At 43.8% G+C, this 288,358-nt stretch overlaps 2 protein-coding genes across 3 annotated transcripts; both read left to right on the forward strand.

Moving 5' to 3' along the window:
* Window positions 1-516: 516 nt before the first annotated feature.
* Window positions 517-126,068, forward strand: RETREG1 (reticulophagy regulator 1). 2 transcript variants are annotated; one of them, XM_079144591.1, is made up of 9 exons: window positions 517-939; window positions 38,784-38,890; window positions 44,692-44,722; window positions 115,662-115,788; window positions 118,157-118,241; window positions 120,098-120,235; window positions 120,972-121,036; window positions 121,266-121,392; window positions 123,841-126,068. In XM_079144591.1, the coding sequence occupies exons 1-9, from the start codon at window positions 635-637 to the stop codon at window positions 124,332-124,334; spliced, it is 1,479 nt and encodes a 492-aa protein (XP_079000717.1). In that variant the 5' UTR covers window positions 517-634; the 3' UTR covers window positions 124,335-126,068. The 2 variants fall into 2 exon arrangements, with proteins under 2 accessions (XP_079000717.1, XP_079000718.1); XM_079144592.1 differs by lacking the exons at window positions 517-939; window positions 38,784-38,890; window positions 44,692-44,722 and adding an exon at window positions 89,976-90,977.
* A 5,963-nt stretch (window positions 126,069-132,031) lies between these two features.
* Window positions 132,032-148,233, forward strand: ZNF622 (zinc finger protein 622). Its single transcript, XM_079144580.1, has 6 exons — window positions 132,032-132,747; window positions 134,010-134,270; window positions 134,490-134,652; window positions 139,190-139,302; window positions 146,648-146,791; window positions 147,975-148,233. The coding sequence occupies exons 1-6, from the start codon at window positions 132,135-132,137 to the stop codon at window positions 148,100-148,102; spliced, it is 1,422 nt and encodes a 473-aa protein (XP_079000706.1). The 5' UTR covers window positions 132,032-132,134; the 3' UTR covers window positions 148,103-148,233.
* Window positions 148,234-288,358: the final 140,125 nt, after the last annotated feature.

Here is a 288,358-nt window from a genome sequence, read left to right on the forward strand (position 1 = left end):
TCCTTAACTGACCCAAGATGTTTTTCCCCCCTTCCTTTTGTAATCCAACGATTGTATCCGCACGTTATTCAAAGGTGCTATGGTTATGCGTGCCCGCTGTCCCAGAAAGGGCACCGGGCGGGGGCCGGGCGCGGGGATGGGTCCTGCGGCCTGGAGTGAGCGGCCAGAGGGGAGGGCGTCGGGTAACGTCCTCAAAGACCAGAGGATGGGCGATCGATCGGTCGGTGGCCCTGGCCTGAGAAAGTGGCGTGCCATTGATTTTGCCGTGGCCCCGACTCCCTCTTAGAGAGGCACCCGGCGGCGGCCTCCCCTGCGCCCTCCCTCGCGCCGGAGGGGAAGGGGGTCCGGGCGCGGCCATCGGGCCTCGGGCTCCCGGGGGCCGCCGCCCAGCTCGCACCCACCGCGCGCACGAGGCCGCCCGGCCCCTCGGCGCCGCGGCCCCGCCCCCGCGCGAACTTGACCGCGCCCACTTCCCCGGGGCGGCGCCCCCGCCGCGGCCCGGCTGACGTCACAAGGCACCCGGCCGCCGGCGCCCCGCGGTGCGCACCCAGCGCCCCGACCCGCCGCGCCCGCCGCCCTCTCGTGCCGACGGCCAGGCGCGCGTCTCTGTCCCCGCCTGGAAGCAGCGCTGAAGATGGCGAGCGCGGCGCCCCAGGAGCACGCCCAGGAAGGATGCCCGGCTCCCGCTGCCGCGGAGCGGCCGCCGCCGCCCCCGGCGTCCCCGGAGGAGGAGGCGCAGGAGGAAACCCCGGAGGAAGGCGCGGCGGCGGCCGGCGCGGGGCCGCAGGTGGAGGAGGCCGCGGGCCGGGCGCCGGCCGCCGTGACCTGGCTGCTCGGGGAGCCGGTGCTGTGGCTGGGCTGCTGCGCCGAGGAGCTCCTGAGCTGGAAGAGGCCGCTGCGCAGCCTGCTCGGCTTCGTGGGTGCCAACTTGCTGTTCTGGTGAGAGCTCGGGCTGGGTAGGGGCGCCAAGGAGGGCAGGTGACCTTGGGGCGCCCGGGCCGGGAAGAGGGGGTGCCGGGGCCGGGTGCGGGGCTGCAAGCCGGGCACTGCGGCGGAAGAAGTGTCAGCCCTGCCTCACTTTCTCAAACAGGTAGACACCCACTTCAACTTTCCTCCGAGAGAGACTCACTTCCCTGAAAATAGTTGTCCCCCGTGTGTGCATCCAGGCTCAAAGGCGAGGTGCTCTGCTGTCCACATGCACCTGCACCTACAGCTGTGCCCAGCACGCTTGAAAACTTCGGCTTTCTGAAAGGAAGAGCAGGTCAAGACCTGCTCTTCCAAGCATGCAGGAGCAAAGGTGTTTGAACTTGTGCTCGTTCTTGCACCCCAGAGGCATATCTGGACCAGCCAGCGTAGGTACACTCTCTAGACTGCTGGCTTTATCAGCCACTAGGGATGGGCACTGAATGATTTGTTTTTCCTTTCCCTGGAGGGTTGGATTTACTGTCTTTGCTCCCTGGTGAGAAAATAGGAGCAAACAAACAGGTGGATTATGCACATCACCCCGCCCCCAGGTGTGCAGAGTGTGCAAAACAGTCATATTTCCAGGTGAAGTCCCTAGAGAATACATGGGAGTGTTTTTTTAATAGCCTCTGAACAGAGGGTCTGTTTCTGCAAAAAGCCCTCTTCACAGGTAAGCACAGGAAACTGTCTGACAAGGACAGACAGCCCCTCTCATCTGTACCTGTGTGACTGAGGGCAGAGAAAAGCTTTCTTTGCAAAGTGTCCTCACAACAAACATGACCATAGTGCAGAGTAAGCAGTTTTACTAACAAATACCTTGTTGCAGGACATAGATTTCTTAACCTTAAAGTTGGGAAATAAATAAATGCACAAAAGAGACATAGCCTGTCATTTTTTCTAGATTAACTTGAGCATTGTGAAGATTTTTCTGCAGATTCATGCTAGTCTTGGTTTTCTCTTAAAACAAGCTGTGGCTTGAAAGGCTCTCTGCACATAAATTAACTTTGAGTCTTTTAAGCCATTGATGTTTTTCAAGTTTATTCCAGATCTTTCTACCCTCTTATGAAGTTGCCTGAGCCCTCAAATAAGGAGGATGTTTTGTATTGTACTAGACTGGACAGCAGGTCAGTGGACTTAGGTTGTGTCTCACTCATTTCACCAAAAACATTTTTTTTTTTTTTAGATTTCCTTTCTTAATTTTTAAATTTTTATTTATTTAAAAAATAGCTAATACAGTTCCTCAGTTCAAAAGTTCAATAAGAAAGTTTACTTTTTATTTATTTAAAAAAATAACTAATCTAGTTCTACTGGTACAAAAGTGTCAGCATTTTGAAAATCTCTTTCCCACGCTAGTCCCAAGCCTCCCATTTTCTCCCTTTGGCAACCAATGTTGCCAGTGTCCCGTATATCTTTCCAGATAAGTGCATGTTTTAGCAAATACCCATATTCTCTGTCAATTGAGGAATGCCATATGGGTTGCTACTCTTCTATTGTGGTGATCACTTCCGGTTTTCTTTCTCAGATGCATAGAATTCTTTTGTTAAGTATGTCTCAAATATTTAATATGTGTCCTATGGAGGCACTACGATGTTGTCCAAGCTTTTACAACTTCATTGTCAAAGCTCACGGTCTTTCTCATGCATTCTTTTGCATATATGGAAGTATTTTTGAAGATTAAAGTTCTGGATGTAAAGCTGCTGGTTCAGAGTAGAGGTGCACTTTGTAATTTTAAAGGGTACCACCGTATCGCACTTTCTTGGGGGGTTCTACCAGTTTATACTCCTTCCACCACTGTGCCTGTTTCTCTACACTCTTGCCAAGAATATTTTATGAAACTTTTTGATCCTGTAAATCTGACAGGTGGCAAAGGGTATCCCAGGATGATTTTTAATTTGCGTTTCTCAGAGATCAAACTTTTTTTATTTTTTAATGTTCAGGAGCCACTATAATTATGTTTTGTCTGAGTTATCTGTTTATAAATAACCTTCATCTATTTTTTTCAGTTGGGCCATTTGTCTTTTTCTTATTGACTTAAGAGCTCTTTTAATATTAAAGATTGTAGGGGGCTGGGTTGTGGCTCAGTGGTAGAGCACTTGCCTGGCATGTGTGAGGCCCTGGGATCGATCCTCAGAACTGCATATAAATAAATAAATAAAACAAAGGTCCATCAACAACTAAAAAAAGAAAAAAAAAAAGATCGTAGCCTAATTTCTGTAAATATAAGTTGTGAACATTTTTCTGTGATGTGTTCTTTTTGTTTGCAGTCCTGAGAATTAAACTCAGATCCTGGTGCATGCGAGGCAAGTGCTCTACCACTAAGCCATCTACACAGCATTTCTGAGGCATTGGTTAATAACACCCATTGAAAATAATGTTTTTTAGCATAAAATAATTGAAAGGCATATTTGGTATTATGCATGAGGTCTTCCATCTGTGTGTGTGTGTGTAATGACCGATGTAGAGGCAAACAATGGCCAGTCAACCTAGTTATAATTTTGTTTTATTTTTCTCCTATTTACAGTATCTGCTTTCCAAGCATGTATTTTCTTTGACAGAAAGATAATAGTATTGCTCTTTAAAAATTTTTTTTTTTTTTTTTTTTTGTACCAGGGATTGAACCCCGGGGCACTTAAACACTGAGCCACGTCCCTAGCCCTTTTTATTTTTATATTTTACTTTTTCAGTTTTGAGACAGGGTCTCACTAAGTTCTTAGGACCTTGCTAAGGTGCTGAGGCTGACTTAGAACTTGTAATCATCCAGCCTCAGCCTCCCCAGCTGCTGGGGTTACAGGGACACACCACTGTGCCTGGCCTGCTCTTTAAATTCTGAAATACTTGTTGCTTTTGTGTTGTCATCTACTAGAGTTTGATTTCATTAAAAATTTTGGAGTTTTCCCTCCTTTATTTGCCTATCAGCAGTTAAAATGCTTTTCAAGATCTATGTTTTTTTTAATAGTGTATTTCTTATCAAACGATCTTAAATCCTGTAATACTCAAACATTTCCTCTCCCAGGAATTCCAAAACTTGCATTTTCTATGAGAAGAAGAAAAAGATCAAATTTAGAAATGTGAAGAACCCAATTTTGTCTTAAGCAATAGTGATGTTTCCACCTTAATCACTGCATTTCATTTTTGTGGAAACTAACTTTTTCAACATATAATTTTTGAATGATTTAGTGCCTTGAACCAGCGGTCACTTGAAGGACTTTCATCACCTATCCATTACCTGTAGGATTTTAGTGCTGTGCACCAGAAAGACAAATTTGAGATATTGTCATAACAAGAGACTGTAACTCAAGTCAGCAGGAAGCAAGTGTGGTAGAAGCTTCTGGAAAGGGCGTTCATCTTGAGTTTGGGAGGCACAGTGGCATTGTGGATGGGAGGTGTATGGGGACTTGGTAAGGAGAGCATGCTTAACGCAGACCTTGATGGAGAGTGAAGATTTGGTACGTGGGCAAGGGTGATCCAGTCCTAAGCAACGAAATGAACCAGGCAGCAGTGCCTTGGAGGTGTACTTGGTATTTTAGCCACAGCACAAATAAATGCATGCAAGGCCACAGAAGCTGGTGGAGGACAGCAGTGAGAGACAAGGGAGATGAGCCTGTCTAGGTGACACCAGGACACGTTGGGGGACAGCAGTGCCTGAAAGGTCGTGCTGGTCTTTGGATTTATTTTTACAGTAGGTGAGGGGGCAACAGAAATGCCTTGTAAAAGTGTGGAGAATATTTTAATGGCTAAGTAAATGGTTCGTTTATTCCTACCAGGGATGGATGTGAAACAGTGAAGATAGGCAGCCACTGAAGACAGCCTTTGTGGGTGGATTTTACAGGGGTTATTTGGGGCAAAAGAAGCACAAAATAACATTAGCAGAATGCTTCTTTTTTTTTTTTTTTTTTTTTTTTTTTTAAATCGAGACCATGTTTCTCTATGTTGCCCAGGCTGACCTTAAACCTTAAAACCCTGGGCTCAGGAGGTCCTCCTGCCTCAGCCTCCTGAGTAGCTGGGACTGCAAATAGCACCACCACACCCAGCCAGATGATCCAGTTAAAAAGTTTAAAATGTGCAAAGGGCGCAGGATTAATCAAGCATACATACACCTATAGGAGATAAGACTACCCGAATGAGCAAGCATTCTTGAATCAGATGTGCAGACACACGCATTCTTATCTATGATATGTTTATGAAAACAAAACATGAGAAAAAGCTAAAAAATTGATATTCATTCCAAGCTCAGAAGAGTTTGATAAAATATAGACCACACAGAGTGCCCATCTCAAAAATGAGGGTTTCCGCCACTGGAATAGATCAGGGTCCCAGGGCAGGCAGGGCCTCGGGTCATACTCCCACTCTGTACCAATGAGCAACACATTTTCAAAATTCTTTTTCTTAATTTAAAATTCTATTTGTTTTTAAAAACAACTAACATAGCCTCCCAGTTCAAAAGTTGAAAAAGCAAACAAAGAGTAAACATTTTGAAAATCTCTCCCACGCCTCTCTCTGGCTACCCCGCTTCCTCCCATCGGCAACGAGTGTGACCGTTCTAAGTACAGTATGAAATGGGATGAACACAATGGGATGGAAAATGCCAGTGTGTGTGTGTGTATGTTTAAAAATGTCTGTATTTTATTATTTTTATTTTTACAGACTGCATTTTGATTCATTTTTGTTTTTAAAGAATTCCCTTTTTTGGCCGGGCACAGTGGTACATGCCTATCATCCCAGCAACTTGGGAGGCTGAGACAAGGAGGATCATGAGTTCAAAGCCAGCCTCAGCAAAAGGGAGGCACTAAGCAACTCAGTGAAACCCTGTTTCTAAATAAAATACAGAATAGGGCTGGGGATGTGGCTCATGGTCAAGTGCCCCTGGAGTTCAATCCCCGGTACCAATAAATAAATAAACAAATAAATAAATAAATAAATAAATCACCTTTTTGCTGTTTAGTATTAATAAAATGCACACTATATCTACAAATTACACATATGTGTATGTATTATATATACATATATATATATATATGTAATTATGATGGTAACTAAGATCTAGAATATTCCATCAACCCAAAAGGGATTTCTGGGTTCATTTCCTGTAGTACTGGTTGCTGGGACTGATCCGCTTTGTGTCTGTGTAGAGTAGGTTTTTCTTCCCTGAAGTTTCGGTCAGTGCCCTTGTGCAGCCTGATGCCTTTTAGGCCTGGCTTCATTTATTCTGCTTCACACCTTGAGATTGGCCCCTTTTTACTCCTCAGTACCGTGCCACTTCAGGGTTACAACACAGTTTGTTTATTTGCAAGATGGTTTTATTTGAGTTGTTTCCATGCTTGACTCTTCTTATTATTGAGGCTGTCGGGAAAGGTTAGGCACAAATCTTGGTGTGAAGTGTAGGTTTTTGGTGAGGAAGGGGTGAGCTCCGAGCCAGGCTTTGTGTGGTCATGTGGTGATTGCCTCAGACTGGCAAGGAATGGAGCAGAAGGTCCATCTCCTAAGGCTTCTTGCTGGTGGTGACGCTGTACTTTAATGGCTTACGATTCAGCCACTCTGGGGCGGGGCTGCATTGCCTCTGCAGCCTAGAAAGCCACTCTGATGTGATCACGTTTGAACTCACCCAATGCAGAAGCCTATGCACGGCCCTTTGCCCCAGCACATCTGGCATGCATTGCCTTCTGTTTGCCTAACTGTTGAGAACGCAATGAACTGATTTGCATGTGGTGACTGCACAGGGACATGCCTGGCAGGAGACCAAGGGATCTAGATCAGGCTGGATGCTGATCAGTGGGAACGCCAATGGGATCCACTGAGAGTCCTTGGAGCGCCATCTGTGAAGTTGGTTTGGAAGGCCACAGGGGCCCACCTCCACTTGGATCCAGCACCCCTTCTCTCCCAGTGCTGGTGGTTCCTCCAGCTTGTGTTGCTTCTGGACCCAAGGCGTTGACATCAGCATCACCTGGGTCCCACCCCACACCTACTGAACCAGTGCCACTGGAGGTGGGGCTGAGACATCTTGGGTTTTGCCAGCTCTCCAGGTGGTTGGACACACTCAAGTTTGAGAAGTGCTGTGTTTGGACTCTTTCTAGGGTCATGAACTCTCTTCCCCATAAGGCAACGTTTCCATTGTAGGGCGACTCTTAACTAATCCATTTTCCCTTTACCTTGAGTTAGTGATCTCTGGAGCTGCCCAAGAATTCAGGTCCCACCTGAGAATAGTCTGTCTGTCTGTTTTGAAATTCGTTCCCTTCTTGGTTCCAGCCAAGTCTTCTTTTCTCCAGCTGAGAAATCTCGCACTCCCTGACTCTGCATTCCTAGATGGTCTGCAGATTCTTCTGAGCGTGCTTCTGTTTCTCTCCATTCCTTGCATGCAGCAGGCATTCTTGGGAAGGAACCTGATCCTTCTGCCACACAGCCTGAGCTAGCGTTCCTTGTTTCAGTTGCAGCAGCACGATTTGACAGCCGTACTGTTGCTGACGGTTAGACACTGCTCAAGCTCTGTAACTCTCATTTTAGTCGTTTGTCAAACTTTAATTACTACAATCATCAATTAAGGATGTTCACATTTAGCATTCATAAATCTTACAGTAACCCAGGGAGTTATGTGTTTTCCATTTTGCACAAAAGGAAACTGAGGCCCAGAGAAAGTGTTGAACTATCAAAGATGGCTCTAGCCCTCATGTCCCCTGGAATGTTTGCATTGGTGGGAATTGGTCTCCATTGTCTGCGTCTGGCACAGTAGCCAGTAGGTTCTTGTGACTGTTGAGCATATAAAATATAGCTAGTAGGACTCAGGAAATGCATTTTTACTTTTACTTAAAAGTAGAAACATTTAAGAAGTGACCTGTGGATGGTGGATATGGGATTAGCACAATCCTAGAGAGTAGGCATAGGTGGGCCAGCTCATGAAGCCACATCTCTTCTCCATAAATTCAGTGTTAATTTTTTTCTACTCTAAAGAACACTAGGAGACAATTGGGCCTTATATTTTCTAATGTTACAGAATTACCCTTTAGGATTCCAGCATTGAGTGAAAATAGTTATGTCCAGGGAGGGTTGCTTCTGCATCAGTAGGAGTTGTTTTATAGGCACAGTATTATGAATTGGCAAAACAGTGGGCTTCATTGCCATGTGTCTGTATATGCCCACGGCATGGTGGGGCCCATCTCTTTGCTCAACACTTCCCCTTTCCCTCCCTCGTCCCTTCTCCTGATCCCTTTTCTCTACTCTGCTGGTCCCCCCCCCCCTTTTTTTTTTTTCCTAGGGAATGCCTTTTCCCCTCTTCTTTCTGTCTTCCACACATGAGAGGAAGCGTGATCCTTGGCTTTCTGAGTCTGGCTGACTTCACTTAATGTGATGCTCTGCACTTCCATCTGGTTTCCTGCAAATGACATAATTTCTTTCTTCTTTGTAGCTGAGTAAAACTCCATTCTGTTTCTACACCACATTTTCCTTGTCCATTCACCTGCTGACTGTGGAACTAGGCTGGGTCCGTACCTGGACTGTTGTGAATTGAGCTGCTATAAGCGTGGTTTTGCCTGTACTGCTACAGTCTGCTGACTTGAGGCCTTCTGGATGAATACCAAGGAGTGGTACGGCCGCGTCCTATGGTGGTTGCTTTTTGCTCTATCCAGTCACATTTCTTATCTGTGTTCCGCTGGGGTAGTGGGCAGATGTGGATGAGCATCTACTCCATATTCAGCATGGTGCTGGGTCATAGAATACACCCGAAGCCACGGTCTGCACTTGCCTCTGAGAACTTACTCTCTGATTTAGGAGACATGACTGGTTCAGGGATTTTTTTTTCTTTTTTTGGTGATGCTGGGGATTGAGCTCAGGGCCTTGTGTATGCTAGAAAAGCACTCTACCAACTGAGCCATATCCCCAGGCCCCTGGTTGAGGGAGTTTTAAAACAGTACATCGTCATGGTTCTGAATTGCATGTCACAGTCTCCAGGGCTTTGGGGTTTAGGACGAAGTGGAGATCAGGGGCTTTGGAATTATCGATGAAAGCTCTGTGCAATTTACTGCATAGGCCTAGAAGAAGGGTGTTCTAAAGTGAGGGTAATGGCCAGGACTTCCACAGAGGGGTGAACCCAGGAGCAAATGGAGGCTGAACTCTGAGTACCGGCAGAATGGGGAGACTCACCTGACTCCCACAGAGGATGGGATTTGGGGATTAGGGAATTAATCTGGTCGGTACAGGATCTGAAGGCAGATGTTCAGAAAAGTGTGTGAGTTTAATGGAGAACTTCCTCTAGCCTAAATAGGGTAGGACCAGTTTAAGAAGGTTTGCAAAATAGAGAGGACTTCATTAAAAGTAGCCAGCCTCTTCCATGCTGAGCAGTGGTCTTGTGTGCTGACCATCAGATACGGAGGCTTCTTGTGAGTTCTCATGTGGGCTCTTCTCCCAGACCTTGGACCTGGCACCAGGTGGAGGACCCAGGAAATGCCTCTGTGTGCCGGATGAGTACCATTCTTAAAGCTCATCAGGTCGTCCTCTCTGCTGTTCAAGCTGTGACCCTCGGAGCCAACTCAGTCCAACTTCAGGGGCTGTGCACGATTTTATGGTTGTGCTGTTTGGGTAACAGCTTTATCTCAGCTTCATTTTGCCATTCTGTCATTATCTTTTTGTCCTGTTACTGTGTATGTATGAATGTTCTTAAGTTGTTCAGTGGATCCAAATGAGTCAAATAAATGAGGTGTGTCATTATTCCTAGGAATTAAGGTGATTAGGACACACTCAGATCCCTGGGGAGAGAAACAGGTTAGTAAACAAATAATTCCAATATGATGATTCTTTGAGGGCTAAACTGACATTCAGAGGCCTAGAAGAACCAGTATGATTCCCTTAGGCTGTGACTGAGCCGTCCTGGGATTGGAATATGTCCCCTTAAACGTTCGTGTGTTGGAAACTTACCCCTCAAATTCATATTAGTGGGGAGTAATCGGATTAGACGAGGTCACGAGGGCGAGGCCCTCCTCCACATTGCATCAGTGGCTCTATAAGAAGAGGAAGAGAGGCCTGAGTTCACGTGCTTGCTCTGCCTCACCCTGATGCAGCACGAGGCCCTCACCAGATGCTAGCACTGTGATCTTGGGTTTCCCAGTCTCCAGAGCCACAAGCCAAATAAACCTCTGTGCTTTATAAATTACCCAATTTGTGGTATCCAGATATAGCACAGAACACAGGCTAAGACAAAGAAAGGTGTGTTGGGATTGGGGAGGAGTCAGGCGGTCAGAATGTAAAACGTAGGAGAGCTAATGTCTATTGAGTAGCTGATACACAGTAGGTGCTCGGTTAATCTCTGGCAGCACACACAGGGTATGTGTAGCATTCATAAATACCTTTATATAGAGGATGACAGAGAGTAGGGCTGTGTATGTGCTGGGGGCGGGAGTTACAGAGGTAAGGTCAGAAAGCGAAAGGTTGGGACCAACTTAGGAAGAGGTTGCTGTTGGACCATGCTGAGACATTTTGACTATATCTAACAGGCAACTTGGAGTATATCTCATAGGGTATCCAAACTCCCATTAAAAATGCAGCAATCTCTATAGGGAATCTCTATAGGGACACTTTTCTAGGTGGTAGGGATCTAGCAGTGCACAAAAAGATAAAATCCCTGTTCTCCTGGAGATTATGTCCTAGCATTGGAAGTAGTAGGAAAAACAAGACATCAAATAAAGGCAATGCTCGGAGGTGCGAGATGTGAAGAAAACTAAGCCTGGGCCAGAGAACAGAGTGAGAAGGAGGTGCAGCTTTGCTAGAGTCATCAGGAATGACCTTAAGCAGAGTCTTGAAGAACAAGTCAGGGAGTGATCCTTGTGGATAACTCTGGAGTGGGGTATTCCAGGTGGAAGAAATGGCATGTGCAAAGGCCCTGGGGTGGGAGTGAGCTTGAGGTGTTTATGCCAAGAACAGCGTAGCTGAAGGCAGGCGAGCAATCAGGAAACAGCATTAGTGTACTTAGAACTTTGTGCTAAGTTAGAACCTTGCCAGATTCTGCCGGTCAGTTTCTATCAGTTCCTCTAGATGAGTCAGAGGAACAAGAGCCGTCAGCCAGGGACCAACTAGGACACCATTGCAGGAGCACGTGGTGGCGAGGAGGGCTGACTGAAGGTAGGACAGTGGGATGGGGAAGAGGAGATGGATTCAGGGGAGACTGGCAAGACTGGAAGGCTTGGTGGGTGGGGGAGTGACTCAGACCTTGAGGGTAAGTGACAGGTGACTGGGATTCTTACTGAGGTGCTCCAGGGTCATGAAGTCGCAGCATCAAGTCAGGAGCTCAGGAGGTGGGAGGTGAAATGCCCAGCATGGGGGCTGCCACATTGCTGTGGCACTGTCCCTCAGGTGAGACGTGCGCACAGGTGGCTCTGGGGTTGGGTCTGTAGGCTGCCGTGCAGGCCGCAGGTTGGGTGGTAGGATACGGTGAGGTGTTGGAGTTTGTTCTTGAGGGAGGGTGGGATTTGCTGGGGACCATGCGAGGAGCAGGGAGGGAGTATCAGGGAGGCTGACAAGACCAGAGTGATGACTAGGAAGATCCAGGCGGGCAAGGAGAGGGCAGCACGGATGAGCCCCTGGAGAGGGTGTTCTGCAGAAGCTGCTGAGCCACTGCTGGAGTCAGTGAGCACCCGACCTGCAATTGCTGCTCCCTCCCTTTACCATGTGGGGGACAGCAGGGAGGTGCCATCCTTGAAACAGGAAGGGAACCCTCACTGAAACCAGATCAGTTCTGCTGGTGCCTTGGAATTGTGAGAAATAAATTTATGTTGTTGACAAGCTGCCCAGTATGTGGCACCTTTGTTACAGCAGCACAAACCTGCTAGACACGCTCTCTTGGTGCCTGGCCTTCCTGCCCAGTGGAGCACCTGTTTTGAATGTCAGGAGCTGTGCCCCTCCTGTAGGGGCCTCCCCCTTCCTGTACCAGCCATTATCTGTTCTTTCTCCAGAGTCCAGGAGATGCCTGGATGAGGACTTTGAAGGACAGTGGAATTTATGAGGAAGGGGACAATAGTCAAGATTGGTGACAAGGGGGGATGTTAGTGACAGCACGAGGCTCTCGGAGAGGCTGGAGGGAAGATCTGAAGGATGTATTTTCCTCTGATGCTGAGGACAAGGGGAGGGACGTGTGCTTAGTTGAGGGCGGGAGTCTCGTGCCGCCCAGGGCGTCTGCTCTCTCTGGAGGAGGACGATGGTGTCTGCCCACCTTGGGGGGACAGGAACACCAGCAAGACACACATGGCTGGCTGGGCCGTGGGGTGGCCGGGTTACGCTGTTTTCTTGACCTGCTTTGTGTTTGCCCGTGTTTTCAGGGAAGAGGTTCAGGTCAGGTCCGGTCTTCACCCTTGTCCCCATGGACGGCAGGGCCTGGTTCTCTGGGCCTGGACGGAGCTAGGCTTCCCATGGCTGAAGGTGAGCCGGTCCGGCGCCGCCGCCCTGCAGGGTGCTTACAGAAGCAGCGCAGAGAGCCTGCCCCGGCCGGCCGCTCCTCGTGCTGCGGATTCCGCTGTGTGGAGAGGTTGGGGTCTGGGCCGAGGATGCCAGTCCCCGAGTGACATCGTGCTGGGTGAGCCAAGGCCACGTGCGTGCCCCTGAGGGTGATCTTAGAACCCAGGGAAGAGCCTGAGCGCCCGGCAGTGGCCTCCCCTTCTTCCCAGTGTGCAGGACCTTCCCTGGAAGCAGGCTCAGACGGCACCCCGCTCCCTGGGCCGTGGCCCGGCTCGCGGTTTCTAGGTAGAGCGGCTGGGCTGCTGGGTGGTGGGCAGTCACCTTCTGGCAGATTCCAGGGCCCACGTTCTGTGCGATTTCTCCTCCTGATTCCTGCAGCGACCTTTGATAATAACAGTGACCGTTTATTGGGCTCCACTTTGCTGGACACTCGGCTTCATCATCTTACTTAATTTTAACGCCAAACAGCAAAGTGTCCATGTCCCTCTGTGACGAAGCGATGTTGAGGCTCAGAGTGTTTAAGGAACTCACCTCCAAACAGCAGCGTGTGGTGAGCGGGAGTCCAGCCTGGTCTCCCTGTGCTCCTCCCCTGGGTGGGGTTGCAGGGGACAATGAGAGCTGGACCCTGTGTAGCTTCTCTCTGTCCCTGAGAGGACAAAGTTAAGTGACTTCTCATTAAAACTTAAGTTGTCTCCCGCATAACTTGCTTTCTGTGTCTGCTTCAGAGAAGGAAGGTGATTGATTTTTCTGACTCACATTTTGTCATCAGCCACGGCTTCGTCCCCCACAGAAGCCCCCACCCTCTTTGATTTCCATCCCAGGTGTGCGTCTCCAGCCTGGGGGTGTGTGTGTCTTTGAATTGTCACTCAAAGGTGGCCCAGCTTCCTATCTCACTTCCCCTCTGCAGCTGCCCTTTGGACCCAGGGTAGCGCTTCACAGTGAACATCTCCAGGACCCTGCCTTTCTTAAATTTTGAACCGTGGAGCAGAAGGAGTGCGGTATAGGAAGCAGCCTGGTAGGCTTCGCCTCCGGACAGTGACTGTTGGCTTTAAGGAGGACGTGTGTGCACTGTGGGTGGAGGTGGGCAGCCAGGCTGGTGAGCGTGGAGTTTTACTGAAGGAGTGCCAAGGGCCAGGAGAGCCCATGTCAACTACTCTCCTTCTTGTTCACTTGGCAAAGCCAGTGGGCTGTTTCAGCTCCTTTTGCCCCCTGGGCCTGCACCCTCCTCTTCATCTTCCCTTCCTAGTCTCCTCTTTGTCCTTGCATCTTATAGTCACAGCCTCAACAAGGTCGTCCCTGGCCACCTTCCTTAGGTCCATTTTCTGCTGCTATAACAAAATACCCGAGACTGGGTAGTTTATAAAGAAGAGATTTATTGGCTCATGTTCTGGGGTCTGGGAAGTCCAAGGACATGTGCCAACACCTGGCCAGGCCCTTTGTGCTGCATCAAAGCAATGTGGCAGGTGGAAGGGTAAGAGAGGTGCCAGCAAGGGAGGGAGGGGGGCCAACCCCACTTTTATACCAAACTCACTCCTGTGAAAACTAACTCAAGATAATAGTGTGAATCCATCTACGAGGATGCCTCTTATTAGGCCCTGGCTTCCAACTCCTGTCCTGGGGATGAGGTTTTCAACACACAGACTCCGGGTGACATGTTCAGACCATCACCCCTGCTAATCTCAGTGTCAGAGGTGCCACGTTCTTCAGAGAACTTGTGCAATTGGAAGATATCATGGTTATTTTTCTAATGTTTAGAAACTTATTAAAGCTCTGTCAGATGTACCACTTGGGTCAAAGAAAAAAAATGCAAAACTAACACTGCAGTTCCAGAATGTGCAGTAAGTGAAATGGTGAATTATGCACATGGAAAGGAAGCCCTTCTGACACACACCTGTGTGTCCACCGATTCCACTGGGCTCACACCCAAAGGCAGCTCTGGCCCTGCCTCACCCTGCTTCCCAGCTGTTTGCAAAGTAACCCCTGTGAATGCTGATGCTCTTAAAAAACTTTAAGACTTAAAAAATAATAATCTTGAAATGCCAGGTCATGATGTAGCCATCTAGACATCCATTTCCCCCTGGCTCCCTAATTCCAGAAACACTTCCTGTCTGGCGCCCGCTTTTGTGATGTCATCCTGGTGGTTCAGATCATCCTGTAAATACTACTCATACCTGAACTAAGTAGAATGCCATGTTTGTTTCCTTTCTAATATGATTTTGTTGTCACTCTTAGCATATTTTTAAAATTTCATCTTTTTAATTCTGGCACACCTGAAAAATTCCTTTTGATAAAAGACAAATATCAGGACACTGAATCTGTCTCTCTGATTCCCCCACCCCCACCCCCACCCGCTGGAGCTGTGCTTCTTGAAGCCCTCTTCCTTTCTTGTCCAGTCGTCCCCTGGGCCTGCTGCCAACTGAGGACATCTGTATCTTCCTCTTCCCTTCTTTCCTGTGTTGGAGCCTTTAAATGGATTCAGGCTGAAATCAGGGAACAGGAGAAAGTCAGTATCTTGAATGGGGAGGCCCCATTTCCTCTCCTGGAGAAATCCCTGATAGTGTAAGGTTTCCCTGTGATCATTCTGGTCCCTTTTTCCTGTGTGTGTTGTACTCTGGTAGATGCTGAAGGCATTCCTGAAATATTTTAGGGGTCCTTAGAGTCCCATTCCTGATTCACAGTAAAGGAACCCAGGCCAATTGGCTTGCTGTGTGCCGACTGACCTGTGGCCACTTCGTGGGGTTCCCTGTGGATCAGTGGATGAGGCCCCACCCCACGGGGAGCTCCAGGGTGGTTTTGGGGCTTGTCTGGTTTTGGGGACGGGCTGATGTGCTGACATCTCTTGTGGCTGGGTGCTAGGGAGCTGACCTAGTGGGGTGGCAGGGGGCCGGGCACTTGAGTCAGACACTCTGGTGGGTGTCCGCCTCCCAGTGTCCACATGGGTCCTCAGCCGCTAGCTCTGCAGTGGGTGCCCGAGGCTGAAGCCCCCTGCTGCCATCTCAGGTAGTTGGGAGTCCCCTCTCCCGCCTCCCTGGGTGGGTGGTGAGATCAGTTCTAGGGCTTGTGTGGATTTTCCGAGTCCTCTCTTCAGACCTGCCTGGGCTCCTCTCCCAGGGCCTTCCATCCAGGGATGCCCTGGGGTCCACGGCACAGTGGACGTCCTGTGGGAAGGACTTACCTTTGTGTGGACGAGGGGCCTGTGGGTCTGAGTGTTCTTAGCTGCAGGCTGGGTTGTCACACCTGAGCCTTCTCTGTCTCCAGAAGTGTGCTGCCGCCCGGCTGCTCCTCTCCCTCTTCCTGTCTCCTCTGGGTGCGTCTTTGCTCTTACTTTACACTTATTCTGGCCTGGCGAGGGTGTGGGGGAGAAGGAATCCATCCTCCCCCACCTCAGAGCTGCCTCCAGGGGTGGCTGTGCTAGTGCGGTGGCTTTAGCTATGAGTCCTCTGCACCGTGGCATACAGTAGGTGCTCTATATCCGAACAGGTGACCTTTCAGCTTTTTCATCCATTTCCTCTGGAGTCCCATGATGGTGGGAGATGGCGTGCTGTCCTCTGGGTACCTCCCTGGAGGGTGACCTCAGCTTTTCCCATGTTCTCCACATGCGAAATGAGAAGTCTTCAATCCAAGTGCAGCACTTTGTAGATTTTATATTAAAAACTGGCTTGATTGTACTTTATTGCTGAGCAGTTCATGTCTAAGGTATACATTTTTTTTACAAAGTATAATATTCATGAATGAGGTATATCAGATTTTAACTAGTTTTATTAACATGAAAATGGCACTTTACAGCATATTATTTTATTCATAAAAATTAAAAAAAAAAAAAAAACTAAATAAGTGGAACATGATCTGGTGACCGAAGGGCCCCCAGTGTCAAACTCCAAATCCCGGCATCTCCGGGCCCCTTGGATGTGCGCTGAGCTTTGAGCGCCTCTGGGTCCAGATGAGTCAGCAGGGTCTGCGTGATCCACCAACCTCCGTGGGGCTTGGCGCTTAGGGTCTCTCGGGAGGGGTGACAGTGGAGCAGTGAGTACCCTGGCAGGTGCTGTGGCAACCGGGGTGCTCTAAGCAGGGTTTGCTCCAGGAGTCGCCCTGGGCTGGAATGATGAGTGGCGGCTCGCGCGCGTGAAGGTGAGGGATGGTCAGCTGTCAGCGACCCGTCCTGGTCCTTTCCGCTGCAAACACTCCCGAGGATGGTCAGGTGGAAGTCCCCTCGCTGGCCCCAGGTCGGCGTGTCCTTCCTCGTACCCCCTGGGGCAGAAGCTGAGGCAGAGCCTCTCCAGCACGTTCCCATCCGCGCTGTGCGGGCGGGGCAGCACCGCTGAGGCCGCGAAGGACCAGGGGGGTCGACGCTGAGCTGGGACCTGCGGGGTCGGTGGGAACGGGCCAGCTTGCCAGGAGTGCAGGGCGAGAGTTGTTCGCCACCAGCGACGCAGCGTGTGGACGTCCAGAGGGAAGGGCGTCTGCGTGGGGAGGAGGAGCAGCCAGGGAGGCGGGAGAAGAGGCAGGGAGGCGGAGGCCGTGCAGCAGCGAGGGGCTGCCCAGGCCCTCGTAGTTCCTCACCTCAAGCAAGGAGCCGGGAGGTGGTGTCTGAGTGGCCGGAGGTGAGGGGGGCACTGGTCCAGGGACAGAGAGCGCTGCGGCCGGGGAGCCAGCGGGGCGGCAGATAACCCCGGAGCTCCAGTGATACACTCCGTTACAGAACACCCGGAGCGTCTGTGTCATCTGGGAGGAGTGAGGAGGACGCCTGGGGCCCGCTGGTCAGGGTGCCCGAGGTCACTCTGGCTGGGAGAGGCCTGGGCGCTGCTGGTGTTAAGTGGCCGTCTTCCTCTTGTGGGGCGCTGGGATGGGATGACATCCGACGGAGTCCATGGCCAGGCAGCAGCATCTTTTGGCACCGAGGTTAGGGCTTATCGAGATTCTCCAAGATTTTGGTAGATGTTGGCTTTAATCCTGAAGACCTGGTGACAAACCTGTGACTCCTCGCGTCAGTGGATTTGTGCTCACCCTGTTTTAGGCCGTTCCTCTGGAGCATCTCTGGGTGAGGAGGGAGGCATCCTCACCCACATCCCACCTTGCAGATGACTCTGAGGCTCAGGGCGCTGAAGTGACGTGCTGAGCCTGGTCATGGTGGGAAGTCTGCGGTCTGTCCTTGATTCTCTGGCTTGTTTTGTCCCTTCCTCAGGACGGGCCAGTCAGGTGGTGTAGATGAATTTCTCTGTAGTTGATCTAGTACTGACCTATGATTTCTGGTGTTAGGCAGAAATTGTGCTGTCACTTCTCGTGCTTTAGATCTGCAGGGCAAGCTGAAAGCGTCTCTCCTTGCCCTTTGAGCTTCCGAGTCCCAGCCCTTGCTTGCATGTACAAGATGTCTTTTGATTTCCGTGGTCCATTCCTGAGGAGGATGGAGTGGAGCTCGGGGCTTCTGTGTTGCACACCACAGGGAACACAGCACTAGTGGACCCCCGGAGTCGCAGGGAGGCTGCCTTGACTGGCTCTCATGGGCTTTGCTGGATTGTGCCCTGGGGGTCAGGTGTCAGGCTTGGTGGTTGGCCTGGCTTTTGGGGCACGGGGTGTGATTCTAGAGTAGGATGTACCTAAATGAACAGGAAGGAAGAGAGAAATTCATGCCCTGCCCTGTGTGGCACAGTGTTCAAGACAAATATTCCCACCCCTCATTGATCAGGATGCATCCAGCTGAAACCGCGTCACTATTTACATTTTAGGCTGGGTTTGGAGCTCAAGGCTACAGAGGTGCCAGTTTCCCCTGGCAGTTTCACGTGGGTCTTGTCAGTCTGTGATGTTCCAAAAGAAACATATTCGAAATAAGCCGATTTTTAGCTGCAGATTCACAGAAAGAATCTGTTAAAATCTTCTAGGACCCTGAGCTGCCCAGTGCTTTGCAGGTACTAACCTGTTTCCAGTATTTCAGCCTGGAAGGTACTCACTTCTGACATTCAGTTGCGCCAGCTTCAACCTAGTAAACCAGGTTATTTGTTTTGTGGGCAGTTAAACCTTTAAAAAAAAAAAATATCTGTATGGCAAAATAAAAGAGAGAAAATCTTTGTTCCAGTTTAACCACCTTCTGTAAACTCTGTGCTGCCAAGTATTGAAAAGGGATCAGGACAAAACTTAGGAAGCAAAATAAAATGTTCTCAAGTGCCAGAATCTCCGATAGTGTTTGTCAGGTTGATCAACCATGTCTTTGGGAATCTTCCAAGGGTCTGCAGTGGGTGTAGGGACAGATTTCCCCAAGCTCTGCCAGGACCTTTAAAAACTTTCAAGCATGATCCTTAGACCTTTGCCTTACATGTCAACATCCCTTCCTACTTCCCTGAAAAGTGAGCCAGAGCTTGTGAAGAGTTGCTTCAACAAAAGGAGGCAGAAAAGAGCTTCTTCTTGCTTACAGCAGTCGTGACTTGCGTTTGGCCATATCTGCTTGAAATAAGGTGTTTGGCTAATGGTCATGCAATCTTTCAAATGATGCGGGGGACTCTGCCCTGGAAAATCTTTCAGGGAGGGAATTCTTGGCAGTTGAAAATGCATTCGCTATTCACAGGAAACATTTTTCTGTGATCCTTAATGAGAAATTGGTACTGGTGTTTACTAAAACACCAAGACCTGTTAAAATGGACATGGTCACTTTAATAGTTGAATCAGTTATCATAACACAACTTTTGGAAATCTCTCCAAAAGAGCTTTGACCTCTTGTCATTAAGATCTTCCCTGGCTATGACACACAACACAAGTGTCTGCACACACAGAAACACACATTCACTCAGTGCTCAAAAAATCAGAACTTTCTGGTGAAATACAAACAGAATATAAAAACAAGAGCCAGAGGACTCCATTGGGATACACTGGGGTGTTTGTGTAGGCTTGCGCTCACCAGCACCCTGCCAGGAGACTTTCACCAGGAGCCAGAGGGTGGCTTCATGGTCTGGGGCTTAGTTGCTTAGAGTTGCATCAAATCTAATCCATCTTTGCAAAGTGAAGAAATGGCCTATGAGCTGAAGAAGGATACCTTGACTCTCCTGTTGCTGATTCCTATAACCTGGATGGGTGATATCTTAGGGCATTGACTGTAATATGGAAATCTTACTTCACCTTTAAGGAATGTTTCTTCCTGTTTCTTCGAATGAATGTGTATCTTCTTGGCTTACCTTTTGAATTTAACTTCGAAGTACCTGGGCAAATTTAAAATAGCTTGCATCATTATATCATCTATAACTATAAGAATTCTTAGGAGAGACTTTAATCAGTTTATTATCATAGACTATGAAAAATGATGTGTTGAACGTTTAACTTTTTTCCTTATCAAAATATTTAACAATGAAATTTCACTTTTTGCTCAAGTTTTAGGTTATTAGAATAGATTTTTTAAAAATATAATTGAGTGTGAATAAAAATGTGATTTAAAAACTGCTTTTTTTGTTCTTTTTAATTAAGTAGTATAAGTGAACAGTAGGTTTTGTTTATCAGAATGGAAATTGGGCTTCTGGAGAAATGTTGATTTTTAGTAATAACACTGAAAATAGCTGAAAAGTTCAGCCTACTTAATATTAATGCTGTGTAGGACTGAGATATTGGGTTGTGTGTATTCCATCTTTTAGCTCTGATGTTGCCCAGGGAATCTCTGCTGTGCATAGGTTTTGCCTGGAGCAGACAGATGGATAGCTCAAGACTTCTGGGACCATGTTCCATGACAGTCTTGCCAATTGTCTGTGACATTCAAGAGCATGGCTGTGGCAAAAGAACCATTCTTGGACTATAGAATATCAATGATGATCTTTGACTTTTAGTTAATAGAACTGTCAGATGCTTAGAAAGAAGTGCAGACATATAAATACACATGTATATATATATATACAAATTATATATTATATTATATTATATTATATTATATTATATTATATTATATTATATTACATTATATTAAATATAGCATTGGAGTGGCTTTCACAGCTACTGTGCGTCAGCTGTGCTGGTGACGAGGCGTGAACCCTGTCCTCTGGACCTGCCCAGTTGCCGCACAGACTTAGCATGGCGCAAATTAAGGAGAGTCAGGTTAACTTTTTGTGATGCCATAGTTTGCATATGATTTATCCCCTCTGAAACTCATAGAAATTTAATCTCATTTTGAGATATTAAGAGGTGGGATCAGGTGGGGTCTCTGAAGGTGATTAGGGCTCTGCTCTCAGGAGTGGATTAATCTACTTATGTGCTTAGTGGATTAATGGGTTAATGAGTTATCTGGAGAGCAGATATGCTATAAAAGCCAATTTGGCTAGGACTCGCAAGCTCACATTTCCTGTCTTACTGCCTGATGCCCTGAACTGCCCAGGGACTCTGCCATCAAAAGGGTCATTACCAGATGCAGCCTCTTGACCTTGGGCCACGACTGTGACCAGAATAAACCTTTGTTTGTAACTTACCCAGCCTATGATATTGTGTTATTAGCGACCAGAAATGGAAAAGAAGAATGGGTTATCAGAAGCTGGGTCTTCCGTTAAAGCCTAGTCTAAGGCAAGACCCAAGGGCCGCTCACATTATCCATTGCTTCCCAAAATGTCTTCAAAAATAACATGAAAATTTTAATGTTCTCTGTACACTTTTTCATTTTTGCAAACTGTTACTGTCTTGATAGCGTGCTTTGGAGAATTCACAATCAACAATTACTGGGATTACATGAATGATTAATGAATTGCAATAACTGAACACTGAATGGCAGCCACATTGGACCAGCGCTGCGGGACACTGGAGAGTGGGCCCTGCCTTCATGGAAGCTTGTGGTTCTGGATAGAAGGAGTGACGGGAAGCAGATGAACCGGGGAGTAGAGGGCCTGGTGGGAATCAGCGTGCTGGGAGCAGAGGCCTCGCGCTGGGAGTGGGCGAGCCAGGGGTGGGGTCTTCCTTGCTCTGCTGCTGCCAAGCTTGACCGCTGTGCGTGGGGTGGTCAAGAATCGACTGCTATCCCTTTGTCAAGGCTTTGAAAACAAATTCCTTTTGCCAAAGAACCAAGGTTTTCATTTATCAAAACGGTCAAGTTCCTTTCAGTATGTGGATTTAAAGTGCTGATGCAGCTGAATGCATGATTTGGGATTTTCCTAGCAGATTTGTTCCACCAAGGGCATTTCTCTGTCATTATTTGTAAACAGTTTTCCCTCCCACCCGCTCCTCATCTGCTGGAGATGTAAGCTTGTGACTGGAATGAGCCCAGATTCCCGGGGCTGATCATGGAGTCAAAACTCAAGTTTTCTTTTCTTGTTGCTATTTAATGTCACTGCAAAAAAAAAAAAAAAAAAAAATTGATGAGCGTTCCAAACACCGAGGCTGTGCTGCTCGCCTGAGAGTTAAATGGGAAACTGTCTTTCCTATTATATGGTCTTTTATCTGTGTTCCCTGCATTGTCTTCCCTGGGCTTTGTCTGCCTGGCTTGGAGAGTTCATATGGTGCTGGAAGTCTCAGGTGGAATTATCTGGAGAGGCATATGGTTTCCACTGGAGCCCGGCTAGGGCCGTGCTAAGGGAGGGCTCTGTCTCCCTTGCTTAATTAGAGAATGCTGCTAGGTTGTTTATGCCTCTGTGTCTTGCACGTGTGTGCACACAAAGGGGACAGGGAATGGGGGAGCCCCCTGGGCCGAGGTGGCTTCTCGCAAACCCACGTCAGCCCCTGAACAGTGCGTGATGGAGGGAATGACTGTGTTCCTCCCCGGAATGCTACTAACCACCATTTCTCTTGTTCTTCTTATTTTGTAGCTTCTTTTTGGCAAACAGTGGAAAAAAAAAAAGGTTAAAAACCCACCTCCCAGGCTGGAGATATAGCTCAGTTGGTAGAATGCTTGCCTTGCAAGCATAAGGCCCTGGGTTCTGATCCCCGGCATTGCAAAAAAAACAAAAACAAAAACAAAAAAAAACCCAAATAACAAAACTCACCTCCCAAGGTTCTCTCTTAGCAGGACAGCGTGACCTTGCTGTTCAGTTCATGGTTCTGGCTCTTGGGCACTCAGAGTGAGCTGGGGTTGGTTGTCTGTGACATTCACTTATTGCATTGTCTTCCTGTGCTCTATTGATTGATTCTTTATCTACTAAGAAGATGTGCAAACTTTCCCTGTGTTACTTTGTCTTTTCCTATTAAATTAAAAAGGTGTTCGACGAATCCATTCTTACCCTGAGGGGTGGTCTCAGAACCAAACTTGGGGCGGTCTTTTTTTTTTTTTTTTTTTTTGTGAATACTTCCTATGTTTTTATTTCTTTTTTTTTATTATTTTTATTTAGCTTTTAATTTTTACAGATTGCATTTTGATTCATTGTACACAAATGGGGTACATCATTTCGTTTCCATGGTTGTGCACGATGTAGATTCACACCATTCGTGTAATCACACATGTACACAGGGTCATGATGTCTGTCTCAGTCCACCATTTTTCATACCCCCCTCCCTCTCATTTCCTTCTACATAATCTAAAGTTCCCCCTTTTTTCTCTCATTTCCCACCCCCACCCCCATAATATATCATTCTCCACTTACCAGGGAAGACATTTGGCCTTTGGTTTTTTGAGCTTGGCTCGTTTCACTTCCATGGTGACCCATGGCTCGAGTTCTTGAGGGCTGAACTTCAACGTAAGTCTGCATCTTTTCCTTGGTTTATTTTCCCTTTGTCCAGTTTCCTTATTTTTTAAAGTATCTGCTCCTTGTTGTTGTGGTTAAGTTCTCAGTTGTGGTTTGGACTGAGGTGTAGTGGAAATGGATGCTGCTTGAGGCAGGCAAGGATGTGTGTGGCTGGCGAGGTGGGTTTCTGGGCACAGGTGAGCCAGCTGGCATAGGTGAAGCCAGTCCAGTGACTGGATCTTCCTGAGCTGTGGTTTCCCCATGTGTGAAGCCGGGGTAATGCCCTCCCTCACAGATCAGCAGCGAGGCCCCAGGGACAGCCTCCTCCTGCAGCCCACCTCCAGTGTGGGGTGGAGGCCCGGAGTGTTGCCCCGTGGTGCTGTTTAAGAAACAGTTTCCAGCTTCAAGATGCATCATTATGTTTTCTCTATTTGTGCCATTTACTAAATTTTATTTTAAAAATCACAAAATGTAGAACAGGACCTTTTACACCCAGAGGCAGCCTGGTTTGCAGCTTAACTTGTGCTTTGAGGTCTAGGTTCAGTAACCTGCTGTGCAGGATGTGGACAGACGACACTTGGTTACCGTGGGAGCAGGGTCTCCTGAGGACTTCTCACGGTCTCCATCAGAGTGGGCAGCGTTACCTGTGTGTGAGGCGGCACTGAGGCTGGGGACCCTGAGTCCACTCTCATCCCGGGTCCACTTAGTTTGGAGTGCTCTAGAAACGTAGCATCTAGCGAGCTTAGAGGAGCAGGTTCCTGAGGCAGCCAGTTCTTTCTCGTGCCTATGCCCACCTTCCCAGTTTGCCTTGTCTTTTATAGATCCATAGGAAAGACATGGTGTTTTCCTGCCTGGAATCACATAACACTCTTCCTGGCCTTGAGGCAGCTTTGCCAATCAATGTCCAACTGGAAGGTGGCCATTGGCATCAGGCCCAGAGTGAGATTCCCGATATCTAGTATTGCTTCCACTTTGTCCTGCCTCAGGTTTGGCCGCAGAACAACAGAACTGCCCAGGTCCCCATGCACCGGAATTGAGGGGCCATAGTTCTCCCCTTCCATGCTAGCGTCTAGAAGGACGTCACTGGACACACCACAAGCTGGTTTTTTTTTTTTTTTTTTTTTTTTTTTTTTTTTTTTTTTTTTTAACACGATTCTCACCCTGTGGACTGGATGGCTGTACCCACAGGGATCACAGTACTCAACTTTGGATTTTCTTACCCAGGGCCACCTTTCACAGGAACAGACGCCCACAAAGGGCGTCCATACACTGAATGTGTCCATGGAAAGTGTGATGCTATGTGTCCATATCTGGTTCTGGTTTTCATATGTTTTTTCCTTCCTTCCTTCCTTCCTTTTCATTTTTTCTTTCATTCTTTCTTTTTCTTTTTTTTTTTTTTTTTTAATAGCAGGGATTGAACCCAGGGACACTTAACCACTGAGCCACATCCCCATTTTTATTTTTTATTTTGAGGCAGGATCTTGCTAAGTTGCTTAGGGCTTTACCAAGTTGCTGAGGCTGGTTTGAATCTCGTCATCCCCCTGCCTTAGCCTCCTGAGTTGCCAGGATTATAGCATGTGCCACCATGCCCAGCTCATATGGTTTCTTAATTATTTCAGCATTGAATAAGACATAGAAGGGGGTGATATTTTTCTGAAACGACTACTGGACGTGGGATTTGAGATATTAAAGGTCCATGCAGCAGGCTGCTCACACACACAGGGGAGCTCTGCTCTTGCACAGAGGTCTGTGCTCATAAATGTGACCAGGTCAGCTCTACTGAGCAGTGCAGCTTCATTATGCTGATAAAGGACACTTGATCTTGGCCTTTAGATAAGTGGCCCTCCTAGGATGACACAGTCACTAGTTTACTGCTCAGTATATTTTATATTTTGAGTTTTGAAACAAATTACTAGCTTCTTTGTGTCATGTGTTCATTTGGATCTTAAGTAGAGTGACCATATAATTTACCATCCAAACCTAAGTAGGTCAGGATGCTGTGTAAACCAGGATATTATGGCCTCTCTGATCTTGAGTAAACTGTTTGTTCTAATCTGCATGGTTTCTTATGGCTCGTCCGGCTATTCCAGCTGTGTTCTGGTTTTGTTTACTGCGTGGAGCAGCCAGAGAGAACGCCTCCCTTCCTAGCTGGGAGTTTGGGAGGGGAGGGGATGGGCTTTCAGCATGGTGGGACTGAAGGGCACATTGTAGGGCTTGTTGAATTGGACCCTGAAGTAGACCTTGAGCAGGCAGTTGGGTGATCCAGGTATTTTGTGTCATGGAGTGAACTGTGTCCTACCCAAATTCACACGTTGACGTCCCAGCTCACAATACACCTCAGAATGTGACTATGTACGCGGAGGTGGGACCACCAGAGAGGTAGGTGAGGATGAGTGAGGTCACCCACAACACTGGGGATGAGTCCACTCAGAGGAAAGAGCCCGTGAGAACACCATGAGAAGCCAGCCGCAGGGGCCCCAGGAAAACCAGGTTGCTGGCCCCTAGATCTTAGACTTGGAGCCTCCAGGACTGTGAGAAAATAAATTTTAAGCCATCCCATCTGTGGTCTTCTGTTATTAGCCAACTGATACTCTTGGCTCAAGAGATGTAAAAGCTTTATGCCTAGTTCTGAAAGCGAGGGTGGCGATCCCAAAGAGTGGGGTGGGGGGTGGGGGTGGGGCTGGGCAGTGTGGAATCTTACTGGTGAGTCCAGGAACTTGGCTAGGAATGGTCAATAGCAGTAGGTGTCTCTGTAATGGCTGTGATCTTGGACGTGGGTTACCAGATGTTCGAGTAGGTGTCTCTGTAATGGCTGTGATCTTGAACGTGGGTTACCAGATGTTCGAGTAGGTGTCTCTGTACGTGGCTGTGATCTTGGACGTGGGTTACCAGATGTTCGAGTAGGTGTCTCTGTACGTGGCTGTGATCTTGGACGTGGGTTACTAGATGTTCGAGTCAGCTTTGTTGTTGTTGTTGTCGTCATTGTGACCAAAAGATCTGACAAGAAAAACGTAGAGAAAGAAAAGTTGCCAGGCACAGTGGCACACGCCTGTAATCCCAGCAGTTTACGAGGCTGAGGCAGGAGGATCAAGAGTTCAAAGCCAACCTCAGCAAAAGAGAGGCACTAAGCAACTTAGTGAGACCCTATCTCTAAATAAAATACAAAATAGGGCTGGGGATGTGGCACAGTGGTCGAGTGCCCTGAATTCAATCCCCGGTACCAAAAAAAAAAAAAAAAAAAAAAGTTTATTTTGGCTCATGGTTTCAGAAGTTCAGTCCACAGTCAGCCAATTTCACAGCTCTGGGCCCAAGGTAAGACAGAGCGTCATGATGGAAGGGCACAGTGCAGAAAAGCAGCTCAGGACATGGAAACCAGGAAGAAGAGAGATCGTTGATCACCAGGGACAAAATGTAAACCCCAAAAGTCATACTCCCTGTGACCTACTTCCTCCAGCCATACCCTACCTGCCTACGGTTGCACCTAGTTAACCCATCAGTGGATTAATCCACTGATTAGGCTACACCTCTCATAATCTAATAATTTTGCCTCTGAAAATTCCTGCATTGTCTCACACATGAGCTTTGGGGGAATACCTCATATCTAAACCCTAACAGGATATGATCAAGATTCACTTACCTGGAAAGGGGTTGACTGGATCTGGGGTAAACGGACATAGAACTGGTGAGGAGGTGAGGAGGGGATGAGAAGGAGCGGGAGAGGGATGGGCTGGAGAACCAGGCGAACAGTTGAGCACAAACAAGGCAAGAGCAGGTGTCATATGCATGGGCCAAAGTCCAGTTATTTGCATCCTCAGTTCTTTTGGAGTGAGGGAGGTGGAGGAGCAAGAGTCTTCTGTAGCTGTGGCAAAGCCATCGGTCTCGGAACTGCAGAGTGACTGAGTTCCTCATGTGGTATCTGGGCGGGATCATGTACCTGGGAATAGGCTCTTGAACAGACCATGAACTTGAGCATCTGGTGACCACAACTGAATGGAGATTGAAAAGGCAGGAAACGACTAGAGAATTGCTTTTTCAACTCTGCTCTCTAGAACATTCTGATATTTTAATATTGATTGATTAAAGCAGTACACCAGGGGATTTCACAAATGGTCATTAAATAAAGTAGTGAACTTGGAGTCTGGAAGATACATGTTTATATCTGATTTGTTACTTACAGCCTTCATGATTTTAGGCAAAAGGGTTCAGCCTCATCTGTTTATGGACATCTCAGTTCATCATGTTTAGTGAGATGGCGATGTGGAAGTATTCAGCAACAGATCCTCATTATACATTGGCTTCTTTCTTGGGCATGCCTGTTCACTCAGTTCATTAGTGTGTGCCTTGCTCTTCTGCTACCTGTCCCCAGGGGCCGTTCTTAGAAGACCATTTTGGCATCTGTCATTATTCTTTATATCCAGTTGCAATGGACTGAATATTTATGCCCCCTGGAATTTAAATGTTGAAATCTAGTCTCCAGTGTGATAGTATTAGGAGGTGGAGCCTTTGAAAAGTGTTCAGGTCATTACGGAAAACCGCCGCTTCTTAGCCTGGGTTGCTTCAAGCGGCTCGCGCCGCTCTTGCTCTTTCGGCCCGACCAGCGGGACAAAAGACACGTACTCTTCCGAATTTCATGAAGCAGCTTCCTGTTTATTCAGATAATACACCCTCAATATATAAGCAGTCTCATGCATAAGCAATTGTAACCAGATATGTCCATCCAATCCTGTTAAAGGTCAAGCGATCACTCGCTCAAGCATACATGTAAAGTATATCTGTCCATGCGCTAGGCGGCTGAACTGATTATCATACAGCCAATTGTAAACGCATCCTGCCTCTCTCCAGGCATAATCAGGATGCCGTTTGCTCTCTGCCAGTTGCCATCTTTAGATGCATGTGGCGTAACCCTGGGCCCTGGGTTTCGCCCGCCACAGGTCATAAGGGTGGAGTCCTCATGAGTGAGAAAAGAGGCCTTAGGGGGAGATCTCACCCTTTGTCATGTGAGAACACAGTGAGGATATGCCATCCACAAACCAGAAAGCAAATCCTCACCAGACACCAAACTTTATTGAAGACTTCTCAGCCTCCAGAACTTGAGACATAAATTTGTATTGTTTATAAGCCACTTGGTCTGTGGTATTTTGTTATGGCAACCCAGGTGGACTGAGACACCAGTACATGTATTTATTTATTTCTGAAGGAGGAGGCCCCTTGTTTGATATTTGGATCAGTCATATGTCACTCCCCTAGAACTAGGGTGTATGGACTCAGAAAATGTTTGAGTGGAAAATGTGCAGAGAGGTCTTTGCAGTCCAGTGCTCTGTAAACCTGCCTGTTGACATGCATTCTGCCCCTCATGCCTGACAGTCCTGATCTCCAAGGTCCAAATTGGGGCCTAGAAATCTGTATTTTTAAGAAGTGCCTTCAGGAGCCGGGGTTGTGGTTCAGTGGTACAGCGCTTGCCTAGCATGTGTGAGGCACTAGGTTCGATCCTCAGCACCACATATAAATAAATGAATAAAATAAAGTTCTATCAATATCTTAAAAAAAAAAAAAGTGCCTCAAGTGATTCTGAGGATGACTCATTGAGCTCTGATGTTTGTTTGCTTATTTTTTGGTGGTGCTGGGGATTGAATGCAGGGCCTTGTACATGCAAAGCAAGCACTCCACCAGCTGATTTTGATCCCCAGCCCTGAACTCTTACTTCTTGCCCGTGCCTCAGTTTATCCGTGAAAATACTGAGGCAGGAGTATGGCCATGTGTCAGCCATCTGGCCTCCTTGGGCAGCTGTGATTTGGGCCCCACACCCTGAGGCTCCCAAGGGAGGGACTCATAGAATATCTCCTTGTCATTTGCATGAAACCCCCAGAAAAGCCCGCTGCCCAGTGGCCTCCCGGCTGCGAGTCTTCTTTCTCTCTGGGCTCTGCCTCCTGTCACCTCCCCTGTACCATCCTGCTCGCTCTTGCAGTGTGTGCCTTGGACAATTCTCTGCTTTTTTTTTTTTTTCTTTTAACTCCTTTCCAGGACTAAATCTAGTAAGTGTTAATGTACTGGCAACTCACTGGAGCAGAGGGTGCAGAGGGTGACTCACCTGTCCCTTGTCTGTGTCCCCTTGCCTGTCATGACCTGGTCAATAGCAGGCACCAGGCAGAATTCCTCAGCAGGTGGATCGAGGGCCTTGGCACCGTCCCGGGTGGCCCCAACTTGATTTACCTCTGGCTTTCCTCCAATCCCAGCGCTAGGTAGCAGAGTGTCCCGCCGCCTGTGGCTTCCTGCCCTCAGATGGGCTGGTGCCACTGCGGCCACGTCCTTGGCTCCTCCCCTTCAGGGGCTCCTACGTGGACGCAGGATCCCTGCTTGGCCGCCCTCGCGCTGTCTTGTCTGCTTCTGCACCGCGCCTTGCTGACCTGGGCACATTCCCTGAATTCACTGGATTAGCCAGACCTGTTTCTGCTGGAAGGAGCCCTCCCTCCTCCTCCGCAGAGGTGCTGGCCGCTCCCCCGTTTCCCTGTCTGCTGCTGTCTTCCGAGGTCCTCATCTGCCTGCACAGAGTCGCCCCCATCCTCATGCTTGTCCCTCCCTCTGTGGTCTTTATAACCAAGGGAGTACTTCTCGGACAAAAGATTTCCGGGTTTCACTTAACATCTGAATTAAATATTGTAATTAAATATTTCTTCATCTTGCTGTATTCTACCATTAACTTCTTTCCAAATTATTTAAAACAATATATTTTGTTGATTTTTAAAATTAGAGCATTATACATTGTATTTGGGATCATTTTGTCAAAATAATACATGCAAGGAGTTTGATTTCAATCCACGTTCTTCTGCCTTCCCTTCCCCTGCCTCCCCTCCCCCCAATCTTTTGTTGATTTTGAAGAAATATGTCCCCTCTTGCCCAACACACATATACATTTTAAACAGCTCTGAAAACGAGATGTGCATTTCAATTCAGAGGGTTGTAATTTATTTGGCAGCACCTTATTTTCTTTATGGTGCATGATTTCATTTCTCACAGACTCTTCAGTCATTAATTTTGCAGGATTTCTGTAAAAGGATTCAGGATTTTCTGATATTAAGGTAGATGGTTACTAGTATACCTAACACTTGACAGTTATTTTCCAGTGAGATAACCTCAACTCTGATGTTTGAAGAATGGTTACACCTTATGAGACCCTGCTTTCTTTGATGATTATAGAGACACCATAAGATTAGATAAAGCTGGCAGTACATTAAGGACTCCACTTGGGCTCAGTCTACAGTTATAGTTCAGTAAAGGAAAACAAAATCTTACTTCTAGATCTGCATTTTGAGAGTTACATAGCAAATAATGCAGATTGATATCCATGTCAGAACTATGCAGGGGTCCAGTGCTTGTATCCAGAGACCTTTCCCTGAAGCTTTCGACACTCTTCATTTCATAGTACAGAGTGGGCTGTGCATTACCCAGAATGCATGTTAAGTGTTTTACACATGGAAGAGCTAAGCATTGTCCTTTCCATCTATTGTGCAAGAAATTTATTCCGTTGCTGTGTGTGTGAGTGAGTGTGTGTGTGTGTGTGTATGAGAGAGAGAGAGAGAGAGAGAGAGAAATTGAGAACATTAGTCCTTTCTTTGCCTGAAAAGAAACATATCCCGTGCAGCCATGGAATTCTGCCTTGCAGAACTCATCATGGAGTAGTGAACGTAGACTTTCCTGTCAAATGGATACACAACTGGTCAAAAACACTACTTACAGTTAGCCGCTGAGTGGAATTCTAGAGAAGGCTGACCTTCCTTTTTCATGGAGTGAATCATCCACAGCCCAGGGCCTGTGCCCACACTCTGGCCAGCATGGTCACTTACTTTGCTGTGACTTCCTCCATTGCCGACTCTGAGCAGTCACACCCAGAGTCCCATGCTTGAAAGTCACTAAAGGACCGAGGTTCGTAGGTGATCCGTGCCCAGAGAGCTGGGACGGTGTGTTACCCCAGAGCAGTCTAGTCCCCGGCCTCCCTTTCTGGGTGAGCGTCCTCAGGGAATGCCTGCCTGACTCTGCAGCAGTGTGGGCGCAGCGCATGGAGGCTCACTTCAGTATCGGAGTCTGTGATTCGAAGACATCGTCAGATTTCTAGAGACATGGGATCCTCCCAAACTGAACCAGGAAGACATACACAATTTAAAAAGATCAATTTCAAGCAATGAAATAGAAGAAGTCATCAAAAGCCTGCCAACCAAGAAAAGCCCGGGACCAGACAGATTCTCAGCTGAGTTGTACAAGATCTTCCAATACTCCTCAAAGTGTTTCATGAAATAGAAACGGAGGGAACCCTTCCAAATACATTCTATGAAGCTAGAGTCTGTGATTTGATAGGAAGGATTTCTTCTTAAAATTGTGCATTTTGAAATGGCAATAGTGTGAGCATTACCCAGGCTGCTCTGTTGACCTTCGCAGTCTGTGAATCTCTCTTCGGATCTTCATCTGTTTTCCTCATGTTCTTCTTTATCTCCGGGGATGTGGGCTGGGTCTCATTTCTTAGCTGACCCAGATAACTAAGTGGGGATCAGTCTCATAACTACCCCACCCTAGCAATGAAAGGTGAGAGAAGGCGGCTGGTTGCTTGAAAAGCAGGTTAAAAGCCAAAAGAACATTACTGAATCTGGAAGTGGAATAGAGGAAAGTAGAAGAAAAATCCAAATGGATGAATTCATTAATCCAGTATGAAAATGAATCAGAAATGATGCTGTACAAGCATGGCTAGAAATCATCTGGGCTGAGATAATCGCACCTGGGTAATGTGGTGTGTTTTAAAAGCAATCACCACATTGAGGTAGAGAAATAGGCCACATCGTGCTAAAAGAAAGTGTTCAAGTGATTTGCAGATCTGTGCTTTTCCACTGACAGCTAAACCACACAGGGCCTCTTTACAAGATAAATGAGGTAGTATTATACACAGATAACTTTATATTTTCATATAGCACACAATTGTAATTTTTAGTATTTGTTTAGCACTATATATATACATATATACATATACGTTTATTATAATAATCATATATAATATTTGCCTGTCTTGGTTTTCCAAATCTGAAATATGCATTGTCAGATAAAAGTAATACCCTACATCAGCTAAAAGAACACGTAACTCTATTTTTTCGGTATTGGGAATTGAACTTGGGGACACTTCACCAGTAAGCCACATCGTTAGCCCTTTTTATTTTTTATTTTGAGACAGGGTCTCACTAAGTTTTGAACCTGAGACTGGCCTTGAACTCAGGATCCTCCTTCCTCAGCCTCCAGAGTCATGTGGGCCGCCACACCCAACAAGAACATGTAGCTCTTTTGGTAAACAAATGATATTTTCATTTAAAAAGGTATAGTTGTTTATTCTTTTAACTGGTTGTAAGAAGCCTGTCAATTTATAGATGTTTCAGAGTGCTGGAGACTTAAGGACTGGTGGAAACGATGCATCTAAATTTCCGTGGTTCTAGGATCCATTGACGTGACCGCGGGTCTCTTGTCTCGTTTGGATAAAGATGAGTGTCAGTGACCTTTGTTGTAAAGTCTAATGAGCATTTCAAGCACAGGAGAAGCCTTCGTTGATCACTGTGCTGGGGACCTCACTGAGGCAGGGCTGGCTCCCTGGGAGAGGGACCTGCGCAGCTGCGGGGAGCTGGGAATTCAGAAGGCCCACACTGGGTTCACGCACAGGTTGCACCTTACGGTTCTCAACACTTCCATCTTTGAATCCGTTTTGTAAGTGAAGCTTGATGGGCTGACGGAGCTGCTCTGGGGCCCTGTAGGCGTGTGCAGTCCTACCTCTCCATGTGGGGCTCCCGGCTGCCTGCTCCCTGCCACATGGTGCCCCGTCTCTCCCTCTCAACCCCACTCTGTGTGACTGTCCAGGCCAGTGCTGACTGCGTCAGTGGGGAAGACTTGTGTTCCACTGTGGCCGTCGGCTCCTCACCTGGGGCACCTGAGCACGAGGGCCTGTGGACTTCACAGCTGCAAAGCAGTGGGCAGCCTTGTCTTGGCTGGTAGTGATGTGGCGCACAGGGCAGCTGGGTGGGGGTTTCTCACCTACCCTGGATCCACATCCTACAGGTGCCCTGGAGTGGAGGCATGGTGTGTGGGGCGCTCCTGTTTGTCTGGGCTGGGGCAGGAGTAGCTGGAGGGGACTTTTGCAGCCTGACGAGGTCTCCGTGTTTTCACTTTGCCCTGAGTCTTGAGAGTTTAGAGCCCCTGAGAGAGGGCGGTGTGCAGCCACAGACCCTCCTCTGAGTGAGGGCGGTGTGCAGCCATAGACCCTCCTCTTTCAAGTCTTTTTTGTAAATTTTTTTTGTAAATCTAAAACTGCTCTAAAATAAGTCTATGAATTAAATGTAGACAAGGCGGTGACGTGGTGGCGTCTCTGCTCGGCCTCTTGGGTGCTCACATGCTTCTGCGAGTTCTCAGAATGGCTCAATGGGCAGGGTCGCCCTGGGCCTTTGGCTCAGGACATGCCCCATAATGTTTTGGGTATAATGGGGTTTAGACCTGGGGATGGCAGCAGGTGGCGACAGGTGGCGGCAGGTTTCAGCAGGGTGTTTACGAAAATCTCTTCTGGAGTAAGAGGAATATAGTGAATATAATCGCAAGCTGGACTGTCTGTATTCAGCAAGTGCTGATTAGTGAATCTAGGTCACTCTGCTAATGGGGCATGACTGGATTCCAGTGCTGATCAGTATCGTTGATCAATAGTGCGAATGAGGACTGATGACATGCAGATACCCAACGCGTGGGTGTTCCGGCGCTGGACAAGAGACAGGTATGACTGATATCATCATTAAGGTCTATCTGCTTAAATGACAGTCTGTGTCACACTAGAACAAATTTGATAGGACATGCCGAGATTCTAAACTGCAGGTGAAGCATAGAATCCTTGGGGGTTTTAACTGCCTGTAATCTGAACATGAGCCAGCATGCTGATAGGGCTGCTCTAAGAAGTCTGCCTTGAAATGAGCTGGAAACCTGTGTCCACACAAAATCCTACACATGAACATGAATAGCAGCTTTATTCCTAATTGCCCCAAACTGGAAGCAACCAAGATGTTCTTCAGCAGGCAAATGGGTAAATTTTAGTATAACATACAGTGGAATATTATTCAGTGGTCAATAGAAATGTGCTCTTGAGCCACAGAACATGCTGAGGAATCATTGATGCATCTTGCTAAGTGAGAGCAGTCAGCAGGAAAGAGCTGCATACTGTGTGATCCCAACTGTGTGACATTCTGGAAAAGGCCAAACTATGGAGACAATACCAAGACCAGCGATTGTCAGGGGCGATAGAGAGGAGGAATGTGGGTTGGGGCACCGGGGGTTTCAGGGCAGCGGAACAGTTCTGTATATACTACACTGTAGATCCGTGACATTGTGCACGAACCAAAACCCAGAGAACACACGTCCCGCGGAGTGAAGCCTGATGTAAGCTATGCACTTAGGAACGCGTGTCAACAGTGGTTCCTCAGCTGTGACACATGTACTGCATATCACGGCAAGATGTCAATACAGAGGACACAGCATGTAGGGGGAGGGTGAGGATGTGGGGCTCGGTACCATCTGTTTAATTTTTTTTTTTTGTAAATCTAAAACTGCTCTAAAATAAGTCTATTAATTAAACGTGAAAAAGGTGGTGACGTGGTTGCACTCAGTCTGGGCTTTGTCATGCAATCGTGGCAGATGTGGCAATGTACCCGTGGGGCGGCATTTGGCAGAGAGGTGCGAACACAGCTCTGCGTCAGGCCGCCTGCCCCGCTGCCAGGTCCTGCCTGTCCCTTGCCTTGTAGCCTTGGGCAGATTCCGGTCCTCTCCGTGTTCCTCTGTAAAATGAGGTAATGGTAGTGCCTTCCTGGTGGCTCATTACGGGGCTGAGATGAGGAATTCGTCCATAAGGGCCTGTGCACTTCAGCTGTTTGAATCATCCCAAGCTTGACCCTGGAGGCCAGGACTAGTGCCCGCAGGGGCAGGGGGCAAAGGTGTGGGGCAGTCTTCCTAGGTCTGAGACCCTAGCCTCATTTGCTTTGTGTATGCTGCTCCCCAGCTTGGGCCCCAGGTCTCGTTGCCACCCTGGCCAAGTCCGACTTCTTCGGGACGTGCGACTTTGGACGCCTCCTTTCTGGAGAGCTTCTGTGGCCTCAGGCCGTGGCCAGTTCTCTTTTCTCTTCCTGCAGCTTCTGGATAGTTCTGTGGTTCGGCCTGGTGTTTGCCTGTGTGCTTTCCCGTGTTTGCTGGGGCAGGATAGGATTCAGCCCTAGTGTTCCCACTGTTTGACACTTGCTTGTCAATGGGAAGAAAAGAGTGACACTAAGATACTGCAGGACCCTAGATGCCGCAGGGCATGTTAGTCTTCCTGGCTGAGAAGGGTTTAAGGGGAGCTGGGCCATTGCAGCAGAGGGATTCGTGGGTCAGGCCTGAGAGCCATCCAGATGGGTGACTCTGTGACAGCAACAGCGTTTCCCTGGGTGACGAGGGCCCAGGCATCAGAACCCCACCTCCAGCTAACAGGTATTTTTTGAAGATGTTCTGTGACAGTTTTCATATAAAGATTAATTCGAAACAGTTTCATTCGGTTACTTTTTAAAGCATAAATTTTGATTTAGTTAAGTTCCAAATTCAAAACCACATGTTTTCTTTGACCTCAGTTTTAACTGGCAAAGCATTACTTTGTTTATAAGTTTGGCAAATTTTATCAAGCATTTTCAAGAGCATCTTAGGTGAATGATTGGTTTCAATAAAAAGTTGAGTTAGGCACCTTTGAATGTTTCAGACTGCATTTGTAGATTTTATATTTTCTATGTCCCTTTAAAGGACTTCATTATTAAAGGTTGTCCCAAAAAGAGCTTAGGATCCACTAGCCAAGATGGGACAGATGAGGGTAAGGTCAGTGCTGCAGTGGACTGAAACAGCACGTATGTTCAGATTCTTGAGTTCTTAATAGCACTACTCTTTTAAAAAAGAAATGAAGAAACTGCTGAGTTTCTTTTGGAGGTTGCTAGGGAGATGCCTCATTGTGTTGGGGGAAAAACCTGGTAAATGAAAGGAGTCGAGGCTGAATGCTCTTTCTTATGAGCTCTGTCTTCCAGGCTAACCACACCTCGAGGAGGGGAAGCTCCTCTGTGTAGTTGACACTCAATGCCGGGAGCAGGAATGAAGGACCATCACTCCCAAGCAGCCCCCAAGGAGTGAAATGCTGGGCAGGGACCCCTACTGGCTGCTAATGTCAACAAAAATAGACCCCAGACACCCTGGTGGCAATGCATGCCTCCTGATGGACACATTCACCACCACCTGTTACGGGGTTTTATAGGAAAAGGAAAGGAACCTCCATCTAATCCAGCCTCCATATCCAACCTCCAATTAATAGGCTATACAAAAATACAAGAAAACATCAGACTAAACCACAAGGAATGATTCCTAGAATCTGGGAGACCTCATTGAACAAATGAGTGTTTCGTCCACAAAAATTTCAAGAATTAAAAAAGAAAAAGATACAGAGATCTAGAAAAAACAAAAAACAAAACCCACATCGACCAATTTCAGTGTGTGACTTTTCAGATCCTGTTTCATTGTGTGTGTGTGTGTGTGTGTGTGTGTGTGTGTCCATAAGTGTGCAAAGATGACTGGGGAGAGATGGACATGGAGAAGGTATTTGATGACATTAAGGGTGAAACTTTTTTAAAGGCTTGATAGTGGTATTGTTGTTCCTTCTGTTAAAAAGACCTTTTTGGGGGGAGGATAAATGGCAATATTTGCAGATTAAATTATGTGATATTTGGGAGTTACTTCAGATAATCTGAACGGGGAGGGAGGAGCTTAGGGGTGGGAAGATTGAGGAAACAAGATTGACCGTGAATGGAGAATTGTTGAAACTGGGTTTATTACACTCTGGCCTTTCTTTTTGTATATGTTTGAAATTTACCCCAATTTTTTTTGTAAAAAAACTGCTTCAGTTGTAACAACTCAAGCCTTCCCTAATATTAAGCAGTTCCTGTAAAATGAATACATTTAGCTCAGAAGCATGTCTAAGATTTTAATTACAAATCACAGGTCTGAATTACTCAGCTATGTACTTTAAAAGTAGAACCATGAGATGAATCATCTTAAACATTATATGTAATTAAAATGCCAAATACACCAAATACAGATTTTTATGAACTTTTTTTTTTTTTTGGTACCAGGGATTGAACTTCAGGCACTCAATTGCTGACCCGCATCCCCAGCCCTATTTGGTTCTTTATTTAGAGACAGGGTCTCACTGAGTTGCTTAGTGCCTCACTTTTGCTGAGGCTGGCTTTGAACTTGAGATCCGCTGCCTCAGCCTCCTGAGCTGCTGGGATTACAGGTGCACCACTGTGCCGGCTAAACACAAATCTTTATCTCAAAGACTGGTACCTCACACGTTCCTGTGCTTTATTCTTGGGGCTAAAGGACGCTAACCTACTAAGGAAACAGCCGACGAGTCTACAGTTTGGGCAACATTTTCCTAAGCAGTTGTTGGGAGTTTGCCTTCCCAGCTGACCAAGGACTCCTAACGACCAGTAAGACGCTTGCCAGAGAGGCCAGCTGGACCCTTGCCCCAGACACAGAGGGGACACCCATAGTGTTTTTGAGTTGCTATAGTAATGCCTTCCAAATGAGGTCTGAGCTAGGTCTACGGGTTGGAGTCCTGTCGTTCCTGATTTTTTTATCCCTGGAAGTTTGGAACTTCCACTAAGGGAATAGCTAATTGCTTTCACTCTTCAATTCATTTTGGGTTTCTGTATTTTTAGAAAGGTACTTAAATGACTTTCTGGCTGTCTCCAAAGATTTTTAAACTTGAGAGAGCTTTCTGTCTCTTCCAGGGCTTTTCTTGAGTCTACAAAGGGGCCATTCTAGTGACACTGACCCTTGCAGGTCCCCTCTAATGTGCTGTGAGCCTGGACACACCTTCCCTCCATTAGGTTCTTTTCTCATCTGTTTTGTCCCAGAGACAAAAAGCTAACCCCACATCGTGCCATGTCCTTCACTCACCACGCACCTTGCCACCCACATTAAACCCTTGTTCAGTTGATCTTTGCGTGAGTTCTGAGGGCACCAGTGTTGATAGTAGTGGGCAGCCTGGCCGTTTAACATGCGTGGAACAGGAGTTTCAGCCTCCAGTCTCCTGTGAAGGCTGGAAGCCGCTTGTGACTTCTCTCTTCTTCCTGTCCTTCTTAAGCCCAGCTGAAGGCAGTCCTGCCTGGTTTGCGACCTGTTTATGGTAAACAGCATTTAGTTTGTTTCTCTTGGCAGACAAAGTGGACAGGAAGGCAGTGTTCTCGAAGAGGAAGGGGCAGCAAATCGGATCCTTCGCGCCCTTTTTAGGAGATGGGAGAAGGGGGACTCAGGGAAGTGACTAGGGTGCAGATGAAGAACCTTGACCCCAGGGTGTCCACTGCAGCCATGTCTGTGGAACACCCTGTGGCCCTGGCTCCTCAGCCAGCACAAGGCGGCTTCAGGTCACTTCCATCTGCCCCTGGGGGGGGAAGCTTGGCGCATTCCCGGGAGGGCAAGTCCCCTGCCCGCATTAGAGGCGCGGGAAGAAGGCCCAGCACAGGAGAGCACGGGGATCCAGGGTGTTTACTTTGCTGGCTTTGGTATTAAATTATTTTTATGCAGTTAAGTGGGGGTAGTTTTTGAAAAGTGAAAAATGCATTATAGAATGCATGGGGGGGGCGGGAAGAAAACCTAATTCTTTTGAAAGTGAGATGAAAATCCTCATGTTGAAATAACAATGTTTCTCTGTTTCAGGTTCCTTGCATTGACTCCCTGGAGAGTGTATCATCTGATTTCCGTCATGATACTTGGGCGTGTTATTATGCAAATAATAAAGGATATGGTTTTGTCTAGAACAAGAGGTAAGAACACGCAGATTTAATTTTTAATTTATTTCTCTCAACTCTGAATTTCCTAGCAAGAGCACACTAGCAATTATTCCTTTGAACAGGAGAAAAATAAATAGATTGAGTAGGCATTTATTTATTTATTTATTTATTTATTTTTACAGACTGCATTTTGAGTCATTGTACACAAATGGGGTACAGCTTTTCCTTTCTCTGGTTGAACATGCTGTAGATTCACATCATTTGTGTGATCATACACGTACATAGGGTAATGATGTCTGTCTCAGTCCACTATCTTTCCTTCCCCAGCCCCTCCCGCCCCAGTGAATAGGTATTGATTTTGCTATTTTCAATATAATGATTTATTTAACTGATTCATTCATAACTGCTGCTACTGGAAAAAAGTTTCATGTGTGCTGCTTTCTCTCTTGGCTCTAAGCACAATTTCAGATGCCACTTTGATGTGTAAGTAGGCTGCAGTGAGGATAACAGTTAAATATTTATTACATCCTACCCGATGGAACTGATCCACTGGAAAATGGACAAGTTTATGTAAACATTTTCTCTACTGCAATCAAAGAAAAACAATTGAAGGTTTAAAAACAAATGATGAATAAATTTTTAAATGAGTAAATGATGAAAATTGAATAAATTTTAAACATTAAGTTTAAAAGTGAAAACATATAGTACTTTAAAGTTTTGTTTAAGGTGTTTTTGAGTAATTTAACTATATTGTAAATCTGAGTCAAACTGTCCGTAGTTGGAGGATACTCTTCTATGAGTGTTTGAGCTAGTTTTTGTAAGTGGGCAGAAATCCCTCCTGGAAATAATTAAGTCCCATGAAGCCAAATGTAATGAGATAGATTTGATCAAAATTAGCCCTGAGGAGGTTATAATGGGGCATTTAATTTCACTGAATACACCCCAAATGAAGACAGAATTTGGGTTGAGGATCCATGTGTATAAGAACTTCCCAGATTTCTCATCCTGGTAGAAATACTGAGGTCTTTTTTGCGGGAGGCACATTCTCTTCCCTAATTCCCACGTGAGACCAAGGACGTACACAGTTACAGGTTTGCCATTGAGACAGTCTATGGATCTGCTTTAAATCTGGTTTGTTTAAAATCTTTTGTTTCTTAAACTAAATCATTGTGAAAACAATTTCTAGGAAGTTTGCTTTACATTAGTGTGTTTCCAGGTTTGGAAGCAATCCCTCTTGCTAGCATTCTGGAAGGTGAACACGTTTGTTTTTGTTCAGTCAGTGCATTTCAGGAATCTGGAGATTTCGACCAGACTCTCGTACACACGCTTCCCCGCTCTACCTCTTCTCTCGGAGCAGACGTGGAACTGCTGCAGCTTCAGCCTTAGCAGGCGCTCGCTCTGATTCTCCACATACGCACTGCGGCTGCATCTATTGCTGTCGTTTCTGCAAGGCATTGTTGGGTGGTCCTCAGCAACCCCCTGTTTCTTAACCCATAGAGGAGGGTTCATTTTCTCCAATAGACTGTGTAACATGTTCCCCTGTCGAATCTGGGAGGGGAATCCTAGCAGCTGCAGCCTCTTGCAAGTCAGCAGCTGTATTGTGTTGGTCCAAGCTGATCCAAGTGGAAGCTGAGTGTCTCAGTGATTTTAGTTGTGTGACAATTCTGGTCCTCATCTGGGCACAGGTTACCAAGAGTGGACAAATATGGAAGACCAAGACTTGATCTCTGTGTGAGGGGCCCAGAGTGAGAAAAGGGCAGGTAGGGAGTCTTTCGACTTCCATTCTGTGGACCTATGAAGGTATTCAGTTTCCAGTTTCACTCCCTGCCTTGATGGGTGACTGAAGGGCAGACACTTCCTATTCACAAATTACAGGAAAGCTCTACGTTGCAAAGATTCGGTCCTTTAAAATACTACGGTGTTGAAAGAATGCCAGCCTAAAGCGTCTGATTCTTGGACTAGTTCCTTTCATTTCCCAGCTGCAGAGAAGCCATATAACAGACCGTGTTAGTTTGCCATTGCTGCTGTAACCAAATACCACCTTGCAGTGGCTCAGAACAATAGAAATATCTTCTCTCACAGTTCTGGATGCCATTTGTCCACGTTGGTATTGTTGAACCCAGATCAAGGAGTCGGAGAACTGGGCGGCCTCTGGAGGCTTTAGTGAAGGATCTGGCCTCTTCTGTCTTTTGGTGGGTGCCCCTGGCCCTTGGCTTGTGGCCGCACCACTGCCATCTCTGCCTTCATGACCACGTCACCTTCTCTTTGTGTCTAGCCTCCTCAGCCTGTCCCTGCAAAGGGCACTCGTGACTGGCTTGCGTTTGGGGCCCACCCGGATGGCAGGATAATCTCCTCGTCTCACATCCTTGACCCAGTCACGTCTGCAAGGCCCTTTTTCCATTTGAAGTCACATTCACAGATCCCAAGGTGGAGAGTTGACCCCTCAGGACTGTGGCTTGGCCGACTCTACCGCCGGACCCTCTTTGCCCTGCTCATGGGGAAACCATCCTCGCACCAGATGAGAGCGTGGAACAGAAGTGCATTGGCACACTGGGTTGTCCCCTGCTAGCCGACGAAGATTCAGGACAGCACGGTGTCCCGTAGGTCAGTCTGTGCTGAGCGCCCTTCCGTGCCAAGGCCCGTTGTAGGCGCTGGATTCCAGGTGATCCAGATACACCGGCCTCCCTGCCCAAGCCGAGCCCTCACGCTCCGCCCTGCAGGGCTGGCCTTTGTCGCAGGCCTTTCTCTCTTTCACTGGGTGACATTGCTGTGAATATAGCATTCCTCTGCATGAAAGAAGGAAAAGGAAAATGGAATTCATCACGGTGCTTCCCAGAGCTCCCCAGTCTGGGCTGAAGAAACTCTGGTGGCTCCTAGGCCTCCTTTAGCGTCCTCAGGACAAAGACCGCATGGAGCCAGTGAATAGCTGGCGGAGCCGTGGGGCAGGGCTTCCAGCACAGCGCAGGCCAGGACGCCCAGGCAGGCCCCAGGGGCACAGGATCGGCCCCAAGTGGGATCCAGGTGCGGTTCTGGTAACTGCGTGGCTTCAGTCAGAGCCAGCAGCCACGCCCTGGCTTGCGTCCACCCAGCGAGGAGGGGAAGGCCAGGCGGCCGCCCCACAGCTCTGCTTCTTCCCTCTCGGCTTCCCTGCTTCCCACACTTGTGGCTGAAGGTGTTAACGAACTTGGCCGTGCTCCTCTCCCAGTCCGAATTTTGGAGCATAGCCTTCCCCTGCTGCACACTGTGTAGCAGCCCGGGAGCTTTTCCTGAGGCCTGGACCTCTACCTGGTGAACAGCACCCGCTGCCCCCAGGACCTGGCATCCACCTCGTTTTCTTTTTTCACTTTTTTTTTTTTTTTTTTGGTGGTGCTGGGGATTTGAACCCAGGGCCTTGTGCTTGCGAGGCAAGCACTCTACCAACTGAGCTATATTCCCAGCCCTTGTTTTCTTTTTTAAACATTTTTATTGGTGGATCTTGGTCGCACGGATTTCATTCCAGGTTTCCTCCTGGGGTGTTTGTACGTAAGCGTGTAAGGTGATCAGTTTCCACTCTGCTTTCTGCTTCTGAGTCCGAGACCTCCCAGTTATCATCTTGGGTACCAGCCTCCGTGCTTCATGTGAACTGAAGGCGGGGCTGGGGGAGAAACTGAGTCACCTGAGTGAGCCTCCGCGACACCCGCGGGAACGTCTCTCCTGTGAGTCGCGGTCTGAGCAGCTGCCGCCGCAGCGCGCGCTCTCTCATGCTCCTTGCACACATGGGCCTCGCATCACCTCTTCTTCCCAGCCTCTGAGCCAGGGAGAACTCTTCTTCCGTTCCTAAATTTGACGGCAGCCACCTTTTCTTTCTCCCGAATGCAGTAGGACCAGCCGCTTCTGCCCCAGCCTCTCTCTAAGAACTTCAGCTGCTGCTCTGTGGACAGGGAGAGGGCTCAGCCAGGGTCCCCATCACTCCCCAGGCATTTGCAGCCATTATCCCTTTAGGCTTTCTCCCTTCTACAACCTGCACTATTTGTTTATGCCACATTCTGAGCACCCTTGCTGCTGTGGAATAGGGACAATATAGGGCTTGTGGTCCACTTAGACCTTCATGCACTCTCCATTCATTGTTGTTCTCCCCTCCCCCTCAGCTCAAATGACGACTGGACTGTCACCTGCTAGGTAGCCTCACTTTTATCTTAACCTTTGGAAGTCCTGTATGTCTACCATTTATAAAGTCTGAAAGTCAGTTGTCACTGCACCCTCTGCCTACCCCTCCCTGGTTCCTTGCTCCTCTTCAGCCAGGTCTGGGACTCTTGATGTACTCCTGCTGCTCAGTCCCTTGCCTTTCATATTGTCCCTCAGCCCCATCTTTGGCTGGACTTTTTCTCTCTGCTCAGTGTCCTCCAGTCCATGTTCAAAGGCTGCAGAGATTCTGTCCTTCCCATTTTAAGTGTCCCTGTTCCCTGGTCCACCAACCACACTTGTTCCTCCAGGTTTAATAAGAAGACAAGCGGGCGCATCTGGTACCACCGTCTGCCTTCCCCACTCTTGGCTGCAGAGTTGCTATGGAAATGTCCTGTGTCAAGCTGCGCTGATGTCTGTCGACTAGTCCATCCAGCTCCCAACTCTAGTTGGGACCACGCCATTGCTCACAATTGCCTGGCTTCTTTTGAGCTGTTGATTTGCTTTTATATGCTACCTACCTCCAAAATATTTGAAGCAGTTTATAAGGGACATAAAACATGACGCTGTTTATGAGAGGTCTCATAAACGAGCAGAAGTCTAACAGAGTAACACGATTGAGCAACAGATGTCCCCTTACTGGCAACCAAGGCAAAAAGGGAAATCAGATTAATTGCACAAGTCTGGTGGTCTCAGGAAATGCAGAAAATAGTTTTGAGAAACTTTTTCTTGGAAGTCAATATTAATGACTTATCACCTGGACCTTTGTTAGGGGATTTTGAAGAACATTAAAGACAACACCTTTAATCCTTTGTTTGATGGACATTGCAGAAATGTTCTCTTGATCACTTATTATATTGAGTGTAACGTCAAGACTCAGTTACCAGATGCGCTGGTGCACACCTGTAATACCAGGGACTCAAAGGTGAGGCTGGAGAATCTTAAGTCTGAGACCAGCTTCAGTCATTCAGTGAGACTCTCACTCAACAATAAAAAAGAAGTGGATGTAACTCAGTGGTATAGCACCCCTGGTTCATTCCCTGGTACTGCCCGGAAAAAAATGAATAAATAAATAAATAAAAAGACACCAAAGCCTGTCACTGGAGATTTTAGAAAGCAAATGGCATGCATGTAGATATATTTTCATTTGCGCCTAGACATAAGCTTGCATCTAAAGGTCCGCTAGATAGAAGTCTCCCTTTCCAGTCCCCGTCGTCTTGGTTTTCTCCTTTCGTCAGGACAGTGCCAGACTCACCTGCAACGCCACATCTGTCACTCACGCTTCCTGGAGCATCCACGTATCCTCTCCCCTCTCCCCTCCCTGACCCTCATGGCCCACACCTCTGGGCGCTTCCTGCCCCACTACCCGGGTTCAGGTTTCCTGGAGGACGTGTTTGGTATGCCGCACAGGACAGGGAATCCCCCGAGGCAGGGACATTCCCTCTCCCAGGGCACCTTCTCTAGGGTCTTGCCTGAAGCGGGGTTTCAGGAAGAACGTGTGAACCGATGGCCTGAACTCCTCGTGGCACCAGAAGGGCACACTGTAAGGTCCGGTGGTTTGCAGCACTTAAGATCCGGCACCCCACCGTGGCAGCTTGTGCCGTTTCTGAGTCGGGAGGCGCCTCGGGAGGTCATGCTCACTTCCGGCTCACGTTTTCCTTCTCCTGTTGCAGGTGCACAGTTGTGGAGGAGCCTCAGCGAAAGGTAGGGACTTCCTTCCAAGGAGATGGCCGTGGAGGGGAGGGCGCGGGAGGGGCCTGAGCTGCCTGACGGAGCCCTGACGCCGTGTTTTAGTGACGGGGATCTAAGTCCGGTAGGAATTTACAGGAGTGGAAAAGTAAAACTCGTGGAACTGAGAACAAGATGCCACTGGACGTTGGAGGAATTGGTTCTGTTTCGCCTCACTACTGAGCAACATGTGTGAGGATTTGGAAGTAGGACTTGGTTTTTGGGGTGTCGACAGTGCTGCTGTTGGGGGATCATGGCCACACGGAGTGAGAACTGTACTGGAATGTTCCAGAAGGGTTAGACATGCTGTCTGTCTAGAGGACTTTGGGGCGGGGAAGGGGTGGGGGTGAGCGGCTGGCCGGTGGGGTGCAGTGGAAGCCCGGCAGTCACCTGACGGCTCATCCCATGACCAGACCTTAGCCCGACGCGTTCAGCATGGCGGCCCACAGGAAGGCCTGCTCCCCGTGGAACAGGACGGCTGCCGCGGGTGGCAAGGGGACCCTGGCATGCGGGAAGTAGGGAACGCAGGAACGTGGGGATCAGTGCTCCAGGGAGCGGAATGTTTGTAGGGATGAAGTTTTTAAAAATTCCATTCTGCCTTAAAATACGTGTTTGTCTGGCTTCGTGAGGACGAATGGGGTTGGGGTACTGGCCTCAGGCCCAAGTGGACATCTGGAAGTGAACGTGTGAAGAGGACAGAACAGTGTCACAAAAACGCCTATGAAAATCCGCCGTCCTTGCCCCGCGAGCCCCCGCTGCTGGCGCCTGGCCGCGGGGTGCGGACGGTTCCGGGTCACGAGGCCCAGGCCATGTGCGCCTGGGGACCCGAGGCCCTGCTTCCTTCAGAGTTCCTGTTCCAGCTCCCGCGCGGGCCCTGCGCTGTGTTTGAAGGCCGTCTCCGGCTCCTCTGGGCCGTGGCAGTCCTCGGGCTTTCCCTCTTGTCCTTCCTGGTGGCTTTGAGGAGCACTGGCCAGGTACAGGCAGGGGCCTGTTGTGGTGTAGGTGTGAGGTTCCCCCAAAGCTCCCACGGGAGACGACGCAAGGAGACTTAGAGGTGAAGCGTTGGGGTTTCCAGAGTTTCTACCTGGTCGGTAAATGAGGCACCTGCTGGGACTAAGCTGGAGGTGGGGAGCAGGTGGGTGTGGGGAGGCGGGTCGCTGTGGCGTGGCTTTGGGGTCACGTTCTGTCCCTGGGAGTGGAGCTGTCTCTCTCTCCACTTCCTGGGTCACATCCCGAGCCCCTTCCTCCCCACCCGCCTCTGCTGCAATGTCCTTCCTGATGTCTGACCCACAGCAGTGGAGCTGGCTGTCTGTGCCCTGAGGCCGCTGAAACCCTGAGCCCTGAGGACACTTTCCTCCAGTAAAGCTGTTCTGGTCAGGACTTCTGGTCACAGCAGCCAAAGAGCTGCCTCAGACAGGCCCCTCCTGCAGCGTGTCTGCTGTGCTTCTCGTGGCTGGAGTGGGGTGATGTGTGGGAGGAGCAGAGGGGCAGGGGCCATTTTCTTCACGTCTCAGCGAGGTTGTGGCCATCAACAGGACGATGGCTCAACAGCCTGGTCACCTGGCCGAGGTCATGGTGCCGGTGCCTCCAGGTCGGTTCTCTTCCAAGCGGGAGAATCTGTTTGGGACATGAAGTTGAGGTCAGAGGCGGCAGTGAGGGCACAGCCAGGGAAGGGGAGCTGAGCGCAGGACGGGCCTGAGTTTGGCTCTGGGCTCACACACCGCCCCAGCCTGGCCCAGGCCTGCTCCTAGGCTCACCCCCTGTGAACATGCGGGCTGTCCTGGGTCTGTATCTCAGGTTCTCTGTGCCTGTGTTTCCCATTCATCAGGTGTCAGAACCGAGGCTTGTTTCTAGGTGTGGTCGGGAGAAGATTAGACCAGGTGAGCTGCTGTAATCAAAGGATCTTAAATAAATGTGACCTTTGATGGAAAAATGCTCGCAGAGTCACGGATCCTCTATTTGACCGGTGTTGTCCTCGATATGATGTGAAGTGTCCCGTAGAGTTCATGCGTCAGAAACCTAATCATCCCCAGTGCAGCAGCGCTGGCAGCTGGAACCTCGTGGGAGGAGCCTGTCACCTGGCAGTGGACGAACACTGGTTATAAAAGGGCTCGAGGCTGCAGGTCCATCTCCTCCTGTTCTTTGCCATGTTATGCACAGCAAGAAGCCCTCACAGGATGCAGCCCCTCAGGCTTGGACTTCCAGCCTCCTGAACTGTGGGACGTAGATCTCTGTTCTTTATAAATAACCCAGCCTCAGGTATTCAGTTAGAGTAGCACAAAAGGGCCCCTGACATCGCTCCTTCTTTCACACACGTGCAGCTTATGTTGAGCACCATGTGCACTCCTTTAATACAGAAGCTGTTCGAGCATTTGATAAGGATTTGGAAAAAAATCGTAGTGAGCACCCCAGGACTCACCCTGGTACCAGTTAGGTTTGGTCTAGAGCGAGTACTCCTTATGCTGCGGCCTTTGCTAGATGCATAGTATTTTGCGCCTTAGGGAAGGTGCTCACGTGCCCCAGGGGAGACCTGATAATAGAAATAGCCTTTTAGGGGGGTCTCGTTCACTCCACTGTCCTCTCAGCGTGTATCCAGGCGTGGCCAGTCTTCATCCTGGGCCCACCCCTGAGGCTCAGGTTCTTGCCAGGGCCACTCATGGCCTCCCTTTTCTCCTCTGCCGAAAGGGAGTAAGAGCCAGTCATCTCAGATATCCTGCCCCGGTTTAGATGTCCATGACGGTCAGTTCGCAGGTCTGCGCATCTCCTCCACTGTGTTGTCCTCATGTTTTTCTGTGGCCAGTGGCTCAAACTGATTTAATTTACCCTGGAAGGAAGCTTGTCTGTATCTGTCCTCTGCAGCCTACAACCCGAAGTACATTCTCTGCGCTGGGGATAGGAAATTAAAATGTTCACACCTCAAGTTGCTCTGACGATGATTCAGTGTGTTGTACAGGAGTTCTCAGCATCTGGCCCTGGGTAGTGCTTATGTTTTTAACAGAACCTGACTAGTCAGCAGATCCGTGGCCCCAGCGGGAGGCGCTGCTGTGCTCATGGGGACTGTGTGGGACTAGGGGCTTTTCACTTTCAGTTCTGGGACGCTGAGCGGGACCCTCACCCTCACCCCACTTGGCAGTAGCTGGGAATCTCCCTGCCGCCCTTGGGCCCCGGAGCTGGGATTCTCAGTTAGACATCAGTCCTGTTCTGCCTCTGTCTGGCGCCGTGCTGGGCCTTAGAGTAAGTCAGGCCTCCCGCCACAGGCTTCTCGGTGCGCTTCGAGCATTTAAGGAGTGTCAGCTGCATTAATTGCAGTGTTAGAAAGGCGGATCCCTGTGCACCCCTCTCCATTCAGTGCCTTTCTAAAACTTGAGTTAAAAATAAGCTTCTTCCTCCCTCCTTCTCTGCAGCCCCGAGACTTGTTCTTTCACAGGATGTCGTTTATTCTTTGGGAAAATGTGCTTTCGTCTCTAGACTAACCTTAAAATATTCAGGAAGGTGGCCACAGTTCCCGCCTGGACTCGGCTCCTCTGGACACTTAGAGGCTCCCTGTCACCCTGAACTCATCCACAGCGCTAAAGCCAGGGTCTGACTGCCAGCGACGTCATCTGCAGTGATAACTGGATGATTTTAATCAGATGTCATTCACACGTCAATCTAGGTACATGGAGAATTCATCCGTCAACACGCGGCTGTCCCAGGGTGTGTCCTGAGGAGGCCCTGTTTGACCTCCTTCCTCCGCAGACGCTACCGCTGTGGTCTGAACAGGATCTGTTCGGAGCCATCTGTCAGCTGAACTGAATCAGCATCTTTCGTGGTTCAGTCCTAGGACCGACTTGAAACTTGGTTCACAGTATCGTGGTAGCTTTTTATTTCTGCATGAAACGAATGGCATTGATTGAATGAAGTCCTCCGTAAGCAAATCAGGAAGCACGCAGGTTACCTTGTCCTGCATTCATGCCTTCTTTTAAACATGTAAAATTGCCTTTGGTGTAGCCAGGTGTTTCCTCAGTAAGAGTTAGAAGGAAACGTCTTCACTGACATCTAACAGTCGTTCAGAATGTGTCTACTCGTTCATTGTTGCCCAGGTTAAGGGATGGGTTATTGTCATCCTAAACTTTTTTTTGGTACCAGGGATTGAACCCAGAGACACTTTACCACTGAGACCCATCCCCAGCCGTTTTACTCAGCTTTTTCGCTGCTATGACTGAGAGACCCGGCCAGAACAACTGTAGAGGAGGAAAAGTTTATTTGGGGCTCACGGTTTCAGAGGTCTTGGTCTACAGACAGCTGGCTCCATTCTTCAGGGTCGAGGTGAGGCAGGACATCATGGGGGAGGAGTATGGCGGAGGAAAGAGGCTCACATGGTGATCAGGAAGCAGAGAGGAGATCTCCCGGTGCCAGATACAAATACATATCCCAGGGCCCCCTCCTCCCGCCACACCCCACCTCCCTCCAGTTACCACTCAGTTAATCCAGCAGGGAATTAGTCCACTGATTGGATTAAAGGCTCCCACAACCCAATCATTTCTCCTTCAAACCTTCTTGTGTTGTCTCACACGTGAGTTTTTGCGGGGACGTCTCACATCCAGTAACACCAGCCCTTTTTAATATTTTATTTAGAGGATCTCACTGAGTTGCTTAGGGCCTCTTTAAGTTGCTGAGGCCGGCTCTGAACTTGTGATCCTCCTGCCTCAGCCTCCTGAGCTGCTGGGATTACAGGCGTGGGCTCCCACGCCCAGCACACATCTTATCTTATTGTTTAATACCAATTTACAAAAAAGTTTTCTCCATGGCAACTGAAATTTGAGATTCAGAAATTATGGCTGAGAGCTGTGGCATTTTCCCACAGATTCCAGGTAGCTGGATGCTGCGAGCAGCGTGCTAGCTGCAAGAAGAGGGTGGTGGCTTTCCAAGGGTGCAGTGGGGTCTGGTGGGCTCACCTCGAGTGACCCTTGAGAGCAGAGTGCAGAATTAACAGGGCAGGTCTGTCTGGGGCCCCGGGGTCCCGGGGAGAGCCACCAGCCTTTTCCTCTGGCGTGGTTGAATGGCAGGGTCCCCTCCCAGCCTCTCCCTTCCCATTCGCTCTCTCTCTCTCTCTCTCTCTCTCTCAGGAGCAGCAGTGTGTGGCCCAGTTCTGGGGATGAAACGCTCTTTTGTCGGCTTCACCCCAACTGCAAGGCCAAGCATCCTGGTGCTTGTAGATTTTGAAGGGCAGGGAGAGAGGATCCAGGATGGCTGGCCTGATCCAGCTCCTAGGCTCAGGCAGATGGGCGCCATGGAGTCAAGAGACGTCCAGGACATAAAATCCCCAGGGCAGCCACCCAGCATTCAATTCAGATCATCTCCTCTGAGGAATGGAACTTAGAACACTGTTTTACATTTATGACATCTCGTTATTCATATCAAAGCCTTATCGATGGAGTGGCCAATCTGGATTCCCTAGTAAAGAGTTGATCGCTGAGAGCTTTAATCTCTTTGGTGTCAGTGCAACAGTAGTTCTGACTCTCAGGTGTGGAAAACTATAGACTTCTCAGTTTTCATTTTCTTAAAGTGTCTTAAAGTCTCCTGGTATCGAAGCCCTGGACCTTTTACCTTACTGGTTGGGCATACTGTTGGAAAGCTGTAGTTTTTAGTTTTATGATTGGTGAACTCTAAAGAGAGAGTCACATCGCCATGAGTTTTAAAAGGAAATCTTGTAATAAACACAATTTGATTGGGTTTAGTGGGAAAAAAAAAAGAAACAGAAAAAGAAAAAGAAATAGTCACTGATATTTAGGATCCTCTGGCCACGGCCATAAGCACGTTGTGCCTGAATCTCTCTCTGGCCGGGGATGCCTAGGGAGCCCAGGAGCGCAGCACCACTTTGAAAGTCCATCCCTGTCGAAATAAAAGCTCAAATAGGCCTTTTATTCCTTTTAAAAAAATAATAATTGAGCACAATTCTGTAGTCATATATTGTACAGGGAGAGTCAAAGCCTTTTCTTTCTTCCTGACAAAAGAAGGGACCTATTCATCGGCACACAACAGACCCTTAGCTAGCAGGGCTGCAGGGATTCGGTCTGAAAGCATCTCAGAGTTCTCCATCCAGAGTCCGATCTGTTGCATTCAGTTTTTCAAGTTGTACTTTGAAAATGAGACCAGTGGAAGACAAGTGTGAACGAGGGACTGACTCAATTTCAAAGCTATTTCGGAGGAAACGGATATGGAGAGTCATGCTGATCATCTCTCACCATCGATGATGTGCCTCCATTCAAGGTTATTCATGAGTTTTTAAAAATGTCTCTTGCCAGACATTCAAGGCTCACACTTTCCCCTTGGAAACTGTCAGACTGAAGTCAGCATATGCGTAGAATGGAAGTTCAAGGAAAGAGCCCACTAGAAGTTTATGTGGGTGCTCACTAAGGCAATGGGTCATCTTTCTTGAGGCATTAAAAATAAAGAGAGCTGGATGTGGTGGCACACACCTGTAATTCCAGAGGCTTAGGAGGCTGAGGCAGGAGGATCGCAAGTGCAAAGCCAGCCTCAGCAACTTAGGAAGGCTCTATGCAACCGACTCAGACGCTGTCTCAAAATTAAAAATGAAAAGACTGGGGATGTGGCTCACTGGTTAATCACCCACCCCTGGGTTCAATCCTTGGGATGGATGGATAGATAGATAGATAGAGAGATAGAAACAGAAGGTACATTTTGCATCCCACCTGCTGTGTTGACAGGGGTAAGTTCCCACCCTCATGCCTGGCTGCATGTTCCTTTCACAGGTAATACATTCCCCTTAATGCAAACAGATTGATGGAATCAAAACAGAAACCTAGCAGAAAACTAGGTGCAGAATAAGGTTTTTAAGCAAAGCCTTGCAGGAGGGAGGTTGAGAATCACACCTGGTGAAGAAAGTCCAGGCAGAGGGAGTCCCAGGTGCAAGAGCCCTGAGGCAGGAGCCCCATGTGAGAGGACTGGTTCGAGGCCAGGAGAGTGAGTCTTTTCTAGGAGTTGCGGTTCTGCACTGGAAGCAGTGCCATGTTCTGTAGCCAGTGACGACCACGATGCAGAAGCATGTTCAGGGGTGTGAGAATCATCTTTGATTGCTAATTTTCATTAAAGGTCGTAAATTTAAAGTAAGCTCGGTGAGGTCCCCTGCACAGCTCCTGGCTGGCAGCTGGGTCTGCCAGTGGAATGTTAAGTGGTTTGAATTGTTTTGGCCCTTGATCCTTCTTACATTTTTCCCCTTTAAGGCACAGGCCTTTATCAAGAAGAGAAACACAAGAACTCAGTGAGTAGGGAGTGTCTCAGCAGCCAGGTGGCCGAGGGACTCGGTTCACCTTTGTGCCGAGGGCTCTGGCTCCTGAACTGCTGTCCATAGGCGGCTCTGGTTACCAGGAGGCTGGTGTGGCCCAGTCACTGGAAACAAAGAGGGGCCCAGTTCCAGAGGAGGAGACAGGGCAAGGAAGTCAGAGCCATTAAGGCGGGGCCGGCCAGCCCAGCGCTTGACCCACCCCAGCACCAGGATGAGGAAGGCCGAGTAATTCCCTGGTCAGGTGGAGTCCCCAGGAGCGGCCTGTCGGCCTGTCTGGTGCTGAGTCCCAACGCATGTTCTCGTGATCTTAGTACACAACTTAGAATGTTTCAAGTAAACATTTGGAAACTTGGTATCATCCAGAGTCAGATACACACCTCCATCCTGCACTCCAAGCTGTAGTCTTCCGGCAGTTCAAGCAAGAATGAATCTGAGAGGGCGTGGTGTCGGGTCTGGGCAGCCTGTCCTCAGCTGTGGTCCGCTGGTCTGTCTGCCTGCACATACCCCTTAGTGACAGTTTAATGATCGTGTTTGGTATGTTGAATGCACACAACACACACATAAACTATAAAGCATCATAATCAAGTGAATAGGTATGAAGCACAGCTCTGAATTTTTGTGCTCTTCCTTTGCTTTAAAACAATCTACATTTAGGGCTGGGGATATAGCTCAGTTGGTAGAGTGCTTGCCTTGCAAGCACAAGGCCCTGGGTTCAGGCCCCAGCATTGCAAAAAAAAAAAAAGAAAAAATCTACATCTGTGTGGGTGTATATATATATTTATATTATTTGTGATTATACATTTTCATATATTTTACATATAAGTATACATTTACATATTAACATATTTTATTTATATTTAATTACATATATCTATAAATAAAATTGGTACCATATAAAAATGGTACTATAAAAATGCTACCATATTTGCCTACTCTTGTAGAACTAATGTCTTACAACATTTTCTAAGGTTAATCATGTTGCTCTAGAAAGTTGTGGTTCTTTTTTTTCTGCTGTGTAATATTCCACCATGTGAATATAGCACAACATAGTTATCCACTGTGTTTTTACTGGACTTGGTGTTTTGTTTGCTTTCTAATCACAGTGCCCATTGTTTCTGTGAGTTTCCGAGTTTACTATGTAACAGTACCAAAGATCAATATAAGGAAAAGGGTAAGTACCTGATGCATAAAGAGAGCAGTGTCTAAAGCAAGAGTGCCGTATGTTTGAAGGGCTGTGTAAAATCTACACCAATGCTTGGGCTCTCACGGGGGTTTGGAACCATTTCAGGCGTTCTGGAAAGTTTTGCTTTAGACAGAGCATGTCCCGGTGTTCTGGAGCTGTCTGCCACTAGGGGGCGAGCGAGAGGAAGGCCAGCTCTCAGTTGTCGGAAGCGGAGAGTAAGTTGGTCACTGCAGAGCCGCAGCAGCCTGGCTCCCGAGAGGCAGGCGTTGGCGTTGCACTTTTCAGCAGGGCAAGACCTTACCTCTGCAACAAGAAGAAATCCAACTGAAGGCTACTCTGTCTCCGTGGTACAGAGATGCATGGGTGATGAATCTTAGGGAAGCAGGGGGAGTGAAAGAAAAAGGGACTAAGTGATAGGATCCATCATTGGAGAGAAAGAAGGATGGTGAGGGAGGAAATTCACAAACGAATGGCGTAAATCAGTGACAAAGGGCTGAGCTCCCAGGTTGAGAAGTGAGCTAATGATTTGCGATGCTCCCGAGAACTCAGTGCCACTTTGAGTTCCTGACCCTTTGACTGCTTGTTTCTGTCCAGGGTCGTGTGAAATCTTTTGAGTGTTGTTTTTTGTGTGTTCTCAAGAATCTTTCCTTCCATCCTTGGTCCTTGACTTGGTGTTTTTCTTTCTGTCTTGGAAATGAATGAAAATTCATGGATTTCTACCCTGCCTCTCCCTTGCCCAAACTCTACCCTTAAATCATGATGGCCAGAAAATAGCTTTATTTGTATGTGGTCTTAGGTAGGCGTGCTCGTGATCTTAGGTACACGTATTGGTGAGTTGTTAAGTTTTGATGGCAAAGGTCTCTCCTTGTTAGAAAAGCGTACAGATCCAGTTCTGCCGTGGTGTGATTTCAGGAATTTGGAGTGTTTGGCGTAGACTGGGTAAACACCCACTTTCCTCAACAAATAGGTCCATATTCGTCCTCCCAGACCCTGTGACTCTGCCGCTTTACCTGACAGAAGAAACCTGCGGGTGTGAGTAGCCAAGGATTGGGGGCAGGGAGATGATCCGGGCTATCCAGGGGACCCGACTCCCTCCTTTGAAGAGGGAAGGAGAGGGCTGGGGTGGAGCTGAGTGGGAGAGCACTTGACTTGCATGCGCAAGGCCTGGATTCAACCCCCAGCACGGAGGGAGAGTGAGGGAGCAGATCAGAGAGGAGGGAGGTACTAGGTGTGGGCTTGGAAGAGAGGAAGGGTCCCATAGATGGGGAACGCGGGTGGCTCTACGGGATGGACAGGCAAGGACACACTCTCCCTGAGCATCTAGAAGACCTGGAGACCACTCCTGGACATGCCTGGGGGTCGGGGGGAGAAGAGGCCTTCAGGAATGAAAAACCAAAATTAGGGGCCTAAGGATGAGAAAATGGAGGGAGAAAATGTGAAGTAGAAACTGGAAGATGCTGGTGGTGAACGAGTGCAGAGGGATCAAACAGACCAGGAAAGGCAGCAACTTGGGTCTTTTGCTGTTGCTTGATTTTTTTTTTTTTTTTTTTTTTTTTACTTTGATAAAACATACATAATGTGAGATTTACCTTGAGTGAAACTTAGCATGGTACATGCCATCATCACTGTCCTGTTCCAGAACATCCCCTATCCAGAAAATCCCATGACCATGCACAGTCATTTCTCTTTCCCCTTCCGTCATCGGCTCCTGGCAACCAGTCTGCGTCCCTCTGTGGACTTACCTTCTTCTGAATACTTCATATAAATGGATTGCATGTTCTTAAGTGTGTCTGGCTTCTTTCACTTCGCACAGTGACTTCAGAGTTCTCCCATATCATAGCTCTTCTTGATACTTCAGTCCTTTTCATGACTGAATACTATTCCACTGTCTTGACACACACTAAACCTTCATCAGTCAATGGACATTTAGGTTATTTCCATCCTTTGGCTAATGTGAATAGTGTGCAGCTGGGTTTTATCTTATTGGGTTTTGTTCTCAAAATGGAGAGATGTGACCACTTGGGTGAAGGAGAAGACGTGAGCCGCAGGGCCTGTAGGGAGAGCCAGCTCTGGCCCTGGGACAGGCTTCGTCTTGCGGGAGGTGGGCTGGGCAGGGCAGTGCCTTGTTCAGCAGCCATCAGTCTCTCCTGGAGAGCGGAAGGTGGGTGGGGACTGAGCTCGGCCGAGCACCCACTGGGGAAGTTGAATTCCAGGCCCTACCAGGCCCCCCTGCAGCGAGGGTGTTGCTTCCAAGGGAAGAACCCAAGAATGTGCCCTTCACCGGTCGTCGGAGTCATGTTTTTGTTTTTGATTTATCTTTCTAGAGAGGAGGGAAAACAGAGCCGGGTCGGTGCTGTTAGGCGGAGGGCTTTGGTGAGAGGGCCGGTCCGTGGGGCAGGAGCCCTCCTGGCTGTTTATTAGTTCTTCTGAAGGCTATTCTTACTCGTGCCTGCTTTTAATACCTGAACAACTGGGAGAGGGAACTTATAATCCTGCAGTCATTTGGCTTGTATTCTTAGAGAGTATTTTTAAACTATAACATTCAGAACCATCTCGTGTCATTTAAAGCCCAAAGAGCACTTTCAATATTTAATTTCTCCTGAACCACAGGCTTTAGATTTTGAATAGTATTTTTACTTCCACAGAAAATACACCAAAAATCTTTTCCTTGATATGGGACTTCGTTTTAAATCGGTTGAAATCATTACCTTTATTGAAACGAGGATATTTTCAACTGTGACTCAGGAGTCACCTGCTCTAGAAAGAAGACTCTCTGTCTCCCCAAGCTGATGAAGCTGACATTCTCAATTCAGAAATGGAGCTGTTTATTTTGGTCAATTGCACATTTAGATACCCTCGGCCCAGGGTGGGGGTAAGCTGGAAAGAAATCATCTCGCTTTGAGGGGCTTTTAATGGATGCGCCATGCTGGAGATTTATAATGGAGAGTCAGAAACTGAGAGAATTTCAAAAATGAAGACTCAACTTGTATTTTTAAATTGAGAAACAGGCCTGAAACTGATTTGGGACTGAAAACAGGGCCATCCCAGGCCCTCATGAAACTGGAATGGAGGAGACTGTCCTTCTCAGATACACAGGGATGGAGCCGGGCCCTTTCCACTTGCCGGATGGATGGGTGACGTGATCTGGCTTGAGGCTGAGTGCTCTCTGGGTGGATGCGCCCAGAGCTTGTCTCTGCTTCTCCTGTAGTAGGAGGACGCGTGACTTGTAATAATTGAATTTTCCCATGCTGGTCAGAACGGGAGATTGACCACCGACTCTGTCGCAGAAAGGCTGCGTTCTGGAGAGAGCGCTTCCTCCAGATTCCGCCTCCTTACTTCTGGGCTGGAAGCAAAGCTGCATTCTTGTAAGCAAGTGAGTTCAAGCCCTGGCTGGGGCTGGGGCTGGGGCCCCCTGCCCCTTCCATGGCCTCCTGGCCTGGGATTCTCCTGGTCCCAGTTGGGGCTGCGGCTGCTTCTCCCAGGCCTGGAGGCTGGAAGTCTGGGGTGGGCACCAGCACTGCTGGCTCTGTGGAGAGGGCTGCTTTCCTCTTGCACCCAGCCTCTCAGACACAGGTGGCTGACCCTTCATCCCCTTGTAAGCACACAGGTCCCATCGTGGAGGGCTCCAGCTGTGAGCTCATCCGAACCCTCTGGTCTCCCAAGGCCTCGCCTCCAGGCGCCGTCATTGGGTGGGGACTTGCACACGTGAGTTTGGGGGCGCAGACGTTGGTCCCATAGCACTCTTCTCTCTCCGCTCCATTTCCCCCCTTGGAATTCAGTAAAGAGGGTAAATGGAGGAACCGGGTTGAGCTAATACAACTTACAGAAATGCTGAATCAGACCAGATGAAGTTACAGGCAGTTCAAGTCCCTGGAAGAGACCAAATGAGACAAAATCATAAAGACTTGGAGAAGGCGTTGTTTGCTAATTTCTTTGGTTTAATAGTTTCAGTGTTTCACAAATCCCTTAGATATAAAGAGGAAAAGTTCTTTCAAATTCTTTCAGATACTTGCCCCTGCCTATTACTATTGAGCTCTGGGATCCCTAAACTATGGAGTTATTTCAAGGGTTGTTATAGATACTTCAGTTTGGACTTTAGGGGACTTAGCCAAGTCCAGTCTCCTACTACCTTTGCTCATTTATATTCTCATACCTTTGGAAGATAACTTTGTAACTGCTAACATGGGTTTAACTTTGTGGTAGGAGCTGAGTGGGAAGTGTGGGTCACAAAGCCAAGTCCCCAAACACCAAGACAGTATCAAAGTCAGAGCCATTAACCGATCCTGATCAACCCTGGCACCTGAGAGATTATGATTCTTCATTTACATTACAGGAGGAGAGAATCCAGACAAAATAGGAAAATGACTTGTGTTGGTCTGCTTCTGTTGCTGTAACAAAATACCTGGTGCTGGGTGTTAGTTGCCTTTCCATTGCTGTTATAAAGTGCCTGAGAAAATCAACTCATAAGGAGGAAAGATTTATTTTGGGTCATAGTTTCAAAGGTTTCAGTTTGTACTCGACCTGTGGCTTTGGGTCTGTAGCAGAATAGTCCATTGTGGCAGGAGTAGTGGCCAAGAAGGCTGGTCATGTCATGGCAGTGGGAAGCCAAGAGGGGCAGGGCAGGGAACCTGGGACTCCATATCCCCTTCAAGGGCAGCCCTGTTGACTTCCTTCTGCTAGACCCCTTCATACCTTTCAATAGCACCACAGGCTGGCAACCAAGCCTTTACCATGTGGACCTTTGGGGGACACTAAGGTCCAAACCACAACACCAGGTAATTTGTAAACAACAAAAGTTTATTTGGCTCGTGGTTCTGGAGAGTAGGAAGCCCCAGAGCAGGGTGCCCACATCTACTTAGCCTCTGGTGTGGGCCTCTGGCTTCCCTACTGCATAGTGGAAGGTATCTCACGGAGAGCCAGGGCAAGCGTGCTGGGGAGAAGTGTGCTCACGTTTACAGCAAACCCTCTCACGGTGGTGACATTGACCCACGCAGGAGGGACAGCCAACACTAATCTACTCATGAAGGCAGGAGGATTAGATTTCCAACACATGCGCATTGGGTGGGGAGCACATTGACACCATAGCGTTCTGTCCCTGGCTCGCAGATTCATGACTTCTCACATGCAAAATGCATTCATTCCCTACCCCGCCCCAAAACGTGCCCACGGATCCCAAGACTTAACTCCTTCCAGCACCAGCTCAGAAGTCCAACGTTGAGAGGCTCATCTAAGTCAGATATGGGAGAGACTCACGGCAGGATTCATCCTCAGGGAAGTTCCTCCAGCTGTGAGCCTGTGAAATCAAACAAGTTCCCTCTGTCCAAATACAGTGGGGACAGGCACAGACATTCCATTCCCACGAATGCATTCCCCGTTTCCCGCACACGGACTTGGCGAGGTCCACAGTGTGAATCTGCGTAAAGTATCTTGACCCCCTTGTTTTCCATATTTTTTCCTTTTTGCCCAAGGACTCTCTGTCTGATGTTGCTGTGTTACCAAAGCTAAGGTCTCTGTGGCATAAAGTGTGCGTTCATTTCTTGCTCTGCATCTGGGGCCGGCTGGGTCAGCTGGTTTAGGTGGGGCTGGGCTCTGTCTGGCTTGCGTCCAGCCGGCCTACAGCCTTGCAGCCTTCCTCCCTGGACCAGGGGCTACCTGAGGCACATCGTTCTCAAGGGCAAAGGCAGGAGGAGCAGAGGAGCTCAGGAGCTCAGGGCCAGTCTTTCAAGCTCTACTGGTTCATATCCAGTCTGCCAAAGTAAGTCACATGGCCAGGCCCCTGGCCAAGGAGGGGAAGATTCATCCGTGCATCATGAGGCCATGGTGGGGTGACAGACATCACAGCGAGACAGTAAAGAATTGTGCCTCGTAATTTAACCTGGCATTGATTTTTAAAAATTATTAAATGGGATTATTTTTCATTACCATTATTTGGGTTTTTCTTCTGCATTCACTGCCTTGCAGAGCTCTTCAGAATAGTTTTTTTAAAAATGTGTGTGTATATATACATATTTTCAATTAGAGGATATAAACTTCTGAGTCCAGTCTCCCTACTGATTGATTGATGGGTTCTTTTGAAACAGATCTCGCCATGTTGCCCAGGCTATCCTCAAACTCCTGAGCCCAGGTGATGCTCTTTCCTTGGCCTCCCTGCTATCAGGGACAACAGGTGCACACCGCCACTCCTGCGTACCCTCCACTTATCTTCTGAAATAGCTGCTTTAAATGCCTTTTTTCTGACTCCCCGCCCCCCCCCCTTTTTTTTCCAGGTATCGCTTGAATTTTTTGCCATGATTATAGTTTTATCCAACACTAATTTTAAGGAATTTTCTTAATGTTATTATTTTTCTCTCTTTCAAACCAGAACAATTGTACCCATTAATGATTTTGGAATATAAAATTGTTGGCAGGTTTGACATCCTAATGATCATTTGTATGTGTTTGTATAGTCAGAAGACAAGGACTTTGGGAACGTCAGCACAGTGTGACTTGGAGGACGTCACGTAGCTTTATATTTCTAGAAGGGCCCACTGTGCACATCAACTTGGAAGACACACACACACACACACACACACACACACACACACACACGGGGCATAAATGATCCTACTAAAACTTGGATCATTTTTTGGTTTGGGACTGTAAAATTCCCGTTTGCTGGTACCACTCGTGATATTCAGCAGAAGGTAAGAGCCAGTGGTTCAGGGCTCTGCAGGAGGGTAGTTGAAAGTGAGTGTGGGAACTGGGTTCCCCGATTTCTGTTCCGGGGTTCTTCAGCAGGCGGTGTTCTCCCTTGGTGAAGTGTGTGTGTGGTGCTGGGGATTGGCTCTCTACCAACTCAGCTGTACCCCCAGTCCCAGTGAAGTGGTTTTTATCTCAGGCCTGACTCTGCAGTTCTTCACTTGGATTTTTCGAGGCATTTGTCAGGGGATAAAACACTTTGTAAATGTCGTCTTTGGGGCAGTGAATAGAGAAAGGGAAGTGACCCTTCCCACGGTCACCCCGCTGGTCTCTGGTGGAGCTGCTGTTTTGGATTCCTGCTTCCATTTGGGGGCCACCTTCCTTGTGGGCTCTTGAGCCAGTGGCTTCAATCTCTCAGCATTTATTCAACGCCTGCCGGACAAGGGACGGACCCTGCAGGACACACAGCACGGTGCCTCATGGCGTCCAATGTCGTTCCCTTCCCCTCGATGTCAGAGCACAGGGAGAAGGAGGCGGCTGTGCACCGTGGGGCTCAGCCGACACCCTGTGAATTCACCTTCAAACTGTTCTAAAGAGAGTCGCTGCTGTTTGCTCCCCGTAGAGAGCCTGTGTCCCCAGGATAAAGATAGCTGGCAGCATGACATCATCAGAACCAGTTCTCATTGGTCCTTCAGGCCTGGGGGGAGCAAGGGCCATGGTTATATTTAGACTGACTCCATTTCACTCACGGAAATGATAATTTTGGCAGAAAGGTTGGCTGTGGGCTGACGGAAGGAGGCCGCCACGTGTATTTCGTAGTCATTGATGAGTTCTTCAGACCGGAGTCTGGCATTCATTTTTATTGGTATTGGATTGTCACCTTGTCTCCCTCCCATTTTTCCATCACCTGTCACAATCATGAAACTGGAAAAGCACACTAGTTGGCTCTAGCGATTGCCTCTTTCCAGATGTCGAAGGTTTATCTCAAGAACGCGACTTCAGGATCTGTGTGGTGGACAAACGGACACCCCCGAGGAACTTGCTTCCCAAGGGAAGCTCCTGGGGGTTTCCATCTTGTATGCCACCACCTAGGGGGCAGGGTGGACTTGTTCAGGGTCCCATTGGGAAGGGGGGTCTCCAGCTCACCCCCCACCCGAGCTGCCTCCTGTCATAGCTCAGTGCTGCGTCTGGACCAGGGTCCTTCCCCAGCTGCTTGGAGAGGCACAGCTGGCCCAGGGAACCAGAGCCTGAGGGCTCATTTACCTGACTGTCCTCGGAAGCCCCTGAGGTAGCACCACCCGGGGATTCCCTCCACCCAGCACGAGTGAAGGAGGAGCTAATTTTTATTTATTTATTTATTTTTTTGCGGTGCTGGGGATTGAACTCAGGGCCTTGTGCTTCCTAGGCAAGCACTCTACCAACTGAGCCATATCCCCAGCCCAGGAGGAGTTATTATTTGGACTCAGGACGTCTCCTAGAAGCTCTGAGCAGGAAATGCAGGGACCTGGGACCTGGAAGTTACCAGGATCAGGAGCCGTTTAAACCTCCCCAGGAATCTGTGGAAGGTGGCCGGAAACTTGAAGCCCAGCGAGGGGCCACAGGAGAGGGGAAGGAGGGCGATGAGGAGGAGGAGGATGAAGAGCTCAAGCAGCTGTGCCCTTGGGAGCCTCGCACCTATTGGGCACTGTGCCTGGCGCTTTGCGCATGACCCAGCCCATGCTGAAGACAGCCACCAGCAGGGATTATCAGACAAGGCAGCGCAGCTCGGTGTCCGAGGTGTGCTAGAGTGACAGGAAGGCCTTGGCGCCCCTTGGTCTCCTCTCCACTGACAGAGGCCTGGGCCTCGATGCTCCTACTCAGGCCCCGGTGGGTAGCACGTGTTCCATTCTCCGGCCAGCCCACCCCCAGGACATAGCTCCTTAAATAATATTTCAGAAAATAAAGGTGTGGTTAGGAATTTAAATCAAGAACTTAAAATGTTTCCATCACACGCCTGTGAGGAGGAAGCAAGTGGCGTGTGGGTGTCGCCATGCTTAGTGGGGGATTAGCAGCGGGCGAAGCTCCTGGGACTTCAGCTGGGAGGGAGTGAGTCCTGCCCTGGGACTCCCCAGATGCCGGAGAGTCGAGGTAGAGTTTTTGTGACTGACATGTGTTTGCTGTTAAAAGCTTATATTAAATAGGCTTAAATCTTGTTTTCATGACAAAATGAGGCTGTATGTTAGCAAGACTGTCGATCTGTCATAATAACTATTTTTTTCTTGGTGTAAATTTCTCCTAACCTGAAAGAGAATTAAGTTTCAGTAGCTGATGTAGCAACGAGGAGGTAAACCCTGAACTTGGAGTAATCAACGCAGCCCGCTCGGCCTCTGCATCCTTATCGACTGAAATAAGCAAGTAGGCTTCTGAGCACAGTGGGGAGAAGACCGCAGAGGTGGGTCATGGGCTGGACTGCCTGGAAGGAGACCCACAGGTCCATGACAGCTGACTTTTGGCAAAGGTCCACATCAGATCAGCAAAAGAAAGATGGACTTTTTGAATAATAGCGCTAGAAAGATTAAATGTCCATTTGTGAAAATATGAACTTTAATTCACACTTACACACATGAATTAGCTCAGCAGGAAACATAGGCATGTAAATATGTAAGCAAAAATCTATAAAACTTCTAGAAGAAAACATAGGAGAAAGTTTTCATAGCCCTGAGTTAGGGAAACATTTCTTCTTTTTTTTGTGGGGTGAGGACCAGAGGTGCCTAACCACTGAGCTAATTTCCAGCCCCTTTTAAAATTTTTTTATTTAGAGACAGAGTCTCACTAAGTTGCTTAGGGCCTCGCTGAGTTGCTGAGGCTGACTTTGAACCTGAGATCGCCCTGCCTCAGCCTCCTAAGCTGCTGGGATTACAGGTGTGTGCCACCACATCCAGCTGGGAAAAGTTTCTTTTTTAGTTTTTTATAGACTACATTTTGATTCATAGTACACAGATGGGGTACATGATTTCGTTTCTGTGGTTGTGCATGATGTAAATTCACATCATTTGTGTAAAATCATACATGTGCATAGGGTAATGATGTCTGTCTCATTCCACCATTTTTCATATTCCCCCTCTTATTTCCCTCTATGTAATGTAAAATTCTTCCATTCTTCTCTCACCCCCACCCCACCTCCCCATTATATATCATCATCCACTTATCAGGAAAAACATTTGGCCTTTGGTTTTTTGGGATTGGCTTATCTCATTTAGCATAATATTCTCCAACTCCATCCATTTATCTGCAAATGCCATAATATTATTATTCTTTATGGCTGAATAACATTCCATTGTGTATATATACCACAGTTTCTTTATCCATTCATCTGTTGAAGGGCATCTAGGTTAGTTCCACAATCTAGCTATTGTGAATTGAGCTGCTGGAAGCATTGATGTGGCTGGGTTACTGTGTTAGCTTTCTATTGCTATGACAGAACAACTGAGGTCAATGGCTTGTAAGGAGGAAAAGTTTGTTCTGGCTCACTGTTTCAGAGGTTTCAGTCCATGGTGACTTGGCCTTGCTGCTTTGGACTTGTGGTAGCAGAGTTCATCCTGGTGAGGGTACGTGGTAGAGGAGACTGCTCATCTCATGGCAGCTGGGAAGCAGAGAGAGAGAGAAAGGGAGAGGCTGGGGTCCCAATAGCCCCTTCAAGGCCTCGCCCCCACGACCTAACTTCCTTCCCTAGGCCCCGCCTCCCGAAGCTCCCACCCCCTCTGTGAGCCAGGGACCAGCCTCCAGAGGTGAGCATTTGGGGGATATTCAGGATCCAAACAGAGTGGCTTTCTTGTTTTGTCATAAAAACAAAAACCAAGCCCTTTGCCTCCTGTCAAGATGAGGCTGATCTACTTTCTCTCCATAAATAAGTTTGCATTAAATTTTTTATAGGAACAGAATCACATAACAGGGTTTTGCCCGGCTTCTTTCACTCAGCATGATTATGTTGAGAGATTCCTTCCTGTTGTTTCATTTATCACTACATCAAAAATTACTTTTTGTTTCTGAGCAGTTGGTTTTCTCCCTGGAAAGCCGAGCTGTGGTTGCCCTCCTGGAGGGAGAGGTGGGCTCAGGGCCCCCCGGTAGGGCAGGTGGGCCAAGGTCTTGGGGTCGTTTGTGTCTTGCTGGTGGTAGCGAGTTCAGAGTGTCACCGTGGGAAATGCATCAGCTCTTACGCTTTAAACGGACACAGTTTTCCTTTGTGGATTCTTCTCTGCGGAGCTGTTATTTTGCAAACTCCACAGGATTCTGCCTCAGCCCTGAGTGACTCCCGGACACTGAGGCAGGAGCTGAGTTGCAGGGTCGCCGCCCGAGTCCCTCGAGCCCTCTTTTGGTTGCTGCTTTCTGCCACAGGCACCTCTGTGGAATGGATGTGGTTTTCCCAGATGTGCCAGAGGCTGGGTCCTCAGTGTGGTGTGGGCCCTTTAAGAGGCAGGCGCAGGGGAGGTGGCTGGGGCGCTGGCCTGGCAAGCGATCAAGGTGGTTCTCAAGAGAACCCTTGGTTAGTCCTCCTGGGAGAGCGTGTTGTAAAACAGCAAGCCAGGTCCCTCCCTTTCTCCTCTGGCTGCCTGCCTGGCACTGTGGTCGCTCCTTCCTCCATGTGCTCTGGTCATGAAACCGTCAGCTGCTGGGCTCTCACCAGGGGCAGAACCAAAGGCCTGCCATCTTGGACTTCAGCTTCCCGAACTGTCAGTTAAATGAATCCCTTTCTAGAATAATATTATCCATCTTCAGGCATTTTGTGATAGTAATGAAAATCAGGCTGATTTAGGTATATAGGTTAGTTTTCATTTTTAAACTTGGACACTCTTTAGACTGTTCCTAAGGGGCAAAGTCAAGAGTGATATTGAGGCAGTTTGTTTTAGGTAACTTTCTTAATCCACTTGGGTTGATATAACAAAATACCTTAACCTGGGTGATTTATAAACAAGAGGAATTTATTTATTTATTTATTTAGTGGTGCTGGGGATTGAACCCAGGGCCCTGTGCTTGTAAGGCAAGCACTTTACCAACTGAGCTATCTCTCCAGCCCAAGAGGAATTTATTGCTCACAGTTTTGGAGACAGGGAACCTAAGATCAAGGTGCAGATTTAGCGTCTGCTGAGGGCTTATCCCTCACAGACGGTGACGTCTTGCTGTGTCCTCATGGGAAAGGGCAAGGCGGCTCCCTGCAACATCTTTTATAGGGGCACTAATCCCATTTGTGAGGGCGGAGCCCTTGTGATTTAATCACTTCCCAGAGGTCATGCCTCTTAATACTGTCACATGTGATAGTGTATGTTGTAATCCAGCGTATGAATTTTGGGGCATGTCATCATTCAGACTGTAGCACTAAATAAATATTTAAAAATGTGATCGAGGGCTGGGGTACAGCTCAGTGACAAAGCACTTGTCCGTCATGCTTGAGGCCCTGGGTTCAACCCCCAGAACTGCAAAAAATAAAAAATAAAAAACAAGTGTGCGTGTTAGTCACGTCTGCATGTGCCTGTGGGCTCTGAGGACAGTGCAGGGACCAAGCTGCTGTTCACCTGGGGTCTTTCCAGCAGATAATGCTTGTTGGTCTGTTGACTGAGACTTTGCTTTCCCCTTTAGTTGGTCTGAATTACCCACAGGACAAATGCTCTCCTCCCCAGCACCCACGGTTACATAGATGTGTGGCGGAAAGACACATGGGACAAGCCAGCCAGCCAGCAAACGTGGTCACAGTGTGCTGTGCATCCCCGTCCTGTTTGGGCTGTGCCCAAGTGCTCAGAGGCCTGTGGTTGTTGGGAGAGGGACCTGTGGTTTCCTGTTTGGGTCTTGTAGGGCTGGAGGCTCTGTCTGAAAGGCCTTGCTGTGCTCATTGACTTTGTGTAGAAGTGACTCCGTTACTTAGCTCGGGTCTGCACCTGCTCAGGGGGCTGCTCCCACGTGACAGTAACGCTACCCCGCTCGTCACCCTGTGCTCCCAGGCAGGCCTCAGCCTTCTCTGCGGAGGCAGCGCCCTCTCCTTCTCATTGGCTTTATCGATGACTGTGCTCAGTAAGAAGGCTAGTAAGATAGCTGACTGCGCTCAAGAAATCTGCACGTGCATCCCTAGCAGGGGACCATTGGCACAGAAAGCAAAAGTGCCGTGGAAATGCCAGTCTTTCTGTTGATTTTTGAGTTGGCAGATCCAGGTTTAATGTAAGAAATGCATTTTGGACTCCTAGATCCTCATCAAAAAAAATATTCCAAAAGGGTGGAATGTAGCTCAGTGGTAGAACGCTCACCTAGCACACACCCGGACCTGTGTTCAGTCCCCAGTATGAACTCCAACAAAAACCAAACCCCCAAAAGAACAGCTTTTGATAAAGGTGGAGTATGTGTATTCTTATTGTTGACTGAATCCTGTGTCCTAAACAAAGAGCACTCAGAAATATAAATGTGATAATCATAAGCCTTACCTTTAAAAGATGATTTGAATGTGTTCAAGATTTCTTAATCAGTTCAGCCGGGTGTGGTGGTGCACGCCTGTAATCCCCGTGACTCGGGAGGCTGAGGCAGGAGAATTGAGAGTTCAAAGCCAGCCTCAGCAACTTAGTGAGGCCCTAAGCAACTCCGTGAAACCCTGTCTCTAAATAAAAAGGGCTGGGGATTTAGCTCTGTGGTTAAGTGCCCCTGGGTTTAATCCCTAGTACAAAAAAAAAAAAAAAAAAAAAAAAAAAATTCTTAATCACTTCATTTAAAATGCCATTCCCGTTTTCCACAATGAGGCTGCATTACTTTATTTGATTTTTTGTGTAAGGGGTTATTTATTGATCGATTTGCCTTCCACAGTCCCTCATTCTGCACAGATGTCCCCTTTTCAGCCTCAAGTAAGAGATTTTAAAATTCTCACCAGTCTGCCATCTTTTTCGTCACTTCAGACTCGGAGCTGCCCTGCGCGCCTCCTGCAGGGGCGCCGCTCGAGGCAGGGCCTGAGGAGCTCTGTTTCTGATCAGAGACGGCCGAAGAGACCTGAGCAGTGGGGAAACGGACACGGCAAGAAAACATACTTGCCGCCCGTGGTTAGGGAGGAGACTTGGAGAGACCTAAGTGCCCGGCGGGGATAGGCTCTGGGCTGAGGACGCGAGGCCTTGGGAAAGCACCTGGACCCCGGATCTGTTTTCTGATCACTTAGGGGATGAATATGATCATATCCAAAACTGCTCTGTCAACTTGAAGGGTCTATGCTCATGGATTCCCTGCCTGGAGGGTGAGGATGGAGAGCCGGAGAGGGTCATCTGGGTCATCTGCAGCCTTTGGGAAGGCAGTCGGCAGAAGCCTGTGTCGCATCTCTACAGTAAGAGTCCGTTTGGGATCCCCGTGGATTGAAGTTTAAATGAGGAAGTGATCAGACTTTGAGAAGGCCCTGGGGAGATGTGGCAGAAGAAGCAACTAAACCGGGTGTGAACGAGGCATAAGGTACTCGGCCTTGAGGTCAGGCCCAGAGCTTCTGGCTCAGCAGCAGGTGATGGGGAGACCTGAGGAAGAAGGAGAGCGGAGCACTGACAGACTGAAGCCAGCAGAGGAAGGTCGGCGGTTCTCCTGTGAGTCGTAAGGTCCACGTAAAGAGAGAAGCTTGAGAAGAGGAAGTCAGGAGCCCACTGAAGCAGCTTTCAAAGGACAAAGCGAGCTGGGAATTCAGCTTTCCCACAGAAAGTGGGCCCAGAGCAGCAGACACCAGGAGGTAGGAGTCGGGCACAGGGGCACACCTGTGATCCCAGTGGCTCAGGAGGCTGAGGCAGGAGGATTGCAAGTTCAAAGCCAGCCTCAGCAACTTCGCAAGGCACTAAGCCACTCAGTGAGACCCTGTCTCTAAATAATGCAAATGAAAAGGGCTGAGATGTGGCTCAGTGGTAAAGTGCTCCCGGGGGTCAATCCCTGGTCCAAAAAAAAGGTAGGACAAAGTCTTGCTAGGAGAGAGGCTGCATTCCTGTAAACGTTATTTTAAATCATGTCATTCAGCTCAGTTGCATTAGATAAATGGAGAATCAGGTACTAGTGATTATTTGATGTTGAAATGTCTGGTGAATAAACTACTCATTAATTTTTGACAGTTATTAAAAACATGCTCCAGGCAAAGGGAAGGAAGCCATGACCACGGCTGCCAGGGTGAGAGACCTGCCTGCGGGTGTCAAGGTGATGGCAGGACCCGATGCCCGGACCCTCTGTGGGAAGGGGCGCTGAGGCTTTGGACGTGACAGCAGGCAGGGAGAGGAGGGAGGGGAGTGGGTGACCGCGCCGCGCTGGCCAGGCTGGAGGAGCGCTGCCTGCCTTCTGACCTTTCCTCGTCTCCTGGCTCGCTGGGTCCGCAGCCCTGGATTATGAAACATGTTCTGGAAATTATTTCCAGAGGGCACATGTCCCTTTGGTGACAGCTTATTTCTGGATTCCTGGTGCGAATGCCTGGACTCTGATGACATTCAGGGTGTGTTTCCCAGCCCATCAGCTGATTAGTCACCGAAGGCCCGGGACTCTCCCAGCTGGCATGGGCGGGGGGAGCACGTGAGCGCAGAAGCAAAATAGCTTGTTTATTTCCTTGGGGCTCGTTCTAGCAAGACTCCTTCCTCCCCGTACCCCTCTTCACGGATGTCCCCAGTCACTTAGAAGTGAAACACCTGGCCCTTTGTAGGAAATGGCCTCTGAGGCAGAGCTCTTTGAAACTCCTTAGTGAGGTGTGAGCTGTGTCTACAGAGGTGACGGCCGCCACCTCTGAAATGTCTGGGAATAGAAGGTGAGACTGTAGTGGGTTCTTAGGACCAGCGCTCAGATTTGAGTCCGAGTCCTTTGCTCCTTGCGATTCTGAGCTTGTCTATAGCTGGCCGGTGGGGTCCCCGTGTCTCAGAAGGTCCATGGTTGTGCTGAGAGGCAGGGATGAGAAGCGCCCTCCCTGAGCTTTGGGGAGGACTGGAGGTCACAGGTGAGTGGCGTTTAACACAGCGTCTGGTGCGTGTGCCTTGGGTGCACTTTAGTGAGCCTGTTATCGTCGACTGTGAAGAGCCCTGATCTGAAGCCACTTCCACGCTGACAGCAGGACTTCAGGGGAGCCAGGAGCCAGCACTAAGCCTGCAGCTGCCGGGAGTGGTCACATCTCAGGCTCCTCCTGTCCCCAGTGTCTCTTCACTTGTTCCCCTGAGGCTGGCACTTGGTCCTCCCGGTCGGAGCCAGGCGCCATCTGCTCCTCGCCCGGTCGAGGTGGGTGGGAGTGGAGGGGTCAAGTTCTGCACTTCTCCAGGGCTCAGGGTTCACCACACGTTCCGATCTGGGACCTACCTGGCAATGTCCTTTACCTCTCGCTTCCAGGCCATGGACCTGGCTGTGGATAGCCTAGTTCTTCCCCTACTTGCATTGTGTGGTTCTGGAGTGGACTCGATGGCTGAGATTTCTTGAGTGATGTGGGCTTCATGTGCCTGATGTTTGCTCTAGAAGCTGTGGACCCTGATGCAGGATGGGAGAGCCCCGGCAGGGTCGCCGCTGTAGGCTGTGAAGGTGGGCCCCAGGTGTGGGGCTGGTGTCCTGCTAGGGGCAGACCCTCCTGCCACCCAGATCTCTGCCTCACATCATCCTTTTCCCTTTAAAACACTAAAGCCCTTGATCCATGGCCAAGTCTACCCAGCACACACAGACCACTTCCGCCTTCTGCCCTTGCGTGTGATGGTGTCTTGGCAGGTGACTCGCTGAGCCCCAGGTGCCTGGTCCTCCCTTTCAGAGAGGAGTCAATAACAGGTTGGGCTCTGAGGCCCAGGCAGGGTTCAGCCCAGCTCTCTCTCAACGTATACCCGACCCTGGGCCTCAAAGCCCCGTTTCTTCCCTTTTAATGTGTGGTACGTGGTGTTTAAATCAGGTCTGGGGAAGGATGGAGCACATAGAAGCCTGTAGCGTGGTGGACACAGTGCTTGGTCCTTGGTGGGGGTTCTGTGAACGGGCAGCTCGTTCACACAGACTCTTGTTGTGGTGAAGGGTGGGACAGAGGGGTGGGATTGACATGGGCCCCAACCAATTGGGGGAGATTAGGGAGGGGACCTTTTGCCTAACCCCCTTGCCAGTTGCCGCGTTATGACGCAGCATGTAGGCCCTCACCAGATTCCGTGCTGTGCTCTTGGACTTAACCACCTCCAGGACCGAAAGCCAAGTACACTCCTGTTCTTTATAAATTGCCTGGTTTCAGGTTTTTGTTAAGCAAAATAAAATGGACAAGGACAGTAGCTTTTGCCAACTGTGGTGGCCTGAGGTACAGCAAAGAGCCCATCCTTGGCCTTTGAGTTTGCTCTTCCCCACTCAGAGTCTGCCTCTGATGGTCCTCAAGCAAATCCCTGTTGGAAAGACAGTATTTTAGTCTGCCAGTCTGTTCCCATGAGGCCAGAGCATGAGATGAACTTGGGAGCTCATAAGTTCATGAAGCATCCCAACTCTAATTTCCGTTTGGTCAGGCATCCCTTGACGTTGGCGTCATGGCACCTTGCACTGATTTCCAGTCTTTTGGCAAGCAGCTGTATCAGCCCACCAGGATTTGTGATTTCCCATTCACATCTGTGGAGTTGGGATTTCCTATTGGATGGGACCAGAGAATAAATGTCAGAGTGTTCAGAAAATGAAATGGGAGCTAGGTGTTTGTTCTGTGTACTTGTGGCTCTTGGTGGCTCCTTGAGAAAGGAATTAAAAACATGTTTTGACATGTGGTAAGTTTGGGTCCAGGAGGTGAACCAGGTTGGCAGTTCATGTTTTGTGAGGTGACCCACTTATGCTCCAAAACCTTGTCACTCTTGTGTCACCGTGAGTAATCAGAATCTTGGTATTTGCAGACATAAAGGAGTTAAATCAGGGTTTTTATCAATATCATTCAACTTCAGGGCATCCTGGCAGAGCTTGTCTCAGGGAGTTAAGTGGAGGGCTGCCTAGCTTCAGGCCACCTCTGGAAATAGGCAGGTTTCTTCCTTGGTGAAAGCTGGCTTGAGAATTCTGATGAGTCTCCCTAGCACCTGCAAGACAGGTGGAGTGGGTGGGACTTAGATACCCTCTCTCTAGGGAGGGAGGCGAGCTACAGAAGAGATGAAAGGACTCATCGCACTCTTGCTCTGTGTGTTCTCGTGAGTTGTTCCCCAGGCAGACGCACGTGGCGAGCTCTCGTGTCGATCCAATACAGCGTGCACCCAATGGCTGCAGCTCCTGTGTGTGGGGTGCGCTCTGTACTTGGCATCATTCTGATCTCACAGGGACTGACCCCAACCAAATAGTCAACTGAAAATAGATTTGTATATTTGTGAAATATACGATGAAAAGTATAAACTAGATTTGAGAGAGGATAAGAAAAAAAGAAAATTGATCTAGGCATTCTGGCTTGAATCTACCTTATTAGGATTCTAGCTTCTCATAGCAGCTTCTCATCACTCCTAACAAAATGGGTCTTTATGTATTTATTCATGTCTTCACTTGTTTCATATCCAGCTTCAACACCTCTGGAGTCCATGAGTAGGGAGCATGTCTCTTCCAACCACCCCCGAGTCTCTAGGGCCTATCACAGTGCCTGGCACGTAATAAGTGCTTCATAAAAATAGTCAAATCAGTGATTGATCTGGCTCCTGCAAAAGAGACCATCATTTAAAGAAGCAAAATGGTAGTCGAAGACATTTCCTCCTGAAATTTGGCAGGGATATGTTATTGTTGTAGCAATCAGTGGCACAGAATATAATTCTGAGGGGCTTCTACTCTTAGCATATTTGTAAAATAGAGGCCCCATGTGGAAGAGGCTTGTGAAAACTCAGGAAAGGAAGGTGGAACCTGGCTGGAGTTGAGAGAGTGTTGTCGGGTGCAGAAGTGCCTGGGTCCCCTTCTGACTGAGTCACACATTACGACCTGATTACCCTGGCCGTGGTAAGGTCTGTTCGAGGAAGGATGGCAGTCTCACCTCTGCGTGGCTGGACGAGTGGGGAGCCCTCTGACTGAGGTCACCAGCCTTGGGGCGCTTCTCTTCTGGCTTGCTCACACGCTCAAACCAGCCAGTCTCTTGAGACTGTGCGGATGACACGGTTCTCACAAGCGTGAGTCCCAGCTCCTCCGAACGTACTCAGATGCGGGGGTTTGGTGACGGAATGTTGGCCGTACGTCATTGAGTGTAGGGGACTGCCCAGCTCTTCTGAAGGACTTCCCTGCAAGGGGCTTCTCTGACTTGAATCCATGCCTGTCCAAAACAGAAGTGGAGCCCACTTCCCGTCTCCCTGGAGGCAGGGGCAGAAGCTCACACCCTGGGCCCTTCCAGCCAGATGGGTCCTGGTCACACTTTGAGTTAGAAATTGCTAATGAGAAAAGTAGGCTTAAAGGAATCCATTTAGGCACCAGCTCCCTGTGGAACCTCTGCTGGTCACCACAGAAGGTTCTCCATTCCTGAGTGTCACTTGAGAAAGGCTTAGGCTCACGCCTTTCTGATTTCCTCCCGGTATGACATGTGCACCTCTCCTGGAGATGGGAGGATGGGGTCGTGATTAGACTTTTGGTCTGAGCGGTTAAGATGTTGAATCTGCGTTGGGTGTGAGGAAATGTCATTTTACTCCCATATGTGCTTCCTGCGCTGTTATTCGAGGAGGATTTCCAAGGCCAAGGAGATCCTGGACCCGTTGCCTCTTTCCTGGCCCCCTGAGTGCCTTGCCCGGGGTGGGGGGCAGAGCCCCAGGTGGCTTGACCTGTTCTTGGGCCTCATCTAACTAATGCTGGTGTAAAGGAGCTTGGCCGTGAGAAGAGACACACGTCCTTCCTAACTGGTTCGCTTGCTGCCTGGGCCATGAAAGAGAGGGTACCCTGCAGCCCACAGCATGGCTACAGGACTCTGCTGCTGAAGGCGTGGTGCCTGGGCCCTCCTGAGTGCCTATCAGCTCTCTCCTCCCCCATCAGGTCCTCAGATGTGCTGCGGGCTGTCTTGTTTCCACCGGCGTGCTCCCCCCTGGAGCCTAGTGCCTCCTTTGCCATCCCCTTCCTGGGCGACCTCACCCTCCGAGGCTGTCTGTGCTCAGTCTGCACATTTCCCTGTCCCTCTGCTGGCCCTGCTCTGCTGGCCTGGAGCTCTGTGCTTTGGGATTGATGGTTGATCTGTCTGTTCCCTGCCAGACTCCAGCTGGGTGGTTTCTAATCTTTGCCCCCTGCTGCTGGCCTGTGACAGGCCACGAACACGTTGCTCTGAGTGAGTCTTTCACTTAACCAGTGTCATTAAGGAGCATCTGTGGCGAGTGGAGAGATGTGCTCCAACCATGGGTGAGTCACAAGAAATGAAAGAGCCCTGGCTCAGCCATTTACAAGCCCTGTGACCTTGGACTAGCTGCTCTGCCTCTCTCGACCTCAGTGTCCTTGTCTGTGAAGCGGGTAAGAACACAGCCATTGTGAGGATTGTGTGAAACAACACGGAGAACTTAGGACCTGGTGAGAGCACCTTAGCTGCTGCTGTCATCATCATCGAGGGGACACTTGGCCAGCAGGAGGGAGCCACTAAAAATGAAAGAATCTGAAGGAAGTCAGAGAAAGGAAAGATCATCATGATAGGAAACAGCAAAAAGGAAAACAGGAGTTCATTCTCTTCATCTCTTGGGTATTGGTTAAAGTGGGACAGTCAGTATGCCCAGTCCCGGTCTGTGTTTTGCACATGATTACCTTCTGCATTCTGTATTCTCAGTCTGATTCGATCCTATACTCAATCTACTTTACATACATTTGTCTTCAGAACAACTATATGAAGTATAGTCATCACCATTTTACTGGTGAAGAAACAGGCTCAGAGAGGTTAAGTAGCTTCTGCAAGATCACAGAGCCAGTAGGTAGTAGAGCCCGCATCAGAATGGAGGCTGGCCAGATCTGGGGTTAACCTGGTGTGTGGAGATGCGTGTACTGTGCCCACACAGTGAGAAGACTGCATGCCAGAGGTGCTGCCCTTTAGCGGTGGTCCATAGAGATGAGCGTAGGGACGTTCGTGAGGGTCCACACCAGGGAGGGAGGGACAAGAGCACAGAGAGGGAAAGTGGGCTGCCGCAACCCGACGTCCTGGTGTGGGGGACATTAATATGATAAGGAGGGTGGAGGGCACAGCTCTTCGGACTCATCAGACTGCATCAGGCTGACTTGGACTTAATTCTCTCTCTCCTTGAAACAAGCTGAAAAGTAGCCTGCGACCCCGTAGGACACACTCGGATAGGGAGAACCTGAGCACAGTATTTATGCACCGAAGTGACACCGAGAGTTAAATTTCATGCTCTACCCTTTCTGTGCTGCTTTGGCTGACACAGGTGGGAAGATGCGTTTAAGGACATGAAAAGAATTAGCCAAACTGGCCAAGAGAGCTAAAAATCGAATACCCAAATGGTCGGTTGACACCTGGTGAAGCTTGCTGTTGAGCAGTGATGCACAGCAACCACAGTGTACCTTCTGTGGGGCGGAGAGGATCATAAGTCAGATGCCAATACTTGCAAACAGCATTTCTGATTTGTTGAATTACCACATTAACAGCAAGTGCTGTTCCTTTGATCTGCACCTGATACGATAAGGAGCTAATTATACGACGGGGTGACCCACGTGGCAGGGCAGTTTCAGTCCTAGCAACACAATATTTATCTGGACAGCAAAGTCAAGCTGCTAATTCAAGAAGCAATCTTTTCCGGAGACTCAGCCAATGCAGTAAAACACAAACCCTCTGGGTCTAGGAAACACAGCTATAAGTTATTTTCTTGTCAGCTGCCGTTTTGGAAATGATGTACCAGTGAGCCGTCCGATAAGTATTTTCATATTAAAAGGTCTCTATAACAAAGTACAACTCACAACAGGATACCCAAGTGCGACATCCCAGTTTTGTTTCCATGTGTTGATCTTTAAAGATAGAATATCAGATTTTGTTCTTTACGTGTAGATCTTATCTGCTTACAAAAGGAATCCATAGGCAAGGAAAATTTTGAAAATAAAACATGCGAAAGAAAAGAATGATAGCGTTCATCTCCATTCTTAGTGATAGGACCTAATTGAATTACTATCCTAACAACATGGAAAAGAAATAGCTGTATGGCTGGGACCTTGACACCCAGATGCTTGATTTACACCAGGGTTCAGCCTGCTGGTGAACGATGGTGCAGAATAACCCCGGGGGTCTCGGGTGGGATAGCGATAATACTGAATCAGATGTCGACACGTGAACACATTTAAGATACGTAGTTCCTTCCAGATGCATCTTAAAAATCAGTTTCTAGAAGGGCAGTGCACACTTTAAGTTGGTGGGAGGTATGTGTGGAACGCAGGCACAGGCTGGGGCCTGTCACCTGTGGCTGCCCTTGTGCTCTGGAGCAGAGCTGGTCTCTGTGGCAGAGGCTGCCTGGCCGCACACTGGATGCGCTTCCTCTCTGGCCCTTTCCAGAAAACTTTTCACTCTCTGGATACATGGCAAATCTACACACAGGTGACCGTGAACATGACATGATTGTCCCCTTAGATCTTTCTGTTGCCATAATCTGGAAGAAGCTGTGACCACTGTGAGCATACAGGCTTCCAGAAATAGGAATGGAAAAGTCGCAATTCCGTTCATGCTCATTGTTCTCTAAGATCATTGTCTGCTAATTTAGCTGTGTTTATATAAAAACACACCTTATTTACATGTTAGTTTTAAAATTCTGCTGTTCCTTTTATGCCAGGTTTATTGGGAGTCGGGCCACTTTTTGAGTCTTAACACATTTTCCAGAAAAAATTGTCTTCACTGTTAAGTTGTGATAGAGCACTTTAAAAAAATTAGAGTCATTAAAAATCGTACTGAGGTATAAAGTATTTTGCTCAGTCGTCATCACATGACCACTTAATACGTTACTTCCCCCGTTTTGTCAGTACATTATAATCATGCATAATGGCGGGATTTGTTGTCCCGTATTCATACAGGCACAGACCATATTGTTTTTATAGAACATAGTTTTTGTTAATTTTTTTGTTCTAATTAGTTACATGTGACAGTAGAGTGCATTTATGCATTTTGATAAGTCATACACAAATGGAGTCTGATTTCTCATTTTTCTGATTGTACATATTGTAGGATCACATTGGTCATACAGTCATATATTACTTTTTGAGGAAATTTTAAAAATCTTCTTTATTCACTTAGCCTTTTAAATTGCAAGTTTATATCTCCAATAATTATGAAATATGTAATGAAATTTTTTACTTTTTAAATTATTATTAACACCAGTTCTCTCAGGTAGCCTCTGTGACATCTAAGAGCTCCCAGACTAGCATTGATTGGTGCCATTTCTGCCTTTCTTTCTTCCCCAGTGCTTTCTGATTCAAAGCAAATTGAATGTACAGCCCTGCTACATGACACATTTTGTAAGGTCACAGATGTGCAGCTGTATCGTTTTTTGAGGGATAATTTTAAGTAAAACAAAAGCAGAAAAACTTTGCTTTAAGTTCAGATCCACAAGATGAAATGGATTCCAAACAGCCTAATAAACCAGGTTTCCACCGTGAAGCCAGCTGGCCTGGCTTCAAATCCTATCTCCCACAGTTATCGACTGGCTCTTTGATCTTGGGGCCTGGGCCAGAGCTCCTGTGCTTTGTTGCTCTGAGGACTCCAGGAAGCAGATCCTGAGCTGGAGATGAATCACTGTAGCGAGGAGTGCCTTGTCACTGTCAGGCCGGGGAGGAAAAGGAAGCAGCCCTGGACAGAGGCGAGAGTTGAGTTGTGACACCTTCTCTGCACTGGCCTCCAGTGACACACAGGGAGCCCTGGAGCTGGGACAGCCCTGCAGAGTTGTCCCCAGTTGGGGCATGGAAGCCTGGCTTTTGCACCCCTGTGCTCATCAGTCACTGGCTGGCCCAGGACGGAGGCGCGACTTCAGAAGAGGCAGTTTCCTTTAGCCGATATGGTACCCAAAGAGGGCTGAAGCTGTGAGCTGTCCCGGCAGGCTCCCTGCAACTAGAGGACCCCCAGGGGGACCTGGAGGCACATCGTCCAGCCCAACATGGCGGCAACAATGGTCTCTTTCTCGCAGGGTCGAAACTGATGGTTAAATGGGTTAATTCACAAAGAAGCATCAGATCAGTGTCTGACTTCCAGTAACTGACATGTGTTTGCTAAGTAGATTAAAATAGTGGACCTTTAATGGTTCGTAGACTCTGTTTCTGGAATAAGCGAATTTCACTTATAACTCAGGGCCTTTATAGTTATTCCTGGAACATCTCCCTTGGGTTCCACACATTCCCAGGTAATGCAGGTAGGAACCTTCGAGAATGGGGTCTGTAAGCCTCCTCCTTGCTTTTGCCCCTCCTTGTAACCCAGGCCACCGACCTGTTATGTTGTGTGGGATCTGCACAGAGTACGCCCCCAGGAAACATGTGATGAATAAGTGGGGCTTGTTTTCTTGTCTGCTCAACAGTGTGCCCGCAGGGCAACTTTCATTGATGTTTCTCAGAAACAGAAACTGCGTTTGTTCAGAATCTCCTCGATCCGTGCTGGCGATATAGCCCATCACGTAGAGTGCCTGCCTCTCATGCTGGAGGCCTGGGTTCGAGTCCCCAGCACACTTGGAATGCGGAAAAAACAAACAAACGAAACCAATTCAGAATCTCCTCGATCCATTTGAAACCCACAGCAGTGACCCTCCATGAACATGGGGAGACCACCCTGGTGTGATGGCTGACTCCATGTGTCAACTCAGCCAGGCTGTGGAGTCTGACTCCTTTGACCAGACACCTGTCAGAATGAAGATATTTTTCAAATGTGATTAACTTATCAGTAGACTTTGAGTAACGCAGGTTACCCTCCATTATGTAGGTGGGCTTTCTCCAGTCAACTGAAGGTCTTTAGAGTGAAGACTGGGGTCCCTTGGAGAAGGAATTCTGTCTCTAGGCAGCCTCTGACTCAAGACTGCACCTTCTGCTGAAATTTCCAGCTCGCTGGTCTCCCTGTTGCCTGCAGACTTGCCCGCCTTCACAATTCCATGAGCTAGTTCCTTCAGTTACTATCTGTGTTTTCGAGTCCTGTTCGTCCCTTTTCCCTGAGGAGTCCCAACCCCCTAGGAACCCAGTGTTTTCTCAGACTCCAGTTTCCAGCTTTTACGTAAATGGCTGCCATGCCTACCTGGGAGCCCACAGACCTGACCTCTCAGTGGGGTGCAGAAGATGCCGCCTCACCTGCTTATGCCTGTTCCTCAGCTGAGCCACCCAAGGCGAGCCTTGCTTTGCCTTTAGGGTTTGTGCTTGTGCTGTTGTGAAGAACCTAGGAGCAGCCGGTTCTCCTTGCTGAGTGGGCCTCCTGGTCTGTCTCCTCACATGAGGCCAGTTGTACTTTCTTGTGGGGAGAAGGACACCAATCATCCTGGAGGACATCTGTAAACATGGTGTGCCCCTCACGTATCTGTCGCAGATGGTGTGGACACACTTTGTTTTCTGGCCTCTTAGAGCTCCTGACACAGCATGTCCCTTTCTTCCCACTTATATTTAGGACTGAGGCGATGTTTACATTTTAACTGCTTGTGATGGGCCCAAGAGTGGTGTCAGGAGGAGTCTTCAACAGATCACCACCCTCTACAGTTTGGAGCATGGTTGGTGATATCACTGTCTCATTAAATGTAATATAAAATCAAGCTGGATAGAAAAAATTCACATTGGTTATAAGTAAGCGGGTCAAAAGTGGCTTCTGGCAGTGTGAATCCACCATGAAAATTTATGATGTACTGTGTGTATGACGTTGCCATGGTTTGATGCTAAAAGTAGGTGCACGTAAAGAAGCCAAGTCTGGTTTCTATTTTTAAATCCTGGACTTCCTCTAATACTCAAAATAGGAAAGAAACATGAAAGGTAAGGACTAATAGCATGTATGGAAGGGAAATATGGACACAGTTTATGTCTTAGAGAGTGTATTAAGGTGAGGGGCAAGTGGCAGCTTGTCATTCATGGCTTTCATGAGAACATGCCAGAAATAGTTCACACCGCTCTGTGGGGCACCTCAGCCATGTCCCATGTGGATGAGAAAAGGGTTAGCTTATGGAGGAGGATGTTGGCTATATATCACTCAATTACCCCCCAAATTTACCTACTCAATAAACACACAAAAGCCAATACTCCTTTTAAATGAGAAGGGGGCATGACGGGTCTGGCCATACCAGCTCTGGCCTCTAACAACAAGTGGCCCAATTCTCTTTTATTTATAATACATGGGTAAAGGGGGCAAGACGGGGGGAGGAGCTTCTTCTGTGATGGACAGGATGGGGTAGTGTTAGGGGAGCCATTCTCTTAGGGGAGCTAGACAGGGAACTGCCTATTCTGCTAGATAAGAATGACTTCCCACACCGCTCAATTCTGTGGGCACGGAACACAGTGCCGAGGGGCGCACACACGTCCATGTCGTGTTCATGGAGAGGGATGCACACGGGGCACAGTTGTCCTGTTGTGTCCACTCACCCGACTTCTGGGTTCCACCAGGTGTTGCCTCTTGCCTGGTGTGATGCTGGGTGGGAGACTCGGAGGGGACTGGATGTCCTGTGATTTGTTTGGTGCTCAGAAGTGGAGGGTGGACAGGGTCAGGCCAGGGTAGGGGAGCCACACTGAAGTGCTGAGAGCAGCGCGGAGGCAGAGGTGGCACCCCCGTGCCCACCAGGGGCTAGGTCTGTCAGAGGAGCAAAAGCAAGTTTGCAGCAACAAGCTACCCCTGTAGCTGGGGTAGAACCAGAGTGCAAGGTCGAGACAGGGTCCTCACGGATGTTAGGAAGGACTGAATAAGTGAGGAAGTGGAGGGGCCAGGCAGACGGTCTCTGTGCAGAAGAGCCCCAAGCTGTGTCAGCACTCCCGTGCCCAGGAGCTCAGAGTTTGTCCCTTCACCACCAGCTTCCCTCTTTCAGAGTGGATTGGATTGAGCGACTTCCTTTCAAGAACAGAATATAGAAAAGAAAGAACCGTAACTGCAGTGGGCAAAGCTTGCGCGTGAGTGATGAAATTAACGACATCGGCGAGAAGTCATGGAGCCCCTGAGGTGCTGCGCCGGGCACTTGCCCTAGTGCTCTTCCAGCTCTGGGCACAGTCCAAGAAAACCACCAGACACACCCAAGCCGGGGTAGCTCAGAATCTCCTCAGAACTCTGAAGTTCACAGAAACCAAGGAGAGCCTGAGCAACTCGCCTCGGCCTCAGCAGTCCAGTAGACCTGATGGTTGAATGCAGCTGGTGCCCTGCCTGGATCCTGGCAGGGAACAAAGGTGTTAGCAACGGAGTCCAGAGTTTGGTTCACAGGAGTGCGTCAGTGTTGGTTTTTAGTTTTGACAACTGAACCAGTAAGATGACGTACAGAACACCAGGTGAGGGGTACCCAGCAGCTCTCTGTACTGTCCTGGCTACTCTTTTGTAAATCCAAAGTTTTCTAAAATGAAAAATTTTAAACACTAGAACAAGTCTGTGTGCACCCAAAGAGACAGGAGACAGGAGCAGGAGGAAATGCTCCTAAGGCATCCTGGGGGCGGGGATAAGGCGCAGCACCAGCAGGGCTCACTGGACCTAGTTTCTCTGCTGAGGTTCTTCAAGATTCAAGTTGTGTGTTTGTTTTACACTGTTTTTAAAGCTCACCGATTTTCCTAGCCATTGAAGGGTGCTGTGGTTTGAAGAATTCATGTGTTGGAAACTTAATCTTCAAGTAACAGTGTTGAGACATGGGACCTCTCTAACAGGTGATGGGGCACAGGACTCTGCCCTGGAGGATGGATGAATGGGGAGGAGTTGGTTACCAAGAGTGGCTTCCTGAGGGAAGGATGCGCTGGGCCGGCCCCCTCCCTCTCTCTTTCTCTGGGTGTGACCTCTGTTCTCTTACCGATCTGCCTTGCCCAATGGGAAGATGCAGCACGAAGGCCCTGGTGAGATGTGGGCCCCCCCCTTGACCTTGGACTTTCCATAAGTGTAAGAAATAAATGTTTGTTCTTTGTAAATCACCCAGACTCGGGTGTTTGGTTAGTGTGGCACAAAATGAATGAAGGCGAGAAAGTTTTGTTCATGACTTGATAGAAATGAAGCCACGTAGAGACACTTTGAAGCTGATAGGTTATTTGGAACCTTGAAGTAGCTCCAGGAGATAAGCCATGTTTCCGCTAGGCACAGATTGTCAGACAGCAATGGTGACCGTAGGAAGAACAGCACATTAGGTTATTGGAGGAATGTGCCCTTCAAGAGACGCATTTGTGGGGTTTCTTAAGTTAAAGCCCTCTCCTTGCCTCGTTCCAGGATCAGGAAGGTGCAGGAAACTGTTCTTGCAGCAAGTCCTTCCAAGGCGCTGGTTCAGCTTCAGAAATGCCCAGAGGCTGGTCAGGAAGCACAGTCCCTGAGCCCCAGTACCTGGAAGAGAAGTTCTTTCAGCATGTGAGGTGTCTCATCCAAGGCCGGGTCAGCAGGTGGAGCTCACCCAGACCAGGCCACAGCGTTGCCAGGTGGCACATGGCAGAGACAGACTCGGAGGAGGCTTTCTGTCACCCGATCCACACTCTTAAAATGAGTATGGAAATAACGATGCGCTATTAGAGTCGTTGAACTGAAAAGTCTCCATTTCAGTTTAGCTTCTCTGTAAAATACTGGATGAATGTATAGACTAGAAGCTTCTTATCAGTCGCTATTCGAGGGATGAAAATCTGTAGCAAAATGTAATGAGCAAGATCAACATGTAACTAAAGCTTCACATAAGCCATCGTTAAGCAGAATTGCCCCCATGTCACATTGTGCTTTTACACTTAAGTGATAAATTCGTTTTGAGCTGTGCGTCATTGAGACACTCCTTTCTCTACTCTCCACAGAGGCCTCCGTCTCCGTGATTTCTGGACTTGGAAAATTTCCATTTCCTCATGCTCACTGTGAGTGGTGCCATTTACCAGTGTCCTCTCACCTTTGGGGCTGTTTGTTCTAAACTTCTTGGAACAGAAGGTTCTCTGTCAGGAAACTTCACCCCTCACATACACATGTGGCCTTAGAAAAGAGCTGTCAATAGGGAAGCAAGCAGCAGGCTCAGCAGGAGCAGGTGTGTTCTGTGGATAGCGGCTTGACCCCACTGGTCACTCTGACCCCCTGGGAAGTTTTGTTTCTGCTGTTGTCTGAGCTCCTGAAGGAGTTTTACAGAAGCTTTTTTCAGGGTGAGTGTGTGAATAGGAAAAAGAGGGGAAGGAGGAGAAAAAGAAAGAAACTGGCTTGACAGAAGAGGCATGTTAGCCATGTTTAAAGAAGAGGAGTGAGCACATGGGAACAAAGTCAGTCCCAGGTGACCACAGGGCCTTGGAGAGGGAGTCACGGTCAGGTTTGTAGAGAACAAGTTCAGTGCCATGAAATGGGTCTCGGTATCTCAGGACAAGACAAGAAAACAGGCCAGTGATGCGGGGGGATCAGCCGTTACTCCACCCTGCTGGAGCCACCCGCGGAATGGAAGAGCCAATGGTGTGTTGTTGGCTTCACATACTCTTCAGGTGGTGTCTTAACTCCCAGGCAGCACGGTCCCAAACTTGGTGACATACAGTGATCTTTTATTAAGAGACACATTTGATCCGAAAGCCAGCAGAGCAAGTGTTCCACCACAGAGATTGCAGGACAAGCCATCCCTGGAAGGAGCCAGCCGTGGAAGCTGGCCCGCATTCCCAGGGCTCCTGTCAGCCCTCTGCTGTCCCTTTCCCCACTGCTTTGCCATTTCTCCCCTGCCTCTGGCCCTTCCTCACACCCTCCCGCTCCTCATCTTCTTCGAGTTGGCATCCTCCGGCCCTCACCTCTTCATCGCCACCAGAGGCGCTTGGCTCCCCCAGCGTCCCTCTGGTGGCTGCCGCACCCTGTCCAGGGCATCTCTCCACGGAGCTTCACTTCAACATGTCTTCTTGGGGGGTCATTTCAGTCACATCAGGGCAGGGGAGACAGGGCAGGAAAGGTGTGGGAGGCGCTTACGGGCCAAGTGGAATAGTCTGATGCAGGAATGTAGCTCCATATGGGTCCCAGCTGAGGCCAAACTGTGAGCGACTGAGATGGGACGATCCAACACAAATGAACAAGACACAGTTCTGAGGATGCAGCGTAGGAAAATGCGCCTGTCCTGAGGCACCCTACAACGTCAGGCCTAGGTGAGGGTGAAAGGAGTAAACGATGCCACAGAACGTGGGGTGCAGCGGGGGACTGTCTGGGCAGAACGGGAGGGGCGGGCACAGACCACCCTAGTCCATGGTCAGTTGCTGTAACAGAATACCATGGGCTGGGCAGCTTACAAGGAAAGAGCTTGATTGAGTTCACGCCTCCAGAGGCTGGGGAAGTCCAAGGGCACAGGACAGCATCTGGCCAGGGCCTTCGCGCTGCACCATGGCAGGTGGGCATGTGCAAAGGAAAGCGGAGCGCAGACTCGTTCTCGTGAGAGCCCACTCTCGCCATAACCCGGGCCATCACCAACCCCTCGGCTGTCTGAGATTGGCCCTGAAGGCCGGCTCCACCCTCAGACCCAGTCGCCTCTCTTTAGGCCCCACCTCCAATGCAGGAATATAGGAAGGAGATTCGCCCAGAAAGAGCGGAGGAGGTCGACAGAGCTGGGGTGGGAAGCTTTAGAAGCTCCGTGTGTTGGTTTTAGAGTGCTAGCTATTTTTGGATGAAAAGAACTTTGAGGGAAACACTAAAGCTGTGTGCTGAGCTTTAAAAAGGTAAAAAGATAAAATGGCTAACAGGGTTAAATCTGATCCACTTATCATGAGAAGAGACGGAGAAGGTTTACACTTTCTCTTTTTCTCTGGCTGACTGGATGATCTGGGCCAACGTCATCCAACTGTGTCTTGTATGTGGTTTTCCAGGGACCCCACTCTGGGGACTCCCTTGGGAAACTGAGGCCACCATTCAGTGCCCAGTGCCCCTCTACACCTGATTAACTCTTCTTGGTTGGTGGTAGTCGTATCTTTTATATATTGAGGTGTGACATGACATTGCATTTGAAAGGGAAAACAACAACAACACGCTTTGTATTGCTTTAAAAGCCACTGATCCAGGATAAGTCTCAGTATGATTCCACCACCTGCAAAGCAAGAGAGAAGGCATCATTGTTCCTGTAGTGGTTATTAGTCAGATGTCATTATGAATGGCATCATCGGTACCACATACATACATGCAAAGTTCATCTTTTGATTTTTGTTTGCTTTTTTTTGATCTTGGGAAAGAAACATTTTCTTTCACCCAGTTTAAGAAATACGTTGGATTTGATCTAGTGCCATGCCGGTGTTCTACTGCAAAGTGTTCTACTGCAAAGTGCTTGTATAATGTATACTCTTGATTTTCATAAGAAACAAATTTTGTGTCAGTATCATTGGACACCTTTGGCAGGCTGCAGGAAGGTGGAGAGGGGAATTTTTATACTCGAGTCAAGATCCTGAAAGAGCAAATGTCCTGTGGACTCTTCTCTCTCCCATCCTGTTGATGCCTTTTGTATTTTCTCTATCCCTTCAGGGAATTCTGGAAATATTCCTGAAACAATTGCCAAGATTGTATAAGCCAATTAGCTCTTGCTGCTAATTTTAATTTTATGTCTAGTTTAGACAATTTGGGAATAGAATTAAAGCTCTTGAGCTATGCTGTCAAAGAAACATAATGCAAGCTACATATATAATTTAAAAATGTCTGATATCCATGTTTAAAAAAGGCAAAAAAGAAATAGATGAAATTGATTTTTATAATTTAACTAATATATCCAAAATATTATCATTCAATATGTAATCCATATAAAAATTGAGATATTTAACTTTCTTCTTTTTCCTATGTAGTCTTAAAAATTCAGCATTTTTAAAGCACACCCAGTTCAGACTAGCCACATCTTAAGTGCTAAGTGCTTATAGGTGACCAGTGGCCACCATTTTGGATGGTGCCGCTCTGGAGGGTCTGTGCATTTTATAGCGCTGAATGCTAATATAAGAAATAAGAATGTGCATGTTCTTTTATTGGGAAGTGACAAAAACTCTCTCCTTGACTAGACTCTAGTCAGGTTCCTACTAGATTATTTTCAACTGGGCCATGTGCTTAAGCAAGCCCTAAAAAGCCTAATTTAGAAAGAATTCTCCTAAGGTGGCGTAGCAAATATCCCTTCTTCTCAATATCTGACCGTAGTCCTTGTCCTGGTAATTCCCCAGATACTGTCTAATCACCCTGGCCTCTCTTCAGCTAGAATCTTGTCAGGTTAGATCAGCAGATTATTGTCCTTTTGTCTTAGTCTGCTTTTTTGTTGCTTTGACCGAATACCTCAGACCGCGTAATTTATAAAGAATAGAGGTTTGTTGATCATGGCTCAGGGGCTGGGAAGTTCAAGAGCGTGAAACTGGCATCTGGTGAAGGAACTTCATGCTGCATCGTAACATGGCAGAGGGTATCACACGGTGAGCCAGAGTCAGTGTGCTAGTTCATGTCTCTCTTCTATTAAAGCCACTAATGCCACCATGGGGGCCCTGAGTTGATGACGTTGATCTTAGTTACCTCCCAAAGGTCACAGCTCCATCTGTCATCAACATATGAATTTGAGAACTTTGGGGGGATAGCACCTAACCTCTTAGTAATTTTCCATACATCAACCCATGAGCCTTCCTGCTAGGGTTGCCAGCCAGAGGACCCCTTCTGCAACTCCCTCAGCCACCCTACTTCTTGGCTATCAACTCCCACATTCCTGGCTGTAGAATTGAGACCCGTTTCCCTTCTGCTGCAAAACCCCATGGTGTCATCGTCTCAGCTGTCCACCTTTCCAATCTTCAATAACTTTTCTTTAATAGAAGCTGTCCCCAAGGACCATATAGTGGGTGTGGCCTAGCAGACTGTGATAGACCCCTGGGTGTGGGTCCTGCAGCCACCACTTCCCAACGGGGTGAATTTGGGCAAGGTGCTCAACCTGTCCCTGCACCAGGGGCCCATGGGGTGCTCGCCTGTTGCAGGCCAAGCGCTTTGTGCGGAGCTAAGGGCAAGCACTGGCGTGCTGCTGTTCTTGTTATTTTCAGTATTATTGAAGATTTGCTGTCAGTGTCTCCTGGCTGAATGCTGGGCTGATGGGTCACTTCAAATTCTGAGTAGCCATCAGTTGGTCAACCTTTCTGAAAAGGCCTCTAGAGGAACATTAGTTGAAAATCCCTGATATCAGTATATTCAGAGTTAACAAACTCTGCTACCACCCCCCAGTCCCCAGTAGGCCTTGGACATTCTGGACCGACTCTCCTCAGGGCTGTGCCTCAGGTTAGGATGTGAGGCGACTGCAGAAGGGCCCTTGTTCTCACAGTGAATCGGTGACTCTCAATCCTGTGTTCACAGCCCTCAGGCCTGTGGTCCATGAGGTCAGAACCAGACAACAGACTAGCTCACGAGGTGGTGACCTCTGAAAAAGGTCATGCAGTGCCCAGCAAAGTCAGCAGCTGGTGGCAGGCGTGCCACAGGGTGAGAGCAGAGGTCCTTCCTGTTGGATGTGGGCATCTTGAGGTGCTTATGGCTGAGTTCAGGGAGGTCCCCTCTGTTCTCTAGGCCCTGTCCATGCTCACCTCCCCCTCAGAGGCTGCAACCAGGTGAGCTCTGAGTGCACCTGTGCAACATGCTTCTCCATCAGAGGTGTGGCCCGGACCTGGGGCCTGGCAGACACCTGTCTTCAAGGTAATCTCCAGGAACTTCATGGAGGTGTAGTTTTGGATAAGAACAGCTCTAGAAGATTCCATGCAATCTCTGCCCCTCAGTGCTCAAGATTCCCAGGCCTGTCCCTTGCAGTCAAAGGGATGTCCTGGAGCTTGGCTTGGATCAGCTTTCCTGCCTCGAGGCTGCTGGCCAGCAGGATCCCTTCTGGACTCCCTCGGGAGTCACCTCCAGATGCTTTCATTGTTGTCGTTTTGACTGGGGATTGAACCCAGGCCCACACGTGCTAGGTGAGCATGCTCCACCCTGAGATGCATTCCCCCTCCCACCCCTCTGTATTTTGAGACAGTGTCTTACTAAGTTGCCCAGGCCGCTTGACCTTGCGGTCCTCCTGCCTCAGCCTCCTGAGTCACAGGAATTATAGGTGCATGCCACCATGCCTGGCTGGAATTCCTGCCTAGGTCCCTCGGGGCTTGAGTACCTTGAACACCATGCCCTGCTTTATCTCCCATCCCTTTATCTCAGATCTGCCCCTGGTGGTCCTGCACAGCAGATTGGACCATTCTCTGCAAGAGCCACTAAATATCTGACTGGAACTCGTGTGTACTACTGTCTTCTCTCTAAGTTCTTAGTATCAAAGTCGTCACCTTTGTGATCTGATTCTTCATTCTGGATCTTTTCTACAGCACACACCTTAAAGATTTTGATAACCAAAAATCAGCCAACCAACCAAACAAAGAAATACCACAAGAGAACACTGGCTACATAGAGATCATCATCAGGAATGGGTCTCACCACTGTGGGGACCAGGCGAGGGGCGTCTGTCCTTTCTCTCACACCTGATGTTGAACCTGCCTTGTGACCTGGAGTGGAAGTCTGTGTCCTTTTTCTTTTAATGATTGTGGCCTGTACTTTCAGGGAAATAGTTTAGTTAGGATTAATTTGGGGTGTGAGTCCAGTAGTCCCCCTTATCCATGGGGATACGCTCTGAGGCTGCAGTGGACCCTGGAGCTGAGCCTCGCGGTGGACCCTGCGTGTTCTAGTACCAGTGATAAAGCTTAATTTATAACTTAGGTGTAGTAAGAGACTGATGGCAGTAATTTACCCTGGATCTTATCAACCTCAACATATAGTTTTTTTCCGCCTTATTAGACCAAGAACTTACTCTTTCCCTTCAAAGGAAGCGCTTTGCTCCTTCTTTGGCATATCTGGAAAGCCACCATTTCTGCTCTCATGCTCTGGGGCCACTATTAAGTGAAACAGGGGTTTCTTGGACACAAGCCCTGCAGTTGCCTCAACAGTCGATCTGATGTCCAGGACGCTCTTAGGTGGGTAATGGGTCTATGCAGCACAGACATGCTGGAGCGAGTTTTGGTTCAGGTCCTGGGTGGGCCAGGGCCAGGACGGTTAGGACACTGTGAGATAAAACTTAAAAGTTATTTATTTCTAGAAATTTCCATTTAACATTTTAAACCAGTGGTTAAATTCAGGTAACCGAAACCATGGAAAGCAAAACTGGCCAAGGCAGGACGGCTGTCATGGGCTCTCAAAGCAACAGGCATGTGTGGCCTTATTTCTCTCTCACCTGCCAGTTCAGAGGTAGCGTGCGGTCTGTGACTGATGGTTATCCTCCATATCCATCACCCCCGGTGTCTTTTCTTTTGAGCTCTGCCATGCTTGGGTCCCCATCACAGAAGTCATCTTTTGCCCACAGTGGCTTCTGAGGATCCAGCCATCATGTCTGCATTCTGTCTATCAGGACAATGGAAGAGGTGAAGGAGATGAAGCAGACATTCTTTAAGGAAGATTCCAGGAGTCGCCTAATGTTTCTAACAGCCCTTCAGTCAAAACTCCATCTCAAGGCCTTACTTGGCTCAAACAAGGCTGGGAAATCTAGTCTTTATTCTGGAAGACCATGCATACAGCTGAAAACCGAGATTCCATTAACTGGCAAAATTGGGATGGGATGTGAGTACACCCTGTCTGTACAAAAGCTTCAGCAGTTGACTGTTCACTGCTCATATTGCTCTTTGACTTATAAGAGAGGGAGGGTCTGTCCTAGTGTCTCTGATAGAAAGTTACAGATTGTAGAAAAGAAAGAAACAAAACTTCTTAGGCCAGTGATTGTGTGAAGAGGAAAAGGACATCACAAAAAGGAGACATTTAGCTTTGAAATGGCAGTGATTTTTCTTAGACCATGCTGTATGATAAAATTGCAAAGAAAGATTTAAAAATTCCATTTAAAGTACATTACTAAAATCAAATGCACACACATTTGTTGAGAGTGTAGATACAAGAAAATGTAAGCCGTGGAAGTGTGTGCACGTGGGCTTTGGCTGGAGCACGTGGGCTCTGCTGGCTCTTTTTTCTGGAGGAGGGAAAGAGCACTCAGTTAAGGGACGGTGAACCTGGGGACTGCTGGCTGTTGCCAGAGGGTCACCTAACTTAGCTGAGCACAGCTTCAGCTCTGAATATCTCGGTGATGGCGTCAGTGGGCTTTGGAGCTTTTCAAATTCTGAATGTCCACTGGGTGTCAGGTCTGCAGGGCGAGGGAGTCCCTAGCACCTCAGTCCCCAGCAGGACAGAAGGTGGTGTCCGTGTGCGGAAGTCACGTGTGGTGCCTTGGTGGGAACATGCGGCAATCTCACGGCTACGCTGGGTTTTGTTACCTCGTCCTTGTGAATTTTAGCAGTCACCACAGATACGCCAAAAGGGGAATTTGTGGTTGGAGCAAGCGATATTGAAATGTGTGGAGTGCTGCAGGGAAACGTAGTGACTAGTTTGTGGTGATAATACCACTTCACCAGTCACAGCACTGATCCATGAGTGGAGTCCAGTTCTGTAGCATGCAGGAGCTAAGTTCCAGTTAGATTCAGAAGTGGAAAATAGGAGCTTAAGAGAAAGATGAGATAAAATTAAGGGGATAGATTGATCGGACAGAGATAATACAATCAGTCTTCTATGCTGTTAAGATTAAATGCAAGTGTCAAAATGTCATCATGGATAATATTTCAGTACTTCATATTTTAAATTCTTTAACCCCCTAGATTTCTAACAACATAGCACATTGCTTTGTGTCTAGGAGGCTCCGCCTGCTTTGCCCTCACTTGCAGAATTCTAAAGGTGCCTGTGTCTGGGTTCCACAGTTGTCGGTGCACCTACGGGACCTGGATGTTGAAGGGTCTGAAGCATTGGGTCTTGTGTGAAATATGAAACCCTTTAAACAAGTCTCTAAGTTTGATGTGCATAGCTCACAAAATGGCTAATATTATCCAAAATAAATTAGATAATCATATTATTTGTTGTGACTTTTTAATTCTTTAAATGATCAAGAAAGCCACTTTGAGGAATATACCATGTAAAATATGCAGTTAAGAGAAGTATCTTGCTAGGTTTAGCAATAACATGAAAAAAGGAAAAAGTATATTATTTTCTAATAACTAGGTCTTCCTTTCTGCCTCCCTAATGTTCCCAATCAGAAAAAGAGAAAATGGTTCCAAGGTTTTAGCTGATTCTTTCAGGATGATTCCTAAAGACATCTCAGTAATATTTTGACTGGCTTTTTGGAAGCAAGAAGCTTTGAAGTGATTTTTACCTTCCTCTTTTCAACAGTCAGCACAGGAGAGTGGCAGTGATCTGAGAGCCCGCTGTAGTGTGGACGCAGGTCAGACAAACACCCTGACCCGCGGCCAGCTGTGTGTCCGGCTGCCCCCTGACCACCGGGCAGGCTGTGGGGTAGGCCCTGTGCCCACACAGCCACATCGCCTGGGATCCCTGCTTACTCTGAGTTGAGCAATCTCAATGACCCAAAGAAAGGTTTTCTTGCAAAACAATATCCCTCAAAACCCAGTTGCTCAACGGACTTTGCTTTTTCCTTTTGCGCCGGGATCCATCCTGCTGGGCGGCAGTCAAGCGCCTGCTGACACAGGTGCAGCTTGTTCCTCCTCCGCTCTCCGACTCCCTCCTGTGACTGGAAGGAGGAGGCCTGCTCGCCCAGGGTAAAGTTGCAAGCGCCTGGCGGCCACTCTGCCTTTGGTGGGTGCCCAGTCACGCCAGGAAAAAAAAAAAGAGAGAGGGCAGGCTGGCCTCGGTGAAGTCATCCCGTACGGGTGTGACACCTCCTCACACGACTCGGGGAAAATGCTGGGCGCTGGGCAGTGCTTGCTCCCAGCTGCCTGTCCCGGTGCTGGAGTGAGAGGTGACCTCTTTATTTTTAGAAGGGGGCTGTCATAATAACCCCGCGCTTAGCTTCATTCAAGGCAGGTGGCAGCACTTTGGAAGTTTGTAAACACCAACTTTCTGAATAAGGGAGGAGCGCTTTTTTTCCAAAAAGGAGAGAGCTTCGCTCCTGGGGCTCTCCCCTCCGGATCCTCCCTGGAAAAGACCCTCCTGTTCGGCCTCCCTGCCGTGGCAAGCACCTGTGACGCTGTGCCACTCTAAAAAGGGCAGAAATGCCTGAAAATGAGGACTTTGGACCAGGCAAAAGGTAATTACAGTTTACACTTATTTTTTCTGGGGTGTTTCATTTGCTATTTTTTATCTTAGAACTATTATGACTAGTTTAAAAGGTGCTTTAAATGAAAATATTTTAAAAATTAGGAATGCCATTCCTTAATCCCAGGAAACTGAATTTCCTTTGGAATATACTAGCCCTAGTGAGACAAAATCAACCTAAGGTACTCTTAGAAACATGCAAAGAAGGAATGAATGGCCGGAAATTAAAAAAAAAACCAAAACATAGTTTCCCTGCATACAAAGTAAAGTCTACTTGAGTTTTTTGATGTTTCATTTTTAACATGAGATGATAGTTTTTGGACATCTAAACTTGTGAACAGGTTTTTCAATATTTGCATTTTTAAAACTTGCCGGGCAGTTTTAAAAGTCAAATATTGGGACAATTTTGTAATTTTCATATTTCAGAACTATTTTATTAACCACAGTTCTTATCTTTGGGAGTGCGCTAGGTTAGGCCTTTGGGCACTACATTAATTGTTATTAGTGTTTATTACTATCTACTTCTAAGAAATGGGGAACACAGAAGGCAGTTAATTCCTACTAATCTGAGCCTGTGTCCCAGTGGAAAGTCTCCATTTTAGCTCCATTGCTGGTAACAAAATTTGTATAAATCAGGTTGAAGACCTCACTGGATTTCTAGTTGGGGTCATTAACTTGTGGATATAAAGAAGTAGAAAGAAACTTAGAAAGGGATCATTGATGATTTTATTACCAAATAAAGTAAGTGGAAACTGGTAACCCTCTAAAAGCAAGAGTACCAAACTGTACATTTGAAAGCATGGTTGTGGGGCTTGGGGGGGTCAGTTTGTGTATAGTGATTATAATCAATAGTAATGACACTCTTAAAAGTTACCTTTTCTCTTTAGTTTTCTATTTTCCAAATTCCTTTTCAGCCATGAAAAGGGACATTAAGTTGGCATTTAATTGAACCGCGAGAAACAATTTTCTAAATAAAATGAGACATTAAATCAGGTACTTGAAGATGACCTTTATAAAAAGTGCCGGGAGAGATATATGGATTAGACAACTAGTTAAGAGAAACATTTTCAGAGAAGGTCAAGTGTCAGTGTTGGTTTCCAGGTGACTGGGATCCACAGGTCTTGTGTATACTCTCTCCTTGTCAGCTTTACGTTTCTGAAAGCAAGACTTTCTCTTTTCTCTTGGCACCTGGGTGTCCCCACCACCTCTCTGTGTACAGTTTTACACACAATAGGCTTTTTAAACACATGCTTGTCGAATAGGGATATATTTATAAGCTATTTTATACCTGCAGTACCTATCTGGGCACCTGATCTCTCTAGGATTGGGGGAGGAGAGATCTGGCAGAAATGTAATAAGGATGGCTTTGATGGAATGCAACATTAACCATTGAAAAGTAATTAATTGTAGGCAGTAAATATTTTGAACTGACAGGTTTTGGTATCAACTAAACAGACATAATTTTTTTCTAAGAACGTTTTACTGGTTAAAAAGAATAAAGAGAGAATGAGGACAGTGTATAAATATATACAGACATAAATATGTATTGTACACACAGACAGTGAATTGTTATCACTAATTCTATATTTGAGGAAAAGTGGATGCTCCCTCTCACTCCTTTGAGGTAGAATACCTCTGCCCCCCACTTTTTATTTTTTTGAGGTAACTTTCAGCTCGTAACAGTTGGTGATTCTTATACTCGGCTTTACCTCATATATTTGTTTGTTTCCTATCTGTTCAGAAAGAAAGGGCATTCTGGATGGGGAGAGTTTAGAGCCAGGCCAGAAATTAAATATTTGCAATTGAGAGTGAATTTTACTCTTGCTAAATTTAAGATGAAATGCCTGTGGACAAGTCCTTTGGTGCCGTGTCTAAAAGAGAAATTGCTATTATAAGTCATGAATCTGCTGACAAAACGTGTTCTCAGAGCTTGATTGCAGCAGGTCCTAATTGACTCTCACATTAAGGCTTATTCATGTTACTTGGGTCTCATTTTGGAATGTGGTACCCTAGGTTGCTCCATAACTGTCAGTGAGCTAAATCTGAGCTGGTCTTTAGAAAAAATCAGTGGAATCCGAATGACGGAGAGCCTCATTAGTGTACCGGGGTGTGTGCCTCAGGCGTCCCTGGTGCCCACTGCTTGGTTCAAGGTGCCATTTTATACTCACCAGATGGACAACAGCTGCCTGGGGCACAGGGGCAGGCAGGGGAGAGACCCTCCTCCCTGCCGTTTGTCTTCTACAAGTAGTGAACATGTTGGTAAGAACCTGAGGACTGTGCCATTTCCAAGGTCAAGAGCTGAAGGGAGAGGGCAAGAAAGCCATGCTGAAGCAGGCGCAGGAAGGCACAGACCCAGGCAGGAAGCACTGGGGCCAGAGCAGAAACAAACAACCCAGGGCAGCGACTGGAAAGCAGACAAGATCAGGGAATAGAGGGAGATCATCCCTGGCCTGAGGCCTGAGTGGCTCCATGTCCCACTTCACTTTGGGTTGAATCTTGGAGCAGCAGCCACATGGCTTTCTGAGAGGCCTTGATAGCCCAGGCGAGAGGGCTGTGGGTGGGTGGGACATTCCCTGTTCCAGGTGTCCAGAGGGAGATGGGCCTGCACCAGGACTGAGCCCTTCATGTGGCTGTCGCGGAAGCACTTTGATAGCAGAGGACTCTGTTCACACAATGGTCTGTTCACTGGGTATGATCAGGCTTGAATCCAAGCCAGTTGCTGTGTAGGTGATAGGGTCATGGGTTAGGTCCCTGCTGTCATGGAGCATGCAGCCTGAGTGTGGGAGACAGCCACAAAGTAGAAAAATTAACAAGCGTACTTTAAAAAAAGTTAACAACAACAGAAAGTTAACAAGCGTACTTCCATGGTAAGGACTGAGGAAATGAAATTTAAAATGGAGAGTACCTGGCGTGTGGGGCTGGGGGCGGGGCCTGGCCCAAAGCAAAATAGTGCTAATTCAGGACTGTGACACATCGGTATTTAACTTGTCATATAATGAGTTTGAAAAGGATCTACAGTTGCAACTTTGTGACATTGATTTCTGTGCTCTGGAGTGGTGAGGTGGTCAAGTACCGGTGGAGTTCCTGGTTCCAGGAAGTGTTTTGGATTTTGGATGTTTTCCGTTCTGAAATATTTGCATAAGGAGATGTTTTGGGATGGAAACCAAGTCTAAACACAAAATTCATTTTAGAAAGCAAATCTGAACATGAGATCCATTTATGTTTCATATGCATCTTATACACATAGCCTGAAATAAGTTTTACAGGATGTTTGAGTGTGACTGTGTTTTGATGGTGACTTGTTACAAATGAGGTCACATGTGCAAGGTTCCACATGTGGCATCATGTTATTGCTCAACATACTTTGGATTTTGGAGCACTTCAGGTTTCAGATTTTTGACTTAGGGTGCTCAGCTCGCTTTTGCTTCTGGATACATGCAGGATTTTTGTATTTAAGCAATTGCATTGGATTTTATTCTCTGAAGTTTTGAAGAAATCATTGTAAGCATGCTCTGTAATCCAGATGTTTTACTAATTCAGATTAGCTGGATTGTGGGTTTAATTTTAAATCATTGGTGAGGCCTAGCCTATGATAATACCATTTCTTTACAGAGCAGGGTGAGGATGAGGATCACCTCACATGGACACATGAGCAGAGAGCCCTGGCTCAAACTTTTTGCACCTTTGCCTTTGGTCAGGTGCGTTCCTGTGAGCATGTGTATTCACCTTTTATGTGTCTGAAACGTGTCTATGCTGCCTGTTTTGGAAATAGAGAAATAAAACAGATGAACAAAGGCCTCACAGCATTGAGTGAAGGAGTTAAGATCTGAAGGCAAGTGCCCACTCCTGCGTGTGTGCCTTGGACAGGTGTATGATCATTATGTAGTGGGGATGCACTAGGGTGGGTTTAACATTCAGAAACAGCCCGTGTAGGCTCCGAATTGTCAGTATGGTTAATGCACAGGAATTGTCAGTATGGTTGATGGAGATAAGTGGAAGAGGTACACACAAGCCTTCCCTCTGGGCCCTGTAGGAGTGGGGTGCTGGTAAAGGTTCAACTACCAGCTCTGTGGAGGAGGGAAGCTCTGATCTGTAGCATCAGCACTGGCTGATTCTTGTGCTGTAATTCCTGCACTGTGGTCAATTTCAAGCCACCCACGTGAGGTCACTGGAAGTAGAGTTGGCAAGAGAATTGCCTGTTGCCTCTCATGAGCCTATGGAGGTCATACAAGTGATTGTAGGCCAAGATAAGAGTTTAGTTCTAAAATGCTGTCTTCTTCATTTATATATCCCTAAGCCATCTGTGTTAGTCAGCTTTCCATAACTATGACAGAATACCTGAGAAAAATCAACCTAGAGGAGGAAAGATTTATTTTGACTTCGTAGTTTCAGTCCATATCTGGGCTGATTCCATTGTTTCCGGGCCTGTGGTGAGGCAGGGCATCATGGCAGAATGGTATGGTAGAACAAAGGTGATCACATCATGGCAGTTAGGAAGCAGCAGGGGAGATGGAGATGGAGAGAGGGAGAGGGGAGGGGCCAGGAACAGGACGTAGTCCTGAAGGGCATGCTCCATTCAGCTAGGTCACACGTCTTACATGTCCACCACTTCCCAGTGGCCCATTTAGCTGTGAATCCATCAGTGCACTAATCCATAACTATCATAGGCATTCAATGAAGGTTTGTTGAAGGAATTAATGATTTATTTTTCTTCCCCTTTCCCACGTAGTCATGGGAAATGTCTGTTAGTCATGGAAACTGTTTATCACTTTTGAAATCCTGCTTCGAGCCAGCTGGGTTAATATTTGAAATTGATTAAGAACACATAGAACAATGCGATCTGTCCTTGTTGCAAAGAGAGTTTGTTTTACAAACTCTCTGGTTAACATGCAGATTGCTCCCTAAACCGATACAGCACCCCAGGAAGTTCTGGGCACACACACCATTGGTAGAGCCGATCTCTGTCCTATAAGCTCCCGGCACCTGATTCTTTGCTGTCTTCCCCAAACTGTGATGCAGGTGTCTTTAGCTCACAATACCGAAGGGGCACTGCGGCTGCTGAGGGTGGGCCGTGGGCGGTTGTCTCCTGGTGACTGATAGAGCAAAACCCCAATGTGTGGGTGTCCTCTCACCCCCTGCCTTGGCCCTTTATGGCAAATTGGTGTCTGAATCCATTCGGTGGTCTTGCTACTTCTCCACACTGTGCTAATCTGGGTCCTACAGAAGGCATGGGGGTGTGAAGCCTGGCTGAGGGGCGATCTCATATACTCATATTCAAGTATTTAAAAACAACATCCCACTAAACAATTTTCTCACTATAGGGTATTATAGCTGTTCATTTGGGGAGATAAAAATGGCACCAGGAAGAAAATAAAACAGAAAAGATTAAGTGTAATCTATTATCCTAAAAAACCAGTTATATTGTCATTGTGTTTCAGTCAGCTTTTTCGCTGCTGTGGCTAAATGGCTCGACCAGCACAGCTATAAAGGAGGAAAGGTTTATTTGAGGGCTCATGGTTTCAGAGGTCTTAGTCCAAAGGAGGCTGACTCCATTGCTCCGGGCTCAAGGTGAGGTAGAACATGGCAGGAGAGGTGTTGGAGGGAAGCAGCTCACATCATGGCGATCAGGAAGGAGGCGGGGGAGAGGGAGAGAGGGAGAGAGTGAGACTCTCACAGCCCAGTCATTTCTCCTCTGAACCTTCCTGTATCGTCTCACGTGTGAGCTTCTGGGGGACACCTGACATCCAAACCATAACATATTGTCTTCTAGTACTTCTTGGATGTGTTTTCTTGACAAAGTTATAAGTAAATGGTCCATGTATTTTTTTTTATGCTGCTTTTTACTCTCATCAGCATTTCCCAGGGGCATTTAAACATCTCAAAAGTATTTTTTAAAATTCCTACTGAAATATTTTATTCTTTGGATTTGCCCACATTTATCAATCATTATTATTGAAAATAATTTTGCCATTCATAAACGTGAGTGGGGCACAGTACTGAATTTTCTTCCTTCGAGTGAAACGAGTTCTTAGGGACTGGACTCCACAGCTGGCACAGCCTGGGTCCCACCGTGTTCTGTTGGCCAAGGGGCCCCGATTTGAGGGGTGGGGACACAGAGCCCACCTTCTCTTGGAAAGATTGTCAAAGAATCTGGGGGCTTTGTCCTATAACTAATAGACTAGAAATGCTTAATTAATATTTGTTGTTATAAAATTTTACAAGTTATCAGAAAAGATAAAAGTGTGCATCCGGCTGGCTCTGCTCTGGGAAAAATTGCAGGCCTTGACCTTTCGCCCCACTGTGGCGATGCCCCAGTGATCTAGTCTCTTGATGAATAAGCTCATTTACGTAGAATGACTCTGTGGTTCATTGAATTCACATCTTTAAGCTTCAACACTTAACAATTTTAACCATTCTCCAGGGTGACCACTGGCTTGGGCTTTGGGATAATACAAAGCTGTTTCAATCCTGTTCACCACGTATTAGCTGGGTGGCCATGGGCAAGTGACTTAACCTCTCCAAATTTCATTTTGTTATCAGTGAAACAGGGATAATAATTCCTGTTTCGAGGTTTGTTTTGCAGTTTAAATATGGCACATCACATTAAATATTTAGTTTAGCGAATGGCTCCTTCTTGAGCCCTCAGAAGTAGTAACTCTTGATATATCAGTGATACATCTCCTTGAGCAATGCAGAATAGGCCACTTTTGAGTGAAAACAGCTCAGCCCTCTGGGGTCTCATCCGTGTGCTTACCTGGGCACACAGGGAAGATCCTCAGCATGTCCCAGGAAAGCAGGGAGCTGAAACCGTAAACCTCTGTTCTTGTGTTCCTGTGAAAGAAAATTTAAAGTCAGACACCAAAAGCCATGCAAGAGAACTTTAAGAGAATGTGAGGTGAGAGTAAAGCAAAAGCAAAGTGAGGCTTCAGCAGAGAGCATTCTCGAGAGAGAGTGGATGGTCTCTGAGCAGAGAAGGACAAAGGAGACAGCGCTTCTCCAAATTCATCGCTGTCTGATGTTTACCAGCAGAACTGGGGACGGCCTTCTGTAGTCTTTGCCGATCAGGTGTTCCACTCCTCCTCCATGTTGGGCGGTGGAGTTTTTGACCTTCGTTTGTCCTCTCCGGAACTGTCGTGACCATCCTATTTAGAGGGGCTTCATCTACAAGTCAGTCCCATGTCAGTGTGGGCACTGGGGTCAGTAGCTGGTCAGAAGTTCCCTTAGTGCACCTGTGCTACTAAAGGACTGTTCCTTCCCAGACAGGTGGGGACACGTATAGCTGGAATTCCTACCTTCGCAGCAGCCTCATGGACCTGTCAAGATTTAGTCCCCTGAATTCTTTGCTCTTGACGTGTTTCCCAAACAGCTCCCTTGCTTTTGTTTGTTTTCTACAGATTAACTGCCACCATTTGATTTCTCATCCACTCTTAAGATAGTTTCAAGAGGGACCCTGAAGTTATTTAAAGACCACCTGTGACCAGCCATACATGTCACGGCTCACTGCTGGCTACCCGCTAACAAGTGCTGCACCTGCCCCTCTCTAGGTGGTGGTCTCACCTCGGGATGGAGGCAGAGTTACCTGAAACTCACACCCTGAACAGCTCTGAGGAGTGCTGCTGGTTGGTCTAGTCTGGATGGTCTGTCTGTGTGCTCTTCATGTGTGGAGTAGGGCTGCGGGAAGTGAGTTCGGCTGCCCTCGTTTTGACCATCCCTAGGATGGCTTAGCCCGTGTGAGGTTGGTGTTGTGCTGAGCTGTGCCGAGTGACTGAGGTCCAGGGGTGTGTTCCAGGACACAGGAAGATGCCAAGTCTCTCATAAAAATGATGTGTTTGTATAGAACATCTGGGCTCCCTCCCTTCTACTGTCAGTCATCTGGTTCACTTAGAATACCTAAGGCAATGTAAACACTATGGAAATAGTTGTGCTGTGTTGTTTAGGGAATAATGACAGTGAGAAAGTCTGCTCCTGTTCAGTACAGTTGCAACTTAAACAGAATATTCTTAATCTAAAGTGGGTCAGCTCTCTGGATGCAGAGCCTACGGAGATGAAGGGCTGCCTGCATTGACCCCCTTCTGTGGGAAAGCGAGGAAGCCCACCCAGTGCTTCTCACAGGGAGGTGAGGGTCCACAGGAGAAAAGTCAGGCCCAGAACATGGAAGCGTCTCTTCCACAGTTGGTTGGTTGTTTCCACTGTGAATCTTCCAGATGGTCATATTTCCATCTCTGAGTCATTTGGAGGTTTGGTGCTAAACATACAACTCCCCTCCTAGCAAGTGAGCAGGACTTTCTGGAACGTGCCTCTGGATGCTCTTCTTCCATGTGGCTTTAAGATTGTCTTTGCCTTCTGACCACTAGCCAGGCCCTGGCCTCAAGCAGTTGACCCTGGTTCTTTTCCTGGCTGACAGGGTGTCATGTCGCATGTTGCCCAAATGAGTCTTGTGGCCAGGAGAGTAGCCTGGGACATACACAAACTAATGGTTTGGGAGGAGATGAGTGTCCCATTTGCCTAGATTTTAAACTTCAGACTTGGGGACCAAAAGGAATTCAGTTCTAGAGGTCTGTGAAGGGTTGGAGATGCCGGGAAAGAAGTGCAGTACCTCAGTTTTGTGTTTGAAAATGTCAGGCCTCAGCACCAGCAGAAGGGCATGGAAGGCCACCTTGGACGTTGGTATTTTCTTCAGCAATTGAACTTCTCTTTCAACTCGAATCCGGCGAGTGGTTCGTTTCTCTGGTGGTAGGCCCCGCAGCCTTCGTTCTTACTGCATCATGAAAGCCAGGCGAGACCTTCAGGCACGAATGCGTTTTAAAACTCTGCTTCTGTGTTTTTTCTTCCTCTGCTTTACAGTTGTTCTTGTGGAAACACCAGCAGACTCTGAATGGGAAAACAAAACTGGCCTCGCCTGGTGCGGGAGTACTGGGCTCGGTCTTGGGTCCTCTGTGAGAAGTGACTGCTGTAAGATGAAACCAGGCGGCACAGTCTGCCGCACAGGCTCCACCTGCGACTTTCTAATTTCTCGTGTACACTCTTGCTCACCCTCAGGACCTCTCATCATCCTCTCCCTGGTCCCCTCTCACCATCACACCAGCGAACTGCCTCTCAAACCCACGGCCCTACCCTCATGGAGTTCCAGATTGGCAAAGGCAAGGGGTGCGACCTGGATGTAGCAACACACCGCAGTACACCTAGGTCACAGAGCGTCCTGATGAGAAATCAGGAAACCCTGGGCAGGGATGTCCCAACTTTCCTGGAGACACAAGGTACCTGGTGCCTGAGAGGACAGTTGTGTTGCCCTGCTCCGTGTGGACCAGACTGCCCTGTCATCAGGGACACAGGTGGAGAGATACTCCTGAGGGAGGCTCCGCAGGTCTTCCAGGCTGGCCCAGGCCACCTTCTCTTTCCTGCTTCAGCCTCGTCTTTGCAGAGTTGGCTGCCTTGGGAGTTCTTGTCACCCACTGGGTAAATACCTGAGCGCCATTCAAGATTGGGTTCTGTGGCCTAATAGCATCTAGGGGAGACATCGCCAGACTGCAGAGTCTTTGCCTTAAAAGGGGGGACTGCAGTTGTGAGCGCCTGATGTGGAATGAGGTGATGGGAAAGGTCAGGGCCCAGAATGTACCCTTTGCCTGGCAACTTGTTCTGTGAGGGTTTCTGCACATGCACGTGTTTCATGGGTGGAGACTGGTGCTCCGGGAGCTGGGCAGACACCCACACGATGGTTGCTAATGAGTGTCATGTAGTGATTACCGTCGTGGCGGGGCCGCCTACCAGCCATGTAAACAAAACCACAGCAGCTGCACCAAACATCACTCTGACTCAGGAAGTGACGTTTCATGCTGGTGTTTCATTTGAACTGTAAGCAAGTGCTTTATTTTGCAAAGAAAATAAACCTACCTATCCGTGGGGCTCCTCAGAATTATACCTATAAAATCATAAACTCCATCTTTAGATAAGGTGAGGGGATTACAAATGGACTTAGGTTTCTTAGAAGCTACTAGTTTCTGCTGCTTTGAGGATTCTATGCAAGAATCAAATTACGTGCCATACATACGTGGTTTCTGACGTAGCTTATAACATGAGTGGCAGGTGACTTGCCCTTCATGATTGGAATAAATGGAACACAAATTCTAAGAAGCCATGGTTTCTCCATCCTGAGATACTGTGAACACTCGCTCTTTAGAAAATGAGCAGATACACAGAGAAATTGTGGACCCAGAATTAATTGAGTTGCTTACTGAAACAAGAGATTTGCTCAGTAAATCTGAGACACAGCGAACATTGACACTCATGATCAGTGTCATCAGGAAATAACTAATAATCCCTTCTGTGGGCTCAGCAGAAGGGGAGAGGAGGCTGCTGTGTCCCGTACGGCCAGGGTCCAGGGACCGAAGGCACATGGTCCATTCTCTGTTGTAAGTTCCTGTAACCTGGAAATGGTGCCTAGACCTCTGATACGGGCCATGAGGCCTCGTCAGGGCGTTTCTGAAGAGAATGCTGTGACACACTATAGTGTGTCCTCTGCCATGTGTGGGGCAGGTGAAGCGGCACCACTCACCTGTTCCAGAACCAAGATGGAGGCCGAGTGGCCCTGCAAGTGCTCAGTGATGTTGATGGCGCCTCGACTTATCACCCCCCAGTTAGCTCCAGCGTTCTGACGCTTACGGCCTTGGCAGCTTTACTCAGGAAAATACGAAGGTTAGGCGCCTCCTTGTTAAAGCTGGGATAAACTTCTAGGGCCAGGGCTATTTTTAAGATCAGAGGAAAACCTTTGCCATTGTGATACTCTGTAAGTCAAACCGGGCAGCGTGGCTTTGCCAGTGATATCCACGGGCATGTGTTTTGCTCTTGTTAGCTGGAGGATGATTTTTCATCCAACTTCCATAGAAGAACATTGTTTTTATCTGGAAGAGAACAGGCTTGGGAGGGTGGTGGGTTAGAGCTGCAGAGTGCATTCTGATCCTGGTGCTGCCCCTTGGCTGTGTGTGCTGGTCATCTGGAAAATGGACGCATGTTCCCCACCTCGTCAGGTTGTTGTGAGGACTAGAAATCGTATAAGTAAAGATCCTCACGCGGTTGCTGGCACTGGTACCTGTTGTAACAGCAGCAGCTCTCCTAACAGTGAATAGGTAGCTTGCTGGGTTCCCCAGTGGCCTTGGTCACCACTGTATAGCCACATGTCTGAAGCCATTGACACCATGAATGAGTAGACCACTGAGGCTTGGAGGCCAAATCCACCCTGCAGCCTGTTTTGGTAAATCACGTTTTGTTTGACCACAGCCATGCTCTTGATGTTTGTATTGTCCATGGCTGCCTTGCCTCAATAGCATAGTTGAGACAGAGCAGCCATATGGCCAGCAAAGCTGAAGAGTTTTACTCTCTGGCCCTTTCAGCAAATGGTTGCCTACCCCTACTCTGGAACATAACTGCTTCCACCACTGGAGCTACATACTTAAGTGTACTTATTCTCACACCTCTCTGTGTCCTTTGTTGTTGTGAATGTAACTGCATAACTTAACCCTCAGTTATATACATTGATGAAATAAGAGAGCCAAATAGTATTTCTGTGGCAGATTCTTCTGGTTGCTCCCAAACACCCAGCTTTTCTTTCTTCCTTTGGGAATAGAATCCCAAGTTTCCTCTGGTCACCAGAAATTGAACTGTTTCCTAGACTTCCTTGCAGCTAGACTCAGCCATGTCATTGTGTTCCAGCCAGCGAGAGGTGAGTGGAACTTGTACATGCAACTTGTAGGCCGTGACTTTAAAGAGAAAGGGGAGTGCCCTCTGCTTCCCTTTTCCTGTAGTGCCAAGGTGGATGTCCTTTCAGTAGCTGCTGTAGCTCTCTTGGATAGCGGGGTGGCCAGTTTGAGAGTATCTGAGCAACAAGATGGAAAGGGCCCGGGTCTCCAACATCAAGGATAGCCATGCCAACCCTGGACCTCTAGGCGTTGCTGTTAGGTGGGGGAGAAACGCACTGCTCTCTTGTGTGAGTGACTGTTGCTTTGACATTTGATATGGTAGGTGAGCTTGTCATATATACATACATGCATACAATTTATATCTGTGAAAATTAAGTCAAAGGCAGCAGAAGGAGTCAGTAGGGGCAAGTTGCTAATATTGTGTGTGTGTGTGGTTTTTTTTTTTTTAAAGTGTGGGAAGACAACTAAAAAGAATGGGCATAAAACTTTAGGAAGGTTCCATACTTGATTGTGATTAAGTTCTTGCTCTTCTTTAAATAAACAAAACTAGAAATCATGCACAATATTTGGGGGTGTGTTTTGTGCAAGAATACCATACTGTTCAATCCTAAATCAACTGGGAGTTTGATAAGTCCCTTATCACTTATATATAAGTTAATATTGATTGGATTGAATGTTCCAGGGGTATTACTTGGTTTTTAATCGTCAGTATTTAAGTTATACCATGAGTTAAGAACATTCATACCAGTTTCTTGTTTGTATGGTTTGGGATTAATGCATAATCTGTACCATCTTAGATAAGGGAGGGAGGGGGATGTTATTTGATACTGAAAAAGCAGCTTACAGTTGACCATTATTTGCAATACATATATAAGGAAAGGATACATTAGTCCTTTAAAATCCCATAATAAAGTCTCAGAAAGGAAAATGTAATTGCCTACTGGCCTGACATTTAGTGTCACTCAATTATTTTTGTTACCTTTGCCTTTACTTTCTAACCCTGATCTTTGGGATCTCCAGCTCCGTGTTTCCAAAGAAATCTGAGGTTCTTGTCGTGATCAAACACAGAATTTCTAGGTCTCTATTTTACTGACTTTGCTAAACAAATACAGTGTCTTGATAATGCATCGAGGCCACCTGCATGGATCAACTGGCTGAGCATAGGAAGTCACGCTGGCAGGACAGTCTTGAGGGCCAAGAATCATCAGCCTGGGGTGTCACCAGTCTACTCTAAGTGTTAGCTGGAACTCTTCATGGCTTTAAGTCTCCCTATCACAGGGTCACAAACGTGGCATGATGTGGTCGTTGGACATCGCTCTGACGCTGTGACAGCGCTCGAAGGGTCATTCTTCAGGTGAGAAAGTAGATGTCTATCTTGTGAATTAGAGGACTTTGAATGTTCTGCTTTGCCGAATTCAGATTTTCAAGTAAATGTGAGTGGGTAGCTCCTTCTAGAATGCAACATTCTCCTACAGAAGGTGTCCTTGGTGGTACTCAGCACAGGGCTCACCAGTACTTCACAGGGCACAACAGTCCTGAACGGGTCAGCATCCAGGCTCATGCAGCAGGGACACCCGGGTTCCTCTTGTACACCAGGCAGACCTCTGACCTCCAGTGGTGTTGGTGGGAGTCGCGCTTCTGATTCACGGGTCACTATCTCTCTGAATTCTTTAGTGTAATTTGCTAAAAGATGGAATTTCACTTGCCCTTATGATTCTAATAAGTTAATTCATAACAATTTCATAGAGCTGATTCATTCCTGCCCTGCTTATTTATTAAACAAAATATCCATAGGAATTCAATGGAAAGTTAAGTGAGTCCAAACAGACTGATTCTCTGACAGCGGTGTCTTCTGGCTGTGATATGTAGAGAGGCTGCCCAGGCCATGTTGGAACTGGATGGTTTGATTGCAGACTGCCAGAGTGGAAGGCGTCAAGCCCGCGTTGATGGCGAGAGAAGCCATGGCCGATGTCTGTCTTTAAAAACAACTGCCTTTTACAAACCCAGCATTTTATTTTATTTTGGTACTGGGGATTGAACCCAGAGATGCTCAACCACTGAACCTCATCCCCAGCCCTTTCTATCTTTTATTTTGAGACAGGGCCTCACTAAGTTGGAAGCTGGCTTTAAACTCAGCCTCCTGAGTTGCTGGGATTACAGGTGTACGCCACCCTGCCTGACTCAAATTCAACATTTTGATAAGCTGTTTTTTAAAACTGAAAATGCATGAACAGGGGATGGGGGGAGATCAGGAAAGTGTACCATAGAGTCCCTTCTGATCAAAATGTAACTCAAAGCATAAAGTATCTTTCAAGGCAATGATTAGGGGATATGTTGATCTCGCTGTCTTTCATGACATGCTATTCAGAGTAGCCATTGTTCATTAATAATAGGGGTTTTCTTTAGACCAGCTGGCCAAATGGTTTCATTTTCACTTCCCTGACTACTCATTATAACTGTCTTCCAGAGTTAGGAGTGCCTCATAGCTGTCACCTAGAGTTAGGACACCCCAGTCAGTCAGGATAGAAGAGTCTGCACCACCCAATTAACTTCCTTGCCTGGGCAGAGACAGCCTTGGGATGTCCAGGCTCAGTGGATTCCTGCTGCACGGTGGTTCCATTCTTGGGGTCCTGAGTGCTTCTCCACAAGATGTACGAGATTGATCAAAGAGCTATTTCACCCTACCACAGGATCTTGTCCAGTGCGTTTCATGTTAGTGAAATGTGGGGTACAAACAGAAAGCGGAATTATTATTAATTAGTCCATGCAACAAACAGAAGGCGTCTACAGTCATGCTACTGCCTGGAAAATCCAGTCAGCCGTGCCCACTGAGGGAGAGTGGGAAAGCCCGACACCTGCCAGTGCACCGAGCAGCCGGTAGGTGGGAACATGCACCTCCCCTTCCCGTGACAGCTGATTTGGGGCAGATTTCTTCCTCAAAATGGCCTTGGCTGGCAGATGATCTCCAGTGAACTGGCTTGGCAGTCTGTGCACACAGAAGGCACAAGTGGCAGCCATCAGATTCTGTTGAACACCAGGGGCAGAATCTTGAGCCCCTGAGAACTCTGGCAGCAGAGGTGGGTAGGTGCAGCAGGCAGAGGTGAAAGGGGACCACGTTGTCGATGGGCAGGTGACTGTCACTGGCCTTGTGATGTTTGGCCTGGACTATTCCAGTCTCCTGTGTTTGCTCTGCATTCCACTTCACCAGGGAATGCTGATTTTTAAAAAATGAGTTTTCCTGAGCAGATCAATAACGTGAAGGGAAGTGAAATGTTGGAGGAACTCTGTAGCTGTTTGGAGGAACTCCTCAAATCATAGACAGAGCACACAATGACTGTTTTCCTGTGAGAAGAAATACTTGAAGGCCTGTTTCTTCACCGTTATTAAGCAATTCTGGCTTCCATTCATGTGTGAAATGAAGTGGAGGAAGTACATTCCCATAAACAATGCTCTCTAAATCAGGCAGGCTATATTACTTTTTATAATTTTATTTTCCTAAAGATCCAATCATTAGTAATGGGAAATCGCTTCCTTTGGAATTTGCCGTCACTCCATAGCATCAGCCCCTCTACTTCATCTACTCTGGGAAGCTGCCCCCGTGGAAACACATTTCACCTTTCTCTTCCACGCATCCCTTGCCTCTTTCTTTTTTTTTTTTTGCATTGCTGGGGATTGAACCCAGGGCCTTGTGCTTGCAGGGCAAGCACTCTACTGACTAAGCTATCTCCCCAGCCCTTCCCTTGCCTCTTAAAACCTGTTTCCAGACTCTTGAAGTGCTTTGGGAATGCAAACTTGCACTGTCCTCTCTCTTGTTTGTGCCCTCTGCCCCCCCCCCCCCCATGGCATCCCCGTTCCCTGCGTGGTGTTGAGAATTGCATCAGGCTAGTTTGCCATTAATCCATGCATTACTCACAGAGTCGCTTTGGAGGGACGTTGATGACAAGTTTAGCAAGCACTAAGAAATCACAGTGAGACTTATTTTTTCTGTGACTGATGAGGATGTGCTTCTCTTGATGAGAGCATATTCCTTTAAAAGCCACTCATTGTGACAGTCAGCCACTGACTTACATATTAAGAGAAACGAGAGGGGTACTTTTTAAAGAAAGGACCAAGGTGGGAGTATGGACTCCAGTTCAGCAGTCTGCATCTTGGTTGACTCTCTCTCTGAGTGATAGTCACACCCCAGGTTTGTCCTACTCCAGGTTATCCCTCGTCAGCACAAAGGCTGATGGCAAATTCTACAAACAAAATGAATTTGAATTGACCTTCATAGTAAAAGCACTTTGGAAGAACTTGGCCATTCAGTGTGTTGGGCCGTATGTCCCTGCTCAGGCCCACTGCAGCAGGTACATCTCTAAAGAGCAAAATGAGGAACTATATTGTTAACTAATATTGTTTGCAGTATAAGAAACATGTTGTAAAATATCATCACAGGTTTCTTATAATTAGGACAAAATAAAAAAAAAATCAGAGAGGGGATGCTTACTTTTAAGGTGCAGCCACAGTAAATTCTGGATTATAGTTCCTTGGAAGCTATGGATCCCAAATAGAGTGGGAAAGTTAATAACCAAGTTAGCAAATTTGCTTCATAATAACAATTTCCATTTTCCTTGAGGAATATTTCCTGATGCTATTATCTTTCCTCAAGGATAAAGTAGAAGTCTTTTCTTCCCCAGGGATACTGTTTGGGGCAGATCTTGGCATTCACAGATGAACGGGTGTTTCATCTTCTGCCCGTGTCAAGTCGGTGCCTGTCCTGCGCTGCCGGGGAATCCACACTGTTCATGCCCTGGGCTTATGGAAGTCTAGTTATTAAAAAAAATTAACAGAAGTGCATATTGTCAGCTGCTTGGCTGGCGGTTGTTCAGCGTCATTCTTCAGAGGCTCCGGGTGGGCTGGATGATGGATGGACCACCCAGGGAAGCAGCAGGGCTTAGTTTGGGATGTACTAAGGGGATAAGGACAATTACACAAGATGAGGAACTGATCTCTGGTTCATTTCAAACTCAGCATAAAAGAGAGAGTACCCCAAATAGATCACTAAAGCGCCCCAAAGAAGGTGGGGCTCAGCTTCCCTGGGCAGCAAGAGCAGGCACTCACTGGCGCCTGTCTGTCCCTGGCCTTGGCAAGGAGGCGTGGCTCACATGGCTAATTGGTCTGAGAGAGTGAAAGCGTCAAATTGAGTGCTATGTAATTTCTTAATCTGTGTTTGCTTATTTAATACTCCAGTTGACACATCCTATTTGCTTTGTCATGGTTCTAATTCTGTGAGTGTTTATGTAGAGAAATATATCCCTGTTCTTATTTTGTTTTTCTCCTACATAAACCCAATCATGGAGGAACATAATAAGTATCCAAGGGATTAAAGAAATTCTAACACATTATACTAAGAAATGTTAAAATCTGCAACCAGATATGAACTGACCTTTCTAAGAAAGAGTCGGCAGGAATTAGCATCAACAGATGTTCGCTACCAATTGAGAGCATGAGACCCTGAGTCACTAGCCGAGAACGAAAGGTCTCTAAGCCAGAACGTATTTGTAAGTGCGATAGCTGCAGCAGTTGTCTGTCAGTTACTAGGTGACAACTTAGATGATAACTTTTTTTCTTTTTGGTTTGTCAATATGGGATGTTGACATAACTTTCTGTAAAAACATTGTTTAGCTTCCATATTCATTACCTATTTTTAGCAAAATCATAAATAGTGTGAAATAATATGTATTCTTGGGAAATATTATGCCAGAAATCTCATATATGTGTTTAAAAATGATTGTTGCACTGTGAATGGATTTATAGAAATATGAAAAACTCAAAAAATAACTAAAAAGTGTGTGTGTGTCTGTGTGTGAGAGAGAGAGAGAGAGAGAGAGAGAGAGAGAGAGAGAGAGAGAGAGAGAGAGAGACTGACAATATCCAAAAGTGTTTTCCCATGGAATGAGGTTGCCCTATAAAAAGTTGAAAAAATAAAAAGGGACTTGTTTGTCTCTGTCCGTGTGAAGACCGGGGATTTGTTGATTCGCATTCTGCTTTCCTCCAGGCAGTGAGGTCCAGTGCTGTTCTCCACTTGCCACAGAGTCATTAATGCCACAGTGCATACTCGTGGGCCCAGAGGTCCCAGGAAGTCAGTCATTCCGCTTTGCCAGAAGGAATCCTATATGAGTTACTGATTTCCAGTTCCAGAAAATCTTGGAACACATGAGGCATGTTTCTTAATTACTAATTTTGAAGGTAGTTTAACTGCCCATTTGCAAAAAAGAAGAACTAGTTCATTTAAGTGAAAGTTAGTTTTAAATTTTAAGAGGACTTTTTGTCTATTATTTTATATATTTTTATACATATAGAGAGGAATGTGTACTAATTATTGCTAACATGTAATATATAGAAACATTCAGATAAGCAAATAAAAAGCACACAGGATGTCATTAACTACTAGTTATCACTGTTAACTATTTTTGATATTTTCTTTTTTGGATGTTTACTGCTTATAATTCTCTTATTCATTCAAAAAATTTTTTTGGAACTGGGGCTTGAACCCAGGGGCACTTCTAACCACCAAGCTACATCTCCAGCCTTTTCTGTTTTTTTTTTATTTTGAGACAGTGTCTCGCCCCTTTGCTTAGGGCCTCACTAACTTGCTGATCCTCCTGCCTCGGCCTCCTGAGTTGCTGGGATTACTGGCATGCACCACCATGCCCGGTTTATTCAATAATTTTATGGACCTCATAGATGTCAATCTCTATTAGATAGTAAAAACAGATCAGTGGGCAAGAAATCCTTCATGGAATGTGAAATCTGATGGAGAGTCTATGTTAAAAACAGCATATAGATCAGCTACAACAGACAGTTGCTACAGGGGAACAACACAAGATGCTGTGGAGGCCAATGACGAGGAGCTCCTCCCAGTCTGTTTTCTCTTGGGTATAATGGAGACTTCTTGCAGGGTGTTGTGATGGCTGGGGGTGGGGAGGGGATCTTAGGAGATAGTGCTGGTGGTGGGATGCGCACAATGAGACCTCAGCAAACGGCAGCAGAGGTCATGCCTGCCGTGCACAAGGTGGTAATTTAGGTTTGAGAAGCTGGACTCAGATTATGGAAAGCTGATGGGCTTAGAAAAAATAGGAATCTAAACTCCTTATGCCCAAGTTTTATCTGGGAACCAATGTTGCTCTTTTGGTCTTTCTCTGTCTACTTATTTAGCTTGACTGTTAGGGACCCCAAACCTTGTCCGAGTTACAGCTCTGAGTTCTTTCCCTCGGATTCCTATGGCCGAGTCTGGAGTGTCCTTTGGGCCTCTCACCACAGAGTGGTGTTCTGTGACCTTGAGCCAGAGTCTCAGTGAACTTGGGCCTTCCCTCCCTCTTCTGTTAGGCAGGAATAATAAGTAGTGCTTCACTCACAGGTTGAGGATTGACGGGAGGGAAGCTTCTGAGGCCCAGCAGTGAGCCATTCTTATTTCATGCTGCCTGTGACCCCTTTACATGAACTATTAATAAACTGCCTTTCCTTGGAATAATTATTCCTGTAAACTGTGTGCTTCTTTTCTTTCAACTAAAAATCGCCACTGAAATGAAAGTCACGCTGACAGGTGCAATCTTAGCCTGTAACTTTTTAATCGTCCTATTTATCTTATAATTTAGAATAAGAAGTTTTCCATTGTGTCTGCTGAGAAACGCAGCAATTTACTTTGTGTCACAAATGCCAGAAGCCAAACCGCCCAAAGCTCAAGGCCTAAGGGGAATTGGCTGGAGGACGGGCGGGCGTTCAGGACAGGTTTGCTCTTGCACCTTGCCTCCGCCCCGCCACCCAGCAGGGTTCACTCACCTGCTCTCTCCCTCACTCAGTCTTGCTCCCCTCTCCTTTTCCACCTACTCCAGGTTGTCTGTCTCTTGTAATTATCTCCTCAAATCAGAAAGTTCAAGAAGTATGTGAAAGAATCTGAACTTTGATATATTTTAAAAAATAGAAAGTTAGCTTTGAAAAATAACTTTCTGCTGTTAACGTTACTTGGACTTTTAAGTTTACTGGGATATAATTGGACAATTCATTTTCCTGTATTTAGTGTAAGATGTACAGTAATGAAAAGATCTTGTATTTAACAGGTTCTCTTCACATATCCAATTCTCAATTTAGTTTTCAAATGTATTTTTCTTGAATAGCACTAGATAGAATTGAATGCCTTTTTTAAGAGGTGAGTTTCATGTATGAGAGTGTGTGTGCACACATGCATGTTGCTTGGAATCATTCTGGGGTCACATGTAGAAGTTCGCTTACTGGTTGGGGCTGTACCTTTGTCATCTCTAAATCTTTGGAGCCAGGTATGGTAACAGTTAATGTACGTTCGGTGCCTAGTTACTGAAATGAACGGAAGTGAAGTGAGGTGATACCAAGAGGCATAGTTTTTCCCCTGCCAAGATTCATCTATCTCAGTGTCATTTTTTTTCGAGTGCTCAAAGGCACTTGGAGTGAGAGGAACGAGGCTGCTAGAACATGTCATCTCCTATGGAATGACATGTGTTTTTAAGGAGCACAGCTCTCACATTTCCTGGTCGTTTGGCTCCCCCTAATGGAAAGTTCTGTGCACTGCATTCTGAAACTGGACAAAGTGCCTAAGAACTCATTTATGTAGCTATGAAACTACAGAGAAACAAATCTTTTAATACAGTATTTAAACGTCAGTTTTGATAACTATATCTTTAAAGCGAAATGTGTACACAAAGATTTAAAAAATACACTTCAAAGGAAAAAAAATAAAATCATTCAGATCCCAGTTTGACCATTGAGTTGTATGGTTTATAACAAAACCTACCACCACTTTGTAGTCCTACAAATAAATGATGGTTGAATTACTTAAAATCAGTTTGGTCCTTTGGAGGCCTGCTTTTAAGACTTGTTAGGCGGGACCAAAGAAGCTTTAAGTTCAGGATTGATTATTCTGTGCCACTGAGACAGGGCCCTCTGAGCACCCCACCCGTGTCCAGTGAGGTTTTCCAGTTTAGTTGGTGGGACAAGGAGTCGTTCCTGGCACAGGCACTGATCCTTCTAGTCCTTCCTGATGGCTCCTTTCCTGGCCTCCTGGTTCCTCAGGCACGTGTGCTGGTCGGTCCTCCTGGAAGGCTCCAGGGCCACCCCTGCGGATCTCCAGCATGTGCTCTCTGCATGGTACTCTACTCCCTGTCCCTGTGTGGTGCAGACTCTGGCCTCTTGGGTGCCCTCTTTGGATCTTCAACTCTGTCTCTTCGACTCACGTAGTTGGCGGGTTCCACTGATCTGAGGCCTGGAGACCTGCAGGGCAGGAGCTGGTCTCAAGACTCCCTCATTGGTTTCCTGTCCTCTGGGGTCACTGTCCTTTCTTGCATAAAGCCCAGGATCCTTAACATCATCGTTTCATCTGTTTTGTCTGTTTTTTTTTTTCTTTGTATGTGCTCACTTATTTCAGGAGGGAGGGTAAACCAGATCCCTGCCACACCATCTGCCAAGACGCATGTCTCCCTTCTTTTTACTTGTGAATATGAATTCTGTGGAAATTTCTCCCAGGCGGGGTGTTTCTCACAGTGACTTTAGGGTAAGACACATGTGCCTCAGAACCTTCTGGGATACTTGTTAAAAATGAAGATTTCTGATATTCACCCAGGCCTGCTCCACCAGAATCTCTCCAGTGAGGCCTGGCCGGTGCTGTTTGAGTAGCCCCGCGTCACACACACCCAACTTCATGAACGCCACAGAGGGCCTGCTTTGGCCAGACTACCGAATGTGTATAATGAGTGTATTCTAACAGGGATCTGAGGAAAGAAGGGATGTTGGCTTGAAATTCTACCTGGAAGCCGAAGTCCTTTGTGTAGATGCAGTGAGGCTGCTTGCCTCAGGAGTCATCTGACTAATTTTTATTTCCTTAGACTGTTGACCATAAGTTCTTCAGCCACTGAAAAAGGACTTTGCCCTGGTGTGGGTTTCTTTGGTAAATAATTGCTTATCTTGATTACAAAATGTCCTTCGTCAGAAACACCTGACCTGTTTTCTTAAGAAGGAAAACAACTAAGTGGCCTTTGCTGGAGTCTTTACTGGGAAGCATTTACAGCTGCAGCTCCTTGGGCAAAGGCCACATGAAAGTTGATGTGGCCTTGAGGAGGCCAGAGCTGCAGTGACTTCTCCCTGGGCACCACGGGAACTGGATTCATCGAGTAGGAGGAGTTGGGACTGGTGGCCATGAGGGGTGACTCTGGTGTCCTTACCTTGTCGCTGGAGTGTGCAGCAGTTCCCCACTTAATGAAGGCAAGAGTGAGAGAGGAAGTTGGAAGGAGGGTGAGCTGGAGGGAGGGCTGACGAGAGCATGGACCTCCTTTAATCCCTTTGCACCTGAGCATTTCCCTCTGAAAGCGAGGCGGCAGTGTTGAGGGTACCCCCACCGCTGCAGGATTTTCTCCCTTAGAGAGAACTTGGTCTTCTGGTTAAGAACTTGGTAAACCTCAGATTGTTTGGGAGGCTAAGGTGTATTTCACTTCCGGATTGCTGCCTGGGCCTTCCGTCCCCTTCCGATCAGTGCCAGGGATGGTGGGAAGCCAGCTGTCCAAACCTCGTCCGGTGTTCACAGGGGATCCTTCCCCTGCTTCCGTGTTTCCCGAGCAAGGCTCTCCAGGAAAACCTTGAGTCCCACGGTGCAGCAACTCTGTGTGTGTGCAGACGTCATCTGAATTCAACGTCACCCAGCCTCCAAGCACGAATCTTAGTTTCCGCTGAGTGTTTGGATTCCGCACACCAAGTGCTGTGCTTTCCTGGAAAGGGTTGGTCCTGTGTGATGCCATGTTGGTCAGTCACACCCCATCCCGCCTCGTTCTAGGAAGGAGCAGGAAGAACATCAAGTGTTCTGAATTTCAGCGTGGTCTCTTTGAAGGACGCCTTTGAGCTTATTGTTTCTTTGAAGAGCACGTTTAAAAATGAATAGAACTGTACTGGGCATCAGGAATCTTTAAAAGATAGATACTCAAAACATTTCATTATGCTTTTACATGATTTTGGTTAGAATTATATTTGCCAAATAGTTCGGCTGGAACTTTAAATGTCTCCTAGTACAGAAAGCAGAAATGAGGAGTTGTGTTTCTGTCCTCCTGGCCCACTGACCTGAACAGTAGCCAGCCTGCCTGTGCTGCTTTGCAGCGGGTCCGTGTAGTCTGAGAAGAAAGAAGCAAGTCTGCTAACTTTCTTTGGCAAATAATTGCTTATCTTGATTACAAAATGTCCTTCATCAAAAACACCTGACCTGTTTTCTTAAGAAGGAAAACAACCAAGTGGCCTTTGCTGGAGTCTTTACTGGGAAGCATTTACAGCTGCAGCTCCTTGGGAAATATATTTCCTTTGCCACGCAGCTTCTGCTCCTGTGTAAAAACCCTTTCCCATGGAGCATCTGTATGGGCAAGATTTTGTTACAGATAGTGGCTTCTTAGTCATGCATTCTTGTTATTTTAGGAAGTTTGGAATCACTTGCTAGGAATTCAAACCTGGTGCAGATTTGACCACCAGTGCAAGCAGCATGCTCAGGATTCCAGATGGGGAAGTGTGGATGCTTACACAACACTCCTGGGCGCCCAGGCAGCCCTGTGACAGGCAGGAGATCACTTGTCAAATCCCTACCTGTGGAGTAACATCATTCTGGACAACTGATACTCGGAGCAGAGCATTCACTGAGGCAAGGGCAAAGGAAGAAGGAATGTGTTTCCCCCCTTTCTTTCATGCTGTTACACTTATTTACATTTGGATTACAGTTTACACTTAAAAAGGAATTTTAATTAATTTGCAAATTGCTTTACTATTCAAAACATATTAAAAAGTCACGGTCTTGGTGTTGCAGTTTCTGTGAAGTTGAACATCAAGGGCTAAGGTCATTTTGATTTATCTTAGAGGTGCTGGGTTGAATCCAGAGCTCGCCCCACCCCAAGGCCCCTATGTTGTAACTCAGATGGGAGCTCATATAGTTCTTGCCTTCCACTGGAACATCACTGTATTTACTTTTTGTAGTGTTCACGACTCTATGGCACTGCCTTCCACATGGTAGGCACTAATTATCCCTTAAAAACGAATCGGAGACCCCTTAACAGAGCTTGTTTGAACGGGAATAATTATATGAGTGACAATTGCAAGAGCAAGATTTAAGCCTGAAGTTGTTGTAATTTTAGGGACTCGCATGTGTCTTCTTCCTGGAGTGATTATTTCTTGCTGTTTGCTCACTGAGGTTCCCGTGGAAAAATGAGCGCAGGGACACAGCTCACTGCCTGGTCCGCATCGCAGTCGGTGCATTCTAGGTGAGGATAAGGGAAGAGGCTCCAGAAGGACGGCCCTGTAAGAGCCTGTTGAGTTACCAGTTGTCAGTGTAGCTGACCAACTACTGTATACACTGAAAACACACGTTGATGTTTAGTATTAGTGATGAGTATATGCTCAGTACCTAAGTTTCTGTAAAAGTACTGTGGCTTTCTGACCTGCACACTTTAAGAAGTTTCTAACAAACATACAAGGCCTTGTGAGATCTAACTCCCCTCCTACTTCCTGAGCTTTATTTGTTATTTTTATTCTGATCGATTTTGTTGGATCCACATAGGGTGGATGGGGGGCACTTTTACCTCTTCCCATTCCAGCTCTTTCTCTGTAGATATCTACATTGTTCTATCTGGAACTCTGTGGTAAACTGCTAATCCATTCCAGATATGAGCTCAGAATGACTTCCTCAGAAGTGATGTCCCAAAGCCCCAACCCTGTCCTCCTCCTCTCCTCGGTGTTTCCCTTTTGTGATTAGATAATTTATTGTGTAGCTAGTTCTTTCTCTGGGCATATGAGAGCTTCACGAGGAAAGTATCTGACTGGTTCACCTCTGAATTCGCTGGGCTTTTCCAGACTGTAAGGCTAACAGTAGATAAACAATATTTGCTGAAGCCATGAATATAGAGTGAATCATCTAAAGCTCAGTTACCTTTTTTTTCTTTTCCTCTTCTTAGCTGGGAAGTCATCAGTTCCAAACCGGATGAAAGACCCAGGCTCAGCCACTGTATTGCAGAATCGTGGATGAATTTCAGCATGTTTCTTCAAGAAATGTCTCTTTTTAAACAGCAGAGCCCCGGAAAGGCAAGTTTTCTAGTATAAGAGTGTTTTTAAAATGTGCAGTGCATATTTATCATATGCTTTTATCATAAGCATTCTCTAATTCTGAATACACACTAGGAACATACAGCAGAAAAGCTATAATCAGCCAGACTCAGGAACTGTAGTATGCTCTCGGCAGCTGGTACGTGCACCTGTGATCCCAGCAACTCAGGAGGCTGAGGGAGGAGGATTGCAAGTTCAAGACTCGTCTCAGCAATTTAGTGAGATCTTGTCACAAAAGAAAAAATAAAAAAGGCTGGGAATTGTAGCTCAGTGGTAAAGTACCCCTGGGTTCAATCCCTGGTACCAAAATTTAAAAAAAATATATATTTTTCTAATTGTTGAAGGGACCTTTATTTGATTCATTTCTTTATATGCGGTGCTGAGAATGGAACCCAGGGCCTCACGTGTGAGGCAAGTGCTCCACCACTGAGCCACCACCTCAGCCCCCCAAAACGTTTTTTGAAATTATGTATCTTACACATATTTATTTAGCTTATTAATTGACTAGCCTTATCAGCCAAGCCAAGATGAAAAAAAAAAATCTTATTTAGAATTTCATTCATGCTCATTGGCCCACTTCTGAGGTCAAAGGGACATGAATTGAACACACAGTTCTTTGAAGGTACTTTAAGAGGTCACAGTGTTGTCACTCTCAGTCCTAATATTGGAGACTTGCGTGGCTTATTTATTTAAGAAAGAAAACTTTGGCAGGAACATTCCTCATGATAACATAAGTGGAACGAGTGTTTTCCCAATTTACGGTAAACCCCTCCGGGTGAGTCTAAAGGATTGGAGAGCAATGACCTGAGCAAGCGCACACACCTTCGCAGCCTGATGACAGTCTTGGTAGCCGGGGTGAAATGCAGAACCACCACAGGCCTGTGAAATATCTACCTGTGGTTGGAACGAAGAGCAGAGGTGTCAGCCTTTGTGATCCCTGTCATTGTGCTGTGTATGGTGGTCTCATGACTTTGCTATTATTAAATAATAGAACTGTGCTTGGAAACAGTTGGAGCACAGTGAGTGGAGCGTTGTCTTCTGATGGGTATTTTTAATCACTGAAGGTAATTTTTAGAATAGATATCTATTAGGAGCATGGCGTACTTTTGGTGCTTATTTTTTACTCCAGTGATTAAAGGTATCTCAGAAGATTCTAAGCTTTAAACTTCTGCACCGGATTGCCTCATTGTGCTCCAGGTCCACTAGCTGGAGATGATGGTGCTACAAGATCTAAGGGATAATAAGAAAACACTTTGCAGACTGAATTCTGGATATAGTTATGCTTTTATATGTGTTCCTTCAACTTCTGCAGCTCTTCCTCTGACTTTTGTTTTAGAATTCCACATTCCTTCTAGGGCCCTTACTGTTTGAGAAATTGCTGTTAATTTTATTCCACAGGTTCTTCTATACTCCTTTTGGCTAGTTAATTTATTAACCCCATGCCAAAGAATGGAAAATCAAAGTCAGCCTGAAATTTAGACTCTTTGCTTTCTCTTTTTCAGTTACTGAAGAGAGGTTTGTACTCCTTCCTCATGTCTTCTTCATAGCAAAGTCTGCTAATGAATTTTCCTTCATTATTGATTTATTTTAATACCTCCATTTAAAGATAAAGAAATAGGAAGAGGAAGATAGTTAAGACTGGAGTATGGAAATTAAGTGAAGACTATAAGAGTTTTTTCTTTTGTCTTGATCTTTCTAATGGGAATTAAAGAAATCTTTGGTAGATTTAAAAAAAAATTCTTAAAACAACCGTTTTTTTTTTTTTTTTGGACAGAAGGAAAGTAATCAGATTTTGCTGTAGGAGTGTCATTTCAATAGCGGTTGATCCTCGGTGCCCTAGAAGTGGATGGAGTATATTAGGAAGGACGATCACAATGACCATAGTGATCTCAGTTTACCAGCATGCAAATTACATTAGATTGGTGTAGATGCCTCTAAATTCTGTAACATGTTTTGCTGTGTTTATGTATTTGATTGGGCTTACAGTGGTAGTTTAAAATTGCTGACTTAGTAAGCTGACTGCATTACTTTCACTAAATGAGGCAAAGTAGAAGAAGTTTCTGGGATGTAGTACTCTTCAGGTCTCTTGCAGCTGGCAGTAATACAGACCCAGGCATGAGTAATGGGAGTCCTCCTTCTCAGGGCCAGAAATTAACTCCTCTGCTCTCAACACGATACCACTAAGTGCCAAAGGGAACTAAGGCTGTTGAATGTCCATATGTGCCAAGAGTGCTGTTTGCCATAATCTGACAGGTCACATATAGATAAATGATAGCGTGTGTATTCTGTGCTCCAAAATGTCTTGGTGTTGTATGTAACTGTCCCATGTTATTTCTTTTACTTCTAGTTTTGTCTCCTGGTCTGCAGTGTGTGCACATTTTTTACAATCTTGGGAAGTTACATTCCTGGGGTTATACTCAGCTATCTACTGTGTAAGTATAGTAGAACATTTGGCTAATTTATGTGATGCACATGTCACCATTTAGAGGTCAGAAGACCTCCCATAGTTTGGAAGAGGAGGAATGAGTTCTTCATTACAAAATAAGTTGATTATCTTTAATCTCCTGCTGCACAAAGTTTCTCTATTTTCCCTAGAAAGGTGTTTATATTTTAAAATTAGAACCGCAAAAGCCAGGATCATGAGTAAATATTTCTATGTTGAATTATATCAGTTAAACTGTACACCTTACCCCGGCCCCCAAATATACCAACACTTTTGCCTTGTGCAAGTTCTGTGGTTCAAAAAAATAAAAGCACAATGAGATCTCATTGCACCTCCACCAGAATGGCTGAAATTAAAAATACTGACCATATCAAGAATTTGGAAGGATATGAAGCCCCTGGAATTCTCACTTACTGTTGGTGGCTAGGTAGAACTGTACAGTCACTTGGATGACAGTTTGGCAGTTGCTAGTGTATGACTCAGCTGTCCCACAGATAGGTATTTACCCAAGAGAAACAGAAGCATACATGTTCACAAAGACTCGTACACAAATGTTCGTAGCAGATTCATTTGAGGTAGCCAGAAGTGGAGTATGATCCATGTGACCACCAACAGATGAAGAGATGAACTATGGTATATCTAAACAATGATTAACTAAAAATCGATACATGAAACTGTGGTTAAATCTCAAAACAATTAGGTCGAGTGGGAATTAGGTCAAGTGTACTGTATAATTTTATTTATATATAATTCGAGAAAATGAAAAGTAGACTTTTTTGGCAAAGCTGGTCAGCAGTTGCCTGGGGTCAAGTTGGGTGGGGTAGGGAAAGGCCGCAGGCGGAAGGGAAGGAGTCATGACACTTTCGGGGTAGTAGTCATGTTCAGGTGGATTGTGGCCATGGTCTCTCAGTGTGTGTGTATCAGAGCTTCCCAGGTCGACAAGTGCCTGGCTGGCACAGTCTTCTGTGTGTCAACTCTGATTCAGGAAGTGCTGCTGTGGCAGCATAGACTTTGTTCTTCCTGAACCACGAAGATCTGTCACAGCTGCCTTTGATGGCGCAGGCACCTCCCTACTTAGTCTCCCATTTTTCTTATACTGGTTTTTAAGATTCACAGATCGTTCCTTGGCCTCGGGATATTACCTAACAACAACAGAGGAATAATTACTAGGGAATAGAACACATTCAGTTTGGCAATTCTCATTTCTTATAGTATTTCCAGAGCATAACACAAATGGCAAATGGTCGGAACTCAAATCCAGTCTTCTAGATAGAACTCTCATAAAATATCAACCTCTCGATCAGCATTGCCCAGGAGGTACAGGAGAGAAGGACCGGGGAAGGCTGGGTGGGGGCCAGGCATTTTCCAGAGGGTTCGCACTCATCTTTAATTGCACAGCAACTCCAAGCAACCCTGTTACCCCAGTGCTACTGGGGAGAGGCTTGTAGGTAACAGGAACTTTCCCATGGTAAAATGGCATTAAATAAACAGAGACCAGGTCTCTCTTAGGGCACTCTCTGAAAAACATACAACCTTTCTATAGGTTTTAAGGCAAAAGTATTAAGGTGAGAAAGTTGATCTGATTGCCAGTCTACAGACAATGCCTGTGTGATGTGTGTGTGGGAGTGTTGTGTGGGTGTGCATGCAGGTGTGTGTAGTAAAACACGTTTCATTACCAGGAAGAACAGAAATTAGGAAATGATTCTGATTAGGAAGAGGTATTATCCTAAGGAAAAAAATTATATTTTTCAATAAAGAAAACTTTAGTATTTTGTGAAATACTACAATGTAAACTTTTGTAAGGAAGCACATTTTATCTATACTCTCTTCCTTCTTGTATTTCAGTACTGTTTGCATTTTTGTGTCCACTGTTTAAATGTAATGATATTGGACAAAAAATCTACAGCAAAATCAAATCGGTTCTGTTGAAACTAGATTTTGGAATTGGAGAATATATTAATCAGAAGAAACGAGAGAGAGCTGGTAGGTAAAGTTTAAATTTTAGATTTTATGCATCAAATAAGATATTAGAAGGCTACTTGTTATAAAATTGCCTTTATGCATTTCAGGGTGCATTTAGCCTTTTACTAAATGTGATTATAGAAGCTAATCCCCCAAAGTAATATATGTGACCTTTTCCTATTTAGGCTTTATTCTTTTCTCAAATACACAATTGACTTTTTAATCTAAAATTTTTGGGAAGAGACAGAATTTCTTTTTCTTGCTATTTATGATTTACTTTGTGTTGATAAGAGTGTGGGATAAGAGCGTGGGAGCCATGTAAAAGGGGGTTGAAATAACAGGGAAGGGAAAAGAAAACAGGAAAAACTAATGTGATCATTTTTTACATTTTAACTTGGCGTATGACTTTATAGGCTCTCAAACTATAATGTGCATCAGAATCATGTGGATGAATCGGGGAACTATAGATTGTGGGTCCCACCCCAGAATTTGTGAATCAGTAGACTGAGAATCTGCATTGCTAAAAAGTTCCCAGAGGTGATAATGCTACTGGTTCATGCTATGAGAACCACTAATAGGTACTGTTTCCTTTGAAAAGCAAACATTTGTAAATATGTGAAGTTTCTTAAGTGCAAACATTTAATGGTAGGGAAACATTAGAGAATAAGGGGAATATGGGGTAAGAATATATAATAAAATAAATACACTATGTCTAAGCTTGCCAGGAAACTGAAAGCTTCCAAATTTTTTTCCACAGAAGCAGATAAAGAAAAAAGTCACAAAGATGACAGTGAATTAGACTTTTCAGCTCTTTGTCCTAAGGTATTTTTTTGTTTAGTTTTCAATTTGTGTGATTTGATTGTTCATTTATTTACATGAATCAAAGCTGAATGATTTTCCTGATATATACTACTCCTATTTTATTTGGACAATCACAAAGGAAAATACTCATTTGTTTTTATTAGGATGACATTTCAGGGGTTAGTGTGGGTTTTTCATAAGATTTTCCTCTGAAGTTTAAAATGTGCTACTGGTATTTCTATTAACACAGATTAGCCTCACAGTTGCGGCCAAAGAGTTATCTGTGTCTGACACAGATGTCTCAGAAGTATCTTGGACTGATAATGGGACTTTCAACCTTTCAGAAGGTTACACTCCACAGACAGACACTTCTGACGGTATGCTAATATTTCTGGATACTCTTATTAATTATGAAGTACATGCAAAAATATTTAACTTCTGTCACTCATGAGTGGATAAATAAAATGCCACGTATCCATACAGTGGAAACTTACTGGTCTGTAATAAAGGAATATACTGGGTTGGGGGAATAGCTCAGTGATGGAGTGCTTGCCTAACATAGACCCTAGGTTTGAATCTCAGCATTGAAAAAACAAAGTAGATAAGCCAGGCACAAATGGCCACATACGTATGATTTTATTCACAGGAAATGTCCAGAATAAACAAGTTCATACAGTGGGAAAGTAGGCTAGTGGTTTCTAGGGACTCTCAGAGGGAAAGATGGTGAATGACTATTAATTGGTGTGACTTTTTGGAGTGATACAAGTATTCTGGAATTAATGGTGATCATTGTACAGTTCTGTGAATATACTAAAAAACCACCACACTGTATTTTAAAAAGGTGAATTTTACGATATACAAATTATATCTCAAAAATTGTTTTAAGGAAATGAGAAAAAAATCTTAGTCTGTGTCAAAAGATGCCTCTATTTTGAAAAAGAAAAAGAAAAATATAAAAAATTACTTTATGAAATGTCTGAGCCTGCGGGGTGGTGATGGGGTGGGGGTGGCACACGCCTGTAATCCCAGCAGCTTAGGAGGCTGAGGCAGGAGGATTGCCAGTTCAAAACCAGTCTTAGCAAAAGCAAGGTGCCAAGCAACTCAGTAAGACAAATACAGAATAGGGCTGGGGATGTGGCTCAGTGGTCAAGTGCCCCTGAGTTCAATCCCTAGTTCCAAAAAAAGAAAAGAAAAGAAAAGAAATGTCTGGCAGTATTCCTTGTATCCTTAATGAGAAGAGAGAAAGAACAAAGCCGATTCTATATATCTGGGCCCGGTGTTTATTAAAAGAGATTGAAGTTTGGAGGGCAAGTTCCCCTGAGTCCAAAGCTAATTCCAGAGTTTCTCATGTTTGTCTTTAAAGTTAAGCAAGTCTCTTCATTTTTTATGGCTAGGTAAAAATTAAAGTTAATATGGTAGATCAAGAATAGAATTTATTAATGTAAATTCCATCCATAGCATAAGTTGAGACAATGCTTGTGCAATAACTTAACTTTTGCTATTTTCATTGAATTGTTTTAAATAATAATTGCTTTGGATTAATTGTCCAATTGGACCTTCTTTTAAATGGTCTCAATCGTATACTGAACATATGAGCAGATTATATGGAAGAGGATTAATAACCTGTTTTATAATTACTTTCCCAAAACACATGTTCTATAGAGAAGGGAGGGAGGCTGTTTGAAAGATGGGTTTGGATGTTGGGAGACCCAGATGCAGTCTTGCCTTGCTGCTAGCTCACTGTATGACTCTAAATGAGTGACATAATGTTTGTGGACCTCAATTTCGTTATATTTAAAGTACATTAGAACAAGAAGAACAGTGAAGTTCACTCAAGCTTTGTAAGCTTTCAGTATGTACAACTGAGGTCATATTTTAAAGACTGGAATAATAATCACTTTGTTCTTAAGCATCCCATTTCAGAATTATGTAACAAAAGGGAAGACAACCATCCAATCAACATATAGGAATTTTTAAAAATACTTTTTGGTTGTAGATGGACACAATAACTTTATTTTTTTTATGTGGTGTTGAGGATTGAATCCATTTCTACCACAGAGCCACAATCCTAGCCCCCAATCAATATATAGGGATTTCATTAATGGATTTGATTTCCAATCATTGCTATGAGGAGTTCACTGCTACACTGAGATTTTCTATAAAAAGTAAGAACAATAAAATCAGTCTGTCCCTCATCTGACGTTGCTTTCAAATATGACGCTGGGCATGGCCACTTTTGCTATATTGATGGACAGTCAAATGTTTCCATAAGCTCTTGGGTTGAACTGGAATAGAGGGGGCAGGAGTTTCTTTTCATGCTTTAAAGTCACAGGTTACAGGAGTCAAGTATGAAAATGCTCCATGTTTGAAAATGCTCAGGCTGGATAATGTCCACAAGTTGATGTCTCAGAATCAATGATAACTAATTGATATATTTTTAATTTGTGATCATGCATATTCCCAGTGTCTTAAGATAATTCCCACCTTAGGGGCAGGATGGAATTTTCTGATGAACATCTAAACTTTAGTCAAATCCTCAAGCTCATATTAGACGAGATTGAATATTCAGTGTTACATGCAATGTTTTGTGCTTAAGAGGGAAGTTAAAAGCTATAGGCAGACACACAGTATTTGTGTACTTGGGGAGAGCTGGTGTCACAGATTTGGGAAGGGTCCAATATGTTGTTAAATTGATTCAGGTTGACTCAGGAGGCAGGATGAATGCCAAGGTTGCAGAGGGTTCAGATCAAAGTCAGACTTTAGATATCTCTCATTTTAAATTTGTTTTGTTGCTTAAGTATGAACTGCTATTATGCACTTCGCAGATCTTGACCGGCCAAGTGAGGAAGTTTTCTCTCGAGGTCTTTCAGATTTTCCATCTCTAGAAAATGGCACGGGAACAAATGATGAAGATGAATTAAGCCTTGGCTTGCCCACTGAGCTCAAGAGAAAAAAGGAACAGCTGGAGAGTGGTCACAGATCAAGCAAAGAGAAGCAGTCAGCAGCTGGTCTCACCCTTCCTCTGAATAGTGACCAAACCTTCCACTTGATGAGCAGCCTGGCTGGGGACGTCATCACAGCTGCAGTCACTGCTGCTATTAAAGACCAGCTGGAGAATGCTCAGCAAGGCCTTGCTCAGGCTGCGCCCAGCCCAGGGGAGGACACAGACACTGAAGAAGGTGATGACTTTGAATTACTTGACCAGTCAGAGCTGGATCAAATTGAGAGTGAATTGGGACTTACACAAGATCAGGAAGCAGAAGCACAGCAAAGTAAGAAATCTTCAGGCTTCCTTTCAAATCTACTTGGAGGCCATTAACTGGGAATCAGCTTGCAGCAGTACAGATGAACCACCAAAAAATTTCAAACAAGACAAAACAAAACAAAACAAAACAAAAAAAGACAAAAAAAAAAAAAAAAAAGGAAAAAAATTGAACTGTGAGCTTTAATGATTACTTTAGATTTTTGTTTTATTTTCCATTCTGCAGTGAATTAATTGGATATATATCAGCTGACACTGATAGATTGATATTTCTGATAGTTATTTTTATGTAATAAGCATGGAAATGAACTTTGTACACACACACACACATATATACTGTGTTATCAGAAAATATTAGGGGTTGTTTTTACAGCAAAAAGAAAAAAATACCCAAAGCACCAAATTATTAAGATCCTTCTATAAGTATTCTTTATTTTTTCTTTATAAATCATTTTCAAGCATGCACAATTTTATTGTAATTCACCAAAAATATTAATAATTAATTGTGACTACATGCTGTATCAGCTCCCTTACTCCTAATACTTGGAAACAGTTAAAAAAAAAACTGGTAGACTTTGATATAAAAAGACAGAAATTATCAAGATATCTTTAGTTGAAGGACTTAGGAAATACTATCAAAATTAATTTCCTAGGAAAAATTTTAAAAACATATTTAAGTGCTATGGTAGGCTGACACATTTCCATGTTCTCTCTGCAGTTGTAGACATAGGCTTTATTGATTGCCCTCTCTAGTCTTGGAGTGGGTGTTATGAACCCACAGAGAGCAAGTAGTTATGTATCACATAGATGATTAGGATGCAAACAGCGATTCGGCTATTTTATTATTCAGTTTTGTCCATGTTTGTAATAGGGATGTTGTAAGTACAGCTCTCTTCTGCCTGCTCATACTTAAGTTAAACCTTCACTTTTTATGTTGTGTCATGGGAAGAGTCTCCTAAAATTGTGAAACTAGTTCTTGATATGTTCTATGAGTGATGTGATCATCAGCAATAAAGAAATAACAACTGTTTTCTTAGTCTGTTAGATAGAAAAGAGGAAATTGCTTGGCTTTAAAGTGTATTTATTTGCCATTGAAGTCTAAATATGTAATCTGTTTCTTATTGGGTAGTTAAATATATATTTTCCTTAACTTAAACTTTTTTAGGTCACCTACAAATAATCAAATTTGACTTACAGTTTAAAACAAAGGACTAAAAAGCAGAAACCAAGATAGTTTTGTTTTTGTGATATAAACTTTTAGTAGTGTTGAGGGACCATGTCAGCAACTATCCAAAATCTCATAAATCTTCAGTTTTAGCTGGCATTTCTACAGATGCATATAGACATCTGAGATCCTCAGAAAGGAAGGATAATCTAAGAATATAGGAAATCAGCATTCCCTCCTTTCATTGTATCTCCTTTCTTATATTTCTAAAGACTAATTATAGGTAATCTGACATTTTAATGTAGCATCTTATTTATTTTTTCTTTCTGAGGTATTAAAATATCTAGACTGAATTTTGCCAAATGTTAAAAGGAGAAAAGTTACTGAAGACTTCGAACATTTGCTTTTTGTGACTAAGCTTGTTTCATTAGTGCCTCATGACTGTGTTTGATGTCCCTTATTGATACTAAGTGAGCCTGTGCCTTCATTATCTTGCCCATTTTGGTACAAATGTAAACCTGTGTTAGAAATTCTCTGACTGTGGGTTTTGGAAGAATATACCTGAATTCTACTCAATAAGATTCTGGACATGAAGAAAAAAATACAGTCACATATTTATAAAATAATTGTTACCAGGATTCTTTTTTTTAATGTGTGTGTGTTTCTTTACTTAAAAAAAAAACTCCTGAAGTAAAAAACTTTAAAGGGCATTTCAATTTCTTGAAAAAATCAAGAATTTAAATAACCCGGAGACTAAAGTATATAAGTCTCTGGACAAGCCCACAAAAAGATAAATTCAAGGGCTGGTAATGTGTGATGGTATGAGCAATAAATCTAGAATAAGAAATTACAAACTAAAAAAAGGGTTTGGGAATGGGAAGTTGGCAGGGTAGAAAAATATGTTGTCAGCACTATGGAGGAGACATACCAGCTCTTGATGGACTGTAGCATTATAACTACATATGTAATTTAATACTATTTTTACAATAGTATGTGATTACAAGTTTATACCATACATTAATGGTACTCTTTACAAAACTTTTAATTAAAACATAGAGATATTGACAAGGGTTTTGTGTGTATGTGCAGGTGTGTGTGAATTTTGGGGATGGGCACTGTCTGTTTTTAAGCTATAGTAACAAACCCTGTGACTGATTCAGTCTGGTGGGGGTGACATGTCTTTTACCACGAAAGCATAAAAATAGCAATATTTCTTCAATATCTAAGGAAAAAAACTGACGAAGAATGGCCTTGTAATATCTAAGTGGATTGCAGTCACTAAAATGTGAACCGTGGATTTTTTTTTGAAATTATTATAGAGCTATTGAAAAGTTTTGTTTACTTCCTATAAAAAGTGCTGAGCAAAATCATACAAGGGAATAACATATTTATCATGTATTGATCTGAAATAATAAAGCAGTGATGAAGCAGTTAAGTTTGCTTTGGGGAGTCAATCCAGGCTTGGATAGGCTCATTCTAAAACACCTTTTTTGTTTTTCTTACACTAAAATCTTCAAAAGTGAATTTTTAAAACTGCCCTCTCCCTAATTTAGTAGAATATTGAGAAAGATTTACAAGGTTTTTGCGATTGGCAAATATTCTCAACTTAGTTAGGCATTTCACTCTTACTTGAAATAATTGCCTTCCTTTAAAAATGGCAAATGCCAGCATGCTACTGGTTGTGGACCACAAGCAAAGTGACACTTGTGATTTTTTAACCTTTTTATTTTCTATTTCTAATTCACATTAGTGTATTTCTTCTTTTTTCTTTTTTTGTTATTGGGGATTGAACCCAAGGGTGCTTTACCACTGAGCCACATCCCCATCCCTTTTTTCAATTTTTTTCTTTTGAGAGAGGGTCTTGCTAAGTTGCTTAGGGCCTCACTAAATTGCTGAGGCTGGCTTTGAATCTGCAGTCCTCCTGCCTCAGCCTCCCAAGCTACTGGGATTGCAGGATGTGCCACTTGCCTACTAGTTTATTTCTTTATTATTCCATTGTGTTAGCTGCAAGGCAGGAAATCACTGTGAAAACTGTTACTAAACTACTGTTGTCACAGATCATTTGTATCATGGTAAACTAGAAAATCTCAGAATTATATTTTGTATATTATTCCTCCATTTCCACTACAGCATTTATGTTAGAACAGAATGTTGGAAATAGGAGTTCTGGTTCTGATGTTAAATATTATGTCTCTAAGACACATCGTCAAAGTCACATAGTGTCCCCAAGTCACAGCTTCAGTTTTCCTAAACATACAATAAAGATGTTAATTCTTCACTTTTCACAATGGGATGTTTTGAGAGTGTATGAAAAAAGTATGGTATTTTTCTTGCCTGTGTCCCAAATTAAGCCAGTGTTTTAAACATTGCAACAAAGGCAATCAGTAAGCTTACAAGAAAACTTTGACGTTCGTACAATGGGTCTCGCACTGTAGTGGTCTCATAGTCCTCTGGAATAAATGTATGGAAAGTGCTGCAAAAATGTCTATTATTTCAGCCAACTGTGGACCACACGTAAGGTTCTAAACTAGCCCCACTGGCTGTGGGGCTAACAACTCTCCCTCATCTAACAAAATAAAGATAAAATGGCACCTACCTCATAGATTGTTGCAGGGATTAAATGTCTTAAGGACCCTGGGGTTGGCAAACTATGGCCTATGGACCATGTCTAGCCTGTTAATTCTTTTTGCATGAACTTTAAGAATGATTTTAAAATAATTTAAAATAATTGTAAGAAAGAAGACTTTTGTGACATGTGAAAAAATGTATTAAAATAAACTTTTAGCATGCATAAAAAGGTTTGTAAGAATACAGCCACCCTCATCCATTTATTACCTATGGCTGCTTCTATACTATAATGGCAAAGCTGAATGGTTGTAATAGAGATGATAGGCCTACAAAGCCTAACCTACCTGGCCCCAGTGGGAACAGTATGCCAACCCTTGGTCTGAGACATGGAAAACACTGAATCATAGTTAGAATCCTATTTAATCCTCATGACCTTACAATTAAATGACAACTTAGCCTATTTCCTGTTGCCATAACAACTCCTAAGGCTAGCAAATTCACAAAGGTCTATTTGGCTCCCAGCTCTGGAGGTTCCAGAGGGCGGTGCTGGCATCTGCTTGGCTTCTGGTGAGGGTCATGTGCTGCTCCATGCATGGAAGAAAGGTGGACGTGACAGTGGGTGCCTGTGGAAGAGAGGCCAGGTGGGGAGAGATGGAGGAAGGCTAGCTTTCTACCAAACCATTCCTCGGGGCCTGTCTCACTTCTGAGAGATCTGATTCAGCCCTCAGAGAACTGACCCAGTCTCTCTAGAAAGACATTCATGTACTCACAAGGGTGGAGCCCCAGGATCCCATCTCTTCCCAATACTTACACTAGGGACCATGGCTCTAGTGCACGAAGCTTAACCATACCCAAACAGTTGCAAGTGGAATTACCAGCATTTTGATGAAAAATAGTAAATAAATTTCCCAAGGTCACATAGCTAGCAAGCCTGACCTAAACTTATTCTCCTTCCAATTCACTGGACAATATGGTAGAGGAATCGATGCCCCTTTGAAGAGTAAAAGGAAAGAATCTTTGGAGACTTCACAGATGCTGAAATGGGAGGATCATGAAAATGGTCTGGAGGAGACAGGGAGGAAATAATGACAGGTGCTAGAAGAACCAAATAAAAATGGTAAATAATAGGAAAAAGTAAAACCAGAGTTCTTTATATAGTTGTTGCGTTTTACTCTTTAGAAAGACTTGAAAGCAAAAACATTGTTTATTCCAGTTGATGACTAACACTAGATACAAGATTTTTTTACATAAATCAAGTTTTCTGGAATAAAAATCACTGTTAGATAACTTTTGCCCTGCAATATTTTCATTTAACAAGAGCAATCTGGGTCAGCTCTTCTAGCACTGGAATATGTAGCAAAGAAGTGGCTGTTTACATTCCAGATACAGATGACCAATGTGTTGTGTGACTAGCCATCCTGGTTTTTACAGGATCGAAACATTTCCAGGGATACAGGACTTCTTGCTAAACCTGGAAAATCAATGACAATAAATATGAGTGGTAGCCAATCTCTCAAAATAGCCCCCAAAGACCACCTTGCCCCACTCCTCTGGTATCCATGCCCTGCTGTAGTTCCCTCTCACATTAGAGCTGACCTGTGTAATAGCACGTTATGGAAGTAACTGTGTGTGACTTCCAAGGCTAGGTCATAAAAAACTTTATGGCTCTACTCTGCTCAAAGGGAATACCATACCAAGCTCCCCTTAGGTCCTCCTCTTGGTGGGAAACCAAAATCTCTTGCTATCAGGTATGTAAATGAACCATTTCTGATGGGGCTCCATCAGCCACAGTCAAATATTTAAACCTTCAGGTGGTTTCACTTTAGTGGTGGGTTCACTGCAAACTCGTAAGATTGAGTCAGAACTACCCGGCTAAGCCACTCAAATGCCAGGCTTACAGATATTTGATGCTAAATTTTGGGGTAATTCAATAGAGTAACACATTATCAAATAGTGTTATAGAGAAGTTTTATGCCTGGTAAAGACTTGGAATTGGGGGTTGGCACTATTTTTCATGAGGGATTTAGATAAGCCTCTCTTCTAAAGGCACTTGGGCAGATTGTTACTGCATGCAGCACAGAAGGAGTTAGGCTTTTTACTGCTCACAAGGCTCCACAGGATTCCACGATCAAGTTGGTAGGAAAACAGGTTTATTTGAAGCCACTTTGAAGGTTCATGGAGTAGGGTATTCCAAATCACCATCTTCAGAGAATTCAATGAAATTTTTATTTTTTTGGTACCAGGGATTGAACCCAGAGGCACTTTACCACTGAGCCATATCCCAAGCCTTTTAATTTTGAGACGGGATCTCACCAAGTTGCTTAGGACCTCAGTAAGTTCCTGAGGCTGACTTTGAACTTGGGATCCTCCTGCTGTCTCCTAAACCGCTGGGATTATAGGAGTGGGCCACAGCACCTGGCTCAAGGAAAGCTTTTAAAAGATGTGGCAAGAGCTGGGGCTGTAGTTCAGTGGTGGAGTGCTTGCCTTGCATGTGTGAGGTCTTGGGTTAGATCCTGAGCACCACATACAAAATAAAATAATGGGTGTTGTGTCCATCTACAACTAAAAATATTTTTCAAAAAAAGGAGGCAAAGTGGGACTAAAGGAAGGAAATATACATATGCAGATTTGGCTAGGTTATGCTCATCCAGAGAATTTGTCAGTCTTAATTTACTTGGCATCTGTCAGGCCGGGGGACCAACCCTTCAGCCTCTAGTCTGGATAGGAGGAAATACAGGATGTAGAAAAACAAGTTATTAGGAGGTTGCCCTTAATTTCAGAGGGGGTCTATTTCAAGATATAAAATGTGAGCAAAAAGATAATCAGAGCAAAGAATAACATGGGTTCTAAAACAATACCAACAAAAGATGCTTGCTTAGCCTTGTTAGAATAACATCGAGTGTCACTGTGACTGAGGTAGGTTGAGCAAGGCAGAGAAGACTGAGCAGATCAGAAGTAGGGGGTCCTCGTGGTAGCAGATCTTGTAGGACCTAGAATACAAAGGTGGGTGTTTGAAGGGTTTTGAGCAGAGCTACACAATTTGGCCTCTATTTTAGAGACGTCTTCTCTTTTGGTGCTACTGGCAGCTTGGATTCTGAAATGTACATTCAGTTCTGAAACAGAGCTGACTGGTTCCGCCCAGCTGTGCAGATAAAACTATTAACTTCCCCAAGCCTTTAAGGTTCATGTTTTCCTATAAAACTGTGCTGATATATATAAAGTTACATAGGCAACTAAGGACATGAAATGCGGCTAGAGAGGAGCTGTTAGTTGTAAGATACAAGATTTCCAAGATTTAATACCAACCAAAGAATGTAAAATATTTGGTTAGGTCCTTTCTGCTGATTACATGTTGAACAAGATAGATCACCAAAAGTGATCCCGCCCATTCTTATTTGTGATAATGCGGACACGATTAGATTGAACGTTACGGACGTGGCTTGGATCATGCTCCACTGGGCAGCGGTTTGGCGTGCTTTCGGCACCCAGCAGGCCAGCGTTTCGCCTGCGCTCTCCCCGGGAAGGGCCGCCGCAGGCCGCGGCTCGGGCTGAACCCTCGGGTACCTCGGAGAACCGGTCCAGCAGGCCGGGTGAGGGGGCTGGCGTCAGACCAGAGGGCCTTCCCCGCTCTCGCCACACGCATTCACCCGGCGCCAGGGGGCAGCAAGCGGCCCTGGAGGAACCCTTGACCACCGTTCTCCGACCGGACCTCCCCAGGGCCTCCCAGGGACCGGAGCAGCCCAGGGCACCCACTCCACCCTTCTCGCGTAGCCGTCGCCCTGACCGCGTCACACACAACCGCACAACCGCTTAGGAAGGAAATGGCGAGGACGCGGCCCCTGACAATCAACCGCCACCCCAGGCGAACTGAGCGGACCCCGGAACCGGTCAGCCAAGGATTTCCCTCAAAACTGGGGCGGGGCCACAGGCCAGGAGGCGGGACTTCCTTTCCAGCTGAGAATCTCTTCCGGTGTACGCCGGAAGTTCCCTCAGTGACAAGCAGGAAGTCGGAGCCCAGTGCTCGTCTTCACAGCTGCTCGGACAGTTAAGGGCTTGCGGTCTGTGGGACCAGCACGCTGATCCTTCGATTCTTGGCTAGGTCGCCTCTTGCTTTTCGCCTGGCGATGGCGACATACACCTGCATCACCTGCCGGGTGGCCTTTCGCGACGCGGAGATGCAGCGGGCCCACTACAAAACGGACTGGCACCGCTACAACCTGCGGCGAAAAGTGGCCAACATGGCTCCAGTCACCGCCGAAGGCTTCCAGGAGCGAGTGCGGGCGCAGCGGGCCGTGGCGGAGGAGGAGAGCAAGGGCACGGCCACCTACTGCACCGTCTGCAGTAAGAAGTTCGCCTCTTTCAACGCCTACGAGAACCACCTCAAGTCCCGGCGGCACGTGGAGCTGGAGAAGAAGGCGGTGCAGGCCGTGAATCGGAAAGTGGAGATGATGAATGAGAAGAACTTAGAGAAGGGACTCGACGTGGACAGCGTGGACAAGGATGCCATGAACGCGGCCATCCAGCAGGCCATCAAGGCGCAGCCGTCCACGTCGCCCAAGAAGGTGTCCACCGAGGAGTTCAGGAGTGCGGTGGCCGTCGCTGCGGGTGGACGGGGGACTCACGACCGAGACCCGGCGGAGAAGCCGCCCCGGCTGCAGTGGTTTGAACAGCAAGCCAAGAGGTTGGCCAAGCAGCAGGGGGAAGAGAGTGAGGAGGAGGAGGAGCTGGACGGAGAAGGTAAAGGCCTCGTCCGAAGGGGAGCGAGAGGCAGTTGGCTTCCCTTAAGTTTCCAGGCCTATATTTAAGGTGTGTGTACGTGCGTGCGTGTGTTTAAGTGTGTAAGTGAGTGAAAATGATGATTAGACTTCTGAAGTGCCTTCCCTAGCCAGCGTTCTGTTTGGTTGACTGCTGTACATCCAGGACCTAAAACTGGACCCGGAGGAGGAATAGCTAGCTGTTCAGTAAACATTTGTAGGGCGAATTGACGCTTTTCTCTTTTTTAGGTAAGTTTTTCGCATAAGCCTAGAAAGACATGCTGTTGTCATACTGGCTGCTGTAACATTAGTGATTCTATTGGGCTTCTTGGTTCTAATGACTTTGCCCTTAACCTTGGTGATTAGAACTGAATGAGGGGCTCCAAATCAACTAGCAAAACTGGTGTGGAGCTTGAGCCAGCCACCTAGCCTCATTGACTTCCGGAGCTATTTTGTCCTTCCTCACCCCTGGTCCTGTTAACATTGACAGTGTATGTCTTCTGTCTTAATCCATTCGTGCCTCTAGAGCAAATACCTAAGACTTGAGGGTTTATAAACAGCATAAATTTATTTTCCCATAGTTTTTTGAGGCTGGGAAGTGTAAAATCAAGGCATTGGCAGGGCCTTCCATAAAGGGAGTTTGCTCGTGATTTTCTCAAATGATAGAAAAGGGAGATAAGGGCTATGTCCCCACATAGCAGAAGGAGTAAGAGGAAAACAACAACAACAACAAAAAAAATACTAGTTACTTTTCTCACGCCCTTTTATTAGGACAGTGGTCCATGAAGGCTCCATCTCTTAATACTGTCATGGTGGTGATTCAGTTTAAACATGGAAGAGCACCTACATTCAGATAGCTTGATGCCACTACCATGTCCACACACTGTAGTACTCCTGTACTCCTGTGAAGTCCTAGATGTTGTTATAGCACTTTGTAAGATTGTTGGCCAGAGGAGACCACTGAACGTGTCCCAGCACTGGGCTAGGTGCTGTGAGACTACTTTAGGGAGATCACCATGTACTGGAAAAGCAAGATGAACAAGTTTCTTATCCATACAAACTTGTCTGTGGCAAATACATAGCTAAAATTGAGATCTTGAAAAAGGATTTTTCTTCTGGGGGATGGAGTTGCCACTCTGTCTCCCTGAATATAGGTGTGCCTCTTTATATGAATCATTGTGGTGTCTTTGATTGTGCTTACCACTTTTTAAAGTTAACTTTGTTTATCAAAACTCTGACTTGAAGATTGGGAAGATATTGATTCTGATGAAGAATTGGAATGTGAGGATACTGAAGTGATGGACGACACAGAGGAGCAGGATGCAGATGAGGAAGAGGCTGGGGATAGCCCACCCCTAGGTGCCATCCCAGTAACGGACTGCTTATTTTGTTCCCATCATTCAAGCTCCCTCATGAAGAATGTGGCTCATATGACTAAAGTTCACAGCTTCTTTATTCCTGATATAGAATATCTTTCAGACCTTAAGGGGCTAATTAAATATTTAGGTAAGTATAATATCACATACTGAGGAAATACCATGTTTATTGGGGTGGGCAGGTCTTAAGGGAACATCAGTTTTGTGTTTCTCATCAGTCTTTGATTTAATTACTTATTTTGTGAAAATCAAAAATGAATGTTTTTTGAATTGTGAAGATAAATGGTGAACTTTAATCTGACTGCAAAAAATTTCTTTCATATTTTTTTTCCTCGAATTATTTAACCAGGAGAGAAAGTTGGTGTTGGGAAGATTTGCTTGTGGTGCAATGAGAAAGGGAAATCCTTCTACTCCACAGAAGCTGTACAGGCACATATGAATGACAAGAGCCACTGTAAGCTTTTCACAGATGGTGATGCTGCTTTGGAATTTGCAGACTTCTATGATTTTAGGTAAGTCAAGGGTTTGTAATGTGAAGTGAATTAAAGTAGTATTGTACAATATATTCTTTTTTTGTTCCTTGGTACTGGGGATGGAACCAGTGTTGGTTAACCACTCAGCCACATCCCCAGCCCTTTTTATATTTTATTTATTTAGGGTCTCTCTAAGTTGCTTAGGGTCTTGCTAAATTGCTGAGGCTGGCTTTGAACTTGTGATCCTCCTGCCTCAGCCTCCCAAGCCACTGGGTGTACAGGCATGCACCACTGCACCCTGCTTACCGTATTTATTGTAACACCTCGTAACACCTCTGTATGGGCTCAGAAACTATACATCTAAGAAAGAGAAGATCTCAGGCACAAACTGAAGTTTGTCTCACTTGTTTTTGTTCTTTGTAGTTAAATGATCAGGAGTTCAGTTTTGCCAGTTACCTTTGTGAACAGAGGTAAGGAAATTAGTTTTCATGTTTTGAGTTCCTTGAAGGACCTTGCATCAAGCTGTCTTCTAAAGAAGTTGAGATGGTTGCTAAACTAGGACAGATCATAGCATTTGGTGGTGAGATTTATCTCATTGATGGTTTAACCCTAACTAGAATCTCAAGCAGTTCTTACATCATGCAACAAATGAATGTTAGGTACTCATAAAGAACTAAGTTTTTATTGTCAAAATTCCTCCAGTGTAGCATAGGAGAGAAGCGGGCACATATAATCACCATGCCAACTAGTCATAACTGAAGTGATACAGGTGTTCAGAAAAGTCTTCTTCTGTTAAACTTCGTATTTTCTCCCTGATTTTTCCTTTTGCATTTGAGGACTTTAGTTGGGCATAAGTAGGGAGTTAGAGGGGTGGCAGGCAAGAAGACAGAATGTCTACTGAAGGTGGAAATCATCCCCTTACAATAGATGGTATTTTTCCCTCTCAAGTTTCCTGCGAGCGAGCAGTGTTTATTATCTTTTGACTTCCGTTGTTCTAATCAAAGTGGTCAAAGCAAATGCTAGAGATGGAGGCAAGAGGCTGCAGCTAACAACTGGCTTGGAATGCCACAGCACTGGTTCTCTAACTCCTTGGTCCATGCCTCCTTGTATATTCAGAATCCTACCCAGGCTCATGGATTTCAGAACCTCCTGGAGGTTCATATCCCCGAGTTTTTCTCTCTACTATAGTATTTGCTTCAGCTCCAGGTTTACGTATCCAGCCCTCCTTGACATTTCTACTTCATTCAAAATCAAACTCCTTCTGTGCTTGCTAACCTGATCTTCCTTAAGTAAATGAAAACTCTCTGCTTCCAATTACTTAAGTGCTTCTTACTTCTTATGTCGCTACAACCTGGATCCAGGTTACCTTCAGGTTTCACTGAACTTGCTGCCTGCTGGTCTCCTAACTCTCATTCTTACCATCCCCTACATTCTATTTTCAAAGCTAGCCATAGGAATTCTTTTAAAACATAAGTCAAATCAAATTGTCCTTGAAATCTTCCAAGGGCTCCCTGTCTTACTGAAGGTAAAAACCAAAGTTTAATGGTTGACATGGCTTTGTGTGATTTGACTGCAGTTCTGTTTCTTGCTCATTCGATTCCTAGCTGATCTAATGACAAAAAGTATATTTCTCAAGAACTTGTACCTCCTCTTGTCTTTGCCCGTAATCTTTGCTGAAATATTTATATGAATTCCTTCACTTCCTGCAGGGCTTGGCATAAATTTCACTTTCTTGGGGTGACTTTCCATGACCACCTTTGATAAAATCATGACACCTACCTGATTTTTTTCATCCTCTTTACTTTTCTTCATAGCTGTTGCTGCCACTTTACATATTATCTTTTATTTATTTATCATTTCTCTCCTTCTGGAATCTAAGCTTCAAAAAAATAAAGGCTTTTGTTGTTGCTTACTGGTTGTTGTGTGGATTGTTTGAATTAAAATTTATAACTGGTGTAAATGATTCAAGAAGTAAATTTTCTTTAATTCAAATGATGCTTTTTTTTTTTTTTTTTTTTTTTTGTACCAGGGATTGAACTCAGGGGCACTTGACCACTGAGGCACATCCCCAGGCCTATTTTGTATTTTATTTAGAGACAGGGTCTTGCTGAATTGCTTAACCTCGCTTTTTGCTGAGGCTGACTTTGAACTTGTGATCCTCCTGCCTCAGCCTCCTGAACCAGTGGGATTATAGGCATTGCAGAGTTTATTATATGGCTCCTAAAAATGAGAACTGGTGTGAGCCTTTTTAAAAATGAATGTTAAAATGATTTATGAACCTTAAAAAAAAACTCCCAAGTTGATGGTGTTTCATAAAGAAAACTTGGAAAATAGAAAGCCTTCACATGCAAAGCCAGGATGAATTGAGTTCTAACTACCTGCCTGACACTGTTTAATAAGCTCTTTATGTGGTTTTGCTCAGATGAAAAAATGACAGATTGCCTTTAATTCTCCCTTCCTTTGAAGATAACTAATGTTAACTTATTTTGGACTAGACACTTTTATTGAAGAATAAACTTACAGAAAAGTGCATTGATGTGTACATATGAGATTGTAATTCAGTTTGGTGAAATTTTACATATAGTAAGCATCCAGACCAAGAAACAGAAAATTAATGATACCCTGATGTTTCCCTGTGTGTATTTCCGGGAAGTACCCTGCCTGTCTCCAAGAATAACCAATATTCTGACTTAGAACTACATAGATTAATTTTGCCTGTTTTTGTACTTATGTAAATGAAACCATAAAGAATGTACTCTTGCATCACCTTCTTCCTTACATCTGTGGGACTCATCCTTACTATCTTACATAGTTGTCGTTTGTTGGTTCTCTTTGTATTCTGTTAAATGTGTCACGGTACCTCATCTGCTGACGCACACTTGAGTGTTTCCAGTTTGGAGGTATCACCAGTATCACCAGAAATGCACGCCCCCGCCCCGCATCATTCTGGTATATGTCTTTTGGCAAATGTATACATATTATCTGTTGGTATCGATTTAGGAGCCCGGCTATAGGATGTGCATATGTTTAATTTTAGATGTTTTCAAATTGTTTTCCAAAGTGGTTCTCTGTAATTCCCCTTTTGGTGAGGGAGAATTTTTCATTTTAGCCACTTGGCATTTATGTAGTTATTTTAATTCTTTTCTTCCTTACTATGAAACACGTAATTGAGAAGCCATTTATTTATTTATTTATTTATTGATAGTTTGGAGATCTTTTTGTCAAGTGTCTGATCAAATCTTTTGTTCATTTTCCTATTGGGCTATTGATATTTTTTTCTCATTCTATGCAACTGTGTGAGCTTTTATTTTGTTTTAAAATATAAGACAGTGAAACAGAATTACAAGGCATAATGCTTTCTTTTCATGAGTGCAAATTTTATGTAGTGCATACATGAAACGTTTTACTGAATATGACATTGAAATATATTCTTTTCTAATTGTTTTAAACAAAAGGACAAATCAAGGCAATAAATTGTCATAACAAAGGTATTTGCCTAAATTGTACCTTTTATAGATTATTTCTTCAGTATTTTAATGTGAGTTTCTCCATTTATTCTCCATATGTATGTATAAATATAAATTCGTGATAATTTTTAGGAACATAGAGATTCTTTCAGAATTGCACTGTCAAATACAGTAATTAATAGGTGTCCCTTGTGACTATTTAAAATATAAATTAAAAATGAAAAAAATCTATTCTTTAGTCACACTATTCCATTTTAAATTTCAGTGCTTGAAAACACACGTTTACAGCCACTGTGTAGGACACACATGCATAAAGCCTTTCTATCATTACAGTTCTCTTGGATAGCACTGTTCTAGAATTTGTTTTTACAGTGGTTAAATTGACTCGAGCTGCATGTCCAGATCTATGTTCTCTTTCTTTGCACTTGGTAACCTTCCAAAGGAGAAACAAATAAGAGGAAACATCCTCCTGTATTGGGGTTTTAGCCACGTCCTGTGAAAAGGCTTAACTGCCTGAGGACAATGTTGGTTATAAATCAATTAATTACCCTTAAGTTTATCTAATCAATAAATACACAAGAACCAAATGAGAGGGGGCGTAATGGATTGGGCCATACCAGATCTGGCCTCTTAACAAGATGGAGTAGCCCAACTCTCTTTTATTTTATAGACACACAGGTAAAGGTACCCAGATAAGGAGGGGCTTCTTTTGTGATGGACAGGATGGAGTGGAGTTAGGACAGCCATTTGCTCAGGGAAACTAGCATATAACCATATGGTGAACCACTCCCACACAGGGCCACATACCCACCCAGCCCCCAATCTGGAATAGTCCTTCATGGTTGCCAGTTTCTGGGAATCAGGCCTCTGTGTCCCATGGCTCAGTCATGTCTGATTCTGCTAGATATGGATGGCTTCCCACACTCCTGTTAAGTCATTTGCTCAATTCTACAGAAAACTGCTAACAAGTTATTTTCCCCCTATAACCTTTTAGCTGGCAGTTTGTGCAACTGTTTTTTAAAACAGCTAGCGGTTTGGCCACATTTGCAAATACAATTTATATCTTTAAGTCCGAGGCAATGTTTATTAACATCAGTTCACCTTTATAGGAGCAGCTACCCAGATCACATGGAAGGGGAGGATCCCAGTGAGGCTGAGGAGTTGCCCTCAGAAAAGAACTTGGAATACGATGATGAAACCATGGAGCTGATTCTGCCTTCTGGTACGTGTGTTTGTCAAAAATAAGTGACTTATTGCCAGTGGATTTTGGAAGAGGCCTAGCTGAGGAAAAGTGTATGTTTGCATTCTTATGTACATGTAAATTCAGAAGGTTGCTGCCTAGCTCTAAGTTGGCGTTTTTGTTTAAACTGGGCTAGGGTTTTTGCTCATTTCTTTTATGGCTCTGAATATTTTGATTAGGTATTTCTTTTTCTTTTCAGTTTTAAAAAATGCGTAGACACTTTCCATTCTGTTCATCTTTTCTTGTTGTCATTACTAATCTTGACCTTAACTCTCATTCTTTGAAGATTACTGTGTCGTTATGTTGCTCAGACTTCCATATAGTACTCTGGCATATGTGTATCTGACTGATGTTTCCTGAGTTGACTTTCTGTATTCTGGTTGTAGGGGAGACTTGGAGTTTCAATTCTGCCTTCTCCTCTGGGAAAATAGGACTCAGGGTGGAAATTCATCCTAGATATGAGAAGATGAAGAGTAACTGAATATGAGAAGCATTCACTGTTGTTCGTTGTGTGGAAAGAAGAAAGTGTTGTGGGAAGCTACAGAGGGCATATACAGTGAGAGGTGAAAGGGAAGGAAATGGTAGAGATGATAGGATCCTAATAAATCCTGGTATTTACTGTGCAGTTATTAGCATGTTCACGCTTTATAACGAGTCTTCAAGGAACTTAGAGAGGTTGAGTAATTTACCCAAAAACACACACCTAGGTAATGAAGGCTCTTTCTGACTTTCCTATACTGACTGTGGAGCTCTGTAGTCATGGTGGGGGCAGGAGCAACGTACTGCCAGTGGAAGTGTCTGATGAAGAAGCAACACTTTAATACTCTGTTTTGGTGTAGACAGCCATCTTAACTCACAAGGATAACCTTTGAAGGCAAAGGGCAGCTTTAGGGTATAGCAATAGAAGGGAAGGGCAGGCAGAATGTGTCTTGAAGATACAGTTCTTCCTATAGTGACAAGGAAGTTAATTGCAGTATGCTATGGCCTTTACAGTGCACCGTGATAAAACCCTTCTATTCAGTACTCCTCCTATGAAAGTACCGATAGAGAACAGAAGATATAGTCAGTCCTCTATCAGAGTTTTCTGCATCTGCAGTGAACCAAGAAGTGAAAATATCTGGGGGGGAATTGTGTCTGTACTGAACATGTATAGGCTTTTATTCTTATCATTATTCCTTAAACAACAGGGCATAACAATTATTTTATGTAACATTTACATTGTATTGAGTATTAAAAGTAATCTAGAGCTGATTTAAAGTGTTGGTTGTAAGTAAGTACTGCACCATTTTATATAAGGGACTTGACATCCTTGGAGTTTGGTATTTGAAGGTAAGGTCCTGGAACCGGTTCCTCACAGATACCGAGAGTTGACTCGGTAAGTTTACTAACTTATTTTCCAAGACTCTTTGGCTCCGTGTCTTTCTACCTTCCATTTAACTTAGGATATGATAATGGCAGACATTAAGTAAGTTGATTGTAAAGCAGTATCCGACATGTTGTAAAAAAAACACTATAATGTTCACTTCAGTTTTCATCTACTTTAGCACGTTATATTGCAAAAATATGTATCACAGTGAGCTTGTCATATATAAGAAGTATAGCATATTTGAAAGTAGTTTTCATTTAGACTTTAATTTTTGAAATTGAAAACAATGAGGAATCCTCAGCTATATAGAAACATGTTGTCCTAGGGTGATTGAGTTTTCTTAGGTTAGCCAAAGGCAAAAATGGCTATCATTTTACTATACTCTCTCTCACATTCAGGTGATTTGGCAACTCCTAAATGTCTTTTGAATACTTTTTTCTTTCTTTCTTTTTTTTTTTTATTCTCTTTCTGACACTATTACAGTGTCCTGTCTGGCCATCTGCAGTCTGTTTTCCACACATATACCAGCACATTCTTTCTAAAACATCAGTATACTTTACCTTCTGGAAGTCCTCCAGTGGAAGTCTTTGCCTTTAGTAACTGAATTTCTCCAGCTTCTGGTCCTTCAGGTGTCTTGTGCTTTTCCTTTAGACACCTGCTTATGGTTTGCTTGTTCCTCTGGGTCTTTGCCTGGTGGTGCCTCTATTCCCACTCCTCCTCTAAGACTCATCTTCTTTGGGCTCACACCTTTGGAAAACCTTCCCAAACCCCTTTGTTCCTTTACTGGGTCAAAGAAGTCTCCTTTATTCCTGTATGCTTGTAAATTTGTGATAACATTGACTTTATTCCTTTGTAATTATGGCTTGCTTGTCTGTTTTCCCAGGTTACTCTTTAAAAATGCGTATATGTGTGTTTTAAAAATTGACACAGATTAATTGTATGTATTTATAGACTACCCTGTGGCATTTTACATGTATACAATATGTAAAGGGGGTAATTGACATATCTGTCACCTCAGACAAATATCATTTCTTTGTGCTGGGAACATTCAAAATCATATTGGCTAATTTAAAATACTCAATTGTTGTCAACCTTAGTTATCCTGCTGGGCTATAGAACGTTGGAAGATATTTCCCCTAACCCCAATACTTTTAACAACAGACCATTTTATCTTTTCAGCTCAGTACAGGGTCTCAGACACATAAGAGCCAGATGTTTCTTGACTGAAAAGGTAGAAGTTACATTTTTAAAAGTAAAGCAAGGTTGATTCCCTAGAGTCTGTGACAATAAAGAAAAAGGCAAGCAGAAGGAGTTTGCAGGGGCTTAGAACCATATTTGTCTTCATTACCTTCTAAGTCCTTGGAGAAGATTGCTTTGTCTGTATGTGATATAATCAAAGAAGAAAGTGACCTGAGATTAGCTGGAAGGTCAATTTTCTCTTAAGCCTGGGTTTCCCTACTCACCGATATGGGTCCAATTGTTGATTCATGTTATTTTAAAGTATTGGATAATAATCTCAAGATTGCTCTTTGTTGTAGTCTTAGAAGCAGTGTGGTAACTGGTTGGTAGTGTGGTACTGCAAAATACTGTACTTTTAGGCAGGCTAGCTCAGGAAAGACCTAGCCAACAGCTGGAAACTGTCTATTCTAAGTATTCTTAACTAGATTGTGCACATTTTTTGGTGTGCAGGCATGTATTTTTCTTGAGAAAGATTGTAGTTTTGTGCTGGGAGAAGATTCAGGGCTACTAATAAGAATATACAAATACAAATCACTAGTCATCACAGATAACTGAGACTGTAGAATAGGTTTTGTCTAAATGGCAACAAATCAAAAAACACCTATATTCTGAAATTTTCTTCTTCTGGACTGACATAGTTCTTTTAATGTTGACTGTACTTCATCATCTCAGATTTTAAAAGCCAGTCTTGCTTTTGTCAGTCATGTTTATGGTGAGATATGACAGACCATTGGTTTGCTCCTGTGCCTCAGTGCTGGTTTGGGGGTTTTTAAATGACTCAAGAAAATAAGAGCACTCTAAAAAAATCACTGTGTAAAAATATAGTAGCATTATGTTTCATCACTTGTTTATCTCTTTGAAGGACATCACCTTCAGAAACTTCTTCAGATATGCTCATCTGTGTGACTGGGTTAGCGTGGATGTTAGCTTAAAGCTAATTTGGAAATTATTCTAATGTGTAGAGCTTGAGTCTGCTTTAAACTGATTTCAAAAGCAATAGTTGTAATACCTTCAATCTAGTTACTCAGATTGTTCTCAGTAAAATACAAGCAGTTGATCCCAGAGCCAGTGATAAAACATATCCAGTAGAGGGCACTATTAGCATGTCTTCTTTGCAGATTGTGGGCTGGTAGGGTTCCTTGAATTAATTTCTTTGCTCTTCAATTCACATAGAGGAAGATGGTGTGAAAGACACATTTCTTTAGCTGCTGACTAGCCACATGAAACTATTGTTGAATCCATAAGAAATACATAATAATCATCTTATGAAAACTAGAGTTGGAGATATTTTCTTTTCCAGTACCATTGTCAGTTGCATGGCTATTTGTTAAGCAGAAGTGGATAATTTTGAATTATATGTGAAATTTAGATGGACAGGTTGTATGTTTCACCATAAATCAGACATAACCTATCTCTTGTTTATTAGTCATTCACATAGTACCTAAAGATTTTTCCATGATGAAGGCCTTCAAATTGAGTTGTTCTTAGCACATTATACTTAGTGCTAATGTCCTATGCTCACTTTCATCAGCACAGAGCAGGAGTAACTTTAAACGCTGTTTTTACGTCTCTCCTGCCAACTATTGGAAACTGTAGAATGTATTTCCAAATGGTGTGTAAAAATATATAGATTTGTTAGTACCAGCATTATCATCTGATGACTTGGGAACAGTCATCATTGCAAACCTGGAGCTAGAGCACACTGACCTAATATTGCAAAGAGAAAATTATAGTGAAGGATGCTGGGATTTTCTGCTAAGGCCTCCACTTGGGCTTGAATCTTTTTTCATCAACTCATTATTTCCATCAGATTCACTTATATTATTTCTTGCGGACTTAGTGGTTGATTAACTCTTGTGCTGCCAGAACAGTCTTGATCAGGGGAAGTAGTTTTCATTCCTATTGGTATCCAGATTAGGTCTTTGAATGTTCTTTTTGTCATCTCTTGAGTATAATCATAAAACCAAAAAAAAAGTAACCGCTTTTCTATATCTGTGTTGCAAGCAAATTATTTTCCAGGTGTCTTGCCTGGGACTTAAATTAAACCTAACAGCTTTTTTTCAGGCGAACTAAAGGTCTAAATCCTAAAAACAAATACAAGCTTCTCCATTAACAAACTTCTATCTACATTTAGTATTCCATTCATGGTCTTTTTACACAAAAGATTCTGAAAGAAATAGTTTTATATATGCAAATGTAAAACTTTCCTAGAAACTATACACAGGTCTCTACTTAGCTGTTCGTTTAGTGGAAATGACTGTTTTCAAGCTATGGGTATATGCTATTAAATATGGACATGTAAATGTCTGTCTGGGAAGGCATTTGGTCTCCTGTGTCCTGGTTAGTATGGTGAAGGCGTAGCTTCTATTGAGTAAGCCTTTAACTGGTGGTCATGGCATGGGGACCATTGAGAGCCTCTCCTGGTGGAGCTTGGACTCAGTCATCCCTTAATCATGTTTTTTTTTTTTTTTCAGTTTCATCTGCTGTGAAGCTAAGACCAAAAGTTTGGGACGCTTTTCCTTTAAAGGACTTGAAAGGCAGTAGTTTAGGCTTTGTGTGCCATTCTGTCCCTGCAGCAACTCCTCAGCTCTACTTTGTAGCACAAAAGCAATTAAAAGTAATATCTGCAGGGATGAGTGTTTCAGCAAGGCTTATGAAAAGGGGCTGGCTGACTGGATTCGGTCCTCTGGTGGTAGTTTGACACCCCTTGATTATTATACTGTTGTGCCTCCCTCTTAATAGGAATCTTGAATGGTCCCTCACGTTTTTATTAGCCCAGCTACAGAAATTTCAAAACTTTTGGTGGTCAGTAAATTTGTTTCATTGTTGTCTTGTTTGAAATGTATAGTATCTCCCCCGACACTGTGTTATAATTGCTTAGGGGTTTATAAATACAATTATGTATTATAATGACATCAAAATTTGTTGAAAGTTAAAATTAGAAATTAATTTCCAGGGGCTGGGGCTGTAGCTCAGTGGCAGAGCACTTGCCTAGCATGTGTGAGACACTGGGTTCAATCCTTAGTACCACATAAAAATAAACAAATAAAGGCAATCTGTCCATCTACAACTACAAAAAGAAAAGAAAAAAAAACTAATTTCTGAAAGCTTGACTCAATTTCAACAAATTTCTCTAAGTAAATAAAAATTATCTGTAGAGAGAATTCAACTTAATCATCTTTTAAAATTCTAGTTCACCAATTGATTTGCCAGATATCTTTTATTATTTAGGATATAATAGGATTTCTCAGCCCTGGCACTATTGATTGACATTTTAGGTCAGATAATACTGCCAGGGTCTTATCTTGTATGTCTAAAAGTGCTTAGGAAGTGTTTTTGGCCTTTACCCACTAGATGTCAGTAGCATGCCTCTAGTTGTAACAACCCAGAGTGTTTCCAGTCAGGGCCAAAAGTTCACTGTGCAATAAAATTACCCCTGCTGAAGAACCATCGCAGTGGAGAATTTAAGTAAGGGAAATGTGGATTTCTTTTGTGAACCCTGACTGTGGTTTTTAGGCCCTAACTTCCTAGGGCCCTTTTATCTGTTTTAATAGGGATTGCTAGGGGGAGTTGTGGGGAGTCAAATTATATGTAAGTACAAGATGCTGAAATTTTGTGAACAGTGATTTACTATTCCGTCTCTTTCCTTTGCTTTGTCTTTATTTAGTAGATAGAACACTGTTTCTTCTGACATATTCATTTTCCAGCTAGATCTTAAAGATTGATTTGGGAAAGCCCTTGCTTTGTAGTTCTGTTCTACCTTGGAAAAAATATCCAACTCAGTGTTTAAATATTGCTCTTTGCTGGGTGTGGTGGTGCATGCCTATAATCCCAGTAACTCAGGAGGCCGAGGCAGGAGGATTACAAGTTCAAAGCCAGCCTTGGCACCTAAGTGAGGCCCAGACAAACTTGGTGAGACCCTGACTCAAAATTAAGAAAATAACTGAGGATGTGACTCAGTGGTTAAGTGCCACTGGATTCTATTCCCACTACCCCCCCCCCAAAAAAAAAAAAAAATTGGTGTAACTACTAACTACTCTGGAAAACAGTATGGAGATTCCTTGGAAAACTTGGACTGGAACCACCATTTGACCCAGTTATCCTACTCTGTGGCATATATCCAAAGGACTTAAAATCAGCATATTATAGTGATATGGCCACATCAATGTTCATAGCAGCTCAATTCACAATAGCTAAGCTGTGGAACCAACCTGGGTGCCTTTCAGTAGATGAATGGATAAAGAAAATGTGGTACATATACACAATGGAGTATTACTCAGCCATAAAGAAGAATAAAATTGTGGCATTTGCTGATAAATGGATTGAACTGGAGAAAATATCATGCTTAATGAAATAAACCAATCCCAAAAAACAGAAGCTGAATGTTCTCTCTGATATGCAAATGCAGACTCACAATAGGTGGGGTGTGGTTCACCGGAATGGACTTGGGGGAAGGGGAGGGAGGATGGGAATGGAGAAGACAGTAGAATGAATTGGACATAACTTTCTTGTGTTCATGTATGTATACACAACCAGTGTAACTCCACATCATGTACAACCACAAGAATGGGAAGTTATGCTCCATGTATGTGTGATATGTCAAAATAAACTCTACTGTCATATATAATTTAAAAGAACAAATAAAAAATAAATAATGTATAATCACAAGTAAAAGTAAATTAATGAATAAATGAATGAATATATTGCTCTTTTGTAAAACAGGTGCCAGAGTGGGTCATCGCTCCTTGATGAGATACTACAAACAGCGATTTGGCTTGTCAAGAGCTGTGGCAGTTGCTAAAAATCAAAAGGCCGTGGGCAGGGTGCTCCAGCAGTACCGAGCCCTAGGGTGGACTGGCAGCACAGGTATATCTGTTTACACCTATGGACCAGCCCAAGAACCTGTACTTGTAGAAGGGGCTTGGGTTATGTCATTTCTATTTACATTGTCATTATAAGCCTCTCTGGGAAGGCTTGATTTCTTAGCTGTAGGGTTTCCATTATCCCTTAGTATGCTTTTAGCAATAAGCCCATGGCTCCATGACTTAAAAACTTCATATTCCTTGTATAATAACTTTATATACACTATTAACTTTTTCAATGGATCACACTTGGAAAAAGAATTACTTAGTAATCATTACAGGCCAAAATTATCCTGGAGGCTACACAGAAGAATTGAGTAGTAGCTTGGTGGTTATAAATAGCTTGAGCTGTGGAGTTGAATGTTACGTATATGATACACTTACAGGTTCTTATATGATGAACATTAGTAATTAAGCTTCTGTTTCCTTATTTGTATGCTGAAGCTGTTAATGGAAGGACCGTGATAGGGTTGACCCTCATAATGCATGTGGGATGCAGTGTATGCACATTGTAAAGGTCAGCTCTCAGTCCCCTTTTTGGAATCGTTCCATAGAAAAGTTAGAAGATTCAAATAAGTAAAGCTGGCCATTGAAATTATTAAACCTTGAAACCTCATCAGTATGATGCTTTTTAAATCTACTCCGATGTGTGGACTGCATAAAGCTGCTTATCCTTAGATCTTTGGGAAACAGTTAGTACAGCCAGAGGATGGTGGAGAGGCAAGAGAGAACCACCTCTGGATGGCTTGGGAAGTACTGGTGCCTAAGATCCATTTTAGATGCCTGTTTTTATAGGCACCTGTTTCCTTCATCCTGGCTGCTTGTGAATCACGAGGCCACTTGAATCTAGCAAAAATTGATTGTATTCTAGTCAGGAATTATTTTCTGACTTAATTTATAGCTCCCACCCTGTCCTCTTAGATCAGTGGGGCCGATAATCCTTCAAGGTGATGAAAACTAAAGGAGCTAATACAGAGAAATGTATATTTCCAAAAGCTCTGATCTGTGTTTGTGGGGATGCATGTAGACCCTTGAGCCTCATTGCTTGGAAACATCAAGATAGCATCTCTTCTTTAAATATAAAAGAGCCCATTCATCCCCAATTAACTTTAGAATTTTCTGCGAAGATTGGGCTTTCCCTGACCGTAACAGCTTTGGCTCATTTTTTAACTTCCTTCCAACCACAGGAGCTGCTCTTATGCGAGAGCGGGACATGCAGTATGTCCAAAGGATGAAATCAAAGTGGATGCTGAAGACAGGAATGAAGAACAACGCCACCAAGCAAATGCACTTTAGGGCCCAAGTGAGATTCTGAGAGTCTCCTGCACACGTCTCCTCCTTGCCTGAGGACCCGTGGAGGCTGGATTGTGGGATACACCCTTTCGCTGCTACTTCATTTGTTCTGACCTAAAATAAAGTCAGACTCATGTTGGTTTTCAGGTGTCATTTTTGGACAGGCTTCCAGTTTATGTTGAAGTGGTGTGTGTCTGCTGCAGTCTGGGACCTGCATGCTGCTCGGCAGTCGCTTTATTGTCTCAGCTTTCAAGTGATATCTGGCCGTCAGCATGATATGGGAAACTCGAGTGACTTGTCTGCTCCAAATTAGTTTGATGTGAGGGCACTGGGACCAATTTGAGGGGGCTTTGAGATTTCTCTGGGAGCACAATTGAATGTCACTCGTTGGACATGTTGTGGCTTGTGTGGAGGTGTGTGTCTCTGGCACTTTCATTAAATCCAGCAGCGGTAAAGAGCATGACAATGGCTGCTGTAGGGGTTTCTTATTTCTGAGTGTGAGCACACCAAGAATGGCAACACCAGGCACTCAGACTTCGTTTTCGGTGCTGCCTGTATGTGAATGGTTAGTTCAGGAGGAGAATAAAGGTAAAATGATGAATTCATTATAGAAAGAAAGATTATCTCATGGTTAAATCTCCGAAGAGAGGATCCGTTTAGGTAGCCTAGGGAAGGCACTGATATATTGGAAATGAATCCAAAAGTGAAGTTCATAACCTTTAAGCTACCTTGATGACTTTGGAAAAGTGACTTGATTTTTAAATCTGTTACATGAGGTATGTGTTATCTCGCAGGTTGTAGGGCTAAATAAATCCGCTGAAGTTCCTAGCACTGAATTAGTGCGTAACGTTCCCCCTTGCAGAGGAAACTGGTGGCACGTGAGGCCAGCGTTTAGTCACTGTTCTGAGGAGTGTACTCAGGATGCCAGGGGAATGCAGTCACCGTCACCATGTATTAAAGGCCTTTGTTTGCTGTCATCTGTCCTTTAAACTTTGGATGCAGAGTTGAATTAATTTTATTTCTTTAATATACAGGCTCACTATTATCCAACAATAGAGGGCTCCCTGGTTTGCATTTTGGTCCTTCATCCTCTCCTGACATTTCCCCCACAGAAGCACCAAGTCTCTTGACACATCTTTTAAATCTATATCCTGGGAAAATGGTGTACTGCGTTGCATATGGTATGTTTTTAATTTATACTTGACCAGTTGTACGTGATACTGTGTTATCGCTCTTCTCAGTTTCATTTTTCATTCAACATTTTTTTACTTAACAAGTAGCAATGTCTAGTTTATTGCTTCTGACTGCTGGCTGGGGTTCCATAATGGGTGTCTACCACGTCGTACTCACCTCCTGCTGTAGAGCTGGTGTCTTAATCGTCTCCCACTCTCGTTACCTCTTCAGCCCAGCACTGATGGCTTATACCTCATGTACACATACTGTTTTAATTTGTCTTCTCTTTTACCCTTTGGAGTGGGGGGTAGTGGGAGGACAATGTATTTCCTGACCTCTGAGATACCACTGCTGCCTCCGTTTGTTTTATTAGCCATGTCTTCTAGGCTTTGGGACACAGCTCTGTTCTGATTTTGAGTTTGTGGAATATCCCACTTTCTCACCTCATTCACATCATAATTTATAAAATTCAGTTTGTTTGCTTTTCTGGCTTGTGTGAAGTCTTTCCTCCTGGGAGTAATCCTAGGACCAGATGGCTCTCGCAGGATGGTTTGTCTGGCTTTAGCTTGAGACATCGAGACTGGGATCAAAAGTGAGAGAACATAATCTTGTTCCCTCTCCTGCCTGTTAGAGAAGCCCCTGGCAGCCTGGCTGGCTGGTCTCTGCCCATTTTCAGACTAGACACAGCACTGATGTATTCTTTCTGTTTGTAACTATGAATTTGTGTCTAATTGAATATAGTCACATTTTGATTTTCTGCTATGAGGTATAGGTAGCACCACTGTTTTATAGATGAGGAAATAGACTTATGAAAGTTCAATTATTTTTTAGGGAGACAACAGAAAGTAGCCAGAGACATTTCTAGTCATGCATCTTAATATTGTCACACTTGTGCAGTGTCCTCAGCATCATCCCATCAGAAGGAGAAGATGGGGCTATAAAAATACACTCAAGTTCATTTAATTTGCAGTATCTGCAAAAAAGAGCTTACTCTAAATCTACATACAATCTAATGTTTACATTAATACATGAAAGAAAACATCACCTCGCCTTGAATGTGAACACATTTTGCTCTCAATGTTTTATTTGTGGGTTCTAATTGTTAAGCTCCTTTCCTCCACCTTGATTATCATTTTAATCTATTAAAATGCCATCAGTCATTATTAATTTGGAATTCACAATAACTTATATGCAGTAGTCCAGGTGAAAGCTGCATTGCCAGCTCTCAAATGTGTAGATTTTTTTTTTTTTTCAAGAGAATTACAGGCAGTCCTGCAGAAATTTGTAAGTGCTTTCAAGAATATATGTCATTTGGTTTAGACTCATTTGCAGTTGGCACATTAATTTGTGGTGATGAAATTGATGGAGGTTAAGATATCTCAATTAGCTTGTTAACGCTGCAAATATTTGGATATTAGAAATGATAATTATTGTTCATTTGGGGGGCAGACTATATTATTTCCCTCGTCTGTTGTCTCCATCCTGAGAATGTGGCTTCCAGCCTGGGTCTTTAATTCCTAGCCTTCCCTCCAGCAAGGTGTGAACATGTGGCTAAATTTGGGCCAATGGTTGGAAGTAGAAACATCATGGATGCAATTTACTGCAAGTTTGCTCAGACAAAGCAGCTTTTCTCCATCTGCCCCTTTCTCTCATAAGTTGGAAGTGAGGTGCCATTGCCATCCTTGTAGATAAGGTCAGTGTCTTCGGGGAGGGCAGAGCGACAGCATGGAAGGAACCTGGGTTGCTAAATGCTATCATGGAGTAGAGCGACCTGCCAGCCTTAGTTGATTGTATTGTTAATGTGAAATAATTGAAGCCATCATGTTTCTGTTAGAGTAGCCTAGCTTACAGCCTAATAGGGTAAACCCCATAATATTGCTAATGTAAATTGGCATAATGTGAATTTGTTTAAGATGCAATTGGCAATTGCTGTTACCTTCCCCAGTGCTTCTGTCCTCAAAAAGATGGGCTACATTCTTAGATGGGGTTGGATTTAGAGACAGTAGGAATTAAGTGGGTGTAAATTATTTGGGATTTTTTTCAGGCTAATATTTTCAATTATTCTTTTGTAGACAGTACAGACTAAAAACTAGTGTTTTTCATTAATCTCATATGGCAGCTTAACAGCAAGCCTTCTCATTCTTTGACACGCCTTCCCTGGAGAGGCAAGGTCAGCCATGGTAGTGAACTGCCCTTAATTGTTCTCACAAGTAGTAAAATGCTGCAGCAGTAATGTTGCCAATTTTCCGAGGGTAGTCACAGAATGCAGTTCGGCGCACACATTGTTTTCTTGGACTCTTGACCACATGAACAGTCTCACAACTCTGAGGAGGTCCTGCAAGCAGACTCCCAGGCCATGTGGAAAGATCACATTTAGGTTGACAGTTCCAGCTGAAGTCCCAGTTGACAGCACCAAATGCCAGCATCTGAGGACACCTATTTGCCTGACCAACCCAGTCAAGTCTGTAGCCCCCACTACTTCTGATTGCAACCTTATGGCAGACCCAGACCAGAGCTGCTCAGCTGAGCCCTTCCAAATTTCTTGGTCTATAGGACTAGCAGACATAATAAAATAGTTGTTTTACGCCACTAGGTTTACACAATATGGTTGAATATTTTGAGTTCCATTTACCACCTTTAGAATTTGCCTGTTAATAATGGTATTAAGGGCAAGGACTTTACATATGTTTTGTCACTTTATTTAATAATCTTCACAACACCATTATGTAGATACAGTTATCATTTTCATTTTACAGCTGAGGACTCAGGCACAATAGACCAAGGTCATACTGCACTTAATCGCTATCCTGTTGTCTGCTGAAAATGAGAGCCTTCTGGAGTCATAGATTTTTAAGACTTTGATAGACACACTGGAACTAACTTAAATCACTTCCCACTGCTCTGCCTCTACCGTCTCGTCATGATTTCAAACCAGAGTGTGTAATCTGGTAATGACATTGACAACTATTTAAAAAATATATATATTAACAGCTATTAAAAAAAACTTTCAGTATTAACTTTTGCTGCTGAGTAAGTATAATGATTTCTTTAGAGGAAGAGAATGCATCTATATTTAGCATGTATCTAAACCTACATTAAAAGCATTAAAACTACTAAAAACATCAGATCTGTATTTCTTAAAGGAATCTACAGTTTTGATTTCATTGAATAAGAACTCCAGAGTCTCCTCTAAATCACATGTGAGACTCAAGGCATGATTCATCCTGAGGCAGGTTCTCTTCCAGCTGTGAGCTCATGAGATCAAAACAAGTTCCATGCTTCCAAGATACAATCTTGGGAAATAGGACGACGTTCCCTTTCTAAAAGGGTGGGAAAGGCAAGGAGGAAGGAACAGTTAGTCCCAAGTAAGTCCACAACTCAGCAGAGAAAACATTAAGTCTTAAAGCTGGAGAATAATGCCCTGGGTCTCCATGTCCCACATCTTGTGCCTCCCCGGGTGGGAGTTCAGTCTCCAAAGCCTCCAGGCAGCCCTACCCTAATGGCTTTGCTGGGTTCAGTCCACCCAGTGATTCTCATGACTTGGAGTCTCGTGCCTGCAGCTTTCCCAGGCTGCCATTGCATGCTAGTGGACCTCCCATTCTGTGACCTTGGAGGCTGTCAGACTCCCAAGGCTCCATAAGGCATTACCCTAATGAGGGCTCTCTGCAGTGACTCTGCCCTGTGATGTCTCTGTCTCTCCCCCTTGCCCTCCAGCCAGTCTATGATATCCTTTGAAATCTAGGTGGAGGTTATCATGGCTCCATGGTTACTTATTTTATTTTGGCAAGGTGGGGGTACCAGGGATTGAATGCAGGGACACTTGACCACTGAACCACATCCCCAGCCCTATTTTGGATTTTATTTAGACAGGGTCTCACTGAGTTGCTTAGCTCCTTGCTATGTTGCTGAGGCTGGCTTTGAACTTCCAATCTTCCTGCTACATCCTCCTGAGCAGCTGGGATTATAGGTGGCCCCATGGTTCTTGCGTTCTGTACACTTGTAGAATTAGTGTCATATGGGTGCCACCACCAAGATTAACAATTTATACTTTCCAGTGTGGTGGACTCTGGGACTACTTGAGCCACAACTGAAGGAGCACTGAGCTGGAATTCAGGAAGTGGAGTCCTCAGGTGGTGCAGGACGGTAAACACTAACGTCCCACAGCCACCTCTCTGGAGACATTGCTCTAAAGGTCACACCTTGCCTCCAGGATCTCTGAAAAATGCCTCCATAGTCATTCTCCTGTTTTGTTGAATAGAACCTGGCTTTCTTCTGTCCCTATCAATCCCTATCGTAAATAGTTGCTTGGCTACAACCTTAGTATTGTTTCCCAAACACACTTTTTTATTCTTTACATGGCACTAGGTTGAGAGTTTTTCAACTTTTTTCATTGTGTTTTCCTTTTAATTATAAATTCCGTATTCAAGTAATTTCTTCTCTTATTTAATTGTAGGCAGGCCAAAGAATTCATATAGCATTTTGCATGTTTTGCTGCTTAGATGTTTCTTCTGACAAGATATCCTAGTTTATCACTCTTAAATTCCACTTCCATTTAGCTCCAGGGCATGAACACAATCCCACCAAGTTCCTTGCTACTTTATAACAAGGATGGACTTTACTCCAGTTTCTAATACCTTGTTTCTCATTTCCATCTCACATCTGATCAGAATAGCCTGGACCATCCATATTTCTACCAATAGTCTGATCAAATTACTTAACTCTTATTAATTCTTTGTCTTCTGAGCCTTCACCAGAATTGTCCTTAATTGCTCCATTCACAGCAACATAGGATTTTTCTAGGTAGTTCTTCCAAGTTCTTCCAGCCTCCACCCATTATCCAATTCCACAAAGTGTCTCACATGTTGGGATGTTTTTTGTTTTTTTGTTATAGTAGTCATCCCTCTTCTCAGTACCAATTTTCTGTCTTTTGTCTATTTTGTATTGGTATAACACAGTGCCACAAATTGGGTAATTTATATCTGGAGAGCAAGAAATCCAATATCAAGGTGCCAGCATCTGGCAGTGCATTCTTACTGTGTCATTCCATGATGGAAGGCAGAAGGGCAAGAAAGAGAGAGGCCTGAGCTCACTTTTATAACAGACCCATTCTTGTGGTAACAAACCCTCTTGTAATTCTTGAGGCAGTACCTTTGTGGCCTAACCACCTCTTAAAGGTCCCACCTCTCAACATCGTCGCATTGGGTATTAAGTTTTCAATGCATAAACTTTGGGGGACACACATCATAGTATACATTTTCACAAATCTCTTTAATGTCTGTCTTTAGACAACTGGATAGCTATATCTGCTTCTGTATTTGATCTGTATGTGAAACATGTCATGTAGACCCTGGAAACTCTTTTGTTTCATAATGAGAGAACAAGGATGAATGGGCATCTTAATATTATTACAAAAATAACTTTGGTTTTACGGATCCCCTGTAAGGGTCTCAAGAATATCCAAGGGCTCCTGAATCATAATGAGAACTGTTACACTACACTTCACTGCTTCTCAGAGAAAATGTCTGGCTAGGTATTAAGTGGTGCTTAACAACAGTTTCTCCAGGTAAACCCCAGCCTGCTGTGGAAGAATGAGCAGCAAGGCCACGTGGTCAGAGACTAGGGTGCCACCATGGTTCTGAACGTGGGCGGGTGTCCTCGCCCTTCAGCAAGTTAATTTGTTTCTCAGGTTCCTCATCTTTAAAATATGGCTTGTTCTGATCCCTTGCAGGGTCGTTGTAGACATTCCAAGAAATTAGTGACAGGGTGACCCACACAGGATGCCTGACCAAGGGTTGCTTTGATTTCAGACTGGCTAATGATGACCAGGGGAAGAAGGGGAGGGGCCGTAAGCAGTCAAAAGAGAAGGGAAAGAGCCAGCAAGGACAGATTCCCAAACCTTACCTAAAAGCCTTTCAAATCAGCTGTGTTTGAAGATTCATACACTTGGGCTTCTAGAAGTTTAATATGGTGCATACACTGCATGTTATAACTGTGTAGGACTTGAAGGACACCTGATAATCAAACGCATTAATATTTCTGGATATATTCCACTCACACCAAGGTCTAGAAACAGCCTCCTGTCAGAACAGACCAGATGTTGAGACCAAAGGATATTAAAAAATCTGTTCAGAATTCTAGGAATTTGGGATTATAGATTAAATATGGTGGACCTTATCTAATGCTACTGTTCCCGTACTGGGCTAGGGATTGTGACCATGCTAATTCATTTCATTCTCTCAACTCTCTGGGCAAGAAGCAGACATCTAAGGATCCAGAAATGACCTTGTCTGGTTTTTGCCTTTCGGTCAGTTTTACAGGATCCTAGTTTTGGAGTGGTGTGTCTGACTTCATTCCTATGACTGTTACCTGCAATTTAAAGACTGAACATTTACTTTATTGATGGTGGAGGGAGGAGAGTTAGACATGTGAATTATGCTTGTGGATGTGTTTCCGAATGGACCCAATGGCATTGGCAAAAATTTTAATGAATGCATATAAATTGCATATTAAACTTGTTGGGAATCTACCTAACTAGGAGCCTAATATCCTGAAGAATAAATATAAGGTGTGATGATATATTTTGGACACCAATAAGCACCAATAAGGTCAATTACTGACTACATTTATAGGGATAGAAATTGAACAGAAGGCAACTTTTCAAAATTTGTGAAGAGCCCACACTGATTGTTTCATGTTCATGATTTCCAACTTACAGAATTTCACAAAGAAATAAACACTGAAGTTGTTTGAAGATAAAGGTTCTTGCTATGAATGAATTTTGAATGAAAAGAAAGGAATGTAGGCACTTGGAAGTAAATTTATAAAGAATTCATCAGAATTTGAAATGATACAAATATTTTGAAAATCTTGAGAAACCATTTCAACTATTGGTTTCTATGATATTTTATAATCATCTATAGCTTCAAAGATAAAATAATTTAAAATTGTTTTTTTCTAACTTTACCTACAATAAGGGACAAATAAATGGCATTAATTGGGGGATCTATACATGGCACACATACTAATGAGGACTTAATTTGTGGATTCCAACTTAAATACATATGTATTTTGAAATTGCGATAGACCTATTTAAGCTTGCCACTGTCATGAATTCAGAATATGGTACTTTGTTTTAGTCAGCTGTTTTGCTGCTGTGACTAAATGCATCTGACCAGCACAATTATAGAGGAGGAAAGGTTTATTTGCAGGCTCATGGTGTCAGAGGTCTTAGTCCATAGAAGGCCAGCTCCATTCCTTGGGGCTCCAGATGAGGCTGAACTTCATGGCGGAAGAGGGTGGCAGAGGGAAGCAGCTCACATCATCAGGAAGCAGAAAGAGAGACTCTACTCTCCAGATACAAAATATATACCCCAAAGCCACGCCCCAATTCCCGCCTCCTCCAGCCTCACCCCACCACTCTAATTAATCCCATCTGGGATTGAGTCACTGATGGGTTCAGACACTTATAACCCAGTCATTCTCCTCTGAACCTTCCTGCATTGTCTCACATGTGAGCTTTTGGGGGACACCTGACTTCCAAACTAAATTAACATACTTCAAAGGTCCCCTCCCCGGGCATGCCAAAAAGCAGAAAATGTGTTCAATAAGCTGAGAAGTAGACCGGTGGTGTTCGTCTTGTAATCCCAGCTACTCAGGAGGCTGAGATGGGAGGATCAAAAGTTTAAGCAACATAGCAAGACCCTGGGGGGTGGGGGGAGAAGCAGGGAAGTAGAAAGACTGACTGTTCAGTTGATTAGATGTGTCCACTGCACTGAGTTGGGAGACTTGCAATTTCTCCTTTTCTCCTTCCTCCCTTCCCTCCCTCCCTCCCTCCCTCCCTCCCTCCTTCCCTCTCTTCTTTTTTATTTATTTATTTATTTTTATTGTAAACAAATGGGATACATGTTGTTTCTCTGTTTGTACATGGCGTAAAGGCATACCATTTGTGTAATCATAAATTTACATAGGGCAATGTTGTTTGATTCATTCTGTTATTTTTTCCCTTCCCCCCACCCCTCCCACCCCTCTTTTCCCTCTATACAGTCCTTCCTTCCTCCATACTTACCACCCTCCCTAACCCTAACTCTAACCCTAACACTAACCCTTCCCTCCCCCCCATTATGTGTCATCATCCACTTATTAGCCATATCATTCGTCCTTTGGCTTTTTGAGATTGGCTTATCGCACTTAGCATGATATTCTCCAATTTCATCCATTTGCCTGCAAATGCCATAATTTTATCATTCTTTATGGCTGAGTAATATTCCATTGTACATATATACCACAGTTTCTTTATCCACTCATCAATTGAAGGGCATCTAGGTTGGTTCCACAGTCTGGCTATTGGGAATTGAGCAGCTATGAACATTGATGTGGCTGTATCTCTGTAGTATGCTGATTTTAAGTCCTTTGGGTATAGGCCAAGGAGTGGGATAGCTGGGTCAAATGGAGGGTCCATTCCAAGTTTTCTAAGGAATCTCCACACTGCTTTCCAGAGTGGCTGCACTAATTTGCAGCCCCACCAGCAATGTATGAGTGTACCTTTCTCCCCACATCCTCGCCAACACCTGTTGTTGCTCATATTCTTGATAATCGCCATTCTAATTGGGGTGAGATGGAATCTTCGGGTGGTTTTGATTTGCATTTCTCTTATTACTAGAGATGTTGAACATTTTTCCATATGTTTGTTGATTGCTTGTAGATCTTCTTCTGTGAAGTGTCTATTCATTTCCTTAGCCCATTTGTCGACTGGATTATTTGAGTTCTTGGAGTTGAGTTTTTTGAGTTCTTTATAGATTCTGGACATTAGTGCTCTATCTGAAGTATGAGTGGCAAAGATATTCTCCCACTCTGTAGGCTCTTTCTTCGCATTGCTGATAGTTTCCTTTGCTGAGAGAAAGCTTTTTAGTTTGAATCTATCCCAGTTATTGATTCTTGCTTTTATTTCTTGTGCTATGGGAGTCCTGTTAAGGAAGTCTGGTCCTAAGCCGACATGTTGAAGATCTGGACCTACTTTTTCTTCTATAATCTGCAGGGTCTCTGGTCTGATTCTGAGGTCCTTAATCCATTTTGAGTTTAGTTTCGTGCATGGTGAGAGATATGGGTTTAGTTTCATTCTGTTGCATATGGATTTCCAATTCTCCCAGCACCATTTGTTGAAGAGGCTATCTTTTCTCCATTGCATATTTTTGGCCCCTTTGTCTAGTATGAGAAAATTGTATTTATTTGGGTTTGTGTCCATATCCTCTATTCTGTACCATTGATCTACCTTTCTATTTTGGTACCAATACCATGCCGTTTTTGTTACTATTGCTTTGTAGTAGAGTTGAAGATCTGGTATTGCAATACCCCCTGTTTCACTCTTCCTGCTAAGGATTGCTTTAGCTATTCTGGGTTTCTTATTCTTCCAGATGAATTTCATAATTGCCTGCTCTATTTCTGTAAGGTACGTCATTGGGATTTTAATTGGAATTGCATTGAATTTGTATAGCACTTTAGGTAGTATGGCCATTTTGACAATATTAATTCTTCCTATCCAAGAACATGGAAGATCTTTCCATCTTCTAAGGTGTTCTTTAATTTCTTTCTTTAGTGTTGTATAGTTCTCATTGTAGAGGTCTTTCACCTCTTTTGTGAGATTGATTCCCAAGTATTTTATTTTTTTCGAGGCTATTGGGAATGGGGTAGTTTTCCTAATTTCTCTTTCTGAAGATTCATCACTTATGTATAAAAATGCGTTGGATTTATGGGCATTGATCTTGTAACCTGCTACTTTACTGAAATCACTTATGAGTTCTAAGAGTTTTCTGGTGGAATTTCCAGGTTCCTCTAAATATATAATCATGTCATCAGCGAACAGGGATAGTTTGAGTTCTTCTTTTCCAATTCGTATCCCTTTAATTTCTTTGGTTTGTCTAATTGCTCTGGCCAGAGTCTCAAGAACGATGTTGAATAGAAGTGGTGAAAGAGGGCATCCCTGCCTTGTTCCAGTTTTTAGGGGGAATGCTTTCAGTTTTTCACCATTTAGAATGATTTTAGCCATGGGCTTAGCATAAATGGCCTTTACAATGTTAAGGAATGTTCCCACTATCCCTATTTTTTCCAGTGTTTTGAGCATGAAGGGGTGCTGTATTTTATCAAATGCTTTTTCTGCATCTATTGAAATAATCATGTGATTCTTGACTTTAAGTCTATTGATATGGTGAATTACGTTTATTGATTTCCTGATTTTGAACCAACCTTGCATCCCTGGGATGAAACCCACTTGATCGTGGTGCACTATCTTTTTAATATGTTTTTGTACGCGATTTGCTAAAATTTTGTTGAGAATTTTTGCGTCAATGTTCATTAAGGATATTGGTCTGAAATTTTCTTTCCTTGATGAGTCTCTGTCTGGTTTAGGTATCAGTGTGATATTGGCTTCATAGAATGAGTTTGGGAGGGTTCCCTCCTCTTCTGTTTTATGGAATACTTTGAGAAGTATTGGAATGAGCTCTTCTTTAAAGGTTTTGTAGAACTCGGCTGAGAACCCATCTGGTCCCAGACTTTTCTTTGTTGGTAGGCTTTTGATGACCTCTTCTATTTCAGTACTTGAAATTGGTCTATTTAAATTGTGTATGTCCTCCTCATTCAGTTTAGGCAATTCATATGTCTCTAGAAACCTGTTAATTTCTTCGAAATTTTCTATTTTGTTGGAGTATAGATTTTCAAAATAGCTTCTAATTATGTTTTGTATTTCAATCCTGTCTGTTGTGATATTTCCTTGTTCATTCCAAATTTTAGTGATTTTGGTTTTCTCTCATTTTCTCTGTTAGTGTGGCTAAAGGTTTATCAATTTTGTTTATTTTTTCGAAGAACCAACTATTTATTTTGTCAATTTTTTGTATTGTTTCTTTTGTTTCAATTTCATTGATTTCAGCTCTGAGTTTAACTATTTCCTGTCTTCTTCTACTTTTGGTGCTGGTCTGTTCTTCTTTTTCTAGGGCTTTGAGCTGTAGTGTTAGGTCGTTTATTTGTTGAGTTTTACTTCTTTTATTAAATGCGCTCCATGAAATAAATTTCCCTCTAAGTACTGCTTTCAGAGTGTCCCAGAGATTTTGATATGATGTTTCTTTGTTCTCATTTACCTCTAAGAATTTTTTAATTTCCTTCCTAATATCTTCTGTTATCCATTCATCATATAATAGCATATTGTTTAATCTCCAGATGTTGGAATAGTTTCTGTGTTTTACTCTTTCATTTATTTCTAACTTCAATCCATTATGATCTGATAGAATACATGCTAGTGTCTCTATCTTCTTGTATTTGCTAACATGAGCTTTGTGGCATAATATATGGTCTATTTTAGAGAAGGATCCATGTGCTGCTGAGAAGAAAGTGTATTCACTCTTGGTTGGATGGTATATTCTATAAATGTCCGTTAAGTCTAAATTATTGATTGTGTTATTGAGATCTATGGTTTCTTTGTTCAATTTTTGTCTGGAAGATCTGTCCAGTGGTGAGAGCGGCGTGTTAAAATCACCTAGTATTATTGTGTTGTGGTCTATTTGGTTTCTGAAATTGAGAAGGATTTGTTTGACATACATAGATGAGCAACTGTTTGGGGCCTAGATGTTTATGATTGTTATATCTTGCTGATTTATGCTTCCCTTAAGCAGTATGAAATGACCTTCTTTATCCCTTCTGACTAACTTTGGCTTGAAGTCCTCATTATCTGAAATGAGGATGGATACTCCAGCTTTTTTGCTGAGCCCATGTGCATGGTATGTTTTTCACCATCCTTTCACCTTTAATCTATGGGTATCTTTTTCTATGAGGTGAGTCTCTTGCAGGCAACATATTGTTGGATCTTTCTTTTTAATCCAGTCTGCCAGTCTATGTCTTTTGATTGATGAATTCAGGCCATTAACATTCAGCGTTATTATTGAGATATGATTTGGTTTCCCAGTCATTTGATTCATTTTTTAAATTTTGCTTATTTATTTGTTTGACACAACTTGTTTCCTCCTTTATTTGACAATTCCTTTAGGATAATTCCTCCCTTTGCTGATTTGCTTCTTTGTTTTTCATCTCTTCTTCATGGAATATTTTGCTGAGAATGTTATGTAATGCTGGCTTTCTTTCTTTTTTTTTTTTTTATTGTAAACAAATGGGATACATGTTGTTTCTCTGTTTGTACATGGCGTAAAGGCATACCATTTGTGTAATCATATATTTACATAGAGCAATGTTGTTTGATTCATTCTGTTATTTTTTCCCTTCCCCCCACCCCTCCCACCCCTCTTTACCCTCTATACAGTAGTTCCTTCCTCCCTACTTGCCCCCCTTCCTAACCCTAACTCTAACCCTTCCCTCCCCCCCATTATGTGTCAACCTCCACTTATTAGCGATATCATTCGTCCTTTGGCTTTTTGAGATTGGCTTATCTCACTTAGCATGATATTCTCCAATTTCATCCATTTGCCTGCAAATGTCATAATTTTATCATTCTTTATGGCTGAGTAATATTCCATAGTATATATATACCACAGTTTCCTTATCCACTCATCAATTGAAGGGCATCTAGGTTGGTTCCACAGTCTGGCTATTGTGAATTGAGCAGCTATGAACATTGATGTGGCTGTATTTCTGTAGTATGCAGATTTTAAGTCCTTTGGGTATAGGCCAAGGAGTGGGATAGCTGGGTCAAATGGTGGTTCCATTCCAAGTTTTCTAAGGAATCTCCACACTGCTTTCCATAGTGGCTGCACTAATTTGCAGCCCCACCAGCAATGTATGAGTGTACCTTTCTCCCCACATCCTCGCCAACACCTGTTGTTGCTCGTATTCTTGATAATCGCCATTCTAATTGGGGTGAGATGGAATCTTCGGGTGGTTTTGATTTGCATTTCTCTTATTACTAGAGATGTTGAACATTTTTCCATATGTTTGTTGATTGCTTGTAGATCTTCTTCTGTGAAGTGTCTATTCATTTCCTTAGCCCATTTGTTGACTGGACTGTTTGAATTCTTGGAGTAGAGTTTTTTGAGTTCTTTATAGATTCTGGACATTAGTGCTCTATCTGAAGTATGATTGGCAAAGATATTCTCCCACTCTGTAGGCTCTTTCTTCGCATTGCTGATAGTTTCCTTTGCTGAGAGAAAGCTTTTTAGTTTGAATCTATCCCAGTGGTTGATTCTAGCTTTTATTTCTTGTGCTATGGGAGTCCTGTTAAGGAAGTCTGGTCCTAGACCAACAAGGTGAAGATTTGGACCTACTTTTTCTTCTATAATCTGCAGGGTCTCTGGTCTGATTCTGAGGTCCTTAATCCATTTTGAGTTTAGTTTCGTGCATGGTGAGAGATATGGGTTTAGTTTCATTCTGTTGCATATGGATTTCCAATTCTCCCAGCACCATTTGTTGAAGAGGCTATCTTTTCTCCATTGCATATTTTTGGCCCCTTTGTCTAGTATGAGAAAATTGTATTTATTTGGGTTTGTGTCCATATCCTCTCTTCTGTACCATTGATCTACCTTTCTATTTTGGTACCAATACCATGCCGTTTTTGTTACTATTGCTTTGTAGTAGAGTTGAAGATCTGGTATTGCAATACCCCCTGTTTCACTCTTCCTGCTAAGGATTGCTTTAGCTATTCTGGGTTTCTTATTCTTCCAGATGAATTTCATAATTGCCTGCTCTATTTCTGTAAGGTACGTCATTGGGATTTTAATTGGAATTGCATTGAATTTGTATAGCACTTTAGGTAGTATGGCCATTTTGACAATATTAATTCTTCCTATCCAAGAACATGGAAGATCTTTCCATCTTCTAAGGTGTTCTTTAATTTCTTTCTTTAGTGTTGTATAGTTCTCATTGTAGAGGTCTTTCACCTCTTTTGTGAGATTGATTCCCAAGTATTTATTTTTTTCGAGGCTATTGGGAATGGGGTAGTTTTCCTAATTTCTCTTTCTGAAGATTCATCACTTATGTATAAAAATGCGTTGGATTTATGGGCATTGATCTTGTAACCTGCTACTTTACTGAAATCACTTATGAGTTCTAAGAGTTTTCTGGTGGAATTTCCAGGTTCCTCTAAATATATAATCATGTCATCAGCGAACAGGGATAGTTTGAGTTCTTCTTTTCCAATTCGTATCCCTTTAATTTCTTTGGTTTGTCTAATTGCTCTGGCCAGAGTCTCAAGAACGATGTTGAATAGAAGTGGTGAAAGAGGGCATCCCTGCCTTGTTCCAGTTTTTAGGGGGAATGCTTTCAGTTTTTCACCATTTAGAATGATATTAGCCATGGGCTTAGCATAAATGGCCTTTACAATGTTAAGGAATGTTCCCACTATCCCTATTTTTTCTAGTGTTTTGAGCATGAAGGGGTGCTGTATTTTATCAAATGCTTTTTCTGCATCTATTGAAATAATCATGTGATTCTTGACTTTAAGTCTATTAATATGGTGAATTACGTTTATTGATTTCCTGATGTTGAACCAACCTTGCATCCCTGGGATGAAACCCACTTGATCATGGTGCACTATCTTTTTAATATGTTTTTGTATGCGATTTGCTAAAATTTTGTTGAGAATTTTTGTGTCGATGTTCATTAAGGATATTGGTCTGAAATTTTCTTTCCTTGATGAGTCTCTGTCTGGTTTAGGTATCAGTGTGATATTGGCTTCATAGGATGAGTTTGGGAGGGTTCCCTCCTCTTCTATTTTATGGAATACTTTGAGAAGTATTGGAATGAGCTCTTCCTTAAAGGTTTTGTAGAACTCGGCTGAGAACCCATCTGGTCCCGGACTTTTCTTTGTTGGTAGGCTTTTGATGACTTCTTCTATTTCAGTACTTGAAATTGGTCTATTTATATTGTTTATGTCCTCCTCATTCAGTTTAGGCAATTCATATGTCTCTAGAAACCTGTTGATGTCTTCAAGGTTTTCTATTTTGTTGGAGTATAGATTTTCAAAATAGCTTCTAATTATGTTTTGTATTTCCATCCTGTCTGTTGTGATATTTCCTTGTTCATTCCGAATTTTAGTGATTTGGGTTTTCTCTCGTCTTCTCTTTGTTAGTGTGGCTAAAGGTTTATCAATTTTGTTTATTTTTTCGAAGAACCAACTATTTATTTTGTCAATTTTTTGTATTGTTTCTTTTGTTTCAATTTCATTGATTTCAGCTCTGAGTTTAACTATTTCCTGTCTTCTACTACTTTTGGTGCTGTTCTGTTCTTCTTTTTCTAAGGCTTTGAGCTGTAGTGTTAGGTTGTTTATTTGTTGAGTTTTACTTCTTTTATTAAATGCGCTCCATGAAATAATTTCCCTCTAAGTACTGCTTTCATAGTGTCCCAGAGATTTTGATATGATGTTTCTTTGTTCTCATTTACCTCTAAGAATTTAATTTCCTTCCTAATATCTTCTGTTATCCATTCATCATATAATAGCATATTGTTTAATCTCCAGATGTTGGAATAGTTTCTGTGTTTTACTCTTTCATTTATTTCTAACTTCAATCCATTATGATCTGATAGAATACATGCTAGTGTCTCTATCTTCTTGTATTTGCTAACATGAGCTTTGTGGCATAATATATGGTCTATTTTAGAGAAGGATCCATGTGCTGCTGAGAAGAAAGTGTATTCACTCTTGGTTAGATGGAATATTCTATAAATGTCCGTTAAGTCTAAATTATTGATTGTGTTGTTGAGATCTATGGTTTCTTTGTTCAATTTTTGTCTGGAAGATCTGTCCAGTGGTGAGAGCGGCGTGTTAAAATCACCTAGTATTATTGTGTTGTGGTCTATTTGGTTTCTGAAATTGAGAAGGATTTGTTTGACATACATAGATGAGCCACTGTTTGGGGCCTAGATGTTTATGATTGTTATATCTTGCTGATTTATGCTTCCCTTAAGCAGTATGAAATGACCTTCTTTATCCCTTCTGACTAACTTTGGCTTGAAGTCCACATTATCTGAAATGAGGATGGATACTCCAGCTTTTTTGCTGAGTCCATGTGCATGGTATGTTTTTCCCCATCCTTTCACCTTTAATCTATGGGTATCTTTTTCTATGAGGTGAGTCTCTTCCAGGCAACATATTGTTGGATCTTTCTTTTTAATCCAATCTGCCAGTCTATGTCTTTTGATTGTTGAATTCAGGCCATTAACATTCAGGGTTATTATAGAGAAATGATTTGGTTTCCCAGTCATTTGGTTCATTTTTAAAATTTTGTTTATTTATTTGTTTGACACAACTTGTTTCCTCCTTTATTTGACAATTCCTTTAGGATAATTCCTCCCTTTGCTGATTTGCTTCTTTGTTTTTCATCTCTTCCTCATGGAATATTTTGTTGAGAATGTTCTGTAATGCTGGCTTTCTTTTTGTAAATTCTTTTAGCTTTTGTTTATCATGGAAGGATTTTATTTCATCGTCAAATTTGAAGGTAAGTTTTGCTGGGTATAAGATTCTTGGTTGGCATCCATTTTCTTTCAGGGCTTGAAAAATGTTGTTCCAGGACCTTCTAGCTTTTAGGGTCTGGATTGAAAAATCTACTGATATGCGTATTGGTTTCCCCCTGAATGTAATTTGGTTCTTTTCTCTCACAGCCTTTAAAATTCTGTCTTTATTTTGTATGTTAGGTATTTTCATTATAATGTGCCTTGGTGTGGGTCTGTTGTAATTTTGTGTATTTGGAGTCCTGTAAGCCTCTTGAACTTGATTTTCCATTTCATTCTTCAGATTTGGGAAATTTTCTGATATTATTTCATTGAATAGGTTGTTCATTCCTTTGGCTTGTTTCTCTAGACCTTCCTCAATCCCAATAATTCTTAAATTTGGCCTTTTCATGATATCCCATAGTTCTTGTAGATTCTGTTCATGATTTCTTACCATCTTCTCTGTTTGTTCAGCTTTGTTTTCAAGGTTAAATATTTTGTCTTCAATGTCTGAGGTTCTGTCTTCCAGGTGTTCTATCCTATTGGATATGCTTTCTATGGAGTTCTTAATTTGGTTTATTGTTTCCTTCATGTCAAGGATTTCTGTTTGGTTTTTTTTCAATATCTCTAACTCTTTATTGAAATGATCTTTTGCTTCCTGTATTTGCTCTTTTAACTGTCGATTGGTGCGATCAATCAATGCTTGCATTTGCTCTTTCATCTCATCATTCAATGCTTGCATTTGCTCTTTCATCTCCTCGTTTGCTTCTCTGATCATTTTAATTATGTACATTCTGAACTCCTTTTCTGTCATTTCTTCTGCCATGCTGTCATTGGGTTTTATTGATGTAACATCTAGATTTGTTTGCAGCATTTTCTTTCCTTGTTTTCTCATGTTGTTCAGATATCAGTGGACCGCTGAGATATTGCAGATTTCCTCTGTTGATTTACAATGACCCTGAAGATTTCTATATATATCCCCTCTTAGCCTTCAGTAGGCTGAAGTCTTGGAGGAGGTTGATAATGCGGTGCTCCACAAGGAAGCTGCCTCTCTAGGAGTGGTGGCCTTCAGGTGGGGTATATTCCCTGCTAGTGGGCAGAGGTGCCTCCACTTGTTGACCAATGGTCATCCAAAGGGGACCTAGGCTGTGGGCTGAGGCAAGGCCTGTTTGGGCCTGTGTCTCTGGTTTTACCGTCCTTGTGGGGAAACCTCACCAGGCAGGGAAGACTCACCCAGTGGGGAGGTCTCGCTGGTCAGTTTCCTCCTAGAGGTTCCCCTCAATTTACAGCTACTGCCTGGGCTGGGCTGCCTTCCTCTGCAAAGTTTCCAGGGGCCCGGCCCTACCTCCTGGGCCTGGGAGCCTCACCCTTCGCAGATGAATCTCCTTAGGCTGCCCCTCCTCAGAGAATTTGCCCATAGGCCTGGAACCTTCGCTCCGCCCTAAGCCTGTCTCTGTGCGGCTCTTCCACCCAGAAGCCTCCTAGATCCTGGGACCCTGTTCTGCACCTAATCGCCTGGCTGCGTGGCCCCTCCTCTGAGCAGCCACCTGTGGCCCCGAACAATCGCTCTGAGTCCCAGAGACCCGCCACAGGCCTCTTCCTCCAGACAGCCGCCCAGTATTCTGGTGCGGTCACTAGGAGTCCAAGAAACTCACTTCGTGCCTCCTCCTCCCACCAACCACCCGTAGCCCAGAGCAATCAATCACTCCGAGTCGAAGTGACCCTCCCCGTTCCTCCTCCTTCTCCAGATAACCCCCCGGGTGTTCAGGAGCAGTCCCTCTGAGTGGCTCTGAATCCACGTTACCCGCTGCACGGGTCCTCTGGGCACCGCCCGGAGCTCTGGTGTGGCCCCTCAAGACCAAGCGTCCCACCACGCTTCTCCTCCAGGCAGCCCCCCTGTGTTCAGGAGCTGTCACTTTAAGACCAAACAACTCACCACTCGCCTTCTCCTCTGAGCAGCCGCCTGGAGCGCTAATGCAGTCACTGCGAGTCCAAAGGACCCGCCGCGCTCCTTCTCCTCCTTCTCCTACTCCTCCGGGCAGGCCCCGGGGTTCAGAAGTGGTCAGAGTCCAAACAGCTCGCCACGCAGCCCCTTCTCTGGCAACCGCCTGTAGTTCCCGTGTAGTCACCCGAATCCAAGCGGCCGCTCCTCTTCCTCCTCGTCCTCAGGGCAGGCCCCGGTGTTCAGAAGCGTCGTTCTGATTCCAAACAGCTCGCCGCGCGGCTTCTCCTCTGGCAACCGCCTGCAGCTCTGGTGCAGTCTCTCCGAATCCAAGTGGCCACGCTCCTCTCCTCCTCCTCAGGGCAGGCCCCGGTGTCCTGAGTCCACACAGCTCTCCTCGCCACTCCTCCCCCCGGGCAGCCGCCGGAGCCCCAGTGGCTGCTCCGAGTCCCAGCGCTGTGCCGAGCGGCCTCCTCTATGGCGCTCCAGCGGGGGGAGGGGCGTCTCGCCGGCAGTTCTACTTCACAAAGTTTCCTGCGTTCCGGGACCCCCGTCCCATCCGGGATGCCCCCCCAGGGGGTGAGAGTCACCCGGCTACTTTGAGTTGGTCCCAAGCGTCTCAAAATCTCCTCTCTTGAATCCTGAGTTCTGGAGCAACACGTAATGCAGCCACCCTCTAGGCCGCCATCTTCCTGAGCTCCTGGCTTTCTTTTTGTAAATTTTTTTAGCTTTTGTGTATCATGGAAGGATTTTATTTCATCGTCAAATTTGAAGGTAAGTTTTGCTGGGTATAAGATTCTTGGTTGGCATCCATTTTCTTTCAGGGCTTGAAAAATGTTGTTCCAGCCCCTTCTAGCTTTTAGGGTCTGGATTGAAAAATCTGCTGATATCCGTATTGGTTCCCCCCTGAATGTAATTTGGTTCTTTTCTCTCACAGCCTTTAAAATTCTGTCTTTATTTTGTATGTTAGGTATTTTCATTATAATGTGCCTTGGTGTGAGTCTGTTGTAATTTTGTGTATTTGGAGTCCTATAAGCCTCTTGAACTTGATTTTCCATTTCATTCTTCAGATTTGGGAAATTTTCTGATATTATTTCATTGAATAGATTGTTCATTCCTTTTTTTGTTTCTCTCGGCTTTCCTCAATCCCAATAATTCTTAAATTTGGCCTTTTCATGATATCCCATAGTTCTTGTAGATTCTGTTCATGATTTCTTACCATCTTTTCTGTTTGTTCACCTTTGTTTTCAAGGTTAAATATTTTGTCTTCAATGTCTGAGGTTCTGTCTTCCAGGTGTTCTATCCTACTGGATATGCTTTCTATGGAGTTCTTAATTTGGTTTATTGTTTCCTTCATGTCAAGGATTTCTGTTTGGTTTTTTTTCAATATCTCTAACTCTTTATTGAAATGATCTTTTGCTTCCTGTATTTGCTCTTTTAACTGTCGATTGGTGCGATCATTCAATGCCTGCATTTGCTCTTTCATCTCATCATTTGCTTCCCTGATCATTTTAATTATGTACATTCTGAACTCCTTTTCTGTCATTTCTTCTGCCATGCTGTCATTGGGTTTTATTGATGTAACATGTAGATTTGTTTGCAGCATTTTCTTTCCTTGTTTTCTCATATTGTTCAGGTATCAGTGGACCGCTGAGATATTGCAGATTTCCTCTATTGACTTACAATGTCCCTGAAGATTTCTATATATATCCCCTCTTAGCCTTCAGTAGGCTGAAGTCTTGGAGGAAGTTGAAAATGCAGTGCTCCACAAGGAAGCTGCCTCTCTAGGAGTGGTGGCCTTCAGGTGGGGTATATTCCCTGCTAGTGGGCAGAGGTGCCTCCACTTGTTGACCAATGGTCATCCAAAGGGGAACTAGGCTGCGGGCTGAGGCAAGGCCTGTTTGGGCCTGTGTCTCTGGTTTTACTGTCCTTGTGGGGAAACCTCACCCGGCAGGGAAGACTCACCTGGTGGGGAGGTCTCTCTGGTCAGTTCCCTCCTAGAGGTTCCCCTCAATTTACAGCTACCGCCTGGGCTGGGCTGCCTTCCTCTGTAAAGTTCCCAGGTGCACGGCCCTACCTCTTGGGCCTGGGAGCCTCACCCTTCTCAGATGAATCTCCTTAGGCTGCCCCTCCTCAGAGAATCTGCCCGCAGTCCTGGAACCTTCGCTCCGCCCCTAAGCGTGTCTCTGTGCGGCTCTTCCACCCAGAAGCCTCCTAGATCCTGGGACCCTGCTCTGCACCTAATCGCCTGGCTATGCAGCCCCTCCTCTGAGCAGCCACCTGGGGCCCCGTACAATCGCTCTGAGTCCCAGAGACCTGCCACACGCCTGTTCCTCCAGACAGCCGCCCAGTATTCCGGTGAGGTCACTAGGAGTCCAAGGAACTCATTGCGTGCCTCCTCCTCCCACCAACCACCCGTAGCCCGGAGCAATCAATCACTGCGAGTCGAAGTGACCCGCCCCGTTCCTCCTCCTCCTCCAGGTAACCCCCCCGGGTGTTCAGGAGCGGTCGCTCTAAGTGGCTCTGAATCCATGTGACCCGCTGCACGCCTCCTCTGGGCAGTCGCCTGGAGCTCTGGTGCGGCCACTCGAGACCAAGCGACCCACCGCGCTCCTCCTCCAGGCAGCCCCCCTGTGTTCAGGAGCGGTCGCTTTAAGTCCAAACAACTCACCAATGGCCTTCTTCTCTGAGCAGCCGCCTGGAGCACTAATGCAGTCACTGCGAGTCCAAACGACCCGCCGTGCTGCTCTTTCTCCTCCTCCTACTCCTCAGGGCAGGCCTCGGTGTTCAGAAGCGGTCTGAGTCCAAACAGCTCGCCACGCAGCCCCTCCTCTGGCAACCGCCTGTAGCTCTGGTATAGTCACTCTGAATCCAAGTGGCTGCGCTCCTCTTCCTCCTCCTCAGGGCAGGCCCCGGTGTTCTGAGTCCACACAGCTCTCCTCGCCGCTCCTCCCCTGGGCAGCCGCCGGAGCCCCAGTGGTTGCTCCGAGTCCCAGTGCTGTGCCCAGCGGCCTCCTTTACGGCGCTCCCAGCTGTCCGAGTTCACTGCTCCAGCGGGGGGAAGGGCGTCTCGCCGGCAGCTCTACTTCACAAAGTTCCCTGCGTTCCGGGACCACCGTCCCATCCGGGACGCCTCCCCTACGGGAAAGATTCACTCGGCTGCTTTGAGTGTGTCCCAAGTCTCTCAATATCTCCTCTTTTGAATGCTGAGTCCTGGAGCAACATGAAATGCAGCCACCCTCTAGGCCGCCATCTTGGGAATCGCCCTCTCTTCTTACTTCCTTGATTTCTTTCCCCTCTTCTCTGCCCTCCCCTCTCTTTTGCCTGCCTGCTTTCCTCTCCCTTCCGTCCCACCTCCTCTCTCATTTTACCCTTCAAAAGTAGGTTCTAATGCTTGTATATGCAGTACACTGTTGATGCTTTCATTACTTAGAGCTGCTTTAGGAACAACAGTGACAATAAGGACAATTAGTTGTACACAGGCCTTCCTCCCCAGATTCCGTGTAAGGGTAGAACTGGCTCACGGTTGCCCATCTGGTCTCCTTACCACGAACACGTGCACTCAGCACCTCCCCTCCAGGAGGCGCTCATCCCACTGCTGCCTGGAGTGCTGGCCTTTGATGCCTCACAGATGAGTTCCTGTGGGGAGCCGTCCTTTGGTAGGGGTAAGGGCGTTGCCTGAGGTCACACTCTGCACTGTGCGCAGATGTTAGGGGCAGCCTGCATCCTGGGCTGGCTCCTTGCCCCGGTTAGAATAAAATCTGAAGTAATGCGTGGGATTTCCCAAGGCCTTTATTGCAAGTGGATCATAGTTCAACCTGTCCCTCTGGGGAATGCTTTTTTACTTACTTTCTTGTAAATATGGATCCTGAAAGCTCTCCCCAGTGAAAGTCTGCACCTCAAAGTTTGTTTTCACTTAAAACCATTGGTACCAGAAAAGGTCCAAGCAGGGGTCTCAAATGGTATCTGGAGCTGCTCAGCTGTCAAGGGCACCATCGCTGGGGTGGGTGGAGTCCTGAAAACCCAGCCTGCTGTACTCAGTCAAGTGCTGCAAGTTGGTTGTGTTGAGGTGGCCGGGAGGAGAGCCACTTTGGGCTCAGTAGCTGAAGTGTCGGAGAGGTTCAGGGGAAGTGGTGGTTAGAAATACAGTGGAATTGGATGGGCTGTTGCTGAGTGCTGTAAAATGATTAGATAAAGGAAATGAAAGACTGCAATGATTAGCCACCAATTTAGGACTGAGTGTGAAAATCAGAGGGCCTGAGGTACTTCATAACAAGACTCTCATCTCCTGTAGCCAGAGGCAGAAAAGAAGCCAGAATCAAACGGAGGACTTGATCATATAGCCAGGGCAGCTCCAGAGAAGGCTGAACTCCCCACTCCAGAAAGTTTGTTTTATCCAGGTCAGATCCCCAGTTGGAAAGGAGTGAGATCTGACACTTGAATGGAGGACATTTGTGACCATGCACCACAAACCTTGCATCTCCAGACTGCCCGGAGCCCTCTGGCTCACTCCTCCCTGTTAAAGCTATTGCTGCTGTCTTGCTCTAAGACAATGCAGAAGCCTTCGTCTTGCAAAAACCTCTTGTACCCAACTCAGGACTTACCCTGACTCCAGTCCTGGATACTACAGCAGTAAGTAGAACAAGGATCAGCAAGTGTAACCGCCAAGCCGATCAGCCTGCAGTCTGTTTGGGGAATGAAGCTTCACTGGAGTACAACCACCGTAACATTCAATAATGGATTTTCTCTGGCTGCCATCATGCTGCGTTGGAAAGGTTGAGTAGTTGCAATGGAGTCCATGTGGTGCCCGAAACCTGAACCTTACTAACTGGCTCTTTATAGGACACGTTTGCAAACCAATGAACTACAGTCAAGTCACAATAAAATCTAACAGGAATAGTGCTGGTTCTGATGGGGAAAGAAAGGGAATACACACCAAAGATGTAAGACTTAGCACACCAATACCACCAGGAATGGAGAACGTATGTAGGATTGAATCCTGAAGGGTCTGTGAGTTAGCTTTTTGCTGCTGTGACAAAATACCTGAGAAAATTAACGAAAGGAGGAAATATTTATCCTGTTGTGTGATTTCAGAGGTTTCAGTCCATAGTCACTCGGCCACATTGCTGTGGGCTTGTGGTGAAGTGGAACATCATGTAGGTCGCGTGTGGGAGAGTGGAGCTGCTCACTTCATGGCAGCTGGGGGAGGGCCCAGAGGACAATATATACCCTTTCCAGGGCACAACCCAGTGACCCGCATCCTTTAATTAGAGGCCACCTCCTAGTTTCCATCACCTCCCAGTCATCCACTCATTTATGAACCCATCAATGTATTAATCGACTGTTGAGATCTGAACCCTCATAATCTAATTACTTCTTAAACACCCCACCTCTGAACATTGCTGCATCTAGGGGGTCAGACCTTCAACATGTGAGCCTTCGGGGGGCGTTTCATATCCAAACTGTAACAGTCTGGCTTCCAGAGGATGAGTATACAGTTGGATGATGGAGGTTATCTGCCTGGAGCACTCTTCTGAGATCGGGACTTGGCACCCTGCTTAGTTGACTCCTGGAGTATCTCGACTGACTTCTTTTTTAGGAAAGTGATGGTCAAATTAAGTGCAAGAGATATATGAGGACTACCTTAGCAGACACTGGCCAAAATCACAAGGCCCAGAGAAGAGGCCGTGCTGGAATCAATGGTTTGTGTAAGAATAGACGAGCCAGCAGGGCACTGGATTTTTAGGGAAACCCAGAAGACAGACCATTTACCAAAGCTGTAAGAATGAGTTGGTAAGAGGGGCACTGGGACACTGAGGAACTCAGTGGTGACTGTCCTTTGTGGGGAGGAAGTGTGATGTTACAGATGGTGTAGAAGTGGGCCCCTGAAAAGTGATGGCATGATGAGACCCCAGGTTCATAGAAGCTGTTGGTAGAACTTAGGTGCCAGAAGCAGGGACCATGCCATTAGTATAATAGAGCCAGGTCTGAAGTGACAGCTGGGGGACATCACCATAAAGAGGAGTAGAGGTGATTCTGGTAGTTACCCTTTACCCATGGTGGCCACATTCCAAGACCCCTGGCAGATGACTGAAAACATGGATAGTACTGAATGCTTTATTCACTGTTTTTCCTGTACATCTATATACCTGAGATGAAACTTTAAGAGATTAATGGCAATAACTAACGATAAAATAGAAGAATTTAACAACATATTGTAATAAAAGGTAATTATGGTCTCTCAAAATATCTTGTACTCTGCTCACCCCTCTTGTGGTGATGTGACAAGATATTGTGCCTGTGTGATGAGAGGAGGCGAGGTGAATGACGTGCATTGTGATGTAGCATGTGGGCACTATGCAAGGCATGCTTGAACACAAGTAGGCAATACCACAATGGTTGGTCTGATTATCAAGGTGGCTACTGGGTGACTAACCTGCAGGTGGGCCATACAGCATGGATACCTTGGACTGAAGGGTAATTCATGTCCCAGGTGGGACAGAGCGGAATGATGTGAGATTTCATCAGGCTACTCAGAATGCTGTATAATTTAAAACTCATGAATTATTTATTTCTGGAATTTTCTATTTATTATTTTTAGACCACAGTTGACCATGGGTAACTGAAACCACAGAAAGTGAAACATAGATAATGAGGGAAGGGACTATTATACTAGAACATGGTGCTCTTAGGAGCAAGGCAGAGGGACAGATAGCAAGGGTGATGCTTATATACCACTGGAAGGTCATGGCCAATTTCCAGAATTGAGCCAGTCCTTCACCCGGAATTTGTTCGCTGAAGGAGGGAGGAACCTGTTATACCATAACAAGAGTTTGTGAAAGTAATTTCGCCAGTCTTTACCCAAAGGGATGTATGGCCATTCACTTAACTACAGTGGGAAAAGGGGAAGTGAGAAGATGGCATGTCAGACTCCATTTATATTCAGGGGATTTTTAATTCCACCACGACCCTTTGCTTAAGTGTGGGCTTGTAAGATGTAGGTAGTAAGAAGTTCAGACTAGGGCTGGGGTTGTGACTTGGAAGTACAGCATTCACGTAGCATGTGTGAGGTCCTGGGTCTGATCCTCAGCACCACATAAAAATAAAAAATAAAAGGTATTGTGTCCATCTACAACTAAAAAAAATCAAAATACTTAAAAAGTTCAGACCAACAATCTATTTCACAGGGAATTCTTTGATTCCATGGATCCACCTAGTATCATTTGTTCAGTTTCTGAACATAATTGCAGTGAACATCCACAGTAGTTAGCACAATCCCCTCATTAGTTCTTTAATTTAAAGGGTGAACTACTGTAGTATGGGAACACACTGAAGCCTCAAAATGTTCCCTCCATGACAAGAAAATACATACAACCAATATCGCCTAAGGGGGAATGGCAGAGAAACCTGCCAATCTACATATACTCAGTACTGCAAGGGCAGTGGCCCCCGTAGTGTACCTACTTACGGTACCATTCTAACCCTTCACAACCAGAGGTCCTGCAATTTGGGACAATTAGAAACAATGAGGAACCTGGAGAGGGAACCGACAGCAGGGGAGAAATCTTTGCTAGCTAGTCTTCAGACAGAGGATTAATATTTAGAATATATAAAGCACTCAAAAACCTTACACAAAAACACCAAATAAATTAGACACTTCTCAAGAAATACAAATGGCCAACAAATTTATGATAATGATAATTTATGATATCATTGCCAATTAGGGAAAGGCAGATCAAAACTGTACTAGGACTCATCTCACACCAGTCAGAATGGCAGTCATCAAGAACACAATAAATGAGAGAGGATGTGGAGGAAAAGAACACTTTTACACTGGTGGTGGACTTGTAAATTAGTACAACCATTGTGGAAATCAGTATGGAGAGTCCTCAAAAGACTAAGCATGGAACCATCATGTGACCAGCTGTACCCCTTCTTGGTATTCATTCTGAAGAATTTAAGTCATCTTACTACAGTGATACACGCATAACTATGTTTATAGCAGCACAGTTCACGATAGCCAAATTATGGAACCAGCCCAGGTATCTATCAATGGATGAATAAATAAAGAAAATGTGGTGTATAAAAAAATGGAGTTTTATTCATCCATAAAGAAAAATGAAATCATGTGATTTGGAAGAGAATGAATGAAACTAGAGACCATCATGTTAAACAAAATAAGTCAAACTCAGAAGGTCGAGAGTTGTACGTTTTCTCTCTTCGCAGAAGCTAGAGAGGAAAACGGAAAAGAAAGTCTGAGTGGATCTCATGAAAGTCATAGGGAGATCAGTAGGGAAAAGGACCAAGGGGTGGGAGGGGGGAAGGGAGGGAGAAGTGCTGGGCAGTGATATTGGCCAAATTATATTGAGTGCATGTACAAATATATAACAACAAATCCCATCATTATGTACAACTATAATGCACCAATAAAAATATGTGGAAAAAACCCTAGAGGTCCTGATAATTGAGAGTGGGTTACCATAAAGTCAACTAATGACCTAATATATCCATTCCCACTACTGATTATACAACCAGCAAGCAGCAAACACCAACACTGAGCTCCCCACCTGACAAACACTATCTCTGAGGCTACTTGTTAACAAGTTCAGATAGCAGATTTGTTTCAATCTTCAAGTGACAGTAATTTATCTTGATTGAAATTGACACATCTTCCAGAAATGGATTTGCTTTTCCTGCCCATGCGAACTCAAGTGGAACCTCCAGCCATGGTCATGGAATCCTACATGATGTGACCCTGGACCAACAGTCCCACTTCATAGCAAAGGAAGAGCAACAACATGCCCGTAGCTATGGGATCCACTCTTCTTATCATGTACATACCACCCAGATGCCATCTGCCTTCTAGAGATTTTTGACAATCCAGCTAAGGTGCCAAACTGAAGGTGAGATCTTGTAAGGATGGAGTGACATTAAATCAAGGCCCATTCTTTACTCCTATATTCACAATAGCTGAAATTGATGGTCCCATAAAACAAGGATGGGAAGTAGGCCTGGCACGACTCACTGTTACTCTTAATGACCTATTTGGGAAGTTTGTACTTCTTTGTCCTTACACATTGAGCCTCTTGTGTTCTGGTCCCCAGAGGGAAAGTGTTCCTATTAAGTAACACAGAGAGAATTCCATTAAACTTAAGGCCATAGTTAATCACGTGGTTGCGGCTATAGCCATTCAGGTGATTCTCTGGGTTGGTTCTTGGTACTTTCTTGTCAAATTATGATGATAAATGAGCAAGTACAGTAGCTATGGCTTGATCCAGGGCTCCACCTTGACCATTACCTCCACAACCAGGGTTACTCATGGCTCAGGGCCCTCCAGGCTGAGAATCTGGGCTACTCCACCCAGGTGAGCAGTAGAGATATTTAAATGTATGGGAGAAATCTAAAAAGGATGTTGGGAAGAGGGATATCATGATGCTGGCTGTAGTTGCAAGGACTGTGATTTGTCCAAATAACCTTCCTCTTATAAGTTTCCACCAAAAAAAGAGATCGCCAGAATCCCATGGGGCTATTCTTAGATGGCATGAACTTGCTGTATGAGGGCATTAGCTCTGGGGGTCTCCGGGATGGACTGTAATGGTAGGGGAGGGACCCTCCTCCGATCTTCCCTTCAGGACCAAAGCATTCAGTTCCCAGGCAGTCAGGAGAGTCCTGCAAAGAGACTTATCAGTGAGGCCTACTCAGGAATGGTCCTTGGCCAAAGGGAGCTACCTTGCCAAGGTTACAGCCCATTTCCACTGGTGTCCTAAGTGAGTTTATGTGAGGCTGCAAGGGCCTGACCCCTTGTCTTGATTAGGAAGACTTCAAGGCCACTCTGCTCTGGTCTCCCGTGTGCTGCTCAGGCTTCCTGTAATCTCATCCGGGTTCCACACTCCCTCCCTCTGCTTCCCCCTGACAGAAGATATTTCTGGATATTTTGGAGAGTCTCCCCAAAGAAGCTCCTGCGTGTGACCCTCCTCCTCAGAGCCTGGTTCCTGGGAACCTGACTTTAGAGTGTACTCTGATGTGAGCATCTTATAAATGCCTTTATTTTCCCCAATTGTTGTAACTCTGGGGTTAAAAACAAACCAGTGATGAAGAATAAATAATTTTCCTTTCACAAACTGAAAATTAAAATATTTAGTAGTTTCATCATTTTGCTGATGATAAAGGGCTTTGTCTCTATGGGAAGGCTTCTCCACATAGCATCTTTCCGTCATTGAGCTTTTTGGCGTTTAAATTATTTATTTTTTAATCAAGTTCTAATCCCTTGTTTAGATAGGTGTTTCTGAAGTATTTTTAAAATGTATGTTTTTAAAATTAGATCTCCATCTGTCATTATATGGAATGTGCGGGGGCATATGGTGAATGGACTTATTTTTAACCCCTGAATTCTATTAGCCTGCTTAACTATATCCCCCCCAAAGAAGTGCCATTAGGAATGTTTCCTTCCCTTCATTCACAATTAATTTTGCTTGGCTTTGTGTTGCACAGCATCGGATTTTTGAAAAGCCGAACCATCACCCTAGCCTCTTATCTGAAAGGGATCATGGAAAATTGATCTGCAGAATTTATGTCCTCTTTCCATCTCCAAATTATTTCTCTGCAGCAGGAAAGACATGTTCACTGAGCATATCATGCCCCTTTTAACTCACTAAATTTCTTTCTTAGATTGATAGTTTTGATGTTTATACTTAAACCGGAGGCAGTGTGAGGTGCCAAAAGAATGTAGAAAGTGATTAATATTTTTATTAGTCGTCAATTTCAAAACTAATCAGATAATATTTGGAGTGATTCCATTTCAAATATAGATAAGAAATCAGTGTGAGCATATGGAACAGGCTTTTCTGATAGATTTTTTTAAGTTATTTATTTCATTCCTTTCTAGTCTTCGACATGCATGAAATTTCATTTCTACATATTTTAATATCCCCTTAAATGTGATTTTTTGGGGTTATTTGTACTATGAAATTCTCCAACTGTACAAAAATGTAGAAAGAATGATCTAATGAACCTCGGTGTACCATGCTCAGCTCTATTAGCCTGCTTAACTATATCCCAACAACAACAGTCTGCAGCTCTAGTTCATCTACCCACCTCTGCCTCCCCTTCCACCACATGTACACACACACACACACACACACACACACACACACACACACACACACACAGTTTTCTAGAGTATTTGAAGCAAATACCAAACATCAGGTCATTTTCCTTGAAGAACTTTACATGAATTTAAACAGTAAGACTTTAAAAAGATATAACCATCAACTCATGAAAATAATGTCTAACTATTCTAATATCCAATCCACATTCATTTTTCTCCAGTGGTCTTTTGGAGCTGGCCGATGAAATATGCACCAATACGTGGGCGCGCCTCTACTAACTTTAACATACATTTTCCCTCTCTTCTTAGTCGCTGGCATGGCATTGAATTTGTTGGAGAGGTCAAAATGTGTATCTTCTAATTCTTGTATTCATGATTGTTTCTTTTTAAAATTGTAGATGGGCACAATGCCTTTATTCTATTTATCTATTTATTTACTTATATGTGGTGCTGAGAATCAAACCCAGTGCTTCACACATGTAGGCAAGCGCTCCACCACTGAGCTACAGCCCCAGCCTCTTGGGATGTTTTTAACCTGTTCCTCTGTCTTTTCTACTCCTATAAACTGGTGATCAGATGTGAACCTTGATGTGATTAAGGTTCAAGTATATTTTAGGTCATTGTATTTCCTGTGCCTCATTCTTCCTGTAGAATCACGAGCTCATGACGTCTGCTTGCCCCACTTCGAGTCACGCCAGTAATCAGTCAGGGATGTCAGAGCATTATACCCCCTCGGGCCGCCTATGGACATTCCGCCTGACAGCATTCTCTGACAGTCATTGTTGCCTAGGCCCAGGGTTCGTCAGGGATTGAAATGGCAATTTTCTTTTCTGTCCTTTCTCTTGCATTAGTTAGATATTATTCTTCTGCAAAGAAGAATTTATCCCTATCAACTATTTGGCTGCTTTGAATATAGTTTGTACAGGAAAGTCAGGATGAATTCTTTATTCTTTCTGCATACTATTAATTTTCAGAGTAATAAGTTGATGCCCTCATAAACTTTTAAAAATTATCATGAATACATTGATTATTATTATTAACATTTTAATCGAGTGCGGTTATTCTTTTTTGTTTTATTTTGTTTGTTCTTACAGTTATACATGATAGTAGAATGTATTTTGACACTTTATACATATATAGAGTATAGCTCCTCATTCTTCTGGCTGTACAGGATATAGAATTACATTGGTCAGGTAGTCATATACGCACATAGGATAGTAATGTCCGATTCATTCTATCTTTCCGATTCCCATTTTCCCTCCCTTCCCTTCATTCCCTTTGTGTAATCCAAAGTACCTCTATTCTTCCCTAACCACCCCCCTTATTTCATGACTGCTTTTCTATTTTTATGAAGTATGTCATTGGGATTTTAATAGGAATTGCATTAAAACTGTATAATGCTTTTGGTGGTATGGCCATTTTGACTGTGTTAATTTTGCCTATCAAGAGCATGGGAGATCTTTCCGTATTCTAAGGTCTTCAGTTTCTTTCTTTAGAGTTCCTTAGTTGTCATTGTAGAGGTCTTTCACCTCTTTTGTTAGATTGATTCCCAAATATTTTATTTTTTTTTGAGGCTATTGTGAATGGGGTAGTTCTCCTAATTTCTCTTTCAGTAGATTCATCACTGATGTATAGAAATGCAATTGATTTATGGGTATTAATTTTATATCCTGCTACTTTGCTGAATTCATTTATGAGTTCTAGAAGTTTTCTGGTGAAAATTTTTTTTTTGTGCTTTTTTTTTTTTATTTCTCTCACCTAACTTTATTTTTTTTTTATTTTATTGTAAACAAATGTGATACATGTTGTTTCTCTGTTTGTACATGGCGTAAAGGCATACCATTTGTGTAATCATAAATTTACATAGAGTAATGTTGTTTGATTCATTCTGTTATTTTTTCCCTTCCCCCACCCCTCCCACCCCTCTTTTCCCTCTATACAGTCCTTCCTTCCTCCATGAAATTTTTTAGGTCTTCTAAATATGGAATCATGTCATTGGCAAATAGTGATAGTTTGACTTCTTCTTTTCCTTTTTGTGTCTCTTTAAATTCTTTCTTCTGTCTAATTGCTCTGGCTAGAGTTTCAAGGATGAAGCTGAATAAAAGTGATGAAAGAGGGCATCCTTGTCTTGTTCCAATTTTTAGAGGGAATACTTTCAACTTTTTTTCCACTTAGAATGATGATTTTTAAAATTTTATTATGATTTTTTTGTTTTTGTTTTTAACTTTTATTTTTCATTAACATTTTTGACAGTGATAAATATTTAAAAAAATTTTTCATACATTTATATAGGGTAATAATGTCTGTCTCAATCTACTGTTCTTCCCATCCCCACCTACCCACCTGTTCCCTTACTCCCCTCTGTGTAATCCAAAGTTCCTTTATTCTTCCCTACCTACCCACCACTATGGATCAGAATCAGATTATTAGAGAAAACATTCGGTCTTTGGTTATTTGGGATTAGCTTCTTTCACTAAGCATGATCTTCTCCTGTTCCATCCATTTACCTGCAAATGCCAAAATTTCATTCTTCTTTAAGGCTGAGTAATATTCCATTGTGTATATATATCACGTTTTCTTTATCCATTCATCTGTTGAAGGGCATCTAGGTTGGTTCCACAGTTTGGCTATCGTGAATTGAGTTGCTGTAAACATTGATGTGGTTGTATCACTGTAGTATGCTAATTTTAAGTCCTTTGGATATAGACCAAGGAGTTGAAGGTTTAGACCTACTTTTTCTTCTATAAGATGCAGGGTCTCTGGTCTGATTCTGAGGTCCTTGATCCATTTTGAGTTGAGTTTTTTGCAGGGTGAGAGATAGGGGTTTAATTTCATTCTGTTGCATATGGTTTTCCAGTTTTCCTAGCATCATTTGTTGAAGAGGCTATCTTTTCTCCATTGCATATTTTTGGCCCCTTTGTCTAGTATGAGAAAATTGTATTTATTTGGGTTTGTGTCCATGTCCTCTATTCTGTACCATTGATCTACCTTTCTATTTTGGTACCAATACCATGCCGTTTTTGTTACTATTGCTTTGTAATAGAGTTGAAGATCTGGTATTGCAATACCTCCTGCTTCACTCTTTCTATTGAGAATTGCTTTAGCTATTCTGGGTTTTTTATTCTTCCAGATGAATTTCATAATTGCTTGCTCTATTTCTGTAAGGTACATCATTGGGAATTTAATTGGAATTGCATTGAATGTGTATAGCACTTTAGGTAGTATGGCCATTTTGACAATATTAATTCTGCCTATCCAAGAACATGGGAGATCTTTCCATCTTCTAAGGTGTTCTTTAATTTCTTTCTTTAGTGTTCTGTAGTTCTCATTGTAGAGGTCTTTCACCTCTTTTGTGAGATTGATTCCCAAGTATTTTATTTTTTTTTGATGCTGTTGTGAATGGGGTAGTTTTCCTAATTTCTCTTTCTGAAGATTCATCACTTATGTATAAAAATGCATTGGATTTATGAGCATTGATCTTGTAACCTGCTACTTTACTGAATTCACTTATGAGTTCTAAGAGTTTTCTGGTGGAATTTCCAGGTTCCTCTAAATATGTAATCATGTCATCAGCAAACAGGGATAGTTTGAGTTCTTCTTTTCCAATTCGTATCCCTTTAATTCTTTGGTTTGTCCCTTTGGTTAATGCTCTGGCTAGAGTGCTCAAGAACGATGTTGAACAGAAGTGGTGAAAGAGGGCATCCCTGCCTTGTTCCAGTTTTTAGGGGGAATGCTTTCAGTTTTTCACCATTTAGAATGATATTGGCCATGGCTTAGCGTAGATGGCCTTTACAATGTTAAGGAATGTCCCACTACCCCAATTTTTTCTAGTGTTTTGAGCATGAAGGGATGCTGTATTTTATTGAATGCTTTTTCTGCATCTATTGAAATAATCATGTGATTCTTAACTTTTAGTCTGTTGATATGGTGAATGACATTTATTGATTTCTGGATGTTGAACCAACCTTGCATCCCTGGGATAAAACCCACTTGATCGTGGTGCACTATCTTTTTAATATATTTTTGTATGCGAGTTGCTAAAATTTTGTTGAGAATTTTTGTGTCGATGTTCATTAAGGATATTGGTCTGAAATTTTCTTTCCTCGATGTGTCTCTGTCTGGTTTAGGTATCAGGGTGATATTGGCTTCATAGAATGAGTTTGAGAGGATTCCCTCCTCTTCTATTTTATGGAATACTTTGAGAAGTATTGGAATGAGCTCTTCTTTAAAGGTTTTGTAGAACTCGGCTGAGAACCCATCTGGTCCCGGACTTTTCTTTGTTGGTAGGCTTTTGATGACCTCTTCTATTTCATTGCTTGAAATTGATTTATTTAAGTTGTGTATGTCCTCCTCGTTCAGTTTAGGTAATTCATATGTCTCTAGAAACTTGTTGATGTCTTCAAGGTTTTCTGTTTTGTTGGAGTATAGATTTTCAGAATAGCTTCTAATTATGTTTTGTATTTCACTCGTGTCTGTTGTGATATTTCCTTGTTCATTCCAAATTTTAGTAATTTGAGTTTTTTCCCTCTTTCTCTTTGTTAGTGTGGCTAAGGGTTTATCAATTTTGTTTATTTTTTCAAAGAACCAACTATTTATTTTGTTAATTTTTCTGATTGTTTCTTTTGTTTCAATTTCGTTGATTTCAGTTCTGATTTTAACTGTTTCCTGTCTTCTACTTTTGGTGTTGGTCTGCTCTTCTTTTTCTAGGGCTTTGAGCTGTAGTGTTAAGTCGTTTATTTGTTGATTTCTACTTCTTTTGTTGAATGCACCCCATGAAATAAATCTTCCTCTAAGTACTTGCTTTCATAGTCCCAGAGATTTGATATGATGTTTCTTGTTCTCATTTCCTTCTAAGAATTTTTTTATTTCCCTCCTGATGTCTTCTGTTATCCATTCATCATATAATAGTGTATTATTTAATCTCCAAGTATTGGAGAAGTTTCTGTTTTTTATTCTGTCATTTATTTCTAATTTCAATCCATTATGACCTGATAGAGTACAAGGTAGTATCTCTATCTTCTTGTATTTGCTAGCAGAAGCTCTGTGGCATAAAACTTGGTCTATTTTAGAGACGGATCCATGTGCTGCTGAGAAGAAAGTGTATTCGTTCTTTGTTGGATGGTATGTTCTATATAAGTCGGTTAAGTCTAAATGGTTGATTGTGTTATTACGACCTGTGGTTTCTTTATTCAATTTTGTTTGGACGATCTATCCAGTGGTGAGAGAGGTGTGTTAAAATCACCTAGTATATTGTGTTGTGATCTATTTGATTTCTGGAATTGAGAAGGATTTGTTTGATGTACATGGATGAGCCAATGTTTGGGGCATAGGATATTTATGATTGTTATGTCTTGCTGATTTATGCTTCCCTTAAGCAGTATGTAATGTCCTTCTTTCTCCCTTCTGACTAGTTTTGGCTTGAAGTCCACATTATCTGAAATGAGGATGGATACTCCAGCTTTTTGCTTGTGTCCATATGCGTGGTATGTTTTTTCCCATACTTTCACCTTTAGTTTATGGGTATCTCTTTCTATGAGATGAGTCTCTTGCAGGCAGCATATGGTTGGATTTTCTTTTTAATCCAATCTGCAGTCTATGTCTTTTGATTGATGAGTTCAGGCCATTAATATTCAGGATTATTATTGAGATATGATTTGTATTCCCAGTCATTTGACTTATTTTTGTTTTTTGACATGATTTGGTTTCTCCTTTATTTGGCTATTCCTTTAGGCTAGTTCCTCCTGTTGCTGATTTGCATCGTTGTTTTTCATCTCTTCCTCATGGAATATTTTGCTGAGAATGTTCTGTAATGCCGGCTTCTTTTATAAATTCCTTTAGCTTTTGTTTATCATGGAAGTATCTTATTTCATCGTCAAATCTGAAAGTAAGTTTTGCTGGGTATAAGATTCTTGTTTGGCATCCGTTTTCTTTCAGGGCTTGGTAAATGTTGTTCCAGGCCCTTGTAGCTTTTAGGGTCTGGATTGAAAAATCAGCTGGTATTCTTATTGGTTTCCCCCTGAATGTAATTTGATTCTTTACTCTCGTGGCCTTTAAAATTCTGTCTTTATTTTGTACGTTAGGTATTTTCATAATAATGTGCCTTGGTGTGGGTCTGTTGTAATTTTGTATATTGGAGTCCCTATAAGCCTCTTGTACTTGGTTTTCAATTTCATTCTTCAGATTTGGGAAATTTTCTGATATTATTTCATTGAAAAGATTTTTCATTCCTTTGGTTTGTTTCTCTAAAGCCTTCCTCAATCCCAATAATTCTTAATTTGGCCTTTTCATGATATCCCATAATTCTTGTAGATTCTGTTCATGATTTCTTACCATCTTTTCTGTTTGGTCAACTTTGTTTCAGATTAATATTTTGTCTTCCATGTCTGAGGTTCTGTCTCCAGGTGTTTCTATCCTATTGGTTATGCTTTCCTATGGAGTTTTTAACTTGGTTTATTGTTTCCTTCATTTCAAGGATTTGTTGGTTTTTTTTCAGTATCTCTAACTCTTTATTGAAATGATCTCTTGCTTCCCATATTTGCTCTTTTAACTGTGATTGTGTGATCATTTAATGCCTGCTCTTTCATCACTCCTTCAATGCCTGCATATGTTGTGTGATCATTTAATGCCTGCTCTTTCATCTCCTCCTTCAATGCCTGCATATGCTCTTTCATCTCCTTGTTTGCTTCCCTGATTGTTTTAATTATGTACATTCTGAACTCCCTTTCTGACATTTCTTCTGCTGTGCTGTCATTGGGTTTTATTGATATAGTGTCTAGGTTTGTTTGGGACATTTTCTTCCCTTGTTTTCTCATATTGGTCAGATGTCAGTGGGACTCTGTGATATTTCCTCTATTGGCTTTTAGTGTCCCTGTAGATTTCCAGTATATCACCTCCCAGCCTTTAGTAGCCTGAAGTCTTGGAGTAACTTGATAATGCAGTGCTTCCAAAGAAAGCTGCCCCTAGCCTGCTACTGGTTCCAGGGCTTGGTGCTGGCTCTGTGTGGAAAGGCTCTCACTGGGGGGCTGCTCCCAGAAGCTGGCCGTGTGGGAGGAGCCCACTGCCAGAGTGCACAGGGCTGCCTGGGAAAGACTCTAACTGCCCTGCCCTAATCTAATGAGCCGCCCGAATCCGGGCCTGCTGCCTGGGCCGAGCTTCACCGGGTGGGGGAGACTCACCCCGTGGCTCTATTTTAGTCTGAGTCTCTCAATGCCTCCCCTTCTTGAATCCTGGGTTTCTGCAGCGACTGGAGATGTAATCACCCTCTAGTCCACCATCTTGGATTGCCCCGTGGAAAAAGCCTGTGGCTGGAGGGGGCAGGGCCGCCTGGAGGGGTCTCTGGCTGCCCTGCCCTGGTCCCAGAGGCTGCTTGCGGGTCGGAGGTCTCTGCTGGCTTGGGTACTTGTGGCTGGCTCTGTGTAGAAAGGCTCTCACTGGGTGGTCTGCTCCGAGAAGGTAACCTAGAAATGCGCTTCCCACCAGAGGGAGCCGGGCTGCTTGGGGAAGTCCCTGGCTGTCCTGTCCTGGTCCCTGAAGCAACCTGCGGGCCAGAGCTCGCCGTGCTGGCTCTGGGACTTGGAGCTGGTTCTGTGCAGAAAGGCTGTCACTGGGGTCCTGCTCCGAGAAGCTGGAGAGTCTGGCCCTGTGGGAGGAGCCCACCGACGGAGTGCGCAGGGCTGCCTGGGGAGGACTCTAGCTGCTCTGCCCTACTCTAATAAGCCGCCCGAATCCGGGCCTGCTGCCTGGGCCGAGCTTCTCTGGGTGGGGGAGACTCTCCTCGTGGCTCTATTTTAGTCCGAGTCTCTCAATGCCTCCCCTTCTTGAATCCTGGGTTCTGGAGCAACTAGAGATGCAGTCACCCTCTATTCTGCCATCTTGGATCGCTAAGATCTTCTTTAATTTCTTTCTTTAGTGTTCTGTAATATTCATTGTAGAGGTCTTTCACCTTTTTTGTTAGATTGATTCCCAAATATTTTATTTTATTTTTTTGAATGGGTAGTTTTCCTAACTTCTCTCAATGGATTCATCCTTATATATAGAAATGCAATTGATTTGTGTGTGTTTTAATTTTATATCCTACTACTTTAATGAATTCATTTATGAGTTCTAGAAGTTTTCTGTTGATTTTTTTTGATCTTTAAACATAGAATCATGTTGTCTGCAAATAGTGATAGTTTGAGTTCTTCTTTTCCTATTCATATCCCTTTAATTTCTTTTGTCTGTCTGATGGCTCTGGCTAGGGTTTCAAGGATGATGTTGAATAGAAGTGGTGAAAGGGGGCATCCTGGTCCTTGTTCATGTTTTTTGGGGAATGCTTTCAATTTTTCTCCATTTAGAATGATGTTGGCCATGGGCTTAGCATAGACAGCCTTTACCGGTGTTGTGGATGTTCCTACTATCCCTAGTTTTTCTAGTGTTTTGAACATGAAGAGGTGCTGAGGTGCTGTATTTAGTCAAATGCTTTCTCTGTGACCTATGAGATAATCATATGGTTCTCGTTTTTAAATCAATTGATGTGATGCATTACATTTATTGATTTTCATATATCAAACCAACCTTGCATTCCAGGGATGAACCCCACTTGATCGTGGTGCACTATCTTTATAATATATTTTTTGTATGTGATTTGCCAGAATTTTATTGAGAATTTTGCATCTGTGTTCATGAGGGATATTGGTCTGAAGTTTTCTTTCCTTGGTGTGTCTTTGTCTGATTTTGTTATAGGGTGATACTAACCTTATAGAATGAATTTGGAAGGGGTCCCTCCTTTTGTATTTCATGGAATAATTTGAGGAGTATTGTTGTTGTTTTTTGCAGTGCTGGGGATTGAACCCAGGGCCTTGTGCTTGTGAGGCAAGCACTCTACCAACTGAGCTATCTCCCCCAGCCCAGGAGTATTGTTGTTACTTAGTCTTTTAAGGTCTTGTAGAAACTCAGCTGAGACAATGTCTGGTCCTAGGCTTTTCTTGGTTGGTAGGCTTTTTGATGGTGTCTTCTATTTCTTTGCTTGAAATTTATCTGTCAAATTGTGTATGTCCTCCTGCATCAGTTTATGTAGATCATATATCTCTAGAAATTTGGTCAGTGTCTTCAATATTTTCTGTTTTATTTGAGTATAAATTTTCAAAATAGTTTCTAATTACCTTCTGTATTTCAGTAGTATCTGTCATGGTATTTCCTTTTTCATCACAAATTTTAGTAATTTGAGTTTTCTCTTTCTATTTGTCTGGCTAAGGGTTTATCAATTTTATTTATTTTTTAAGAATCAACTTTTTGTTTTGTCAATATTTTGAATTGTTTCTTTTGTTTCAATTTCATTGATTTCAGCTCTGATTTTAATTATTTCCTGTCTTCTGCTGCTTTTGGTGTTGATTTGTTCTTCTTTTTCTAGGGCTTTGAGATGTAATGTTAGGTCATTTATTTGTTGATTTTTTATTCTTTTACTGTGTGAGCTCAATGCAATGAAATTTCCTCTTACGGTGCCTTCATAGTGTCCCAGAGATTTGATATGTTTATTGGTGTTCTCATTTATCTTTAAATATTTCTTTATTTCCTCCTTGATTTCTTCTTTTATCCATTCATCTTTCAACCGCATGCTATTTAGTTTCCAGGTGTTGGAGTAGCTTCTATTTTTTATTTTATCATTGATTTCTAGTTTCAATTCCCATTATGATCTGATAGAATGCAGGGTAGGTTTTTTATTTTTTGCATTTGAGTGAGAGTTGCTTTGTGCATTAGCATATGGTCTGTTTTTTGAGAAAGATCCATGTGCTGCTGAGAAGAAAGTATATTCGCTGATTATGGATGAAATACTCTATACATGTCTGTTAAGTCTAAATCATGAGTGTAGCATTTAATTCTATAGTTTCTTTATTTAGCTTTTGTTTGGAAGATCTATCCAGTGGCGAGAGAGGTATGTTAACGTCACCCAGTATTATTGTGTTTGTGGTCTATTTGATTCTTGAAATTCAGAACAGTTGTTTGATGTACGTAGATACTCCATTTTGGGGGGTATATATATTTATGATTGTTATGTATTGTTGATTTATAATTCCTTTAAGCAGTATGAAATGTCCTTCTTTGATTCACTTTGGCTTGAAGTCTCCTTTATCTGATATGAGGATGGAAATCCCTGCTTGTTTACATAGTCCATGTGAGTGAGACGTTTTTTCCCTTCTTCGCCTTCAGTCTTTGCCTATGAGGTGAGTCTCTTGGAGACAGCTTATTGTTGGGTCTTGTTTTTTAATCAAACCTGCCAGTCTTTGTCTTTTCATTGATGAGCTTAGGTCATTTACATTCAAGGTTATTATTGAGATATGTTTGTATTCTAAGTCATTTTGGTTTAATTCTAGTTTTTTAATTTGAATCAGTTTCTCTTCGATTGACTATTCTTTTAGTGTATTCTTTTAGTGTAGTTCTGATTTGCTGATTTTCATTTTTGTGTTTTTCATTTCATCTTCATGGAATATTTTGCTGAGAATGTTCTATAGTGAAGGCTTTCTTAGTTGTGAATGTTTTAAACTTTTGTTTATCATAGAAGGAACTTTTGTTTTTATTTCATCTTCAAATCTGAAGATTAATTTTTCTGGGTATAGTATTCTTGGTTGGCATGCATTTTCTTTCACAGCTTGGTATATATTATTCCAGGAATGCTTACCTTTGAGGGTCTGGGCTGAGAAATCAGCTGAGATCCAAATTGATTTCCTTCTAATTGTAATCTGACATTTTCTCTGGCAGCCTTTGAAATTCTATCCTTTGTATGTTAGGCTTTTTCATAATAATGTGCTTTGGTGTGGGTCTGTTATAATTTTGTACATTTGAGTCCTGAAGCCTCTTGTATTTGATTTTCTGTTTTATTCTTTAGTTTTGGGAAATTTTCTGACATTATATCATTGAAAAGATTGTGCATTCCTTGTTTTGTATCTCCATGCCTTCATCTATCCCAATAAATCTTAAATTTGGTCTTTTCATATTATTCCATTTTCTTGAAAGTTCTATTCATGGTCTCTTAACATCTTCTCACCATGGTCAACTTTATTTTCAAGATTATATATTTTGTCTTCATTACCTAAAACTATGTCTTCCAAGTCATCTAGTCTCTTGGTGATGCTTTCCATTGAGTTTTAAATTTGGTTTATTGATTCCTTCATTTCAAGTATTTCTGCTTGATTTTTTTCAAAATCTCTGCTTATTGGAGTGATCTTTCACTCCTGATTTTATCTCTGAATTTACTCCTTAAATCATCTTTTACCTCATGTTTCAATTTAATTATGTACATTCTAAACTCCTTCTCTGGCATTCCGTCCACTGAGGTATCAATGGAGTCTGTTACTGGAGCATCTTGGTTTGTTTGGGGAAATTTGGTTCCCTTGTTTTTTATGTGTTTACCTATCTAGCAGTGTGGATCTGAGGCAGTAGAGTTTCTACCCTGTGGACTTATAGTGTCCCTGAAGGTTTTTAGTACCTCTCCTTTAAGAGAGAGACAAATCACAGAAATAATAACAGCACCAATGCAAACAATAATAGTCTTAAACCAATAGATAGCCTTAAACCAAATAGCATCTACTAAGACATCTACAGTTTTGTGCAATAACAGAAATGATGTGTTCGGTTATTGCCTGCAATAAAAACAGTAAGTTGCAAAAAGGCTTATGATTTCAAATGGTGAACAAAGAGAGAACAGGAGTCATGTAGGATGTCATGTTTATGAAGAAGGAGGAGAGAAGAAGAAGTAAAAAAATTATAGGAAATGTGAAAGAGGGAATAATAGAGTTTGGCTGTTAGCCCGAGAAAGAGAAAGAGAACTGAGGGAAACATAAATGAGAGAAAAAATATAGATAAGTTAAAAATTTTAAAAAATTAAAATAGAAATAAAGTAAAAATAAAAGAATACAAAACAAAACAGAAATATCTTTTCAGACATCCCAGTCCTTAATAAACTGGTGCATGAAAATAATTGTTTTCACAAGTGGTAGAAATGTGAGAGAAAAAAGAAAAAGAAAAGATCTCAATGAAAAATTGAACAATCGTTTGCATAGGAATTCAAAAGTTTCTTAGCTTCTTTTCCCAGCAGTTAGGTGGGGTTGTTTGGAGTGAGATGCCTGAACCCTGTGGGGTTGCTAGGGTCAGAGGGCTTGGTCCTAGAGGCGGAACTCCTGGAGGCAGGGTTTAGGCTTAGGTATGATCCAGTCCTCCTTGTTGAATACAGATTGGTCTGGAGATTTTTAAGTCCGTTCACATCCAGGGCCCAGCAATTGCTAGTCCATGCTGGAAGACTGCACCCCAGGAATCTCCTTTGGGTTTCACTCATGTTCTTAGCCCACTACGTCACCTGAGGACCTCACAATTCCCCGGGATCTGATTAGTCTCAAAACTCAATCTCTCCCCCCATCCCCCTTTCAAATTCCTGGTCAGGTACTTCTCTCCCAGCGGGTCCTGCAAGCAGCCAGATTGAATGGAGGGTCCAAGCCAGGTGGGTTTTCTCGACCAATTCCCTATGTAGACCTCTCTCCATGCTTGGTTTTTCTCCTGGTAACTTAGGCACACTCTCTGTCATGCAGGCCTGTGTTTGCCTGGCTTATTTTCGAGCCAGACTCTGGTCTACCAGAATTGGCTCCCCCAGCTGCTAGCCTCCAAGCCATGGCTGCAAAAGATTTCTTCTGCTATCTTCTGCATGCTGCAGGGAGAGATGGCAGCTTCTTTCCTGTACAAGAATATTGTGCAGCACAGCTTACTATTTTTCGGGCAGTGACTCTGATGTCTAAACTTTCCACACCCAGCATGCTTCAGTCCTCCCTAGAATGGGGGTTCTGTTAATTCCCTTACTGCTTTACTGCATTCACAGGGAGACCATTCTGGCTTGTGCCTCCTGCTGCGGCTATGGGCTGTGGGTGTTGGGGATTTTTGCCTTATTATATTTGATCTCCTGAGTCCCTGATCAGTTTTCAGTGTCCAGTATTGAACTCCAGTAAAGTTCCCCCTACTTCTTGTTCATTCACCCACCTTGCTGAAAAGCTGCCTGTCTGCTTTTCTTGGTTCATGCCATGGCGCCTCCAGGGAAGTGACCTCTCTATCCCACCATCTTCCTCCTTCTCTGCAGTTATTTTTTTTGATGGTCACACTGTTCCACTTTGGCCAGTGGGACTCCTTTCAAATTAGATGTGACATTTTGTCTTTAATAGCTTCTTACTTTTTTGCATCTCAAAATGTTTCCAGATCGTCTTGTATGTTTCAGATGCCATATAAATTCCCAAATGTGGTTTACTAGATCAAAAGGAACTTTGTGTTTAGATAAAGTGTAACAACACGGGCTTTGGTGGTGGATAGTTTAGGTCAGAAATGCCAGCCCCATCGCTTGTTTGCTCTGGGGCTTAGAAATGAGAATAATAAGATATAGAGAAGTTATAATGACATAGGGCATTTTTTTTCTCTGATGTTAAGTGGAAAAAGCTAAATTCAAAATCATGTAAAATGTGTGGAGAAGCTGTTGTGACCAAATGTGGTGTAATGTTAATAGTGGCGTGTTAATGTTAGGTGGACCCCAGGTCGTGGTTGTTTTCTTCCCTTTTCTCTTCCCTCCCCTCCCCTCCCCTTCCCTTCCTGTCCCTTCCCTTCCTTCCATCCTCCCTCCCTCCCTTCCTTCCTTCCTTCCTTCCTTCCTTCCTTCCTTCCTTCCTTCCTTCCTTCCATACTGGAGATTGAACCCAGGGTCCCGTTTTATTTTTTATTTTGAGACAGGGTCTTGCCAAATTGCTGAGGCTGATTTTGAATTCACAATCCTCCTTTCTCAGCCTCCCGTGTTGCTGGGATTACAGGCATGTGCCACCCTGCCCAGCTGGTTGTTTCCTTTCTATATGCCTCACTCTGTACTTTTCAATATAACCAGAATGGAAAGAAGTAAGATAACTTCAGTAAAAGAAAAATAAGCCTCTACCACAAAATCCTATAGTGTTGATTAAAATCCACTTGAGATCTGATTCATTGTGTTCCCTTTTGATATCTCTCACCGTCAATTTAATCTGTTTGTCCCTTAATGGAATTGAATGCAAATTATATAATAAAGAAAAATATTGATGCAACTATATACTGCCATCTGTTTCCTTCTCTATGCCATGTCATATTGATTCCAGTAGACCAGGTCAAACCTGAGTGTTTTCTGCTTTCAAGGAATGACCTCTGAGGGCCTAGTACTATTCACCTCCTTGCTCCCAGGGGCGCGTGGGAGCTCTTGGTTGACAGCCCAAGGCAGAGCAGTAAAACAGGAAGTAAATAAAATCTCTAGGTGACATGCTCGTAAATCAATTTTCCTTTGGGACAGAGTTGTTGGTGTTGGACACTCATTAAAAATAGTTTTATGGATCAGAAAACAAAACCAACTGATTCTTCATTCACCTAAGAAATCAAGTTGACTTGTCAAAGATGTTTTGTGTCTAGTAATCCTTTTAAAATATGGGAAATTATCACACTTTTTTTGTTGAAGCTGTCTGCAGGTATTTCTAATCTAGGATTCAATCTGATGTTCAGGAATGATATTGATTTAGAATTGAGGGTCATAATTTTATCTTTTAAAATAGATAATAACTCAACAGATATTTGGAAATAAGTGAGGGTGATAACCATAAATCATTTCTTTTTATATGTTTTTCTACAGGGATATCGTATTTCAAAACATAATTCTTGACTTTGATTTGGAAACTGTGTAAGTCCTACTTTTGGAAACTTGACTACAGTGACCTACTTGATTAGTTCTAATAATGAATTGCCTCTGACAGGTCTCCAGGTGACTTCGTACGAGTAAAATGCAGTGTCCTGGTAATTGGAAACAACTGGGAAGGGTTGTTTTACTCGCTTTCCTTCCCCTCTCCCTGTGTCATTCCTCATTGATGAACCGATTTGGACGCTGATCCGTTGATGAGCCAGACCCAAGCTCTTGGCATTGGGATCCTTGTCCCTGAAAGTCCAGTTTCACTCAATAACACATCTTGATTGAGACTTGACCCTGGTGCAGGCTCTCTGCTGAATGTGGGAAATACATTGATGAATTGATGATGGAGACATAGTGCCTGCTCACAAAAACCTTGCGGTCTAGCTAGCAGGACTGGACATGCACAGGCCAGGAAGTAAGAGAACGGCAGAGGCCATAGCAAGTGATGTGTGATGTGGGACGGACGGGAGCCATCCGCATGATAATGTGTTAGTCAGGGTTTCTCAAGAGAGACAGAAACAAGATCAATAAGACATCTCTCTCTCAGAGAGACTTATTTTAAGGAATTGGTTCGTCCAAGTGTGGTGGCCGCCATGTCTGAAGTCTTCAGGGCAGGCCAGCAGGAAGGATGGGTGTTAAAATCTCAAGTCTGAAGACAGTCCAGGGCTAGAATTCCTCCTTCCTCAGAGGAGTTGAGAGTTTCCTCTGAAGGTCTTCAACCCATTGGATGAGGCCGCCCGTATGAGGGAGGGCAGTCTGCTTTACTCAAAGGCTACTGATTTCAGTGTTGAGATTTTTTGTTAACTTTTAAAGATTTTTATTTGTTCTTTTTAGTTATACATGATTGTAGAATGTATTTTGACATTATACACACATGGAGTATAACTTCCCATTTGGTGCTGAGATCTCATCTAAACTCTGTCTTCGCAGCAGGAAGGATGGCGTTTGAGCACACATTGCCCTGTGTCTGGGCACTACTGCTAGACCAAGCTGACACACAGAATTAACTGTCACGGTTGGGGACTTATTTCATGGAAATAGGTATTCTGGATCCGGAATGTCCCCCAAAGGCCCAGATAGGCTTGGTCCCAAATGTGGCAACGTTCCTTGGGGAAGTGATTGAATCCCGAGGGCTCTGACCTCATCAGGGGACTAATTCACTGACGGAGTCAAACTTGATGGCATCACGAGGAGGAGGTAGAAACTGCAGGGGGGAATTGTGGAGGAAGTAGATACTTGGGGGGTGTGGTCAGGAGGTCATATCTGGTCCCTGGGCTCTCCTCCCTCTCTGTGCTGCTGCTTCCTTTCACCCTGAGGAGAGCAGCTTTCCTCTGTCATGTCCTTCTGCCATGATGTTCTGCCTCACCTCAGGCTGAAAGCACTGGAGCCAGCCAACTGTGGACCGACTCACCTGAAACCATGAGCCAGCATAGATGCTTCTTCCTCTAAGTGGGCTTCTCAGGTACATGCTAGGCTTGTTAGGAGACTTACCAACAGTCAAAGCAACCTGCAAAACTAGATCCCCAGCTGCTCCCCAGGTGTCTGACTTGGCAGTCCATAAGCAATTAGGAAGCCTTGTAGTGGAAACACCCTTTCCCTAGCAACATGTCCATGAATATTTACCACCCATTGAGTATCTAAAGGGACAGAGCTCCTACCAGGGAGTTTGGTTTGTCTAGACCTGGCCTCCCTACCCCTTACATTGCTGCTTTCTTTCTCCTCATATTTACATGATTATTTTTTTCATTGTCCTTTCCATATCCATGCTTTAGAACTGGTTCTTTCTCTTTCTCCATTTTAAAAACATGAACTTTTTATTTTTCTACATCAGTAGATTTTAAACTTTTAATTATATTTATCTACTTCTTGTATATGTGATTTATTCCAATGACACAAATTCAAGATTCAGAAAGGGTAGCTGGGAGCAGTGGTGTACACCTGTAATCCCAGTGGCTCAGGAGGCTGAGGCAGGAGGATGGCGAGTTCAAAGCCAGCCTCAGCAAAAGTGAGGCACTAAGCATCTCAGTGAGACCCTGTCTCTAAATAAAATACAAAATAGGGCTGGGGATGTGACTCAGTGGTTGAGTGCCCCTGAATTCAATCCCTGGTACCAAAAAAAAAAAAAAAAAAAAAGATTCAAAAAGGTGTACAGTGACAGTAAGTATCCCTTTTAGTTCTGACATCAAGCTGCTTAATGAGGCAGAGGCAGTAGCTTTTATCAGATTTCATCTTGTTGATTTCATTTTAGAGATAATGATGATCAGAGCAATGGATTATTAAAAATGTATAACTATACCTTCCTTCTTTCAGTAAACAAAATATGTGAGAAATTGTTTCACTTGAATTTAAAGCTGACTTATTTTTATGGCTATATAATATTCCATTGTGCAAATATACCATAACTTATTTAGTCATTTCTTCAGTGGGTTATTTCTAGTCTTGTGCTAGTATGACCATACAACATAAATATCCTTGTATCCATACTTTCTTCCCTTATTTAGGATAAATTCCTAAAAGCAGAATTGCTAGGTCAGTGGGTACTCCTATTGGAAACATTGATATATTATCAAATTGTCTGCTGTAGAGTCTGTGCCACAGATCATACCTATATCCCGTTATTTCCGGCTCCAACTTATAGATGCACAAACATGATGTCACCTGGGGTTGTTTTCAAAAAGGGTGATACATTTTGGTGAACCCATTCTTTCTTTTTCCCTGATGCCCTGCTGGCCAGTCACAAGCTTTTGCAAGTCAGCTGCCTTGATATAGTCAGAGGAAAGGGGACAAAGCGATGGAACTTACCAATGGAGACACTGACTCCAGAGAGTCGTATTGTTATTATTTGGATATGCTTCAAGTACAAAAATGTAGGTCTCCTCTTTGTGACTTGCCCAAGTTTGTATAGCTCATATGTGTTAGGAGTAGAGCTTGCACTCTCCGGGAGGGTTTTTGTGCCCCTGGAGGTCATATATTTGTCACCAACCCAAGTGAGTTAATTCACATGCATCATTTAGGACACTGCCTGGTCCATGTAAATACTCAGTGAAGTTAGCTCCTGTTGTCCTGTCCATCAGGAGGTGGTGTGGAATGAGGAGGGTGAGAGGCACTGAGGGGCCTGGAGGAATCTGAGCCCTGGGGGCCGAAGCACCGAGATGACGTGGATGACCTCCCCAGGGCCGCCAGCTGTGAGATGCAGACAGCTCCAGCTCGGCAGCAGCGTTTGAGCCATGGAGGCAGACGAGCATTATTCTTAATTGGGCAGGAGCTAATGAGAGCTGTATTTCTTTGAATTTACCCATTGAATGAGAACAAACATTAATGACCACTGGGCTGGAAAGGCCAGATACAATTTACCAAATGAGAGGGCATCCTCCCCGTCAGTTATAAAGCAGGGTGCAGAGGGCCAGGGCCGGCATTCCCGCAGCGCGACAGGCGTCCCTGGCTATGCTGTTAAGTACAGAGCGAAGGCCCCATAAACTGGCATCCGAGTGTGAAGCAATTAAAGGCGGTGCTGCCCCTGCAGCCACGCTCCAGCGACCCTCTGTGGGGGCTTTCAGGACTCGGGACTCCCGTCCCACGCTGTGCCGAGCGGCCTCCTCTATGGCGCTCCAGCGGGGGGAGGGGCGTCTCGCCGGCAGTTCTACTTCACAAGTTTCCTGCGTTCCGGGACCCCCGTCCCATCGGGATGCCCCCCCAGGGGTGAGAGTCACCCGGCTACTTTGAGTTGGTCCCAAGCGTCTCAAAATCTCCTCTCTTGAATCCTGAGTTCTGGAGCAACACGTAATGCAGCCACCCTCTAGGCCGCCATCTTCCTGAGCTCCTGGCTTTCTTTTGTAAATTTTTTTAGCTTTTGTGTATCATGGAAGGATTTTATTTCATCGTCAAATTTGAAGGTAAGTTTTGCTGGGTATAAGATTCTTGGTGGCATCCATTTTCTTTCAGGGCTTGAAAAATGTTGTTCCAGCCCCTTCTAGCTTTTAGGGTCTGGATTGAAAAATCTGCTGATATCCGTATTGGTTCCCCCTGAATGTAATTTGGTTCTTTTCTCTCACGCCTTTAAAATTCTGTCTTTATTTTGTATGTTAGGTATTTTCATTATAATGTGCCTTGGTGTGAGTCTGTTGTAATTTTGTGTATTTGGAGTCCTATAAGCCTCTTGAACTTGATTTCCATTTCATCTTCAGATTTGGGAAATTTTCTGATATTATTTCATTGAATAGATGTTCATTCCTTTTTTTGTTTCTCTCGGCTTTCCTCAATCCAATAATTCTTAAATTTGGCCTTTTCATGTATCCCATAGTTCTTGTAGATTCTGTTCATGATTTTTACCATCTTTTCTGTTTGTCACCTTTGTTTTCAAGGTTAAATATTTGTCTTCAATGTCTGAGGTCTGTCTTCCCAGGTGTTCTATCCTACTGGATATGCTTCTATGGAGTTCTTAATTTGGTTTATTGTTTCCTTATGTCAAGGATTTCTGTTTGGTTTTTTTTCAATATCTCTAACTCTTTATTGAAATGATCTTTTGCTTCCGGTATTTGCTCTTTTAACTGTCGATTGGTGCGATCATTCAATGCCTGCATTGCTCTTTCATCTCATCATTTGCTTCCTTGATCATTTTAATTATGTACATTCTGAACTCCTTTTCTGTCATTTCTTCTGCCATGCTGTCATTGGGTTTATTGATGTAACATGTAGATTTGTTTGCAGCATTTTCTTTCCTTGTTTTCTCATATTGTTCAGGTATCAGTGGACCGCTGAGATATTGCAGATTTCCTCTATTGACTTACAATGTCCCTGAAGATTTCTATATATCCCCTCTTAGCCTTCAGTAGCTGAAGTCTTGGAGGAAGTTGAAAATGCAGTGCTCCACAAGGAAGCTGCCTCTCTAGGAGTGGTGGCCTTCAGGTGGGGTATATTCCCTGCTAGTGGGCAGGTGCCTCCACTTTGTTGACCAATGGTCATCCAAAGGGGAACTAGGCTGGCGGGCTGAGGCAAGGCCTGTTTGGGCCTGTGTCTCTGGTTTTACTGTCCTTGTGGGGAAACCTCACCCGGCAGGGAAGACTCACCTGGTGGGAGGTCTCTCGGTCAGTTCCCTCCTAGAGGTTCCCTCAATTTACAGCTACCGCCTGGCTGGGCTGCCTTCCTCTGTAAAAGTTCCAGGTGCACGGCCCTACCTCTTGGGCCTGGGAGCCTCACCCTTCTCAGATGAACTCCTTAGGCTGCCCCTCCTCAGAGAATCTGCCCGCAGTCCTGGAACCTTCGCTCCGCCCCTAAGCGTGTCTCTGTGCGGCTCTTCCACCCCAGAAGCCTCCTAGATCCTGGGACCCTGCTCTGCACCAATCGCCTGGCTATGCAGCCCCTCCTCTGAGCAGCCACCTGGGCCCCGTACAATCGCTCTGAGTCCCAAGACCTGCCACACGCCTGTTCCTCCAGACAGCCGCCCAGTATTCCGGTGAGGTCACTAGGAGTCCAGGAACTCATTGCGTGCCTCCTCCTCCCACCAACCACCGTAGCCCGGAGCAATCAATCACTGCGAGTCGAAGTGACCCGCCCCGTTCCTCCTCCCCTCCAGGTAACCCCCCCGGGTGTTCAGGAGCGGTCGCTCTAAGTGCTCTGAATCCATGTGACCGCTGCACGCCTCCTCTGGCAGTCGCCTGGAGCTCTGGTGCGGCCACTCGAGACCAAGCGACCCCACCGCGCTCCTCCTCCAGGCAGCCCCCCTGTGTTCAGGAGCGGTCGCTTTAAGTCCAAACAACTCACCAATGGCCTTCTTCTCTGAGCAGCCGCCTGGAGCACTAATGCAGTCACTGCGAGTCCAAACGACCCGCCGTGCTGCTCTTTCTCCTCCTCCTACTCCTCAGGGCAGGCCTCGTGTTCAGAAGCGGTCTGAGTCCAAACAGCTCGCCACGCAGCCCTCCTCTGGCAACCGCCTGTAGCTCTGGTATAGTCACTCTGAATCCAAGTGGCTGCGCTCCTCTTCCTCCTCCTCAGGGCAGCCCCGTGTTCTGAGTCCACACAGCTCTCCTCGCCGCTCCTCCCCTGGGCAGCCGCCGGAGCCCAGTGGTTGCTCCGAGTCCCAGTGCTGTGCCCAGCGGCCTCCTTTACGGCGCTCCCAGCTGTCCGAGTTCACTGCTCCAGCGGGGGAAGGGCGTCTCGCCGGCAGCTCTACTTCACAAAGTTCCCTGCGTTCCGGGACCACCGTCCCATCCGGGACGCCTCCCCTACGGGAAAGATTCACTCGGCTGCTTTGAGTGTGTCCCAAGTCTCTCAATATCTCCTCTTTGAATGCTGAGTCCTGGAGCAACATGAAATGCAGCCACCCTCTAGGCCGCCATCTTGGGAATCCGCCCTCTCTTCTTACTTCCTTGATTTCTTTCCCCTCTTCTCTGCCCTCCCCTCTCTTTGCCTGCCTGCTTTCCCTCCCTTCCGTCCCACCTCCTCTCTCATTTTACCCTTCAAAAGTAGGTTCTAATGCTTGTATATGCAGTACACTGTTGATGCTTTCATTACTTAGAGCTGCTTTAGGAACAACAGTGACAAAGGACAATTTTGTACACAGGCCTTCCTCCCCAGATTCCGTGTAAGGGTAGAACTGGCTCACGGTTGCCCATCTGGTCTCCTTACCACGAACACGTGCACTCAGCACCTCCCCTCCAGGAGGCGCTCATCCCACTGCTGCCTGGAGTGCTGGCCTTTGATGCCTCACAGATGAGTTCCTGTGGGGAGCCGTCCTTTGGTAGGGGTAAGGGCGTTGCCTGAGGTCACACTCTGCACTGTGCGCAGATGTTAGGGGCAGCCTGCATCCTGGGCTGGCTCCTTGCCCCGGTTAGAATAAAATCTGAAGTAATGCGTGGGATTCCCAAGGCCTTTATTGCAAGTGGATCATAGTTCAACCTGTCCCTCTGGGGAATGCTTTTTTACTTACTTTCTTGTAATATGGATCCTGAAAGCTCTCCCAGTGAAAGTCTGCACCTCAAAGTTTGTTTTCACTTAAAACCATTGGTACCAGAAAAGGTCCAAGCAGGGGTCTCAAATGGTATCTGGAGCTGCTCAGCTGTCAAGGGCACCATCGCTGGGGTGGGTGGAGTCCTGAAACCCAGCCTGCTGTACTCAGTCAAGTGCTGCAAGTTGGTTGTGTGTGAGGTGGCCGGGAGGAGAGCCACTTTGGGTCAGTAGCTGAAGTGTCGGAGAGGTTCAGGGAAGTGTGGTTAGAAATACAGTGGAATTGGATGGGCTGTTGCTGAGTGCTGTAAAATGATTAGATAAAGGAAATGAAAGACTGCAATGATTAGCCACCATTTAGGACTGAGTGTGAAAATCAGAGGGCCTGAGGTACTTCATAACAAGACTCTCATCTCCTGTAGCCAGAGGCAGAAAAGAAGCCAGAATCAACGGAGGACTTGATCATATAGCCAGGGCAGCTCCAGAGAGCTGAACTCCCACTCCAGAAAGTTTGTTTTATCCAGTCAGATCCCCAGTTGGAAAGGAGTGAGATCTGACACTTGAATGGAGGACATTTGTGACCATGCACCACAAACCTTGCATCTCCAGACTGCCCGGAGCCCTCTGGCTCACTCCTCCCTGTTAAAGCTATTGCTGCTGTCTTGCCTAAGACAATGCAGAAGCCTTCGTCTTGCAAAAACCTCTTGTACCCAACTCAGGACTTACCCGACTCCAGTCCTGGATACTACAGCAGTAAGTAGAACAAGGATCAGCAAGTGTAACCCGCCAAGATCAGCCTGCAGTCTGTTTGGGGAATGAAGCTTCACTGGAGTACAACCACCGTAACATTCAATAATGGATTTCTCTGGCTGCCATCATGCTGCGTTGGAAAGGTTGAGTAGTTGCAATGGAGTCCATGTGGTGCCCGAAACCTGAACCTTACTAACTGGCTCTTTATAGGACACGTTTGCAAACCAATGAACTACAGTCAAGTCACAATAAAATCTAACAGGATAGTGCTGGTTCTGATGGGGAAAGAAAGGGAATACACACCAAAGATGTAAGACTTAGCACACCAATACCACCAGGAATGGAGAACGTATGTAGGATTGAATCCTGAAGGGTCTGTGAGTTAGCTTTTTGCTGCTGTGACAAAATACCTGAGAAAATTAACGAAAGGAGGAAATATTTATCCTGTTGTGTGATTTCAGAGGTTTCAGTCCATAGTCACTCGGCCACATTGCTGTGGGCTTGTGGTGAAGTGGAACATCATGTAGGTCGCGTGTGGGAGAGTGGAGCTGCTCACTTCATGGCAGCTGGGGGAGGGCCCAGAGGACAATATACCCTTTCCAGGGCACAACCCAGTGACCCGCATCCTTTAATTAAGCCACCTCCTAGTTTCCATCACCTCCCAGTCATCCACTCATTTATGAACCCATCAATGTATAATCGACTGTTGAGATCTGAACCCTCATAATCTAATTACTTCTTAAACACCCCCCTCTGAACATTGCTGCATCTAGGGGGTCAGACCTTCAACTGTGAGCCTTCGGGGGGCGTTTCATATCCAAACTGTAACAGTCTGGCTTCCAGAGGATGAGTATACAGTTGGATGATGGAGGTTATCTGCCTGGAGCCTCTTCTGAGATCGGGACTTGGCACCCTGCTTAGTTGACTCCTGGAGTATCTCGACTGACTTCTTTTTTAGGAAGTGATGGTCAAATTAAGTGCAAGAGATATATGAGGACTACCTTAGCAGACACTGGCCAAATCACAAGGCCCAGAGAAAGGCCGTGCTGGAATCAATGGTTTGTGTAAGATAGACGAGCCAGCAGGGCACTGGATTTTTAGGGAAACCCAGAGACAGACCATTTACCAAAGCTGTAAGAATGAGTTGGTAAGGGGCACTGGGACACTGAGGAACTCAGTGGTGACTGTCCTTTGTGGGGAGAAGTGTGATGTTACAGATGGTGTAGAAGTGGGCCCCTGAAAAGTGATGGCATGATGAGACCCCAGGTTCATAGAAGCTGTTGGTAGAACTTAGGTGCCAGAAGCAGGACCATGCCATTAGTATAATAGAGCCAGGTCTGAAGTGACAGCTGGGGGACATCACCATAAGAGGAGTAGAGGTGATTCTGGTAGTTACCCTTTACCCATGGTGGCCACATTCCAAGACCCCTGGCAGATGACTGAAAACATGGATAGTACTGAATGCTTTATTCACTGTTTTTCCTGTACATCTATATACCTGAGATGAAACTTTAAGAGATTATGGCAATAACTAACGATAAATAGAAATTTAACAACATATTGTAATAAAAGGTAATTATGGTCTCTCAAAATATCTTGTACTCTGCTCACCCCTCTTGGTGATGTGACAAGATATTGTGCCTGTGTGATGAGAGGAGGCGAGGTGAATGACGTGCATTGTGATGTAGCATGTGGGCACTATGCAAGGCATGCTTGAACACAAGTAGGCAATACCACAATGGTTGGTCTGATTATCAAGGTGGCTACTGGGTGACTAACCTGCAGGTGGCCATACAGCATGGATACCTTGGACTGAAGGGTAATTCATGTCCCAGGTGGGACAGAGCGGAATGATGTGAGATTTCATCAGCTACTCAGAATGCTGTATAATTTAAAACTCATGAATTATTTATTTCTGGAATTTTCTATTTATTATTTTTAGACCACAGTTGACCATGGGTAACTGAAACCACAGAAAGTGAAACATAGATAATGAGGGAAGGGACTATTATACTAGAAATGGTGCTCTTAGGAGCAAGGCAGAGGGACAGATAGCAAGGGTGATGCTTATATACCACTGGAAGGTCATGGCCAATTTCCAGAATTGAGCCAGTCCTTCACCCGGAATTTGTTCGCTGAAGGAGGGAGGAACCTGTTATACCATAACAAGAGTTTGTGAAAGTAATTTCGCCAGTCTTTACCCAAAGGGATGTATGGCCATTCACTTAACTACAGTGGGAAAAGGGAAGTGAGAAGATGGCATGTCAGACTCCATTTATATTCAGGGGATTTTTAATTCCACCACGACCCTTTGCTTAAGTGTGGGCTTGTAAGATGTAGGTAGTAAGAAGTTCAGACTAGGGCTGGGTTGGTGACTTGGAAGTACAGCATTCACGTAGCATGTGTGAGGTCCTGGGTCTGATCCTCAGCACCACATAAAAATAAAAAATAAAAGGTATGTGTCCATCTACAACTAAAAAAAATCAAATACTTAAAAGTTCAGACCAACAATCTATTTCACAGGGAATTCTTTGATTCCATGGATCCACCTAGTATCATTTGTTCAGTTTCTGAACATAATTGCAGTGAACATCCACAGTAGTTAGCACAATCCCCTCATTAGTTCTTTAATTTAAAGGGTGAACTACTGTAGTATGGGAACACACTGAAGCCTCAAAATGTTCCCTCCATGACAAGAAAATACATACAACCAATATCGCCTAAGGGGGAATGGCAGAGAAACCTGCCAATCTACATATACTCAGTACTGCAAGGGCAGTGGCCCCCGTAGTGTACCTACTTACGGTACCATTCTAACCCTTCACAACCAGAGGTCCTGCAATTTGGACAATTAGAAACAATGAGGAACCTGGAGAGGGAACCGACAGCAGGGGAAAATCTTTGCTAGCTAGTCTTCAGACAGAGGATTAATATTTAGAATATATAAAGCACTCAAAAACCTTACACAAAAACACCAAATAAATTAGACACTTCTCAAGAAATACAAATGGCCAACAAATTTATGATAATGATATTTATGATATCATTGCCAATTAGGGAAAGGCAGATCAAAACTGTACTAGGACTCATCTCACACCAGTCAGAATGGCAGTCATCAAGAACACAATAAATGAGAGAGGATTGGAGGAAAAGAACACTTTTACACTGGTGGTGGACTTGTAAATTAGTACAACCATGTTGGGAAATCGTATGGAGAGTCCTCAAAAGACTAAGCATGGAACCATCATGTGACCAGCTGTAACCCTTCTTAGTATTCATTCTGAAGAATTTAAGTCATCTTACTACAGTGATACACGCATAACTATGTTTATAGCAGCACAGTTCACGATAGCCAAATTATGGAACCAGCCCAGGTATCTATCAATGGATGAATAAATAAAGAAAATGTGGTGTAATAAAAAAATGAGTTTTATTCATCCATAAAGAAAAATGAAATCATGTGATTTGGAAGAGAATGAATGAAACTAGAGACCATCATGTTAAACAAAATAAGTCAAACTCAGAAGGTCGAGAGTTGTACGTTTTCTCTCTTCGCAGAAGCTAGAGAGGAAAACGGAAAAGAAAGTCTGAGTGGATCTCATGAAAGTCATAGGGAGATCAGTAGGGAAAAGGACCAAGGGGTGGGAGGGGGGAAGGGAGGGAGAAGTGCTGGGCAGTGATATTGGCCAAATTATATTGAGTGCTGTACAAATATATAACAACAAATCCCATCATTATGTACAACTATAATGCACCAATAAAAATATGTGGAAAAAACCCTAGAGGGTCCTGATAATTGAGAGTGGTTACCATAAAGTCACTAATGACCTAATATATCCATTCCCACTACTGATTATACAACCAGCAAGCAGCAAACACCAACACTGAGCTCCCCACCTGACAAACACTATCTCTGAGGCTACTTGTTAACAAGTTCAGATAGCAGATTTGTTTCAATCTTCAAGTGACAGTAATTTATCTTGATTGAAATTGACACATCTTCCAGAAATGGATTTGCTTTTCCTGCCCATGCGAACTCAAGTGGAACCTCCAGCCATGGTCATGGAATCCTACATGATGTGACCCCTGGACCAACAGTCCCACTTCATAGCAAAGGAAGAGCAACAACATGCCCGTAGCTATGGGATCCACTCTTCTTATCATGTACATACCACCCAGATGCCATCTGCCTTCTAGAGATTTTGACAATCCATCTAAGGTGCCAAACTGAAGGTGAGATCTTGTAAGGATGGAGTGACATTAAATCAAAGGCCCATTCTTTACTCCTATATTCACAATAGCTGAAATTGATGGTCCCATAAAACAAGGATGGGAAGTAGGCCTGGCACGACTCACTGTTACTCTTAATGACCTATTTGGGAAGTTTGTACTTCTTTGTCCTTACACATTGAGCCTCTTGTGTTCTGGTCCCCAGAGGGAAAGTGTTCCTATTAAGTAACACAGAGAGAATTCCATTAAACTTAAGCCATAGTTAATCACGTGGTTGCGGCTAATAGCCATTCAGGTGATTCTCTGGGTTGGTTCTTGGTACTTTCTTGTCAAGTATGATGATAAATGAGCAAGTACAGTAGCTATGGCTTGATCCAGGGCTCCACCTTGACCATTACCTCCACAACCAGGGTTACTCATGGCTCAGGGGCCCTCCAGGCCTGAGAATCTGGGCTACTCCACCCAGGTGAGCAGTAGAGATATTTAAATGTATGGGAGAAATCTAAAAAGGATGTTGGGAAGAGGGATATCATGATGCTGGCTGTAGTTGCAAGGACTGTGATTTGTCCAAATAACCTTCCTCTTATAAGTTTCCACCAAAAAAAGAGATCGCCAGAAATCCCATGGGGCTATTCTTAGATGGCATGAACTTGCTGTATGAGGGCATTAGCTCTGGGGGTCTCCGGGATGGACTGTAATGGTAGGGAGGGACCCTCCTCCGATCTTCCCTTCAGGACCAAAGCATTCAGTTCCCAGGCAGTCAGGAGAGTCCTGCAAAGAGACTTATCAGTGAGGCCTACTCAGGAATGGTCCTTGGCCAAAGGGAGCTACCTTGCCAAGGTTACAGCCCATTTCCACTGGTGTCCTAAGTGAGTTTATGTGAGGCTGCAAGGGCCTGAACCCCTTGTCTTGATTAGGAAGACTTCCAGGCCACTCTGCTCTGGTCTCCCGTGTGCTGCTCAGGCTTCCTGTAATCTCATCCGGGTTCCACACTCCCTCCCTCTGCTTCCCCCTGACAGAAGATATTCTGGATATTTGGAGAGTCTCCCCAAAGAAGCTCCTGCGTGTGACCCTCCTCCTCAGAGCCTGGTTCCTGGGAACCTGACTTTAGAGTGTACTCTGATGTGAGCATCTTATAAATGCCTTTATTTTCCCCAATTGGTTGTAACTCTGGGGTTAAAAACAAACCAGTGATGAAGAATAAATAATTTTCCTTTCACAAACTGAAATTAAAATATTTAGTAGTTTCATCATTTTGCTGATGATAAAGGGCTTTGTCTCTATGGGAAGGCTTCTCCACATAGCATCTTTCCGTCATTGAGCTTTTTGGCGTTTAAATTATTTATTTTTTAATCAAGTTCTAATCCCTTGTTTAGATAGGGTTTTCTGAAGTATTTTTAAAATGTATGTTTTTAAAATTAGATCTCCATCTGTCATTATATGGAATGTGCGGGGGCATATGGTGAATGGACTTATTTTAACCCCTGAATTCTATTAGCCTGCTTAAACTATATCCCCCCCAAAGAAGTGCCATTAGGAATGTTTCCTTCCCTTCATTCACAATTAATTTTGCTTGGCTTTGTGTTGCACAGCATCGGATTTTTGAAAAGCCGAACCATCACCCCTAGCCTCTTATCTGAAAGGGATCATGGAAAATTGATCTGCAGAATTTATGTCCTCTTTCCATCTCCAAATTATTTCTCTGCAGCAGGAAAGACATGTTCACTGAGCATATCATGCCCCTTTTAACTCACTAAATTTCTTTCTTAGATTGATAGTTTTGATGTTTATACTTAAACCGGAGGCAGTGTGAGGTGCCAAAAGAATGTAGAAAGTGATTAATATTTTTATTAGTCGTCAATTTCAAAACTAATCAGATAATATTTGGAGTGATTCCATTTCAAATATAGATAAGAAATCAGTGTGAGCATATGGAACAGGCTTTCTGATAGAATTTTTTTAAGTTATTTATTTCATTCCTTTCTAGTCTTCGACAATGCATGAAATTTCATTTCTACATATTTTAATATCCCCTTAAATGTGATTTTTTGGGGTTATTTGTACTATGAAATTCTCCAACTGTACAAAAATGTAGAAAGAATGATCTAATGAACCTCGGTGTACCATGCTCAGCTCTATTAGCCTGCTTAACTATATCCCAACAACAACAGTCTGCAGCTCTAGTTCATCTACCCACCTCTGCCTCCCCTTCCACCACATGTACACACACACACACACACACACACACACACACACACACACACACACACACAGTTTTCTAGAGTATTTGAAGCAAATACCAAACATCAGGTCATTTTCCTTGAAGAACTTTACATGAATTTAAACAGTAAGACTTTAAAAAGATATAACCATCAACTCATGAAATAATGTCTAACTATTCTAATATCCAATCCACATTCATTTTTCTCCAGTGGTCTTTTGGAGCTGGCCGATGAAATATGCACCAATACGTGGGCGCGCCTCTACTAACTTTAACATACATTTTCCCTCTCTTCTTAGTCGCTGGCATGGCATTGAATTTGTTGGAGAGGTCAAAATGTGTATCTTCTAATTCTTGTATTCATGATTGTTTCTTTTTAAAATTGTAGCTGGGCACAATGCCTTTATTCTATTTATCTATTTATTTACTTATATGTGGTGCTGAGAATCAAACCCAGTGCTTCAACACATGTAGGCAAGCGCTCCACCACTGAGCTACAGCCCCAGCCTCTTGGGATGTTTTTAACCTGTTCCTCTGTCTTTCTACTCCTATAAACTGGTGATCAGATGTGAACCTTGATGTGATTAAGGTTTCAAGTATATTTTAGGTCATTGTATTTCCTGTGCCTCATTCTTCCTGTAGAATCACGAGCTCATGACGTCTGCTTGCCCCACTTCGAGTCACGCCAGTAATCAGTCAGGGATGTCAGAGCATTATACCCCCTCGGGCCGCCTATGGACATTCCGCCTGACAGCATTCTCTGACAGTCATTGTTGCCTAGGCCCAGGGTTCGTCAGGGATTGAAATGGCAATTTTCTTTTCTGTCCTTTCTCTTGCATTAGTTAGATATTATTCTTCTGCAAAGAAGAATTTATCCCTATCAACTATTTGGCTGCTTTGAATATAGTTGTACAGGAAAGTCAGGATGAATTCTTTATTCTTTCTGCATACTATTAATTTTCAGAGTAATAAGTTGATGCCCTCATAAACTTTTAAAAATTATCATGAATACATTGATTATTATTATTAACATTTTAATCGAGTGCGGTTATTCTTTTTTGTTTTATTTTGTTTGTTCTTACAGTTATACATGATAGTAGAATGTATTTTGACACTTTATACATATATAGAGTATAGCTCCTCATTCTTCTGGCTGTACAGGATATAGAATTACATTGGTCAGGTAGTCATATACGCACATAGGATAGTAATGTCCGATTCATTCTATCTTTCCGATTCCCATTTTCCCTCCCTTCCCTTCATTCCCTTTGTGTAATCCAAAGTACCTCTATTCTTCCCTAACCACCCCCCTTATTTCATGACTGCTTTTCTATTTTTATGAGTATGTCATTGGATTTTATAGGAATTGCATTAAAACTGTATAATGCTTTTGGTGGTATGGCCATTTTGACTGTGTTAATTTTGCCTATCAAGAGCATGGGAGATCTTTCCGTATTCTAAGGTCTTCAGTTTCTTTCTTTAGAGTTCCTTAGTTGTCATTGTAGAGGTCTTTCACCTCTTTTGTTAGATTGATTCCCAAATATTTTATTTTTTTTTGAGGCTATTGTGAATGGGGTAGTTCTCCTAATTTCTCTTTCAGTAGATTCATCACTGATGTATAGAAATGCAATTGATTTATGGGTATTAATTTTATATCCTGCTACTTTGCTGAATTCATTTATGAGTTCTAGAAGTTTTCTGGTGAAAATTTTTTTTTTGTGCTTTTTTTTTTTTTATTTCTCTCACCTACTTTATTTTTTTTTTATTTTATTGTAAACAAATGTGATACATGTTGTTTCTCTGTTTGTACATGGCGTAAAGGCATACCATTGTGTAATCATAAATTTACATAGAGTAATGTTGTTTGATTCATTCTGTTATTTTTCCCTTCCCCCACCCCTCCCACCCCTCTTTTCCCTCTATACAGTCCTTCCTTCCTCCATGAAATTTTTTAGGTCTTCTAAATATGGAATCATGTCATTGGCAAATAGTGATAGTTTGACTTCTTCTTTTCCTTTTTGTGTCTCTTTAAATTCTTTCTTCTGTCTAATTGCTCTGGCTAGAGTTTCAAGGATGAAGCTGAATAAAAGTGATGAAAGAGGGCATCCTTGTCTGTTCCAATTTTTAGAGGAATACTTTCAACTTTTTTTCCACTTAGAATGATGATTTTAAAATTTTATTATGATTTTTTGTTTTGTTTTTAACTTTTATTTTTCATTAACATTTTTGACAGTGATAAATATTTAAAAAAATTTTTCATACATTTATATAGGGTAATAATGTCTGTCTCAATCTACTGTTCTTCCCATCCCCACCTACCCACCTGGTTCCCTTACTCCCCTCTGTGTATCCAAAGTTCCTTTATTCTTCCCTACCTACCCACCACTATGGATCAGAATCAGATTATTAGAGAAAACATTCGGTCTTTGGTTATTTGGGATTAGCTTCTTTCACTAAGCATGATCTTCTCCTGTTCCATCCATTTACCTGCAAATGCCAAAATTTCATTCTTCTTTAAGGCTGAGTAATATTCCATTGTGTATATATATCACGTTTTCTCTTTATCCATTCATCTGTTGAAGGGCATCTAGGTTGGTTTCCACAGTTTGGGCTATCGTGAATTGAGTTGCTGTAAACATTGATGTGGTTGTATCACTGTAGTATGCTAATTTTAAGTCCTTTGGATATAGACCAAGGAGTTTGAAGGTTTAGACCTACTTTTTCTTCTATAAGATGCAGGGTCTCTGGTCTGATTCTGAGGTCCTTGATCCATTTTGAGTTGAGTTTTTTGGCAGGGTGAGAGATAGGGGTTTAATTTCATTCTGTTGCATATGGTTTTCCAGTTTTTCCCTAGCATCATTGTTGAAGAGGCTATCTTTTCTCCATTGCATATTTTTGGCCCCTTTGTCTAGTATGAGAAAATTGTATTTATTGGGTTTGTTGTCCATGTCCTCTATTCTGTACCATTGATCTACCTTTCTATTTTGGTACCAATACCATGCCGTTTTTGTTACTATTGCTTGTATAGAGTTGAAGATCTGGTATTGCAATACCCCCTGCTTCACTCTTTCTATTGAGAATTGCTTTAGCTATTCTGGGTTTTTATTCTTCCAGATGAATTTCATAATTGCTTGCTCTATTTCTGTAAGGTACATCATTGGGAATTTAATTGGAATTGCATTGAATGTGTATAGCACTTTAGGTAGTATGGCCATTTTGACATATTAATTCTGGCCTATCCAGAACATGGGAGATCTTTCCATCTTCTAAGGTTTTCTTTAATTTCATTCTTTAGTGTTCTGTAGCTGTCATTGTAGAGGTCTTTCACCTCTTTTGTGAGATTGATTCCAAGTATTTTATTTTTTTTTTTTGATGTTGTTGTGAATGGGGTAGTTTTCCTAATTTCTCTTTCTGAAGATTCATCACTTATGTATAAAAATGCATTGGATTTATGAGCATTGATCTTGTAACCTGCTACTTTACTGAATTCACTTATGAGTTCTAAGAGTTTTCTGGTGGAATTTCCAGGTTCCTCTAAATATGTAATCATGTCATCAGCAAACAGGGATAGTTTGAGTTCTTCTTTTCCAATTCGTATCCCTTTAATTTCTTTGGTTTGTCCCTTTGGTTAATTGCTCTGGCTAGAGTCTCAAGAACGATGTTGAACAGAAGTGGTGAAAGAGGGCATCCCTGCCTTGTTCCAGTTTTTAGGGGGAATGCTTTCAGTTTTTCACCATTTAGAATGATATTGGCCATGGGCTTAGCGTAGATGGCCTTTACAATGTTAAGGAATGTTCCCACTACCCCAATTTTTTTCTAGTGTTTTGAGCATAAAGGGATGCTGTATTTTATCAAATGCTTTTTCTGCATCTATTGAAATAATCATGTGATTCTTAACTTTTAGTGTGTTTGATATGGTGAATGACATTTATTGATTACTGGATGTTGAACCAACCTTGCATCCCTGGGATAAAACCCACTTGATCGTGGTGCACTATCTTTTAATATATTTTTGTATGCGAGTTGCTAAAATTTTGTTGAGAATTTTTTGTGTCGATGTTCATTAAGGATATTGGTCTGAAATTTTTCTTTCCTCGATGTGTCTCTGTCTGGTTTAGGTATCAGGGTGATATTGGCTTCATAGAATGAGTTTTGAGAGGATTCCCTCCTCTTCTATTTTATGGAATACTTTGAGAAGTATTGGAATGAGCTCTTCTTTAAAGGTTTTGTAGAACTCGGCTGAGAACCCATCTGGTCCCGGACTTTTCTTTGTTGGTAGGCTTTTGATGACCTCTTCTATTTCATTGCTTGAAATTGATTTATTTAAGTTGTGTATGTCCCTCCTCGTTCAGTTTAGGTAATTCATATGTCTCTAGAAACTTGTTGATGTCTTCAAGGTTTTCTGTTTTGTTGGAGTATAGATTTTCAGAATAGCTTCTAATTATGTTTTGTATTTCACTCGTGTCTGTTGTGATATTTCCTTGTTCATTCCAAATTTTAGTAATTTGAGTTTTTTCCCTCTTTCTCTTTGTTAGTGTGGCTAAGGGTTTATCAATTTTGTTTATTTTTTCAAAGAACCAACTATTTATTTGTTAATTTTTCTGATTGTTTCTTTGTTTCAATTTCGTTGATTTCAGTTCTGATTTTAACTATTTCCTGTCTTCTACTTTTGGTGTTGGTCTGCTCTTCTTTTTCTAGGGCTTTGAGCTGTAGTGTTAAGTCGTTTATTTGTTGATTTCTACTTCTTTTGTTGAATGCACCCCATGAAATAAATCTTCCTCTAAGTACTGCTTTCATAGTCCCAGAGATTTTGATATGATGTTTCTTTGTTCTCATTTACTTCTAAGAATTTTTTTATTTCCCTCCTGATGTCTTCTGTTATCCATTCATCATATAATAGTGTATTATTTAATCTCCAAGTATTGGAGAAGTTTCTGTTTTTTATTCTGTCATTTATTTCTAATTTCAATCCATTATGACCTGATAGAGTACAAGGTAGTATCTCTATCTTCTTGTATTTGCTAGCAGAAGCTCTGTGGCATAAAACTTGGTCTATTTTAGAGAAGGATCCATGTGCTGCTGAGAAGAAAGTGTATTCGTTCTTTGTTGGATGGTATGTTCTATATAAGTCGGTTAAGTCTAAATTGTTGATTGTGTTATTAAGACCTGTGGTTTCTTTATTCAATTTTGTTTGGACGATCTATCCAGTGGTGAGAGAGGTGTGTTAAAATCACCTAGTATTATTGTGTTGTGATCTATTTGATTTCTGGAATTGAGAAGGATTTGTTTGATGTACATGGATGAGCCAATGTTTGGGGCATAGATATTTATGATTGTTATGTCTTGCTGATTTATGCTTCCCTTAAGCAGTATGTAATGTCCTTCTTTCTCCCTTCTGACTAGTTTTGGCTTGAAGTCCACATTATCTGAAATGAGGATGGATACTCCAGCTTTTTTGCTGTGTCCATATGCGTGGTATGTTTTTTCCCATACTTTCACCTTTAGTTTATGGGTATCTCTTTCTATGAGATGAGTCTCTTGCAGGCAGCATATTGTTGGATTTTTCTTTTTAATCCAATCTGCCAGTCTATGTCTTTTGATTGATGAGTTCAGGCCATTAATATTCAGGATTATTATTGAGATATGATTTGTATTCCCAGTCATTTGACTTATTTTTGTTTTTGACATGATTTGGTTTCTCCTTTATTTGGCTATTCCTTTAGGCTAGTTCCTCCTGTTGCTGATTTGCATCGTTGTTTTTCATCTCTTCCTCATGGAATATTTTGCTGAGAATGTTCTGTAATGCCGGCTTTCTTTTTATAAATTCCTTTAGCTTTTGTTTATCATGGAAGTATCTTATTTCATCGTCAAATCTGAAAGTAAGTTTTGCTGGGTATAAGATTCTTGTTTGGCATCCGTTTTCTTTCAGGGCTTGGTAAATGTTGTTCCAGGCCCTTGTAGCTTTTAGGGTCTGGATTGAAAAATCAGCTGGTATTCTTATTGGTTTCCCCCTGAATGTAATTTGATTCTTTACTCTCGTGGCCTTTAAAATTCTGTCTTTATTTTGTACGTTAGGTATTTTCATAATAATGTGCCTTGGTGTGGGTCTGTTGTAATTTTGTATATTTGGAGTCCTATAAGCCTCTTGTACTTGGTTTTCAATTTCATTCTTCAGATTTGGGAAATTTTCTGATATTATTTCATTGAAAAGATTTTTCATTCCTTTGGTTTGTTTCTCTAAGCCTTCCTCAATCCCAATAATTCTTAAATTTGGCCTTTTCATGATATCCCATAATTCTTGTAGATTCTGTTCATGATTTCTTACCATCTTTTCTGTTTGGTCAACTTTGTTTCAAGATTAAATATTTTGTCTTCAATGTCTGAGGTTCTGTCTTCCAGGTGTTCTATCCTATTGGTTATGCTTTCTATGGAGTTTTTAACTTGGTTTATTGTTTCCTTCATTTCAAGGATTTGTTTGGTTTTTTTTCAGTATCTCTAACTCTTTATTGAAATGATCTCTTGCTTCCCATATTTGCTCTTTTAACTGTTGATTTGTGTGATCATTTAATGCCTGCTCTTTCATCTCCTCCTTCAATGCCTGCATATGTTGTGTGATCATTTAATGCCTGCTCTTTCATCTCCTCCTTCAATGCCTGCATATGCTCTTTCATCTCCTTGTTTGCTTCCCTGATTGTTTTAATTATGTACATTCTGAACTCCCTTTCTGACATTTCTTCTGCTGTGCTGTCATTGGGTTTTATTGATATAGTGTCTAGGTTTGTTTGGGACATTTTCTTCCCTTGTTTTCTCATATTGGTCAGATGTCAGTGGGACTCTGTGATATTTCCTCTATTGGCTTTTAGTGTCCCTGTAGATTTCCAGTATATCACCTCCCAGCCTTTAGTAGCCTGAAGTCTTGGAGTAACTTGATAATGCAGTGCTTCCAAAGAAAGCTGCCCCTAGCCTGCTACTGGTTCCAGGGCTTGGTGCTGGCCTCTGTGTGGAAAGGCTCTCACTGGGGGGCTGCTCCCAGAAGTCTGGCCGTTGTGGGAGGAGCCCACTGCCAGAGGTGCACAGGGCTTGCCTGGGAAAGACTCTAACTGCCCTGCCCTAATCTAATGAGCCGCCCGAATCCGGGCCTGCTGCCTGGGCCGAGCTTCACCGGGTGGGGGAGACTCACCCCGTGGCTCTATTTTAGTCTGAGTCTCTCAATGCCATCCCCTTCTTGAATCCTGGTGTTCTGGAGCGACTGGAGATGCAGTCACCCTCTAGTCCACCCATCTTGGATTGCCCCGTGGAAAAGCTGTGGCTGGAGGGGGCAGGGCCGCCTGGAGGGGTCCTCTGGCTGCCCTGCCCTGGTCCCAGAGGCTGCTTGCGGGTCGGAGGTCTCTGCTGGCTTGGGTACTTGTGGCTGGCTCTGTGTAGAAAGGCTCTCACTGGGTGGTCTGCTCCGAGAAGTAACCTAGAAATGCGCTTCCCACCAGGGAGCCGGGCTGCTTGGGGAAGTCCTGGCTGTCCTGTCCTGGTCCCTGAAGCAACCTGCGGGCCAGAGCTCGCCGTGCTGGCTCTGGGACTTGGAGCTGGTTCTGTGCAGAAAGGCTGTCACTGGGTCCTGCTCCGAGAAGCTGGAGAGTCCTGGCCCTGTGGGAGGAGCCCACCGAACGGAGTGCGCAGGGCTGCCTGGGGAGGACTCTAGCTGCTCTGCCCTACTCTAATAAGCCGCCCGAATCCGGGCCTGCTGCCTGGGCCGAGCTTCTCTGTGTGGGGGAGACTCTCCTCGTGGCTCTATTTTAGTCCGAGTCTCTCATGCCTCCCCTTCTTGAATCCTGGGTTCTGGAGCAACTAGAGATGCAGTCACCCTCTATTCTGCCATCTTGGATCGCTAAGATCTTCTTTAATTTCTTTCTTTAGTGTTCTGTAATATTCATTGTAGAGGTCTTTCACCTTTTTTGTTAGATTGATTCCCAAATATTTTATTTTATTTTTTTGAATGGGGTAGTTCCTAACTTCTCTCAATGGAGTCATCACTTATATATAGAAATGCAATTGATTTGTGTGTGTTTAAATTTTATATCCTACTACTTTAATGAATTCATTTATGAGTTCTAGAAGTTTTCTGTTGAATTTTTTTTGATCTTTTAAACATAGAATCATGTTGTCTGCAAATAGTGATAGTTTGAGTTCTTCTTTTCCTATTCATATCCCTTTAATTTCTTTTGTCTGTCTGATTGCTCTGGCTAGGGTTTCAAGGATGATGTTGAATAGAAGTGGTGAAAGGGGGCATCCTGGTCTTGTTCATGTTTTTTGGGGGAATGCTTTCAATTTTTCTCCATTTAGAATGATGTTGGCCATGGGCTTAGCATAGACAGCCTTTACGGTGTTGTGGTATGTTCCTACTATCCCTAGTTTTTCTAGTGTTTTGAACATGAAGAGGTGCTGAGGTGCTGTATTTAGTCAAATGCTTTCTCTGTGACTATTGAGATAATCATATGGTTCTCGTTTTTAAATCAATTGATGTGATGCATTACATTTATTGATTTCATATATCAAACCAACCTTGCATTCCAGGGATGAACCCCACTTGATCGTGGTGCACTATCTTTATAATATATTTTTTGTATGTGATTTGCCAGAATTTTATTGAGAATTTTTGCATCTGTGTTCATGAGGGATATTGGTCCTGAAGTTTTCTTTCTTGGTGTGTCTTGTCTGATTTGTTATAGGGTGATACTAACCTTATAGAATGAATTTGGAAGGGTCCCTCCTTTTGTATTTCATGGAATAATTTGAGGAGTATTGTTTGTTGTTTTTGCAGTGCTGGGGATTGAACCCAAGGGGCCTTGTGCTTGTGAGGCAAAGCACTCTACCAACTGAGCTATCTCCCCAGCCCAGGAGTATTGTTGTTACTTATTCTTTTAAGGTCTTGTAGAACTCAGCTGAGACAATGTCTGGTCCTAGGCTTTTCTTGGTTGGTAGGCTTTTGATGGTGTCTTCTATTTCTTTGCTTGAAATTTATCTGTTCAAATTGTGTATGTCCTCCTGCATCAGTTTATGTAGATCATATATCTCTAGAAATTTGTCAGTGTCTTCAATATTTTCTGTTTTATTTGAGTATAAATTTTCAAAATAGTTTCTAATTACCTTCTGTATTTCAGTAGTATCTGTCATGGTATTTCCTTTTTCATCACAATTTTAGTAATTTGAGTTTTCTCTTTCTATTTGTCTGGCTAAGGGTTTATCAATTTATTTATTTTTTAAGAATCAACTTTTTGTTTTGTCAATATTTTGAATTGTTTCTTTTGTTTCAATTTCATTGATTTCAGCTCTGATTTTAATTATTTCCTGTCTTCTGCTGCTTTTGGTGTTGATTTGTTCTTCTTTTTCTAGGGCTTTGAGATGTAATGTTAGGTCATTTATTTGTTGATTTTTTATTCTTTTACTGTGTGAGCTCAATGCAATGAAATTTCCTCTTAGCTGTGCCTTCATAGTGTCCCAGAGATTTTGATATGTTTTATTGGTGTTCTCATTTATCTTTAAATATTTCTTTATTTCCTCCTTGATTTCTTCTTTTATCCATTCATCTTTCAACAGCATGCTATTTAGTTTCCAGGTGTTGGAAGTAGCTTCTATTTTTATTTTATCATTGATTTCTAGTTTCATTCCATTATGATCTGATAGAATGCAGGGTAGGTTTTTTATTTTTTGCATTTGCTGAGAGTTGCTTTGTGGCATAGCATATGGTCTGTTTTTTGAGAAAGATCCATGTGCTGCTGAGAAGAAAGTATATTCGCTTGATTATGGATGAAATACTCTATACATGTCTGTTAAGTCTAAATCATGAGTGTAGCATTTAATTCTATAGTTTCTTTATTTAGCTTTTGTTTGGAAGATCTATCCAGTGGCGAGAGAGGTATGTTAACGTCACCCAGTATTATTGTGTTGTGGTCTATTTGATTCTTGAAATTCAGAACAGTTTGTTTGATGTACGTAGATACTCCATTTTGGGGGGTATATATATTTATGATTGTTATGTATTGTTGATTTATAATTCCTTTAAGCAGTATGAAATGTCCTTCTTTGATTCACTTTGGCTTGAAGTCTCCTTTATCTGATATGAGGATGGAAATCCCTGCTTGTTTACATAGTCCATGTGAGTGAGACGTTTTTTCCCTTCTTTCGCCTTCAGTCTTTGCCTATGAGGTGAGTCTCTTGGAGACAGCTTATTGTTGGGTCTTGTTTTTTAATCAAACCTGCCAGTCTTTGTCTTTTCATTGATGAGCTTAGGTCATTACATTCAAGGTTATATTGAGATATGTTTGTATTCTAAGTCATTTTGGTTTAATTCTAGTTTTTAATTTGAATCAGTTTCTCTTCGATTGACTATTCTTTTAGTGTATTCTTTTAGTGTAGTTCTGATTTGCTGATTTTCATTTTGTGTTTTCATTTCATCTTCATGGAATATTTTGCTGAGAATGTTCTATAGTGAAGGCTTTCTTAGTTGTGAATGTTTTAAACTTTTGTTTATCATAGAAGGAACTTTTGTTTTATTTCATCTTCAATCTGAAGATTAATTTTTCTGGGTATAGTATTCTTGGTTGGCATGCATTTTCTTTCACAGCTTGGTATATATTATTCCAGGAATGCTTACCTTTGAGGGTCTGGGCTGAGAAATCAGCTGAGATCCAAATTGATTTCCTTCTAATTGTAATCTGACATTTTTCTCTGGCAGCCTTTGAAATTCTATCCTTTGTATGTTAGGCTTTTTCATAATAATGTGCTTTGGTGTGGGTCTGTTATAATTTTGTACATTTTGAGTCCTGAAGCCTCTTGTATTTGATTTTCTGTTTTATTCTTTAGTTTTGGGAAATTTTCTGACATTATATCATTGAAAAGATTGTGCATTCCTTTGTTTTGTATCTCCATGCCTTCATCTATCCCAATAAATCTTAAATTTGGTCTTTTCATATTATTCCATTTTCTTGAAAGTTCTATTCATGGTCTCTTAACATCTTCTCACCATGGTCAACTTTATTTTCAAGATTATATATTTTGTCTTCATTGCCTGAAACTCTACTTTCCAAGTGTCCTAGTCTGTTGGTCATGCTTTCCATTGAAGTTTAAATTTGGTTTATTGATTCCTTCATTTCAAGTATTTCTGCTTGATTTCTTTTCAGAATCTCTGCTTATTGGAGTGATCTTTCACCTCCTGAATTTTATCTCTGAATTTACTCCTTAAATCATCTTTTACCTCATGTTTCAATTTAATTATGTACATTCTAAACTCCTTCTCTGGCATTCCGTCCACTGAGGTATCAATGGAGTCTGTTACTGGAGCATCTTGGTTTGTTTGGGGAAATTTGTTCCCTTGTTTTTTATGTGTTTACCTATCTAGCAGTGTGGATCTGAGGCAGTAGAGTTTCTACCCTGTGGACTTATAGTGTCCCTGAAGGTTTTTAGTACCTCTCCTTTAAGAGAGAGACAAATAACAGAAATAATAACAGCAACCAATGCAAACAATATATAGTCTTAAACCAATAGATAGCCTTAAACCAAATAGCATCTACTAAGACATCTACAGTTTTGTTGCAATAAACAGAAATGATGTGTTCGGTTATTGCCTGCAATAAAAACAGTAAGTTTGCAAAAAGGCTTATGATTTCAAATGGTGAACAAAGAGAGAACAGGAGTCATGTAGGATGTCATGTTTATGAAGAAGGAGGAGAGAAGATAGAAGTAAAAAATTATAGGAAATGTGAAAGAGGGAATAATAGAGTTTGGCTGTTAGCCCGAGAAAAGAGAAAGAGAACTGAGGGAAACATAAATGAGAGAAAAAATATAGATAAGTAAAAATTTTAAAAAATTAAAAATAGAAATAAAGTAAAAATAAAAGAATACAAAACAAAACAGAAATATACTTTTCAGACATCCCAGTCCTTAATAAACTGGTGCATGAAAATAATTGTTTTCACAAGTGGTAGAAATGTGAGAGAAAAAAGAAAAAGAAAAGATCTCAATGAAAAATTGAACAATCGTTTGCATAGGAATTCAAAAGTTTCTTAGCTTCTTTTCCCAGCAGTTAGGTGGGGTTGTTTGGAGTGAGATGCCTGAACCCTGTGGGGTTGCTAGGGTCAGAGGGCTTGGTCCTAGAGGCGGAACTCCTGGAGGCAGGGTTTAGGCTTAGGTATGATCCAGTCTCCTTGTTGAATACAGATTGGTCTGGAGATTTTTAAGTCCGTTCACCTCCAGGGCCCAGCAATTGCTAGTCCATGCTGGAAGACTGCACCCCAGGAATCTCCTTTGGGTTTCACTCATGTTCTTAGCCCACTACGTCACCTGAGGACCTCACAATTCCCGGGATCTGATTAGTCTCAAAACTCAATCTCTCCCCCCATCCCCCTTTCAAATTCCTGGTCAGGTACTTCTCTCCCAGCGGGTCCTGCAAGCAGCCAGATTGAAATGGAGGGTCAAGCCAGGTGGGTTTTCTCGACCAATTCCCTATGTAGACCTCTCTCCATGCTTGGTTTTTCTCCTGGTAACTTAGGCACACTCTCTGTCATGCAGCCTGTGTTTGCCTGGCTTATTTTTCGAGCCAGACTCTGGTCTACCAGAAATTGGCTCCCCCAGCTGCTAGCCTCCAAGCCATGGCTGCAAAAAGATTTCTTCTGCTATCTTCTGCATGCTGCAGGGAGAGATGGCAGCTTCTTTCCTGTACAAGAATATTGTGCAGCACAGCTTACTATTTTTTCGGGCAGTGACTCTGATGTCTAAACTTTCCACACCCAGCATGCTTCAGTCCTCCCTAGAATGGGGGTTCTGTTAATTCCCTTACTGCTTTACTGCATTCACAGGGAGACCATTCTGGCTTGTGCCTCCTGCTGCGGCTATGGGCTGTGGGGTTGGGGATTTTTGCCTTATTATATTTGATCTCCTGAGTCCCTGATCAGTTTTCAGTGTCCAGTATTGAACTCCAGTAAAGTTCCCCCTACTTCTTGTTCATTCACCCACCTTGCTGAAAAGCTGCCTGTCTGCTTTTCTTGGTTTCATGCCATGGCGCCTCCAGGGAAGTGACCTCTCTATCCCACCATCTTCCTCCTTCTCTGCAGTTATTTTTTTTGATGGTCACACTGTTCCACTTTGGCCAGTGGGACTCCTTTCAAATTAGATGTGACATTTTGTCTTTAATAGCTTCTTACTTTTTTGCATCTCAAAATGTTTCCAGATCGTCTTGTATGTTTCAGATGCCATATAAATTCCCAAAATGTGGTTTACTAGATCAAAAGGAACTTTGTGTTTAGATAAAGTGTAAACAACACGGGCTTTGGTGGTGGATAGTTTAGGTCAGAAATGCCAGCCCCATCGCTTGTTTGCTCTGGGGCTTAGAAATGAGAATAATAAGATATAGAGGAAGTTATAATGACATAGGGCATTTTTTTTCTCTGATGTTAAGTGGAAAAAGCTAAATTCAAAATCATGTAAAATGTGTGGAGAAGCTGTTGTGACCAAATGTGGTGTAATGTTAATAGTGGCGTGTTAATGTTAGGTGGACCCCAGGTCGTGGTTGTTTTCTTCCCTTTTCTCTTCCCTCCCCTCCCCTCCCCTTCCCTTCCTGTCCCTTCCCTTCCTTCCTCCCTCCCTCCCTCCCTTCCTTCCTTCCTTCCTTCCTTCCTTCCTTCCTTCCTTCCTTCCTTCCTTCCATACTGGAGATTGAACCCAGGGTCCCTTTTTATTTTTTATTTTGAGACAGGGTCTTGCCAAATTGCTGAGGCTGATTTTGAATTCACAATCCTCCTTTCTCAGCCTCCCGTGTTGCTGGGATTACAGGCATGTGCCACCCTGCCCAGCTGGTTGTTTCCTTTCTATATGCCTCACTCTGTACTTTTCAATATAAACCAGAATGGAAAGAAGTAAGATAACTTCATTAAAAGAAAAATAAGCCTCTACCACAAATCCTATAGTGTTGATTAAAATCCACTTGAGATCTGATTCATTGTGTTCCCTTTTGATATCTCTCACCGTCAATTTAATCTGTTTGTCCCTTAATGGAATTGAATGCAAATTATATAATAAAGAAAAATATTGATGCAACTATATACTGCCATCTGTTTCCTTTCTCTATGCCATGTCATATTGATTCCAGTAGACCAGGTCAAACCTGAGTGTTTTCTGCTTTCAAGGATGACCTCTGAGGGCCTAGTACTATTCACCTCCTTGCTCCCAGGGGTCGCGTGGGAGCTCTTGGTTGACAGCCCAAGGCAGAGCAGTAAAAACAGGAAGTAAATAAAATCTCTAGGTGACATGCTCGTAAATCAATTTTCCTTTGGGACAGAGTTGTTGGTGTTGGACACTCATTAAAAATAGTTTTATTGATCAGAAAACAAAACCAACTGATTCTTCATTCACCTAAGAAATCAAGTTGACTTGTCAAAGATGTTTTTGTCTAGTAATCCTTTTAAAATATGGGAAATTATCACACTTTTTTTGTTGAAGCTGTCTGCAGGTATTTCTAATCTAGGATTCAATCTGATGTTCAGGAATGATATTGATTTAGAATTGAGGGTCATAATTTTATCTTTTAAAATAGATAATAACTCAACAGATATTTGGAAATAAGTGAGGGTGATAACCATAAATCATTTCTTTTTATATGTTTTTCTACAGGGATATCGTATTTCAAAACATAATTCTTGACTTTGATTTGGAAACTGTGTAAGTCCTACTTTTGGAAACTTGACTACAGTGACCTACTTGATTAGTTCTAATAATGAATTGCCTCTGACAGGTCTCCAGGTGACTTCGTACGAGTAAAATGCAGTGTCCTGGTAATTGGAAACAACTGGGAAGGGTTGTTTTACTCGCTTTCCTTCCCCTCTCCCTGTGTCATTCCTCATTGATGAACCGATTTGGACGCTGATCCGTTGATGAGCCAGACCCAAGCTCTTGGCATTGGGATCCTTGTCCCTGAAAGTCCAGTTTCACTCAATAACACATCTTGATTGAGACTTGACCCTGGTGCAGGCTCTCTGCTGAATGTGGGAAATACATTGATGAATTGATGATGGAGACATAGTGCCTGCTCACAAAAACCTTGCGGTCTAGCTAGCAGGACTGGACATGCACAGGCCAGGAAGTAAGAGAACGGCAGAGGCCATAGCAAGTGATGTGTGATGTGGGACGGACGGGAGCCATCCGCATGATAATGTGTTAGTCAGGGTTTCTCAAGAGAGACAGAAACAAGATCAATAAGACATCTCTCTCTCAGAGAGACTTATTTTAAGGAATTGGTTCGTCCAAGTGTGGTGGCCGCCATGTCTGAAGTCTTCAGGGCAGGCCAGCAGGAAGGATGGGTGTTAAAATCTCAAGTCTGAAGACAGTCCAGGGCTAGAATTCCTCCTTCCTCAGAGGAGTTGAGAGTTTCCTCTGAAGGTCTTCAACCCATTGGATGAGGCCGCCCGTATGAGGGAGGGCAGTCTGCTTTACTCAAAGGCTACTGATTTCAGTGTTGAGATTTTTTGTTAACTTTTTAAAGATTTTTATTTGTTCTTTTTAGTTATACATGATTGTAGAATGTATTTTGACATTATACACACATGGAGTATAACTTCCCATTTGGTGCTGAGATCTCATCTAAACTCTGTCTTCGCAGCAGGAAGGATGGCGTTTGAGCACACATTGCCCTGTGTCTGGGCACTACTGCTAGACCAAGCTGACACACAGAATTAACTGTCACGGTTGGGGACTTATTTCATGGAAATAGGTATTCTGGATCCGGAATGTCCCCCAAAGGCCCAGATAGGCTTGGTCCCAAATGTGGCAACGTTCCTTGGGGAAGTGATTGAATCCCGAGGGCTCTGACCTCATCAGGGGACTAATTCACTGACGGAGTCAAACTTGATGGCATCACGAGGAGGAGGTAGAAACTGCAGGGGGGAATTGTGGAGGAAGTAGATACTTGGGGGGTGTGGTCAGGAGGTCATATCTGGTCCCTGGGCTCTCCTCCCTCTCTGTGCTGCTGCTTCCTTTCACCCTGAGGAGAGCAGCTTTCCTCTGTCATGTCCTTCTGCCATGATGTTCTGCCTCACCTCAGGCTGAAAGCACTGGAGCCAGCCAACTGTGGACCGACTCACCTGAAACCATGAGCCAGCATAGATGCTTCTTCCTCTAAGTGGGCTTCTCAGGTACATGCTAGGCTTGTTAGGAGACTTACCAACAGTCAAAGCAACCTGCAAAACTAGGTCCCCAGCTGCTCCCCAGGTGTCTGACTTGGCAGTCCATAAGCAATTAGGAAGCCTTGTAGTGGAAACACCCTTTCCCTAGCAACATGTCCATGAATATTTACCACCCATTGAGTATCTAAAGGGACAGAGCTCCTACCAGGGAGTTTGGTTTGTCTAGACCTGGCCTCCCTACCTCCTTACATTGCTGCTTTCTTTCTCCTCATATTTACATGATTATTTTTTTCATTGTCCTTTCCATATCCATGCTTTAGAACTGGTTCTTTCTCTTTCTCCATTTTAAAAACATGAACTTTTTATTTTTCTACATCAGTAGATTTTAAACTTTTAATTATATATTATCTACTTCTTGTATATGTGATTTATTCCAATGACACAAATTCAAGATTCAGAAAGGGTAGCTGGGAGCAGTGGTGTACACCTGTAATCCCAGTGGCTCAGGAGGCTGAGGCAGGAGGATGGCGAGTTCAAAGCCAGCCTCAGCAAAAGTGAGGCACTAAGCATCTCAGTGAGACCCTGTCTCTAAATAAAATACAAAATAGGGCTGGGGATGTGACTCAGTGGTTGAGTGCCCCTGAATTCAATCCCTGGTACCAAAAAAAAAAAAAAAAAAAAAGATTCAAAAAGGTGTACAGTGACAGTAAGTATCCCTTTTAGTTCTGACATCAAGCTGCTTAATGAGGCAGAGGCAGTAGCTTTTATCAGATTTCATCTTGTTGATTTCATTTTAGAGATAATGATGATCAGAGCAATGGATTATTAAAAATGTATAACTATACCTTCCTTCTTTCAGTAAACAAAATATGTGAGAAATTGTTTCACTTGAATTTAAAGCTGACTTATTTTTATGGCTATATAATATTCCATTGTGCAAATATACCATAACTTATTTAGTCATTTCTTCAGTGGGTTATTTCTAGTCTTGTGCTAGTATGACCATACAACATAAATATCCTTGTATCCATACTTTCTTCCCTTATTTAGGATAAATTCCTAAAAGCAGAATTGCTAGGTCAGTGGGTACTCCTATTGGAAACATTGATATATTATCAAATTGTCTGCTGTAGAGTCTGTGCCACAGATCATACCTATATCCCGTTATTTCCGGCTCCAACTTATAGATGCACAAACATGATGTCACCTGGGGTTGTTTTCAAAAAGGGTGATACATTTTGGTGAACCCATTCTTTCTTTTTCCCTGATGCCTCTGCTGGCCAGTCACAAGCTTTTGCAAGTCAGCTGCCTTGATATAGTCAGAGGAAAGGGGACAAAGCGATGGAACTTACCAATGGAGACACTGACTCCAGAGAGTCGTATTGTTATTATTTGGATATGCTTCAAGTACAAAAATGTAGGTCTCCTCTTTGTGACTTGCCCAAGTTTGTATAGCTCATATGTGTTAGGAGTAGAGCTTGCACTCTCCGGGAGGGTTTTTGTGCCCCTGGAGGTCATATATTTGTCACCAACCCAAGTGAGTTAATTCACATGCATCATTTAGGACACTGCCTGGTCCATGTAAATACTCAGTGAAGTTAGCTCCTGTTGTCCTGTCCATCAGGAGGTGGTGTGGAATGAGGAGGGTGAGAGGCACTGAGGGGCCTGGAGGAATCTGAGCCCTGGGGGCCGAAGCACCGAGATGACGTGGATGACCTCCCCAGGGCCGCCAGCTGTGAGATGCAGACAGCTCCAGCTCGGCAGCAGCGTTTGAGCCATGGAGGCAGACGAGCATTATTCTTAATTGGGCAGGAGCTAATGAGAGCTGTATTTCTTTGAATTTACCCATTGAATGAGAACAAACATTAATGACCACTGGGCTGGAAAGGCCAGATACAATTTACCAAATGAGAGGGCATCCTCCCCGTCAGTTATAAAGCAGGGTGCAGAGGGCCAGGGCCGGCATTCCCGCAGCGCGACAGGCGTCCCTGGCTATGCTGTTAAGTACAGAGCGAAGGCCCCATAAACTGGCATCCGAGTGTGAAGCAATTAAAGGCGGTGCTGCCCCTGCAGCCACGCTCCAGCGACCCTCTGTGGGGGCTTTCAGGACTCGGGACTCCTCGATGACAGAGGAATAGGAACGTGCTGACTTTCTTTATGGACACAAAGAAGGCCTCAGTGGGGGAGTTCATCACTCCTAATTGAAGCAAGATTCAGAAGGCACAGTCGCCTGGGTCCCCATGGAAGGCAGAGCTAAGCTGTGGCCTGGTGGCATCATCTGCCAGCTTCCTCTGCCAAAATGGATGCCAAGGTCTACTGACAGCTGAAACGAGAGGCGCTGGACTCCAATCTAGTGAGGTTGGGATGTAGTGGGCTGGGCAGGAAGTAGGAGGACAGCTACCACAGGTCCCAGCATCACCTTCATCCCCCCTTTGCACAAGGAATCTGATAAGCCACCAACCATATCAGTGAAGGGACCTGGGCACCCACAGGGGGCACAGTTCCGTAACATGCATGCGCTCACCCAGCAGGCCTGGTTAGGCCTCTGTGAACCACCCGCCTCACACAAGTCATCCTCTGCCGGCCCCTGGCTGGCACCCACTCTGGGGGCTTCCTGGCCCACCTAAAGCCCACTTTGCCATCTGAGGCCCAGTGTGTTGCATTGAATTTCCTTCCCAAGCACGCTGCCAGGTTCGTGGAAATGAGAAGACAGGCCTTTATGAGTATTCTCAACCCTGCTGTCAGTCTTCTGCAGGACACTGTCAGGCTGAGCCCAGTGCTCATCAGCTCTGCCCGGGTGTTCCCTGGCAGAGCTGGGCAGTGCCACCTGCCCTCGGATTGGTGCTGCGCAGCCTGTGGCATTAGAAGCGCCTCCTCTCCTTGGCTCTCAGAGGTGTGGGCAGTTGAGTTCTCCCTGTGCTGAGGCTGGGTCTCGCCACTTGGGTTTAGGGCAGGGCTTGGTCCTGCCCTGGGAGACACCGTGGCTTATTTGCCATTATTTGTTTTGGAAGGGGAGGTGAGTGTCCCTTCCACTATTTTATTATTTTATTTAAGCAGTTGAGGTTCTTAGTCCCTTCCTTTTCCTCTTCAAATGAGATACCTTCTTTGTATTTCCCTTTGACTTTTTTATTATGAGCTGCCCGCTCCTCTCATATCACAATGTCTGTTGGGCATGAATTTGGTAGTATTTGTACTTTTAGTAATAATTGAATGAGGCTGCCAAGTAAGATGGCCAATAATTTAAACATTAACATTAACTTAAAAATACCTTTTATTAAAAATAAAAGAAGTTCATTGATAACCAACCTTATTTTTAACAGAGCACAAACTCTAAAGAGATGATTTTGGAAAAACCTCTGAATCTGTTTCTCTCTCTCTCTCTCTCTCTCTCTCTCTGTGACACACACACACACACACACACACACACACACACACGTTGATGATAATAAGTGATCTGTATTCTTTTTTTAACAGCTGAATTAGGATCTTAGTGTAGAGATGACAACATGGGGTGTGGCCTGTGAGTTTGTGGACAGGGGCACTCACCAGCAATATGCTCCTGCGAAGTCCACCCTTAGCCCCAGTTTCCTTGTTTTTAAAATGGAGAAATTTGACTTCTTATTCTATAAAGTCCTTTCCAGCCCTTATAGTCCATAACTGTATGGATTCAGAAGACAAGGGCTTCAATTTATAGTGGAGATTAATCCACAAGCAACAAAGACAAGTGGCTTATTTGCATACAAATAGAATGCTAATCAGGAGATACGGATAAAGCTCCTCCGAAGCAAGATGGGCTGTCAGGACACCATTACCTCTGGAGGTGCCCAGACAGCACAAGCCCAGGCAGGAGAAATTAACTGAGCAGGAGTGGTGGAGTGCCCTCGGTTATCAACAGCCCCAGGCGCACTAACTGGCTTCTGGGCCCCAAGCGCAGAGCAGGGGAGCCCTTATCTCTGCAGTCCTGGAATTTGGAGCCATTATCTACTAGAGCAGAGGGATTAAAAATGATGTTTGGGTCTGACGGAAGGTGGTGAATAGTCAGCCACGTGGTGACGTTCGTTGCTGTGGGAAAAGAGTCTTGGCAGCGGAAGTCAGGAGGCCAAGGTGGATGGATGATTCTGGACCAGTCGCAGAGTACCAGAGTCACCTCAGGAAAGTTCAGTGGACTTGTCTGCCACTGAGGGTTAGTCTTCAGTTTGCAAACAGTTATCAACTGATTCCTGTTACTAGAGAAAAATGAAATAAGGTTTCAGTTGACCTTTGGAAAATTATAAGTACAATCCACATAAGGGATTGACTTTCAGGCAGCCAACATTCAGCATTTATTATATGCTTGATACGCTAGCCAACGTGTGTTTTGTCCTTACTATGCGGCAACATTATTGTAGGTGTTTTACATAAATCATTTTAGTTCATTCTTACAAATTGTAAGACAGTTGACATTTAGGTGTTAGAAAGTGGAGGTAATGGAATTTGTCACAGTTCACAGCTATTCTGTAGCTGAGCTGAGACCCCCAACTCACTCTAGAACCTGTAATTGTAACCACAATGATATCTACATATGTCCTTCAATAACATGATGGTAATAGGCCTTATTTAGAAATAAATGTTAATATTTTGTGTAAAAACAATCTTAATATTTTGTGTAAAAAAAACTTAATATTTTGCTTATTTTGAGATATTATAATCTTATCTATATTGTAAGGCCCCCAAAAAGGAAACCCCAACTCTGTCCCATGGATGGACGGCAACCCCAATCAACCGCAGGAGGCGTCACTTGATGCAAACCGCAAGAGGTGTTTATTCCAGCGCGCTGGGACCCAACTCGAGGAGTCGAGTCCCTAGCAGAAAATCTTGTAGGTTTATAAAGGCAGAAACCACACATCGGGAGGGGTCACACATGAAAGGGGGAAAAGGGGGAACAAAGCTGCCAGAAAATTTCAAAGGGGGTCTGGGTTTGCTGACAAAATGTTTCACAATGTTTTACAACAGGCTATAGATTCCGGTCAATAGTTTCTGGTAATCCTACTGTTTGAGCACTATCTGGCTATCAGGCTCAATTTACTCTTTTACTCTCTGTTTGGGAACAGAGAACAGCTTTAAGGGCTTTGTTCCCATTACTGGGAGGGAAACCTTAGGGAGTTGAGATAAAACAGACAGCTTAAAAAAATGTCCATTCTTTCATTTCCCCATTTTCTTTTCTGGTAAGTTCTAATCATGGAACTTCTGTCTCTATATACTCTTCTCCAAAGCTATTTCCTTGGCGGAGGGACTGGTATTGTTGCCTGAGCATTAGTACCTATACAGCACTTACTCTTTCCCTGATGAAGGTGCCTAGGTGATTTCAGGCAGGCAAGAGCCCAGGGGGCGGGCCACCAATTAGCAGCCCCTTGTTTGCAGTCCTTGGTAAACAGTCCTTGATAAAGGCAGGTAAATTTGGTAATCAATGGGCTCCGGAGATCCTTGACATTCCATTCTTCCAGGGGCAGTCTCCAACTTCCAGAGGCAGATGATTTTATGGCCATTTCCTCAATTTGACCTGATCCCCTATTTCTACCCTAACTACCTGTTCCCAATTCTGGCTTCATTCCCCCCCTCTAATCTCAGGAACTCCATGCTGCTGGGGAAGGAGGTCGATGACCGCTCTAGCTTCTTCGAGCTGGAAGTGGGTGGCGTGGGGCAAGCAGCTTGGAGTTCCTTTTCTAAAAATCGGGTCAATCAAGGGGTCCCAGGAAGAAGCCTGGTTGGGGAAGAGCAGGTTGTAAAGTCATCTGGGGGCGGCTGCTTCTATGATAGAAGAACAAAAAGACATGAGTACTGAAATGAGATTAGCACAAAGTAAATGTTGCAGCATCTGAAACATGCCACTGAGTATCATGAAAATGACAGAAGTTAATCTCTCACCAGGATGTGGAAGAACTGAGAAATTGTTCCCATAACTAGGCCTAGCAAAGGCTGGAGAGAACAAGGCCTTTATTTGGGGACTTTAACATTGTCATAGATGGCCCCAGAAAATATAGTTAAGCTACTTAATGTCATCTGATTTTGTAAAATATCCCTTTATTGGTATAACCTGTGTTTACTAGAGATCTCTATACTTCTGTTACTTAGGAATAGATAATCATACTAGCAAACATAGATTAAGTCTACCTGTGTAGCTTAGGAAGGTCTTAAACTGACTAAAAACTTCTGACTCTGGCAGTTTCTCTTGATAGTTATCAGGCACATTTGCTGAAGAATCTTTCTTTCATTTGTAGCTTCCAGCCTTTATTCTAGTGGGCTAATACAAGTGTACATCTTAAGTTACATTTAATTATTATTTCCTTTAAATGCCCAAGAATGGCTATATTTTGGTTTTAACTGTTTTGCTGGGTATCTAAGATCAAGCTGGTCAAATTGACCTGGTTCCTGTCTTGTTAAAGAGTCAGCTGAGTTCCCACAGGGGTCACTCGTACAGAACTTAAGAGCGGCTTCTTAGCTCCACCAGTGACTTTGATTAGGCAGGGTCTCTTGATGAGGTGACTTCCTTTAGAAACATCAAGGGATGTTTCCCCTTTTCCATGAACCTCCTCTGCAGCAGATGCACTGGATAATTTTTCACCCTCTAGTCTCAACAATCTCCTTGATCAGGAGGTTGTGTGACCCAGAGTTGCAACGCTCCTTAGAGAAGTTCTCTTATTCCCTGGGTTCAGGCTAACGTTGAGGGCAAGACCCAAATATGGACGTTTCTTGACCTCTGTATTTAACTCCAATTTCTAAGTTGGATCTTAATTATCCAGCAAGCCAGTCTCACCAGTCATAAATTAAGAGTAATGGGCTTTAACTTTAATGTCCATAACTTTACAGTTATTTACCCTTTTATCTAACTGGAGTCTGCATTAGTACTAGAAGTTACCACTATCTATTCTATAGGTGATGGCTTATTATCACAAGTTACCTAGGTTGTTTGTTCTTGGAGCAGCTACTTCTGCAAAACATTAACAGGTAACAGTTTTACAAAATGAAATTAGCAAGAGTAAAAATATATTCAGCTTGTATAATAGCTATCTTGAATTTTGATTGAGAACTACATTCTATCCCCTATTTGAGATCATAGTACTTTTACAACAAGAACCAATCTTTTGACTATAACTTTAAATAAGCTGAAGTCTGGCTTATTTTGGAGTCACTCTAACATGCAGTGAGATGGGAGGCAGAGCCTTATCTCAGGTAAGGCAGGGCTCTTTACAGATCTTAAGTGTTCTAATTCTGATGTTGATCTTTGCTTCTTTTCCTTAAATACCATTAAGTAGTTTACATATACTGTTTCCTGAGTCTATATAAACTTTATAATTAACACAATTTAACATAGTATCTAAAACATGAATCAAAGAAAGGCTGAGAGAGCTTTTAACTTTCCTTTTGTGTGATTAAGTGGCAAAATGTTTTCATGTTTCTTTCATATTTCACAATATTAACCTTTAAACAAATCAGACTCTAATGTTTAGAAATACATTTACATTTGAAATTCTTTATCTCAGTGTAAAAAGTAACAAATTTTACACATACCCTATTGATAGCAGGTTCTATAATAGAACATTAAATGATAGAAATAAATCCCCAATAAAATTTACTCTTTATAAGTTTAAGATTACCATTACAGACAAGTTTAATCTGGAGGATAGCAGAGCTTAATAAATTCCTTGCTTTAAAAACTTGTGGTCCTGAAAAATATGAACACATTTAATATACAACTAGTGACCATTTCACAAATACCTTGACACTTTTATCTTACCAAATTGAGTTTTTAAAGAGAAATGTATACTCTGTAACAAAGTACAATACTCTGTAATAGTTGTTTAACCATAATTGTATACACCCCAATTTTTAAGACTAATTGTTCTAAAGAATAAAACTTAATAGACACAAAGTTAAGGGTAAATTAGTCTTTCAAATCCTTGTCATTTTACCATGTCATTCTACCATATAGATTAAACTTTGGTTTATATCAGAACGTTAGTATTTCACCTTAGGAAAAACCTTCAATAGTTTTAGCTGTCTCACATACATATAACCAACTTAGTTACACACAAACTTGTTGAAACTTGCCCTTTACTTACACAGACTTTCTTAGCTCTTACTTAGACCCTCATGTATTTCATCACACAAGCACTTTCTTACCCAGAAACATTTCCTTTTTCCTTTTACTAAATATATTTCCATACCCAGAACCTTTTATTTTCTCTTTCCTATTCGTTGTCCCCTTTTTGTTCACATTCTGAAACAACTCTTATGAAATTTCTGAATTTAGATAAATTACTCTATTTTAATAAGATTAAATATTCTGTTATTTATAGTACTCTAATTGAAACACAGTTGAAACTTTTGGGACCCTTTGTATATAGAATTGCACTTGTTAGGACATAACTCTTAGTAACCTTGTTTTTAGTTTAGTGATGACACAAAGCAAGTTTAAACCCTTTTATTTACCAACCTATGAAAACACCAATAATGTTTAAGTATGATACCCCATGGAATTTAAGGAGTTAAAAGTACTCGATGTTATTTAACAATTAGCATTTTAACTTTGTAAATTAATCAGATGTCTCTACAAACACATTAGAGTAATCCCATACGTGTTAACTCTAATTCACTTATTCTGTAAAAAAACCAAGATATCAGACAAGTGTCCTGAACAGTATTTGCTGTCTCTTCCCTGTTGAAGAAAAGTCCTAGAAACAATTGATATTAGACATTTTATTAACATCAATATTTTATTAGCTTGACCACTTAGAGACTTGCAAGTTATTTTCAAAGACATTTTACTTTTATTAAGTTTACCCAATTTGAACCTTTTTAAATCACGTGAATTAAAAGTATCTGGATCCATTTTTAAATTTTAATTTTAGGAGCGCTCAGTTTTGATACAGACAAAACATGACATCAGACAGCGCAACATACAAATAACACAAAATCAAGCCCTTGTAACTTTATAGGTGAATCTCCATTACAATGCAACAGATGTTCAAAAACTCTAGTTGAATAAAAAATAGAACTGATCAAAAAATCATGAGCTCAAAAAAACATATAATTAAAAATATAGCATTTACTTTGCTGGAGTTTTAAAGACTCTTTTTACCTTTTCTTTCCCTGGGTTTGAGACCGGTCTCCTACTGAGCCTTTAGGCTTCTTTTATTTATATTTCAGTGTAAGCCTGGGCTGAGATCTGGAAGGATCTAACAGGTTTTAACAGAAACTCTGTGTCTAAGGCATTTTAGCCACCTCATCAGGACAGGTTGGATGTTAAAATTATGAGACCTTATTTTTCATTACTTTTGAGACTGAAGTTACTTTGCTAAGTTACCCTTCAGGGCTGTCGGGAGGGGGAGTCCAGAGAAGGAACCTTTGGGGTCCACCCGAGAGTAGCCCGGTCCGAGAACCCCCCAGTTGTTCCAACCCTTCTTCCACCTTGTCCGCCACAAACACACAACAGAACCAGATACAGACGGGCGCCAATCTCTGATCCACCAATTGAACCCCATCAGCGCCCTTACCGACGGAGACTACCAGGCGTCCCTGGCTCTCCTTCCACCCTTAGGGCGTCCCCCAGGGCTGCAACCTGTGGCCCCCCAGGCACGTCTGCCGGCCACTGTTCGGCCACTCTCACGAGTCACCGAACGGCTGCCACCGAAACCGAAAGCGCGCTCACAGAACCAGACCAACTAACAAAACACAAGACAAAGACAGACAACTTCGGGGTACCCCTTCTTACCTCCAAGGTCGACTCCGCGGATGAGGGGGGGCCATCTTATCCCGGACGAGCCCCCAAATGTAAGGCCCCCAAAAAGGAAACCCCAACTCTGTCCCATGGATGGACGGCAACCCCAATCAACCGCAGGAGGCGTCACTTGATGCAAACCGCAAGAGGTGTTTATTCCAGCGCGCTGGGACCCAACTCGAGGAGTCGAGTCCCTAGCAGAAAATCTTGTAGGTTTATAAAGGCAGAAACCACACATCGGGAGGGGTCACACATGAAAGGGGGAAAAGGGGGAACAAAGCTGCCAGGAAATTTCAAAGGGGGTCTGGGTTTGCTGACAAAATGTTTCACAATGTTTTACAACAGGCTATAGATTCCGGTCAATAGTTTCTGGTAATCCTACTGTTTGAGCACTATCTGGCTATCAGGCTCAATTTACTCTTTTACTCTCTGTTTGGGAACAGAGAACAGCTTTAAGGGCTTTGTTCCCATTACTGGGAGGGAAACCTTAGGGAGTTGAGATAAAACAGACAGCTTAAAAAAATGTCCATTCTTTCAATATAGTTAATAAATAAATTACAAATAATAAGCATATTCCACATCCCCTTAAATCTAATCCTAGGCATAATCAAAGGCACATGTCATTATATTATAATCTATTTAATTTGTAGTTTGACATTTAGTTCCTTTCCATTATAAATCTTAAAATGATCATCTTAGTCTATTAATTTGTATCATTTTTTGAAAATGGAATTATTTTGTAAAAAGTATATATGTTTAATTTTAAATTTTATTCAAAATATTTTAATGCAATTTCTAGTATGTGTTAAGTAGGGAGAATGATTTCCAGTTCTCAGCCTTTCTCTAGCTTTAACAATTATAATGCCCCGACAACTTTTTATTGTCTATTTTCTCCTCAACTTGCAATTATTTTGAGCCAAATCCTAGATGATATCTCATCTATAGATGTTTCATAAGATATTTCTTTCTAAGAATACTCAATCGCCATCACACCTAAAAAATTTAGCAATAATTATTTCATATTACCAAACACCATTTCAGTTCACATTTCTTTGATTGTTTTATGTATTTGAATTGGTATTCAAATAAATTCCACACCTTGTCGTTGGTTAATATTTGGTTAATAGTTGCTTTGGATCTCTTTGTGTCTGTAGGTTCTCTCTTTCATCTGTGGGGTATGAGGGTCACATTTCTTATACAGTTGCCAATTGTATCACCAAAGCACTTAACATGTTCTTTTCTCTCTTACTTCTTATAAATTGGTAATTAGATCTAGATACTTGATTGGACTCCTCCTCCCACGTTTGAGTGTTCTGGGCTCTCCTCACAGACTGGAAGATGCACTTGGACTGAACAAACAAACTTGAGTTAGTTATTCATAGGCCAACCAGACATGTCTGCCAAAACTGCAGAATGAGTCTGATTGGTCTGTGGCAGGGGGTTGGGGAGGAAGAGTCACTCACCCACGTCACATGGACCGCAAATGAGGAGGTGAGTGGATCGTAAGACAAAATTGGGACTTTTAAATAGAACATAGTGCTTTAAGTTGACAGAGTGTGAATGGATGCAAAAGCAGCAAATACTCACTGTCAGCCATGCACTGCATTAATGGTGGTGTTCTCATAGGACTCTAAGAGAGCTAAATATTCCTGTTCCCTAACGACAGTGGAACTGTCATAATTATGTAGCATAACATGTTTCTCACATGCTGACACTGGTGTAAGCAAACCCACTGTGCTTCCTGACTGATAAAAGTATAGCACACTTAATTATGTATAGTGCCTAGTACTTGATGATGATAATAAATGATTATTTTACTGTTTTGTGTATTTACTGTACTATATTTTGTCATTATTTTAGGGTGCCTTCCTTCTACTTATTAAAAAGTAAGTTCAGCTGGGAGTAAGGCACACCTATAATCCCAGCCACTCAGGAGGCTGAGGCAGGAGGATCTCAAGTTCGGGTCAGCTTGAGCATCTCAGCAAGACCCTGTTTCAAAATAAAATATAAAGGACTGAGATGTAGCTCAGTGCTATAGTACTTGCCTAGCATATGTGAGGCCCTGGGTTCAATCCCCAGAAACACACACACACACACACACACACACTCACACTCACACACAAGTTTACTGAAAAATAGTGTGCTGTGTTATGCCTGTCACAGCTTCTAACATCTCATGGTCACTGTGTCTCTTGTACAGAGGCCACCTGGAGTGACCAGCCCACATCATGGAGGTTTGCATAAGTACACTCTATGACATTCACACAATGACGAACTTGTCTAACAACACATTTCTCAGAACATGTCCCTGTGGTTAATGTCACAGGACTGTACTGACCTCGGAACCCAAGCTGTCGATCTCACGTCAGAGGGACCAGTCACCATGTGGGAGGTACCTATTTCTGAAGGCGTGGGCCACCTGTCATTGCACAACTGAGCTGACAGGGACTTTAAAGAACCCCTTAAAACCTTGTCAGATCTTCCTTTAGAGAATCAAGGAAACTGGAATCCCACAGAGCCAAGTGCCACTCGCAGTCGGACTCTTGTCAGTTGTGTGGTTGGAATGTGGATCTTGCAATCCCTCAAGTCGGGGTTTTTGCTACGAACATTGCCATTCTCATCTTGAAATAAATGACACGGTCCTGCAAGGGCTGAGCAAGACTGAGCGAAGCTTAGACCAGGCACTAAAAGTCCTTATTACATATTTTCTACTAATCTTTTAGTCTACTAAGTAACCTTTTCTGGCAAAGAAATTATAGGTTATTATATATATATATATATATATTATATACACAAGCAAATATATATATATATATATGCAAAGCATGTAAATTTGTGTGTTTACATGGGAATGACTTTTAATTGATATTCATAGTTGTATATATCTATATACTAAAAACTTAAGTACAATTTAATTTCATATTCCTTTCGCCGTTTCACCCACAAAAGAATACAATGTCTATTGAACATTTTCATTTCAGTTCCCTTTTCCTTCAAAGGAACACACATATCTTCCAAATTATCTCTTTATGAAGAATCCACCTTGATGCTAATGTAGCCACGGGCCTGTCACCTGCTGATGAAAAATCAGGCAGTCTTCACGGCAGCTAGCTTATGGTGCAGTGAGCAGCATTAATGAAAAATTCCATGTATCTTTTTATCCCATTGTTATCCTTCTCCCTTTTTGTTCTTCGTTCATTATTTGCTATCTCCCAGAATTTCCCAATGAGCTGAAAGAAGACGAATCTCAGTACTGATTCAGTTATCCTGGGTGGAGAAGAGCTTGGGGTGGGTAAGGAAAGAGAAAAGTACCTGGCAAAGAAAATACTTTGAGCATGATTTTTTTCACATAAATATTTCCCAGAAATGCCATTCAAAGAAGTGAATAGTATTCAGAGAAACATCTAATTGTGTTGAGGGACTCTTGGAAGGGGAGGTGGTGATTTGAGGTTCTGTTCCTAAGTTAAAGCACAATTTACTATTATTATTTGAGAGGTAAAAAATAAAGACATAACAAACAGACCCTGACCCCTGGGAACTGGTCTGGATTTCAGTGTCACTGCGAGCTAGCCCAGTGCTCAGGGCTGGACCCTGCTGTTTTTCTGTGCACATAATCAACTTCACATAACAACCGACATCAGGCAAGTTTGCTCTGAGACCGTGATGAAGTGGGACAAAACCAGGTCACTGTGCAACCCATAAAGTTCCAAATATCCCCTCTCTCAGCTGAAGGAAGGGACTGGTGTTTCTTCACCAATTAGAGTTTTGTCTTTGCTCTAGTTTGCCCTCCCTGTTGATACTGACTTTTTAAAAAAATTTTTTACAGACTGCATTTTGATTCATTGTACACAAACGGGGTACGTCTTTTCATTTCTATGGTTGTGCATGATGTAGATTCACACCATTCGTGTAATCACACATGTACATGGGGTCAGGGCGTCTGTCTCAGTCCACCATCTTTCATACCCCGCTCCCTCTCACTTCCCTCTATGTAATCTGAAGTTCCTCCATTCTCTCTCACCCCTCACTCCCACCTCTATTATATATCGTCATCCTGTAATATACCCAATCATAGACTCTCCCCACTTTGTGACAGCACCCAGTCTAGACCAAACCCCGTTTCCTCTATAGCCAACCTCACTGATGACCTAACTTACAGCCTGAGCCTATAACAGGTCCCTCTACCACCCTCTTAGCTTCTTGTGCTGCCCAGCATTCAATCGGTGTGTTCCTGGTGGTCTTTGGCTAGAGGGCATTGACAGGGTAAGGGTCACTTTCTTTTCATGGATCCATTGATTAGTAACAACAGAAGAAAGGTTTGAGATTATTCATGCCATCTTTCTTTTGTCTCCTTTTAAAATTACCAGTGACAAAGATTATTTTGTGTTTATTCAGACTATAATCCTAGGTGGCATCCCAAATATGAAAGAGATGAAAGGGAACTGCTCCGTCCCAAGGCCCAAACATGGTGGCTCCTGAGCCTCATCAGCTCGGCCCCACCTTACTGTTCCCACAGCAGCCTTAAGGCACATCTCCTTCTCAGAAGAGTCCACATAGCGAATCGTAGAGGGAGTCACAGAAGAGGGATTCACAGAAGAATCCCTCATGGATTAGGACCCAAATATTGTGGCTTCCTAATGGTCATACTTGGTTAGGGATATGTGTTAGGTGAAGATTCTGGTTTCCCGATTCTGAGGGTGAAGTCGCAGTTGCATGGTGGTGCTCCTCTCTGTTCGTGGTAGTTCAGGGCTGGCTCACCTGCAGTAATGATCTACTCTGGGCTCTTCATGTGGACATGATGGTCTGACTCTCTACCCAATGCTGCTGCTGCATAGGACTCTAGCTTATATCCGTTTCTCTGGGAGGAATATAAACCAACGTTTGAGGTATGGGCTGGATCGCTTATTTAGCTGACCTTACTAGTAGGACATGGAACATTTGGTTTCTTTGGATTCTTAGGATTAGGTTCCAGTCCTCTGCTCTTTCCTCTTCTACTTCATCATCACAATGATGATCATGGGGGTGCCAAAATCATGGAACTAGCATGAGAAAGAGAAATGGAATTCCCAACTGAAAAGCACTTGGTTCTTTTTGCTGAGGATCTAACTGAACTCTATATACTCAAATCCTTGAGGTGAGGACACCAGTGAGAACAGGAAGATGGACTTGAGAGATTTCTGGAAAGCAGACCAAGAATCAGAGAATTGCTGCTAGGTGAGGTGTGAGTCTGCTTCTGTGGGGCCTACACTTGACATGCGAAGAAGATGGTGTGCCTTCTTGGCTGCGGTCTGGGAATGTTGTAAATACAGGTGGGGACTGGGAAGAGACTTAAGTTTCCTGAAAGGAAAGAGCTGCAGAAATCTGCAGGGGTAGGAGGAGACGTGTTGGTGAGGCTTACTGTATTCAGAAACGATATCTACTGTGAGTGGAGAAATGTCATCCAAAGTGGGAAACTTCTCTGTAGGTCCCAGTGCAGGCAGGGCAAGGAGCCTGCCCTAATGAGGCAGATGGGACTCAGATAAAAAAGGACCATCATGAACTTGTTTAAGCTAAAGAGCCAGCTGGAGAACCGGCCAAATGTCTAGCAGCTGATGGAGGCTGGATCCTGTCTGCAGGTCCAACATCTTTCTGGGTCAGGCTGTGGCACAAGTCATGCTGTTTTTGCGCTGCATTCCGACCTGTTCATACATCACAATGTGAAGTGAGGACCCAGAAGCACCAAGTCAGGGATCCGTAAGTGGATTCCTTCACCGGAACAGTTAGAAAGTGAATACCAATACATCATTCATAAAAATGTCAGTAATGGATATATTTTTGTCCTTAAGCTGTTTCATAAATAGCAACTTACTAGGTAAGTTGAGCTCTTACTCAGTGTCAGGGAATCGGAACCAGCGCTGGGAGAGGTGAGCAGAGTGAGGCAATTGCCTAGGGCATCCAATTTAGAGGAGCATGAACAAACTCAGCATGTGAGACGAAAAACATTTAGATGCCAAATAAAAAGTCAAATCAACAAATTCTGTCCTTGTTATTGCCAGTCAACCTGTAGCATCTGACTAACGTCTTTGAATTCTTTTTTCCTATATCTGCACATCTTGAACTCAATGTCTTATTCTATTTGGGCGACTGTCACAAAATCCGTGGACTGGGAAGTGTACACCTCTGATGTTCATTTCTCGTGGTTCTAGGGGCTGGCAGTCCTACAGGAGGTGCTGGCCTGCGCACGGTCCTCCCCACTGTGTCTACATGTGGCAAAGAGGGAGCTCTGCTGCCTCTTCCTCTTCTAAAGACACTCATTCCACAATGTGCCCCGTGATCTTACCTAAATCCAATCATATCCCAAAGTTCCCCCCTCCCAATTCCATCTCAATGGGGATTAGGGCTTCCCATCAGAATCTGGGGGAGGAGTGCAAACATTCAGCTCACTCAGCAATACAAGTCCTCTTCTCCTTTCTCTTTCTCATAAAGAACATTAGTGCCCAGAAGTGTCAAGGTGTGCACAGTGGACAGGGGTAGAACCAGGACCCGGATACAGGTGCTCTGATCCCAGAGCCTGAGCTTGTATCCACTTTGCTACATCGCCTCTAAGGCCAAAGAACAATCGCTTCTCCAGAGAAATCTTGCCTTAGCTCCAGACAGAACAAAGTAAAGACTTCAGGGACAACAGAGTCTTCCCATGTTCGAATTTCCCACATGTAGCATAGGGGACACTTGTCAAGTGAAAATACCAAGTGGGCAGTGGGAGGGGGAGATGGTGGTGGGTGGCTTGCCAACACTTAGGTAGACTTCCCAGTCCTGGAACTAATGGTAAGTGGGGAGGAAAGTCTGGGTGACGTGCATAAACTAGAGGAGAGTCAGGGCTCAGAATTCAGTCCCAAGAGGGAGGAAGGAAGATCGGGAGGCCCCTGACCCCATAACAAGCATCAGACACCTGAGGGCTGGGGGCAGGTGGAAGGGCCGATGGGGTGTTTAAGCAGCACTCGAGGGTCACAGAAAGCACCTTCTCTTGTCTGTTGAAGTCACACTACCATGAAGGTTTGTGGAATTGCCAAACTCTGCAGCATCTTGCCCTATTTTCACTGGTGTCCATGAGCATTTCGGCTTTAACTTTTGAGCTGGCCGCATTTGCCAGTGCCTTCCATGTGTGGATAATCTGTTTCCTCGTGCTGCGGAGTCAGAACATGCCTCACAGCATTTACATGAGGTTCTGGTGGCTCCTTGCTCTCTAGAGGGCCATGTCCAAGGATGCACCATGACCCACAGCCAGGATTTGGATGCAAGCCCAGAATCCGACCTCTAAACCTCTGCTCCAGTCATTATTTGCTGGTGTTCCTTGTTAATTCTCCTTATCCACAAATTTACAGGCTTTACAAGCTCTAGAGTGAAATTAATTTCCGCCATAGTTGGTGCCTTCATTCACCTTCTTTTGTCGAGCTGCCCTCTGTGGAGACCCGGATGAGCCCAGACACTCCTCAGTGTTCTTGGAAGACTCTGCTTACTCGTAACCAGAAGCTGGGCTGTGAGTCTAGACACTACCAACCACACTGTCTCCTCTTCTCTTTGACCTTGATTTAGACTAAATGTTTGTATCTCCCCAAAATTCACCTCATGAAACTGGCTCCCAATTTAATGGTGTTAGGAGGTGGGGTCTTTGGGAGATAATGAGTGTCAAACCTGAATGAATGGGATTGGTGCCTTTATAAGAAGAGCAGGGAGCTAGTCAGCTCTCATTCCGCCATGGGCAGACAATAGCAAGAGGGTGGCCCTCACCAGAACCCAGCCACACTGGCACCCCAATGTCAAACTTCTAAACACCAGAACAGTGTGAAGTAAATTACTGTCATTTAAGCCAGTCAGTCTATGGTATTTTTGGTGCATCAACCTGTGGTAACAAGGCAGAACTTTATAGTTTATGTATATATGTAACATACAAGCTTAAGAACACAGTGCTTTCTCAAGTTTCTCCTGGCACCTAGAAAGATGGAAAATGGCTTTGATGTCCTTAAGTGGTAACCAAAAATAGTGAAGCTTGAGTATGCAGACCTTCACTTCTGAGGTAAGTCTAGCTATGTGGTGAGAGTGAACATGTACGGCTTCTAAAACGGTACCAAGAGGGACCACCCAGGGTTCAGGCGAGAAAGAATGTTTCTACCCTTCTCCAGACTCATCCTGCACTCCTGGAACAGCCAGTCATTTGCTCAACTGTTGTTCTGCCCTTGCCTGTGTCTTGTGGCTTCCTTTTCCCGGGCCACAGTTGCTCAATGTTCAAGTTCCTAGATCCCTGGAAGCTAGGACGTGGCGTGAGATCCAGTCCTGGAAAGGGGACCACTGGGAAGGGTGCTGTGTGTGCTTGTGCACCTGTGGAGTCCCAAGGAAAGGCTGGCTCCTAATTCAAAGGCTCCCGGGAGGAAGCACTGACCGTTTTCACTAGATGTGGTCCCGACGTCTCCCAGCCCCAAGGAGGGACACTATGGTATCGCTGGAACCACAGAGCCAACAGATGGACAGAATCTTGATGCCATCAGTCAACTGCTATATCAGTCATGGAATCACCCTTCCCTGGGCTGGGGTGGCTCAGTGACGGAGCGCTTGCCTAGCACGTGTGAGGCACTGAGTTCGATTTGCAGCACCACATAAAAATAAATAAATAAAATAAAGATATTGTGTCGTCTATCTACAGCTAAATATATGTCTACGAATTGCCCTTCCCTGGGTTTTCCCGCTTTATGCCATTATTGTTTGAGCTACTTTTAATTGAATGCTTACTAACCTATGGCTGAAAACACCCTGATGTGGGTTTGCTCTCCACTTCTTACACGTGTTCTCCTTGGAGCAAGGCCCAAGGTAGCTCCTTCCTCACAAACACGGCCATAGTTCCCAGCACAATTCTTCTGAAACCAAGCCTAAGAGCTACAAAGGGACACACACACGTACATCACAAATGCTAGCATACGCAAGCGCAAACACCATGCTTGAAGCTTCCTTTCTAGTTCAATGTGTTTGTGTATGAGAGATCTATTTTTAAACGACAGGCTGCGGATCACAGAGGAGTCTGGGAAGTGAGGGTGGAAGGACGTGGGTGGAGGCTTGTCCTCACTATTCCGGGATTGCTGGGCTTTTCCTGAGGCACTTTGCCAAAGAAACCTTTGCATTGTGTTGACTCAGCGCCAGAAGGAAAATTCAAAGCAGGCTGGGTTTGATTTTTCAGAGCTAAAAATGCCCAAATAATGGATGCTTGGTAAGGGACAGAGAGCACGATAGTGGGTCAGGAAAAGGGAACCTCTGCTCTGGACTTGCGTGACTAATTAGGACCACTTGAGGCTGAGCACAGGACAGAGGCCTTGGAAGAGAGTAGTCCTGTGATCCCGGAATAAGAACTAAGCAGATCTCACCAGACACGGCAGATATATACCCCAGGTGGCAGGACATCAGAGGCCTGGAGTTCAGGTGTGACGGTGTTTGTCTTGTGGAGAAGCTGGGCTCAGGAGAGTCACGGGCAGTGTATGGAACCCCCTGAGAAAGGAAGGGCAGGGAGCTGGCAGGAGCCAGGCGCTGTGGGAAGTGGGGACTGAGCTGACTCCAGTGGGAGACAGGCCACCAAGGTGGGCTGTAGGACATTAGTGGTCACCAGGCGTTGGCGATGGAGAGCAGATATTGGTCTGGGCCAGTTTTTCAGGCAGGAAAGTAGAATTTGAAGGGGGCCCAAACCTGATGACATTATCAGAAATATTGGGTGGAGAGCTTTTGTGAAAACAGTATGTATATACTCTGAATTCCGTGGGACTTCCACACCAGGGATTCATTGGTGTGAGAGAGTCTAACTTTATCCATCCCTGAAATTTTAATTTTAGAGGGGTTTTCAGGGGATTCTGATGATCAGGCAGGTTTGGAAACTTAAGAAATGAGCAGGGTAGGCGTTGATAGCTGGGTTTGGAGCAGGCGATAGAGGTGCTGAAGTTGACAGGCACCCAGGCCTCAGGGATCAGGGGTTGATGTCATGAACTCCATTTCCTGGCAATGTGACTTCCCTAGAAGTGACAAAATTGCATACCAGTAGGCTTGACATCAGCAGTCCTGGGGCAATCTTTGTATGTACTGGTAACCTGAGGCATATGCTGATGTCTGTATTTTACACACAATGGAACTGAGGTGTGTAAAGGGTAAAATAGATTTGCCCAAGCTTGAAATTCCCATAAATGTAGATTTTGGGAGCCAGACCCAGTTTATTTATTTATTTTTCTTTTTACCAGTGACTGTGGGACAATGAGCTCAAAAATCAATGGGGAAATAGAGACTGGAGGATAAAAAGAAAGAAAAAAGCAACACATGGGACTTGATTTTAATGAGAGCAGTGTGGGGTGTCTTAGTCTGTTCATGTTGCTATAACAAAAAGCTGCAGACTGGGTACTTTATAAACACTAAAAATGTATTTTCTCACAGTTCGGGAGGCAGAGAAGTCCAAGATGAAGGTGTGTGTAGTGGCATCTGACGATGGCCTTCTTACTGAGGCCTCACGTGGTAGAAGAACAGAAGGGCCAAGGGGGCACAGGCTCATTCCCTGGGTCCTTTTATAACACCTGAAATGCGCCTCTCAAGTTGAAGCCATCGTGTCCTAATTACTTCCCAAAAGGAAGTCACAAAAGGGATTAAGTCTCAACACAAATTTTAAAGTGGATCCATTAAAAGCAGAGTATGGGGGCAGGAGAAAAATGTATTAAAATGAAAGAAAACTCATCGTTTTCACTTGGCTTCATTTGTTGACCATTCATTCATTATGAGCCAAACAGTTGGAGCCTCCTTCTTTTGCTCGTCTTGGCTTCCTGATGTTGTGAACTCCACTCCCCAAAGCCCTGAGTTGCTCCTTACATCTGGCCCTGAGACCACCACCAGCTTGTCTCTTGGCTGGGTGTCACGCCATGGGTAGCTGCTCAGCCATTCCACAGGGACGTCCCTCCTACCCTGTCCCTGGGGGCACTGAGAAGGCAGAGTGCACTGCTGGACTCTGGAAGGGGCCAGGCGTACTTGATGGGATATTGTCTTCTTTGATTCCGTAAACAATATTTTTTTTCAGCAGCCAGATAAAGAAACAAACTGTTTGTCTGAGATTAAGCAAAACAAATCCATGACTAGTTTTTATGAGACTCTGGATCTCTTGACACTTTGTGCTAAGAATGGTGGAAATATCGAGAGCTCTCAAAGAACAGAGTTCAACCTATCACTATGCATCCGTGAGAGCTAATGAACATTCTGAAGCATCCTAACCATAGACACTGGGGTCCCAAGGCAACTGTGCTGAGCTTCCAAAGGAAGGAGGAAATGCTATTTATGGTGCTGAGCTGGGGAGCACTTTATAGTGTCTATGGTTCAGTTTGAAGAGTAGGAAAAATAAACTCTGTGCCCGGTCTCTCCAGAGTTTACCAATCACGGCAAGAACTATGTTCTTTAGGTGTCTGCAGTAGACACTTTGGGCAACAATGCGTTAGGCTTTAAATTAAAATAGCAATTAAAAATTATGCTAAGCATTTTCTTATTTATAACATACTAACTTATTGTAAAGCAGTTCGCTGCCTTCTGTGGTTGAGTGTAATGAGTTTCTTTCAGAAGATCCATGAAAACACACTCGGAGAAAAGAGACTGTGTTGCTTTTTAAGAAGCAATGTAGCTGTCACCAGATGCTATCAAGATTGATTACTAATGCATTTTTAATGCAGATAATTTATTAGATAATAAGGGTTTTTTCCCTTCTAAATTTACAGGAGGAGGAAATCATTGCGCTTTTCTATTTTAAATTAAAGGCTTTCTACAATTGGTTTTTCATGAAGCCCTAAAATGGATGGTCCAATTCAATTATGTAACAGACATGCTTAGGATAAAGCTGCTGCCCCTCCCTCGTACTTTTTTGTCTGCTCCCAACCTCTTGAGAACAAGAATCACACAAGACCCCTGCCACCCAGCGTGCCTGGTGGGCATGATTAATCAGCTCCCGGGAGTGCACCAGAAAGGCTTAGGGGTGGGTGGTGTCCTCTGCTGCTGATTAGGTAGAAACAATGATCCAGGGTTCCTCCTGTGGTTTATCAGTGCTGGGTGGCTCTACAGGGCCACGCCTCCTTGTGTTTCTCTCTGTCTTCCAGCAGCTGGGAAGGGGACACAGTGCAGATGTTAAGAATCCATTAACCCAACTATGTCACTGTTTTCTTCTCTGATGAGAGTTGACACTGTCCGCTCTTAGCGACATCAAGTGGTCAGGCTGTGGGTGAGCCGTTGAGGCAGCTGGTGGAAAATTTCCTATTCAGTGTGGCCAAGAGTTCTAAGATGGCCAAGGGAAAGCAATCACACGAATTCTTCCTTTCTTTTTTATTTTTAAACCCGGGGCGCATAACCACTGAGACACTTTCCCAGATCCCCAGGACCCCCTTTTTTCTTCTTGAGACAGGTTCTCACTTATTTGCTTAGGGTCTTGCTAAGTTGCTGAGGCTGGCTTTGAACTCACGATCCTCCTGCCTCAGCCTCCCAAGCTGCTGGGATTACAGGCGTGCACCACCACGCCCGGCACAAATTCCTCTTAAACTTCAGCATCTAATGGCAAAGATGTGTAAGATTACAAAGAATTTTCTCTGAGGGTCACTAAGACAGGTCCCAAAAAAGCTTTTGGAAAGAAAAACTTTTCCTTAAAATCATTTTTTCTTAAAAGTGGATACAATTTTCATTGTAAACCATAATATAGCTCTTTGTTATAATATGTTAAAATAAAGCAGAAGATTTCTACTTATCTTTGGTCAATACTGACTTGAGTATAAGTTCAGGTTGAAAAGAACTGATGCTGGATATGAGATTCAGACCCCACTTAATGTTCTGCTTGGACTTGGGCTCACACTATTTTGGAAACTTGGACTTGCATGACAACGATAAGAATGTCTTTGGTGCTTGCCAAGCTACCTCAGGGTAATCACTGAGAACAGTCCCAAGGGCCGTGTTTTCAGCCATAGTTCATGCAACCTTGGATAAGTGTCTTACTGACAGCTTATGTCATTTGGATCTTGCAGTGGTTAATTTTATGCATCCACTTGGTTTGGCCATGGTGCCAGTTGCTCAAATATCACTCTAAATATTGCTGTGAAGTAACTTTTTGACGAGATTAGCACTTAAATCAGAGGACTTTAAATAAAGCCAATTGCCTGACATACAGTAGGTGGCTGAGACTTGTCCAATCAGTTGAGTGTAATAGAAGACTGACCCCTTCCAGGGGAGAGAGGGAACTCTGTCCACACACTGTCCTGCCTCCGGCTGCAGCCTTCCCTGGGTCTCTAGTCCGAAGGTTCATCACGCAGATTTTCAACTTACCGGCTTCCAGCATCACGTGAGTCAGTTCCTCGGATCATCCCCCCCTCCTGTTCCCCCGTACACACCCTGTTGGTTCTGTCTCTCTGGGGACTCCGACTCATACAGGTCATCTAGTGCATTGATTCACTGTCCTACGCCAAGAAAATAGTCATCAAAGAACTTCTTCAGAGAAGAGAAATGAACCAAGTGCTGTTCTCTACTTAACCCTGTGATGGAATCGTCACCCATGCATGTGAACTAAGTCCCAGAAGCCGCCGTACCTGCACAGTGAGGGACTCCTGCGGAGCCTCCAGCCACATCTTCCTGCAGCTGTCATCAGATGCCCGTGCGGGGTTTGAGAGAAGTCGTTCTGAACAACTTAGGAAGTCGACGACAAACACTGATTCGTTTACCTGATTCATTTTCCAAATTCATTTTTCTCACTTTTTGTAAAGATAGTCTTTGTTTTCACTTCAAGAGAAAAAAAAAAAAAAAATCTCCCGACTCGTATGAATTTAACTTCTTTTTTTAGATCCCACATGTAAATGAGATCATGTAGAATTATCTTTCTGTGCTTGGCTTATTTCACTTAACCTAACATCTTCCAGGTTCACCCGTGTTCTTGCAAATGACTGTGTTATGACTTAGAGGACGTGTCCCCCCAAAACTATGTGTGAGACAATGCGAGATGGCTTAGAGGGAAATGACTGGGTTCTAAGAACCTTGACCTAATGAGTACATCATCCCCTGTCGGGATTCCTGGGTGGTCACAGTAGCAGGCAGCGTGCGGCTGACAGAGATGGGCTGCCGGGGCCCTGCTGGTGGGGTTCGTATTTGTACCTGGTGAGTGGAGTCTCTCTGCTTTCCAGTGGCCATGTCCTGAGCTGCTGCTTTCCTCCACCATACTCTTTTGCTGTGACGTTCTGCCTCATCTAGGGCACAGAGAAATGGCGTAGACCATCTATGGACTGAGACCTCTGAAATGGTGAGGCCCAAATAAACTTTTCTTCCTCTAAAGTTGTTCTCATCAGTTCTTTTTGTCACAGTGGTGAAAAAGCTGACTAAAACAGAATCTCCTTTTTAAACTTAATGTTGAATAAAATTCCACTGTGTATATATACCAGATTTTCATAGTTCACAGAAGCTGGGGGGCAGGTGGAGGGCAGGGTGGACAGGGGAGGGGGATGTGGAAATGTTGATCAAAGAGTATAGAGTTTCAGTTAGAATAAGTTTTTAATGATCTATTGCACAGTTGACTAGAGTTAATCATTAGGTGCTGTATGTTTCAAAATTGCTGGAAGTGTAGATTTTAAATGTTCTCAATGTAAAGAAATGATAAGTATGAGAGGTGATGAATTTGTTAATTAGCTTTAGTTAATTATTCCTAATGTGTACATATACCATAGCATCACATTGTATCTCATAAATATACCATTGTTTCTTGGTATCTGTTGGGGATTTGTTTTAGGAATCTTTATAAAATTCAAGGATGCTCACGTCCCTTATAGAGAATGAGGTAGTTTTTGTATACGACCCGCACACATCCTCTTTCCCTTGTCACTCTTCGGTCATGATGTTCTGCCTCACCTCGAGCCCCAAGAATTGGAGCTGGCTTTCTACAGACTAAGACATCTGAAACCGTGAGCCCTCCAATAAACTTTTCTTCCCTAAAATTGTGCTGGTAAGGTCCCTCAGTCACAGTAGTGAAACAAAACTGACTGAGCACTGTTCAGGCTGTTCCAGTGGTCAGTCTGACCCATGTCTGCTTTCATCTTAGAGTTACTTGGATACACAGTGGTGGCATACAGGGTGGCACTAAAGGGAGTGCCTTTCACTGTACTGAAAAGCCTACGCTGAATTCAGATCAAGTTGAGGATTCCCATATCACCCTTACACCCACCATGTCCTGGAGGCGATAGCCAGGGGAAAGATTGAGGGGAAAATTAGCTATCAGAATTCAAAAGGAAGAAACAAAGCTGCTATTATTTGCAGATGGCAACTTCAAAAATTTCAATAATTATTAGCATGAGATAGACTAATGCAACAAAAAGAATTACATTTCCATTGACCAATAATAAGAAAGTAGAAAAGCAACAATGATAATAATAATATTAAAAATATAAGGACCAAAATCTGAAACTACTAAAAGAATTAAATAACACTTATGAATCGAATTTTTAAAACTTTAAGGATGTTAAAGAAGATATATAAGGAGAAAGAGATACACCAGTTTCTGAGCTATATTCTCAGCCCATTTTGTTTTTATTTTGAGAAAGGGTTTTGCTAAGTTGCTTAGGGCCTTGCTGAGTGCTGAGACTGGTCTTGAACTTGCCGACCTTCTGCCTTAGCCCCCAAAGTTGCTGGGATTACAGGTGTGCGCCTCTGTGCCCAGCTTGATCTATTGATTTGATTGATGTAATTCTTATCAAAAGTAGCATTAGTGCTAGACCTTGACAAGCTGGTCGTAGAATTTCCGTGAGAAACCAGGATGCTGATGGAGACACTTACGACTTCCTCTACCAGAGTCAAGACCTAGCAAGGAGTCTAGTCACCAACAACAGTAGTACTGCAGGTGCCCCACGGCCGCGCTGGCACTCAGGGCGCTCCGAGGGGCGGCTCGCCTCCCGGGGCGCAGGGAAGAGTCCACGTCTCCCAGCCGACAGGGTCCCGTGCCCTCAGGGCCCGACCTCGCCGCCTGCCCCGCATGCACGCCCGACAGTCGCTGGGGGCTCCTGGAGAGCAGGCAGCTCGTGCTGCACCTGGACTGGATAAAAGTGACAGTTTTGTTTCTTCTCATGAAATTGTTTATCTGGGATGAAAACCATGGAATTAATCTAGAGGAGAACATTTCTCAAGACCTGGAATGGCGTCGGGCAGCACCAGGAGGCCCTGAAAGGATGCCCGAGGGTACAGAGGAGTTTGCCATCTGAAGGACTTAGGAGAACAACTGATCAGAAACCATTAGAGAAGCCTTTCGAATTCTGCAGGCGATTGATTAAGTAAAACCTACACTAAAGAGAAATTAAAGTCTCATATATGAAAAGTATGTTGACATCCTTATGTAAACATAGACAAAAGTGAAATGGTAGACCTTTAAAAAAAAAAAACAAAAAACTACAGTTAAGTATTTGTAAAACTTTCAGACTTAGCTGTGAGAATTTCCATGATTCTGAAACTTGATATTCCAAACATGGAACCATTTCAGTGAAAAAAAAAAAAAGAAAAAAAGAATACTCGAGAGTACATCTGGTATACCTGAGGAAGAAGATCTGAGAATGGAAAAGTGCTATAACAAATTATTTACATATAGTCTTGGCAACATAATAGACGCTCAGGTTTGAATACAATAAAATGTTGCATTTCATTCACATGTGGAACAGAACCTGCTGACTTTCCTTCATTTAGAGAGTCTATACAACTGTCCCCAAGCTCCAGCTCTCTAGATGTTCCAGTGTCAGGGTCCTTGGGGCTTGGGGTCTATACAGGTAGATGAACTGTTGCCCAGTGAAGGCTTCAAACAGAGCAATTCAAACAGAGCAACATGAACACTGTTTCCTGTTCCAGCAGTGAGGTAAAGTCAGGTCGTTTTGGAAGAGGAGAGGTCACACTGCATCTCTGCTACCCAAGATTACTCTGAGGCCACTCTGCATCTCTGCTATGCAAAATTGCTCTGTCGATGCCTTTGAGTCTTTCATACCTCCTTCTCAAGGATCAACTTGGTATTGATGTAACCCACTGGTTCTGTTCTTGTGAGCACATGTCTCTCAATGCATCTTCTCTTCACTTTGTCCCTTGTCCTGTGTTGAATTAGAGAATGTACGTAGGTAACCCTGTCATCAGGGAGAGAGAAAAAATGGGGTCCCAAAAACGGATTTCCCGTGTCTTTCAATAGCCAGGCAGGACTTTGATAGTGGCAACTTTCTGAGTACATAAGACCAGCACTTCACCCATGAGCCCTTATCCCTTTCGGCCCATTACCCTCCAATACAAATGCCACAACCTTCTGGGACTCTTCATTAGCTTTTTCTTATTTTAAAATGTTTTTCCCAATTTACTAAGGTGTTTCTCTTTCTTTTATTGTTGGTCGTTTGAAATCAAATTCACTATGAATTAGAGAGGGAAATATACAACATTAAATTTGGAGGAAAAATTGAAGGTTCTCAGCAGGATTGAAGCTGGACGATCTCTTAAAAGAGTAATGGAGGAATTTGGAATCAGTAAATCAACATTCTATGACATTAAAAAGAATAAGAAATTGGTTTTGGACTTTGTACTGAAGCAGGGCATGTCATTAGTAGGAGCTGAGAAGAGAAAGGACGATAGGAGCTAACACAGTGATGTAGATGATGCAGTCTACATGTGGTACCAACAGAGACACTCAGCTGGTGTCCCTGTTAGAAGAATGGGGCTTCAGGCTGCTGCAGAGAGATGTGCACAATGTTTTGGGCGAAGAGACTTCAAAGCTAGTACTGGTTGGCTTTTTAGATTTCAAAATAGGCATGCAATTTGGAACCGAAAAGTACGTGGAGAACAGACCCTAAGTTCAGTTTCAGAAAATATTGAGCCATTTAGACAAAAACTGTCTATGGTAATCAAAGAGGAGAAACTGCAGCTAGTCAGGTATACAGTGGGGATGAGACTGATCTCTTTTGGAAATCAATGCCAGAAATCACTCAGGCAAGTAGAAAAGATATCTTCCTGCCAGGAAGGAAAATAAAGAACAGTTATCTACCCTTTTATGTGCAAATGCAGATGGAGCTCATAAGTTAAAATCAATTATTATTGGCAAATCAAAGCTGCCCAGAAGTGTGAGAGAGGACACAAGTACCTTACCTGTGACACATAAACCTCGTAATGATGCTTGGTTCACCAGAGAATTGTTTTCAGAATGGTTCTTTCAAAACTTTGTTCCTGAGGCTTGGCATTTTCAAATTAATGTCCTAAGATTCCATGAAGAGGACGGCAGGGCATTGCTACTTCTGGGTAGTTCCCCAGTTCACCCTTCTACTGCATTACTAACCAGTGAGGATGGTTGAATAAAATGTATGTTCTTTCCTTGTAACACTTCAACTTTGATCCAACCAATGAATCGGAGTGATCTTGAGCTGCAAATGACTTTATAGATGGAAGCAACTTGAAGAGAGTCTGGTAATTTTTATTTATTTATTTAATTATTTATTATTTTTTACAGACTGCATTTTTATTCATTGCACACAAACGGGATACATAATTTCGTTTCTGTGGTGGTGCATGATGTAGATTCATACCACTCGTGTAATCACACATGTACATAGGGTAATGATGTCTGTCTCATTCCATGATTTTTCATACCCCCCTCATTTCCCTCTACATAATCTAAAGTTTCTCCATTCTTCTCTCACCCTCTACCCTCAACCCCCATTTTATATCATCATCTACTTATCAGGGAAAACATTCGACCTTTGGTTTTTTGGGATTGGCTTATTTCACTTAGCATGCTATTCTCCAGTTCCATCCATTTATCAGCAAATGTCATAATATTATTCTTCTTTATGGCTGAATAACATTCCATTGGCAATGCTCCTGGTCACTCAGAAGCTCTGAGGGGCTGGAGCTGGAGATGAGCATAATGTTCTTTTCATACCTGCCAACATGCCATTCATTCTGTAGTCAGTGGATCTAGGAGTGATCTTGACTCCCAAGTCTTACTTCTTAGGAAATATATTCGTAAGTCTGTAGCTGCCATAAATAGTGGTTCTGCTGTTGGATTTGGATAAAATAAATTGAAAACCTTCTGGAAAAGATTCACCACTCTAGATGCCATAATGAACATTTGTGATTCACTGAGGAGGCGGAAATAGCAACACTAACAGGAATTGGGAAGAAGTTGATTCCAGTCTTCTTAGAGGAGGGCGATGGGTTCAAGATTTTAGGAGAGGCAGCAACTGTAGATGTGGTCAGAATAGCAAGAGGACCAGAATTAGAAGTGGAGTCTGAAGATCTGACTGAATGGCTGCAATCTCATGATGAACCTTTGACCCACAAGGAGTTACTGCTCATGGATGAGCAAAGAAAGTGGTTTCTTAAGATAGAATCTACTGTGAAAGATGCTGTGAACATTGCTGCAAGGATGAAAGATTCAGACTACTACCTAAACCTAGCTGAGAAAGCAGGGGCAGGATTTGAAAGGATCAACTCCCATTCGTAAAGAAGTTCTCTTGGTAAAAAGCTCTTGAACAGTATCACACACTACAGAAGATCTTCATGGAAGGAAAGCTTGGCGCAGCAAACTCCATTATCGTCTCCTTTTAGGAAATTGCTGCAGCCTCCCCAATCTTCAGCGATCCCTCTGCTCATCGGTCAGCAGTGAGACCCCCACCATCAAAAGATGACAAGCTAAATGGTTCAGCCGTGGAGCACTTGCCTGGCATATGCAAGGCCCGAGCTGGATCCCTAGCACTAGAAAACAAACATATAAATACAAAAACTCCTTGAAGCTCAGAGATCATGAGCATTTTTCATCAATAAAGTATTTTTAATTAAGATATGCTTTTTTAGACAGAATGCTATCACATTAGTTTTTGACTTAAAGTAAGAAATAACATTCTTTTTTTTTTTTTGGTACTGGGGATTGAACCCAGGGGCGCTCAACCACTAAGCTACATTCCCAGTCTTTTTTTATTTTTTTAATTTAAAAAATTTTTAATTTGTTCTAATTTGTTGTTCATGACACTTGAATGCATTTATACATTTTGATTTCATATTTTATTTAGAGACAGGGTCTTACTAAGTTGCGTAGGGTCTCAGTAAGTTGCTGAGGCTGGCTTTTTGTTGTTGTTTTTCTTATTAGTTATACGTGATAGTAGAATCTATTTTGACATATTATACATATATGGAGTATAACTTCTCATTCTTCTGGTTGTACAGGATATAGAATTACATTGGTCATGTAATCAGATAGCACATAGGATAAAAATGTTCAGTTCATTCTACTATCTTTCCTATTCCCATTTTCCCCCTTCCCTTTAATCCCCTTTGTCTAATCAAAGTACTTCTATTCTTCCCTGAGTGCCCCCCCATTGTGAATTAGCATTTGCATATCAGAGAAAACATTTGGCCTTTGGTTTTTTGAGACTGACTTTTTTCACTCACCATGATAGTCTCCAGTTCCATCCATTTACAGGCAAATGCCATATTCATTCTTTTTTATGGCTTAGAAATATTCAATTGTGTCTATATAGCGCATTTTCTTTATTCATTCATCTGTTGAAGGACACCTAGGTTGGTTCCATGGTTTAGCTATTGTGAATTGAGCTGCTATAAACATTGATGTGGCTTCATCATTGTAGTATGCTGATTTTAAGTCTTTTGGGTATAAACCAAGGAGTGGAATAACTGGGCCAAATGGTGGTTCCAATCCACGTTTTCTGGGGACTCTTCATACTGCTTTCCATAGTGGTTGCAACGATTTGCAGTCCCACGAGGAATGTATGAGTGTACCTTTTTCCCCACCATCCTTGCTCAAGTTGGCTTTGAATTTCGAGATCCTCCTGCCTCAGCTTCTAGAGCTGTTGGGATTACAGGCATGTGCCACCACACTAGGCTGGGTTGATTTTTTTATTCTGTGCAACAGTTTTATTCTATGAAATTTGTGGATAATGAACCAATGCTCCTAGGGAGAAATAATGAATTATGTTCTTGTGAGCCTCTGATCACAACATTTTGACAACCAGTCTCTCTGTGTATTAGTGTGTTTTGCATGTGTTTCTGTGTGAAACTCCTGAGTTACTGTTGCACTCAATATCTGTAGTACTGTAGTTCCTGCCTGGACAAAGCTGATCTAAAATGCTTACATTTGCCCCATAAGGAGCGTGATGGCCTTTGGGCTTAGAAACACTACACACAGCACATCGTCATTAAACTTGGTGGCAGTTTTAAACAGTACAGTCATCGAAAAGTAGCAAAATCTGTGATGCTAAAGTGGTCAGGAAAAGGACACTTGTTCAGTCTGAGAGCTGAAACAGGAGAAGGGGGGGTCACCTTGTTCAGCCTTAGCTGGGAGCGTGTACTTCACATTGGGTCACTAACTGCTTTGCCACTTTGCACACATCTGCAAGGGATTAAGGAAGTGCTCTGAGTATTGACTGGGGTCATAAATGAGTTTTACTGAGGAGAAAAATTAGCAAATACTGAATCCACAAATAATGAGGATCAATGATGCAGCCAAGATATAAATAAAAGCAAGGAAATGGTAGACATAAAATTCATAGTAGAAATTATCATGGTGAGAAAGTGGGAACTGGGCAACAATTAGGGAGGTGCTGCTAGAGGACTTGGAAGACTTGGAAAGGCTTTAGCTGCATCTTGACTGTTAGAAGTATTATTTTAAAAATAACATAACAAATTAAATTATTTGTAGTATTTATTATAGAGGCACTTTTTGGATATATTTTGTGAATATAAATTATTTCAAAATTCTATAATGAGAGGTGTGTTCCAACACAATTAATTTATTCCCAAGGTTTCGTGAGCACAGGATGTGTGCAAGGCACCGAGCTTTGCCTACGGAGAATCATAATTCTGTGTCTTCAGGGAGCTCAGAGCTTAGTGACAGAACTCTTGCCACCAGGATTCTGGAACTTTCTTGGGATAGAAGAGCATCCAAATATGTGCATGCTGTGTCGTTGCTAGACTCAAACTCTGGAACAAACCAAGCCTCCCTGTATTTACTGGAATCGCCCATTTGCTTAGCATTGCCTGATGTGCAGGAGGTGGTTAATGGTGTTTGTTGGGGGCAGGAAGACAGGCAGCACATCCACTGGCAAGGGGAGACGCGCCTGGGTGTCAGCCATAGTCCCTGCAGGTGCATCTTTCCCTGGAGCACCGGGCCTTCCTCTGGCTGTGTGCTCTTTTTCTTGTCCTCTTCTCATTACTCCAACCTAGTGAGGGACTTCCTTGCTGGGGCCTGGGGACAGTGCCCTTCTGAGAATCCGAGAAGCTCTTAACCCTTTCCTCCTCGTCTCCTCTCCATCCTCAGGCAATGTTTTCTTTTCGAAACCCTGTACTCCTCTCCATGTTCGGCACTCAAGCTTGCTGGTTGGACAGAGTCCTCTTTGCGGTCTTTGCGTCCTGTAGCCGGTGAGCACATTTAGGAGTGAGCCAGACGGTGTTCCAAATATGAACATGAACTTCTAGATTCATATTGGAATCTATTCAGTTCAAATAGGCAAAATGTTTCAGAGGTTATGTTGCTAAATTAGGAAAGAGATGTTTGCCTGTTAGGTACAGGTGACCAGTGACTAAACTGGTATTGGATGGCAGGTTGGGCCACATTCCTTGAATCATGCTGGTGGTGACGTCACTCTGATGTGAAAACAGGATTAGAAACGCTGAAGCTTCTCTAGCTCTTCGGAAAATATATTCATGTTCCACGAGGCTCTCAGACTCTGTGTTCCTGTCATCTCGGTTTTACTTGGGTTTGTAGCTGAAGGAGGGGTGACTTACGCAAGAAGCTTAGAGGGCATGATTTATCCTTGAAGATCTGCTCCTTGCCTCAAAAAAGCAGGAGTTGTAAATTGCTTAAATTCATTTGACCTCAAAAATATGTGGCTTCCCTGCCCTAAGAACCTGGCTTCTTTGTGAATGCCTCCTTAACATTCAAAAGTCCATCCCTTTGCCCGTCCTTGACCAGACGGCCATCTCAGCAGAACATGTCTGTTTGTATGACCGCAGTTGCTCTGCTGGTGGGAGATGCCACCTGCTGCCTTCAAGTAAAGATGTTTCCAGAAATATTAGCACAGATGCTTAACTGATGGCAACTGGACCGTAACAACTTTTAAAAATGAACCATTTCTTCTGCGCTTCTGAATGCAGGGCACTTTGGAGAGGGGCAGCATTCTAAGATGAAACACTCAGTCCTGTTAAGTTGGAATCCCAGGCCTCCCCCTCTTCCCCAACACACACACACACACACACACACACACACACACACACACACACACACAGAGCAGGGCTCTGGTGGTCTGTGTCAGAGATCCGGTGGAGAGCTTTAAACGGCAACCCATTGTTGCTCTGGAATATTCATTTTCTTCCTGACCACTTTCAGTTAATAGAGTGAAAGTTAAAAGCATCCAACTCATGCAAAAGCTTTTATGAAAATGAATGTATCAAACAAATGGATCTTTAAAAAATCCAAGAGTTGATGCACACTAATAATATTAGCTTCAATTATATTTAGCCTTTTTCAAATAAAGCCCTTGCAAATAGATAAGAAGGGACTGCTTCCATTTCCGCCCCTCGCACTCCCGCCCTCCCTCTCCTGAAGAGTGACTCATGGATGGTCCTCAGCCCAAACAACATGCAAGGGGTCAACAGCACCGAAGGAAGGCGGCGCCTCCTCCAGGGCTGAAGCTGAGGTCCCCAAGAGATCTGAAATTGGTCTGGATGTTGATTTCTCTCTGACAGATTTCGGGTTTTTAGACTTATTGTCTTCCTCTCCCAGTTGTCACTCTGCGATTAAGTAAAAATAAATGTTAGCACCATTAGGAGGCTGAGATAATTCCGCGGTGCATACTAATTCAACCGGTCTGTCTGCAGTGTGTTTTCCTGAACCCAGCACGTTTTGTTTCTGGATCTTTAGAAAGCACTATTTATAACACGAGTTGTCACCTCTGTTGGAGACACTTTCTCGAAGTGATAATGAACCTTGCTGTGTTTATACAACAGGGTAGTCTCAGTAAATCACAGCTTTCCCTCTGCTTCGCATCAGTGTTATCCAGCCAGCCTGGAATACCTGCAGACTGGGAGGCAGAAGGAAAGAAGGTTTGAAGATGTCTGGTAACTAACTGCAGAGGCTTCATAGTTTTCCCCCTAGAATGAATCACTCGTCAGAGGAAATGATGTTGATAACTTTCATTGATAACAAATTAACACTCCGAGTCACCGTGTGCATTAATTGTAGTGATACAAGTCAGCTTTCCTGCTGTTGCTTAATATCCACCTGGGTAATAACTGTTTCCATCACTGAGCGGAGACCACAGGGAGGCCTCTCTCACCATCTGGAAGCTGACACCTTTATTTCTCTATTTTCATTTTCCATTCTCATCCTGAGATTGCTGGTTGCAGTGTCTCATGGCAGTTTATGACATTACTACTGATTACGACATAATGATTCTTCCTTGATTACATGTGGTTTATGTGGGATGGTCAGAGATGGATCAGGGAGCATGCAAATAGAAACTGTAACTGCTAATGAATGGTGGGCCACTGTTGCCTGGTCTGGAAGGCAATGGCAGCATGGAGAATACCTATTCAAGTCCCACATACGTGCCTAAGTTACTCGTTTTCTAAAACGAATTAGCAGTCAGTTCAGCAAAACAACCGGTTTGATGAATTTTTAAGTTCCCATCAGCTAATCTAATCAATCGAGTCTGCAAATCATCAAGCTTGTTTTTTATGTAATCATGAGCCCAAGATTTTTTTCCAGTGATGTCTTTATCATTTTGGTTTTATGTGCAAATCAAATCGACAGCTACTTTGACAGCCGTAAACACAATTAACGGCTTGGCAAGAGAAGCTATTTTTTTTTTTTCCCTAGTCACTCAATTTATAAATCTGCAGTCACCTCTCAGCTAGTGATTGTATGTATATGAAACCAAACTGTACTGTCCAGAATAGTCTTAGTTAGCAGCTTAAACTCCAGCTTCCTTGCCTCCTCCCATGACTCTATGATTCAGGATAAAGGCTAAGCTGCTGGGTTGGGGACATAGCTCTGTGGTACCATGCTTCCCAAGCGTAGGAGTGTGGCCCTTGGCTAGGTCCCAGCAAGGCAAAAAAAAAAAAAAAAAAAGGCAAAAAAGCTACATAAAACAACTTATAAGACTCTACATATATAAAATACCTCAGACTAAGACTAAGAAATGTTATTTGGTGCAATTTAATATCACATTCACTAAATTGGGGGGAGGAAATATTTTTGTTTTTATTTTTGTCTTTTAATTTTGGGAAGCCTGAACCTTGGGGAGGAAAAGTCACCAGGGTTTGGCCCATAGCTAGTGAATGGACATATCGAGTTAAATTAAAATATACATTAAGAATATCCAGGAAAAAAATCATATAACAAGTCATTTACAACCTAAGAAATTTGTCCAATTCCTAGTAGATAATTTTTTGTAAATTAATGGGGGCAGTGTTTTGGTTGGGGGTTAGGATCAAGGACAGACAGTGAGACCAAAGACACTCAGGAATTTAATCACCTGATACAATAAACATAAAATTTAGGATCATGTGGTCTAGAGACTGGGTTGAAGTTTATCATCATATATTAATTATAAAACACTTGATTAAGATAAGGAGAAATTATGAAAGCTGTTTAAGTTCTTAAAATTAAAAAATCAAGCTGCATGCAGTGGCCCACACCTGTAATCCCAGTGACTTGAGAAGCTGAAGCAGGAGGATCAAGAGTTCAAAGCCAACCTCAGCAATTTAGTGAGACCCTAAATCACTCAGTGAGACCCTGTCTCTAAATAAAATATTTTTAAAATGGGCTGGGGATATGGCTCAGGGTTAAGTGCCCCTAGGTTCAATCCCCAGTACTCCCCTCCCCCCCAAAAAAGGAAATCAAATCCTTCACTGTATGTGAATACTTCATATGTAATAATTGCATGTAATTTTTAGGTAGTCATTAAAGCAAATTCAGCTGGGTTTTCAGTAGACCATAACTTGTCAGTCTATCTTAAGTGACTCCATGTCCTTGAAACACAGAAACTGGACTTTTGAAGTCTTCTGAAATCAAACACCCCTTTCCCCCGCATTAATCTGTATTATTAGGCTCTGCCATGGTAAGTCTGCTCCTGGACTAGCTGGAGCAGAGCTCAGCACATGTTTCAGGTGGACTTGCATGGAGCTCTGGATCTCACTGCACAGGGCTTTCTACAGGCTCAGAGGAGGAGTCCCTGGCGACTTCCCTTATCAGGTCACTTGCCAGGTCACCCCTTCACTGTCATTGCAGGCGTCACCTTAAAGGCTCTTTTTCCCTCAGCTGTTTCTACACGTTGACGCTAAAAACACTCCTCAAACGTGCTCATTTATCGCCATATCATAACCTGCATTGAACTTCTCAAGTCCCCCTCCGTTGTTCATGATCTCTGTATCCACCCTCTCGTCTCCACTACCTGAGCCTTCCAGGAAGTTTGCTAGCTGCTCTCCTTGCTTTCTTTCTGCCCTTTTCTAACCATGCTTTTATTCCAGCTGTCTCGACGTCCCATTGAAATGGTGTGTCTCTTCCGACAGCATTTAAAAATTTATATCCGGTTCCCTTCCACTCCAAGGAAAGACAGGTTAGGATCTCTAAGGAGGGAGGGGCCATGTTAAAGTTGATGATCTCATTTAATGTAGTGAGTTATTGCCTGACACCCAAAATAGCACAATTTCCCTGCTCTTAACTGATATAATGAACTGGATGAGGTTAAATGAATTATTGTCATTCCTCAGACAGCAGTTTATCCACATGTGGATGAAAAACTACACAAGACTGCCATTCACAAGAAGCTGGCTCTTTACCCGAGGTTGGGGAGGAAAATGAACCATCAATAATTACTATTTAAAAACCCAAATCCAAAATTATGGTTAGATTATTATTCTGTTCTCACTGAGTGCATCTGATTAAAAAAAATAATAATATATGATTAGTACATTGAGCAGAAAACATGTTGCAGGTTTAGTGAGTGGTCAGTTAATTCTAGTCATTATTATTATTTCATCCTATGTATCTTCAAGACTACTCCAAGGCGTGGGTTCAACATTCTCCCATTTTGCAGGTTTATTAGTTTGCTAAGGTTAATGTGACAAAGTTCCACAGACTGGGTACTGTAAGCTGTATCTTCCTGCAGTTCTGAGCTGGAAGTCCAAGGTCAAGGTGTCGCACAGTTGACTTTCTCTGAGGCCTCGCTCCTTGACTGGCAGATGTCCTCAGAGGGTGTTTCATCTGTGTTTGTGTCCTAATCTCTTCTTAAAAGGACAACTGTTGTATTGCACTAGGGCCTGCTCTGATGACTTCAATTGGCCATACTATCCTTTTCAACACCTTATCTCCCAATGAATTCACAGTCCCAGGTCTGAGGGTTAGAACTTCAACATATAGTTCTTTGTTTCTTTCTTTGTTTCTTTCTTTCTTCCCTGGATGCGGGTACTGGGGATTGAACCTGGGGGTACTTTACCACTGAGCTAAACATCCAGCCCCTTTTCATTTTTTATTTTTATTTTAAGACAGGTTTTTGCTAAGTTGCTTAGGACCTGACTAAGTTGCTGAGGCTGGCCTTGAACCTGTGATCTTCTTGCCTCAGCCTCCTGAGTTGCTGGGACTACAGGCATGTGCCACTGTACCCAGTCCAATGTATGAATTTTGAAGGGACTCTTCTCATCCCATAACAGCAGCAGAAGAAACTAAGGCATTTTGGGGGTCAAAACGTGATTGCAGGCATCTAGGCTTTGGGGTTGTGCTCCTTCTCCGCCTCCTCCTCCTCCTCCTCCTCTTTCTCCTTCTTTTTCCTGGCACGAGGATTGAACCCAGTGACACTACTACTGAGCTACATTCCCAGCCCTTTTTACTTTTTATTTTAGATGGTCTCACTAAGTCACCCAGGCTGTCCCTGAACTTGGGCTCCACCCAGTCTCTGGTATTACAGGTGTGCACCTAGGTGCCTGGCTGGTAATTGCTGTAGGGTAATATGGTTTGGATAAAATATAATGCTAAGATATGTACTTTCAGCATCTCTACTTAGAGATATTTCAATGTATTTTAATTTCTACATAGTTGGTACTAAAGTCATTGGGAAATGAGATGTCTGAGTCCATTTTTTTCTATTTGATTAATTGAATTGTATAATGATGCATGGTTTGTAAGAAACAATCAACCAAGGGCACAACTTTTTATTTATTTTTTGGTCATTGCTTCTTATTCCTGGAACTAATAAGCATGTGTATAAATATACACATGTATGTGGTTAATTGAGGCTGTGGTAGGTTAATGTTTATTTGAGGATTTTAGTCCTATCTAAAAATACAGACATTTTATTGAGATTTGTTCTACAAATTTTTGCATATTTTTCTTGGTGACATTTTCTTCTGGCAATAAAAAAGTTCCCACACTCTTAGGAAAAGACTAATTATCCTGTAACCGTGGTAACAAGAAGCCACCAAAGTAGATGTTAAGCCTGCTTATTTTTCCAAAAAGCTCATTTTATAGCCATGGAGTCATCAGAACCAGTGTAAGTCTATTTAATCAATCAACAACTCCTCTCAGTAATATTCTTCTGAAAGCCAGCAAATCAACATCAACCTCTTGCTTTGGAAAGCCAGCCGATAGGGAGTGGACTCACTCCAGCAAACTGGCTTCCCCAGGTGACCCATCAGTGAGAACTAAGCCTCCACAGTGTCTGCCACCCCTCTTCTGTCTCTGAAAATGCCAGTCCCTGAATTCTGCATTTTCCCAGTACCCTGTGTAGAATTGCCTACCTGACCTTCTCCAAGAAGCTGAGCCCATCCGGCATAGCTCTTCCGTAACTAAGGAAGTGGTCACCTCACTTTCATGTACTTGTTGTTGTCTGAGTCATTGCCTAACAGCTGCATCCTTTAGCACTTTACTGCTTCCTAGTAACACTCCAATATTGACTTATCTAATGTCCTTCTGGCTCTCCTTTATGTCCCTTTTTGGTAGACCATGTGGAACAAATGACAGCTTAGTCTTCTTAACTCCTTTATTCCAGCTGTCTTTTCTATTGATTAAATCTCAACTATAAGGCATTAGTAAATGACTTGTCTTCTTTGTGACACATTCAAGACTATAGTTCTAACTTCTAGTCTCTGCAAATCGGCAGTGTAGATGTTCAGAGGACCTCTCCCAGTACAGCACACTTAAAAGTATCATCTTAAAAAGGTCAAGCTTTCCGATGTCTTATAAAACAGATAGAGCTGGGAGAAAGTAAAGGCATTTCTCAGGGTCCTTCTAGAAAACTCTTGAAAGTACAAACCCAAAAGAGCAAGGAAGTAGTGCTGGAGAAAACCTGGGGCCGGTTTTCTAAGTGTTAATGGGACACATGTGCAGGGATGGGAAAAAATCCTGATCCCCAAACAGAAAAGGGGGTCAAGTCAGAGTTCCTGTGTAAATCTAGCAATAAAAAGTAGATGAATAAAAAAAAAAAATTAACTTGCCTTGCTGGTAAAGATGTTGGAGATAATATTGGCCATGCATGCCTGTCTCAATCTCGGCTTTTAGTGGATTGGTTTTCTCCTAATAATTTCTAAACACAATTCTGTAATCACAAGCCTCTGAGACCAAAATCTCTTTGCCTGTTTGGTTGTAGAAAATCAAGTTTAAAGTAGTCTTAGGTTGGTAGTGCCCCCAGAAGCCTGGCAGAAACAAATCAAACACTCTGTAGATGAGCACTCTTTAAACTATGGCCTCAAAGAATTCCCACAGATAAAGTCTTAAAGAAAATGGGTTTGTAATTTAAAAATAAATCAAGCAAAAGCAAGCTATCTTAAGTACAACTCAGCAGCAAAAAAAGCAAAGAAGTGAAGCCACTGAACATTAAAATGATCAGAAACCAAATATGAAGTGTGTTCAATATGTTTTAATGAAAGAAAATATTAAAAATATGATGATGAAATAAGATATCAACATCTACTGGATATATTTGAAAACGAACCAAATAGCATTTCCTGATTTGGAAAATACAGAAATTGGAAGGCAGAGATCTCGCTCTCAGAGGAGGTAGTACAGGCATCTCTCTACCTGAGACAATGCCAAATCTCCTGGTTTACCTTTACACGGCGGACTCCCCCAGGTGAAAGAGGGAAATGTGAGAAGCCTTGTACAAGGAAAGGTCTTGACTCTTGATTTACTAGAGGAGCTCAGAAATCAGCAGCCACCTGCAGATGCTTTGTGGTGTGATTTTTATTGTCAGATGGTTACTCTTTCCTCTTACAGTTATTGTTCAACCTCCAAAGTTGAGGTAGTCCCAAGTGGGCCCATTCTTCCAAGATACCTAGCTGAACACACTAGGCATCCAGCGACCAGCCTCTGAAATATCCCCTCTCTCAGCCTGGGAAGACAGACTGGCAGCGTCATTTCCTCTCCCTTTACTTTATGGTACTTTGATTAGTGTCCTTTATCTTACTGCTGGAAAATACACCTATTATCTTTTAAAAATATTTTTCAATGTTGATAGATTTTTATTGTACTCCTTTATTTATATGTGCTGCTGAGAATGGAACCCAGTACCTCACACATGCTAGGCAAGCGCTCTACCACTGAGCCACAACCCCAGCCCTACACTTATTATCTTTTGCTGGTTGTCCCTGGAATTGGATCCATTATTAGTTACAAATGTGTCTTTTCATCCCCTTGCAGATTGCTATTGTCTTAGTGTTTTATTCCTCTTTTCTTCATTCATATCTTGAGCAAGTGTTTTTCTAATTGGCCTATCTCTCCATAATCTTGTTTTCTTCAGATCATTCCTATACAAAGCTGCTAGAAAATTCTAAAATGATGATCTGAACATGTCACTCTTCTCGAGAGGAAAAATCAGACTTCCCATTACCTTCCATCTTAGAGAGCCAGTCCCTGACTCTCCACAAGTGGCCTGCCTACTTCTCTGACTCTGCATTCCACAAATCCCTGTTTTATTCATCAACACTATAGAGTCTTTCTCTTGTACTTCTCATGCTATTTCTCACCTTTGTAACTTCTTTAATGCTGTCTCCTCTGGACAGAATGGCTGGCTGTCCTTAAGGTTTTCCTTTAAAGCTGAGATTAGATATCACTTCCTCCAGGAAGTCTTTCCTGATGCTTTCATGTCCTGCTAAGTTAGCTTTTCTCCTCAATCCATGCATGAAGCGTATATTCCTATCATTGTGCCATAGGTATATTACACTACAATTACACTGCTTTATTACTCATACACTACAATTATAGGTTCACATGCTTGATTTTCTCATTGTGATGGGATTTATGTATCTAATGTCTATGTAGTCAGTCTGATACCCAGTATTTAGTAGGATCTCAATGAATTTTGTTCAAGAAATAATTTCCCTTCTTCTGAGACCTTCTTGAATTAATCTTTCCTGAGGACCTAGTTGACTGTCAAATTCTGGGCATTCCCATGTGACTATAATACATCAACAAAATTCAGAAAAGACAGACCCTATCATTTGCCACCCTCTGTATTGCTGTCACATGTTACTTAATCATTTTTCATGAGCTTAGTTTTTCTTCATGATAAGACTAGAGAAAGTGATAAAAACTGTGGTCACCAGTATCCAAATAGCTCACCCTGGTCCTTACTTCCTGTTTTCCCTTCCTGTATAGTCCCCTCCCATGTTAGAGAAGATGAACTATGTAACCAATAGGATATTGTGAAAATGACAGTGTGTGACTTGCAAGGTTAGGTCATAAAAGACATGGTTCCAACCTCTTGCTCTTGTGTCACTCATGCTGGGGGAAGCCAGATGATACGTCATGAGAGGTCCGTGTGTTAAGGAATCAAAGCTTCCTGCTAGTGTCTGTATAAGCAAACCACCTGGGAAGCAAGTCTTCTAGTCCCTGCCAATTTTTCAGATGGCTACAGCTCTGCCACCATATTGACTACAGGTTCAGGAGAGATTTCAAACAAATCTACTAGTTCTACTAGTTAAGTTGCAAATTCCTTACCCACTTATGCTGGGCGAGTTAATAAATATCATTGTTTTAAACCACTACTTTCAAAGTAAGTTGTTATGGAACAATATAACCAGTGTAGGAACAATGCATTATGGGTTTTTGGGTTTTTACATATATCTTCTCAATATATTTTTGCACATAGGTGGTGATACTAAATACTGCTTTTAATATACAAACATGCACACAATGAACTAACTACCTGTGAAGAAACTGGCATAAAATTTTATTTTCCTTGGAAATATGGCCAAAGAAGAAAAGTACATTGCCTACATTAGCAACAGATATAGAATGTAGATTATCTGTGGGCAACTGGGAGTTTTCTTTTAGAGATAGTTACATCTCATTTAAGTGTAGTTAATTAATTTGGAGTGGGATGATGGAGTTCTGATGATTGCTCTTGCCATGTCTCAGCATGTTGTATTATTCTCTCTCTCATGGCCTTTTGCCTTCTTAATATAAAGAAGGCCACTAATTCTGAATAAATAACTACATTTACTTTATAAGCTCTAACCATCACTTGAAATCAGAAATATTTTGCTTGCTTTTAAGGAATTTCCACAATGTCATGCTGGGATAGTATTTCTTTCTTTTTTTTCTTTCATTCATTCATTTAGCATGCATTCCACAAATATTTATTAGTAAAGATACTGGTCTTTTAAAAAAAATTTTTTTTAGTTGTAGATGAACACAATGCCTTTATTTAATTAATTAATTTATTTTATGTGGTACCAAGGAGTGTACCCAGTGCCTCACGCGTGCTAGGAAAATGCTCTACCCCTGAGCTACAGACCCAGCCCAAGGTACTGGGCTATGGAAACACAAGGCAGAGCAGAGCGATGAAGTGGAAGGGGCGTGGTTTCTGGGGTCCAGGGGACCTGAGCGTTGTCTTGTGGCATTGAGGCAGCCCAGTTGATCATTCCTACTTCCCAGCCTGGATTTTGAGACACCTGAGAGATAAGACAAGAAAGTAAGGCAACTTATAGGAGACAGTCTATCACTACTTCCACTGATGAAATAATTTTGGAGAATAAAATGATTTGGCTTATTAGTCTGCAGGCTAGTCGATGTCCTAATTCTGAACTAGAGAATTAGGCAGACTTTTGCACCAAAAATTGTTCATTAGGGGATGAAAGTAAAAGTGTGTGCTCAGGACACTCCACCTGCGGGAAAGGAAGCTTCCTTGGTGGAGAAAGGACATTGTCCCTGATCACGTTATGGGTGTGCTCATCTCCCACCCAGGAAGAGATCAGCTGTCTCAGAACAGGCCTCCTGCTGCCCTCCCAAAGCTGCTTCCAGTTCCTCCTCCTCTTTCAGGGAAGGACAAATTTTGTTCCCAGAAGTATCTGGAATGAGTCAAAAAGGCAGATTAGTGAAATCAGAGCCAAGGCCACTCTAAAATCAGTGAAATTGAAGCCACGACAGAAATTGTAACCCTTCTTTCATTTCCATTCCAAATTATCATCAGCCATATTGTCCAATTCAACTCATTGTAGGGTCTCCAATTCAGAGACTCCGAGATGAAATTAAATGACTGCATCAGGACAAAGTGCAATAACACAGTACAACAACATAGATGTCCCAAATTTGACTGCACACCTTCTCCCATTATAAATTTATGAGCAAGAAATTAGATTTCACTGACTAAATCTTCTTGCAGCTTAAAGTTAAAGCATACGAGAATTAACATCTGAAAGTAAATTCTGTTTTCTGTGTGAGTAAAAAATTAAAATATCACAGATCCTTCATCACTCATTCTCATTCTGGCTATTTTAGCCTGGAAGTTTCTCATCACCTGTGTCAGCAGTTCTTAAACTTTTTAATTCAAGGACCTCTTTAAACCCTGAACAATTTTTGAGGACACCAAAGTTCTTATCGCCATTTTTTATATTGGAAATTAAAACTGAAACATTAAGAATACTTATTAATTCACTTAAATCAAAACAAAATAAACTCAATTACAACTGATAGATAATACTTATTTGTAAAATGGGAAAAGGGGAGATATTAGTCAAAGGATGTGGAATCTCAATTGGATAAGAGAAATGTTAGTGATTTATTTCATGACTTGGTGACCACATTTAATAATAACATATATTTCAAAATTTCACAAATAATGGATTTTGATTGTTTTCATCACAAAGAAATGATAAGTGAGATGACAGATATGCTAATTAGTTTTATTTATAATTTCAGAGTGCATGTGAAATTTACCATTATACACATGCAATAAATACCATTTTTATTTCATAGACATATAAAATGATGTGCCAATTAAAATATAGGGAAAAAGTGTTTTTTCTGTTAATGTTGTTCACATTTGGTTTAATAGAAGACACTGTATTCTCGTTTTCATCTTTGAAAACCCTGAAGAAGTCAAACCTCTCATAGACCTCTTATAGATATGCAGTGGGAAAAGGGAGGTTTTTTTGTTTTTTTCTTGGTATTGGGGTACTTGGTACTGAACCAAGGTGCACTTAACCACTGAGCCACATCCATAGCTCTTTTTATTTTTTATTTTGAGACAGGGCCTCACTAAGTTGCTGAGGCTGGCCTTGAACTTGTGATCCTCCTGCCTCAGCCTCTCAAGTTGCTGGGATTATAGGTGTGCACCACTACACCCACTGGGAGGTATATTTTTGTACCTGTTTCAAAAGAAAATTGAACAGAAGAAAGAAAATTATGGATTTCCTTTCTTGATATTAGGTTAATACTGCACAGGTGGTAGTTTCTTAAAAGTTAGTTGCAATATGGGATCTGCTTATCACTGAACTTATCCTACTTTACTATGTTAAAATCTAATGGAGTATCTTGCATTTTGAAAGGATCTTTCATCCTTGCATAACTTTATCATCACCACACATTGGCCATTTGGGAAATATTGGTTCACTGAGTTAGGCAGATCTCCCCAATGTTGACACATTATCAAAAAGTCACATGTGTTGATATCATCACCCATCTAATCACAAAAGCCTGTGAAGCTCAGGGTGGTAAGAATACATTTTTTGAAATACTAATTTTTGCTTGAAAGCTGGAATTTCATCATTGGTGACAACTCTTGTTAGCTGTTTTTTGTTTTTTTTTTTTTTTTGAGCTGATAGTCTCTACTAGTTGGTTGTTGAAAAGACAGTTGGAAAATACCCACAGGAGTTCCCTTAAAAATATCTTCATTAAAATAAAGGAGGAGGAGAAGGAAAAGGAGGAGGTTGTTGAAGAGACAGTTGGAAAATACCCACGGGAGTTCCCTTAAAAAATATCTTCATTAAAATAAAGGAGGAGGAGAAGGAAAAGTTCAGCCTGAATCCTGTAAACAATTGCACAGTGTTTGTCCTGGAGGTAACTCCACATTGAGGCAACTGCAAACATGATCCACGCAGAGTCCTATTTTGTCACATTGAATATTTAAAGGATGTGTACTTAATGGGTGAGATTTAATAAAATCAATTTTCACAATTTCATTGAGGACACTCTCAAATGAAAGTGGCTTTTTTATTTTCAAAAATTTTTGTGTGCATGTGGTAGCAAAGAATTCACTGACTGATAGTACAGTTGGGTGCCGTAGGGGAGAAAAAGTAAGATCTTTTTCTCATCCATTGCAAAGTTCAAGCTGAAACTTTTATGAAAAAGACAGATTAATTAGAAAAAAAGCATACAAATTGATTTAATGTTTTATGTGAACACAAAGGCCTTCCTAAGTAAATGAAGACCCAAAGAAACAGGGAAACATTGTAGGTCAAGACACAGTAGCTGTAATGAGACAAGGAAATAATAGGAATTGCTATGGTTGTGTGTTATGTAGTAATAATAAGCTGTATTTGGCATTTGCCTGGACTTGTAAAACTAAAATCATAAAAGGCACCTGGTGACAAACTTGCTGTGTGGCAGGATGATACTCCTGAACAATGCCAATATGAACCTTTATCTATGATTTGAGTGGGGGCTCCTAGTCTAGTCGTGTTCTGGTCTTTATCAGTGAAGACCAGAGCATGACTGGGTGAAGATCACTACTTAAACCCCTGGACTTGGAGCAAACTGTCAGCAGCACTGTGACCAGAGGACTCCATGTCGCTCTGTCTCTTGACTGCCCCGACTGCTGTCCACACTACTGCTGATTGCTGATCGACCGTTGTCACCAAGGCCAGATGACTGACCACCGCTCCTGCAATGATGACTGCCATCCAGCCTCTGACTCGTTGGACATCCGACGACATCTGAGGAGCTGAGAAAGGCTACGGCTGAGAAGAATCCCTTCGGTCTTGCTGACTGACTTCTTGGCTAAGAGACATTGCATTAAGTCCATGGGGATTGGACTCTAGGTGAACAAGGGAGTGAATCTTCAATGTATTGGTGACTTGCTATTATTAGGAGTGTTGAGTTGAGTGTGCACTGAGTGAATAAAATCCACTTGTTGGAACCAAACTCGATTCCTCTCTCACTCACCGCTCGCGACAGTAGCTCCTGTACTCAGAGGCTGCCATCGACTTTTATGCCAAGTTCGATGAGGAAGTGGGGGTTGTAGAGCAGAACGACTGGACAAAAGGGTATGATCTGGTGATGAACTGCCAACCCTCACCACCTGATCCTCCAGATTCTCCTCTAGTTCCTAGTTCTAGTGTCTTCACAGGTAAGAATGCTCCTTACCTGGGGGCATCTCTCACCTGTGGTCTCATGACCTGCTTTAGAGGCAAGTCAGGGAATCCTTTCTAGTTTTTATAGTGATCTCTAAGGATGAAGGGCAGGAGGAGGTCAGAGAGAACTTCCTCCTTCTGGTATTTTCTCAAAGGTTGATGTGTCACATTTGGGTATCATCCTTCATCCCCCCAGTACTGTGCTAAAGGCCAGCAGTTACTACTCTGCCTCCATCAGTATAAATGTTAACAAGTTAGAAAAAGCAAATGCCATCTTACCCTTATTATGAAAACCGTTTGATCTGGCAGTCCTCTCTCACCTCCACAAGGGCTTGGGGACACTTTAGTGGCCTGTTGGCTTTCTATTTGGTATTAATATATCCCTGAGGCTACAAAGGTGACATTATTTCAGTCAGATTCCCCAAGTGCCTTCTTTATTGATCCCTGACTTTCTCCACATTCTTTTCAATGAAAACTTTGTTATTTTAGAGGAGTTTTAGGTTCATTGTCCTCTTCTTTTAAAAGACTTTAAAGCGTCAATAGGGCACATATTGTCATAAGAACTCAAGGCTCTTCACTTTTGCCTGCAAATGTTAGTGGGCAGCTAAAAGCAGGAGTAAAGACTTGGTGTCTCTGACCCCATGCTGCCTCCGTCCCCATCCCCCAGTCACCTTGGACCCTAGGAACAAGGTCTGCTCTGATGAGTGTCTTGTGATGGGTAGCTAACCCTCAAGGCAACAGCGACTTCCTTACCAGGGAGCCTGTTTGGCCAGTGCTGAGGCAATGATAGACAGACCGCCCCTGATCAAGATCACCTCCTTTGGCAGCTCTGTGGTCCCTCTGGGCAGGTGGACCCGCACTGTTGTCCTCATTCCTCTTTCTATAAACCTCAAAGTCACTGTCTGCACCTTGAAGACAGGGATAAGGACATGGGTTCCCTTGAACTTCCAGTGAGCTACACTGATTAAAGTTCCTTTCATGCTTTAGAGAATTACCTTTTCTGCTTGTTTTTTGGGGCCAGTGACTGGACCTGACTGATTGGCTCCCCAGGGTCAGGCCTCCAGCTCAGGACTTAGGTAACAACATCACAGCCCCTACCCACAAAACTGGGCAAAGTAGCCAATCTTTAACTCCAAGGGAAACTTTCCCCAGCAAAACCAGGTTTCTAGAATAGAGCAAAACAGTCTGCCACAATAAAATAGGGAATCGGATGAATCCGGGAGAAGGTGGTTGAAGAAAAGCATCCGACTTCTGTCCTCTCCAGACAATGTTGGTTGTCTAGAATTCATGGACTTTGAACTGAAACTCAATTGGGAAAACGTTCTCCTAGCAAGGGCATTTACCATATCTAGGAGGAAAATCCACACACGTACCTCTTCATCCCACAGGGTGGCTTCTGAGGCATTGCTGCATCCTTGCAACGTTTATAAATTTGCAAAGATTGTGATCCCCATCTGCAGTAGTTGATCTTCCTGTCTTTGCCAATCAGTACATTTCTCACCTCCCTCCTAACCTGCATTCCCCATTTGCTTTGCCTTCTTATGCCTGGCACTAACAATTTAAAGCTAGAACCTCACCTAGTACCCTGTGATACACATGGAATTCTCTAGCACGGTAATTTAAAAACAGTAAATGGCTTCTGAACCCTAATGTCCCAGGGATCTCCTCCATGGTTGAATCTTTGCCCTAGCAGCACCTGCTCAGAAAAGCTTGCAACTGTGTAGGTCAGGGGACTGGCGCACCTGTACTCGGAGGCCAACATCACCTGATAATAGCCACACCTTTGCTGAGCCCTGGAGGCCAGTGCTGGCTCAAGAGCCTCCGGGAGGTTCCATTATGGAGGATGCCTGCGTGAACTCTGGCTGAGGTGCCCTGCCATCACCACTGGAGGCCTGGTGCTTCTGTGTGGCTACGTGGTCCCCTGTGCCTGTGCTGGTCCCTGCACTGCCTAGCTCTTCTACTGAGGTCCCTGTGCCTTATCAGTGTTTTGCACTGTGCAATCAACCACAGTCAATGGCCTGTGGACAAATCCCACATAAGCTGCAGTCGCTTACCAAGGTCAAAATGCTATGTAGCCTCGGGCTTAAAGCTTCCGCCCAGACTGCAGCAGTTAAAATCCAATTGCACATTTGTATTAACCATTGTGTTCAAGCCTCTAATGCTTCCCAGTTTAACACACCTGCTCAGATGCTAAGATTCAAAGCTCAAAGCCATTTCTATGGCTCGGTTATCCGATGTATGTTCTGCTCCTCTGAAATTTTATGTCTTGTTTCTCTCCTAAGATTGGATGTACTATGCCAGATATTGCAGCATTTGAGGTTGTATTCCCCACCTCAAATAGACCCCCATACCTTTGGCCATTGGAACTGAAGCTACTTCCAAAAGACTTATGGTGTTTAGGAGCAGAGAACGTGTGTTCTCTGCACAAGAGGAATGGAAGCGAGAAGGGAAGAAAAGAGATGAGACGAGCAAAGCATCATCCAGCTGCTCCTTCCGAACTAAGCCATGTCATGGAGATGCAGTGTCTCTTGGGGAGGAAGGGATAAGGAGACAGAGGGGACCAGATACAACTGGCTCCCTTCCCTGAAGGAAAACCCTAGGAGAGGGGAGAAGTTCGCCCTGCTAACAGCATCTCAGCGCAGCTTCTTATCCACCATATGTTGTTCTGATCTATGTACGTTAACAGTTTTCTCCTTTTTAGAGTGGAGGTAGAAACATCTCTGTGGAATGGTCGTTGATGGACCAGAGGTATTATATGTAAGCTACTAGGACCACTGTACCCAGCAATACTTCACAAATACAGTCGGGAGGAGGAACGTGCACAAGCAAGCGTGTCACAAGGCACAGTGTGAGTCCTGAGTGACTGAGAAGGAAGAAGCCCAGTGTTCCAGAAGCTCAAAGGAAAGGGATTTTCACATGACTGAAGTGTGCCGGGTGTCGTGGAAGATTTCATGCGAGGGGCATCACTGGAAGTGACTTTTAAGATTTCATGAGAGGCTCCCCTTCTTTCCATCATCCAGGTCACTTGATCATATTGCTTTGATCATCTACTCTCTGAGAGTCCCCAGGCCAGCAGGGATATGAAAGATAAATAACAGAATTCTGGCATCTGAAGACATAGCTAGAGAACTCTCTCTCTCTCTCTTTCTCTCTCTCTCTCTCTCTCTCTCTCTCTCTCTCTCTATCTATCTATCTATCTCCATCTCTATCTCTCTATCTCCTTCTCCTCTTTGGTTTGATGTTCATGTCTTCCCCAAATTCATATGTTGAAGTCCTAGACTCCACGGTGATGGTTTGGGGGGTGGGGGCTTCCAGAGATGATGAAGTCATGAAGGTGGGGCCCTCGTGAATGGGGTTAGTGCCCCTGTATAAGAGGCCAGAGAGACCCTCTTGCCCATTTTGCCATGTGAAATTTTAGTGAGAAGATGTCACCTATGAGGACATCTCCCACTCCAGACACTGAATCTCCTGTTATCCTGATCTTACACTTCCCAGCCTCTAGTATTTTAAGAAATAAATAAATTTTTGTAGCTTATAAGTTATGCAGTTGGTGGGATTTTGTTATAGCAGTCCAAACGGACTAACACACACACATGCACGCGCACACACACATACACACGCACACTCACTCACACCCTCACATTCACACAGACACGGCACAAGATAATCCAAAGTGCTTTGTCTGCTAAGTGGTTCAAAGCACTCTTCTGGGTTTGGGCAGAAGATAAGCAGGTCAGGAGAGAAGGGCCCTTTGTAGATGTTTTCCTGGAAGCTCAAAGCCTCAGTGATGAGAATAAATAAGAAAGACGTGGGAGAAAGTTTTGGAAGCAAGGTTAAGACCCTTGGCGGGAGAGGCAAACCGTGAATGTGGCTATTGGAAGAGATTTGTTCCTGCACAAGAACCCAAGTCAGCTTGAAGCATTCAGATGTGCATCAAAGGATGGTTGTGAGGATGTGGGTTAGAATGAGCCACTGTCTTTCCAGCAGCACATTCCTTTCCAGTCCAACATCTTTAAGGTTATTTAGCCCATTTAGAAAGTCTGCCAATGATCCAGAACTCATTTCTCTTAAGGACAGAAAGAGACCATGACACAATGTTCGGATAATATATCATTGATGTTTGAGTAGGAACATGTTTTAAAGTAGGTAAACCGAAGTTGTAAAAAGTGCTATTTCATAATGTATACTCTGCCTATTTTGTATTTTAATTCATGTCCAGAAGACCAGGGAAAGGAAGAAATGATTTCCTGGCTTGCTTAATGGGTGGAAATGTATTTTATGGCCTCCAATATGATAGCTTTAGTCAGATTCTCAGAATTTGGAAAGCGGGCAAATTGTACTGTCTCAGCCCAGCACACTGTGGACAGTGGTCTGTGCCATGGACAATTAGGCATGTTCCAGGGACTTGTCGGTGCAACGGGAAAAGAATTCCAGCACTGTGAGAGAGGAGCCTCCTGCCTCCGTTTGGCAGTACTCCTCAGCAGAAAGCTTGCATCATTTAACAGCAATGCAGTTTATTGACCATCGTAAACTCAGGTCTCACTGAAGCACGGATAAATAAATTAGTATCTTGAAAGTACCCAACAGGAAAAGGAAGTAGAGAATAGCTGCAGGATCAAAAGAGTGCTCTAAAGTGCAGTGGTTTGGATAATGCAAGTGTCGAAGTGACTCTTTCCCTGCCCAGGTGTGCTCCTAAAAATAGTATCATGCTTTCTCTGTGCAGAGCCCAATTCCACTGACCCACTGGCATTGGAAGGAGGTCAGTGGGTGTTGTTCCTGCCTTTCTCTCTCTCTCTCTCTCTCTCTGTATAATTCTCTTCTGTGATAGAAGTAGAAATTCACAGAGAATTGACTTGGATGTGAGTTACTTCCTATGGCCTCACAGTACCATAAGGCCAAGGTTCCTCTGAGGCCTGGTGTTGTGCTATTGGTCTTCCAGAAAGGCTGTTCCCACAGGCTATTGTGTTGGACTGTAAATTGGCTAAGCCAGACTCATTGCAGGCTTCCCCGAAGGGTCTATGCCTGGAGTGACCCATTACTTGATTCCATTACCAGCACCTCAATTGGCACTGTGTTTTATAAGAGAAACACTGAAGTTACTTGATTCTTAACTCTTACACTATGGAAACAGTAAGTTTGTGTTCAGTTTCCTAAATGTTACCTGATTAGCTCAGTAGGGTTGCAGCAACCATGGGAGCTTTATTGAGGCCTGAAGTGTCCTAGACAATGTGTATTTCTTTCATTTTTTTATTAAATAGTACATAAGGGCAAGTTCATCATAATCCTCATTTGATTGCCAACAGTTCTGCTTAATGAATATCCTTTCTTTTTCCCTCTTTTCCCCTTCTGCCTCCAAAACCCCACCCCCCACCAGATGGCAAACATTCTGCCCTAAGATGGAAACCAAGTTGATGGGAATGTGGCTTATTGGGTGTTGGGGGCAGCGTCACCTCTGTACACTGATTTCCCCTCATTTGAATATCTATGACATGAAGCAAATTGACAGTTGAAGGAAATACACAGTGATGCTGTGTTCTAGTTATTTCTGTCATACAGATGTGTAGTCATAATTCACAAGAAGAAAACCAGGCCAGCTTGGTCCAATTCTTACATATTGGCTAATTCTTTGCAAGTGGTTTTGGGATAATGTAATTGTAGGGATACAGGACCCGGATGGAGAAGAGCTTTCAGAAGCCTTACTTTCTGGGGTGTAACTTAATGTGGTAAAAAGCTTAGCATGCCTGAGGCCCTCGGTTTGATCCTCAGGACCAAACCAAACCAAAACCCAAATGAAACAAAAATAGAAAAAAACCAACCCCAAAGCAGTAGGCTCACTTTCATGAGGAACCCAGCTCAGGAAGAATGGCCGTGGCTGCCATCTTTGGGTGTGGATGCAGTTTCTTCCACAGGTACATTTCCAGCAGGTATGATCAGCAACAGCTTCGAGCAAGAGGAATGGATGTGGAAATGCAAAGCGACTGATCAAGAAAATCCCAGTCTTTCTGGCCACCTTCTCTGGGTGTAATAAACCACAGGCTCATTTTCCCTGGTGGGCAGAGGGCCAGCTTGACAGATGGTGACGCACGCCGGCAGCTGCCCAGAGATGGAGACTGTATCTGGAGAGCTACACTGGGGAAGGGCAGGCTGCCCAGCTTTGATGGACAAAAGTGTTATTCAGCCTGAGCTCTTCTGCAAAGGTTGGATGAGGTGCTGCTGAAGTAGCTCCATGTTAACCAAACACGTTCTTAGAGGCTGGAGGCCTTCCGATTCACCGTTTCGACCTTGCTTAACACCAAGTATGGCAGGCGTTGCAGGAAAGTGATTTTGTTCTCCATCGTGGTTCTTGTCTTCAGTGGTATGGGGATTCCAGCTTGGGGGCTGGGTAAGGCTGGCATGGAAGAATAAATAGGGAAAATGTGAATTAAAATATATTTTTCAAAACCAGTCCCTGTCCTTGTGCACTAAGATGCAGCATTAGGATCGTTTCGTGGCAGGTGTTGTTCTAGGGGTAAGAATCGGAGCGGTCTGGTGTTACGAAGACTGTAGGGTCCTAAAAATTCAGCTCAAATGGTTTCCTGGCCATCTGGGTTAAAAAAGTGTACTGGATCACAGATCTCAGAGTATACTGCTGGGTGTGTGTGTGTGTGCTCACACATGGACTTGTGTTTGCATGCATGGCCACGCTGAGGCCTGGGAAGGAAAGACTCCTGTTCACCCAGTTTCCCTGCCCACAGGCTGAGATAACTGTAGATTTCCAACCTAAGTGTTGAGGAGTGGCTTCTGCCTGTAGTTCAGACCACAGAGATGGAGGCTGACACAAGTCTCCCAGAGGCAGTCATTGCTGCGCAGCAGAATCCAGCCTCCGTCCATTAGCTTCCCGAGACGATCTGGCTTTGGAAAGAAGTTCCAACCTCTTCCTTCTCTTGCTTCACTAGCCAGGTCCTTCGTTTGGGAACGAGGGGCCCTTGGCATTGAATATTATTGGCCTTTGGGACTTTGTTCAAAAGAGAAAATTTCCACATAACATTTGCTTATGTGCTTCCTCTTAGAGCAGACAATAGGGCAATATGGTTAGAGAAACACACCTAGGAATTTACTTATGTTAAAGAATATTAACTGGGCACTTAGGTAGGTGGGAATGTATCAGCAACTGAAGGGAATAAGAGAGGTTATTAGTTGACTAATTAATTAGACAGAAATGTTAGACATCTACCATGGGCCAGGGGCTGATGAGAACTGAGGATATATTGATTAAAAAATTACAAATTCCCAGCCTTTTAGAGTTTTTGATACAGAGGGGGAGACTCAAAATAAACAGAGTAAATAGGTTAAGTAATGAAAGCATGGTTTTAAGACTGTGGACTCTCCTGTCAGACTGCCTTGTGCCTAAGTCCTGGCTCCACTATTCAGTCATTTTACAACTTTGAGTCATTTTGTAATTTCTTAGCGCCTCAGTTTCCTCATCTGTGAAATGAGATCAGGAGGAGACCCAGGTTTCATTTTCTGTCTGTCTTTCAGCCCAAGTCCTAAAGGGTTGTGGATTAAATGAGTGAGCACATGTAAAGTTCTTAGAACAGGCCCAGCATGTAATGAGTCTCTAGAAGGTTTGCTACTATCACGTCGCTGTAGACCCGTAGACAAAAGTAAGTACTCTGGAGAAAACTGGAAGTGGAAAGGAGCAGGGAGCAGGGAGAGGTGGACATGAGTTCCAGATGAGGTCACTGGGGAAGGTCTCAAGAGGACAATGAAGTGTAGACAGCAGGGTTGAAGCATGAGGCCTGCCTGGGGGAAGACGTGCCAGGAGAGGAACCTGCAAGGGCCAAAGTCCATGCTCAGAGGGGTCAGGCATATTTCAACAGCCAGCCGGAGGCCTGTGTGGCTCAGGGGGCAAAGGGACAGTGGGAAAAGGAAGGTGGCAGTGGACAGGAATCACCCAGGGCCTTGTAGGTCATTGGAAGGGTAAATAAATGGAAGATGTCATGACCTCAATAAGTTGATTGCTTTCTTGGCAAAGGTGACAACCTAGAGGCTACTGTTGACACTAATCCTGAGGTTTTATATCCAGAATCCTGGGGACATAATTAAAAATGTCTCCTGCATTAGTTTAACATTTGGCTTGCTCTTCTGTGATAGATGGTAAGTCCTTGAGTTTCCTATTGCATCTATTCTGTTTCTATGAAAAACAATAATTTAACACCAATAAGGGGGAGAAATGAAAGAAAAATTTTCCCATGATTCTTTCACCTTAACAAAATAGCTGTTTTGATTTTATCACATTTCAAACTTGAAGCTTTTAAATAAAATGAGGACAATACTATTTCCTTGCAAGGTTGCTGTTAATGGAATAAATGTCATTTGACCTTCAATAAGGAGAGTGGAAACTGGCAACAAACTCCCTCAGAATCTACATTAACAGAGACTGGCCTGGGCATTCCACAAGATGTGGGAACATCTACTTTATACTGCTATTTGTAGAAGAAACAATGGTCCAAATTCAGGGCCAGCAGTGTAGACTGACTATGGGTAAAGAATTGGAGAAACCTTGTGAGGCTAATGCTTTGTGGTTTGGCAACAATTGCCTAAAGAAGTGAGTGAAAGAGAACATGGATTTGGTTATGGGTGACTGGGAAATATTGGATTTAAGACAGAAACAGGGAAATCAGGAGAAAGAACTTGATTTGCGAGTCAAAAATGTAGTCAAAAATGAAGGGATTAGAACAGTATTTCTTAACTCTGGGGACACCTTGAAATCTCTAGAATTATTGAAACATTTAGATTCCTGGATGCCACCCAGCCCCACTAAATCAGAAGCTCTGGGGTGAAGCCAGGGTCTGGTCTTAGATTGCAATGTACACTCAGGGGTGGGACCTCTGCACTGGACGAAAATTCAGAAGCTTTGTTCCCAAGACATGTAAGAGCTTGAGAGAAATACCTGTGAGTCAGCTTCATGAGGTGAGAGTTAAAGTCACTGGTCAGGAAGGTTTAGGGGAAGAGAGAGAGAGAGAAAAATAAAAAAATGGGAAGGCTTTCATCGACTCAAAGGAAACGGGTGCAGACGGTATCCACAGAGACCTACCAACAACTGGGAAACGCACTCAAAACCCATGTTCCTTTCACAAAAAGCATAGAGAAAGAAGCACAGGATTAAGCACTGGGAGATTTAGATTTTACTTCCGAACAGTTGATACTAACTAGAGGAGAGATCTCACCATTCATTTGAGAAGTATTTATTGAGCACCTATTCTGTGCCAGGCATTATTCTGGGAAGTAGGGATACAATGGTGAATAAAACTGGATAAAATTCTTGCCCTCTTTGAGCTTATATTTTAGGTAAAGGGTTGGACTAGATTGCTGCTCGGATTCCATCTTGCATGTTGAATGAGAAAGCACAATGCTTCAGTGTACCCAGAAATAGTGATAATGGGGTATAGGATAACAGTGTGAATCTTTTCTTTGTCCTTCAGGACCACTCTACCCTCCCCTGTGTCCTGCAACATGATCTGTAGGCCACATCAAGGGTCTCCTGATCTTTGATTCCTGGGCTGCTTCGAGCAATGTGAGTGGGGACATTGCTAGGAGATAGGAGGGTGAGAAGAGGAAGAGGCCCGGGCTTCAGTCCTTGAGCTCTCCTCCTGTCCAGTCACCACAGGACAGCTGTACCTCCAGACTGTACCTCCTACTGGCACAGGGCTGTCATCACCCCTCTCTGGGGGTCCCACAGCTGCTGCTTTCCCTCGCTCATTTTAGGTCTTAAGTTACCCTACCCTGTCCCTCACTGGTTTCCGTGAACTCTGCCCACACCTTTGTAACAGCCTTTTGCTAAACTCTACCAGAACAGCCACTGGAGTGGCCATTCACTTCCTGCTGGACCCCTGAATGATTGGCTTTAAGGACCACCCAAAACTGAAGCCTAATTCTAAACATTTTTGGTAAAGGTAACACCACAGGAATAAGTGAACACTTGCTGAAATGCTTCAATGTCAGCTGACAAAGTAGCCTCTATCCTTCAGGGTCCTTCCTTAGACACAGGACTAAGGTGCCTTTCCAGACTTTCACATTCGTAAGTGCTGGGAATCGTGGGTGCAGACCTTGAATCTGGTGCTCTTGGACTGGAATTCCTTCCAGCAGGACTTAGGTACCGATTATACTTATAGGCAGTAGGTGTCCATTTCATGCTTTTTGAAAAAAATATTTGACCTTCTGCAGTTCCAGGCAACACAAATAGTGAAAGGTCCGGATAGACACTGTGTCCAGGGTGGGAGGAGGGACACTGCACATTCTAAAGCTTGAGAAATGGACACCAACCATCCCATGGTAAGAGGGGCAGAGGCTGCTTGCAGAAAAACACATGGCTGGTGAGTGAGAAAAGCCATCCTTTCTTTTAGCTTTGTAGTCTTCAGAGATTTGAGAGCCTGAGAAACAAACGCCAAGGCAACAGGGAGGTGTTCGGAACATCTGGGAGGCTTTCTATTGAAATCTTTAAACTGGTGTCGAAGAACCACCAGCATGCAGATGGTTCTTGTTGCCATGACATCAGCCACTCCCCACAGAAGTCCCCAGGGTGTCAGAGAGTGCGGTGTCAGCTAGTGAGCAGTTGTCAACAATCCTACAAGTCAGCCGCTTCTGACATCAGCCAGGGGGAGAGCCATTGAACACATTGCAGGTGGATTCCAGTCTTCATCTTCTCCTTTGTAAAGAGCAGAGCAGGAAATGTGTGTGAAATGGACGACCCACACATCCTGATACCCAGGACTTTCCTGGTTGTAACAGTGAAAGTCCTGCCTTAAGGGGACCCCTCAATTCCAAGCAAACTTTGATGCTGATCACTGAGAGAAGCCACGTCAGCAGCTGCTTATCGATTGCTCTTAAGTATGCAAAGATTGAAAAGCTGGCCTGTTTTCTTTAAGGTGAACTGAAGGGCTGGAAGGCTTACCCTCCTCCCCAGCATATTGCCCCAGTGCAGTAGGATGAAGAGATCCATGTTTCTAACAGCACATTTGAAATTGGACCTATTAATTCTGGGTTTGGAGAGTTCCACAATAAGAAAGTAGAATTTATATTTCTGTACAGGATTGAATGAAATACTCTTTAAAAAGATTGATAAAACACAGCAAAAGTGAGGCACTAAGCTCAGTGAGATCCTGTCTCTAAATAAAATACAAAACAGGGCTGGGGATGTGGCTCAGTGGTGGAGTGCCCCTGAGTTCAATCCCTGGTACGCACCGCCAAAAAAATTTGATAAAACTTATGGATGGCCAACACACCTTTTACATTATTATTATGTAGCATTTTTTCATTGGTAGATATTGCTTTTTGTTTATTTGCTGGGTCTTCATATCTGTCAGTTAGAAAGTCTTCCTAATACTCTCTTTGCTCCTCAGAAAACTTTTCACTTCTAAAAGCAGAATGTATATCAAAATCAATCTTTTTTCTTTTGCTCACTTCTAAAGTTACATTTTCAGAGTCTGACTTCCTGTCTGGGAAACATTCAAGAGATCAAACATTCTGGAGCATGGTGGTGGTGGTGGTGAGTGACAAGAGGGTTTAAGCGACATGAAGAGAGCAGAGCTTCTTACCTGCAGAAGAGAAGCACTTTGGGTCCCTGCATCTTAGCTGAGGCTGGGGGCTGGGCCCCACTGCTGAGACTCTCATGTGACTGGTTTGCAGGTTGTCCTGAGCTACTTCCTGTAACATCCTGAGCAATGCATCCAAGATGGAAAACCTCTGCTCCAGCAATATCAGGCACCACAGGTCCCACAGTGACCACCCCATTCCTTGTCTTTGTGTCTTTCTTATGTTTTTTCCCTCAGCTTCCCTTTGGATGCTTTTCCTGACTCCCTTGGCCAGGGCTTTGCCATTATAGCCTGTGCACTTTATATCAAATGAGACTATATCCATTTAGTGCCTATTTGTCCTTTTAAACTTTTTTCCCCATCAGTATCCATTCACCCTTATACTTAGGGAGTGATCCCCATTGTAAATTTGGTGAGCCCTAAGGACAGACAGTTACTGGGTAGGACCTGGGACTGTTAATCATGGGGGATAAGCAGAAAGTCATTGAGAGAGTTCAGAATTCATCGGCTCTCCAGTGGTGGTGGTGGTGGTGGAAATAGCCACTGGTGCTGACCCCTGTAGCAGTGTCCCGTGGCTTCAGTTTGTCATAGCAGTGACTCTACTAGTTTGGTAGGGGTGGCCTCAGTTCTAATGTGAGTGTCCTGCTATTTGCATGATTCTGCAAGCTGCTAACCTTAAAAATTACCTGTTTTTAGTTGAATAATCAGAGTACTTTCTGTTGCTGGTGACCAAGAAGACTGACAGAAACACCACCCCACTACCTTCAGCTCAAGAATTGGAATCAGGACTTGATCCAGAGCCTGATACGTGTTGTGTTCACAATAAATGTTGAAGCCAAATAAGCAAAGTCTAGTCTAGACCTCAGAACTTCTAAGAAACCGTGTGAGAACTTGTAGACATAGATGTTGTGCTGTTCAGTGACGCACAATATACCTTCCATTGTACAACATGCCATTCTGTCATTCAGGATCAATTAACCGTCAACATAATTTTTGTGGATGTAGGTTTTAGGTGCTTTTCCCCCATTGGTTCTCTACCACTGAACGACGATCACAGCCTTGAATTTTTGATTTTGCCATAGGTCTTGATTAAGTTGCCAAGATTGACCTTGAACTTGTGATTCTTCTGCCTTACCCTCCTGAGCAGGTGGGATTGCAAGTATATGCCACTGTGCCCAGCTGTCGTTCTTTTTAAAGGTGCTGAAGAAAAAGCAATCTTTGAAGACTGATGTCATCTACACTCAGGCCAAGCCAAGGTTTCCCAGGGTGAGGTGTACTAAGTTAGATGCAAAGACCGTCAGAGCCCAGTGCACAGCCTGTCTCTCTTCCCCTGTACTTCCCTCTGTTGCTCTCCCTGCCTCTCCATTCATTCCCTTTGCTTTGACGGATGGCAGACTTCACAGCAGCCACTACAGAGTAGCAGCCTTCTGGCTCCCTGAAGCCACCACACCCTGACAGAGCACTGAATCATAACAGGGTGCACTTCTGCTGGACATCACCAAGAATATCAGGTTTTGGGCTGGGGTTGTGGCTCAGTGGTAAAGCACTTGTCTTGCATGTGTGTCTGATCCTTAGCACCACATAAAACTAAATAAATAAAATAAAGGTTTTGTGTCCTGATAAAAAGAATATCAGGTTTCATGTTATGCCCATGAGACCCACAGTGCTTTTTACCTCAATGAAAAGTTCTTGGCCCAGGAATGAAGGAAGAGTTAATGCGTGACAATCACTCTCTGCTCTTAATTGTACTTCCCTGTTTCCACCAGACAGTGCTGCCTCTCTCTCTTGATCCACTCTCTTTCTTCTCCATTTCATATGGAGAAAAATAGTGATTGGTTGGTAGCACAAAAGAAAAAAGGGGTGGGAACTGGAATGAAGGAAGGAGCCAGAAAGATGGGAACTGGCGAAAGGAAATGAGGGCAAAAGGTATCAGCAGCGGTGAAACTTGTGACAGAAAGGGTAAGGCCTGAAGTCCACCAGGAGACGCCAGAGGAAAACAGGGAGCGAGTGGAAGAAACTTTCAGAGGAATCACTGATATGCAAATTTTAATTTTGATACTCTGCTTGATTGTCTCTTAACCTCCTTCTGAATGAGTGCTACCAATGACTTGGGTGCATTATTATGCCATCGCCCGGTGGAAAACTCACCCTGCTCTAAGGATTGATCTCTACCTAAGACTGGATGGAGACATCTCAAATCCTCCCCCAGGGAAGCAGCTGGATTGCACTGGGGAAAAGAAACTCTTACTTCTAAATGTTGATCCGAAAATGACAAACGATCAGCACTTCAGGCCATAAAATCATTTAATACATGAAAAAAGAAGACACAAACAATTAGAGTACACAGTTGTTTGACTGGAGAGTCCAGAGAGGAGACTTTTCTACTGAGTCATGACGAGAAGGGTGTGGGGGATGACGTCAAAGAGGGGGAGAGGATGAGGAGGTGGGGGAAGCGGGTGTTAATAATTCATTCTGTGTTTGTGTCGTTGAGAATTCGAGAATGCTTTTTGATAAATTATTCATGGCGGAAGGTAAGGAAAACATCAGATGCCATAGTACTCTGATCTGTTTCGTTTGAGAAGAACCACTTCCTGGGTCCAGGACAGTGCAGTGAAACTGGCTCATCAGGATCTTTGAATATGCTCAGCGAGCATCTTCCATAGACACCCCAAAATGCCCTACAAAATAAAGACAGCCTTCTCCTCAAGGGACTTTGATGCATCCACTTGCATGATAAGCCTGAAGCAGCGTCTGCTCTTGGACTTGGCCCATGACCCTTCCTTGAGATGAAGTGAATGTGAAATGCCAGGTCTCTGGAAGTTATAAAGGTGAGAGGCTGTGCCTCCCAGGGTGGAGGGACATCTGGAAATGAGCAGAGTCATTCCCAATGCTCCTGATGTTTGAGCACCTAGCATGCCGCTACGTCATTAGGATGCTCACAAAAAGGCTTCATGACCAAGGGGTGAGTGAGGGAGAGAATTAATGAATGAAAGCTGGTGGTCACTTCTGGGGTCCAGAAAGCAAGTCTGTCTGCATTATAAAGCAAGTGTTATAGTTGGGAGATGAGTGTCCTCCAAAAGCTCCTGTTAAGCAGGGTTGTTCAGAGGTGACGTGACGGGGTTGTGAGAGCTGTAATGTAACCAGTTCATCCCAGTTTGAATGGACTGACTGGTTACTGTGGGCAGGTGGGTGTGGCTGGAAGAGGTGGGTCACTGCATGTGTGCCCTGGAAAGGTCACTCTTCCTGTGGCCTCTGCTTCCTTGCTGACATAAGGGGAGCCACTTTCCTCTGCCACTCCCTCTCCCCATGACATTCTGCCTCACCTTGGGTCCAGAGCAATGGAGTTGGTCACCTATGGACCGAGACCTCTGAAACCTCTGAAGCCAAAATAAACTTCCTTCTCTTAGCTGCTCTTGTCAGGTATTTTGGTCACAATGATGCAAAACTGAATAAAAGAGCAAGATCATCTAAATGCTAGACACGCGTTTTGACTTCTTTTGTTCTAAGGCCATTAGTGCTGGAAGACTGTGGAAGGCATTTGAGGCTGAAGAAAGACTTGTGTAGAGGCTCCTTTATGATTTGGGTAAGGTTAGGAGATCCACAGGGGTATGCATTAAAAAAAATCTTGAAAACAACTTTTAAATCTTTTAAGGAATATACTTTTTTTGTGTGTGTGGTACTGTGGATCAAGCCCAGGGCCTTGTGCCTACACCCCCTGCCCCCAGGAGACAGACATTTTTATGAAAGAGTGAAAATGGTTTAATGCCAGTTGTTGGTTGGACACGATGTCCTGAACAGATGTGGATTTTTTTTCCTTCTGACTTTCATTGAATTTACCTTTTAGGTTGCCCAAACGAAAGGAAAAGAGTTCAGAAGAGTTGTAAGAGATGCCCAGGGATCTGGAATAAAAGAATGGAACAAAATCTTGGGGTCGAGTGAATTACATATATTTAGAAATAAATAGACAGGCAAATGTCTCTGCTATGGACGGTCACCAAATTGGCAGAGTTTCTTTCTTAAAATGGGAAAATGAAAAATAAGCAACAGGGCGACAGTCAGTGCAGTTTCTGAAACAGAGCTGTAACTATTTTACTTGACGGTCTGCGTGACTAATGGGCACAGTGCTCTGCTCATTCCCCTGGCTTGTCCCACCCCAGCTCAATCCCTTCCCTTGTTCCCCCAGCCAAATCAATGACTTTGTGAATAGAGTTGGAATTCAGCCAAAATTATCTGAAAATGCTGTCTCATGTTCTTCTGAATCTATAAGGAGGAATCATTCAGACACTTACTGCCCTGGAGGGTAGAACAGTACATTGATCCTCAGGCAAGGAATACCTCATAGAACTTAACACAATAATTCCCACAAATATCATCGTGATTATTAACTACGAGTAGGACTTACCCATTTCTCAGAGCTAGACAAGAAAGAGTTCTGTGTACATTTTTGTGTTAGTTGTTATGCTTAACATGTGTGTGTTCTTGACGTGCTCAAACCAACCATTACATAAATCACACTAATGAAAGCACTTTGTCAAGTGTGCAGTGTGCTTGATGAAACACTTCCATTATGAGACTTGGTTTTCGAGTACTTACCTTTCAAATTAAATTATCCTCTGGACTGACATTTACCTCTTTGCTTTTTCTTAGCTAGGTGGGATTCTGTTTTCAATAGAAAGGTTTAATATAGTCCCTTTTGTGACGTTACTATATTTTAACAATGTAAGCTTGCAGGAAATGTGATTTAAATGATTGCTTTCTTACTGTGAACTGAAAACATTTCTAAAAAAATTTTTCTCTCCAGGCCGAACTTTCTCACATCCAATTTTTTATTCATGCATCCCCCTGTTCCTCCGTTCAGTACATGCTTGCAGAGTGCCTCCTTCATGCCAGACCACAGGTGACACAGTCTCAGGTAACGATAAAGAAAAGTTAAGTAGAGCAGTTCAGTAGGTGATAGGAGCTCTGAGTAAGAGAGTCATTAGACAGGGTTGCCAGGTTGCCAGACGTACCTGGTGACACACCTTTGGATTAGAGCCCTTGAGAGAAGTAAGAAATGACTCAGGAGGAGACCTGAAGGCAGCAGGCTGGAGAAAAACCTTGAAGAGAGAAGAGGTGGGCATTTCTATATAAACTGTGCATGTTGTACGTTTTACCCCTTAAAAATGCCTTTTAAAAATAGCCGAATTCTAGGCCTGGGACTGTAACTCCATGGCAGAGCGCTTGCCTAGCATGCATGAGGCACTGGGTTCGATTCCTAGCACCACATAAAAATAAACAAATAAAATAAAAGCATGCTGCCCATCTACAACTTCAAAAAACTTTTAAAAAATTAGTTGAATTATTGGCCATGTGAAATTCAATCGCTTCCTGATTTTAAATAGAACTCTTGTTCCATTGAGCATGAATTCTGGTTAAGTGTGGCTGTTTCAGGGCAAGAGAGACGGGTGTTCCAGATCTGGAGAGAGAAGCGGTGGAAGAGAACATTGGCATGGGCTTGCCCAGGCAAAGCTTGTCACTGAAACAAAGAGATGAATAATTAAAGGTTATGTGACAATGATTATATGAGCTTTTGAAAATGTTTCCTATGAAAGTAATTAAAATAGCAATTTCTCCAATCATCATCAGCACTTAAAGATGAAGTTTGGAAAAGCTTCCCGGGGTTTGGGGAAAGAGAATGCTGTTCCCTCACCAGGAACACATGGGCTGCTTGTTCACTTTACTCCCTGGACTTGGAAATGCATCTGTGAACTTGGTAGAAAGCCACCTCAGAGTGCTTTCAGCAGTCGGAAGTTGACCGGCTTCAGGCTGCTCTCTCTGAAGATTTGCCACGGGCATGAACGCCTGCCGGGTTCAGATTCTTTCAGTGCAGGGGACAGCAGCTGCTGTGTGGCCACACCAAGTGGTTGGGTGTGCCGCTGGGCCACTGCGGCCACCGTCCTCTGGGACTGTGATCTCTGCCCCTCTTAGCACCACAACTGTCACCTTCCCCATTTCTTGAAAGTTTCAATTCTTGCTCCCACTCGCCCGTGCCATTCCATCTTGATTTTGGGGGCTTTCAGTTGCTATGCACCCTTCCATGCCCCGGATCTTCACTTGCTGATGATCTTTTATCCTCCTCTCACTTCTTCCTTTTCACTCAGTTATTGCCACCTCTGCATCTCCCGCCTCCTACCTTTGTAGGTCTCTCCTCTGGTGTCCTGCCTGACAATCCAGCAACCCACAACCCCCAAACGCCCCACCCTCTCTTCATTGTCCTTACTTCCATGTGTCCTCACTTTGTTTCTTAAACTCCAGGGTCACACCCTTGCCTACATTCTCAACTCTTGTCCCTGTTTTGATTAGTGGCATTGCTTTGGCTCCCAGAATAGGGCTGGAAAACACACGGCCACGTGGATTGGTCTCCCTGTAAATTCACGGACATCAGGTAGGTGGAGCATGCTGCCTGCCAGTCATGCTGATTCTGAGGACCATCGCCTCCTACTTATCTACAAAGGACAATTTAATCATCATCCTCTCTTCTGAGACCTCCAAATCTCTGCTTCCCATTTCCTTGTAAAAATTTGAGCAATCATAAAAGGACTGCCCTTAAGCTCCCTCACCACGCTCCCTCCCCGCCTGGTCTGTGCCCAGGTGTTCTTCCTTCTCTCCCTTTATCCCCATG

Source organism: Sciurus vulgaris (assembly GCF_902686455.1).
Source record: "Sciurus vulgaris genome assembly, chromosome: 6".
Taxonomy (NCBI): domain Eukaryota; kingdom Metazoa; phylum Chordata; class Mammalia; order Rodentia; family Sciuridae; genus Sciurus; species Sciurus vulgaris.

What these genes read in the sequence shown, in the direction of transcription:
- ZNF622 (XM_079144580.1), top strand. Translation starts at nt 132,135, where the DNA reads ATGGCGACATACACCTGCATCACCTGCCGGGTGGCCTTTCGCGACGCG. An exon ending in GGGGCTAATTAAATATTTAG is followed by an intron (nt 134,271 to 134,489) that starts GTAAGTATAATA and finishes TTATTTAACCAG; the next exon opens with GAGAGAAAGTTGGTGTTGGG. An exon ending in GGAGCTGATTCTGCCTTCTG is followed by an intron (nt 139,303 to 146,647) that starts GTACGTGTGTTT and finishes TTTGTAAAACAG; the next exon opens with GTGCCAGAGTGGGTCATCGC.
- RETREG1 (XM_079144591.1), top strand. Translation starts at nt 635, where the DNA reads ATGGCGAGCGCGGCGCCCCAGGAGCACGCCCAGGAAGGATGCCCGGCT. An exon ending in TATACTCAGCTATCTACTGT is followed by an intron (nt 118,242 to 120,097) that starts GTAAGTATAGTA and finishes CTTGTATTTCAG; the next exon opens with TACTGTTTGCATTTTTGTGT. An exon ending in TTTCAGCTCTTTGTCCTAAG is followed by an intron (nt 121,037 to 121,265) that starts GTATTTTTTTGT and finishes CTATTAACACAG; the next exon opens with ATTAGCCTCACAGTTGCGGC.